Genomic DNA, 267,150 nt, shown 5'->3' on the forward strand with positions numbered 1-267,150 from the left:
GCTGTATGGAGTGAATGTCACAGAACTGTCAGAAATAGCCTATTTCTGACAGTTCTGTGACATTCACTCCATACAGCGGTTTCAACAACATTCACTCCATACAGCGGTTGAAACATTGTATCTATTTGTTTCCATAAATGGAAACAAATAGATACAATGTTTCAACCGCTGTATGGAGTGAATGTCACAGAACTGTCAGAAATAGCGGAGCTCTGCAGATACACTTAGCGGAGCTCTGCAGATACACTTTTTGCCGGCTTGGAATTATTCTTATTTTCATCCTACTTCTTCTTCATCCTCATCCTCTTCTTCTTCTGAGGATGAGGATGAAGAAGAAGAAGAAGAAGTAGGATGAAAATAAGAATAATTCCAAGCCGGCAAAAAGTGTATCTGCAGAGCTCCTCTAAGTGTATCTGCAGAATAGAGGAGCTCTGCAGATACACTTTTTGCCGGCTTGGAATTATTCTTATTTTCATCCTACTTCTTCTTCTTCTTCATCCTCATAAGAAGAAGAAGAGGATGAGGATGAAGAGGAAGAAGAAGAAGAAGAAGAAGAAGTAGGATGAAAATAAGAAGAATTCCAAGCCGGCAAAAAGTGTATCTGCAGAGCTCCTCTATTCTGCAGATACACTTAGAGGAGCTCTGCAGATACACTTTTTGCCGGCTTGGAATTATTCTTATTTTCATCCTACTTCTTCTTCTTCTTCTTCATCCTCATCCTCTTCTTCTTCTTCTGAGGATGAGGATGAAGAAGAAGTAGGATGAAAATAAGAATAATTCCAAGCCGGCAAAAAGTGTATCTGCAGAGCTCCTCTAAGTGTATCTGCAGAATAGAGGAGCTCTGCAGATACACTTTTTGCCGGCTTGGAATTCTTCTTATTTTCATCCTACTTCTTCTTCTTCTTCTTCCTCTTCATCCTCATCCTCTTCTTCTTCTTCTGAGGATGAGGATGAAGAAGAAGAAGAAGTAGGATGAAAATAAGAATAATTCCAAGCCGGCAAAAAGTGTATCTGCAGAGCTCCTCTATTCTGCAGATACACTTAGAGGAGCTCTGCAGATACACTTTTTGCCGGCTTGGAATTATTCTTATTTTCATCCTACTTCTTCTTCTTCTTCTTCATCCTCATCCTCAGAAGAAGAAGAAGAGGATGAGGATGAGGATGAAGAGGAAGAAGAAGAAGAAGAAGAAGTAGGATGAAAATAAGAATAATTCCAAACCGGCAAAAAGTGTATGTGCAGAGTTCCTCTATTTCTGACAGTTCTCTGACAGCTGCTTCACATGTACAGCGGTTGAAACATCTGTTTCCGAATAAAAACATCTGTATCCTAAATGGAAACAAATAGATACAATGTTTCAACCGCTGTACATGTGAAGGAACTGTCAGAGAACTGTCAGAAATAGCGGAGCTCTCTGCAGGGACACTTTTGCCGGCTGATCGGGAAAAATCCGATTCGCGCACCCGAAGTAGGCAAATATTCGGATTCGACGCGAATCGAATTTTTCCTGAAATTCGTATCGAATTCCACTTCGCCTGGTTCGATTCGCTCATCTCTAGTTATGGTGAATGTCTGATGACGGCCATCCTGGCTACAGTGAATTCTTTCACAGCTGAAGTCATTTCCCTTATATTGGACTGAATTATGTCTCCCTCTTCTGGCAAAATAAGACTACTACAGCCTATGCTTTATAGTCTGAACACAACAGTATTGGGGCACATTTATAGCTGTCACTAAGGTGAAAGGCCCATTTTAAGTGCACCTGTGCCAAGACTATGTACAATAAAGGGTTTAAATATATTTAAAGCAGTTCTGAACCCAAAAGCAAACAGTCCTCGCTGTGGTGGTTGCATTAGTTTTCATTTTTCGAGCTTCTGTTGAAGCCGCCTCCTGCCCCTGGGTGGCTGTGTCACCCCTCCACTATATCTATAAAGCTTCCCATAGTTGTCCCCTTATCCTGCTCCTCATCTCCATTACATGGGGGTAGTTTACAGAAGATAGCTAAGAAGGAAGATAACCTTCGGTGCAGCTCACAGGACGTGACGAGGACACTGCATTTCTGGCAGGATCAACTGGTAATTTCTGTATTTATTGAAAATGTTCTTAGGTTAAATAAAGAAAAAGAAATGAATGTGCAGTCATCACATATAAGAAGTGTGAACTGCAATATATTACAACGTTGTCCTTAGATTAGTTATCCTTTTGTAGCGCTACCCCCTTGAGAGCCGCAGGTTTTGGGTACCGCTATTTTTCTGCACAGCCAGGCAACACACATTTTCCACTTTTCATTCAAAGTCAGTAACCAGTCCAGAGGCTTGTCCCTGTTATTTTATTTGGGGTAAAAAACTTGGATAAGGTCTGGGGGTATATGGGATGCCGAACTTGACTTGATACTAATAACTCTGAGGACAATCTTCACAAAATATAGGATCCTGGACTTTCTACTCCCTCTGCTGTGGCTTCAGTCTCTTCCCAGACCAGTAATAAAGTCTCTGTGAGGAGCTCTTGATCCCCTCTAAGTGAACCTCTTCAGACCCCAGCTAGAAACTGCCCATCCACCTGGCTGTCTTTTGAAGAGCACTTCAGAACAAGAGATTCTAGTACTGGCTTGCAGCACTGTCCCAGGAAGAACTGGTTGGGTATGACACCAAACAGCCCTCTCTCCTGTAGGCCCCGGGGTTGTAGAGGTTCTCGCACTGTCCTTGTGTCCTGTAGCTTTGGGAAAACTGTTTTCAGATTTACGTTGGGCTGGTTTCCTTCCAGGGTAACAAGCTGTCCTTCCTCAATGGACTGCAGGGCAGTGGAGCTCCCTCTGTCAACTACCTTCTCCCATCCTTCCGACCTCCTGCCTGGAGGCAGAACCCCCCTTCTCTGGGGTTCCCTCCCAGGCTACACAGCAGCATGCCTCAGAACTTCCACCCGACTCCCCTACTGGCCAGGCTCTCATATTTATGGCCAGTCTGCCACACTACCTGGCCTCCTGCTTGGGATTGGTCAGACTCCAATGAATATGCAGATCAGCTCCTCCTGGCCTCCACCCACTGGCTTCCAGACACTTCTCCAAGCTTTTAGAACCAGGGGGAGGTACCAGAGGACTTACCTGTAGAGCCCTCCAGCCTACACTGAAGTAAACCCTCTGACTCACACCCAAGCTTCTAGCAAGCTTCTAACTACACTCACAAACTATGTACACAAGAAAGCGTTACACTTTAAACCTGAACTCCCACTATAATAAATTTTATATACTTACATTGGACCAGCTTGACCCATTGCAAATATGCATTTGTGTTACCTGATCAACCTCTCTGGAAGCTGTAAATCACCATAGTATCCAGAGCTACTACAGTGATTGCCGTGGTCTTCTGGGTATCGTACCAAGCAGTTGCCCTTCTGCATAGTAACCACGGGGGGGCGGGGTTACACTCTTGGCACAGCCACCATTCTTTTTTCTATTTTTCTAAAAGAATGCAATCCGGTCATTGGACAAGGTGAAAAGTGGATGTCTTGATCTCCACCTCATCAAATTAAAGAATACTTTGCACTCATTGAGAAAAATACATGATGTTCTATGACCTCCTGGGCCATCTAGAAGGAGCCTGCATGTAGTTCAACACATTCCCAGCTAAGGGGAGCTGGGGGGCTGATTCCTAAGGCTAGAAGATTAGTTTGGAGTGAAGACTACTGATGATCTGACTGAAAGGCTCATGGTACAGGGTCTGGCTGATACTAGTAGGAAATATCCATGTATACGAGGACACAGTGACTAAAGGCCTGAGAGAGATCCTGGAGAGACTGTTGCTGTCTGTCCTCTGTTGCAGGAGACTATTCCAGATTTCTGCTGGCCCAGGGCTTTTGCCAGTCTGGGTCCCCCCTGAGTTGTATGTCCACATCCTCTTATATTATAGGCCTGCTTTGAAAAAGTTAGTTCTGCTAGACAGTGTCCTCAGTTAAAGTTGCACTAATTCTGGAGTATCCCAAGGCTTATCCCATTCCCCATCCCAAGGCTTACCCCATTCCCATACCAAAGCTTACCCCATTCCCTATCACAAGGCTTGCCCCATCCCAAGGCTTACCCCATTCCCTATCCCAAGGCTTTCCCCATTCCCATCCCAAGGCTTACCCCATTCCCTATCCCAAGGCTTACCCCATTCCCATCCCAAAGCTTACCCCATTCCCTATCACAAGGCTTACCCCATCCCAAGGCTTACCCCATTCCCTATCCCAAGGCTTACCCCATTCCCATCCCAAGGCTTACCCCATTCCCATCCCGAGGCTTACCCCATTTCCTATCCCAAGGCTTACCCCATTCCCATCCCAAGGCTTACCCCATTCCCATCCCGAGGCTTACCCCATTTCCTATCCCAAGCCTTACCCCATTCCCATCCCAAGGCTTACCCCATCCCAAGGCTTACCCCATTCCCTGTCCCAAGGCTTAGCCCATCCCCCATCCCAAGGCTTAGCCCATCCCCCATCCCCCATCCCAAGGCTTACCCCATTCCCCATCCCAAGGCTTACACCATCCCCCAACCAAAGGCTTACGCCATTCTCTATCCCAAGGCTTACCCCATTCCCCATCCCAGTTCTTCAACCAATAACCCCCCCCAAAAAAACCACTGCTGGTTACTGAGAGGAGATACTGGGAAACTTCTGTGTGCCTGGCTGCCCTGCACCCAATAGGGAACAGAACCTGGGACAAACAGTGGGACCAGCTGGGGGTCTTCACTGCATTTGTAATATTCAGCAACACACTATGATGCATTGTTGTTCAATGTGGTGCACTGCGACATATGTGCATTGCTTTAAATAGAAAATTAATGGTTCCTCAAGGTGTGCAACAAAAGGATATAAATGTGCCATCAATAAAAAACTGCACGTCATAACGATCGGTAGATCCAGAGGTATACGGTAGGTGTCCATTTGTGTGCCAAAATTGACTTTTCAGTACCACCTAGTCCTATCTATGGAACAAACTGGGGATTTTTAGCTGAAATTTTTCAAGAAATGGGAGAAATGGAAATCGCAATTTTGCTAATTTCTGGTCCTATGTAAGCAGCAGTTGGTTGTTTTTGAAACTGCCATTCAGATAACAGAGCAGCACAAAAACACTCCAGGGATTAAAAATAAGATGCAATTTATTTATATACAGATTGTGATTGTAAATGGGAATTTCTTAGTCCAGACACTTTCATTTCTCCCTGCAGCCATAGATAAAGGCACAGGGGTGGATTTACTAAAGGCAAATAGACTGATCACTTTGCACGTGCAGTTGCTCCAGAGCTTAGTAAATGAAGGTGAGCTCTGCTGACTTCCATCATCCAATCTTGTGCAAGCAAAAATGCTGTTTTTTTTATCATTTTCCTTGCATGTGATTGGATATCTCTTAGATTGTAAGCTCCCAGGATCAGGCCCTCCTAACCCTCTTGTATTGAACTGTATTGTTGCTGTATTGTCTCCCGTTGTATTGTAAAGTGCTGAGCAAACTGTTGGCGCCATATAAATCCTGTATAATAATAATATTCCTTGTAAAGTGAAGCTTTAACTCATTTACTAAGCTCTAGAGCAGCTGTACTTGCAAAGTGCACAGTCTGTTTGCCTTTAATAATTCTACCCCATAGAGTCCCTGAATCCACTACTGCAATCGACATTATGAGACTGATGTGACTAAGCTGGAAAAATCCAATGACAAACCTGGAAATAGCAGCTATGAGAGTCACAGGGTCGCTGCTATAGAGGCACTTCCCGTTTTTTCTTTAACCTCAGATATTTTCAGGGACAAAACTATTGAGCCAAGCACAGACAGACAACTGAGAAGCAGGAGATGAGGGCAATCCTTTTCTTGTTCACGTTCTCCATGGTCCCTCTCAGTGGTGGTAAGTCTCGCTATTTGGATGCCGTGTCCTTTTGTTAGGATAGCGGTGAGCTTGGGCACACCAATGCTGGAAGTTGCACTTGCAGAGTCAATTTTCACCAGGATTCCAGTATAGCTAGGGTCTGCTGTGGGATGGAATCACATTGTGTGTAATGGTTCGTTTGTAGAAATGATCCACACCATGAGTGTAATGTTTTCTGGGATGAGGTTTGGGATCACCACTACTGCATCCGAACTACAAGGGTTAATTGCTTATTTAGGTCCAGGGGACTTAACCAATCCTCCATGCTGCTAGACCGTTCCTGAGAGCATCTCCTCCCCTATAGATCTAAGTACCTGACGGCATCTAGACCTATGTAGCCCTGCATAGGATGTGATGACATAGAAGGAAGGTCCACCAAAGGAATATAGTGGGGAGTGCCATCTGCCATGGGAGACGAGGATTGGATAAGTGAAGGAGCTTCTCTTCTCCCCTAGACTAAATGAGCAATTTATTTATTTATTTCAGGTACTTATATAGCGCCATCGATTTATACAGTGCTTTACATATATATTGTACATTCACATCAGTCCCTAACCCTCAAGGGGTGTACAATCTAAGGTCCCTAACTCACATTCATACATACACATACTAGGGACAATTTAGACAGGATCCAATTCACCTACCAGCATATCTTTGGAGTGTGGGAGGAAACCGGAGTACTCAGAGGAAACCCACGCAGGCACATGGAGAACATGCAAACTCCAGGCAGGTGGTGGTTGGGTTTCGAACCAACGACCCTCGTACTGCGGAAGGCGGAAGTACTAACCATTTAGCCACTGTGCTGCCTAACTCAGCCAGCGTGGGTGCAGCCCCACTGCAAGGGATAATATTGAAATTTCCCAGGGTTGGGCTTTAGGGTCACATTCAGACTGTTGCAGTGCTTTAATGAGAAGTATTTTGCACTCGAACACTACAAAGCTGCCCACACACCACAATGTAGATATTAACAAACCTGTAGAATTTTTGCCCAAGCAGGGCACTGCATTTGTGTGTTGTTGCGCACTGGCTTTGTGCATTGATGTGCCTTTCAAAATGAATGAGATTGAATGAAATACACACATTATGGTAATGCACAATAAAAACACACATTTTACCGAGCGGCAACGTAACAGTCTGAATTTGGGGCAAAGTGTCTGTATAAATGTGCCCATCATTATTCACCTCTCCAGCCATCCCCTGCCATTCATTCCTCGATTGTCACTGGCACAAAACACCCAATGCTTAGGTGTGTAGGGCGCTATGTGGCCTCTTCCCATGAAGCTTGAGCCTGAGGGACAATTGCTAGGCCCCAGTAATATTATGGAGGGGATGATGTCACCAGGGCTGCTGTTAGAAACCAAGGGGGCCCCATACAGTCAACCTTACAGCCCCCCCCAGAAAAACTGTTTTTATTATGCTCCAGTCATGAATGAACACAGCGAGTGATTGGTACCGATCACTCATTGTGTTAATTCAGGAAAGAAAGGGGCTGATAAATGTGACATGCACCAGGCCCCTTCCCCCCATTCTCCATCCTGAAGGATCCTATGATGTGCTTGCAGCTGCCGGTGGGAAGGAGAGGAGGGAAGCTGGCAGCACTGTGAGGCTGGGGGCACACAGGGGGGTCTGGGCAGTTAGGTGAAATGTATTGTGCACAGGGAGAGTGAAGGATGTAGCAGGAGGGTGATTACTGGAACATATCCCTGGTATGGCTCGCTCTGCGGCAGCTAAAAGCCAGCAGGAGGAGAAGAAGCCAGCTTTCAGCTGCTGCAGAGAGAGCCATACAGGGGATCGGTTACAGTAATTGAACCCCACCACCACCGTGCTGCTCATCCTCCCTGCCCACATCTGATTCACCCAGTTGCCTGGTCCCTACTGCTGGCCTGGGCCCTGTACAGGAGGACTGGTGATACCCCATTATCCAAGGCTCTGGATGTCACTACTCCCTCTAGGTTCTGGCACCAGCTGACACTGGAATGAAGGCAGTGGCTTGGTGGAGAGGTTTTAGTGAGTGGAGGACCTTCACATTTAGTATGACCAATAATATGGTAAAAAGAGTCTTTATTCCACAAAGTTTGGCTTTTACTACTTATTTGTTTTATTTACTATGTCTTACAGGAGTATTGGGAAATTCTTGGTCTCTTCAAGTATCGAGAGATGTTAGTGGTGAGATCGGTAAAGCCGCCTCTTTGCCGTGTTTGTTTTCTCACCCTCACAAGAACTACCATGGCGGGATAACGGTCATCTGGCGAGTCAAACAACCGTACAATGGAACTGTGGTCTTCAGGTGTTCCAGCGACCATGTTACCGAGCCATGTAAAACCACCGTGAACTACATGAACAAATTTCGACTCGTTGGAAGCCCACGAAACAACAATGTCTCCATCACCATAGGAAACCTGACTTGGGAGGACAATAATAGGTATTATTGTCGGGTGGAACTGTCTAGTGACCGGCATGATAAATACGAGACCAAAACTGGGACTTGGTTGCATGTATCTGGTAAGAGCTGTGCTTCTATAATGCTTAACTGACCACACCACATGGACACTACGAACTGACTAGTGTCCTTCAGATCTACCAACAATGTAGTACAAGGGTCTGCCTGACTAGGTACAAATCGAATCAATAGTTGAGATGAACCCTTACACTACATTGCTTTGGTAAATTTAAAGACAATTGTGCCAAGGCTGTACCATCAAACTGTAGATTAGTTGTGTCTAGAATTCCTGTATTCCCCTCATAGAGAGAAATATACTGTAAGTGAGAACTAGGCAGAATAATATATGCTACATATTTTCTCAGCCCCTCCCAGGATCGTCAACATCTCGGTGGGATTTGACCACAGGCGGGGATACCATGCAGTCTGTATTGCGGAAGGAGAACCTGCCCCCTCTTTGCTCTGGATTGACCCTCAGAACCATCACCAGGACACACTTCCAAGCAGCTTCACCTTGAAGCATCAGATGATCACAGAGCTCCATTATCTGCACCAGGATGGGAAGTATATCTGTGTGGCCACCAACAGTCATGGCAGAACAGAGGGCTCGGTGTTCTTCTTCAAGTTCAGGCCGCAGCCCAACAACAGCTTTCCATACGTGATGCTGTGGGCTGCCCTGGGAGCTAAACTGCTGATGCTGCTCCTGATGTTTGCTGCAGCAAGCTACTACAGCAAAGGTGAGCAGCTCTGCCTTGTTAAGGTGGACCTTTCGGAGGGTTTACAGTGTAACTCTAGCAGCACGGCGGGAGCTGAGAGGTGGGTGCAGGAAGTGCCTAGTAGTCCTAGCAACCTACAACAGGGGGAATGACAAATTGGCATGGGGAACCCATGCTAGGGACTGCCAGGGGAAGGGGGAGCTGCAGGTATCCTCTACTGAATTGAATCCTCAATCTCTAGTTGTGGAACGTTAGACAGTTCTTTGTAACTTTGTTGCAAATTACAAGTAAGAGGCTACAATAGGGGGCTGGTCTGCATCAGACATGTGTGAACACAGCTAAGAACTGCACAGGCACCGAGATATGCACAACTTTGTATGCTGTGCACCTCAGTCCAGGAAGTAGATGGTGACCTTGGATGATGCCTGAGCAAAGATGGCACCATCCTTCTAAAGAGCGAAGCAAATGAGGGCAATGCCAGGAGTTACTGTGATCACTCTGAGATATAGATACCTGAAAATTCCACATTTGTACCACACATACAATATCTCATTAGACTTTAACCCCTTGCCTACCAGGAACTTTCACCCCCTTCCTGCCCAGGCCAATTTTCACCTTTCAGCACTGTTGTACTTTAAATAACTATTACGTGGTCAACACTTTACCCCCCAAAAAATGTATAATTTTTTTGACATATATAGCGCTTTCCTTTGGCTCTGTTTAATCACCACTGGGGTTTTTTATTTTTTGCTAAACAAACAAAAAAGACCAAATTTTTTTAGTTTCTGTTATAAAATTTAGTAAATAAGTAATTTTTCTTCTTCACTGATATGCGCTGATGAGGGTGCACTGATAGACGGCACTGATGAGGAGGCACTCATGGGCACTGATATGTGGCACTGATGGGCAGCAATGATGGATACTAATAGACTGTACTGATGAGGAGGCACTGACAGGCATCACTGATGGGCACTGAGAGGCATCACTGATGGGCACTGATAGGCATCACTGATGGGCACTGAGAGGCAGCATTGATGAGCACTGAGAGGCAGCATTGATGGACACTGATGGGCACTGACAGGCATCACTGATGGTCACAGATAGGCAGCATTGATAGACACAGAGAGGCATTACTGATAGGCATCACTGATGGGCACTGAGAAGCATCACTGAGAGTCACTGATGGGACTGCACTGATAATCAGTACTAATGATCAGTGCACTGTCTATCAGTGTAGATGCCCCCTCTGAGGATTGCTGCTTATCAGTTAGCCTCTCCTCCATGCTGTCAGTGCAAGAAGAGGACTGCCGATCACTAGCCTTTTTTATTTACATGTGATCAGCTGTGATCGGACACAGCTGATCACATGGTAAAGTGCCTACATCATCAGCTGTTTACCTTGATCAGTGATCCAGTGTCCAAGGGACACAGCTCACCACAGATCGGCGCGCATGCGTGGCTAGAGTGGGAGGACGTCATGTGATGTCCTCCCAGTACTAGAGTGCTCCTGCCTGCCCATCATTTCCCAACATGGCGGACGGGCGGCTGTTAAAGTAGAACTATGGCCTCCTATTAAAAATATGTTCTGCATCACCTAATTATAATTGCATCTGCACTACAGTTTTCTTTTATTCCCTCAGCAAAGTCCAAAAAATAACTTTTGATCCTGCCAGTGATGTCCACCTATCACAGCATCCTGTGTGAGGTGGCAAGGATGCTGCACTGCTCCTGAAATCAGAGCAAAGTTGCCCCTCACATATAGGCTGTGCCTGCTTGCACTACAGTGGAAGGAGATGTTGCAGGGGGTGTAGCTATCAGCATTGTCACTGTTGTCTTTATCTTCTCAATCATTACCTGACCACACCCAGTCCCACAGCACCGCCTCTACTAATGAAACCCTCCCACTGTGAGCTGCAGTGTCTGGGAAGGGGACCATGTGACACACACACGAAGGAAGATTTGGCCCAACCAGGGGAGGTAAAGGAAGTTTAAACTGAAGTTTGGCTTTAAATACTTTACTTTGAGACAAAAAAAATAGTTTTCTTTGTAATTCATAATTCACAAATTATTGTTCTTGTATAATCATTTAATTTGTTTTTCTTTTGTTGCCATACAGACACCACAAAATCTATAGCCGGCACTTTTCAGTAAGTAGCAGCTATTCATGTTGATTCTAAATTGTTGTAGAAATGTGGTAAATTAAAGTAGAATTCCAGGTCAATAAATGTTGGTAAAGATAAGAGCAGGGGGCATTCTAGAGATCCTGATGTATTTCCCAGAATGCACAACTCCACTTTAAAGTAGAATTTCAGCCTAAAATGAACTAGTCTAAAAAAAAGAGGGGGAAGGGGTGTGCTGGGGATGGGGGGGAAGATGAGGTGAGCTGTGGCCGGGGGGAAGAAGAGGTGAGCTGTTGACAGGGGGGGGGGGGAGAAGAGGTGAGCTGTTGACGGGGGGAAGAAGAGGTGAGCTGTGGATGAGGGGAAATAAATGGTGTGCTGTGGACAGGGGGAAGAAGAGGTGAGCTGTGAACGGGGGGGGGGGGGGGAAGAAGAGGTGAGCTGTGGACGGGAGGGAAGAAGAGGTGAGCTGTGGATGGGGGGGGAGAAGAAGAGGTAAGCTGTGGATGGGGGAAGAGGTGTGCTGTAGACGGGGAGAAAGAAATGGTGTGCTGTGGACAGGGGGAAGAAGAGGTGTGCTGTGAATGGGGGGGAAGAAGAGGTGAGCTGTGAATGGGGGGGAAGTAGAGGTGAGCTGTGGATGGGGGGGAAGTAGAGGTGAGCTGTGGATGGGGGGGAAGAAGTGGTGAGCTGTAGCCAAGGAGAGTAAGAGGAGAGCTGTGGACAGGGGGAAGAAGAGGTGAGCTGTGAACGGGGGGAAGAAGAGGTGAGCTGTGAATGGGGGGGAAGAAGTGGTGAGCTGTAGACAAGGGGAATAAGAGGTGAGCTGTGGATGGTGGAAGGTGAGCTGTGGACAAGGGGAATAAGAGGTGAGCTGTGGATGGTGGAAGGTGAGCTGTGAACATAGGGAGAAAAGGTGAACTGTGAATGAGGGAATAAGAAAAATTGAGCTGTCGACAGAGGTGAGCCTGGGGGCGGGGGTGCAAAGGTAAGCAGAGAGGTGTGCAGAGGTGAGCGATAGTGACTTTGGGAGCGGATATGTAAGTACTGTTCTTTCTGCTTATTTTTCTGTGTCCTGTGTGATACGCACCCCCCATGTGTTATGCAATACCGAGTGCGACATTCTGTGCCTCCTGCACCTTGTGCAATGAGCAGATTATTTGGCGCTGCTTTACAACTCTCTGAGAGGAACGCCGGGGTTGAGGCGAAGAGTTGGCCAAAGAAGGTGGGTTTCTGTACCTGTTCTCTGAAAAACAAAGCCCTGACTGTATGTATTGTATCCCTCTGTTTTAGGAGGGCACAGGATTCAACCTATGAAAACTACACTCAGAGAACTCCCTAAAGAACAATCTGCAGCATCTGAGAAGCAAGCTTGCTGAAGCACTCCAGTCTGTTATTACTTCTTCTCTTCTTGGCTGATAATTAGTTATAAAACAGTTCCATATTTACAAAGGCATTCTCAGCTTGGCCAGGTTTACCCGGGAAATAGTCTATCTTTGAAAGTAACTTCACAATAAACTTGTAAGTACTGGTTTTATGAATTTTACATGCAGTTGTCTATTTTTCTTATTATTTAGACCAGGGAATGCGCCTACAGTGCATCTCTAGGCAAAACCTCTTTTGCTTTCAATAGACCGCGTGCTTTGTACTGTTCGGGTTTTTGTTTCAGCTAGAGCAAGCACTGTGTCCTGTTGGGGTTTTATTTCGGTCAGAGCATGGGTTGTGTTTCAGAGTTTTGTTTCGTGTCCCCTTGGAATGTTGATTACAGATAGAGCAGGGGCCGTGTCCCCTTGGGGTTTTGACTTCAGATAGAGCAAGGGCCGAATCCCTTTGGGGTTTTTATTTCAGATAGATCAGAGACTGTGTCCAGTTACAGCTGTTCTTTCAGACAGAGCAGAGATCGCGTACCATTGAGGTCTCTCTTTTGAAGCAGGAGCCATATCCCATTGGGATTTTTCTTTTAGATAGAGCAGGAGCCATGTCACACTGGGGTTTTTTTTTCAGCGATAGCAGGTACTATGTCCAGTTGGAGTTTTTCTTTCAGAGCAGGGGTCTTGTCCCATTGGGGTTGTTCTTTCAGAGAGAGCAGAGACCATGTCCCATTGAGGTAGTTCTTTCAGACTGAGCAAGAGACATGTCCCATTGAGATTTTTCTTTTAGGTAGAGCAAGAGCCATGTCACACTGGGGTTCTTGTTTCAGCAATAGCAGGTACTATCTCCAGTTGGAGTTTTTCTTTCAGAGCAGGAGCCTTGTCCCATTGGGGCTGTTCTTTCAGACAGAGCAGAGACCATGTCCCATTGGGGTTTTTCTTTTAGTTAGAGCAAGAGCCATGTCACACTGGGGTTCTTGTTTCAGCGATAGCAGGTACTATCTCCAGTTGGAGTTTTTCTTTCAGAGCAGGGGCCTTGTCCCATTAGGGCTGTTCTTTCAGACAGAGCAGAGACCATGTCCCATTGAGGTAGTTTTTTCAGACTGAGCAAGAGAAATGTCCCATTGGGGTTTTTCTTTTAGTTATAGCAAGAGCCATGTCACACTGGGGTTTTTGTTTCAGCGATAGCAGGTTCCATGTCCAGTTGGAGTTTTTCTTTCAGAGCAGGGGCCATGTCCCATTGGGGTTGTTCTTTCAGACAGAGCAAAGACCATGTCCCATTGAGGTCGTTCTTTCAGAATGAGCAGGAGACATGTCCCATTGGGGTTTTTCTTTTAGGTAGAGCAGGAGCCATATCCCTTTTTGGCTTTTGTTTCAGTGATAGCAGGTACCATATCCAGTTGAAGCTTTTCTTTTAGAGCAGGACCTGTGTTCCGTTGGGATTTTTCTTTCAGAAAAGGAGTGACTGTGTCTAGATCGTGTTTTGTTTCAGATAAAACAGGCTCTGTGTCTCATTAGGGTTCTAGTTTCAGATAGAGTAGGAAATGTGTCCTACTGGAATTCTTATTTCAAATAGAGCAGTGACTGTGTCCCGCTAGAGCTCTTGTTTCGGACAGAGTAAGGGCTGTCTCTTGTTGGGGATTTCATTTTGATTAGAACAGGGACTGTGTTCCATTGGAGTTCTTGTTTCAGAATTTAGGGGCTGTGTCTCGTTGAGGTTCTAGGTTTGGATAGTAGGTGATGTGTCCCATTGGAGTTCTTTTTTCAGATAGAGTAGGGGCATTCATTTGTTGGTGTTCTAGTTTCAGATAGAGCAGGACTGTGTTTCGTTGGGTTTTTATGTGTCGTACAGAACAGGGGTTGTCTTTCGTTGGGGTTCTTGTTTAGGATAGAGCAGATACTTTGTCCTTTGCGGTTCTTGTATTAAATGGAGCAGTGGCCGTTAGAGTTTTGGTGTCAGACAGAATAGGGACTGTCTTTCGTTGGGGTTCTAGTTTTTGATAGAGCAGAAACTGTGTCCTGTTGGGGTTTTTGTTGCTGATAGAGTAGGGGTTGTGTCACATTGGGTTGGTTTCCCTTTACTGACATATGAAGACACAAGTACAGGAAATCTCCTTTTAGACAGTTGGCAACAGAATGGCGGTCCCCATTGGAAGAGTGTCCCTTTATTCCTGTTCTGTGTACTGTACAATTTGGGTTTCTAATCACTTTCAGTCACCAACACAAATAGTGTGGTGAATCTCCCCAGAAGGGACATGGACTGCAATGATCCATCCCTACTCTGTTGAAAACTGAAAAGAATGGCTTTAGATAGAAATTAAGCCTTTGCTAGATTTCACTCCCTGTCTGAGGGACATTACAGGAAGTCGGGGAAATTTCCTCAGAGATGGCATAGAGAGCAGTAAAAGCTGTCATGATGTCCGAAAACAACATTTTTGGCTGGAGTTTACACTTTAAGCCTGCAAGTAGGAAAAATACGAGCTGGCATTTCTGATTTGTTTTAAAATGGGCAAGTTTGAGGGTAGCAAAGGAGGCTTCAATATTTTCTTCCAAAAAGGTTGAACACAAGCCAAAACCTTTTTTTCGTAGTCCTGGAAGGGTTAGATCCACCCAGGGTTTAACTGCTGTTTGTGTTGCAACTGGGGAGGTTTCCCCTCTTTCTGTCCCAATGACTTGAGGGGGAATTTTCACCGCAGTAGAAACCTATCCTTTCACAAACTATACAAAACAAAATCAGTTTTGGCTGAAGGGCCATCAGGTTTTAGAGATAGGTTACAGTGTTCTGCTCCTGCCCTATATCAGTTCTATGCTTGTGTCCACAGAGACAGAGAGAAGGTGGATTCCATTCCATGGTGGGCATGGCTCTTTGCCTCTGGTTCCCACCTATTGTCCTTTAAATCTTGCTTTCTGTGTATATTTAATACACAAAACAGCAGGAGCATTGAATCAATGTATGATATATGACATTGAAAAGGAGGTGTGCACTGAAATTTTGGTGGCCGAAAACACCCCTAGCGGCCGATATGAAAAAAGCACCGATACAGGTGCCGGAAAAACCCCGCCCCCTCGCCGCTGCCGCCACTCGGTAGTCCTCAGCCTTACCTGAGAAACCATCTAACGATCCCGCCGCTGGGCATAGAGATGAGTGAAGGAAAGATGGCCTCCACGCACCTCCACCCAGCACCTCACTCACTGCCCTTGAGATTGCCAATCACTTCAAAAACAAAATTGACACAATTCGCAAGGACATTGCCGCAACTCACACGCCCTCTCAACCTGTCCCCTCTCACACAGCTACCCCCTTATCCCCCCTCCCCCTCGACATAACCCGCAGGGACTTCGTCGCTGCTCAAACTCTCTCCAACCCCCTTCACCCTCACTCAGCTACCCCCTCATCACCCCTCTCCCACGGCCCCACCACTGCTCTGACCTCCTCTTCCACCCCACCCTACATTCCTCATACTGAAGCTCCCCCAACACTCCACACCTTTGACCTTACTACCATCGAGGAAGTCTCCAAGACCCTCTCTGATGCCCGCCTCACCACCTGCCCCCTCGACCCTATCCCCTCACAACTCCTACGACCTTCCTCCTCCTCCATCCTACGCTCCCTCACCCACATCTTCAATCTCTCCCTCTCCTCAGGCACTTTCCCCTCCCCTCTGAAACATGCACACATCACCCCCATACTTAAAAAGCCCTCCCTGGACCCCAATGACCCGAACAACCTCAGACCCATCTCCCTGCTCCCATTTACATCTAAACTCCTCGAGCGCCTAGTCTACACCCGCCTATGCTCTCACCTCAACGACAACAACCTCCTCGATCCCCTACAGTCCGGCTTCCGTCCCCTACACTCCACCGAAACTGCCTTACTCAAACTCTCCAACGACCTGCTAACCGCCAAAGCTAATGGACACTATTCAGTGCTCCTACTCCTTGACCTCTCTGCGGCCTTCGACACAGTCGACCACCCCCTCCTCCTTAAAAAACTACACTCCCTCGGCCTCAGAGATTCTGCTCTCTCCTGGATCTCATCCTACCTGTCACAACGCTCTTTCAGCGTTACCTATAATGCTACCACCTCCCCCTCTCTGTTGGGGTCCCTCAAGGCTCTGTCCTCGGGCCCCTTCTCTTCTCCATCTATACCTCCTCCCTTGGCCAACTCATACACTCTCACGGCTTCAACTACCACCTCTATGCCGACGACACACAAATCTATCTCTCAACCCCCCACCTCACCCCCTTGGTCTCAGCCCGAATCACACACCTACTGAGCGACATATCAGACTGGATGTCGCTCCACTTCCTTAAATTGAACCTCTCCAAAACCGAGTTTCTTGTCTTCCCCCCAGCCCGGACACCACCCCCCATTGATTTCTCCGTCACATCCAACAACGCTACCATCAAACCCGCCCTGCAGGCCAGAGTACTGGGTGTCATTCTGGACTCCAACCTATCCTTCCAGCCCCAAGTCCAATCTTTAACAAACTCATGCAGACTCCACCTCCGCAACATCGCCAAAATCCGCACGTTCCTAACCCCAGAAACCACTAAACAGCTCATCCACTCCCTCATCATATCACGACTCGACTACTGCAACTCCCTCCTCACTGGCCTGCCTCGCCGCTGGCTATCCCCTCTTCAGTCCATCCTGAACACGGCTGCCAGACTCATTCACCTTTCCAACCGCTCTGTCTCCGCCACCCCCCTCTGCCAATCCCTCCACTGGCTTCCGATTGCGCAACGGATCAAATTCAAAATCCTAACGCTGACGTACAAAGCTGTCCACCATACTGCCCCGAACTACATCACTGACCTAATATCCAAGTACCGCCCAACACGCACACTCCGCTCCTCACAGGACCTCCTTCTCTCTAGTTCCCTGGTCTCCTCCTCCCATGCCCGCCTCCAAGACTTCTCCAGGGTGTCACCCATCCTCTGGAACTCCCTGCCCCAACCCATCAGATTATCACCTATTCTCCTCTCCTTTAGGCGCACCCTGAAAACCCATCTCTTCAGGGAAGCCTACCCCACCCCCTGCTAACTTGCCTCCCTCCTCCAATCTTCCTACCACTCCATCCCCCACAGCTATCTCCTCCTGTGCCACCACCCCCTCCCTCCTAGATTGTAAGCTCGAAAGAGCAGGGCCCTTGATCCCCTCATGTTTTGCATTGTATTGGTATTGTTCTGTCACATGTTCTGTCTCCCTTTGTAATGTACAGCGCTGAGCGAACTATTGGCGCTTTATAAATACTGTATAATAATAATAATAATAATCTCTATGCCCTTGGAGGACTGGAGTGATGTTAATTCTGGTTCCAGCCATTTTTTTTTTTTAAAAAAAGCACTAGATCAATGCTTTTTTGGATCTAATGCTTTGCATTGCAGAAGAGAGATGTGGGATCTTACTGACCCCACATCTCTCCATAAAGACGACCTGTCACTAATTATTTCTATCACAAGGTATGCATGCATTCCTTGTGATAAGAATAAAAGTGATTCAATTTTTTTTAAAAAGGGACAGTGCAAAAAACCCCCATTAAATTAAAAAAAAAGTTTAAAGTGCCCCCGTCCCCCTGTGCTCGCACGTAGTGGTGAACGCATACGTAGGCCACGCCCACATACGTAAACGGTGTTCAAACCACACACATGAGGTATCACCAAGAACGTCAGAGCAAGAGCAATAATTCTCGCACTAGACCTCCTCTGTAACTTTATACTGCTAACCTGTAGACATTTTTAAAGCATCACCCATGGAGATTTTTAAGTACCACAGTTTGACGCCATTCTACATGAGTGCGCAATTTTAAAGTGTGACATGTTGGGTATCTATTTACTCGCCGTAACATCCTTTTTTATATTTTACAAAAAAAATGGGGTATATATAGTTTTTTTTGTTTTTTTAATCAATGTATTTTTTTAATAAAAAATATATATTCATTTTTAAAAACTGTACATTTCGGTTTCCTTTTTCGGCCAAGTGCATTGTGAACTTTCGTTTTCGGCACCAGAATTTTCGTTTCGGTGTACCACTAATGAACAGCATGCTTAAATAATGAACACATAACAATAAATTGTGAAATGAAGTCCTAAAATGTGAAATCAAGTGAACAAAAATCCCTTTCACATCCAGAAGGTGATAAGTGCTCCGCACCTGTGTGTCTCCTCACTCACCAACTTTCATGGACTCTTATGGTGAGCAATACCAGTGTGTCTATTTTTACTAATAAACGGAATGATACTATTTTGGATGCCTCTCTCCATTCCTTACATGTATATATCCATTAGCTCTACATTTGAATCACTGGGGATGACAAGCAACATTTAATCAGGAGGACTACAAGCTCCAGCATGACTTCTTATGCCTTACCAAAAGCGTGAAAGACTCCTATTTCACCATAAGTCCATTAAAGTTGGTGAGCGAGGGGGCACACAAGCGGGGAGCACAGATCACTTATCACCTTTTGGATGTGAAAGGGATTTTTGTTCACTTGATTTCCCATTTTAGGACTTTACTTCAAAATCGCAGGGTGTTCAAATACTTCTGTTCCTCACTGTATTATTTTTTTAATTTGATATTGTGATTATTAAGCTTTCTTAATTGTTTTTTGGTATAAATGTTTCTAATCTCTGTAAAATTTTTATAATTTAAATGAATGAAAAGAACGTCTACAAAAATATAAATAAATTGAGGACATGCATAAGATATTTAATTGTTTAATTTTTTTTTTTGGCTATTGCAGAATACACGACAACGACTACTAGACACAACTGAGCAGCTTAATGAATTCTCACCAACATGTTCACATTAAGTCACAGAACGTAAAGGGTACCTGTCACCTATACAAGTCATGGAGGCCTTTTTTGTGCAGTGAACCAATGTTCATGAGATCGCGGCCTATCCATGTAAGGGACAGTGCTATTGCTGAGGCACTGATTTTAGGTGATAGAAACCCTTCCATAAAAAAAAAAAAAAACCACATAGAACTGCTATTCACGTTAACAATCAGTCTACCCAAAAAGTAATATTTAGGTAGATGCTGGCACATTAAGGTTGAGGTCTCCAGTGGCAAAATCTCTCCCGAGTTCTCAGCTCCACCTACAGTAAAAAGAAGTCTCACTTACCCTGTTAGACACTTAATCTGGTTGACATTATGGCACCTGCAGTAAGCGTGCCGAGACTCCTCCCATTTAGCGCGGGGGAGGGTCCAATGGGGAGATTATGCTGCTGGATTCTTATGTACACCCAGCCGGTGAGTAATCCAACCCACCATAATCGCCAACTACAACAGAAAGTTCATCTAAAAAGGTATATGCATTACTGGCTGCCTGCTATCACTATATATATATTTTTTATTTATTTTTGTCTTATAAAAATTGTAAATGTATCTAACGTTGACCCACCCCACTATTTCACAGATCACTCTGGAGCATTTAAAAGCTTTTTTTTTTATTAATTAAACCCTAGACACACTGACATTTGTGAATTCCTGTTTGCAAGTGCTAACCTGTAGCTTTAAGAAAGCATTTAGCTGAAGCTTCTGAAAGCCACTAAAAAGCTTGTTAAAAGCTACAGCCTGCACTTCCATCAAGATCTGTATTCATCATCGGAGGGCTTCAAGGAAACTTCTCAAAGATGGTTTAATGTTTTGTAAGCGCTTTACTAAATACGATGTTCCTCAGACGAGTGCGCTCACAAATTCCTCTGTCGTGTCCTAACCATTCGAATATTGCACACATCTTAGCCACAAAAAAAAAAAAATCTTTGAGTTATAATGCTTTTCAGTTTATACATTAAATATACAATCACAACTATTATTATAACACATATCTGCACAATGTCATGAGATGTAAAATGTATAAAATTAATATATATCGTAATTACATATAATACACTGTGTAAGGATTATAAGACATCTGGTATTTCACACTTAAATAAAAAGTGCACAAAAGAAATAAAACAGCAGTTTAAATGACGATGCGTAAAAAGCAGACGCATTTCCGACAACGCACCTGGTGTCTACATCCTCCGTGTTACGACGGCACAGGCACTGGTACCGCTTGGGAACTAGAGGTTCCTGCCTTGACGTAGAACTAGCAGGGCATACTGGGACTTGTAGAACCTCAATAAAAGGTGAAGTAATCCATCCTTGCTTGAAAGTAGAGGTGTACATATTGTGACTTGGGACCCCAGAAAACTGCTAGCATCCTCATATCAACAGACAGACCTATCATTCCACCAGATTTGGTTAGGGGCCATAACATTTGGGTATTTTGATTTTAGAAGAAAAAAAGGCTGCTATTGCTGATCTCCTTCAGAAATTGCTAGGTACCTTTCTCTGGCCTCAGTACTTTCATGAGCACTAACTGGAAAAAACCATGAACCTTTTTTTTGTTCCTACGGTCCATCTACCTTCACCCCACCGCTTCCCTACCCCAACTTCCCCTCCTGCCTCTTTCCCCCATTCCTTTACCTTCCTCACATCCCAATTCATCCACTCTTCCACCCCATCTCACCATTCAAACCACACAGTACCCCACCTCCGAGAGGCCTTCTACTCAATAAATTTCTGCCAAATGTTACTCTAGAACAAGGGTGAGCAATTAAATTTCCTAAAGGGCCACATGAGAAGCTTGGACTATTGAGGAGGGCCGAATTTAATTCTGTTCAATATTAAATTTGGACCTGGAAAGGTTCATAAGTATGTAAACATAAAAAACAAGTTAATGGCACTAGGAATAATAGGTACAATAGCTCATGAAATAGGTTTCATTTAGTTGAGTGGTCAGGGGGGTGGTGTTAAAGATGGGCAGCTGAACCACTGTCTTGCCGCTCCCCTCAACTGTAAAATATTCACAAGGCAGCAATTTTAACTTGCTGCAGAGTTTGACAAGCAGCACACGCTACTATTGTGTGGCATTACAGGGTTAAATCAGCCCCCCACTGTACCAATCAGCCCCTCAGACTCTCTCCTTCCAGTTCTTGCTGCTCTCCACATGGACATCTGTTATTGTGTGTCTCTGAGGAAGCTGACGGGCTGAAAGAGCCATGCTGACAGTGGAGGCATCAATGGCCGGATAGGGACCACCAAAAGGCCAGATGGGGCCCTGGGGCCACAATTTGCCCAGGCGGGGCCCTGGGGCTGCAATTTGCCCAGGTCTGTTCTAGAACCTGTCCCCACCGCCCACCCTATTGGAGTTTATTACCCCTCTCCCCTCTATGTCCCCTTCCTTCCACTAAAGTTGACTTTTTTCACTATTATGCAGTATAAAGAATGCATTCTGTAAGCTGTATAGTCTTAATGAAAGAAAAACATATTTTATATCTAGACACAGAGCTCAAAATATTGCACAAAACTAACAAATAATCAGTATGTGTGGAATATTAGTGGGCAAATATTATTTATATCACCAGCAGGCAGGTGTGAGAGACAGGCATCTTCTACATTTACCACCTGGTGGTCTCTGGAGAGGAGAGGGGAAGGTTCAACTCCACACTAGGGATGCATTCTTCCTCTTTTGAAGGCATGAGCTTCTTGCCATTCCAGAGATGTGATGTAGGGAGTGTCCCACTTGAAGATGGACATTTGTGGTCAATACAACAAATACCATACCAGTTCCTCTGTAGAAGTGAATCTTCCCGGAAACACATGAAGAACCCAAAGATGGTTCTATGCAAGATGGTTTTCAGCAAGGAAAATACCATGGAGGATATATTGTCACATGTATCAGGTGTGTATCAGTCTTTCTCAACCTCTTTACACCCGAAGAACCCTTGAAATTATTCTTAAGGTCTTGGGGAAACCCTACTAAAAAGGATTAAATCTATAGCTCATGGTACATTAGTGTGATCAATAAACTGAAGAAAATTTAAATAAAAAGAATAAGTAATATGGCGTACCTAATTTATCTGACACCCAGGGCAGGTGGTTTCAACCAACCCTCTACAAAATAATTTTCAGTAATATTCTTGAAATAAATAACTGCAGAAAAGAAAGGCAGACAGTAAACATGGTGGTGTCCTCTTACCCCTTACATTGATGGTCAGTATAGACATTAACCCTCGCATTGGTGGTCAATGTAAGTAAGAAATCAATCCACCAATGCTCACTGCTCAAGGAATCTCTAGTAAACTCAAGAGGGACCCTTGGGGTTTCACAGAACCCTGATCATTAAAAAAACATTCAACTGTATTTTAAGCAAAAAAATGTATAACAAACTAATTTTTTTTAAAGATTTCTCCCTTCCATGGTTTTTAGGGGACAGATATAATCCAGGTCATCGGCACAGACGTAGGGGATGTAGTATTACCAAAACAAGAGAAGGGTAGCAATAGCCATTCTAGTTTCTCAGGACAAGATTCACTTAAAACAAAATGGGAAAATTTGATCACAGACATCTAAAACACCTAATAAGATATGTATCACTATATACAAAACACCTAACGTCTCCACAATTCCAAGTCTGTATGGTCAGAAAACTAAAATGGATAATTGTCCAAAATTACTGGTTTTAAGGAGAAGTTCACCTTTCGACCAAAAATAATAAATGCACATTTTTTTCAGGTAAAAAAAATGTGCATTTATTACTTTGGGTTGCAGGAGCCTGTAAAGCATCACACCAGCAATCAGATCACTGGTGCTATGCAGGTCTCCTACAGACCTGTCAGTATATCTGCTTGCCAGTACAGGATGTACAGGCAAGCAGATATAATGACAGGAAGATTCAAAGAAGATTCAACGGCGCCGTGGTAGTTCATTGAGAACTACAAGCCAACAGCCGCTAAGGCTGTCAGGACATGCAGTTCATTCATTCACAGAACACTGTGAATGAATGAAGTGGCAGTGTGGGCGGAGCTGTTTTTAAAAAGTGACAGCTTGTATGAGGAACTTTTCTGTCACAGGGGGATCGGGGAGTGGCTGCAGCACTGAGAACATGTTACATGTTCCACCCTAAAAACAGGTAGAATATGTAACATGTTCCCAAAGGTGAACTTATCTTTTAAAAAAAAAAAAGAATTATGGGAGTATGACAAAAAAAAATTAAAAATCATACTCGCCCAGATGGCTGCAGCACCGATCCCAGCTGCACCTCTCCCTTGTCACTTCTAAGACGGAGATCTGAGTGATCAAAGACTGCTGACCGCTCCGGTCTAAGCCTTCATTGAGCAGAGAACTGGCGATTGACTCAGCTCTGCTCCTCCAGTGCTCACTGGAGAACCAGGCTGTGGGGGCGGGAGCAGCTGGCTTAGGCTCCCAACAGCTCATTGAGAGACTGAGCCAGCTGCGGGTCCAGGCTCCTGAGTGGATCCTGACTTTGAAGTCAGGACCATTTAACAGCCTGGACAGGCTGAATGACGCCAACCGACAGCAGGGTTTAGCCTGCTGTTGATTGAAAGGGGGTCACAGGATTGCAAAACGAACTGCACTCCTGTGATCCCCAGAAGTCCAGTCAAAAAAGCTTTGGCTCTACTTCTCCTTTATGTTATGCCTTAAAACAAGTTAAAGTTCATTATTATCAATTGTTAACAATTAATAATACACATCATTGTTCCACCAGCCAATTTGTTATTTAATATCCTTAGATATTTCTATTATAGTCTACAGCCTGGCTTGAATTTTCTAAAAATGCCAAACAGTTGAAAACTCTCCTCCTTCCAACCATATTTTTTGCACGGAATTACCCCCTTCCCCCCCAACTCGGGTGACCGGATCACTGTTTTCTGCAAAAGCCCGCACCCAGCCTGAAGTCACATTGCAGGCAGTCCCTGCACCCGGAGTTTTATCTTTGGTAATATATTTTCTGAGACAATACTGGCGTCTTTAAATGGACTCGTCAGCTGGTACCTCTCTCTCTCACAGCAGGGACTACCTTCTAAGGCAAGTCCTTGCCGATAATCCTACACCAGTTATAAACTTGCCCAGTACTGGGTGGGAGACTTGGCAAGGATAGATTTCAAGTGACAGGTACCTTTAAAATGTGTCACTAAATAAATATAGAAATAATCACATCAGTTAGGCGACTTTCACACTGAGGAGTTTTTGAAGCGTTTTTACGTAAAAAAAAAAAAAGCGCCTGAAAAGCTCAAGAAAAATGCTTCCCTGTGTATGTGAATGTATATCTATGTATGTTTTCACACTGAGGTGTTGCATTGTGGTGTAAAAACTCATCTTTGGGGTGTTAAAAAATCAATGGAAAACGCCTCCGAGAAGCGTTTTTGGTGCATTTTTAATTCACATGTCCTTTAACCTCTTCACGCCGGCCGAACGGAAATGTGCAGCATCTGGGCATATATACTGAGCGGCCGCACATTTGCGTTCTATTAAAAAAGAACATATGTGCTGAGAGCGCGCGCCCTGCACGCTCCCAGCACACAAGTCCAGTACTCACGGAAAAGTCCCGATCTCCTCTTTCGATCGGGACCTTTCCTGATCATGTGACCGCCGTGACGGTGTATCATGGTGGTCACATGACCCTAAACCCTGCCCCGCCTCCCGGCTTCTGAAACCCTTAAAGGGCTAGAAGGCGCCGGCGCCAAGGGGTTAAAAATGCAGTAAAACCGCCTACGCATTTCAGCTGTGTTTTTGCGGCGGATCAGTGTGAAAGTAGCCTTAGAATAACAACACAAACCCCAAAATGCTAAAAGCCTCTAGTCTACAACAACAGCCCCATACAACATCCAAAGCAACTTGCTTAAATCTAATACTTTCCCTCAAATAAAATATACATCCGTATGGCAGCAGTCCCTGAGAGTTATATAGTGAGCCTAGGTGTGGAGCCAGAAGGTTGGGAAGCGCAATGGGGTCCCATGGTACACATTTTGGGTCTCCTGATCGCTTGAAATGGAATGTGCTGAGAAAGGCACACTCTGAGGGGACGCCAATGATGGCAAATGTGGAGGCCCCAGAGGATGGTCTGTAGACACTTGGGGGCCACTGCTTCTGCTCTATAGAAGATACTTCAAACTAAGCTACGGCAATATATCAGCATCTGTCATTTATAGTACACAGATCTTTCTGTGATTTTTATGAATCATATAATGATAATTTTTATATAGCATCTATCTCTCTGTTATAGAACATTGATTGCACTCAGTTTTCTATTAAAAGATGATATAAATACAATGAGATTCCAAAAGGCAGCCACAGGCACAAGACAGCGATTGGCACAACCATTTTGCATAAAACTGCCTAGTTTTAGGTCTGGGAACAATCCACCATGGAAAGTTGGTTCTTCCTCCAAGACTGGTCAACTGAAAGCAGTCTACACAGGCCGAGGGGAAAGCCGCCAACATAGATCTGAGGATTCTCAGCAAGGATGAGCAACATCTCAAGTATGTGGTTGCCAATACAAAGGCCTCTTACATGTTGCAACAGTCATCTTCATGGAACGATGAATGTAGACATAACAGCAAATTATTTAAAGTAGGGGCTACAATACGAGGCATGAGTTCTGCCAGGTGTCCAATAGGAATGGAGATTATGGCGCAGGGGTGCAAAAAGATCTATGTCCCATGGAGAGCGGCCATGGAAGATTAAGGAATGACTCGGGCATAGTTCCAAGACACTTTAGTGCAGCACCTCATGAGAAACTGAAGAATCTCTAGAGCAGGGGTCTCCAAACCTTCTAAAGAAAGGGCCAGTCTACTGTCCTTCAGACGTTAGGGGGGGGCGGACTGTGCCCAGTGGGAGTAAACAATGCCGATCTTTGGAATTGGGAGGCCAAATAGTTGGTGTCAGTGGGGGGAATAGTGCCCAATTTTTGTTGTCAGTGGAAGGAATAGAGCCCCACTGTTGGTGTCAGTGGCAGGAATTATGCTCCATTGTTGGTGTCATTGGCAGGAATGATGCCAAATTGTTGCCTCAAGGGCTGGATAAAGGCAAACAAAGGGCCACATCTGGCCCCAGGGCTGCAGTTTGGAGACCACTGCTCCAGAGCAACAGATATGGACAGCAGAGGGCACATCTGAGTGTAGTGGTTATAAAGAGCATTTACTTAACCTCTTCACGCCGGCCAAACACAAATGTGCGGCCTCCTGGCATCTGGGCCTAGACGCCGAGTGGCCGCACATTTGCGTTCTATTAAAAAACAACATATGTGCCAAAAGCGTGCTCTGCGCGCTCCCAGCACACATGTCCGGTACTCACGGAAAGGTCCCGATCTCCTCTTTCGATCGGGGCCTTTCCCGATCATGTTACCGCCGTGATGGCGCGTCACGGCGGTCACATGACCCTAAACCCCACCCCGCCTCCCGGCTTCTGAAACTTTTAAAGGGCCGGGAGGCGCCGGCGTGAAGGGGTTAAGTAGACAATTGGCAAGTTACACGTGTTTTTAATAACCACTACACTCAGATGCGCCCTCTGCTGTCCATATCAGGAGCCCAACAGACCTGTGTAGGTGTTCCTGGCCGGTATGGGGTGGAGTCAGTGTTGCTTTCTGCTGATATTCCTGTAACACAAGTGGAAGCATCACATCCAGCGTAAGGGTGGTGGGTCCAATGGCAAATGTTATACAGGCTCCCCTTTGGCTCCCAGTGTAGGTGAATATAGTGTGTACTTATTGATCCATAGGACACACAAAACTGCAGGACATGAATACAGGACACGTTAACGCATTTTATACGATCTCGTGCTTAATCGTTATGATTAAGCACGTGATTGTGTGAAACGCGTTAACAGGTCCTGTATTCATGTCCTGCTGTTTTGTGTGTCCTATGGATCAATAAGTACACACTATATTCATCTATCCTCCGGTGTGCGGCTGACCCTTCTTCCTATTGCATCGTGTGTGGTGGTGAGCCAGAGCCTGCACCTGTCGTGGATTGATCTGGATTGTTTGCCTGAGCGGGATACCTTTGTTTTTTGGATGCCTCCCAGTGTGCTGCTCACCCCTTGAGATAGTACAAGAGCACGAGCAGATGGCAACACTGCACTGGACACTTAAAGGACAGGCATTTGGATCAGGTTTCTTTGATTTGGCAACACAGGGGCTACATATGGCAACCCCTTCCATTTTTTTTTTTTTTTACGACATTTACTCATTGAGCTCTGCCATGTACTGGTACTCATCCACAGGCACTAGAATAAATCCTGCAACAAAAACGATAACTAAATCCTGCAACAAAAATGATAACTGTTCTTTAAAACATATTAGCTCTTGTAAAACAACTGGGAACAATTATCCTTGCAAATATAAAGGTCCAAGCCTACTGCTTTGATTACATTAAGCAGTTGGTACTAATCAATGACACGATGTAAACCGCAGCGCGTCTTCTGTGCCGGGCTGAGAACAAGGAAGACGTTGTGATCCCTCCAGGTATTCATTCAGCTTTCTGGTATTGGCTGACTGGAATCGCACAGGAATGGGAGGAGCTGATCTAAACTCAAGCGGTTTCTCATCTGAGTCTTCAGTGACTACATGTGCTTCCTGAGTGCAGTGCAGTGCAGTGCAAAATCATTTATGGCTCCGGGGACTGAAGATATATCAATCAAGTAGGTACAGGGGGCATATGGCTTTCTTGTTCTCAGTGTTCACTAAAGACTTGCTTCTAGGTAAAGCCTACAAACACTTACCTGCTGGCCTCCAACGTCAGGCAACAAACAGAACATTGCTTCGTATACAATAGAAGCATTTTCCAAGTATAGGCAAATACATTGTGTAAAGTGTAAGTTGAAGTCAAGTATTCTTCTAAGGTATTCTTAGGTATTTCTTCTGGGAAACTACAACTCCCAGCCATCACAATGTTCCATAAAAGGTTCTTTTGGATCTGCTTAGGACTAGGAAATTTACACAGCATGAAGTTTTCCTACCTAATTTTATATTTCTCCAAGAATTCAGTAGCTAAGTTTCATCTTTGTAGTCAACAGTTAAAGTGGTTGTAAACCCTTACATACCCTTACATGAAGTGACTGGCTTCAGAGATGAAGAAAATCCTACTTACGTTGTGCCTGTTTATCTGCAGCCTCCTCTCCTCTATATCCATTCAAAGTCCAGACATTGTACAACTTTTCTAAGCCTGCAGAAAGCAGGGAGCTGACACTCTGCAGAGCTAAGTAAAAGTTGATTGGAGGGAAAGGACACTCCCTAATTACACAGCACACAGGAACAGTGCTGAAGATGTCAATTACAGGCTGTGTGCTGGAACTCCCTCCCATCACCTTTTTTATCTTTTGATGTAAGAAAAACCTGTCAAGTGCGGGATAGCAGAGGAAGGAGGCAACAGACAAAAATGACACTTAGTGATCTGGATTGAGACAAACACACACTATAGAGGGATATGCTTTGTTCATATTTCATGTCTGAGGTTTAAAACCACGTTAAGTGTCTGCCCTCTTCGAGTTTTCGGAGAAGATGTTTTTCTTTGTCAGATAGATTGCCAAATCTAAATTATTGAGAAGCTGCTTGAAGAGAGACAATCATTTGCAATTCATTCCACTGTTGCACAAAGCTGCCGAATTCTGGTAAGTGTATGCTACCTGTGAGGTTCCAAAAAAAAAGAATTGCCACAAGAATTTTTAATTCTGGCCATTCAGTTTTGTGAGTCGGGTATCCCTGTCAGACTGCATAGCCAAGTTCTTGACTGCAGCAGAAGCTTGAACATTGGTCATATACACACCCGAGTGCTCTGATTGGACAATGAACAAGCAGTACTTTTGTGAGGTCATTCCTCTGCTCACTGTGTTCCCTGCCATTCCATGTACAGGGGATTCCAAGAGGTAATATCAAGACAGAATTCCTTGTATGCCTTGCATTTACATGCATTTTATGTTTTTTTTTTTTCTTTTTTTATGACTACATAACTGCATTCATTGGTGTTTTGTTTAGATCTGCCTGAAGCTCGGTGCTTTGCCCAAGTTAGGGAAAGCAGCAGGCCCTCTTTTAATGAAGGCTTCACCAGCATCTTCTACTCACCATCCCTTTGCTACTCTATGGCACTATTTGCTCCTCGAATGCAAAGGGAGGAAATCCTGAGTATGTTCCAAATCCTGACTAATGCAGGCCATACACGAGTCGAAAGCCGGCCGTTTAAAAAAAAAAATTTTTTTAAATCGGTCATTCAATAGGCCGACGTCACCACCAACGGTAAAAAAAAAAAAAAAAAAAAAAAAATCGGCCGATTTTCGTCCCGTCTACGGCCGGCATTTAATTACTTCTGTCTCTGCAGAGAGCTCCGCTATTATATTTGACATGAAAAAGTATTGCGGTTGCAACATTGTATCTATTTGTATCCATTTCAGATACAGATGTTTTTATTTGGATACAAATAGATACAATGTTGCAACCGCAATACTTTTTCATGTCAAATATAATAGCGGACTGGAATTCTTATTCTTTTTCTTCTTCTTCTTCTTCTTCTTGCAGGTCACGGCTCATGCGCAGATTTTTTATCGTTAAAAATATCGGCCGATTTGCCCATCATTGCCGCGAAAATCGGCCAATCGGCAAAAAGGTCCGATTTTTTACCAACTTTACCGATTAAAAAAATGTGCCAAAATCCCAAAAAACGGCCGACCAATTAACCCACTAACGGTGCGAAAATCGGCCGATTTTCGACCCGTCTATGGCCTGCATTACACAGGGCCAAGGACTTCCGTCACACTCATGTGACAGCACTGTGTGCAAGAGCAAGCAACCACCAACCATCATAGCTGCTGCATGGGAGCAGGTCACATTTGGTCACATACCCAAAATTACTGGGTATCTGTCTTTGTACCCAGTGACCAAACAGTGGGGGACTAAATGAAAGGCGAGTATGTTTTTTTTTTTTTTGGTCGGAAAAGGAAACAGGAGGGTAAGCCCACAGGCCATAGTCAACTCTTTACTGTTGCATTTGTAAACTCTTAATTGTAGCCACCAGCACGAAATTACAACAATTCTGGTAGAAATGGCAACGGTCATTCGCAGCTACTACTGTTCTTATAGTGCAACTTTTTTTCTTTTTTATTCTTTATACAGAATCAAAATAGTTGTGCCAAGGCTAATTCATAGCCGACATTTTATCTGATGCTGAACAAGTTGAAAGGCAAAGGGTGAATGGACAGTAATATAAGATTTCACCTACTTTTATGTTCTGTGTTATACTGATCCACTCTGTACAATGCCAAGCACAGAATGACCAGCAGGAGGTGAGGGTTCTGCCTTGAACACAATTAGCTGGTCTCAGTGCAACTCACCCCCCCTTATAAGCTGCAGGCACTGATTCTGCCTGTGTGTGGGTTACTTTGCATCAATAATGGCTAATAGGAAATGAGCCCAGGGACCAACAATAATGAAGAGGTATGTAAACAAAGATTGCACACACTACATACACAGCAGGACTTACAATAATAACTCTTACCTATCTATTAAAAGCGTTTGATGTTCTGCCTGTACGACCCTTTTAAGATGAAATCACTACATCAGCATTCACTTCTAATGTCTCTTACATGTGAGCACACCTATACAGGATGTTGTAAAAAACATGAAATGAGTGATATAAATAGCTACAAAAACTGAAAAGCTTAAAAAAAGCTCCCGTGGGTGGGAGATTGGCAGTTTATCGTATAATATTCAGATAATGCACTTCCGGGTACAAAGAGTTGATGAGCAGAGCTAACAGTGTGTTTCCGTCCTGAAGGCAGTGACCTGGGTACCGGATGAACTGCACGGCCTGGGAGATCTGGTCCTGGTACTCCGCATACTGCTTGCTCGAGGTCAGAGACTCCACGCCACTTAAAGCCTGTAGAATAAGTAAATATATATCAGTGCAACAAAAAACAATAGGATATTGGCTTCAATGTATAAAACAGAGCAGAGATCAGAGGCGGACTGACAACTCATGGGGCCCCCGGGCAATAGGGGATCGTGGGGCCCCTGTGTCCTTGCCCAAACTCAAAAAAGCCTATGAAAAAGGTACCAGGGGCATCTCATGGGGCCCCCTACTGACCCAAGGCCCTCGGGCAGTGCCCGAGTTTCCAAATGGTCAGTCCGCCCCTAGCAGAGACGCTGGAGAGCTGCGTTCAGTCATTTCCAGTGATGGGTACTGCTATGGAATACAAAACAGTTCAGACAACTGTCCATTCCAACCTTGCAGTGACAGTTCGAGGAAGGCCCTTGTCTGTTTTCTGTGCACAAACCCAGCTCCATAAAGACATGGTTTGACCAGTGGCCACAGAACCCTGACTTCAACCCTACTGAACACCTTTGGGATGAACTGAAATGTAGCCTGTGAACCAGGTCTTCTGAGCTAGCTTGGAGTCTATTACAGCAGTAAAGGGGTAGGAGCAATGGTCCATGGTACAAATGTCCATGGTACAAATGGACCATGGTACAAATGGTCAGTCCGCCCTGGCAGAGATGCTACAGAGCTGAGTTCAGGCATTTCCAGTGATGGGTACTGCTATGGAATACAAAACAGTTCAGACAACTGTCCATTCCAACCTTGCAGTGACAGTTCGAGGAAGGCCCTTGTCTGTTTTCTGTGCACGAACCCAGCTCCATAAAGACATGGGTTGACCAGTGGCCACAGAACCCTGACTTCAACCCTACTGAACACCTTTGGGATGAACTGAAATGTAGCCTGTGAACCAGGTCTTCTCAGCTAGCTTGGAGTCTATTACAGCAGTAAAGGGGTAGGAGCAATGCTGTATTATTATTATACAGGATTTATATGGCGCCAACAGTTTGCTCAGCGCTTTACAATATAACAAGAGACAATACAGTTCAATACAAGAGGGTTAGGAGGGCCCTGATCCTTGGAGCTTACAAACTAAGAGGGAGGGGCTAGTGGTACAAAAGGTAGTAACTGTGGGGGATGGACTGGTTGGAAGAGTAGAAGATTCCATTATTAGCTGAGGGCAGGATAGGCTTCCCTGAAGAGAGAGGTTTTCAGAGATCGCCTAAAAGTGAGCAGAGTAGGTGATAGTCTGATAAATTGGGGTAGAGAGTTCCAGAGGATGGGGGAAGCTCTGAAGAAGTCCTGGAGACGAGCAAGGGAGGAGGAGACAAGGGAGCTAGAGAGTAGGAGATCTTGCGAGGAGCGGAGAGTACGGTTTGGGTGATATTTAGAGACAAGATCAGTGATGTAATTTGGGGCGGAGTTATAAATGGCTTTATACGTTATTGTTAGTGTTTTGAATTTTATCCGTTGGGCAATGGGAAGCCAGTGGAGGGATTGGCAGAGAGGGGTGGAGGACACTGAGTGGAGGCCAGTGGAATGATTGGCAGAGAGGGGTGGCAGATACAGAACGGTTAGTAAGGTGGATGAGTCTGGCAGCAGCATTCATGATAGACTGAAATGGGGATAGCCTGCGATGAGGTAGGCCAATGAAGAGGGAGTTGCAATAATCAAGGCGAGATATAACAAGGGTATTAAAGCTTATGCTTAGTTTGAACAAAAAAAAACTCATCAAGAGTTCTGACTATATGTGCCCTTTCCCCTCCCCACTCCCCCATTCATAGAAACTGTACTAGAGCTTTCATGAATGAAAAGGGATCTATCTATGAATAGAGGATGGGTGGATGAATGAATAAAAGGTCTGCCTCTTCCATTCACAGATCGCTTTTCATTCTGTAATACAGTACACTGGTAGTGAATAGATAGGCACTGTACTTCAAATAAAATATAAATTCACCCTATGAACTCAATAGGATAGCTGAATATTGGTTGATTGTGAATGCACAACAATTAGTAATCATCAAACAATTTAAAAACCCAAACAATTCAAAAGACAGTGTAATCATTGACTATATGCTCCTATTTCTATAGAAAGTCCTTGTGCTTCCACCAAGTGCTAAATAAACAAAGTGTAAGAGCTCATGTACACTGCAGCTGATAAACTCACGTTCAGGAGCTGTTCAGCATTTTTTTCAGCAGCCCCTGAACTCCCCCTAATGTTTTCCTATGTGTCTATGTACACATCGTCATTTACAGGCAGTTGAGTTTACAGTCGTTTTTTTGAACACAAAAAACTTACATTCAGCAGTCGATTTTATCAGCGTTCCAAACGCAAAACGTTTTTAAACGTGGCTAAACGCGGCAAATCACGTTTATAATCGTTTGAATTCTTTTTTTAACTCTTCCAGTTCCCGATGCTGTCCAGAGCCTTTTTTATCATGAAAAATGCATGCAAAGCATTTTCAAGGTACTCAAATGGACAAAACACTGAACACAGGATGTTCCTACCAAGCTTGTCACACATTGTAATGACCAATTCACACCTCAGACCTCTCCCACCCTTGGAAACAAAAGATATGTTAATGACCATTCACACCTCAAATTTCTCATGAAGAACCCCTGCCAGGTGGCCTTACTGACTCCCTCCACCAGACACCTTTCCCACCCTTGGAAACAAAAGAAATGTTAATGAGCAAATCCCACCTATGTTAATCTCAACACATCCTGCTGTCTCTGCTTCTACTCTCTGTATTTCTCTGAAACAGTCTGAAATAGTTAATAATTTACCACTTTTCGGTGCATTCTGGGCATTTGAGAGGTTCTCCTGTGCTTATCTTTAAAAAATGCTTCTAAACACAAACGCGCATAAACGTGTTATGCAAACGCGGCTAAACAGACATGTTTTTAACCTGCGTTTTCCAGCAGTTTCCATCGTTCAGAAGTGTCCTGTGAACATGGGACATAATAGTCCTTTTTTATAACTCAATAATGGTGACAAAAAGATCCATGTGTCCACACCTCGGTGCACAGGCAAATGAATGGCTCATTCACCAGACCTATATGACCCCCATAACGGTGGTCATATATTTCGCATTGTGTTTTTATAAACCAGGATATTCTCTAAAGGTTCCTCCACGTATGGTCTCCATCACCCACACTTCATATCTGAATAGCCAGAAGGACTGATGTAAAATTGACAATATATACACCAAAAGATATTTCGAGGGATTGAGACTGGTAATCCATGCTGATTATACCATACCACTTGAAGGAATCACAAAAATGAAAAACTGTTCTAAGTGTAGTATTTACTGAGGCAACAGCAAGAATTAAAAATAAACTTACCCCTTGGCGCTGGCTCTTCCTGGCCCTTTAAGGGTTTCGGAAGCCGGGAGGCGGGGGCAGGGTTTTAGGGTCATGTGACTGCCATGATTCGCAGTCACATGATCGGGAAAGGGACTTTTCCGTGAGTACCAGACATGTGTGCTGGGAGCGCGCAGAGCGCGTGCTCTCAGCACGTTTTCCTTAATTGCACAAAAATGTGCGGCCGCTCGGCGTCTAGAACAGATACCAATAATAACATTGTTTAAAGTGGTTGTGAAGGCTGAAGGTTTTTTACCTTCACATATTCTATGCATGAAGGTAAAAATCCTTCTGTGTGCAGCAGTGCCCCCAGCCCCCTAATACTTACCTGAGCCTCATCACAATCCAGTGATGTGAATGACAGCCTCAACTGTCCCGGGTCTCTGTCTCCTCATTGGCTGACACAGCAAGCGGCAGTCATTGGCTCCTGCTGCTGGTAATCACAGCCATTCAGCCAATGAGGAGAGAGAGGGGGCGGGGCCAAGCCACAGCTTTGTGTGTGAATGGACACATGGAGCAGCGGGTGCCCCCATAGCAAGCTGCTTGATGTGGGGGCACCCAATAGGAGGGAATGACAGCCTCAGTTGTTCCAGGTCTCTGTCTCCTCATTGGCTGAGACAGCAAGCGGCAGCCATTGGCTCCCGCTGCTGTTAATCACAGCCAGTCAGCCAATGAGTAGAGAGAGGGGGTGGGGCCAAGTCATGGCTCCGAGTGTGAATGGACACATGGAGCAGCGTGTGCCCTCATAGCAAGCTGCTTGCTGTGGGGGCACCCGACAGAAGGGAGGGGCCAGGAGAGTCTGCGGGGGACCCGAGAAGAGGAGGATCCAGGCTGCTCTGTGCAAAACCACTACACACAGCAGGTAAGTATAAACATGTTTGTTATTTTACAAAAAAAAAGAAAAAAGAGCCTTTAGAATCACTAAATTCCAACCTCCCAAAAATGTGTCCTTGCTGTGAAAACTTCCTATTACTTCCTGCCACGACCACCGCCTTCTTCTCAAAATCTAATACAAAGACTCCAACTTAATTGGCCCTACAAGGTGTGCATGAGTGTGGCCTAAACATTACCTTATAGATTATTTAGGGTGACTGATTTCATGTGTATAGTACTTCACCAAAATGTTGGCTCCACACACAAAAAAGAAGAAAAATCTGCTCTGCTTCACCTGCCCACTCAGCAATATGCAGGAAAAATGGAAACATTTTAGCAAACAATCCTTGTATGACAGTGGAAATGGGAGTGTATGCTCCTCAGGGGCGGGCCCATGTAATGGTTCTAATTACTAAGTAAGATGTTGATCAATATTCTCCTGCTACATCAATATTGTCAACAAATAGTCAAGGAATTTTGCAAATATTAATCTATGTTTTTCCCTTAATTCGGACTGCTTACCTGCTGAGCTTTTGGCGACATGTGAAGGCCAGATCCCGCCTTAAGGCGCACTTGGTTTTCAGCAGGAATCTGAGCCAAAATGAAGGCGGCCAAGCTACGAGCGATAATCCGGAATCTAAAACAAACAGGACAAATGAGACACCAAGGGTATATATTTGAATGATGCAGGAACAGATATTCTCTCACTTAGCTGCACTAATTCAGAATTGTGTATCACTTCTAGAACAATCCTTAAAGCGGGAAAACAAAGAAAAGAGGGTGCACTAGCCTAGCGCATTATCCCAGTAAATATTTATTATAAAAATGTAAATACATCTATTCACAAACACAAAATTGACAAGGCACATCAAAGTCTCCCTATTGTTCAGTCCACTCCATGTGTTCCTCAGCTTGGGAGAACATCATCTGGATACAACTGGCTTCCACTTTTCGAGGGTGTACCCTTTTCTTCAAAGCCAAACCTTTTGTGTCCCCTACTGCTTGCCTATTTATATGACACTAGCCATGCCATTAGGTTCCTTTGCTTCTCCCACTCATAGGGTGGGTCCAATCCTCTCATAAAAATCACATAATACACCAATTAAAAATACAAAAATAATATGACACACTGATCAAAAATACAAAAATGATGAACCAACTATAGATTCCTGCCAGATATGATCTATACCAACTAAATCTGCCATGTACTGTACATTCCTTGACCTCATGTGCATTCACAAAATAAAAATACCTCTTATTCTCAGCCCAATGGTACATTTTTCTCTTGTATCGGCACTTGAAGCACCGCTTATGGCTGCAGCATTAGGTACACATGGGGGTTTATTTACTAAAGCTGGAGAGTGCAAAGTCAGACTCACTTCTGCATAGAAACCAATCAGCTCTTAACCTCAGCTTGTTCAAATACGTTTTAGCAATAAAACCTGGAAGCTGATTGGTTTCTATGCAGGGGTGAGTCTGATTCTGCACTCTCCAGCTTTAGTAAATAACAGTCATTATGTTAAATATACAGTATATACTCAATCATAATGTATTATGGCCAGCCATACATCCATAATTACCCAAGAGGCGAGCTGGAATACACGCCGAGTGTGGGTTGGATATGCATTCCAGCCGCTACGTCCAGTAACTGTTGCACACCACTTCTAGTTTTGGTGGCAGCGGCTGGCCACTTCGAAGACTTGGACTACACTGAAGTCAACCGCTGCACTCCACATGGGAAGTGCAAGTGCATCTTGCCAATCTGGACCGACTCTTCAATGGAGTCCAGTGCAGGAGCAGAATCCAGTGCAATCCTTAAAGCGGACCTGAATTCAAAAATTTAAGATTTGCTACATTATAGTAACTGTTGCGCGCAACTTCTGGTTTTGGTGGCAGCGGCTGGCCACTTCGAAGACTTGGACTACACTGAAGTCAACCGCTGCACTCCACATTGGAATGCAAGTGCATCTTGCCAATCTGGACTGATTCTGCAATGGAGTCCAGTACAGGAGCAGAATCCAGTGCAATCCTTAAAGCGGACCTGAATTCAAAAATGGAAAATTTGCAACATTATAGGGAACATTTAGAAAGATTAACCCCTTGACGCCGACGTAACACAAATATGCGGCCTTACGGAACTGGGCTTTTTTCCGTGGGGCCGCATATTTGTGTACCCGTGTTTGTGCTGGGAGCACGCTGCACAGCGCGCTCCCAGCACAAAGACCGCGGTGTCACTGAGAGCTCCGGGTACCGTTCTAACGATCGGGACCTGGACATCCCCGATTCCGGGTCACATGATTGCTGTGATATCCTCTGATTGGCTATCACAGTGATCAGTCACTATGCAGCCCGCCCCCTTGCTTTTTTTCTCTCTCTGTGAATGGAGAAGAGAGATACATTGTATCTCTCTAACTCCTGGCATAGAGAGAAAAAAAATGTTTGTAAAAAAAAAAAAGAAGATAAATAAATATTAAAAAATAAAAGAAAAAAATAAAGAAAAAATACCTGGATCAAGGTTTGATCTAGTTCAGTGCCAGGGTTATTGTTTGGGTCAGGGTCAAAGGTCAAGGTCAAAAAGGTCAGGGTCAAAGGTCAGGATTTAAAAAAAAAATTGGTATCAGTGTCAGTGTGTTTTAGGTAAAAAAAAAAAAAAAAAAAAAGACAAAAAGAAAATGCGCACTATTGTTTCTGGGCTGTACTACGGGTACAAACAACATACACATATATGGTATCGCTGCGATCGTCAGGAGCTGGAGAATTTATTTTGGGTTGTTCTTTGGTGGTAGGTTATGACAGTAACAAGTAACACACACCTAAATAAAAAAAAGTTTTGTTTTTTTTTTTTACTATTTTGGGCCAGTTTTCCTTTGATAATAAAAAAACAAATCAGGAGATATCCATTACCATTTACCACCAAATGAAAGCCCAATTTGAAGAAAACGAGGTATAATTCACATGGATGTACAAAGTAGTTGTGATTATATGTACGGTTATACGAACACATGTCAACGTTGCAGAATTGTGCTTAGGCATTTAGATTTGTTTTACCCTTAGGTGTGAAGGGGTTAAACTATGCCTAACCAGAAAAACAGAATTTTTGTACTCACCATAAAATCCTTTCTGTGTCGCTCAATGGACTACAAGAAAAGTCTTAGATTAGAGGTTCAGTCAAAATCTAACTAGGCATAAACCTGCTCCCACTCTAGGCCCTATGCTAACTACCCTGTCAAGGAATGATGTGTATACTTCTCTAATCTAATGGCGCTTCAGTCAGGTCACATAACCTCCCCAGCAGCCAGCTTAAGTGTAGAGGAGAGAGCAATGACAATGGTGACATCATGTTTGGTTATGGAACAGTGGAAAGTTGGAGTAAAACCCCCGAGACCCTTCTGTTGATAGAGATTGGGCCTTTGACACCTTTGTCCAGAAATTCTGATAAGGCCTGATATAATCTGCTCACAGACTTGAAGATGTCTATCAACACCAAGGCCCTCCATGCGACTCCCAGTCCACACACAAAGTGAGAGCTAAAGCAAAAAATGAAGAGGAGCAGGGGACGCAACTCGAGTTCATAGCCTGGGACACCATTACATCCAGATATCTGGGATAGTTGTCCAAGCCTCCAAAAAAAGGTCAAAAGATATTCCTCTACGCTGGAAAGAGGGGGCACGCCGTCATGTCATGGAAAGCTTGTCTGAGTATTTGGCAGACCTAGAATGCCAGATAGTGTGGGTGGATGGGGAGTCAAGTTAGGAGAGCCTTGGCACTGAAATAGAGGAAGTGGAGAAACAAAACGTATGATTCTTGAAGTTCAGAGAGCGAGTCGGCCTCTTAGGCTTCTTTCATTGTGGAACAAGGATCCAGTAGCATGTTTTTTAAAAAGCATCGGCATCTAAAGCTTAAGAGTCCAGCAGATTAAATGCGTCTTACAACATAGTTCTGCAGACAAGTGAAAGAAGCCAGAAGGCCTCTAGCAAGTTATCACAGCAGAAATGTGATGTCACTGCCATTGGCTCAACGAGTTTAAATGAGCAGAGGATCAGCAGCGGTGGTTAGATCCCTAGGGATTTTGAACAGTCATACAAGGTTTGAAAAACTAAAATCACAGTGAGAATCAGGAGGGAAGCAGCTGAATGGAAGAGTGGATTAGCTGTCCTATATGAACCAAGGCTGGAAACAGTACAGTTATAGGCAACAGGCTGATTCTTTAGATTCAGGGCGGTGTGCACTGCATTAATAAGAACTGAAACAGTCTCTTTTAAAGCGGATCTTCACCCTATATATATATATATATAAAGCTCAGCGGCTAAGTGGTTAGCACTTCCACCTAGCAGCACTAGGGTTGCCGGTTTGAATCCCAACCATGACACTGCCTGCCTGGAGTTTGCATGTTCTTCCTGTGCCTGCGTGGGTTTTCTCCAGGTATTCTGGTTTCCTCACACACTCCAAAAGACATGCTGGTAGCTTCATTGGATCCTGTGTAAATTGGCCCTAGTATATGTATGTATGAATGTGAGTTAGGGATATTCGATTGTAAGCTACTTGAGGGCGGGGACTGATGTGAATGTACAATATACATGTCAGACACAGCATAAATTGACGACGCTACATAAGGACCTGTAATAAATATATGCATAATAATAAGTTCTCCTCTCTGCACCCCTCCTCTACACAAACAGGGCTGTTTTTTTTAAACTTGGCAGCCGGTCCCCTCCATGCACATCACTTGCCTATGCATGTGACATGCATTTCCCAGGAGGCTTTTAGTCTTTCACTGAGTAGGAGGGGGGGCAGGCCTAGCGGTGCAGCATCTCGAGGCCCCTCAGCTGAACCAGGTAGAGCCTCTTGATGATGTCAAAAGATGGCGGCGTGGGCCTGAGCAGTGTTTATTGACAGAAGGATGTCAGCAGGTCAACGCTGGATCTGGGGACTGGGTGAGTATCCAAACTGTTCAGATATTGCCTGCAGGTAAGCAGGGGTATAGAAATAAAAAATTAAAAAGGAGGTAGGCTGAAGGTCCTCTTTAACTCAGGAGTAACAGCAGTAGACTGACTCCTCAGGGGAGGAGCTCACCAGACAGTGCAGAGCAAGGCCATGTAAGTCAGTATAAGGGAAAAGATCACACAAGGAGTCCACAGGCAATACTAGTGATTTGTCCTTTGCCCTCTGTTTGTCTTTTTGGGCACATTTCCACAGTCCCCTTTAAAGTAAACTACAAAGGTCCTCATTGCATACAAGTGGTGTACAAACAGGACCCTTCACTGCAACAGCCCTGGTTATTTACTACTTGACCTCCATACAGGTTGGTCATCAGCTCTGAGGAAAGGGATTTGTCCCCGAAACGCGTCAGCCATTTGACCGCACTGACAGTGAGAACACCTTGCCTGCCGTTGTGGCCATTGTCATTTTTCTATGCTTTTTAGATACATGCTTCGTCTGTGAGTATGTTTTTATGATTTAATTCCTACAATAAACCTTGGATAATGCACTAGGTGTGTGCGCCACCTGTTTTTCTCTCTATCCAGTGGCTGATTTCCCCGTCTGAGGAGGGCTGCACCCCTGGAACATTTCCTTTTGGTTGTCGCTGTCCTGGTACCCTTGGCTTCCCTTTTGGCTGTGCATATCTTGAGGCGCTGGAGAGTACATACGCCTTCACTGCAACAGCATGTGTCTTTGCTATAGGGCAGGGGTGGGCAACTGTGGCCCTCCAGCTATTGTCCAATGAGGCATTGCAAAACTGACAGTTACAAGCATGACTCCCAAAGGCAGAGGCATGATGGGACTTGTAGTTCACCCCTGTTAACCACAGTTGCCCACCCCTGCTATAGGGGATTAGAGCAGGGATAGCATTGGCCACATGACCAAGGGTTTAAAAAATTAATTGGCTTTAAACAAATCTACGAATTTTATAGTGTCCGCATTGATATTTTTTCCTAAGGGGTTATGTGCAACAACCTCATACAATACATTTTCATTTTTACAATTTACTTTTTCGTTTATCTAAATCTCTCAATTTGTACCAGATGGAAAGGAGTCCATGTAATACGGTACAGTTAAGCAGGCACCAAGTGATCTTATTTCTATTTTCTAGGGAAACATTGTTTTTTTTTTTCTTAAGGGTGACTTTTTACCTTGCAGACAGTGGTGATTTCCTCCCGAGTCCGATGGCCCCCAGAATCCCTGACGTCATCCTCTCCTCTCCCAAAAAGCCAAGTTTAGTCTGAAGGGACAGTAGTGTTCTTATGACTGTATCTGTCACTGTGCTGTCATTCTGCTCCACCTGGATCAAAGATAGCTGGAGAGTTTTGTGGAACCACAGGAAGAGTTTGGGCTCCTCATTCGAAGAACTACAGGAACAGAAACAACTGCATTAGACTACATTTTATATTTTTGTATATTTTGTATAAAATGCAAACACTCTGAAACTGTAATCTAAAATAGTACAAGCATGCATACTTGCAAAATCTTGTGTTAACTTCTGCATTATCCAAATTTTTTTTTTGTTATCCGTATGCCATCTTGCACAATCTGCTACAATACCTTTCCTTAGTATTAATTGAAGGTGATGAAGGAGTTGCTGCTGTTTGAGAAAAGTGATGTAGTTATTCCTTCACAGGGAGATCTATGTAGGAACTATTTTCTTTGCTAGAAACTGTGCATATACTAATAGGGTGGGTCCATCCCCACCCCTATCCCAATTCTATCCTGTTCTTTTATCAACCACTTGTTACTTGTTTTACTACATGCTGCTGTCAATCAAATAAAAAGTCAGAACACAGGTCTGAGAACTGGGCTGGGGAGAGACACATTGTTCTGTGCAGTGATGGTCTCTACCCCTTACCCAACATAGGAGGATAATGACATATCTGGAGGGAAGTGTGGAAAGCCTGTCACCTCTGAGCTCCTATAGGAAAATATTTAATTATTTTGGGTAAAAATCTCAAAATAGGAAAACAGGACTATTGTGGTGTTGACACAATATACATAGACAGATGCCTACCTTGGCTGTACTTGCTCCAGCCACTTGGAGATCTTCACCAGCACCCTCAGCTCATTGGGCAGGGTTTGTTCTCGGTTTAAACACTGCAGGACATAGACGTGGAGTGTCAGGTAGCTGCCGAGAGTCAGGCATTCCTGCAGAAACTCCTCGGTGGTGAGCTCCGGCACTTGCAGGGATGCCAGGATTGGACCCCAGCCTGGGTTCTGGTTATGAAGCGTGTCTATAAAAAGGGAAAAAAAATGGCAGCACTCACATGTCTGTTTGCCAAAATCCAAACAAATGTGTTTTAAAGTAGCTACAGCAACTGGAAATTATACACCATAGTGAGATTACAGGGCCAGTGCACCCAAATATTTTATCTAGTTTAAGACTGGGGGAGGCTAAATCTGACCCTCAAATTCTTATATGTCTTTCATATTCATATTTGGGGCAGCACAATAGCTTAATGGTTAGCACTACCGCCTGGCAGTACTAGGGTCGTTGGTTCGAATCCCAGCCACGGCACCACCTGCGTGGAGTTTGCATGTTCTCCCTGTGCCTGCGTGGGTTTCCTCCGGGTACTCCGGTTTCCTCCCACTTTCCAAAGACATGCTGGTAGGTTAATTGGATCCTGTATAAATTGTCCCTAGTATGTGTATGTATGAATGTGAGTTAGGGACCTTAGATTGCACACCCCTTGAGGGTTAGGGACTGATGTGAATGTACAATATATATGAGTAAAGCGCTGCGTAAATTGACGGCGCTATATAAGTACCTGAAATAAATACTAAATAATAATAAATAATATTCCAACAACAAGATCTCTCTGCCATGATTCCTAACTTTTTTCCTGCACACCTGAGAGTTTCGGAGCCCCTGATCACATTTATGTGTTCCAGCTCCTGCTGCATTCTCCACCACAGTAAACAAATATAGCAGGGAGAGTGGGAGCTCCTCATAATGGTCATAGCAAGTATGCAGACCTGGGAACTCACCAACAGAGTCCCTGAAAGATACAACAAATTGAGGTTCATCACTCTAGCATCTAGCTAAGTGAGAAGAATAGGCTAGAACCAAGCAGAATGCCCCATAAGTCCATCAGCAGGAAAACAACCTGCAAGCAGCTGGCCACCGAAGCCAACTGCAAGCCTGCCAGAGGAATGGAAAAGCCTAACCGCTACTGGCACGGTGCTGTGGCTCTCCAAGAGATATGACGCTAACAGAAATCCACAGAGCCACTCATATGAAAGCTGTCCTTCCAGCGACTCATATGGGAAGAATGAAAACCGGTATATAGACACTTCACCTTCCTGCATAACAACTCCCCTCAGTGCTCAGACTCTGAGGCTGGCGATACCTCTATAGCATGTAGGTCACAGGAAAGATGGTCGGCACTCAGGATGGTATCCAAAAATAATTTTCCTTTATTGAAAAAGCATGGTCAATGACTGTAAACCAGGCAATGCATTTCAGCCATCGGGCCTTTGTCAAAATGTTGGCTGTTTTACAATTCTTCAAGTGGATGGCATTCCGAGTGCCGACCATCTTTCCTGTGACTCATTAGGGAAGAACTGCGTTTCCATAGCTCTGTTAAGGAGGCTTCAGAGGCTTATCTCATAGGGCTCTTCAAAGACACCAACCTTTGCGTCATACAGGCCAAGTGGTTCACCATCATGCCCATGGACATATGGCTGGCATGCAGTATTAATGGGGAGGGGGCACAGAATATATCACCAGCTGCCCCTTATTTACTCTAAATTCTACCAAATACAGGAAGATGGTTGGACAAACCTTTGAAAAATAATTTATTACCTTTTGAAAGTCCACTCGGAGTAAATGAGCTAGTTCTTTGGAAAGTTTGGCTTACCATCCTTGAAGTAGGAGAGGATACAGGCTTCGGTGGCCTCTGCCATATGTTTGATGGAGGCCAGGCTCTGACAAGCTGCAGTCAGCAGAGGCATGACCATCAGGCCTTGTACTTTAGAGTCAATCCACTGTATCAGGGCCCCTCGTAGTGACTCAGCTGTGGTCACGCTGGCATTGTTCATTAACATCAGAAGCTCCATGAAGAGACTGCTCACTGCCATGTGCCGCTTTTGCATCTCCAGATCTGAAAGATAGCCAGGGTTACGTGACTCCATGGTCAGACAGCTTTGTTATGTTCAGTAAATATAAAAGTAAATATTGACTAAAGCATTTAAAGTGGACCTGAGCTAAAAAGTGGTGATTTTCTATTGCAGTGAACATCAAGAAAGGTTAATTATGCCTAAATTGTACCCTAAAAAAATCTACCTTTTGCATTGAATTTCTTCTAGAAAATAGCAGCCCACTCCCTGTGCTTAGGTAGTTCTGTTCTGTGGCCTTATAGCACTATATCTGCAGTGTGAGATCATCTAAGGCACTAATGCCTCTGAATGCTAGTCTTGATTTGGTGTCAATCACTGTTCACTAGATGGAGAAGACGCTGTACCTAAGGACTTGCAGTGCAAGGATCTCTTTGCTTCATTTATTCTCAGAATCAGTGCTTCCTTTATTTATCATGCTGCTTCCCAATTATCCCCTACCAGTCATCAGAGCACAGCTCTACCATGAGGAGGCAAAGTCCTTCCTCTACCAAGATGGCTGCCTACACTTACAGGTAAAAGTGCAGAACAAGACATGGTAAGTTCGTAATGGGGAAAAGATCAGTTGTAGGGAGCTCAGGGGCAATACTGGTGACTAGTCCTTTGCTTGTATTTTTTTGGGCACAACTTTCACAGTACAGGTACATTTTAAAGGACACGTAACCTACAATAGTAACCAGCAAAGGACCCTTTTGCTTCACATTTTGAGTTCAGGCCCACTTTATATTAAAAAAATAGATTATGTAGCATTTTATTTATTAATCTTCAGTAAAAAGAACTTTTCCTTTAAGAACCAGGGAATAAGCATTGAACTCACCTGGTGGACTGAAAATGGCAATATCATCCAACAACTTGGACATCTCTTGCTCTAGGGCTGAAGTGCTGATTTTGTTGCTCTGCTCCAAAGAGCCCAGAAACTGAACCATCTGCTGCACGAATATCCGACACTTGGGAGTCACATCCTAGAGATGAGTGATGACAACAATACACAGTGAATGGACCAAACTTACTTGCATGGTAGGGAAATCGTTCCCTTTACTAACTAACCCTTCCTTCCTTTTGTACCCCTTCCAGCGTCATGACACAGGCAGAGCACGTGTACCCACTACTCATACCTTCTGTTCTCTAATAGATAGCAAGCTCTAAGGAACAGAACCCTCATACCTCTTATTCTCTGTTTGATAGTAAGCTATAAAAAAAAAAAAAAAAAAAAGACTAAACTATAATGAGCAGGACCCTTATACCTCCTCTGTTCAGTATACAAAAAATATCACACTGAAACACAAACACATTCAGAGCAGAGTTCTGCCTTAAAGTTTATTGTATAGTGGATCATCAAAAGCAATGGAATAGCATCCTACAGATATGCTTCCTTGATGCTACCCTCAGATCGAAAAATCTAGTAGGAAACTGTAAAAAGAGCACACAGGAGGGCACACACACCTAGTGCATTACCGAAGGTTTATTGTATAAAATAAAAACATACAGACAAATGAAAACTCACCAAAACTGAATGTATACAGTCATGGCCAAAAATATTAGCACCCCTGCAATTCTGTCAGATAATACACCTATCCTCCCAGAAAGTTGTTGCAATTACAAATGTTTCAGCGTTCTCATGTTTATTTCTCTTGTTTGTATTGGTCTGACACAAAAAAGTGGAGAAACAAAAAGCCAAAACTGACACATTCCATGCAAAATCCCAAAAATGGACTGGACAAAATTATTGGCACCCTCAAGTTAATATTTGGTAGCACACCCCGTTGGAAACAATAACTGAAATCAAAGGCTTCCTGTAACCATCAATGAGTTCCTTACACCTCTCTACTAGAATGCTGGACCACTCTGCTTTCGCCAACTGCTCCAGGTCTCTCAGATTGGAAGGGTTCCTTTTCCCAACTGCTGTTCTGAGATCTCTCCACAGGAGCTCTATGGGATGGAGATCTGGATTCATTGCTGGCCAGTTCAGTACTCTACAGTGCTTTGTCTGAAACCATTTCTGGGGGCTTTTTGACATGTGCTTTGGGTCATTGTCCTGCTGTAAGACCCATGACCTCTGACAGAGACCCAATTTTCTGACACTGGGCCCTACATTGCACCCCAGAATTCTTTGGTAGTCTTCATCTTCAGATTTCATAATGCCATGCACACAAGCAAGACATCCAGTGCCTGAAGCAGCAAAGCAACCCCGAAACAACCACGTTTGACTGTAGGGACTGAATTCTTTTCTTTAAAGGCCTCATTGCTTTTTCTGAAAACAGTAGAATGATGGGTTTTACCAAAAACCTGGAATTTTGTTTTGTCTATCCACAGCACATTCTCCCAAAAGGATTTTTCCTTCCTCGGGTACGTTTTGGCAAGCTCCAAACTCGTTTTTCTATGTTTCTGTGTCACCAGTGGGGTCCTCCTGGGTCTCCTACCATAGGGTCCCTTTTCCATTCAGTTGGCAACGTATAGTGTGAGCTGACACCGTTGTACCCTATGCCTGAAGGTCAGCTTGAATTTGTCTGGAGGTTGATTGAAGTTCTTTAGCCATCATTCCAACAATCCTTTTTTTCAATCTTTGATCAAGTTTTCTCTTTTGTCCACATCCAGTGAGAGAAGTTACAGTGCCATGGGCTGTAAACCTCTTGACAATGTTGCGCACAGTGGACACAGGAACATTAAGATCTCTGGAGACCTTGATATTGTCCATTCTTATCCAAAATTTTTGTTCTCAAATCCTCAGACAATTCTTTGCTGCTCTTTCTCTTCTCCACGCTCCATGAGACACACAACAGAAAGATTGAGTAAAATTTTCACCATTTTAACTGGTTGCCGGTGTGATTTCTATATTGTCAGCACCTGGTAAGTGATACAGGTGAGTTTAATTCAAATCTACAGGAGCATCACAAACTTGGAATGCAATTATTTCTTACAATTCTGAGAAGGTGCCAATAGTTTTGTCCAGTCCATTTTTTGAGTTTACGTGGAATGTGTCAGATTTGGCTTTTTGTTTCTCCACATTTTTGTATCATACCAATAAAAACAAAAGAAATAAACACGAGAATGCCGAAACATTTGTAATTGCAACAATTTTCTGGGAGAAGTAGTACATTATCGAACAGAAATGCAGGGGGGCCAATATTTTTGGTCATGGCTGTACAAGCAAGGTATTACACTAAATCTCAATCCAGTTTGGGAATAGCATGGCCAAACACACCCTGACACTGCACTGGCAAGCTGACATTTCAGGAGATGCACCCCCTTCTTCAGAGCTCTTCTGCATCGCTTGTATACATTCATTTTTGTGACTATCCATTTGGATCTATATTTCTATTTCATACAATAAACCTTCAGTAATGCACTACGCATGTGTGCCCCCCTGTGTGCTCGCATACTATGGGGCATGTGTGCCCCCCTGTGTGCTCACATACTATGGGGCATGTGTGCCCCCCTGTGTGCTCACATACTATGGGGCATGTGTGCCCCCCTGTGTGCTCACATACTATGGGGCATGTGTGCCCCCCCGTGTGCTCACATACTATGGGGCATGTGTGCCCCCCTGTGTGCTCACATACTATAGGGCATGTGTGCCCACATACTATGGGGCATGTGTGCCCCCCCGTGTGCTCACATACTATGGGGCATGTGTACCCCCCTGTGTGACCCTCATACTTCCTGTTCCCTATCACAGTGTACACTGTAATGAGTAGAACCCTCATACCTGTTCCTTATTAGATTGCCTGTACTTTCCTATATACTTTTGGCCACATACTCTGGCCAGCTCAGTAGATTGCCTTAAAAAAGTCCTGGAATCTTTCTTGGATACACAGAATATAACTGGATATAACATTTATAGGTAAAGTTGATCCAGGGAATATCCGATTGCCTCTCGGGGGATCAGGAAGGAATTTTTTTCCCTGCAGGAGCAAATTGGATCATGCTTTGCTGGGTTTTTTTTGCCTTCCTCTGGACCAACTGTGGCTATAGGATTACAATTTTTTTTTTTTTTTTAATGGGTGAACTGGATGGACTTTTGTCTTTTTTCAGCCAGACTATGTATGTAACTTTTCCCTATAGATTGTAAGGGGTATCTATCAGGACCCTCATACATATGTTAACACGCCTGGCGTTAATACATTCTATTGGCCACAATTCTGGCCATCATAATGCAATAACATGGGAATGCATCTAGCATTAACGCACATTAAGGAGCTTTTGAGGGCTCTTTTATGCTCAAAAGCTCCTCTCCTGAACACACAAAGTTTTTTTTTCTGCCTCCTAACTCCCCTGCCACTAAACTGAAAAGGTCTACAGTGTGCATGGACTTACATAGGCTAACAGAGAATGAATAACTCAAACGCCTGTAGAAGCAGCTTTTTTTGTGCTGCAGTGTGCATGAGGCCTTAACCCCTTCACATCTAAGGGTAAAACAAATCTTAATGCCTAAGCACAATTTTGCAACGTTGACATGTGTTAATAAATCCATTCATATCATCACAACTACTTTGTACATCCAGGTGAATTATACTTTGTTTTTTTCAGGACAAATTGGGCTTTCATTTGGTGGTAAATGGTAATGGATATCTCCGGATTTTTTTATATTATCAAAGGAAAACTGGCCCAAAACAGTAAAAAAATAAATCTTTTTTTTATTTTGCTGCGTGTTTCTTGTTACTACCATAACCTACCACCAAAGAACAACCCAAAATAAATTCTCCAGATCTTGTTGATCGCAGCGATACCATATATGTGTATGTTATTTGTTGTTTGTACCCGCAGTACAGCCCGGAATCAATAGTGCGCATTTTGTTTTTGTCTTTTTTTTTTACCTAAAACACACTGACACTGATACCAAATTTATTTTAAATCCTGACCTTTGACCCTGACCCAAAGACTAACCCTGGCACTGAACTAGATCAAACCTTGATCTGTAGGTAGTTTTTCTTTATTTTTTATTTTACTTTTTAATATTTATTAATCTTTTTTTTACAAAAAAATTTTTTCCCTCTATGCCAGAAGTTAGAAAGATACAATGTATCTCTCTCCTCAATTCATAGAGAGAAAAAACAAGGGGCTGGGCTGTACAGTGACTGATCACTGTGATAGCCAATCAGAGGCTATCACAGCGATCATGTGACCCAGAATCGGGAGTCCCGGGTCCCGATCGTTAGAACGGGACCCAGTGCTCTCAGTGAAACCGCGGTCTTTGTGCTGGGAGTGCACCGTGTGGCGCCCTCCCAGCACAAAGTTAGGTACGCAAATATGCGGCCCCCACGGAAATAAGCCCAGTTCTGTGAGGCCGCATATTTGTGTGACGTCGGCGTCAAGGGGTTAATCTTTAGACCACAAGTAGTAGGACCCTTAAAATTCTTTTACATGGCAAACTGTAACAAATGGAACATGATATTGTAATGTGAATATCAGGAAACAACAAGAGCACACGTCTGCTTGCACTCACGGAATAGATACTGCAGTCAGGAAAAGAGGTGAGTCCTGCGGAGACACGCAGCAGCTTTATAAGGAGCTCATCTGCTAGGTGGGTGCTCAGGATCACAGAAGGTGGGTAATGGCTGCTGAAATACCCGATGACGTTCTGGTAGGAGACGGCATCCACCAAGTGCCATGACAATGTGCCGGCCTGCCCTAAGAGATTAATCAATGGAGCCCCCTGTCCAACCAAAAGATGTCACAAGTCATTTACAGATAAACAAGACAGGTTAGGAGCAAAACAGATTTACAAGCAGAGAATAAAAATAAAAAACATAAAACAGTCGTTGCCTAAAAAAATAAAAAAAAAAAAAGAATCTACTGAAGTACTGCAAGCTTTTCTCAGTGGTGCCTCTGCTTTAGAAAACATCACTACACACTAATTTCATTCCAAGTGACCATAGATCAGTTTTACATTGCTAAAACTTTTATGAATTTGGACTGATATATTTCCAACCAGTCGTGGAAGAAGGGAGGACATCATTGTTTCTAAGAAGATGTCTGAAGGGAGATTTTTTTTAAACAGGGCTTGCAGAACTGCTATCTAGGGATGACTAGCCACTTGAGCTCCTGAGGATTTACCCCCCTTAATGACCAGGCCTCTTTTTGCTACTCGGCGCTGCACTAATTCAACTGATAATTGCGCGGTCATGCAATGCTGCACCCAAACGAAATTTACGTCCTTTTTTTCACACAAATAGAGCTTTCTTTCGGTGTAATTTGATCACCTGTGCGCTTTTTATTTTTCACGCTATAAACAAAAAAAGGCCAAAAATTTTGAAGAAAAACAATATTTTTTATTTTCAGCTATAAAAAATATATAGTAAACTCAAAGTTGGTTATAAATTTAGGCCAAAATGTATTCTGCTCCATGTTTTTGGTAAAAAAAATCCCAATAAGTGTATATTGATTGCTTGGTGTGGAAGTTATAGCGTCTACAAACTATGGTATAGATACTGCAATTTACGCCATTTTTCTGCTATACAGCGCTGCACTAGTTTAATGGACAATTGCGCGGTCATGCAATACGGTACATAAATGAAATTTACATCCTTTTTTCCCCACAAATTGAGCTTTCTTTCGGTGGTATTTGATCGCCTGTGCGGTTTTTATTTTTTTGCGCTATAAAAAAAAAAAGGCTGACAATTTTGAGTAAAAAAAAAACAACTATATTTTGGACTTTTTGCTATAAAACATGTCCAGTAAAAAAAAAATTCAAAAATCAAATTTAGTCATAAATTTCTGCCAAAATGCATTCTGCGACATGTCTTTGCTAAAAAAAAAACCAAGCTACACTTACGGTAACGTCTTTTCCAGGAGTCTTTCAGGCCAGCACTCTGAGAAACCTCGGCTCCTCCCCATCTGAGGAAACACCTCCACCTACAATAAAAAAGCTCCACTCCCCTCTGACCTCAGTTCTCCAAGCATCCTCCGGTCATCTGGGGAGACACAATGCGAGACAACATAATCATAATAAGCCATCTTCACATAACCAATATCAACAGTGGGTGGGAAACCGGTGCTGGCCTGAAAGACTCCTGGAAAAGACGTTACCGTAAGTGTAACTTGGTTTTTCCCCTACCATCTTTCAGGCCAGCACTCTGAGAGGATAAGCGAGTACTCACCCATCGGGCGGGCTAACTGCTTGTAAGACCTTACGACCAAAGTCCTGCTCCTGCACCGAGACCAGGTCCAGTCTGTAATGCTTGGCAAATGTGTCATAGCTGGACCATGTTGCCGCTCTGCAAATCTGCCCTGGGGAAACCCCTGCTAACTCTGCCTGGGTAGCCGCCACAGCTCGGGTGGAATGTGCCTTGATACCCTCCGGGACCTCCAGGCCTTCTGCCTGATATGCTCCTGTAATCGCCAGCCGCAGCCAGCTGGCCAGCGTCCTTCTAGACGCCTTCTTGCCTCTTCTAGCCCCCTTAAAAAAAACAAAAAGGGATTCGGTGCTTCTGAACTCCCTAGATATCTCTAGATACTGGAGAACGCACCTTCTGACATCTAAACAATGATACCTCTCCTGATCTACCCCCACCGGGTCAGGAAAAAATGAGGGAAGGACAATGTCCTGTTCCCTCTGGAAACACCGAGCTACCTTCGGAATGAAGGACGGGTCTGGTCTGAAAACGATCCTGTCTGAAAAAATACGGAGATAGGGTGTTCTGATCGAGAGGGCCTCCATCTCACACACCCTCCTCGCCGTGGTAATCGCCACCAGAAAAGCAGTCTTAATGGTGAGCTCACCTATCGGACAGGACTCCAAGGGCTCGAACGGAGCCCTAGTCATCCCCCCGAGCACCTTGGCCAAATCCCACACCGGAAATGGTCTGGACCTCGGAGGCCTCTGCCTCACCAGAGCTTTGAAAAACCTACTCACCAACGCCTCCCTGGCCAGGGGCGTCTCCAAGAACACACTGAGGGCCGAGACCTGGCCCTTGAGCGTGCTGACAGACAATCCCTTGTCCGCTCCCGCCTGCAGGAATTCCAACACAGAAACCAAACTATGGGTTGCCACAGCTGTCCGGTCACACCAGGCTGTAAAGCAACCCCAGACCCTACCATAAATGGCCTGGGTCTCCTCCTTCCTACTGGCCAGTAATGTCGCCACCACCCTAGGCGAGAACCCCTTCTCTAAGAGGAGCTGCTGCTCAGAAACCAGGCCGTTAACCGCAATCTTCCTACGCTGGGGCAAAGAACCGGCCCCTGTGTTAACAAATCCACTCTTGGTGGCAGCTCCCAGGGTGGACGAGAGGCCAAACTCTTCAGGGTCGCAAACCACGCCCGCCGCGGCCAGAAGGGAGCTATCAGGATTAACGAGGTCCCCTCTGTCCTGAATTTCCTCAGGACCAGGGGGAGCAAAGGAACCGGGGGAAAGGCGTAACAAAGCCGGTAGTCCCACCTCTGACCTAATGCGTCCACCGCTCTGGACCCGTCCCAGCGGGATAGAGAGAAGAAATTTGGGACCTTGTTGTTCCTTCCGGAGGCAAAAAGGTCCACATCCGGGGATCCCCACCTTCGCACAATCTCCTGAAAGACATCGGGGTTCAGGGCCCATTCCGACTCCCTGAGCCGAGTCCTGCTCAGGAAGTCCGCCTTCTGGTTCAGCTCCCCCTTTAAGTGTATCGCAGACAGGGACGCCAAATTCAGCTCTGCCCAGGACAACAGTGTCGCCGCTAAGGCCCCGAGGGCCTTGCTCCGCGTCCCTCCCTGCCTGTTTATATAAGCCACTGCCGTGGCATTGTCCGTCAGGACACGCACGTGCTGGCCCGTGACCCCCGCCTGGAAGGAGTGCAGAGCCTCCCACACTGCCCTCAATTCCTTCCAATTCGAGGATTTGTCCTTCTGCCCTAAGGACCATTCCCCCCGAGTCACCAAATTTCCCAGGTGGGCTCCCCAGCCCCTGGCGCTGGCATCCGTAGTGACCTCCGCGGAAATCGGAAAGCACCACAACAGCCCCTGAGTTATGCTGGACGATCTCCTCCACCACCATAGAGACCTTTTCACACTGGGGGGCACCAAGACCCTGCGTTCTAGGGAGTGACACTTCCTGTCCCAAACCCTCAGGATCCACAACTGGAGGGGACGCATATGCAGACCTGCCCACTGAACCGCCGGAATGGACGCTGTCAGCAATCCAAGTACCGACATGGCCTGTCTTATGGACATCGACCTGCTCCCCTGCAGTAATCTGACTCCGGCCTCCAACTTGGTGACTTTTTCCAAAGTCAGGCTGGTCTTTTGGTCTACCGAGTCTAGAGTGTAGCCCAAGTAAATCACCTTCTGAGAAGGCACCAGGCAGGACTTCTCCAGATTCAAAATCCACCCCAAGCTTTCCAGATGGTTCCTCACTATAACCAGGTCTTGCCGTAAGTGAGCCTCTGAATCCGCGAAGAGCAGCAAATCGTCCAGATAGGCCACCACTGAAATCCCCCTCAAGCGGATATAAATCAGTGCCTCCGACAGAACCTTGGTGAATACTCTTGGCGAGGAGGAAAGGCCGAATGGAAGAGCCCTGAACTGCCAGTGTCGAATTCCTTCCTCCCCCCCCCACTGCCAACCTGAGGAACCTCTGAGAGGCTTCCGCCACGGGCACGTGTAGGTAGGCGTCCTTCAAGTCTATGGATGCCATGAATGCACCTGGTGGGATTAGGGACCTGATCGTAAAAATGGAATCCATGCGGAACCTCCGGTAACGCACTGACTTGTTCAAGGGTTTCAGGTTCAAAATCAGTCTGAACGCCCCAGACGGCTTTTGAACCACAAACACATGGGAATAAACTCCCTTCCCTCGCTCCGCTACCGGAACCCTGGAGATGACCCCCTGGGACTCCAGAATCTCCAAAGCGCCCACCAGAGCCGCGTCCTTCGTCGGATCCCTTGGGCGGGTCGTCACCAGAAAAGTCTCGGGTGGCGGTCTCAGAAATTCCAACCGGTAACCCCTTCGGATGACATCCAAAATGAAGGGGCTGGTGACCACTGCTTCCCACTGTGGGAGGAATGCCGCCAATCTTCCCCCCACAGGAGGAACCAAGTCACCTTGGTTTTTGGGGCTGCTCAGGAGGGCGAAAAATCGCTCCCCCTCTTCCCCTACCTCTCTGTCCAGCCGACCTACCCTGACCAGGCGGTCGCAGGCTCAGCCTCTTTGCCGGGCGGGCCTTCCGTGTCCCCCCCTCCTGCATTTTCCTCTTGAGGGGGAAGGACTTTTTCCTATCAGCTGTCCGGTCCAATAATTCCTCCAACCCCGGGCCGAACAGACAGTCTCCTGTGAGGGGGATGCCGCATAACCTAACTTTTGAAGTGATGTCCCCCTGCCATGTCTTTAGCCACAGCGCCCTTCTGGCTGAATTGGTCAGGGCAGCAGACCTGGCCCCCAATCTCACCGACTCTGCGGAAGCATCCGCAATATACCCCACTCCTTGCAAAAGGGTCTCAAAAGAGGCCAAGATTTTTTCCTTGGGAGAGTCTGCCACAATATGGGCCTGTAATTGCGTAAGCCAATACTCTTAAGTTCCTGGCCACCACTGTCGTAGCCATGGCCGGCTTTAGGTTGTACAGGGTCGAGTCCCAGGCCTTCCTAAGGAGAGACTCTGCCCTTCTGTCCAATAAGTCTGGTAAGACCCCCATGTCCTCAAACGCTAGGTCAGTTCTCCTGGTTGTTTGGGAAAAGGCCGCGTCTAGCCTGGGGCTCTTGTTCCAGACCGCCTCCGGGTCTTCCGAAAACGGAAACCTCCTCCTCAATGCTTTTGAGAAGAACGGTTTCCTTTCCGGGTCTTGCCACTCCTTCTTAATCGTGTCTACCAAAATGTCATGCACAGGAAACATTCTGTGCTGGTGCTCCTCCAATCCCTGATACATTTGGTCGTGGAGAGATAAGGCCTTAACCTCCTCCTTAATGTCCAGGGTTTCGTATATAGCCCCCAGGAGCTCATCAACCTCCTCTAGGGTCAACTTATACCGGGAGGGGCCCCTCCCTTCCTCCGAGGGACCCTCACCCGCTGATTCCTCCTCAGACTGGGAGTCCCCCACTGGTTCCTCCCCAGTCATAAGGGGTTCCCGACGACTCACCGAAGCCACCTGGGGGGGGGGAAGTGTAGGTAATGGGAGGGCAAACCTCTCCATGAGGGACTTGAAGGAGTCGAAGGTGGTAGCCAACTCCTTCACTGACCTAGCTAGGTCCCCCTGTTCCGGCTTCTCCTCCCTCACCAACCCCTGTATACATGGGCCACAAAGAACCTTTCGCCAAGATTCTTTTAAAACTTCCTTACAGGAAGGGCATCTCCGCTTGGGCTCCTGGTGCCTAAGTTTAGCTCGGGCCTTGCCCTGCAAGACACAAAAGAAAAGGGGGGAGGAGGGAAGCCCAATCAGTCCGACACTAAACACCCCCCCCCCCCCTGCTTCCCGGCAGAGCAACAAGGGCCTGAAAAACCGCAGACCCCTTGCCCTACCTTCTGCTAGGGGCCCACAGGTAGGGGAGGCCTCCACTGAGGCACCTTACCTGTGACTGGCTGGTGCTGGCATCTCCTGGTCCCGGTGCCTCCGACATCCCGTACCGGAGGGTGGTCGCCTGGTGCAGGTCTGTCCCCCAGACCGCTGTGCACCGCACCGCCATATTCGAATTTCGCGCCGCCGTGGTGTGAAGGCCGCGACCGGAAGCGGAAGTCGCGGCCCTGGGCGAAGCCCCGCCCCTTCCGCCGGAAACCGCCGTCTCCCGACGTCTGGCCCGGCAAAGCCCTCAGACCGCCAGCATGGGAAGGAGCGGAACTCCCCCCGATCCTCCCCAGACCTCACCACGGCCACCCCGACACCCCCCCTCGCCGGAGGGGGTCGGGGGGCGAAGAGCAGGTAAGTGCCCTGTCCCGTCCCCCGGGATGCACTCTCACTGCTGGCAGCCTGCCCTGGGAGGATATGCAGCCGGACACTCCGGCCTTCACTCCCGGCTGCGTCGGGCCTCACAGCCGGCTATCCGGCCCTCGGCTCCCCTATCGTCCTCCTGCGCCTCCTCGTGTCTCCCCACCGGAGGAAACACCTGAACTGAGGTCAGAGGGGAGTGGAGCTTTTTTATTGTAGGTGGAGGTGTTTCCTCAGATGGGGAGGAGCCGAGGTCTCTCAGAGTGCTGGCCTGAAAGACGGTAGGGGAAAAAACCCAATACGTGTCAATTAATTGGTTTACATGAAAGTTATAGCGTTTACAAATGGCGGGAAAGATACTGGGATTTTTAGGGTTTTTTTTATACTAATAATGGCGGCAATCAGGGACTTATGGCGGCGACCAGTGACTTATGGCGGGACTGCGGCGAACATTCTGACATTGGGGGGTACTGACTTGGGGTCACTGACATCCCCAAAAACACTAATACAGTGATCAGTGCAAAAAAAAAAAAAAATCACACTGTACTAATGGCAATGGGAAGGAAGGGGTTAACTTTATTTTGCAGGGAAGGGTTATAGGAGTGAGGGGAGTGTTTTACTAGGGGGCGGGGTGTGTACTGGGCGGGACAAGGCTGATCGAGAAAGAGAAACTGTTCTTTCTCGATCAGCTCATCCTCGAGCTGACAGGGAAGTGACAGACAGCACAGCTACTGCAGCTGTGCTGTCTGTCACTGTTTGCCGCCGATCGCCGGGACATAGCCGCTAAGGAGCGGCTGTGACCCGGTGACTGACATCTGCGGCGGTGAGCCGCGGGACAAATAGGGCGGCGGCGCGCCTCGCGCGCGCACCCTATTTGTTTACAAAACACACGTTTTAAAACATGGTTTTGCCTGCGAGTGCCGCCCTGCCGCCGTATATGTACAGTGGCTGGGCGGCATGCGGCTAGAGAAGAGTAACAGCAAATAGAGTAACAAAAAAGTCCTGGATTGTTTCTTGGATACACAGAATATAACTGGATATAACATTTATAGGTAAAGTTGATCCAGGGAATATCCGATTGCCTCTCGGGGGATCAGGAAGGAATTTTTTTCCCAGCAGGAGCAAATTGGATCGTGCTTTGCTGTTTTTTTTGCCTTCCTCTGGATCAACTGTGGGTGGATTATAACTTTTTTTTTTTCTATGATTGAACTGGATGGACGTTTGTCTTTTTTCAGGCAGACTAACTACAGTTGCAAGAAAAAGTATGTGAACCCCTTGGGATTACGTGGAGTTTTGCATAAATTGGGCATAAAATGTGCTCTGAGCATCATCTAAGTCACAACAATAGAAGAACACAGTCTGCTGAACATAATACTACACAAACATTAGATGTTGCCATGGTTTAATTGCACATAACATGTAAACATTCACAGTGCAGGCAGGAAAAAGTATGTGAGGCCCTAGCTTAATGACTTCTCCCAGAGCTAATTGGAGCCAGGAGTGAGCCAACCTTGACTCCAATCAGTGTGATGATATTGGATGCGTTGCTGACAGCTGTCCTGCCCTTAAAAAACACACACCTGTGTTGGGTTTACTGGTTTCAAGAAGCACTGTCTGATGTGAACCATGCCTCGCAGAATAGAGCTCTCAGAAGACCTACGAACAAGAATTGTTGACTTGCATGAAGCTGGAAAGGGTTACAAAAGTATCTCCAAAAGCCTTGATGTTCATGTGCTCACATACTTTTTCTTGCAACTGTATGTAACAAAGAGACTACAACAGCCTCTATGCACAGGTACTGTTAGATGGGATAACACAAGGAATGTCATGGTCACTTTAAATGTACATTATGTTTACAGAGAAGGTGGGTAGTTAATGTTGGTTTTAACAAGTTTTATTCAACCATACATAATGATTTCAACAGCCAGTCATCGTCCAAAAAAAATATTTGACTGAGATTCTTTAAATTCTCATCATTAGCCAGTTTCCATGGTAGGAAATACCGTTACCGTAGACAAAGTCATAATACTTACTGGTTCATCAATTAGTTTTTCCTCTTTAGTGAGGAAGACCATCATATAGAGGAGACAGACCAGCATCCGATGCGTTTCTGGGCGAGGAACGGGACCCCAGGCGTCTGCCAGAACACTCATCCAGTTCACATCACAGAGCACAGCTCCTAGGAAGAGGAAGCAGCTTTTGGGGCTCCCTCGCTCCACCTAACAGATGAGAACAGGTATGGGATAAGGATACAGAAGTGTGACAAGTGTGGGTGGGAATAATACATTGTCAGTTTATAGGAAATGAGGGTCAGAGAGTGTGGGCCTGCTATATTTGTGGCTGAGGATACGCTCCAGAAGAAAAAAAACTAACAAAAATTCCCGGGTCACTTACCAGCCAGTCTGCAACAAACCTTACTGACCCTGTCCCTGACCCCTTAATCGATCCATTATTATATATGTGCTCCAACTTGGGAGACTCTCAAAACTATAAAGTTAGGACTGCAGTACAATGGGGTGCTGTGATGTGGCCACTGCAGCTTACGTAGATATCTGCAAATGTGTGCAGACTAAACCCCTTGTTTTTGATGTGAACTGTTAGAAAGGGTCAATTTGGTTTGTTGCAGGCTGGCTGGTAAGTGAGCTGGGAATTTTGTTTGCTTTTTGACATGCATTGCCCTTCTATGTGCTCCTGCTGCAAAGGCTAACTATAGGTCAGGGTGGTTGCCATTTGTTTGTACAGTTGGTGAACTGGTGAGGGGATACACTGGATATCTTCAGCTGCCATTGTGCTTTTGCTGGGTGTCTGGTGCATGCATGTACCTTTAAGGAGGGGTAGGCACCCTCCAGGCATACCTGCCCTTAATTTATCCATTATTATATATGTGCTCCAACTTGGGAGACTCTCAAAATTATAGAGTTAAGACTGCAGTACACTGGGGTGCCATGACATGGCCACTGCAGCTTACACATATCTTTGCAAATGTGGGCAAACTAAACCCCTTGTTTTTAATGTGAACTGTTAGGATCAATTCAGTTTGTTGCAGGCTGGCTGGTAAGTGAGCTGGGAATTTTTCTTTGTTTTTTGACATGCATTGGCCTTCCATGTGCTTCTTGCTGCCAAGGCTACTTCTAGGTTGGGGTAGTTGCCATTTGTTTGTACAGAAGACAATACAAAACTGGGAACATGTTACAAGAGGCTAGTAGATATCAATGCGATTACCCAAATTAATGTTCCCACTACAAACTGCCGAGGGTCGCACATCATACATCACAGGGCCACAGGTTGATCACCAGGGGTTTAGAGTGTCGGTAATAACTTGGGAGGAAGAAGAGGCAGGGTGGGAACAAAGTGAACCCAGGGAGTGTGTTTACCATCACTGGACACAGGGAACAATAGATAGAATGACTACCACTACAGCCAGACAGCATCTGCAGTGCAAGCCAGGCTGTGATCACCTTTACAGACAAGAAGATAAAGGATAAGTTCACCTATTGCACAAAAATATAATAAATGCACATTTTTTTTTGCAGGTAAAAAAATGTGCATTTATTATTTTTGTCCAAAGGACCCTTGAAAGCATTGCACCAGTGATCAGTAGATCCATGATGCCATGCAGGTCTCCTGCAGATCTGTTAGAATATCTGCTTGCCGTACGGGATGTATGGGATGTACGGGATGTATGGGATGTACAGCCAAGCAGATATTCTGACAGGATGTTTCAATGAACTACCACAGTGCTCCACAGCGCCATGGTAGTTCATTGAAAACTACAAGCTGACAGCCACTAAAGGATGCCAGGATTTGCAGTTCATTCACTCACGGAACTCTGTAAGTGAATGAGGCGGCCGCTGTTTTCAAATCTGACAACTACTACGGGGAGAAGTCTTTACATACTATCTGTCAGACAGAAGGGGGGAGGGGTGGTGGGCACAGCTGTGCGGCTATAGGAACATGCTACATGTTCCACCCTAAAAACGTTCCTCCCAAACCCCCCCTCTCTATCCTTCTCCTCCTTTGAGGCCCACGGCATCCGACTCTTCTACCCCACCCCTCTGAGGATTGCAGTAATCTATCGGCCTCCTAGACCCGTATCCCACTTCCTTGACAACTTTTCCGCCTGGCTACCCTTCTTCCTCTCCTCTGAGCTACCCACCATCATACTTGGAGACTTCAATATCCCTATCAATGTCAACAACCCGGCTATATCCCAACTCCTCCACTTAACCTCTTCTTTTGCACTCACACAGTGCACACAGTCCTCCACACACACCGACGGGAACACCCTGGACCTAGTTTTCTCCCATCTCTGCACCCCCCACAACCTCACAAACACCCCTTTCCCTCTCTCTGACAACAACCTCATTACGTTCTCCATCTACCCATCCTCTAACATCTCCCCCCCCAAACGTCAAACTATCACCAGCCGTAACCTCCGCAACCTGAACCTGGCCCCTCTCCACTCTGCAGCTGACCGTCTGTACGACAGTATCCTTCCACTGTCATGCCCTGACCGGGCCACTACTGCATACAACGAGTCACTGTCAGCTGCCTTAGACTCCTTAGCACCCCTAACCACACGTAGCATTAGACCCTGACCGCTTCAACCCTGGCAGAACAACCACACTAAAAATCCTAAACGACGCAGTCGTGCGCTGGAATGATTATGGCGCAAAACCAGATCCCCTCGAGCGTTCTCCCTCTACAAATCCGCATTCCTCGCCTACACCTCCTCCCTCCACGCCGCCAAGCAAGCCTACTTCGTAACCCTCATCAACACCCTCTCCACCTGTCCTCGCCGGCTCTTCTCCACTTTCAACTTCCTACTCTCTCCCCCCCACCCCCATCAGTACCTCACTCACCGCCCACGAAATTGCCAATCACTTCCAAAATAAGATCGACACAATCCGTAAGGACATCGCCAATGCTCCACCTACCTCCCCACCTAGCCTCCCTCCCACTACAACCCCTCCAACTCTCCCCTCCTCTGACCTCGCAACCGCCCTGCCCCCCACCACACCTAACATCCCGCACACTATAACCTCCCCAACATTCCGCTCCTTCAGCACTGCTACCACTGAGGAGGTCACTAAGGTCTTCTCAGAAGCCCACCTCACCACTTGCCCCCTTGACCCTGTCCCCACACAACTCCTCCGGTCACCCTCCTCCTCCATCCTACGCTCCCTCACCCACATCTTCAATCTCTCCCTCTCTACTGGCGCATTCCCCTCCCCCCTAAAGCACACGCACATCACCCCCATACTCAAAAAACCCTCCCTGGACCCCACCGACCTGAACAACCTTAGACCCAACTCCCTGCTGCCATTTACCTCCAACCTCCTTGAGCGCTTAGTCTACAATCGCCTAAGCGCCCACCTCACTGACAACAACCTCCTTGATCCACTACAGTCTGGCTTCCGTCCTACACTCCACCGAAACCGCCCTACTTAAAATCACTAATGACCCGCTAACCGCCAAAGCTAATGGCCACTACTCAGTCCTCCTACTCCTCGACCTTTCCATGGCCTTCAACACAGTTGACCACCCCCTCCTCCTTAATAAACTACACTCCCTCGGCATCAGAGACTCTGCTCTCTCCTGGCTCTCCTCCTATCTATCCCAATGCTCCTTCAGCGTTACCTATAACGCTACCACCTCCCCCTCTCTGTTGGGGTCCCCCAAGGCTCTGTCCTTGGGCCCCTTCTCTTCTCCATCTACACCTCCTCCCCCGGCAAACTGATACACTCCCATGGCTTCAACTATCACCTCTACGCCGATGACACGTGAATTTACCTCTCCATTTCTCGCCTCACCCCTTCAGTCTCCGCCCGTATCACCCACCTACTGAACGACATATCAGACTGGATGTCGCTCCATTTCCTCAAATTGAACCTTTCCAAAACTGAGCTCCTAATTTCCCCCCCCAGCCCGCTCCCCACCCTCTCCATCACGACCAACAACGCCACCATCAGTCCCACCCCGCAAGCCAAAGTCCTAGGTGTCACTCTAGACTCAAACCTGTCTTTTCCAACCCCATGTACAATTGTTGGCAAACTCATTCAGGTTCCACCTCCGCAACATCTCCAAAATACGTCCGTTCCTAACCCCAGACACTATTAAACAACTCGTTCACTCCCTTATTATCTCATGTCTGGACTACTGCAACTCCCTTCTTACCGGCCTACCCCAACACAGGCTATCCCCGCTTCAGTCTATCCTGAACTCAGCATCCAGACTCATCCACCTCACCAACCGCTCCACTTCTGCCACCCCCCTCTGTCATTCCCTCCACTGGCTCCCGATTGCCCAACGCATTAAATTCAAACTACTAACACAGACATACAAAGCCATTCATAATGCTGCCCCAAACTACCTCACCGATCTGATACCCAAATACCACCCAACCCGTAATCTTCGCTCCTCACAAGACCTCCTACTTTCTAGCTCCCTGGTCTCCACCTCCCACGCCCGACTGCAGGACTTCTCCAGGACTTCCCCCATCCTCTGGAACTCACTACCCCAATCCATCAGACTGTCACCTACCCTCCTCACCTTTAGGCGCACCCTGAAAACCCATCTCTTCAGGGAAGCCTACCCCACCCTCACCTAACAGTCGATCTCCTCCACTCCTCCTACCACTCCATCCCCCACAGCCACTTCCTTCTGTACCACTATCCCCTCCCTCCTAGATTGTAAGCTTGAAAGAGCAGGGCCCTTGAACCCTTGTGTTCTGTTTTGTTACTGTATTGTCTCATGTACTGTCCCCCACTATATTGTACAGCGCTGAGCAAACCTTTTAGCGCTATATAAATACTGTATAATAATAATAATAATAATAATGTTCCAATGGTGAACTTATCCTTTAACATTGTCAAAGCCAGGAAGTGACCTTAGCTGCTGTAAGCAATGGTCACCACATTATTCACATAGCTCTGCAGCTTCCTTCATCATCCATTTGCAGACTGGACAATGATTCAGCATCATCACAAGGCTGACTTCCTACAATAGCAAGTAGGTGACTCAGGAAGCTGAAAGGTGGACATGGGAAATTGGGTTGTCACTCTTCTGTCTGTGCAGTGTTGCAGAGGTGAATGAATCACAAAACCAAAAATATATAAGGAAGTATTTAGGAGTTTGCCTTGAGTTCCTCTGTAAATGAAAATGCATGTGTTGACTTACTTTGAAGAATTCTTCCATTAAAGTTTGGTCGGGGTACATATCCTTCCAGGGTAGCTTTACATATTCGGTGTGGTAAGCATATAGGATGTACTCTGGACTCATGGGGGTGGTACAAGATTCACAATAGTGCATCAGGTGCAGCCACAGTGCTCCTCGCTGGCCTGGAAGTAAGTGATCTGCAAGAAGGATATAGAAATGGTCATCAAACACACTGAAATCTGTGCAGGTGGACCACAGAAACAAAAGAGATGAGACAATACAAGCGCTTTAGTACTTTACTCACCCTGGAATTTCTGGTGTAGGGTAAGAATACAATCATAGAACAGCTGGACCATTCCCATGGCAGTGGGGGTGTCGTTCTCTAGCCAGGGGTAACAGCGCTGAGTGCTGAAGGAAATAAAACAGAATTAATCAAGTCAAGGGGTGTAATATATATATATATATCTGCCTTAACGCTTTACAGGTCCAGGATGGAATAGCATTGATACAGGATATTATTTTGTACAAGATATATCACTGCCATGGCATTTCCTGAAGGCTGGATAAACTGATGGAGTTATTACTCACAAGTTTGTGACGCTTCTGTTTAACCCCTTCCTGCCCAGCCCCAGCATCCTTTTATGGGATTGTTCACATGATCTTTGGTCTCTGAAGAGTGATCTGCATTCAGACAACTCTTCAGAGAGCAGTTGGCGGGCAGTGAGGAGATGCTTAACCTCTTAACCACCTGATTTACCCCTAGAACCCCACATTAGCACAATGCAACCATGTGCATTGCATGCAGTTGTGGGGTGCTTCAAGAGCTGCCTCATTCGCCTGAATGGGTCACATTTAGCAAGCACTGTGCCCACAGAAAGCAACAGATAAAAAGAACAACAAGGCAAAGTGCTACCCTATCCTCATGTCTACGCAGCATTATGTTTAATACGAAAATACAAATTTGCATTAATAAAAAAAAAAAAAAAAAAAAACAACAGCCAGAGGATACATACCTGTTGTCCCCTGAATCCAAAATCATCAGCCAAGGCTTGAAAAGCTCCGTTAACACTGAATGCAGCGATTTCAGACCTGCAAGCAATAGGAATGTGAACATAGCATGTGTTATTATACACTGCTCAAAAAAATGAAAGGAACACTTTGAAAACACATCAGATCTCAATGGGGAAAAATCTCCTGCTGGATATCTATACTGATATGGACTAGTAATGTGTCAGGAACGTAAGGATGTCCCATCGTTGGATGGAAATGAAAATTATCATCCTACAGAGGACTGAATTCAAAGACACCCCGAAAATCAAAGTGAAAAAATGATGCAGCAGGCGAGTCCATTTTGCTGAAATGTCATTGCAGCAACTCAGAATGGTCCTCAGTAGTTGGTATGGCCCCCATGTGCTTGTATGCATGCCTGACAACGTCGGGGCATGGTCCTAATGAGACGACTGATGGTGCCCTGGGGGATTTCCTTCCAGATCTGGATCATTGAGCACCTGGACAGTCTGAGATGGATGGACCGAAACATGATATCACAGAGGTGTTCTATAGGATTTAGGCCAGGTGAGCGTGGGTCATTGGTATCAATCCTTCATCCTCCAGGAACTGCCTGCATACTCTCACTACATGAGGCCGGGCATTGTCCTGCACCAGGAGGAACCCAGGATAGGGTTGCCACCTCATCACTTTAAAACCGAACACATAAATGACACAAGTTCTGGGGCTAATTTATTGCAGATACGGCACTAAGTGAGTTTAATTACCACCTTAATCAGCCACAGAACCTGTGTCATTTATATGTGTTCGGTTTTAAAGGGATGAGGTGGCAACCCTAACCCTAAAAAGTTCAAAGTGCCAAGAAGTGTTATAAAGTTACTTTTTTCTTATTTGCTCCCTGTTAAAGTGGATCTTCACCCTCCAAGCAATCTTCAATTCTATCCACCCCTCCTTCCCTGAAATCACGCTGTATTTTTTTTCTACTTTTTTTTTTTTTAAAAAGTTCAGGCCACCCCCAGGTGCACGTCATTCGCTCCCTTTCCCTCCTGGGATATGCACACCACATATCAAAGAACACATTGTCCTTCGTTCAGTAAGAGGGGGGCCGGCCTAGGTGTTGTCATCAGTAGGCCCACTGGATGAACCTGGAAAAGCCAACGCCTACCGATGACCTCACAGAAAAACATGGCAGAGCGGGAGCGAACGGTGGCAAAACAGAAGAGGATCTCAGAGGGACAATGCTGGATCTGCTGGTTGGATATCTGAACTGTGCAGAAGACAATCCCCGGTAAGCACTGGGGGGTAAGGATGAAGATCAGCTTTAAATATTGCATTGAAAGCATTTTGTTATATCTCTTTGATATGTGCAAAAGAAAAATACCTCCCTGACCTCTTTCCTGTGCTCTCTTCCAGCATTGTTCTCGGTTTACTATGGAATACTGTTCTCCTACGATACAGAGATGAGGAGGTGTTCTGTAGTCTTAACATACTTCCTGTCCTAAGGTGACATCACTGCTCCTCCACACATACAGTGAGGTGAGCGTTGTCACAAAGTGCGTTACTGGTGATCACCAGGATAAAAAAAACAGAATGCAGCTGCCCCATCTAAGGACTAATGAGCTGCAATGTGTTACTTTTTTGTTCTTGGATTTACAAAAACCTTTAAAATAAACCTGTGGGCAAAGCAACAAGTTCATTTAACCACCTCCAGTCCGGACACTTTCACCCCCTTCCTGTCCAGGCCAATTTTCAGCTTTCAGCGCTGTCACACTTTGAATGACAATTGCGCGGTCATGCAACACTGTACCTATATGAATTTTTTAGCATTTTTTTGAGACAGATAAAACTTTATTTTGGTGGTATTTATTCACCACTGGGATTTTATTTTTTTGCTGTATAAATGAAGCCCAAAAATTTTGAAAAAAAGTGTCTTTCTTATAAAATTTTGCAAATAAATAATCTCTTCATAAATCTTGGCCAAAATTTATTCATCTATCTTTGTAGTAAAAAAAAAAAATAACCCAAATTGGTTTATAACCAAAACTATTATAAAATATTATAAACAATTATTTAAAAAAATTTTTTTTACATTTTTATTTAATTATTTTATATTATTACTTTTTTTTTTTTTTTTTTTTACACACTGTCACCCTAGCAGTACAGTGTCACCATAGTGACACTGTACTACTTGTAAGGGGTGATGAAGATTTTTTATTTTTTTTTACACAGATTGCTTTTACACCCATCAAAGCTGTAAAAGCAATCATTTCTCCTTCTCTCTGGCTGCATTCTTGCAGCCATTGAGAAATACTGTGAGAGCTGTGATTAGCCACAGCTTGTTACATGGTACAAGGCTGCTGTGAATAGCCTTGTACCATGTGATCTCTGTGATCATTCCCAGATTTCACACAAATTAAGCAATGATGTCAGAAGTGACATCTTGCTTACTACTATTCATGTGATCACTGATTGGCCAATCAGTGAGCACATGATTGGGACCTCACACAGAGGTCCCGTACAGCGATCGGTGTTCCACTGTGTCTGGAGCAGACACCAGATCATGGTGCTGCCCGCTCCCAGGGAGAGGGGAGGCCGTTTATAAACATGGGCGCTGGACGGGAAGTGGTTAAAGTGACAGATAATGCTAACCCTAAATGTTTCCACCGTATTCCTCCTACCTAACCTGCATTAGAAAAAAAAAATGTGTACCTGATTTTAATTCCAGTCCAGTCACATGGTCCAGCAGATGTGGCTCCCGTGTCGGTGAACAGCTGATGCAGGGGAGAGGAGGAAGCACCAGCAATGAAGGGGTCTTGGGAGCCTAAGGGTGAGGTCACGGCTCCAGGAATTCACAGCTGACACAGGGGAGCCGAAGCTGCTGAATCATGTGACCGGACAAGATTAACCAATTCAATACCGGGCAATTTTACCCCCTTCCTGCCCAGGCCAGTTTTCAGGTTTCAGCGCTCTCACACTTTGAATGACAATTGCGCGGTCATACAACATTGTACCCAAACTAAAATTTTTTCTCATTTTCTTCATACAACTAGAGCTTTCTTTTGGTGGTATTTAATCACCGCCGGGGTTTTTATTTTTTGCTAAATTAACAAAAAAAGACCAAAAATTTTGAAAAAAAAAAAAAAGTTTTTCTTTGTTTCTGTTATAAAAGTTTGCAAATAAATAAATGTTCTTCATAAATTTAGGCCGAGATGTATTCTGCTTCATGTCTTTGGTGAAAATAACCCAAATTAGGATGTATTATTTAGTTTGTAGGAAAGTTATAGAGTTCACAAACTATGGGATATATCTGAATATTGATCAATCCTGAAGTACTGACAGCCAATCTAAATTCTTGAGGTTCAAGAATGTCAGGACAGTACAGATATCCCCAAAATGTCAGGACAGTACAGATATCCCCCAAATGTCAGGACAGTACAGATATCCCCCAAATGTCAGGACAGTACAGATATCCCCCAAATGTCAGAACAGTACAGATATCCCCCAAATGTCAGGACAGTACAGATATCCCCCAAATGTCAGGACAGTACAGATATCCCCCAAATGTCAGAACAGTACAGATATCCCCCAAATGTCAGAACAGTACAGATATCCCCCAAATGTCAGAACAGTACAGATATCCCCCAAATGTCAGAACAGTACAGATATCCCCCAAATGTCAGGACAGTACAGATATCCCCTAAATGACCCCTTTTTGCAAAGTAGACAGTCCGACGTACTTCATAAGAGGCATGGCGAGTTTTTTTTGTCATAATTTTTCGGAAAATGAAAAAATTAGTTTCACAATTTTTTTTTTACATACTGTCACCAGTGCAGTACAGCGTCATCATATAACTGGCATGGCGGTGATCAGGGACACTGACTTGTGACAGTATGAAAAAAAATATATATATATAATTTTTTTTATTAAATGTTTTTTTTTTTTTTTTTTCATATTTCACTATGACCAAAGCAGTACAATGTTACCATAGTAACATTGTACTACTTTGGGGAAGTGATCAGTATTTTTTTTTCTTTTTACACAACTTGCTTACAGCAAAGAATTACTTTGCTATAAGCAAGCATTTACAGCTAGACACTAGTATACAATGGATGGCATGAATGAAGCCATCCATTATATACAACTGTCATGTGACCTGCTGTGGTTGGTCAAAGCAGGTCACAAGGTACCGGCAACGGGGCCGATACTCAGATCTGTCATCACCTGTGTCCGAGGTACACGGCCAGTGACAGATTGCGCCGCTGCTGTGCATGTGCGGGAGGATGCCATATGGCGTCCACCCGGAACGCTGATGACATTTGCCGCCCGCCATTCGGCCATAGGGCGGGTTAAAAATAGGAAAGTACACAGATCTGTTATTACACAGGGTGTGCAGAATAAGGGGGGGGGGGGTAAGAATAGAAGAATGGTTAGACTTACCCTTTAGTACTACTTTAACACATGTGCTGCACCTTACTTTACCAAATTGTGTATCAGTTTAATTTTTTGCATGATTTCTCATGACAGCTTTGCTTTAAGCTGGCATTCATTGACTTAACAACTTCAAGTCACTTTCACCCCTTTCCTGCCCACGCCAATTTTCAGCTTTCAGCGCTATCACTACAGAATGTTTGCTTTATTTTGCTAAGGAGCTATTAAAGAATAGGTGATCATTAACCTGACATAAGTCTGTTATATGGTGGACAACCCAAGATGACCCTTTTTGAAGATGGGGATCAGTTACTATAGAGTATGGTAGGGTCAGAACCCATGTTGTCATTGGAGAGCTTCTCCTCACTTTCAAAGACTTTATCTTAAAGCTGAATTTGGGGAATTCGGCCACCTTGTAAAAAGTGAAGGCACACTGTGAGTTAAGTCCAAAGAGCAGCATGATATCTCTAGGACTTGTCTCTTATTAGTTAACCACTTCATGTCCACACACTTTCCCCCACTTCCTGTCCAGGCCAATTTTCTACTTTCAGCGCCATCACTCTTTGAATGACAATTGCGCGGTCATGCAACACTGTACCCATATGAATTTTTTTAGCATTTTTTTTGAAACAGATAAAACTTTATTTTGGTGGTATTAATTCACCACTGGGATTTTTATTTATTTGCTATATACATGAAAAAGTCCAAACATTTTGAAATAAAAGTGTTTTTCTCATAAAATTTTGCAAATAAATAATCTTTCCTCATAAACCTTGGCCAAAATGTATTAATCTATTTTGTTAGTAAAAAAAAAAACCAACTTAGTCTATAACCCAAAATTATATTTTTTCAAAACATTTTTTACATTTTTATTTTAGTTTTTTATGTTTTTTTTTTATTTAACATACCGTCACCCTAGCAGTACAGTGTCACTATAGTGACTCTGTACTACTTGTGGGGGGTGATGAAGATTTTCTTTTTTTTTACACTGATTGCTTTTACACCCATAAAGGCTGTAAAAGCAATCATTTCTCCTTCTCTCCGGCTGCATTCTTGCAGCCATTGAGAATTACTGTGAGAGCTGTGATTGGTCACAGCTTGTCACATGGTACAAGCCTGTTGTGAATAGCCTTGTACCATATGACCTCTGTGATCATTCACAGATTTCACATGTAGTAAGCAATGATGTCAGCAAGTGACATCTTGCTTACTACTATTCATGTGATCACTGACTGGCCAATCAGTGATCACATGATCGGGACCTCACATAGAGGTCCCGTACAGCGATCGGTGTCCCAAGGAGCGCGCACAATCCAAAATGGCGGCTGTTTATGAACGGCAACCCGCCCCTGCACTGCCACCATCCGGCCGTTTATATAGAGTGGCCGGACAGGAAGTGGTCAAGTTGTATTGGATTCTCATTCTACATCGGAAGGGGAGTGGTGTCTTGTGGGTCCTACAGCGAGCAGTGTTTGCGGTGCTGCGTGCTCCCAGGGAGCGCGCACAAGCAGTGAATGCGGAGGCCGTTTATAAATAGCCACCCGCTCCTGCACTGCTCCCGTCCGGCCGTTTATGTACATGGGCCGGACGGGAAGTGGTTAAATCACAGCCAATTATATCACAGCAACAAACCAGGAAGCCAAGTAATGCCTGGAACACTAATGAAATTGGTCTTTACCTGTCTGGACGGTGTGGCTTCCCATAGGTTCCAGTTTCATGCTGAGGACCTCGTAGTCAATTAGACTTTTAACCAGATATTCTAGAAAGATCTTCATTTCCGTCATGTACAGGTTCCACTTGGACAGTAAGCCAAAGCTCTGAAAGTCTGACTTGGAAAAACGCAGTTTGTAGAAGAAGTCTGAAAGCCATTTGATGGTCTCCAGGACCTGTGAATTTCATGTCCATAAATAATCCATAAGCAGAATCAGTACATACAGCAATCAGAAATTTAGGTATGTTGATGTCCAATTTCAGCCATATTTTATATTTTAATTTTTGGGTGGAATTGTAGCCGTATTAGTGCATTTGCGACAGGAACAATTGAGTACTGTCCGTGATACTTTTTTTATTTGCACTAACATACAATTTTGAGGACAAGCTTTCGGGGAGTGTCCCCTTCTTCAAGGTCCAAGCAGTACTACTCACAAAGTTTTAGCAGAATGTTAGAAGAGATGTGGGGGATGAAAGAAAAAAAAGACTAGAGATAAGAAGATAAAACACAGCAAAAGCAAAGATTGGGGGGGGGGGAGACAACACTCACAGAGGGAGTCATGCTTGAGGTGATAGTCATAAAACTGTTGGATAATGAGTGAGGAATCCCATGTCCAAATTCAGGCCGTTATCTCTTGTGTCAAATAGAATTATCATTCTTAGTTCAAAAGTTTTTCTTTCCTGAATGGATTTGAAAATTCGTTTAAGAACTAAAATACTGAGGTCTCCCAAAGTGTGGTCTGGTTGTGCGAAATGGTGTCCCACAGGTGTGCAAAATGTTGGCGAAACAGGACAGAAGTTGCAAACAAGGATGAATCTGCACAGACATACCATCAAGGAACACAAAGAAGATGACCTCTGCACACCTGTGGGACATCACTTCGCACAACCGGGCCACACAATGGGAGACCTCAATGTTTTAGTTCTTAAAAGGAAATTTCAAATCCATCCAGGAAAGAAAAACTTTTGAACTAAGAAAGATAATTCTATTTGACACAAGAGATAACGGCCTGAATTTGGACCTGGGATTCCTCACTCATTATCCAACAGTTTTATGACTATCACCTCAAGCATGACTCCCTCTGTGAGTGTTGCCTCCCCCCCCCCCATTCTTTGCTTTTGCTGTGTTTTATCTTCTTATTTCTAGTCTCTTTTTTTTTCTTTTTATTTTTTTTTTCATCCCCCACATCTCTTCTAACATTCTGCTAAAACTTTGTGAGTAGTACTGCTTGGACCTTGAAGAAGGGGACACTCCCCGAAAGCTTGTCCTCAAAATTGTATGTTAGAGCAAATAAAAAAAGTATCACGGACAGTACTCAATTGTTTCTGGATAGAGTGGAGAAAGCGAAATACTGCTACCATGATTTCACTGTGATCTGTGACTCAACTCTCCCCATACTGTGCATCTCAATGACACCCTTGTGCCAACAGGAGAAGATAGGAGAGAACTAGGAGTTGCTGAAGAGGATTAAAATATCTGCCTACTAAAAAATAAGTGTGGTCTCTGTTCCCATTGGAGTGACTGTCCTTCACCTCTACCTTTAACGGGGATTGCAGTAAAAACAATAGAGATGTTTGAACCCTTTCCCCACTATATAAAAAACAAAATGAAGAGTTTTGGCCAGAGTAGAACTTTAAGGGGTTGATTTACTAAAACTGGAGCACTCAGAATCTGGTGCAGCTGCGCATGGTAGCCAATCAGATCCTGACTTCTGTTTGCTCAGTTAAGCTTTGACAATAAAACTTGGAAGCTGATTGGTTTCATTGCAGAGCTGCGCCAGATTTTTCACGCTCCAGTATTAGTCAATCTCCCTCTGTAATCAACTGCAAGCAACCAACTTCCCTCACTGATACTGCTCAAATATCCCCTTTAGGCCTCTTGCACACTGCAGCTTGAAAAAGCTCACGACAGTACTTTTTACTGATCTAAATTGCAGCCCATTATTAACAATGTGCCTGTACACACAGGTGCGTGAACAAGCACTTCATATCCTTGATTAAAAAAAAATAAAAAATTTGTATTCCCAGTCAGTGATTTGCGCTGTTGAGCACAAATACGTGCATATTAGCATAGGTATTAATGGATTTTGCCAGGAATATATTTACGAGTGAATACACGCAAAGAAATGCATGAAATTACGTCCAGAAACTCTGATGCTCAAACATCAGTATGATGTACAAGAGGCCTTATAATTGGGCATGCTCTCCATAGAGGTATACTCATGTCATCTAGTGGTTATTATGGGGTATTGCAACACTGAACACCGTATGCATGCCTGTAAAATATTTGCAGCCTAAAGTGTTACTAAACCCACAACAGTACAATCAGTCTGTAGATGCAGTAAAGCATGCTTGTTATACTCACTGTGGGCCCTAAGGGGTTAATCCTCTGCATTGTGTGAAAAGGCTGTTTGATCCTGTCTTCTCTGTTCCTCCCCTTTTTCATGTGACCACCTATTATCTCCAGACTGAGCTGTAGGCATGCACATGCTCAGTTTGGTGTGTATTGCTAGAGAGGGTTTTTTTTTTTTCTTGGGAGAGTGCATGTGATCAGCACAGGGCCAATCAGAACTGTCCAGACAGAGGTCAGGGGTTCTGCATCCTCCTAGAGCAGAAAGAAAACTCCTCCTACAAGCTTTAGTGGTGGGCTGGACACAGATAGAAGTCACAAGACTGCACTAACTTTGTGTGAGGAGAAAAGGTATTTAGCAGTTTATATTTACGTAAATAATTGCATTTTCATGTTGTGTGTACTGTGAGAGACCAGATATAGTGAATGCAGGGTCCAGGGAGAGCGGATATAGTGAATGCAGGGTCCAGGGAGAGCGGATATAGTGAATGCAGGGTCCGGGGAGAGCGGATATAGTGAATGCAGGGTACGGGGAGACCGGATATAGTGGATGCAGGGTCCGGGGAAACCGGATATAGTGAATGTAGGGTCCAGGGAGACCAGATATAGTGAATGCAGGGTCCGGGAAGATCGGATACAGTGAATGCAGGGTCCGGGGAGAGCGGATATAGTGAATGCAGGGTCCGGAGAGATTGGATACAGTGAATGCAGGGTCCGGGGAGAGCGGATATAGTGAATGCAGGGTCCGGGGAAAGCGGATATAGTGAATGCAGGGTCCGGGGAGAGCAGATATAGTGAATGCAGGGTCCGGGGAGACCGGATATAGTGAATGCAGGGTCCGGGGAGAGTGGATATAGTGAATGCAGGGTCCGGGGAGAGCGGATATAGTAAATGCAGGGTTCGGGGAGAGCGGATATAGTGAATGCAGGGTCCGGGGAGAGCAGATATAGTGAATGCAGGGTCCGGGGAGACCGGATATAGTGAATGCAGGGTCCGGGGAGACCGGATATAGTGAATGCAGGGTCAGGGGAGACCAGATATAGTGAATGCAGGGTCCGGGGAGAGCGGATATAGTGAATGCAGGGTCCAGAAAAACCAGATATAGTGAATGCAGAGTCCGGGGAGACCAGATATAGTGAATGCAGGGTCTGGGGAGACCAGATATAGTGAATGCAGGGTCCGGGGAGACAGGATATAGTGAATGCAGGGTCAGGGGAGAGCGGATATAGTAAATGCAGGGTCAGGGGAGAGCGGATATAGTAAATGCAGGGTCCGGGGAGAGCGGATATAGTAAATGCAGGGTCAGGGGAGAGCGGATATAGTGAATGCAGGGTCCGGGGAAACCGGATATAGTGAATGCAGGGTCCGGGGAGAGCGGATATAGTGAATGCAGGGTCCAGGGAGACCAGATATAATGAATGCAGGGTCCGGGGAGAGCGGATATAGTGAATGCAGAGTCCGGGGAGAGCGGATATAGTGAATGCAGGGTCCGGGGAGAGCGGATATAGTGAATGCAGGGTCCGGGGAGAGCGGATATAGTGAATGCAGGGTCCGGGGAGAGCGGATATAGTGAATGCGGGGTCTGGGGAGAGCGGATATAGTGAATGCGGGGTCCGGGGAGACCTGATATAGTGAATGCAGGGTCCGGGGAGAGCGGATATAGTGAATGCAGGGTCCGGGGAAACCGGATATAGTGAATGCAGGGTCCGGGGAGAGCGGATATAGTGAATGCAGGGTCCGGGGAGAGCGGATATAGTGAATGCAGGGTCCGGGGAGACCGGATATAGTAAATGCAGGGTCCGGGGAGACCGGATATAGTAAATGCAGGGTCCGGGGAGAGCGGATATAGTGAATGCAGGGTCTGGGGAGAGCGGATATAGTGAATGCAGAGTCCGGGGAGAGCGGATATAGTGAATGCAGGGTCCGGGGAGAGCGGATATAGTGAATGCAGAGTCCGGGGAGAGCGGATATAGTGAATGCAGGGTCCGGGGAGAGCGGATATAGTGAATGCAGGGTCCGGGGAGAGCGGATATAGTGAATGCAGGGTCCGGGGAGAGCGGATATAGTGAATGCGGGGTCCGGGGAGACCTGATATAGTGAATGCGGGGTCCGGGGAGACCTGATATAGTGAATGCGGGGTCCGGGGAGAGCGGATATAGTGAATGCGGGGTCCGGGGAGAGCGGATATAGTGAATGCAGGGTCCGGGGAGAGCTGATTATAGTGAATGCAGGGTCCGGGGAGAGCTGATATAGTGAATGCGGGGTCCGGGGAGAGCTGATATAGTGAATGCAGGGTCCAGGGTTTAGTAACACTTTAAGATAGTTGTAAACCTCAGACATTAAATATGAACAAACAAATTTCTCTCTGCTGCTTTATTCCTTTGCTATAAGCAAGAGTCACTTCTGACAAGTTTTCCTGACACTAATCCCCTCAATCATCTCTCAGATCTCTCCTCATTGATATAACTTCAGCTCCCTGCCACCTTCTCTACAAATCCCTCCACTGGCTTCCAATCACCCAACAAATAAAATTGAAAATACTAACATACAAATCCATCCACAACTATTGTCCCCAAATATCACCCAAACTGTCCTCTCCGCTCCTCCTAAGACCTCCAGCTCACAAGCTCCCTTGTCTCTTCCTCCCATGCTCGTCTCCAGGACTTCTCCAGAACCTCTCCCATTCTTTAGGCAAACCCTGAAACCTCATCCCTTCAGGGAATCCTATCCTGCCTCCACCTCACAACTGAACTTCATTCTTCCATCAGCTCATCCCTCAGAGTTATTCCCCTTTTGTACCACTTGCCCCTCCCTATGAGACTGTAAGCTCTCACAAGCAGGGCCCTCCTAACCCTCTGGTACTGAGTGGTATTGTAAAACATACTGTTGGTGGTAAACAAATCCTGTATAATAATAATAGTACCTGCTCAGCTGATAACATTGTTTTATTGGTGCAGTTTGGAAACACGAGAGGGTCTTTGTTATCCACTTTCACATTGTTCGGGGGGACTCGGGGGCTGTAGCATCCAATAGCTTTCAATGACGTTCTCCAGCACTCAGGACTCAGAAGCTGTTCAGAGGAACCTGTGTACCACACAGAAAACAAAAAAAATGTCACAAAGGTTCTTTGAAAGATATTGAAAGAACAGATATTTAAAAATCATTATAAGATTTTTACTAAACTGCCCTCACTCCTTTGTAAAGGTTGAATAGAATAGATGGTCCAATCAGTAAATAATGACACCAGGAATTCTGTGATGTTAACTTTAGGTGTAGAGGAGCTTTAGGATAAAAAGGACCCCGGTGTAGGAGAGGTCAGAAGGGGCCCTGTTTACATTTGGGGGGTTTAGTATTGGGGATGGTTAGTGTAAGGTAGGCCTTAGGATAGGGCATCACGCGCTGAAACCTACCAGCATTTTGACAGCTAATGGATCGTGGTGGCAGAGCTTCCTGTAATAAAGACTAGTCACTGCTGCTCTCTCTCCTTGTGCAGGGTGACTGGTCTTGTCTCCGCCCCCTCCTGTAGTTTTCTGCAGACAGCCTGTAGTAGGTGGGGTCTGCTGCTCTGCTCACGTTACGTAACACCCAGTTAGAGCCGTGAATAAGGGGTACCACCAGTCCTTTTGTACAGGACCCCAGCCAGCAAGGGGGGCCAAGCAGCTGGGTGAATCATATGTGGGCAGGGAGGGTGATCAGCACAGTGGGGGGGGGGCAATTACTGGAACTGAACACCTGTATGGCTCTCTCTGCAGCAGGAGAAAGCCGGCTCCTTTTCCTCTCCTTTCCACTATCTTTCAGCTGCTGCAGAGAGAGCCATACAAGGGATCGGTTCCAGTAATTGCCCCTCCGGAGCACCCATCACCCTCCCTGTGCACCATATGTTTCCCCCTGCTTCCCAGCCCCCCGTGTGCCCCCATCCCTGCAGTTCTTCTGGCTTCACTCGTCTCCTTTCCACCGGCAGAAGCAAGTGCACAAGAGGATCCTGCAGGATGGAGAGTGGGGGAAGGGTCTGGTAAATGTCATATTTACCAGCCCCTTTCATTTCGGATTGAGCACAGCACAATCACTCATTGTGTTCATTCATAACTTGGAGCATAGTAAACTATGTTTTGGGTTTTTTTTGGGAGGGGGGGGGGGCTGTCAGGTTGCCTGTATGGGGCCCTGTGGTTTCTAACAGCAGCCCAGCACCCAGTGATGATGTCACTGCTTCTTGTATATGCCAATACCTGGGCTTGCAAACACATTTGGTACACACAAGGCAGACTTGTATTCCTTGTGGCTATTGAGGGATATATTTAAAGTTTTTGTGAACCAGAGCTCAGATTTAATTCCGATCTTAATCAACACTGAGTGTTTGACACCCCGGTAAATTCTCATTTGTGCTATTATTGTAGCTTTGTCCCATGCTGCCTGCAATTTATAGGGGACAGGTAAAGAGTGGGAAGGGGTGCTATGGGAAAAAAAAAACAGAAGGTAAGGGATTGGGGAGAAGGAAATAGAAAGTGGGAAGGATAAGGCAAAAAGTAAAAAAAAAAAAAAAAGAGGAAGCAATGGAAGTGGAGGTTAAAGAAGACAAAAAGGAAAGGGAAACAGAGGGGTATAAGAGAACTGGAGGGAGAGGAGTCATAGCTTTGGGAAGGGCACAAAAGAGAGCAGAATATAAAAGATGGGAGTATTGAGAAGGGAAGAACAAAAGAGAATGGACGGAAGAGAGTAAAGGAATAAAAAAATTTTAAAAAAAAGGCTAAGATAGAGAGGGGAATACTTTCACAATATAGATACATGATTATGAGAATGGTAGCTGTAATCTGATGTCCAGATCAAACGTGGTTTTTAGACTAGTAGCTATGAGCAGGGGCGGACTGACCATTTGGAAACTCGGGCACTGCCCGAGGTCAGTAGGGGGCCCCATGAGATGCCCCTGGTACCTTTTTCATAGGCTTTTTTGAGTTTGGGCAAGGACACAGGGGCCCCATGATCCTCTATTGCCCGGGGGCCCCATGAGTTGTCAGTCCGCCCCTGGCTATGAGCTACAATCAAATTTCAGCTACAATGTTTGTAGTGCAGGTAAGGAAACAAAACCAAATCTCTCAGTGGTTGCTGTTAGGAAATACCTCCGTCTTTTGCCTGTCATCCAGGTATGAGCCCCAGAGAGGCATTGAACATAACACTGATGCACGGCTCATTCACAATGTAAAGACTTCGTGACTTTCAGTCAAGCAGGAGACCACCATCCAGGAAGGCCACTTACTCTGCATGAGGAGCCTCAAGCAATCGCTGTAGTGATCCGGGAACTGATAACGGAGGACGGAGCTCCAGTGTTTGCAGAAAATATTAAAGGGCATCAGCAGCTCCTCCTCCGGTTCCAAGCCACACAGCGTCAGAGCCAGGTGCACCGACTCAAGCAGCTTGCTGCGTTCAGACATGGAAGGTTTTGCAGAGTTCAGCCAGTGGTTCAGATCAAACTACAACAATAATAAAGGGATACAAGGTCTTAAAATAAAGATAAAGGCATCAAGTATGAATACGCAAAGATCAGCACATTTAAAATAGCATGCATACAATTAACTGGCAAACAAATGTAAACAAAAAAGAGATTTAAAGAGGACTTTCCACCTAGATTGAAAAAATTCAAATAGACACAATAAATACTGGCAGTACTAGGGGTCGTTGGTTTGAATCTCAGCCATGGAACCACCTGCCTGGAGTTTGCATGTTCTCCCTGTGCCTGTGTGGGTTTCCTCTGGGTACTCCGGTTTCCTCCCATACTCCAAAGACATGCTGGTAGGTTAATCGGCTCCTGCCTAAATTGGCCCTAGTATGTGTATGTATGAATGTGAGTTAGGGACCTTAGATTGTACGCCCCTTGAGGGTTAGGGACTGATGTGAATGTACAATATACAGTTGTGTTCAAAATAATAGCAGTGTGTTGAAAAAAGTGAATAAAGCTCAAAATCCTTCTAATAGCTTTTATTTCCATCCACACAAATGCATTGGGAACACGACACATTCTATTCCAAATCAAAACATGAAGAAAAATAGATCAAATTTGTGTTGTTCCTCTAAAAAAATTGAAGAAAAGTGAATATTAGACAAAAAAATCGCAGTGTTTGTATTCTTCTTTAGAAACTCAAACATTCACTATATAAACTGAGAAATGTTTGAAGATTTTTCTTTCCTTTGAATGACTTCATGAATATTTGGTTGTAGTCGCACTGTTTCTGAGAACTGCTGTACATCTGTGTTGCATGGAGTCACCCAACTTCTGGCCCCTGTGATCAGGTATTCCAGCCCAAGATGATTGGACGACATTCCACAGTTCTTCTCTATTTCTTGGTTTTGCCTCAGAAACGGCATTTTTGATGTCACCCCACAAGTTTTCTATTGGATTAAGATCCTGGGATTGGGCTGGCCACTCCATAACGTCCATCTTGTTGGTCTGGAACCAAGATGTTGCACGTTTACTGGTGTGTTTGGGGTCGTTGTTTTGTTGGAACACCCATTTCAAGGGCATTTCCTCTTCAGCATAAGGCAGCATGACCTCTTCAAGTATTCTGATGGATTCAAACTGATCCATGATCCCTGATATGCGATAAATAGGCCCAACACCATAGTATGAGAAACATCCCCATATCATGATGCTTGCACCACCATGCTTCACTGTCTTCACAGTGTACTGTGAATTGAATTCAGTGTTTGGGGGTCGTCTGACAAACTGTCTCCGCCCACTAGACCCAAAAAGAACAATCTTCCTTTCATCAGTCCAGGAAATGTTGCGCCATTTCTCTTTAGGCCAGTCAATGTGCTCTTTGGCAAATTGTAACCTCTTCAGCACACGTCTTTTTTCCAACAGTGGGACTTTGCGGGGGCTTCTTGCAGATAGCTTGGCTTCACATAGGCGTCTTCTAATTGTAACAGTCCTCACAGGGAACGTCACACCTTCTTTCATCTTCCTGGAGCTGATTGTTGGCTGAGTCCGCGCCATTTTGGCTATTCTTCTATCCATTCCAATGGTAGTTTTTTGCTTTCTTCCGCATCTTTCAGGTTTTGGTTGCCATTTTAAAGCATTTGCGATCATTTTAGCTAAGCAGTCGATCATTTTCTGCACTTCTTTATATGTTTTCCCCTCTCCAATCAACTTTTTAATCAAGGTACGATGTTCTTCTGAACAATGTCTGGAACGACCCATTTTCCTCAGAATTTCAGAGAGAAATGCACTGTAACCAGCATGTACAACATTTGCTGCCTTCCTTCCTTAAATAAGGGCAATAATTGCCACCTGTTTTTCAAAGAATGAATGACCTCACTAATAGAACTCCACACTGCTATTATTTTGAACATGCCCCTTTCAATGAGTGATTCAATGACACAGAATCAGCAGCATGCATGTCATGACTGTTGGGTCTGTTGGATTTATATTACTCTACTACACCTGCTAGGAAATGATTTGCCATGTAGAAATATCATTTCTACCTAAAACAGTGATTGATCCGGTTAGTGATGTCTGACTGCTATTATTTTGAACACAACTGTATATGTAAAGTGCTGCATAAATTGACAGCGCTATATAAGTGAAGAACCTGGATTCTGCTGCTGCAGCCAGTCCTTCCAAAAATCCAAGAACAGCATGTTCAGCTTAGAACCACACATTCTATACAGCAACAGCAACTGAACCCCCTGACCTTGATGGTCTACTTTCCTGACCTTGGTGGTCTACTTTCCTGACCTTGGTGGTCTACTTTCCTGACCTTGATGGTCTACTTTCCTGACCTTGGTGGTCTACTTTCCTGACCTTGGTGGTCTACTTTCCTGACCTTGGTGGTCTACTTTCCTGACCTTGGTGGTCTACTTTCCTGACCTTTGTGGTCTACTTTCCTGACATTGGTGGTCCACTTTCCTGACCTTGGTGGTCTACTTTCCTGACCTTGATGGTCTACTTTCCTGACCTTGGTGGTGTACTTTTGGCTGGACCTAATCCTAGTACACACTATGAGAAAAACTGACGACCGATTGTCCGATTTTCCACGAAAGTGCATATTATGATGTAGTCGGAATGGTATAAGAAAATTCTCGGCCGAGAAAAGCAAACGTAGCTACATACTAGGTACAACAAGTGTACCGTGGACAGTGCTAACATTACTTGTTAGACCTGTTAGTGATGGTGTCTTTCGCTACACCTGCATGATACAACTTTAGAGTGTAAGCTCCTCTGGAGCACAGACTGCTGTAAATAGCTCAGAATGCCTTCAACAATGTTTATACATTTTATAATCTTTCTCTTCCAATGAAATTGCATTAAAAAAGTGCAGATGTGACCCATTCATATATAAGAAATAAAGTCTATAACCTTATTGTATATTTTTATACAAAATAACAACTGAAAAAAAAAAAGAAAAACAAATTGCAAAAAAAAAAAAAGTGCAACAGTCGCAATTATTTATTCCCATCAATATATGTGGTCAACGGAACAGATCGAGCAAAATGTACCTTGGTGAGCAGCATAAAGATAACATCACTGTTGTCCTCAGAAATGGCTTCTACCACCTTCTCGTACAAGTGTACAAACTCTCCCGGAGAGGCGGCGGGGGTGAAATATGGGGACAGCAGGTTGCAGAGGCGCCGATTCTGAAGAATGGTCTGGAGTATGGGCCGGCACTCCGACTGGGTTCCACTTATAAACACCTGGAAGGGAAAAGAACACAGGCTTCCATCAAGTCAAAAACACATAGCTTCTGATACGGAAGGTGCTGCGTGTCATCTTGAAAAGGCAACATTTGGGTTACTTAGGAAAACAAATTTCTGACTTCCAGGACGACGTGCAGCCAGGGAGGGAGATTATTTATTCTTTAAGGGTAAACATAGACTTATCCTTCAATTTTGTACAGACATTACAAATCAATGAATGCAGATGTTTGAAGCCCACTCTGGAGAAATTCTACCATAGACAAAACGCGTTAAGCGAATACATGACATTGTCCGGTCCTACACGGGAATTACAGGCCACAGATCGATTATTTTTCTCCATTCAGCCAGAAGGCTGAACAAAAAAAAAAAGAACACATTCCTCCATCCACATAAAGGGAGGTAGATGAAGGAATCCCCCCTCTGCTGGGACACTGTATTCTGATAGCGGGGCTGTCTGCTCAGCCGCTTATTGAAAAAGTGTTCCAGCTTGTGTGTTCCTCAAAAGTCGGCCTAACAATCAACTTCTGTCAAAAGAGGATGGCCACACACTGATAGATATTCGGCTGGTTCAAATTTCAATCTGGCTATGGCCAGTTTAAGGGCTCTATCCAAAAGGATGAGTGTTTGTCCTTGGACTTGGGGTGAACACAGGTGGTGTATTTTCTAGTCACGGTGGCAAAGAAATAGATTAGAATATCTGAAATGGACAATCTTGATTTATGTTAACACAGAATAAAAGCCAAACCTTTGGACAAAAAATGTTTAGCAGAAAAAACGTTGGGAGAAGTTGCCGCCAGGGTTGGTGTTATAGAAGTGGAGACTCCCCTGGGGAGTATTAATTCACAGCCATCCACCTGACCACCGGAGAGGGAGCCCTTACAACCCCCATAGGGCAGTACCTGAGCTATCACCTGAGGGGATCCCTGGATCATCTTGATGTCCTACTAACAGCTTCTAGGACCATTGAAGGGAATATATTGGATTCCAGACACTACCCAGACTAGCAGATGACACCAGGATAATTATACATAAACGCTAATTAAATTGCGCGTTCTGGGGAGTGCGCATTCTTTCCGCACTTTATATCACAGCACCTTACTAATAGGAGGATACAGTCATATGAAAGCACCTGAAGTCACTTCAAGTCACCTACTGAACTGTTTATCTAATGATGTAGATACATGTACTACTTCTACTGTATTCCCCTTTTTAGCGCTGCACTTTTTGATTTATATTATACTGATGTATACATGCCTGTATTGGTATTTATCGAGGGTCTTTTTTGTGCACTAGCACTTTAAAGGACGTACAAAGCTGTCCACCATACTGCCCTGAACTACATCACCGACCTAATATCCAAGTACCGCCCAACACGCACACTCCGCTCCTCACAAGACCTCCTTCTCTCTAGTTCCCTGGTCTCCTCCTCCCATGCCCGCCTCCAGGACTTCTCCAGGGTGTCACCCATCCTCTGGAACTCCCTGCCCCAACCCATCAGATTATCACCTACTCTCCTCTCCTTTAGGCGCACCCTGAAAACCCATCTCTTCAGGGAAGCCTACCCCACCCCCTGCTAACTTGCCGACCTCCTCCACTCTTCCTACCACTCCATCCCCCACAGCTATCTCCTCCTGTGCCACCATCCCCTCCCTCCTAGATTGTAAGCTCCAAGGAGCAGGGCCCTCAATCCCCTCATGTTTTGCATTGTATTGGTATTGTTCTATCACATGTTCTGTCCCCCTTTGTAATGTACAGCGCTGAGCGAACTATTGGCGCTTTATAAATACTGTATAATAATAATAATAATTTGTATATTACACAGCCTCTCAACCAGGGTTGCTCCAGAGCAGCTATAGGTTCCTTGAGCAATAAGTATTACTGTATTTTTCTACATGAAAATGTTAAGTTCCAGTGCCAACGTCACTCAGCAGAGCCAGAGACATGGACCCAGCACTAAATAATATAAGGGGACATGAGAATAACCAGCAAAAGCAACAGGTTATGCTTTCCACTGATCACTAATGTCAGTGGGTCATTCTCCCTTGTCGACCAATAAAAGGGGGGATCCTTCACCCAATGACCCCCAGTGTAAGGAGACACTTTTCCACTAACCACCAATGTAAATTGGTACTACAGTTATCATTATCTGAAATCATTTCTGCCCATTATTATTCATTTCATATTTTATTATTTAAAAAAGGTAAACACATTCTTCATTCCTTTGATCTGTTCCTATATTTAGAAGGATAATAATTATGCTAACATACTATGAACTGCATGTACGATAATTTTTAGCAGGGTTCCTTGAGACCTGAACATTATTTCAAGGGTTTTGTTGTGCTAGAATGGTTAAGAAAGGCCGGTTTTGATCATAATATTAAAACCAAGCAATTCAATATTGCAACAATTGGCATTAAAGTGACTGTAAAATTTCATTTTTTTTTAAATTTTTAAGAAAAAAAAAAACTAACATGTTATACTTACCTGCTCTTTGCAATGGCTTTGCACAAAGCAGCCCTGAATCTCGGGTCGACCGCCTGCGCTGTCCACTCCTCCTCTTCTCAGTGGGCTCCCCATAGGAAGCCACTTCCTATGGGGGTCCACCTACAGGCTCACTCCTGAGCCTCACTGCCTGCATCCACAGACAAAGACAGCGTGGCTCAGCCCCACCCCTGCTCCCTCCTTACAGCATTTGACTGACAGCAGCAGGAACCAATGGCTCCTGCTGCCTCTGTGAGAAGAGAGAGGGGAGAACCGCTCAGATGGGCACAACGCTGGACTGAGATCGGGCTAGGGCAAGTATAAGGGCGAGGGTGAGGTAGGCAAAACAAAAAGAAAGATGTTTTTGCTTTAATGCAGGCAAGAAATGTTCAGCCAACTATTATTATGATTATTATTATCATACAGCTGTATTTAGCGCCAACAGTTTATTCAGCACTTTACAATATATAGGGGGACAGTACAATTACAATACAGTACAATACAGAAAGAATTTGAGGGCCCTGCCCATGGAGCTTACAATCTTAAGGATGGAGAGGTCATACCAAAGGTAATAGATACAGGGGATGACCTGATGGAGGTGACTGAAGTACAGTTCTTAGGTGGAGGTGGGGTAGGCTTCCCTAAATAAGTGAGTTTTCGAAGATCGCCTAAAGGTGGACAGGGTGGAGGCTGACCAGAAATACTGGGGCAGAGAGTTCCAGAGGATGGGAGAGGCTATGAAGAAGTCCTGGAGGCGAGCATAGGAGGAGGTGACAAGAAAGCTAAAGAGTAAGATGTCTTGAGAGTAGTGGAGCAGACAATTTGGACGATATCTGCGGATGAGGTTGGTGATGTAGCTGGGGGCAGTGTTGTGGATGGCTTTGTACATTGTGGTTAGTATTTTGAATTTTATACGTGGGGCTAGTGGAAGCCATCAAAGGGACTGGCAGAGAGGGGCAGCAGTTGTTGATTGGTTGAGAAGATGTATAAGTCTTTAATACTTTTGATTATTTTCTGACAAAATACGATCAGGCTGTTACAAAATCACATCAAACTATTTATCCTGTATCTGTTTGTTTGGTTGTGTTGCATGTGGCTCACAATGGCCATTCCATCACAATAATAGCCAGGCACTAAATGGCTAAGAGGGCATTTAATTTCTTCCATTTCTACTGCTAGGCCCAGCAAGTTCCATTGCTGCTCCTTCGATAGCAAATTACATGATACAATACTCCAGCCAGCTAGGGAGTGACACCCAACAGGAAAAATGGAGTTGTACTTTTGTGATTTGCCAGCCTTACTGGAGCAAGCAATTAGATTTTTAGACCTTTTGGAGGCAGGGACACATGAGAACAGCCTAATGACACTATAAAATGTTGGATTTAGGGAATTAAACACAATAAATACCAAAGTCTTACCTGTCCCAGTATTTCGATACAAGAGGTGAAGAACTGTCGGGAAGGAGGGTGGCGTTGCGTTTCATCACACACAAACTCCACCACAGCAAAGAAGGTCCCAATCCCGATTTTCTGTATCTCCACAGGAGAATGCACCTTATAAGCATTGACGAGAGCCCTATGCACACAAAAGCAGTGTCAGTGCATTGTAGTGCGGCAGTGAAAACGTGCGGGACAGTCCACTACCCCTCATCCAACCACAGATGGAACCAGGCCATGACTGCATTATTCTGTGTACGGTGGCAAAAAAAATGTATGTGAACCCCTCGGAATTAACTGGTTTTCTACAGTAATTTAACATAAAATGTGATCTGATCCTCATTCGAATCACAACAATAGACAAACACAAAGTGCTTATTATTATTAAATTATTATTGTAAAATTTCATTTTTTTATTTATTAAAAAAAAAAAAAAACTATCATGTTATACTTACCTGCTCTTTGCAATGGTTTTGCACAAAGCAGCCCTGAATCTCGGGTTGACCGCTTACGCTCTCCACTCCTCTTCTCAGCGGGCTCCCCATAGGAAGCCAGCTCCTATGGGGGCCCAGCTGTGGGCTCACTCCTGAGCCTCACTGCCTGCATCCACAGACAGAGAGCCTCATCCCCACCCCTGCTCCCTCCTTACAGCATTTGACTGACAGCAGCAGGAACCAATGGCTCCTTCTGCTGCCTTATTATACAGGATTTATATAGCGCCAACAGTTTGTGCCGCGCTTTACAATATAAAGGGAGATAATACAGCAACAATACAGTTCAATACAAGAGGAATAGGAGGGCCCTGCTCCTTGGAGCTTACAATCTAAGAGGGAGGGGCTGGTGGTACAAAAAGTAATAACTGTGGGGGATGGACTGGTAGGAGGACTAGAAGATTCCATTGTTAGCTGAGGGCAGGATAGGCTTCTCTGAAGAGATTGGTTTACAGAGATCGCCTAAAAGTGGGCAGAGTAGGTGATAGTCTGATAGATTGGGGTAGAGAGTTCCAGAGGATGGGGGAAGCTCTGGAGAAGTCCTGGAGACGAGCATGGGAGGAGGAGACAAGGGAGCTAGAGAGTAGGAGGAGCGGAGAGGACAGTTTGGGTGATATTTGGAGACAAGATTGGTGATGTAATTTGGGGCAGAGTTATAAATGGCTTTATGTGTGATTGTTAATGTTTTGAATTTTATTTGTTGGGCAATGGGAAGCCAATGGAGGGATTGGCAGAGAGGGATGATGTCACATCCACTTGCTAGGTGCGTTCCACGCTGGTCCCTAGAGGTTCCGGTTCTGGGTGCAGCGGCTTGAGGCATCCTATCCATCACAGTGATTGCATCTCAGGCACAGGAGACATCGGATTTATGACACCGGCAACACACCTTATTCATGTCTAGACTGTTTCTTTTCTAAGTCATTGTGAATGTTTTTAACCGATTTTTATTAAAATACTAACTTATACTGCACCTTTTTCCCCCCATTCCCCTCATGCTCCATCAGAGCTAAAGCCCTCCAATCAGCAGGGAGCATCAGCTTTGCAAGGGGGTAGACTTATTGGACTCATGCCATGCCCATCGCTCTCTCAATCTTCTCTTACTCTTCAGGCTACCCTGGGGACCCCTTGAGGTACCCATGCTAACAAGTTTTTTTTTTGTCCTTTTGGATCCAGCGCTCTACTAGCACACCTATCAATATAGTGTACACTAGACTTTCCTTTTAGAGGTCCTGTAGGTGCATGGGGAGGCAGGAAAGGCAAGTATTAATAGGAGCAGCAGTTGGTTATCAAGAGGACCTGCCATTTTGCCTATTCAAATTCACTTTAAAATTAAGAGAACTGAAAAAAAGACATGAAATACCTTCACTATACAACATGAACACACAAAATGTATCCAGTATAACGGTCAAACCTATTTTAGAAGAAAACTCACGTTATGAAGTTCTCCAGATGCACCGCTGTTTCTATAATGTTGAGCGCTGTAGGTTTGGTGGCTTCAGCTTGCAACTGTTTCATCTCCCTGCGAAGGACATGTAGCTGCTGGCTCACAGCCTCATCCATCTGCATCCCTTCAAACTGCAGGAAACAACAACTTGTTACAAGTTCTGTTAGCCCAGTCACAACCGCAAAAGACCCGACGCACAAAGATGAACTCAATGTTTCAGTACAAATGTATTTTTCCATGCATGAAGGAAGCCTTGCATTGCCTGGCACCTCCAAAATCTAAAGTATCTCACCCTAAGATCAGGCTTGATCATAGACTTCTACTATTAAACTCATAATAAGTGTGAAATGCGTCAAAACAAATAGGTCCCAGGCAGAGAAATCCAATAATGTTTAATTGGAACACTAAGGTCATTGGTGGTCAACAAGGTCTTTTGCAGTTTCCCTTGATTGTGGAGAAGAGTGCTCCATGCTGCTTGCACCTGAATATCGAGACACTGACATACGAAACACCTTGGGAACAGTGACAGTTTCTTCTGTTAGTTCGGTTAACTCAATTACTGGTAATGGTATTCTCCTCTAGACTAATTGGGCAACTATGTGGCAAATGAGGTTTATTGTTGATAAATGTAAGGTTCTGCACTTGGGGGCTAAGAATATGCATGCATCATACATACTAGGGGGGGTACAACTGGGGGAATCAATGGTGGAGAAGGATCTGGGAGTTCTGGTAGATCACAAGCTTGATAGTGGCATGCAATGCCAAGCTGCGGGTTCTAAAGTGAGGAAAATCCTCCAGAGAGAGAGATATCATTTCCCCCTATACAAATCATTAGTAAGACCTCATCTGGAATATGCAGTTCAGTTTTGGGCACCAATTCACAAAAAGAACATTGGGGAACTGGAGAAAGTACAGAGAAGGTCAACCAAACTGATAAGAGGCATGGAGGAGCTCAGCTATGAGGAAAGATTAGAGGAACTGAATTTATCCTCTCTTGAGAAGAGGAGATTAAGGGGGATATGATCTCCATGTATAATACATAAGGGGGGATATGATCTCCATGTATAATACATAAGGAGGGATATGATCTCCATGTATAATACATAAGGGGGGATATGATCTCCATGTATAATACATAAGGGGGGATATGATCACCATGTATAATACATAAAGGGGGATATGATATCCATGCATAATACATAAGGGGGGATATGATCTCCATGTATAATACATAAGGGGGAATATGATCTCCATGTATAATACATAAGGGGGGATATGATCTCCATGTATAATACATAAGGGGGGATATGATCACCATGTATAATACATAAGGGGGGATATGATATCCATGCATAATACATAAGGGGGGATATGATATCCATGCATAATACATAAGGGGGGATATGATCTCCATGTATAATACATAAGGGGGGGTATGATCTCCATGTAGAATACATAAGGGGGATATGATCTCCATGTAGAATACATAAGGGGGGGGGGATATGATCTCTATGTATAATACATAAGGGGGAATATGATCTCCATGTATAATACATAAGGGGGGATATGATCTCCATGTATAATACATAAGGGGGGATATGATCTCCATGTATAATACATAAGGGGGGTATGATCTCCATGTATAAATACATCAATGGTTCATATAGTGAACTCGGTGTAGAGTTATTCACCCTGAGGTCATCACAGAGGACAAGGGGGCACTCTTTACGTCTGGAGGAAAAGAAATTTAACTTCAAATACGGAAAGGTTTCTTCACAGTAAGAGCTGTGAAAATGTGGAATAGACTCCCTCAAGAGTTGGTTTTGGCCAGCTCAGTGGATTGCTGTAGGAAAGTCCTGGATTCTTTCTTGGATACACAGAATATAACTGGATATAACATTTATAGGTAAAGTTGATCCAGGGAATATCCGATTGCCTCTCGGGGGATCAGGAAGGAATTTTTTCCCCTGCAGAAGCAAATTAGATCATTCTTTGCTGGGTTTTTTGCCTTTCTCTGGATCAACTGTGGATATAGGATTATAACTTTTTTTTTTATGGTTGAACTGGATGGACTTTTGTCTTTTTTCAGCCAGAATAACTATGTAACTATGTAATTTCCAGGCTTTGGAATAAGATCCATTTGAATGGCAGGCATTCAATGTCTCTCTACAGGTGGCTGATACTACGTGTATACAACTGTGGAATGAGGGGAGGTGTGCCACAGCTTCAAGTCAGAATTAAAGATCAGCTTGGTGTTCAAAATATGCCAACCCATGTCTGCAAGGCAGACATGGTTGGCTCTGAGGAAGAGGTTGTGTCCTCGAAACGCGTTAGCCAGTTGGTCATCCAGGGTTCCATCGTATGGACTCAGATGTTGTTTGGATCATACACCTTGTTCAGTTTGACATGCCTGTGTTATGTCTATTGTGAGTATGATACCTATTTTTGTTTCTTTAATAAATTATTTTAAACGATAATGCACTAGGTCGGTGCGCCCTTTCTCTGTTTCTCCATTTGTATCATGAGTTAACAGTTGTGTTATAAATCAAGTACTGCAACAATTCACTTCATGCTAAGCATCAAAGTATATGTAAACCCTAACAAAGAACTTCTCTCTTTTGCTTTGCATTTGCTTTGTCACATATACCACTGCGCCCCCTACCCAGAAATGCAAAACCACACATATATATATATATACACACACACACACACATAAATATTATTTTGCACACCTTTGCCGCCCTGTAGCAGTATTACTGCTATAGGGCGGACGGGAAGCGGTTAAGATAAACAGCACACCAAATTTTTTTAGGTCTGGTATGCATTTTGAGGGAACCACACACCAAAATAAAGAAAGAGAATGGCGTACGGGTCTCCACACAATCCTAAAGGATTTTGGGTCTGGTATGGATCTTTTTTTTTTTTTTTTTTTTTTTAATTTTGGCATGGGGTTCCCCTTAATATCCATACTAGACCCCTAGGGGTTGGGGGGACTGCCTCGCTGCATCTGAAAAAATACCGCATGTGATACCGCCAGCAAAACTCTGGTGATAATTGCTTTCTGTTCTGTTTGTGAATTGGACCTAACAGCTTACTGCATGGTTATTTACCAACACATTTTTAATGTTGTGTTAAATGCCGCAGAATCGGGGGTTTTTCTTTTGTTTTTTATGTGAATTGGACATTTTGTTATCGCATGCAATAAGCTATGCAAATGAGTCACGTGACAGTGTTATTGCATGCGGTAACCTTTAGGGTCAGTTCACACTATAGAAACGCAGTCCATGTGCGTTCCGGATGCGTTTTTGGCGCATTTTGGTGAGTTTTTGGCGCGTTCCGGTACATTTTTGCCACGCTCCAGTTAATTTTTTCCCCCTCTCTTTTTCTTCAATATAAACAGGGCCATGTACACTCCAGTGCCCTTTTTGGTGCATTTTGGTGTGTTCTGGTGCGTTTTTAATGCATTTTACTGCATTCCAGCACAGTTCTGTGCAGAAAAAATGCAGCCTGTTCTACTTTTTTTTCTGCAGCCGGGACGCACTGGATCTGCAAGCACTGATGTGAACTATGACATTGACAACCATATAACCTACTTTCTGTGCATTTTGGAAGCAGAAAAAAAGCAACTGAAACGCTTGGAGTGTGAACTGGCCCTCAGTGAATTGACCCCTATGTTACTGCTTAAGCAGAACCCCTCACCTTAACCATCACAACAGCCGGCCCACTGCAGGTCTTGTTGAGGTTGCTGCGGCACTCTATTTTCATTTCGATTTGCTCCTCTCTGTTGATGTAGAGTTTGGGAATGGTATCAAGCATCTCACTATCTAAGGCCACTTGTTGGGACTCTCGCATAGAGGCAGTTCTGGAAAACACAAAAATCACTTTTAAGTCAATCAAGCAATGATAATACAGAATATGCATCCTGCACAGCGAACGCACAACGTACAGACTCTTGAAACTTGTATAATCAGCAATGGCTCCAAAGGGAAAACACACGCAAAGGCATTCGTTTGGGGGTCAGGGCTAGACTGCAAGACTGACATGAGAACATGATCAACATTTTTGATCAAACCTTTTCTGCTGTGGTAACGCACCCATGACCACATGCATTGTGAACCTACGTATGCATTCTGAATGTCATCCCAATACACTAAAGCAGTGGGCAGCAACAAACTACTGCGCTTTGCCACATGGTGCAAGGAAAAATGTCACCAGCACACCAAGGATCACCAATATGGGTCCAAAGGTTTTAATGAACGATCACATAGTTACAGCAAGGCAATGTTTTGGAGTCTCGTAGCACCCCTGATGCCTCATGAAGGTGTCCTGCGAGACTCCGAAACGTTGCCTTGCTGTAACTATGTGATCGTTCATTAAAACCTTTGGACCCATATTGGTGATCCTCGGTGTGCTGGTGACATTTTTCCTTGCTGATTTTGTTGGGTTCCAGCTGACGGTCGCTGCAGCACCCACTTATACACAAAGACATTTTTAACGCAGGAACGTGTGCATTTGGATTGTACGCTTGTCACATGGTGCATTCCCATAAATAGGGTCAGGTACAGCTTCTTGGGCACTGGGGTGTATTCAAATAGGCTGCCCTAAGGCATTGTAATGCGTGTTAACATGCATGCACTGAACAGGTAAATAGCATCAACTCTATGTATAGCGGCAGACCGGAGTTACTGGGGATTGGTGAGGGAGCAGTGGTTTGTGTTAACTTTTTTTTTTTTTTTTTACTTTTAGGGTGAAGTCACACATAGTGTGGTGACAGGTAGCTTACTGCATTGTAACAGCAACAAGGCCAAATCCCAAGATGCATTTATCTATCTGATGCTAAAGGGGTGTAATCGCATTAAATCCTGGAAGAACCCTCTCCACACTGCTATATTGCTGGAAAGAGCAGATAGCAGCATGCACAGGGTTGTTCCAGGATTTTTACTGCATTGAAATATTCCTGTCACTGCAAGAACTCACAGAAAGCACCTGTTTTCTGTGGGTTCTATTTACACTGCAACACAGCCCGGAGCATGCTGCATTTTATCACTGGGTACCATCCAGAGCCGCAATATATTGTACCTAGCCTACTCTGGCAAATAGAATATTCATCAGAAACAAAAGACCTTGTTTGCTGCTACACACAGAGGCAAATAATTCAGCCAAAATCAGATGGCCATTTTAGTTGCATAGATAACGTCAAAGTTCCAGTCTCCACAACTTTTTTTTTGTAAACAATGAGGTGGGTTTAACCAGTTCCCTACTGCGGTATAGCCGAATGCGGTTACAGTGCGGTAGTCTGGTTCTGGGACGATATCAGTGAACGTCATTCCAGAACACGCCCCCTGCGCGCCCATGGTGATCATTGTGTCCTACGGAGCGTGAGGAAAGTACTGCCGATAACCAGCAATTTTCAGAGAAGTGATCGGCAGTGATCATCAGGACACTTATGATCAATGCCCAGCAGTGCCACCCACCTGTGCCACCCACCTGTACCCATCAGTGCCGCCCACCTGTGCCCTGAAGTGCCAGCCACCTGTGCCCTACAGTACCACCCACCTGTGTCCAGCAGTGCCACCCACCTTTGCCCATCAGTGCCACCCACCTGTGCCCTGCAGTGCCACCCATTAATGCTGCCCATCAGTGCCACCCATCAGTGCAGCATCATCAGTGCCAGCTCATCAGTGCCACATTTCAATGACGCCTGTCAGTGCCCATCAGCACCGCCTATCTGTGCCACTTCATCGATGCTCATCAGTGCTGCCTATCAGTGCCCATCAGTGTTGCTCATCAGTGCAGCCTCATCAACGCACATCAGTGACGGAGAAAAATTACCTGTTTGCAAAATGTTATAATAGAAACAAAGAACTACTTTTTTTTCGAATTTTTTGCAACTTTTTTGTTTATAGCGCAAAACATAAATCACCCAACGGCGATTAAATACTACCAAAAGAAAGCTCTACGTGTGTGAAAAAAATGATAAGAATTTCATATGAGTACACTGTCGCATGACTGCACAATTGCCATTCAAAGTGCGACAGCGCAGAAAGCTGAAAATTGGCCTGGGCAGGAAGGGGATATAAGCGCCCAGTAGGCGAGGGGTTAATCAGTCTGTCTTAATTTGCTGAGTGTCTGTGTGAATTTTCTCTCAATTCTGTGTTAGGGACACAAGAAGCAGTTAAAAATGTGGAGATCTCTCTCAACCCCTGACACTTGTTCCTTAGACAGATGAGATTTCCCCTAACCCCCTGTTCAGGTAACAACTGTCAATGGCCTTAAAGCTTTGTAAAAAAATAAAGGCACACTATGAGTCAAGTCCACCATGGTGCATGACACCTCTGGGCTTATCTCTGTTATATATATCTGACAGTTTTAGAATACTCCCAGAAGACAGATATTGCTGTAATTCCGGAAGCTCAATGCTGATCCTTCTGAACAATGCATCTCAGAATAGGAGAGTTGCTTCAGCTGCAATGCCCGTCCCTCCCTTCCTTCTGCCCATTCACAGAAGCCTCTGTATTATCTGAGTATAGTCACAAAATGCAAAGGCTTCTGTGAATGGGCAGCAGAGGGGAGGGACAGACATAGTTGCTCTGTGTGCATCACTCCTTTCAGATCCTGAAGTGTCTCTCTTGCAGAGCAATAAACCTGTCAAATGTAACTATTAGAGACAAGTCCTAGAGATATCATGCTGCTCTTTGGACTTAACTCACAGTGTGCCTTCACTTTTTACAAGGTGGCCGAATTCCTCAAATTCAGCTTTAAGTTAAAGTCTTTGAAAGTGAGGGGAAGCTCTCCAATGACAACATGGGTTCTGACCCTACCATACTCTATAGTAACTGATCCCCATCTTCAAAAAGGGTCATCTTGGGTTGTCCACTATATAACAGACTCATGTCAGGTTAATGATCACCTAATCTTTAATAGAAAAATAAAGCAAACATTCTGTAGGCTCAGAATCTCCCAATTACAATGTACAACAATGCAACTGCTGGACACATCCAAGCACTCCTCGCATCCAGCATCAGGCAAATCATTGCCAGGAATGAATTCCTGTGTAGCTGGAACAAGACTCAATCTACTCTCATAGGTTTTGGAATTGGTTTGTGGCTTACTTAGCATGCTGCTGCAGGACTGTCAGGTCTTTGTGCACAAGTTTCATGGCATCCTGGGTGTTGAGAAAACAAGATGGCGGAATGACTGGTACGGGTGGCTTCATCAGCTGCAATGTTGTACCAGGGACCGGGGAGCTGTGCTTCTTCAGGCTAATCAGGATTCTGTCCTTTGCAGCTGCAAACATATCAAACACATACAATCAGACAGATTAGATAAAGAAGATAAAATGCAAAAAAATGATAAGAATGGTTAAAGATTGGAGAAATCAGACCATTTTCACACTCAGCAATGTCTTCGAATTGAAGTTGAATCTGTACATATTTCTTTTGCTTTCCTTGTCCTCCCTTTCTCTCCCCCATTAACACACTCATTAAAAAAACCTTTCCATCTTCATTACATATACAGTATGTATGGCTACATCCCTTAACCACTTCCAGTCCGGACACTTTCACCCCCTTCCTGTCCAGGCCAATTTTCAGCTTTCAGCGCTATCACACTTTGAATGACAATTGCGCGGTCATGCAACACTACCCATATGAATTTTTTAGCATTTTTTTTTAGACAGATAAAGTTTTATTTTGACGGTATTTATTCACCACTGGGATTTTTATTTTGTTTGCTATATAAATGAAAAGGTCCAAACATTTTGAAAAAAGTGTTTTTCTTATAAAAATTTTGCAAATAAATAATCTTTCTTCCTAAATCTTGGCCAAAATGTATTCAGTTATCTTTTTAGTAAAAAGAAATAACCCAAATTAGTTTATAACCATAAAATATAATTAAAAAAAAAAAAATCTGTACATTTTTATTTTATTTTTTTATATTATTATTTATGGGGTTTTTTTTCTACATACTGTCACCCTAGCAGTACAGTGTCACCATAGTGACACTGTTCTACTTGTAGGAGATGATGAAGATTTTTTCTTTTTTTTATGCTGATTGCTTTTACACCCATAAAGGCTGTAAAAGCAATAATTTCTCCTTCTTTTTGGCTGTATTCTTGCAGCCATTGAGAAATACTGTGAGAGCTGTGACTGGTCACACCTTGTCACATGGTACAAGGCTGTTGTGAATAGCCCTGTACCACGTGATCTCTGTGATCATTCACAGATTTCACACGTAGTAAGCAATGATGTCAGAAGTGACATCTTGCTTGCACCTATTCATGTAATTACTGATTGGCCAATCAGTGATCACATGATGGGGACCTCACACAGAGGTCACGTACAATGATCGGTGTCCCAAGGAGCGCACACAATCCAAAATGGTGGGCACCCTTTATGAACGGCAACCTACCCCTGCACTGCCACCGCCCGGCCATTTATATACAGTGGCCGGACGGGAAGTGGTTAAGTTGTATTGGATTCTCATTCTACATCTGAAGGAGAGTGGTGTCTTGTGGGGGTATTGGGGGGTTGATGGGGCTGGTGGGGTGGGTTGTGTTTGGGGTTGGGTGCCCATTGTAGGAACTTCAGGCTGTGGATATGGGTTATCATGGGCACCCTGACCGGTCCCAACCAACTGCGATGCCCATATCCTCTGCTTTCAACACATCAACTTCAGGGACAACATGTTCACTTGCGGCCTAAAATATCCCACCTTTTCAAGATAATCAATGTTATTCACTTAACCTGTAAGTTGTCATAATGTTATTGCTGATCAATGTATATATGTATGTATGAGAACGTTTGATAATCTAAATGAATATTCATTATTTTGAATGATGATATTTTATAAACTGAAATTTGTAAAAAAAAATAAATAAAAAATAATAAAAAATTGAATAACTGTCTGACAAAGGTTGAAGGTTGGGCTGGAGTTCAGCTCTAATAACTATGTGGCCTGAAAGTGCTCTGGCCACCATAAGCCATGTGGCTTGCAACTATTGAGCCACAATAACCCTACAAGAGCGGTTGTCGGTTCATACTGTACCTGAGGCTGAGGGCGGAGCATCCACACTAACAGCCGGAGTCAGCAAACTGGTGTCCATCTCCACCTTGATTTGCTTCCAGGTATTGACAGTTTCCTGAATTTCAAACATGATCCTTTCCATGTTGATAAACTCCATCCATAGACTCTAAAGACAGACCATATCATGAGACCATGTACCACCAAAAGTCTGTTACATACGTCCTGGAATAGGGCTTTAAATGATAAAAGAAATATATAAAGCAGACCTAAAAACTCAACACTGAACTAAACCGCTGTGGGCTGCATGGGGTATTACCATAATGTGCAAGTATGCCCAGCAACATTAAACTGATTGTAAACCTCAGACATGAAATATGAACAAAGCATATCCCTCTATAGTGTGTACTTGTCTCTATCCAGAGCACTAAGTGTCATTTCTGTCTGCTTCCTCTGCTATCAGCATGAATCATTTATGACAAGTTTTCCTGACACAAAGGGGAAAAAGGTGACAGGGGAAGGCACATCCTGTGATTGACAGCCTCAGCTCTGTTCCTGTGTGCTGTGTGAAGGGGGGGTGTGTCCCTTTCCTCCAATCAGCTCCCAGAGCTCTCCTCACTGATGTAACTTCAGCTTCGCCCCCTGCTTTTCAGAGCTGAGAGATCCTGTGTAAATTCTGCACTTTGAATGGATGTAGGGGAGAGATGGCTGATAATAAACAGGTACAACTTATGTAGGAGGATTTGTTTCATCTGTGTATCGACTGAGGCCAGTCACTTCATTGGGTACATGTACGGTTTTACAACTGCTCTGCAGGATAAACAGGTTTTCTTGTAATTTAAAGTTGTTGTAAATCTCAGACATTAAATCCCTCTATCTTTGTCTCTCACCAAAGCATTAAAGCCGAGTACACACGATGAATATCAGACAAATGAGCTCTCCTGCTTTCTTTTCGCATGCTAGTTTCATATTGAAAACAAATAGGTTACTAAAGTTACAAAAATTCTCCAAAGACAGAATACAACTTCGGAAATGATATAATGTATTGTAATTTATTCTATGTACGCGATTTTTTTTCATATAATTATTATTATTATACAGGATTTATATGGCGTCAACAGTTTGCTCAGCGCTTTACAATATAAAGGGAGACAATACAGCAACAATACAGTTCAATACAAAAGGGATAGGAGGGCCCTGATCCTTGGAGCTTACAGTCTAGGAGGGAGGGGCTAGTGGTACAAAAGGTAGTAACTGTGGGGGATGGACTGGTTGGAAGAGTAGAAGATTCCAGTATTAGCTGAGGGCAGGATAGGCTTCCCTGAAGAGATAGGTTTTCAGAGATCGCCTAAAAGTGGGCAGAGTAGGCGATAGTCTGATAGATTGGGGTAGAGAGTGCCAGAGGATGGGGGAGGCTCTGGAGAAGTCCTGGAGACAATCATGGGAGGAGGACACAAGAGAGCTAGAGAGCAGGAGGTCATGTGAGGAGCGGAGAGTACGGTTTGGGTGATATTTGAAGACAAGATTGGTGATGTAATTTGGGGCAGAGTTATAAATGGCTTTTTATGTTATTGTTAATGTTTTGAATCTTATTCGTTGGGCAATGGGAAGCCAGTGGAGGGATTGGCAGAGAGGGGTGGAGGACACCGAGTGGAGGCCAGTGGAGGGATTGGCAGAGAGGGGTGGAGGACACTAAGTGGAAGCCAGTGGAGGGATTGGCAGAGAGGGGTGGAGGACACTGAGTGGAGGCCAGTGGAGGGATTGGCAGAGAGGGGTGGAGGACACTGAGTGGAGGCCAGTGAAGGGATTGGCAGAGAGGGGTGGAGGACACTGAGTGGAGGCCAGTGGAGGGATTGGCAGAGAGAGGTGGAGGACACCGAGTGGAGGCCAGTGGAGGACACCGAGTGGAGGCCAGTGGAGGGATTGGCAGACAGGGGTCTTCTGAGAAAAATTTTCTTGCTCGTCCCTTTGGATATTTTTGCATGAACTGTCGTGATTGGTTCTCGAAAGCTGTGTACCAATGAATAGATTATCAGACAATATCTTTGAATACGTTTTTCTTTTTCGTCCGATTTTCTCATCGTGTGCACTAGGCATAAGTGTCATCTCCCTCTGCTGTCTTTTTCCTCTGTTATCAGTATGAGTCACTTCTGACAAGTTTTCCTGACACCAAGAGCTAAAAAGGTGACAGGGAGGGACCTCCAGCACACAGCCTGTGATTGACAGCCTCAGCTTTGTTCCTGTGAGCTGTGTGAAAGGAAAGGGGGCACGTCCCTTCCCTCCAATGAGCACTCAGAGCTCTTGTACAGTGTGTAATTGCAGCTCCCCGCCCCCTACTTTGTGAGTCTGTTAAAATTCCTTTTCATCTCTGAAACTTACAAGGATGTATAGGACAAATGAAAGCAAATAAACAGGTACAATTTATGTAGGAGGATTTGTTTCATCACTGTGTGTCACCTGAGGCCAGTCACTGCACTGGGTATATATGAGGGTTTACAGCCACTTTAATTCTTTTTTGGCCAACTGCCAAAAAAAAATATTGATAAATCACATAATTACTGAGAAAATTGCTATTTCATTTGCAGTGATGTCACTGTCAGCCCTTGCAACAACATCTGGCTGTCAGGAACATAGTTACATAGTTACGTAGTTAGTCTGGCTAAAAAAAAGACAAAAGTCCATCCAGTTCAACCATAGAAAAAAAAAAAGTTATAATCCTACACCCACAGTTGTTCTAGAGGAAGGCAAAAAAAAAACAGCAAAGCATGATCCAATTTGCTCCTGCAGGGAAAAAAATTCCTTCCTGATCCCCCGAGAGGCAATCGGATATTCCCTGGATCAGCTTTACCTATAAATGTTATATCCAGTTATATTCTGTGTATCTAAGAAAGAATCCAGGACTTTCCTACAGCAATCCACTGAGCTGGCCACAACCAACTCCTGAGGGAGTCTATACTTGAGGAAGAGGTACTCTGCCCCCCCTGGCTCTAGGCTCGGCTCACAAAACTACATCTGCCATGAGTCTTAAAGTGGAACTTCACCCTCTCAATCAACTTGAACTATTTTTAATAATTTTGTTTTTTGCATTGCTTCAGTTACTTCCTGGTTTCCATACCTGGGCAAATGATGTCATATATCAAAGCAGTCTTCATGAGGGGAGGGAGGATTCTCAGCTCACCCAATGCCTAAGCTAAGGGCAGATGGATTCCAGGAAGTGCTACATGAATCATCTGCCCTTACTCAAGATGGCCACTGCCAGAAATGCCAGGGGGTGTTTTTAAAAATGATTTGTCAGAAAAATAAAAAATGGAGGAATGAATTGGTGGGTGGGTTTGCTTTGAATGTTAACAATGAATTAAACAGCATTTTTGGTTTGTGGTGGTCAGATGCAGAGCAGTTCCACATGAAGCCTAGTACACATGACTAGAAAATCGTACCAAAAAAAATGTTTTCGGAGCAATCGTCCGATAATCTGATCGATATTACAGAGCTTTCGCGAGCCGATCAACACAAATCATGCAAAATTATCTCACGTGAAGAAGTTTTGTGCTTGTCCTTTCGGATAACAAAAGAAACGATTTTCATTTAATCAGTACAGTATTCATAAAAAAAACTGAGTGACCAAGACCACGCATGCTTGGAAACGAAGGGATACAATGTATTCTGTCTTACGAGAATTTTCATAACTCCACTAACCGTCTCATATTGAAAACCGTAGTAATTCGTTTTCAGTATGAGACTAGCATGCAGAAAAATGGCCGATCGTTTGTCCGATATTCTCATTGTGTGTACCAGGAATTGGGGAATAGAGCAGTGCTGTAGGTGGTGACTAGTGACAATGTACTCAGGAAAGAAGCACACGAGGCTGGGATTGAGGGAAGCTGGGTTGGAGTGGGCAGGGCTGACATGAGAAAGAGAAGGATTTTATTTAACATGCTCATTGTTCAGTTCATGCTGACATGATCATGTCAGACCAGTCTTAGGTAGCCTCCCTAGTGGTCTGATTATGTCCATATTTCTGTGCTCAAAGCGGTACTTTTTTTGCATGGAAATATGTATTTTTTTTTATTGTAGGCCTGTAATTTTTAGGAATAACTCACTGAAATCTGTCCAAACAAGAGTCCACTAAACATCCCGGGGATGATAAAATTTGAAAGACGAAATCATAAATTATAATTTAATAAATAATCATAAAAAAATAATAGGATAATAATAAATTTAATTCAATAATATAAACAAACCAAAAACACTGAAATTTGAAATAGAGCGCCAAGTTCGCACATCACCGAGCTCAGTCGCAAAATCGTTTTCAGTGTCTGATGAGGAATTTCCCCCACGAATCATTATCACTCAATTCTGCAAGTGGTTCTGATTTACTATCGCTGTTCTCTAGCCGATCTAAAACCACTTTTGACCTAAAGGGACGCTTTTTAAACGCCATGGACGTTTCTCAGTTTCCAGGCAGAAAGAACAGTAAAAATGCAGGCAGGGCGCCGGACAAAGCACTCGGGACAAAATGTATGTGAAATGGTTTGATACAGGAATGTTATACTATGTGATTTTAGTGTATTTAGTGAATGTCACTTTTGTTTGAATTTCCCGCCGGTTGCGTCCCCCGTACGTCCCGACGTCACAGGGAACGGAACCCGGAAGACGAATGCCGGCATCGGAATGGAGGAGATGGCCAGGGACACTGCAGGGGGGACATCGCGGGAGCGAAGGACAAGGTAGGTGAAGAAGAGATCCCGGAACAACGCTGCAGGATATTCCCGAGTGTAGCTCGGGGTTACCGCTTGTGGTGCTGAAACTTTACCCCGAGCTACACTCGGGAATACCGCCAGGGAGGTTAAAGGCTAAGGCAAGCCACAGATGATTAATTTTTTTTTTCTTTCCACCAGGGGTGTAAGGAAGGAAAATTGCTCGACTCCATCAACACAGTGGGGTAATGACTACCGTAGCTCTGTCATGTTCTGCCGGCTGGAAGCCTTCCTGGCCTGCAGAACACGATTACTGCTAGCGGCTATTACCGCAGGCAGTAATCGCATGTAAAAATCTGACAGGATGGTTATACCCAAGTCGATCGATAGATCCACTTGGGTACAACCAGCCTGCTCATAGATGGATTTGAAGTTCACTTTTTGCAAACAATAAATAAATAAATAAATGCACACATATTTGCAGGAAATGTGCATTCTTTTTTTGCACAAGAGCCTGCAAAGCATTGCAACCGCTATCAGTGGAACGTAGGTGCGATGCCAGTCTCCTACAGACTCTGCTTCCAACTCTCTGTCCTGGCTTCAGATTAAGAATACTTTATTAATCCAAAGGAAAATTATTAATTAAACCCAAAGGAATCAAGGTGGTGATCATCACACTCGTGTTCCACTGACAACTACAAGTCTGTCTGCCATAGTGGAAGATGGGTCTTGTAGTTCATTTATTCACAGATCTCTGTAAAGAGATCAGTGAGGAAGGGGGTGAGGGTCCCATTTGCATCATGTTACACAGATATTTAAGGCGTACCATGTAACATGGTACAAACGGTAGAGTTGTCCTTTAAAACTACATGGGGACCAGTCACCTGGCTGCACACAGAGCAGGCCTGGTCCCCTGGAACGTAAAGGGCAGAGAGATAGTCCCTGAATGCTCATTTCATCTAAGGATAAACCAAAAGTGCTGTTCAAATGTGGAGTACAAACACATAGAACAGAAATGGTAAGAAGTTACTCACATGCCTATTGAAACCTGCTTTTGCCCAGAGCTGGGCTTTGACATAAAACCATTGTAATTTGCCTTTAAAACTAGAGCTGGAAATGCCAGCATCATCAGGTTTGATGACGGGACTGGGCAGTCTCTGATAACAGATGCCACTGTCATGTGAATTTCATCACATATTGACTGTCTGTATGGTGGTCTTTCAGTCATTTTTCTTCTCACCTGCTCGCCACGCATGATCTTGGCCAGTCGGTGCGGGTCGTACTGCTTGGTCAGGGATGGGATATAGACATCTCCTTTTTGAAACTTGTCATCCTCCAGCCACACAATAAAAACATTAAACAACCTGTTGGCAAAGAATAGATTGTCTGGGCTTTAAAGCTAAAGAGTAAGGTACACATACACTATATTGCCAAAAGTATTGGGTCCCCCTTCAAATCATTGGATTCAGGTGTTCCAATCCCCTCCATGGTCACAGGTGTATATAATCAAGCCCCTAGGCATGCAGACTTCTTTTCAAACATTGGTGAAAGAATGGGTCGCTCTCAGGAGCTCAGTGACTCCAAGCGTGGTCCCGTGATAGGTGGTCACCTGGGCAAAAGGTCCATCCGTGACATTTCCTGGCTACTAAATATTCCACGCTCAACTGTTAGTGGTATTATAACAAAGTGGAAGCAACTGGGAACACCAGCAACTCAGCCACCAAGTGGTAGGCCACGTCACATGACAGAGCGGGGTCAGCGCATGCTGAAGCGCACAGTGCGCAGAAGTCACCAACTGTCTGCAGAGTCAATAGCTAAAGACCTCCAAACTTGGTGTGGCCTTCGGATTATTTTATTCACTGAACTGCAACTTAATTTTTAACATTTGCATCATGTGTCGTCTCTGGATTTTTGATTGATATTCTGTCTCTATCGTTTAAAATACACCTATGATGAAAATGATAGACCCTTCATTTCTTTGTATGTGGGGATCAAATAATTAATTTCCCCATTGTATGTCCTTCTTCCGAGTGACCACTACCCAGGTATCATTTTGTGGAGTTATATATTGTGCAAAGTGAAATATGAAATTCCATACAAATTATTTATTATATTGCCAAAATTATTGGGACAGCACTTCAAATCATGTAATTCAGGTGTTCCAATCCCCTCAACCAGCAACTCAGCCACCAAGTGGTAGGCCACGTCACATGACAGAGCGGGGTCAGCGCATGCTGAAGCGCACAGTGCACAGAAGTCGACAACTGTCTGCAGAGTCAATAGCTAAAGACCTCCAAACTTCATGTGGCCTTCAGATGAGCACAACAACCTTGCGTAGAGACCTTCATAGAATGGGTTTCCATGGCCAAGCAGCTGCATCCAAGCCTTACATCACCAAGTGCAATGCAAAGCAATGGATGCAGTGGTGTAAAGCACGCCGCCACTGGACTCTAGAGCAGTGGAGAAGTGTTCTCTGGAGTGACCAATCACTCTTCTCTGTCTGGCAATCCGATGGACGTGTCTGGCTGAGGCTGTTGCCAGGAGAACAGTACTTGCCTGACTGCATTGTGCCAAGCGTAAAGTTTGGTGGAGGGGAGTTTATGATGTCGGGTTGTTTTTCAGGGGTTGGGCTTGGCCCCCTAGTTCCAGTGAAAGGAACTCTTAAGGCATCAGCATACCAAGACATTTTGGACAATTTCATGCTCCCAACTTTGTGGGAAGAGTTTGGGGATGGCCCCTTCCTGTTCCAACATGACTGCACACCAGTGTACAAAGCAAAGTCCATAAAGACATGGAGGAGCCAGTTTGGGGTGGAGGAACTTGACTGTCCTGCACAGAGTCCTGACCTCAACCCCATAGAACACCTTTGGGATGAATTAGAGCGGAGACTGTGAGCCAGGCCTCCTCCCCCGACATCAGTGCCTGACCTCACAAATGTGCTTCTGGAAGAATGGTCCAACCTTCCCATAGACACCCTCCTAAGCCTTGTGGACGGCCTTCCCAGAAGAGTTGAAGCTGTTATAGCTGCAAAGGCCGGGGCCAACTCAATACTGAACCCTACAGACTAAGACTGGGGGGCCATTAAAGTTCATGTGCGTGTAAAGGCAGGCCGACCAATACTTTTGGCAAAATAGTGTATAATACCTTGCTTTGATCCCACCTACCCCCCTTCCCCCCTTTCACTCCCCCTTATCAACATGTAATCAAAATGTTTCAATCAAATAATTTTTTTTGTTTAAGAAATACCTCTCTTGAGACCCAGTATGCTGACCTTTGATCTACATTTGGTGGGAGAGGTCAGCAGGCGTCTGAACACATCACAGCACCATGCCATGGATGTCCTTCACAAGCTTCAGCATTATATGTAGGAAATAATCCCTGGCATAATTTAAAGCCTCATTCACATGGGCGCTGTGACCCATAAAGCATGAAATCGGCTGCCATGTTATTCTACAGGGCCGTTCATCCAGATTTCACAAGCGGGCAGGGGCAGACGAGTGGCCCTGAAACACACTGTCTGATTTTGGGGCTGCTCCCCCATCCCTGCACACTTGCAATATCTCCCAAAAATGTAAATATTTTCTTGGCGGACCGACCCTTTAAAGGATAAGTTCGTCTTTTGCTAAAAATAAGTAAAAAATAATAATGATAAAATGCACATCTTTCTGCTGGTTAAAATAATGTGCATTTATAATTTATTTACACTGCAGCCTGTAAAGCATTGCACCCGCAATTAGCAGATAATGGCTGTAGTGACAGGATCCTGCAAACTCTCAGACAGCTGCCTGCCTGTACCTCCCATAGGGGCACACAGTTACTGAACTTCAAGAAAGATCAATGAACTACAAGAGCGTGCACCAGAGCCCTCGCAGTTCATTGAGAACTACACATCGTCTGCCGGAATTGCAGATGGTTCTTGTAGTTCATTCATTCATTCATTCATTCATTCACAGGAAACTGTGAATGCCCTGTTTTTGGATTGTGACAGTGGGTGAGGGAAGAGGATCCCCCACCCACTGTCATAATGCGGAATCTGGGATGAAGCAGGCATGTGTTATATTGTAACAGGTTACATGTTACATCCTAAATACAGGTGTAATGTGTAATATGTAACAAAGTTGAACTTAATCTTTAAATTTGCAATACCACTCATTTGTAATTGCTTGACTCCTTACTTGACCAGCTCCTTGTGCAGATCTGGCGATGTCATACACTCCGGTGTGCTTCCCCCTGAGTCTGAGAAGACTGGAGACCCATCCAAGGGGCCGAGGGCTCGGATGGCTTTGCTTGCCAGGTGGTGAAAATCTGCCACTTCTATCAGGCGGCGCTTCATCTGTTTCAGGAGGTGAAGGTGGGCCGGGCTGCTGAAGAACCTCTTTCCAATACATCCTTCAACCGGTAACCTGAGCAAAGAAAACACTTAAGCTACAAAGCCAGACTCATAGTAATGTTACAACAAACACATCCATGTTCTATGTAAAGTAACCATCCCGGGTGTTAGCAGACCACTAAACCAAAGCATAGATTAAGTGCAAGCAAAGTTGGGTATCTGCATGTTCCATACCATGATATAATGAGTGTCACGTGACCCCAGATATTGACTTTCATCAACTTTGTTACTGCACCCTGATAAAGGCCAACCAGTTGAAGAACCAATAGGGGGGTGAGGCCTCCTGCTGGCTCAGAGCTCTCTAAAAAGCCAGGCTCATGCTTCCTGCTGACTGCAGAGATAAAGGCCTGACTCAGCAGTGGTGTGGAAGAACTCTGCAGAGAACCCACTGCTACCACACAGATAGCAAGGGACCTTCTCTTCAGCATGCTTGCAGGGGACAGGCTTTTCTACTCATTTCATTTTTCTTTCTTTTTTTCATTTTTTCATCATTTTTTTCATTTCATCATTTTTTTTTTCGTCTTCTGTTTTCTTATTTATTACATCCTCTCTTTTTTTCATTTGGTTTCCTTTACCCCCCCCCATTTAACATCCATGACTTTACACTATTCACCTGACAGCAATGGTCAATCACTGGTTAATTGATCAATTAGACCAGTGTTTCTCAACTCCAGTCCTCATGGACCCCCAACAGGTCATGTTTTCAGGATTTCCATTATTTTGCACAGGTGATTTGATCAGTTTCACTGCCATAGTAATTACCACAGCTGTTTCATCTGAGGGAAATCCTGAAAACATGACCTGTTGGGGGTCCATGAGGACTGGAGTTGAGAAACACTGAATTAGACTCACGTTCCCTATATATTCACCCCTGTTCATCCACCTCCCCCTGCTTGAAAAAGGAGTGCACTTCCGCCTTCCACGGCCAGTGCATGCTCCGAAACGCGTCGCAGCGCACCCTGGGATCTGACGTCATCACAGCCACGCCGCCGCTGCGCTACAGCGTCTGTTCCATCCGGCTCTGAGGGAAGACGTGCACGCCGGCCGGCCTCACCGCTGTTCCCCTCCGGCCACCACGCTGTTCCAGCCGAGAGCTGACCTCCCCACATCGCAGAGAGATGACGGCTCTTCACCCGGGTTACCACCCCACCGTTAACTATTGTTAACCGCAGCTTTTACGCTTATGATTACTTCACACATGTGAGTGTTTCTACATTTAGACTTGAATTAAAAGACTTATTGCACTTAGAGGCGCTTCTCTCCTTTTTCTATTTTCTACTCAGGCTGAGGCTGCTTTCTAAAAAAAAAAAAAAATTTAACAGCAAAGCTGGCCATAAATGGATTGAAATTCAGCCAGTTCATCAAGGACCAGTCGAATTTTGATCCATTTTTAGCCATTCCTGTTCGACAGAAGTCAATAGCTAGATCGACTTCTGTCAAACAGGAATGTAGGAAAACTTTTCTTGATCAGTTGCTGACAGCAGAGAGTCCCGCTGTCAGAATAGAATGTCCTGGCAGAAGGTACTCCTCCATGCACAAGGGAGGTGGATGGAGGAATCTGTTTATCACCTATGGACAGCTTAAAGCTGGCCATATACTATACAATTTTCTTACTCAATTTCCATGACCTTAAACAATGTAATACAAGGGCCTGCTTGATTGCATACAAATTGTTTACGTTTGACCTCGTATTATATGGTTTTGGTAAATCTAAAGGAAAATTGGAAATATAATTAAGCGTTCTTACATGGCAGACCACTTCCTGTTATCTCACATATATATTCTTATTATTATAGCCAAATTTACCACCCTAACTCCTCCCACAGTTTTATACTACATAGACAGTAATATACCGAAACGTGCGGATTGTTCCCGATTGGTGTGCTATTACTTTGTGGAACGTTTCGCCGAATGGTTCACGAAATATTGCCGTTTTTGTGGTGAAATTGGTCCCAGAGGAATGAATGGCGGAATGTTCAAAACTAGAGTGGGAGCTGACAAAAGCTAGAGTGTGAGCTGAAAAATCAGGACATGATTTCTAAACTGCCATCACTCCCTCATTTTCAAGCTCACCTACACAAATCATATATCAAAATGTTCAGCTATCCCTGCTGCCACTAAAAATGTCCACGGCTAAGCCATAGTCCTGATAGTTTTCACAATATGACCATTTGTTTGCAACTCACGCCGCCCATTGACATTCATTGAAACTGCACTCTAGCCACCTCAAGGGCAATTTCTAAACTGCGACTGTGCCTTCATTTTCAGAGACATACTATGCATCAAAATGTAGGTCTGGGTCTTGTGATTCTCACAATATAAAGCTCTTCTGTGTAGGATTTATAATTTTTAAACTACAACCGTTTGATAATGGCAACCGCCAGTGAAGTGAGCAAGTTAGAGCAGTTTGTTTTTAACCGCTCTTCTCTGCCCTTGCTGTAGAGTGAGTTGCCATAGGAACCCAGGCGTGTGAGCAGGCAGCAGAGTGACAAAAGCTAGAGTGTGAGTTGTAGACTACTGGTGGAGGCAAGAACACTTCACACAATTTCCCCAGAAATTGTAGCTTTTCTAGTTGTATACTGTATGGCCAACCTAACACTTTGCACACTTTTGTTCTGATGCTCCTGGAATGTGTTTAGTTGATATAAACTGAAAGTTCAGTTGGGCTTTAAAATGAATGCAACCTTCAATACATATATTAGGCCTCATGCGGCTGTTTTTGGCAATTGGTGTTTTTTTTCTACAGCCAATAAACTCTCCAGCATGTTATCCTATGTGTCCATCCCCGGCATGTTATCCATGTGTCCATCCCCGGCATGTTCTCCTATGTGTCCATCCCCAGCATGTTATCCATGTGTCCATCCCCAGCATGTTCTCCTATGTGTCCATCCCCAGCATGTTATCCTATGTGTCCATCCCCGGCATGTTATCCTATGTGTCCATCCCCAGCATGTTATCCTATGTGTCCATCCCCGGCATGTTATCCTATGTGTCCATCCCCGGCATGTTATCCTATGTGTCCATCCCCGGCATGTTATCCTATGTGTCCATCCCCGGCATGTTCTCCTATGTGTCCATCCCCAGCATGTTCTCCTATGTGTCCATCCCCGGCATGTTCTCCTATGTGTCCATCCCCGGCATGTTATCCTATGTGTCCATCCCCGGCATGTTATCCTATGTGTCCATCCCCGGCATGTTATCCTATGTGTCCATCCCCGGCATGTTATCCTATGTGTCCATCCCCGGCATGTTCTCCTATGTGTCCATCCCCGGCATGTTATCCTATGTGTCCATCCCCGGCATGTTCTCCTATGTGTCCATCCCCAGCATGTTCTCCTATGTGTCCATCCCCGGCATGTTATCCTATGTGTCCATCCCCGGCATGTTATCCTATGTGTCCATGCACACAGAGGTTTTTATCAGCACATTTTGTCAGGGGTGTTTTCTGGCTGGAAAAAAAACCCAGAACTAGTGGGTTTCAAGAAGAGGTTTATAGATGTAAAAACACTCTAATGCGGTAAAACATGGTAAAATGCCACAAACTAGCGTTTTTGAGCCATCATTTGTTTTTGTGCTAAAATATGCTAATGGGGAAAAACCTGGCTACAAGCTACAAAAACGCGAAAAAAACTCACATTTTTACCACAACTTTAAACAGCTAATGCTACCGGTGTTTTTAAAATGCCCAGTGTGCATGAGGCCTTAGAATGGTAAACAATCATTATTAACCACTTCCCGTCCGGCCATTGTATATAAACGGCCGGACGGTGGCAGTGCAGGGGCGGGTGGCCATTTATAAACGGCCTCCCCGCACCCAGCTTGTGCGTGCTCCCTGGGAGCGCGCAGCACAGTGATCCGGTGCCCGCTGTGTCCTCCAGACACAGTGGAACACCAATCGTCAGACGGGACCTCTGTGCGAGGTCCCGATCATGTGATCACTGATTGGCCAATCAGTGATCACATGCAAAGTAGTAAGCAAGATGTCACTTCTGACATCATTGCTTACTACGTGTGAAATCTGTGAATGATCACAGAGATCACATGGTACAAGGCTATTCACAATAGCCTTGTACCATGTGACAAGCTGTGACCAATCACAGCTCACACGGTAGTTCTCAATGGCTGCAGGAATGCAGCCAGAGAGAAGGAGAAATGATTGCTTTTATAGCCTTTATGGGTGTAAAAGCAATCAGTGTAAAAAAAAAAAAAAAATCTTCATCACCCCCAAGTAGTACAGTGTCACCATGGTGACACTGTACTGCTAGGGTGACAGTATGTAAAAAAACAAAAACAAATAATAATATAAAAAAAAATTTAAAAATTAAAAAATGTTTAAAAATTATAATTTTTGGTTATAAACTAATTTGGGTTTTTTTTTTTCTAAAAAGATAACAGAATATATTTTGGCCAAGATTTATGATGAAATACTATTTATTTGCAAAATTTTATAAGAAAAACACTTTTTTTCAAAATTTTTGGACATTTCATTTACATAGCAAAAAAAAAAAAAAAATCCCAGTGGTGAATACATACCACCAAAATAAAGCTTTATCTATCTCAAAAAAATGCTAAAAAATTCATATGAGTACAGTGTTGCATGACCGCGCAATTGTCATTCAAAGTGTGATTGCACTGAAAGCTGAAAATTGGCCTGGACAGGAAGGAGGGGGGAAAGTGTCCGGACTGGAGGTGGTTAATTAAAGGATTCTATAAACATCATTCCTACCCCTCATATTCCACAAAACTTTTCTTGTACCAAAACACAAGATTCAGCAGCAGCAACCACAGATTACAATCCATGGTTTCCGCATTACCTTATGGTATTTTCATGAAATCACACACAGTACAAATACAATATTTGAAAAAAAAAAAAAAAAATCCTTTCTAGAATCATCTTACCCATACTGTGGTCCTGGCCGGCTCAGGTAGAGGAGGAAAAACTTTTGCCAAAAAAATGGTAAGAGTGGGTGATCTGCTGGGGTAGCCATGGCTTGGTGAGCCCATCGATAAATCATTAATCTTTGTAGAGAAGGCACAATAGGCAACTTCAGCTGCTGCTGGGCTTTCTGCAAACACAGAGAGACTCCATTATACAAAAGTTAAGAGAAAGCATTACAGAAGATGTGGATCTGTGGAGCATCAATGAAAAGACACGTGAGACACACAAGTGGCGTATAAAACATCTCCCTATAATAGAACAGCCAGATAGACACAAGTTTACTTTTTGGGATGCCAGATGGGTAGGAAGGATACCCTTTAGCACCACATTTTTAATGTTTATGCGTGTATGTAAACCCTCATTTTTTTCCAGTATGTGTCACATCAGGTCACACTGTATACAATTTTCCAAAACAATTTTTTTTTTTTTTTAGGAATCTGTTGCAGTTTTACCTGGAGATCCTGACAGTTACAGCACTTTCTGTTGTAGGAAGACAAGCTAAGCTATTGTCTTGCAACTAGCGGCAGCACTGTCATTCATCCATGAGTTTTCCTTGAGTTGGCAGTTGGGCTGCCTATCACATAGTTACATAGTTAGTCTGACTGAAAAAAAACAAAAGTCCATCCAGTTCAACCAAAAAAGTTATAATCCTACACCCACAGTTGATCCAGAGGAAGGCAAAAAAAAACCCAGCAAAGCACGATCCAATTTGCTCCTGCAGGGGAAAAATTCCTTCCTGATCCCCCGAGAGGCAATCGGATATTCCCTGGATCAACTTTACCTATAAATGTTATATCCAGTTATATTCTGTGTATCCAAGAAAGAATCCAGGACTTTCCTACAGCAATCCACTGAGCTGGCCAGAACCAACTCTTGAGGGAGTCTATTCCACATTTTCACAGAGAAGAGTTTGGAGATTAAATTTATTTTCCTCCAGACGTAAAGAGTGCCCCCTTGTCCTCTGTGATGACCTCAGGGTTCAGTATATGAACCACTGATGTATTTATACATGGAGATCATATCCCCCCTTATGTATTATACATGGAGATCATATCCCCCCTTATGTATTATACATGGAGATCATATCCCCCCTTATGTATTATACATGGAGATCATATCCCCCCCTATGTATTATACATGGAGATCATATCCCCCCCTTATGTATTATACATGGAGATCATATCCCCCCCTTATGCATTATACATGGAGATCATATCCCCCCTTATGTATTATACATGGAGATCATATCCCCCCTTATGTATTATACATGGAGATCATATCCCCCCTTATGTATTATACATGGAGATCATATCCCCCCTTATGTATTATACATGGAGATCATATCCCCCTTATGTATTATACATGGAGATCATATCCCCCTTATGTATTATACATGGAGATCATATCCCCCCCTTATGTATTATACATGGAGATCATATCCCCCTTATGTATTATACATGGAGATCATATCCCCCCCTTATGTATTATACATGGAGATCATATCCCCCCCTTATGTATTATACATGGAGATCATATCCCCCCTTATGTATTATACATGGAGATCATATCCCCCCATGGAGGATACATGGAGATCATATCCCCCCTTACGTATTATACATGGAGATCATATCCCCCCTTATGTATTATACATGGAGATCATATCCCCCTTATGTATTATACATGGAGATCATTTCCCCCCTTATGTATTATACATGGAGATCATATCCCCCCTTATGTAGTATACATGGGGATCATATCCCCCCCTTATGTATTATACATGGAGATCATATCCCCCCTTAATCTTCTCTTCTCAAGAGAGAATAAATTCAGTACTTTCTCCAGTTCCCCAATGTTCTTTTTGTGAATTGGTGCCCAAAACTGAACTGCATATTCCAGATGAGGTCTTACTAATGATTTGTACCGGGGAAATTATATCTCTCTCTCTGGTTTTGACAGGTACCCTCTCCCACTTCCAGTCGGATCGCCTTGGCAATTTGACTATAAGTTTGCCCCCACCCTTCCTTCCCCCACAGGCTTCCAGGACCATTAACAAAGCACAGAGTGGCTCACACATGCGCAGTGGGAATGGGCTATGCAGCAGCAAGACTTTGCTGCCAGTTAAGATGCTGGTGCTAGGAACCCGAAGGCGACTGAAGAATCAGCTTGGGCGAGGACAGCGCTGGGTCATTTGACAGGTAAATGTCCTTATATTAAAATTCAGCAGCTACAGTATTTGTAGCTGCTGTTTTTTTTTTTTTTTTTTTGATGGGGAGCTCCTTTTTAACCAAAGGCGGCTACAGCACAGTCGTCCAGTTCGGGGAGGGCATCCATAGACGTCCTCCCAAAACGTCTCCTACAGCTACTCAAGATCGAGTTAAAAGGGCCAATCACAGCGGCCCTTTACCATATGATCAGCTGTGTCCAATCACAGCTTATCACAATGTAAACACACTTGCCTGTTATCGTCAGCACTTTCCTCACATGTGGTCACAATATGAGGAGAGCTGGTAACCGACAAGTGTGACAGTGGCATGTACACAGATCAGTGCCCTGATTATGAGTGCAGCCCTATCAGTGTCCATCAGTGCAACCTCATAAGTACACATCAGTGAATGAGAAACATTACTGTTTTGCAAAATTTTATAACAGAAAGAAAAAATTTCATATGGGTACAGTGTTACATGACAGCGCAATTGTCATTCAAAGTGCAACAGCGCTGAAAGCTGAAAATTGTCCTGGGCAGGAAGGGGGTGAAAGTGTCCGATATTGAAGTGGTTAAAGCGAAGCTCCACCCAAAAGAGGAAGTTCTGCTTTAAGTCTTTGTCCCCCCGCTCCCCATTAACAATTGGAACCTTTGGGGAGCAGGTACCCAAATTTGACAGGTACCCACTCACACTTCCTCTGCAATAGCCTAGGCAATCTGAAGAGAAAGTTGTCATCCCCCTCCCTTCCCGTAGTCTTCTGGGACACGTGACAAGTCCTAGAAGACTATGGGGCCATTCACAAAGCGCAGCGCTTCTCGCGCATGCGCAGTGGGCACCCGGCTGTGAAGCCGCAAGCTGTCACAGCCAGAAACGCACATTGAAGACGCCGACGCTGGGAAAACAAGATGGCCGGTGAAGCCAGCCGTGGTGAGGACACCGCTGGACTGAGGAACAGGTAAGTGTCTGTATTTTAAAAGTCAGTAGCTACGGTTTTTCGGTTTTTGTAGCTGCTGACTTTTATTTTCTTTTTTTTCAGGTGGAACTCCACTTTAAGGACCCTTTATGACAGGCTGACAATGCTGTTGCCATTTGCATGGTAGTGGCTTAGCTTTCTCAGCCTGTTACAGCCAGGATCTTTTAACCACCTCCCGTCCGGCCGTTGCATATAAACGGCCAGACGGTGGCAGTGCAGGGTCGGGTGGCCATTTATAAACGGCTTCCCCACCCCCTGCTTGTGCGCGCTACCTAGGAGCGTGCAGCACCGCGATCAGGTGCCCGCTGTGTCCTCTGGACACAGTGGAACACCGATCGTCGGACGGGACCTTTCTGTGAGGTCACATGGTACAAGGCTATTCACAACAGCCTTGTACCATGTGACAAGCTGTGACAAATCACAGCTCACACAGTAGTTCTCAATGGCTGCAGGAATGCAGCCAGAGAGAAGGAGAAAAGATTGATTTTACAGCCTTTATTAGTGTAAAAGCAATCAGTGTAAAAAAAAAAAAAAAAAAAAAAATCTTCATCACCCCCCACAAGTAGTGCCATGGTGACACTGTACTGCTAGGGTGACAGTATGTAAACAAAAAAAAAAACAATAATATTAAAAATTTTTAAAAAATTATAATTTTTGGTTATAAAATTTGGGTTATTTTTTTTTTTTACTAAAAAGATAACGGAATAAATTTTGGCCAAGATGTATGATGAAATATTATTTATTTGCAAAATTTTATAAGAAAAATGCTTTTTTTCTAAATTTTTGCACTTTTTCATTTACATAGCAAAAAAAAATAAAAACCTCAGTGGTGAATAAATACCACCAAAATAAAGCTTTATCTGTCACAGATAAATGCTAAACAATTCATATGGGTACAGTGTTGCATGACCGCGCAATTGTCATTCAAAGTGTGATAGCGCTGAAAGCTGAAAATTGGCCTGGACAGGAAGGGAGTGAAAGTGTCCGGACTGGAAGTGGTTAAGCATATGTGAGGTGCACTGAAGTTACATTTTTTAGTTCTTTAATGATGAACTAAATCAAAAGAATAAATACGAGCGCATCTATAAAGTAGCAGCTGAACATAAGGTACCAATCACCCTCAAAACAATATATATCACAAGATGCAGCGCTATAAACTATATCATATATGCATGGATCAAAGAATCAGTCATGAATGACTAAACAGTTGAAAGTTCATAAAATAGGTGACTTTAGTGCTCTCTTCTACTTTATATCCTCCTGATGGTCAGGCGTTTGTGCAGAATAGTGCTGAAGGGGTGCACACTCACCAGAACGCACAGATATATGAGCGTTTAGTATAGATTCCCCTTTAGGATCATCGACTGGACACGCTGTGATATTATGACAACCACCTTCCAGACCTCCTAGATGTTCCTGTATATTCCCTGGTTTAGGTGACCTGCGGACTTCTCCTTAGGATCAGCATACGATTCGTACCCCACAAAGAGATGAGTGGCTAAAATGGGTACTCCCCAAGGGAGTCAGAACAAAACGCATCCATAGTGTAGTAGGTCATTTAAAAGGATTTATTAAAACTCAGCAGTCCGTGTACACGGTAATATATAAACAATATGGACTAGCCACTCTAGTGGCACATCCCCCCAGACGACGTGCGTGTGCACGAAACGCGTAGGAGGAGCCAAGAACGCCGTGACGTCATACCGCCGGAGCATCGTGGCGCTCCGGCGGTCATCTTTATCACTGGACGGTTAGTCCATATTGTTTATATATTACCGTGTACACGGACTGCTGAGTTTTAATAAATCCTTTTAAATGACCTACTACACTATGGATGCGTTTTGTTCTGACTCCCTTGGGGAGTACCCATTTTAGCCACTCATCTCTTTGTGGGGTACGAATCGTATGCTGATCCTAAGGAGAAGTCCGCAGGTCACCTAAACCAGGGAATATACAGGAACATCTAGGAGGTCTGGAAGGTGGTTGTCATAATATCACAGCGTGTCCAGTCGATGATCCTAAAGGGGAATCTATACTAAACGCTCATATATCTGTGCGTTCTGGTGAGTGTGCACCCCTTCAGCACTATTCTGCACAAACGCCTGACCATCAGGAGGATATAAAGTAGAAGAGAGCACTAAAGTCACCTATTTTATGAACTTTCAACTGTTTAGTCATTCATGACTGATTCTTTGATCCATGCATATATGATATAGTTTATAGCGCTGCATCTTGTGATATATATTTAATGATGAACTGTTTGGGTTCACATGACTGAAACTTGTTTTCACTACTATATAATGAAACAGAAATCCAGGGTATTTTGCAAAATAACAGCAACCAACTTCCATGGTCACTGGCTGTAGCCGATCTCCTCTCAACTCACATGGGTACTTTTGGCCTAACTCTGTGATAGTGTGTTCACTATTCAATAGCAAGACAAAATGATGTGGAAGGAGGTAAGACAAAACCAGCATGCATAGAAGTTGGTCAGAATTTACGATATACATGGGCAGCACAGCGGCTAAATGGTTAGCACTTCCGCCTGGCAGTACTAGGGTTGTTTGTTCGAATCCCAGCCACGGCACCACCTGCCTGGAGTTTGCATGTTCTCCCTGTGCCTGCGTGGGTTTCCTCCGGGTACACCGGTTTTCTGCCACACTCCAAAGACATGCTGGTAGGTGAATTGGCTCCTGTCTAAATTGTCCCTAGTATGTGTATGTATGAATGTGAGTTAGGGACCTTAGATTGTACACCCCTTGAGGGTTAGGGACTGATGTGAATGTACAATATATATGTAAAGTGCTGCCAAATTGACGGCGCTATATAAGTACCTGAAATAAATAAATTAATTAATTATACAACAGCCTGGATTTAAGTGGCTCCAGGGGATTCTTCAGTCTCTGAAGGCAATACCTTAAGAGCGTGATCTGGATTTATAGAAGGATTGCTGAGCAACTCGTATTCCACAACCCTCCGCAGCTGAGAATCCTCTTCAAACAAAGATTCTGCGTTCAGCACAGTCCATGAGAACCAAATCTGAAAAGACATATCAATTGCATGAAAGTATTAGAAATGTTTTAAATACTGGAGTAAAGAAACTGCCTTGAAGATTAGGAAAATACTGTTAGGGCCGATTATAAAGATTGTCAAATGTATTGCTTTCAATTTCGCCCTACTGTGCCCCAATCAACTGCAAACCTCTTCTCCAATTCAAAGAAAATGAAAAGATAAAAGTGAAGAGTAAAAAAGACAACAAACAAAATGTTTTAAAAATTGTAAAAAGCTAAACAATCGTTAAATTAACCATCTGTTTGGGGCAATTTTTTTTACATTTTTCTCACATACATTCAGAGTTTTTTGCTATAAAATACTTTTTCTGAAAGCAGAAGCCTTGGAGAATAAAATCGTGGTTGTTGCAATTTTTTACATAACAACATATTTATAGTCGTTTATCAAATGCAAATTTATAGGATAAAAAATACACGTAAATGAATTGTGGTGCACACCAGTGTTGCAAACCTCCCGCAGCATTTTTTTACTTACAAAACATGGAAAATTTAATAAAAGAGCACTTTTTTTTTTTTTTACGAACAACCTGAAAATGACATTAAAAACTAAGACAATCAATATTTAAAGAGCATAAACACTGACAATACCCATAGCAAGTAATTTGACACTCACAAAAGTCAAAACATCCTGACAAATGATCAGCCTCTGATATTTCTAGACAGTTGTAAAAATCACAGATTTTTATATACTCTCCGTAAATTTACTGAGTGTTGGCAACCCCGGTGCACACAAACACAATACCCAATTTTTGGTAAAATATAAAATATGATGTTATGTCACGTAACTAGATACCAAACACATCAAGATCAGTAACTAAAATTGTCCATAAGTGGTGCTTTGCAGGTTATCAGTTCAGAATTAATCGTGAATTATGGCCCTAGAATTATTGCTCTCACTATTGTGGTGATAACTTACATGTGTGGTGCAATTACTGTTTACATATGCATGCTGGACCTACACGCATGTTTGCATTTGCATGTGTTCGTGGATGGGGGTGCTTTTACATTTTTGATAGTTTGTTTTTATGTATAAGGCTACGCTCACACTAGCGTTGTGTGCAGGCGGAAGAGAGGCGTTTGGGAAGCGTTTTTACCGCTTCCCAAACGCCTCTGACAATTCTGCACATTGCAGCACATGGTGCTGTTCTAACGGGAGCGTTAGCGTCGCGGCAAAACGGACGCCTCTGGTCGAGTCAGGAGGCGTTGAAGCCTCCTATTCTAGTCTATGGTGCCGCTCCGCAAACGCCCAGCCGGCGTTTGCGGTGGCGACGCGGTTGTGGGGCGTTTGCGGAGCGGTAACACCATTCAAACTTCATTATAGGCATTTGTGGGGCGTTTTTAACGCTCGGCAAACGCCTAGCAACCACTGCTAAACTGCGCATGCGGCGTCCGCCGAGTGCTAAAACCACTCAGCAAACGCCGGAGCAACGCTTGCCAAACGCTATAGGGGCGTTTGGCAAGCATTGGTAAAACAGTCAAGTGTGAAAGTTTGGTTTTTTTTATTCTTTTTATTTTTGTTTTCAATTTAACTGCTTATGGAGACTTCAGGGGTTTATTAAACCTCTATTGTCTCCCCTCCAAAGCAGCTAACCAAACACAGATTGTTCTGAAACCAAAAGTAACGAAATCCTCATCGCTTCCGCTTTCATTTGTCACAGTGGAGATATTCATCTCCAGTGTAGGACGCAGTCCTGACTGCTTAACGCAGCCCCAGGCATCCCAGAGGAACAGGGGATCTCGGGAACCACCAGGCAGCCATTCACAGTGCTGTCAAATGGCTTTACTGCCGCCTAGTTTATTTTTACAAAATAGCCGATCGCAGGCTTAACAAAAAAAAAAATAAAAATATGGTACCAAGGTCAAGGTTGCAGCTGCAGTCATGGTCTTGTAACAACCACTTGCTGACAGGACATTTTTATACTTATGTCAGTCAGCAAGTGGTTTTATTTATATATATATATACACACATATATACACATATATATATATATATATATACACACACACACACACACACATATATATATATATATATATATATACACACACACACATATATATATATATATACACACATACATATATATATATATACACACACACACACACATATATATATATACACACACACACACACATATATATATATATATATATATATACACACACACATATATATATATATATATATACACACACACACATATATATATATATATATATACACACACACATATATATATACACACATATATATATACACACATATATTAATATTTTAAAAAATGCTCTAAATTGTTCATATCTAATGTTGTGAATGATCATCTCATTGGTAAGCGGAGTGGCTGTTCTCATGAAAGAGTCCAAAAAGGTCCTGGGGGAGATATAAATTTGTGAGTGAAACAGCAGAGAATGTATTTTGGGGTTCTAAACACCCATAGCCTGGACAAAGAGGGAGTGTCTACACCCCCCAAACGTGCTGGCTCTAATTTCACTAATTAATCAACAGAAGACTGTGTTGGACTCGACCTTTGGTGTAGTGCCCTTACTACTTCTCACAAATAAGGTTTCTATCACTGTCTGGATCCCTGCCAGGAGATTCACACTCTCTGTTTGTCATGGCGACTGCTCTTGGGACTGCAAGGTTTGGGAAAATTCAAAATTTTGATCACCAGAACAGGAATAGAGGCAAAATCTTCCAATTGGGACGCTCATTCTGTCTAGGAGGGTATTTCCTTCACCATAGGAGAGCTTTCTTCCCAGGACCTCTACAGAACAGGAAGTGAAGGAAATTTCCCTAATGGGACACACATGGCAAAATACCTGACAAGCGTTTAATCCATTCCCTACTCTATTCAAAATTACAAACAATAGCTTTAAAAATACTTTTTTTTTTTTTTATATACAGCTGCAGTCACATAACTTCCCCGCAGGCTGATGGTTCGTGTAGAAACCTTTTCTCCAATGATGCCCTCCTCTTTTCACAATGCTGAACTTCCAGCACTGCAGGGTTATTAAATTTGGGTCTATCACTGCAGTACACTAAAAGCAGCCCAATGGGCATCCGCATCTTTCTGTCTTCTCTTCCACTGACAAGTGGTTGCTCTGCTTTCACAGACTATTCTGTGAATGGGGGACAAACAGATGAATGAGAGGATCCCCTCCGCCATTAACCACTTCCTGCCCGGCCGTTGTATATAAACGGCTGGACGGTGGCAGTGCAGAGGCGGGTGGCTGTTTATAAACGGCCTGCCCGATCCCTGCTTGTACGCGCTCCCTGGGAGCAACCAGCACCGCAATCCGGTGCTTGCTGTGTCCTCCGGACACAGTGGAACACCAATCGTCGGACGGGACCTCTGTGAGAGGTCCTGATCATGTTTGGCCAATCAGTGATCACATGCAGAGAAGTAAGCAAGATGTCACTTCTGGCATCATTGCTTACTATGTGTGAAATCTGTGAATGATCACAACTATTCACAACAGCATTGTACCATGTGACAAGCTGTGACCAAATCACTCTCACACAGTAGCTCTCAATGGCTGCAAGAATGCAGCCAGAGAGAAGGAGAAAATGATTGCTCTTACAGCCTTTATGGGTGTAAAAGCAATCAGTGTAAAAAAAAAAAGAAAAAAATCTTCATCACCCCCCCCCCAAGTAGTGGTGACACATGGTGAAACTGTACTGCTAGGTTGACAGTATGTAAAAAAAAAACCATAAATAATAATATAAAACAAAAAAAAAAAAAAAGTAAAAACTTTTTTTGAAAAATTATAGTTTTTGGTTATAAACTAATTTGGGTCATTTTTTTTTTACTAAAAAGAACTAACAGAATACATTTTGGCCAAGATTTCTGATGAAATATTATTTATTTGCAAAATTTTATAAGAAAAACATGTTTTTTCAAAATTTTTGTACTTTTTCATTTACATAGCAAAAAAAATAAAAATCCCAGTGGTGAATAAATACCCCAAAATAAAGCTTTGCCTCAAAAAAATGCTACAAAATTCATATGGGTACAGTGTTGCATGACCGCGCAATTGTCATTCAAAGTGTGATAGCCCTGAAAGCTGAAAATTGGCCTGGACAGGAAGAGGGTGAAAGTGTCCGGATTGGAAGTGGTTAACATAACGTGTTACACATCGTTAAAACGATGCAAGGACTTTTGTCACTGTAAGAGAGGACAGAAAGAAGCGGGTGCCCATTGGGCCTTCTTCAGTGTGCTCTAATAGTAGACACAAAAATATAAACCCCTGCAACGCTGGAAGTTCAGAGCTGAGAAGGGGACCAGGCATAACTGAAGAAAAGAATTCTACAGGAACCACCAGCCTGCAGGACATACTGCTTTACAGTTATGTGACTGTAGCAAAAAAAAAAATGTAACGACATCTTAAAAAAAAAAAAAAAAATCCTTCATGAATTCCTTACCATTAAAAATATAGGTTTATACCTCTTTAGCGTGGTTTAAATTGTTAATAACTAAAATAAAATAAAACAATTAAAAAAAACATTAAATATGCAGCAAAACAGATTCTGCTAGGTGTTCCCAAAATGATTATAAAAACGAAGGCAAGATCTAGCCAGAGTAATTTTATAAACTGGCAGAAAACAATGTTGATAATGAAAAATGGGCCGGTGTTTCCATTAGGAAGAACTCTCAGTACCTGGGAAGGGTTGTAGTTGGCATCAATAAATGAAGGAGTAACATTGCCGGCCACAATCCATCCGACGAAGGAGGAGAGAATCCCGCGGTCACAGTGATATCCTAGAGCATCCTAAAAATGGGGAAGACAGAATTTCGAGAACCAGATCAGTCACTTCACTTGCCCCAGGCATAAGAAACAATTGAATACTGTCCGTGATACTTCTTATTTGCACTAACATACAAAGTTCAGGACAAGCTTTTGGTGTATGTCCCCTTCTTCAGCCTCGGTTCACGCTTATCCGGTGCAGCATACCGCATGTGATTTGCACAGGAACCGCACCGCATTCCTGTGCAAATCACATGCAAAATCTGTGTGGTGCGATTTGAGCCATACATTTTGTATGGCTCAAATCGCACCACATACACAGCAAAAAGGTGTAGGACTCTTTTTTTTGGTCCGCACTAGAATCGGGCCAGATAGGTGTTCACACCCATGCAATCTGATTCTGCACATCGCACCACGTTTTGCAAACTGATTTCGGGGTGTTGTTAACTTAAAATAAACTCCCGCAATGGTTCGTGTGTGTGTGTGTGTATATATGTGTGTGTATATATATGTGTGTATATATATGTGTGTGTGTGTGTATATATATGTGTGTGTATATATATGTGTGTATATATATGTGTGTGTGTGTATATATATGTGTGTATATATATGTGTGTGTTTTATATATATAAGTATATGTGTGTGCGCGCGCGTGTGTGTTATATATATATATGTGTGTGTGTGTATATATATGTGTGTGTGTGTGTATAGATATGTGTGTGTGTGTTATATATGTGTGTGTGTGTGTATATATGTGTGTGTATATATATGTGTGTGTGTGTGTGTATATATATGTGTGTGTGTATATATGTGTGTATATATATATATATGTGTGTGTATATATGTGTGTATATATATATGTGTGTATATATATATATATATATATATATATATATATGTGTGTGTGTGTGTGTGTGTGTGTGTTATATATATATGTGTGTGTGTGTTATATATATGTGTGTGTGTATATATATATATGTATGTATGTATGTGTGTGCGTGTGTTATATATACATATGTACGGATTGGATGCAGTTTGAACCGCATCCAATCTGCATGACACTTCTTATGGTGCCTGTTCACCTATGTCCGGTGCACTGGGGGTGCGGATTCAGTGTGGTTTTAAGAAAAGTCATGTCCAAAGCAGTGGCTTCAGGTTCAGGTGCAGATTACAGTCTATTGACTTCTATAGGAACAGTTCCTAAACCGCACATGTGTGAACAAGATAAGATCTTGAGCTAATCCTGTCCTGAACCTGATATAAACCTGACCTGAACCTGTGAACAACTACTGTAGCAATCAGCTGTGAAACCTGAGCTTCAATCTGCACTGCACATGTGTGAATCAGATCTAAAAGAATCTCTAAGGGAACAACAGAAAAAAAACACACACAAACAAATGAACACAGCAATCCTTGTCCCAGGCATAAGAGAAATCTGTGCTGCACATGATAACCAGTCAGATACTTTGGGGGAGATGTACAAAAAATGGAGAGTGCAAAATCTAGTGCGTCTCTGCACAGAAACCAATCAGCTTCCAGGTTTTATTGTCAAAGCTGAAGTTGGAAGTTGATTGGCTACTGAAAGGATCGATTTTCTTTATCCCCTCAGAGATCCCCGCTCTGTGGAGAGATTCCTGGTTAATCAGCAGAATTCTGGGAACACCCTATGAACATGGAAATAACGGCAGCTTATGTTCAGAGATGTTCAAAGTTTATTAGACATTACGAAGATTATATAGGATACAGAAAAATAAGGGAGGGGGGAGCGAGTTTCAAAACTGCAACTTGTAAGTTTCCATCATGACCTAACTACATGAAACATGACATATACATTTCTTGGTATAAACTGTTTCTGCTAACTTTCTTAGAATCGGCTGGACACAGAAAGCTCGGGGTCATCTTATCTTTGTTTATACATAGCAAGCTGAAACAGTTTCATTAAACTTCCAATATATCTGCATAAAGCTAACTTAATACTTAAATTGGCATACATAAACAAAATGGAGGTTATCTAGATCCTTTCAGCTACCATGCGCAGCTGCACCAGATTCTGAGTGCTCCAGTTTTAGCAAATTTTCCCCTTTCATTGTCAATCCTGGGAGAATGAAATGAAGCATCGAACTGGGTGCATGTAAAATGGTCTTCTGTGATGGTTGGTGCCCAGAAAGTACTCCATGTTACCTTGTGCTGTTGATAGAGCAGCTTCTGCACGCAGTCCTCCTCCATGTATCTGAATGCCGCTTTACAGAGCTGGTCCATGAGGTGTAGGCTGCCTTTATCTCTGTGCCACAGCTGCTGGCTTATGAGAACCTGAATCCAGAACTCCAGCACTGCCACCGGGCCCACTTCATTAGGATTAGTGCTAGTAATAATGTGGGTCTATGGAAAAAGAGGACATGTCATTACTCCAAAGGTTGTGCTACTCCCTCTCTAGACTGTTCCATTGCATTTGCAGAAGAAGCCGTTGGAACATACCATCTTCTACATAACATCCTCCCGAAGACCATCCAGTAGATTGTTAATATGTTATAACAACTAAGGAGAAATCTATAAGATAGTCACTATTTGAGTCCGTCTGCTGACCACTAGTGCCGAAATGAGTAGAACCAACCAAAAATATTATAAGAAAGTTAAACCATCTGAATTTAAGCAAAAATCCCCTCTACAGCAGAACCGGAAGAGGGAGAAGCAAGCGAAAAAGGCAGTAGGTTTTGCTGTAGTGCTCATACTGTATACGAACAATAGACAAACTTATGGTAGGAGAGAGCAAAGTGACAGAGAGATGAATCTGTTGCTTCTCCTTTCACTGGCTGGGAAAGGGACAAACCTGTATTACTAAACTGTAGTAGAAAAAAAAAAAAAAAGTCAGATCTCCATCCCTGCAAGACAGGGTTGTGCTGGGGCACAGAGCTGTGCAAAACTCAGAAATGGATGGACAGAAAAAGAAATCTATTGTCTCGTAAAGCAGAACTCAGAATGTTTTGCTGCCCGTGCAGTGGGGCTGAGTCCGCACTGCAAGGGTTATTGCTTGTTTTGCTCTAGGATAGAGGACAGAGGAGATATACTTACCTCACTCACCAATCCTCCCCACACAAGACCGGTCCCTTCAGCTCCTGCCTCCCCCACGGTCCAGAAGTCTTGTAAATGGATTGTTCCTGACGTCAGCATGCTCCATAGACAGGAACAGTCCACCAATGGACCTTGGGGGAGCACATTTTTCTGGAGGATCGGCAGGTCAGGTGAATATAAGCTTTTTGATTACCCCTCGAAAAACGAGAAGTTGACCCATGCAGTGCCTGGAGTTCTGCTTTAAATAAATTCAATACAATCCTTTCCTCTCATAAATGAATTGTATCTGTGTATTTAGCCATTTGAATAAAGTCCAGCTTTAGAACCACTAAACTAAGTACTGCATCTGCCTAAAATCCTGTTCTGGGAGGTGATGGCCTCAATCATTTCAGTATCTCCAACATACGTCCATTTTTAACCTCTGAAACCACTAAGCAACTTCACTTCCTGGTTATCTCTCGCCTTGACTATTGTAACTCCCTCCTCATTGGCCGACCTCATTGCAGGCTATCCCCTCTTCAGTCTATCATGAATGCTGCTTCCAGACTCATCCACCGTACCAACCGTTCCATATCTGCAATCCCTCTCTGCCAATCCCTCCACTGGCTTCCCATTGCCCAACAAATAAAATTCAAAACATTAACAGTAACATATAAAGCCATTTATAACTCTGCCCCAAATTACATCACCAATCTTGTCTCTAAATATCACCCAAACCGTCCTCTCCGCTCCTCCCACGACCTCCTGCTCTCTAGCTCCCTGGTCTCCTCCTCCCATGCTAGTCTCCAGGACTTCTCCAGAGCCTCCTCCATCCTCTGGAACTCTCTACCCCAATCTATCCAACTATCACCTACTCTGTCCACTTTTAGGCGATCTCCGAAAACCTCTCTCTTCAGGGAAGCCTGTCCCATCTTCAGCTAATAACCAAATCTTCTATTTTTCCTATCAGTTCATCCCCCACAGTTACTACCTTTTGTACCACCAACCCCTCCCTCTTAGATTGTAAGCTCCAAGGAGCAGGGCCCTCCTATCCCTCTTGTATTGAACTGTATCGTTTCCCTTTATATTGTAAAGCGCTGAGCAAATTGTTGGCACCATATAAAGCCTGTATAATAATAATAATAATAATAACTCCTCATTGGCCTACTCTTCCTACCAATCCATCCCCCAGAGTTACTACTTTTTGTACCACTAGTCCCTCCCTCCTAGATTGTAAGCTCTGAGGAGCAGAGCCCTCCTCACCCTCTTGTATTAAACTGTATTGTTGCTGTATTGTCTCCCATTATATTGTAAAGCGCTGAGCAAACTATTGGTGCCATAAATCCTGTATAATAATAATAATAATAATAATAACTGGTATGGCCTTCAATCCTCTCCTCCGACAATCCCTTACTCACCTGGATCATGTTAGTGAGTAGCTTCACATTCTCCCCATAGTTGATGGAAGTCAGGTGCTGGGTGACCTTGTGAGTCATCTGCATAGTCATCCCCTGAGGAACTCCACTGTCCAGCTGCAGGAAGAGCTGTATATAGGACAAAAACCTGAACAGGAGAGGACAAGATGAGAAAACTCAGAGGACCTACATAAACTTTAGAGCCATCGTTTTCATATCTATAATACCAATACAGCTAAATGTTATTCCATCACACAGAGAAGAACCAACCACTATACATGCAGGCAATTTAAAAACAACTCCAAGCAAAAAGGTTTAAAAGATAAAAAAAAAAGACCACAGAGGGGTAAAAATAAGAAAAGCAGCTCAGGCTGCAATTCTTACATTTATTCCAGGGCGGTTGCCTTAGATGTCCTCAGTCTCCTGAGTTGAAGGACACCCATCGTCATTCAATGCGGTGACTCAAGGACATCCACCATCACTCAATATGGTGAGATACGGTGACTGCAGGCTGACACTATGGGCAACACTGCTCTTTTCATCATCAAGTACTGCTGACAGCCAGTAGCAGATCAGAACAAGAAGAGAACCCAGTGCATCATGTGACCGACCTGAAAATTTTGGGCTAAGTCTAGAGACAAAGGTAGAGGAGCCCCAGAGAAGTCTACAAAGCTGTAATGCAAATGCACATTCAGGGCATAGGGAGCTCACGGTACTGAATGTAAACAATCTCCAGAGGCCACAGTCGTCAGATCGAGGTAAGCATGCATCTGTGGTGAGGGAGGGTGGGATCGGGTAGTCAAGGCAAAGAGGCAAAAAGGATAAGTGTACTTCATTTTAAAGTGCACTTATCCTTTAGGACAAATTGCATTTAGCCTTTTTGCCCTGACTTGACCTAACTCACCATACTTCACAGATACGTACGTACCTCCATCCACTAGCCATGGTTTTTGGTGTTTTTTTACATCCAACGCCGCAAGCATCACCTTCCTCACCACACCTGGGGCATTACCGCCCGTCCTGAGGCCAGAGATGAAGGGATCTACAGTGTTTCCAGAAAGTTTTCACAGTGCTTAACTTTTGCCACATTTTGTTATGTTACAGCCTTTTTTCAAAATGAATTAAATTCATTGTTTTCCTCAACATTCTACAAAGAATACCGCATAATGACAATGTGAAAGAAGTTCGTTTTGAAATCTTTGCAATTTATTAAAAATAAAAAAAATGAAAAAAAAAACCCATGTACATAAGTATTCACAGCCTTTCCTCAATACTTTGTTGAAGCTCCTTTAGCACCAATTACAGCCTCAAGTCGTTTGGAGTATGATGCTACAAGCTTGGCACACCTATTTTTGGGCAATTTCTCCCATTCTTCTTTGCAGTACCTCTCAAGCTCCATTAGGTTGGATGGGGAGCGTCGGTGCACAGCCATTTTCAGATCTCTCCAGAGATGTTCAATCGAGTTCAAGTCTGGGCTCTGGCTGGACCACTCCAGGACATTCACAGAGTTGGCCCATAGCCACTCCTTTGTTATGTGGGCTGTGTGCTTAGGGTCATTGTCCTGTTAAAAGATGAACCACTGCCCCAGTCTAAGGTCCAGAGTGCTCTGGAACAAGTTTTCATCAAGGATAGCTCTGTACATTGTTGCATTCATCTTTCCTTCAATCCTGACTAGTCTCCAAGTTCCTGCTGATGAAAAACATCACCACAGCATGATGCTGCCACCACCATGCTTCACTGTAGGGATGGTATTGGCCAGGTGGTGATCAGTGCCAGGTTTCCTTCAGATATGGCGCTTGGCATTCAGGCCAAAGAGTTCAATCTTTGTTTCATCAGACCAGAGAGTTTTGTTTCTCATGGTCTGAGTCCCTCAGGTGCCTTTTGGCAAACTCCAGGTGGGCTGCTATTTGCCTTTCACTAAGGAGTGGCTTCCATCTGGCCACTCTACCATACAGGCCTGATTGGTGGAGTGCTGCAGAGATGGTTGTTCTTCTGGAAGGTTCTCCTCTCTCTTGGTTACCTCCCTGGCTAAGGTCCTTCTCCCTCAATCGCTCAATTTAGCCGGGTGGCCTGCTCTAAGAAGATTCCTGTTGTTTCCAAACTTCTTCCATTTACAGGTGATGGAGGCCACTGTGCTCATTGGGACCTTCAATGCTGCAGAAAATTTTCTGTACCCTTCCCCAGATCTGTGCCTTGATACAATCCTGTCTCGGAGGTCTACGGACAATTCCTTGGACTTCATGGCTCGGTTTGTGCTCTGACATGCACTGTTACCTGTGGGACCTTCTATAGACAGGTTTATGCCTTTCCTAATCATGTCCAATCAACTAAATTTCAAACAGATGGACTCCAATCAAGTCGTGGAAACATCTCAAGGATGCTCAGTGCCAACAGTATGCACTAGAGCTCAATTTTGAGTGTCATGGCAAAGGCAATGAATACTTATGTAAATGTTTTTTTTTATGTTTTTTATTTTTGATAAATTGCAAAGATTTCAAAACGAACTTCTTTGAAGTTGTCATTATGGAGTATTGTTTGTAGAATGTTGAGGAAAAAAATGAATTATGATGCACAGCTTTACTGTTTAGGCTTGGAATAAGCCTGTAACATAACACAATGTGGCAAAAGTTAAGCACAGTGAATACTTTCTGGATGCACTGGATATATGTCCATAGAAGTCTATGGGGCACTAGTGCACCGGTGCAGCCTAAACAGTAAAGCTGGCATCAAAATTCAGCTGGGTCAGCAGGGACCAGTCGAATTATATTCTGTGTGTAGCCCTCTCTGTTCAATAAAGCAGAGCATTAGCTTAGCTTCTGTCCAACAGTCCCGATGGAAAACCTTTTTCAATCAGCGGCTTGCAGCCAATGGCTGGTCAGTGTATTCTGACAGCAAGGGAGTGCACACTGCCAGAATACATTAGAACAGCATGGGAATTCCTGCATCCACCTTGTGTGGTTGAATGAAATCAAAAACTAACAGTGTGTATCTGGCCTAAAGCAGTGGGGAATATTATAAAAAAAAAAAAAAAAAAACAACCTTTCTCCTTGCAAGGTGAAGGTATAATGTGCTAATATGCATCGCACACTAGCACTCTATGAAAGACTTGGAAGGCTGACGGCCATCTTTGTAAGTGTGCTGCCAATACTGATGTATCCACTTGGATGTTTCTTCTCTTATAATAAAATACTACACTATCAGTACTCCCGTTGTGGCTTGTATTAATAATAATAATAATAATATTTGCGAGCCATTACATTTCAAGGTGGAACATATCCTTTTTGGCAACCTATATCCTTGGTGGAGAGGTACTAGCGGAGCTGTCCCTATGTGCTGTGAGGGTCCAGTGAGTTAGGTCTGGAGCTTTTCCCTGTAAGCTGTCAGTGAGCCAGCGGAGTTCCTTTATATTGGATATGATTCTATGTGCAATATCATTGTGCTTCTGATGAGTGCAATCCCACAGCAAACCCTTATCACGGAGTCACGTGCACGGAGATTTTACAGAACACTTTGGACTTATATTTATTCATCTTTATATTTATTCATCTTTAAATTTATTCATCATTATTTACAAGTGTATCACTGCAATCATTTGTTTGAAATTATTCAACATTGTCACCATTGGAAATTCCAGTCACGAATTATTTCGTCAACATCTGCCGATACACTATATGTGTTGTGGTCACTTTAGCACTCATTAATTTTGCGCTTCACCTTATATACATTTGTCACTTTCAATAATTAAGCGCTGAATTATTTATTTTATGAAAGATTACCTTTAAACTCTGAACACCTGTCGCGTGCCCAGTGGCCAGGAACAGGGTAAGGAATTATTGTAGGGGGTCCAACTGTTGGACCAAGCCCACCAGGCTCCATTTATAAATTTGAAAAATACTACTCAGGAGAGCAACCTTTAAGAGAGTTTACACAGTCCATTTAAACACTTGCTTGTTTAGGGTTAGAATAGAGAAGAGGACTCACAGCTCATTTTTCAGTAGATAGCTGGGACATGGATAAAACATGGGCAGGATTTTATCTAGGATATGGACCACGGCACGCAGATGTCTTGCTTGCACCAGCTCTCCCACCATCATCACACCTTCCGCACAGAACTTGTCCACACTGTGGAGACAAAAGAAGTCAAACAAGATGGAAGCCAAAGCCTAGATATGAACAAAGACACAGAGGAAAACCCTGACTACATGTCTGACTTTTGTGCCTCAAGCTGCTCTAAGATCATTGACTTCTCCATCACGTCCAACAACGCCACCATCAAACCCGCCCTGCAGGCCAGAGTACTTGGTGTCATTCTGGACTCCAACCTATCCTTCCAGCCCCAAGTCCAATCTTTACCAAACTCATGCAGACTCCACCTCCGCAACATCGCCAAAATCCGCACGTTCCTAACCCCAGAAACCACTAAACAGCTCATCCACTCCCTCATCATATCACGACTCGACTACTGCAACTCCCTCCTCACTGGCCTGCCTCGCCACTGGCTATCCCCGCTTCAGTCCATCCTGAATACGGCTGCCAGACTCATTCACCTTTCCAACCGCTCCGTTTCCGCCACCCCCCTCTGCCAATCCCTCCACTGGCTTCCGATTGCACAACGGATCAAATTAAAAATCCTAACACTGATGTACAAAGCCGTCCACCATACTGCCCCGAACTACATCATTGACCTAATATCCAAGTACCGCCCAGCACGCACACTCCGCTCCTCACAAGACCTCCTTCTCTCTAGTTCCCTGGTCTCCTCCTCCCATGCCCGCCTCCAGGACTTCTCCAGGGTGTCACCCATCCTCTGGAAATCCCTGCCCCAACCCATCAGATTATCACCTACTCTCCTCTCCTTTAGGCGCACCCTGAAAACCCATCTCTTCAGGGAAGCCTACCCCACCCCCTGCTAACTTGCCGACCTCCTCCACTCTTCCTACCACTCCATCCCCCACAGCTATCTCCACCTGTACCACCATCCCCTCCCTCCTAGATTGTAAGCTCCAAAGAGCAGGGCCCTCGATCCCCTCATGTTCTGCATTGTATTGTTATTGTTCTGTCACATGTTCTGTCCCCCTTTGTAATGTACAGCGCTGAGCGAACTATTGGCGCTTTATAAATACTGTATAATAATAATAAACAAATCTTTCACAAATAAACCTGGGCAATTAAAAAAATTAAGGCCCATTTACAACACTGTGCTGCGGTAAAACATGGTATGTACATTGGTGCACTGTGGTGCTGATCATTGTGAATGAAACCCCAACACACCGCAATGGAGAGTACCATACTAACATGTGTTGCAATGTACTGCGCAAGCAAAATGCAGCAGTTCTGCTTCTTGGATCATCACCCTGGTACGTTAAGCAGCCCATTTAACTAAACGGGGTGACTATTTGCAACGCACAATATTGTGCATGCATAAATGCACCACAACGGTCCATTCTGATGTGACTGTGCCCTTAACCTCCCTGGCGGTATGATCATGTCAGGAATTTTGTGCTGAAAGCGGTACCATTTTTTTGCATGGAAATATGTAGTTTTTAATTGTAGGCTGTAATTTTTAGGAATAACTCACTGAAATCTGTCCGAACAAGAGTCTATTAAACATTCCGGATATGATAAAACTTGAAACACAAAATCATAAATTATAATTTAATTAATAATCATAAAAAATAATAATATAATAATAATCAATTTAATTCAATAATATAATCAAACCAAAAACACTGAAATTTGAAATACAGAGGCAAATTCGCACATCGCTGAGCAAAGTCGCAAAATCGTTTTCAGTGTCTGATGACGAATTTCCCCACAAATCATTATCACTCAATTCTGCAAGTGGTTCTGATTTACTATCGCTGTTCTAAAACCGCTTTTGATGTAAAGGGACGCTTTTTGGCCGCCATGGACTTTTCTAAGTTTCCAGGCAGAAAGAACAGTCAAAATGCAGGCAGGGCACAGGACAAAGCAATGGGGACAAAATGTATGTGAAATGCAGTGAAAAAGCAATGACAGCAAAAATGTCATTTTTTAAAAATTTCAAATTTCCCGCCGGTTCCGCCGCCCGAACGTTCCGACGTCACGGGGACCGGAACACAGAAGTCAGATGCCGGCATCCGCCGGAGGAGATGGACGGGGACGCTGCAGGGGACACATCGTGGGAGCGAAGGACAAGGTAAGTGCTGCAGGGACCCCCTGAGCAACGCCGCATGGTAAGCCCGAGTGTAGCTCGGGGTTACCGTTCTTGGTATAGAAATTCTACCCCGAGCTACACTCGGGAAAACCGCTAAGGAGGTTAAAGACTGAGCCATACGGTTTCTTACTTAGCTGTAGTGATTAGCTTTTTTTACAGCAAGTTATGTGTTAGACATCTCTATCTATCCATTCAGTTGTATCCGACCCTTGGCGATTGCATGGACCGTCACTCGTAAGCGACTTTTTCCATGAATTCTCTTAGCAATTATTTTAAAGGGTAGGTTGCCAGGTCTTTCCCCAACCCCTACCATGCAGGAGATCCCGCATGGCCAGGGATGAAACTAGGACAATTTAGACAGGAGCCAATTAACCTACCAACATGTCTTTGGAGTGTGGGAGGAAACCGGAGCTCCCGGAGGAAACCCACGTGAGCACAGGGAGAACATGCAAACTCCATGCAGGAGGCGCCATGGTTGGGAATCGAACCCATGACCCATTTACTGCAAGGCAGACGTGCTAACCACTAAGCCACTGTGCCGCCCGTGTTAGACATATATAGGTTTATTTCTGTTATTTGATACAACTTGTCTCCTACTGCATTGTATGTCAGAAGTTTGGTTTTCTATGGCAGGGGATGGAGGTCAAAGGATACAAAAAGGAACAGGCATCAAAGAGAACACCGGACAAAGCTAACTCACGTGTGCCCAACCGAGGCCGAGGCCAGAGCAATGTAACAACCAATTGGGACACTGGATTTCACGGCCTTCAGAACGGGATGTAGTACGTTCGCTTCCGTCAGATCTGGCACAGCATCGCACAGCTGCTCGGGACGGTCGTTCCTGTGTAACTTAAGTCTCAAGACCAAATCCCAGGCCCACTGGTTAAAGGAGGCTTCCGGGGTCTGTCCTGTCCGGACAATGCTGGCCAGGTAAGAAACCTAATGGAAAGCATACAATGACAGGATTAAACTGGCTGTGGTATTCAACTGCTGTTAGCATTCCAAAATATCAAGGAAAGACAGTATCTTTTTTTTTTTTTTTAATAAAAGATGTTATATATTCTGAAAGCCTGTTATGACACCTCTTCCCTACCACTCCCACAATAGTCCTCGCCAGGATGAACATGCATTCATCCTGAACCTAAGGCATACTGGGAATACATTCTACAGAAGCTTGCAAATAGGCAGTTTAGAAAATTCTTTCGCAAAAAAGTTTGTTTATTCCCCAATAACATGCCTGCCTGTTGGTAACTTCCACTTTAAGTTTGAATACATATCTGTGGAACCTCACATTTATGTAAAATAAAAAGAACTGAATGGGAATAGTTGGAACCCCTGTACGGTTATCTGTGTCTAGTTTTCTCTTCATTTCCTGCCCCAGAAACACAACAGAAAGGAAAAAAATCTCCCTAAAGTGAGCAGTAAACCCTTCTTTATTGTTACCAGCAAGGTTACAAAGTTATATATTTATAAATGTAGCGCTCCCTAAAAAATATATTAATACATACTTATAATTTGTGATGAACACATAATATAATCAAACCATACTTTTATAGATGTATGTACTTGCCGTCTAATCTCTTCTGGTGCCGAGTGACGTCGTAGCCCCACCCCATTATTTTAAATGTGAGTGCAATAGAGATTGGTATTGGAATAAAACATATTGTTTTAAGGATAAAGCACTATGTCTCCTATTTTCATTTATTGCTGAGGAACGAATGAGGAGGAGATAATCAGGAGGAGATAAGCAGGTGATTTCTGGCAGATCAAGGAGGGCTTAATCCCTGCAGGGATATCCAGCTAATAAGGGGCTTACCGAGGTATCCACAGGAAAGATCACATATCCATGATATGCTACAGCTGTTCCAGCAGGTTCCAGGTTGTGTGAACCACAAGCGTGTGTAACCTATTTTTTAGGCATAGAAGGAGGTGAGCGCACAATCTTACTGGTTGGAGGATCACGGAAAGTCACTATTTCATGATTAATAAGTCACCACATCACGATTTTTGGATCACTTATTGAGTGATGGGACTATATAATTTTTAGAGTAAAGTAATAATCACAAATTTTTTTGTATTTTTATTTTTTATTCATTTAAATCATGTCACTATAATTGTTTTATCTATAAAAGTATGGTTTTATTATATTATGTGTTCATCACAAATTATAAGTATGTATTAATATAATTTTTAGGGAGCGCTACATTTATAAATATATTATTAGGTTGCACAGTTTGAGTTATGTGTTAAATGTTGGCGATCCATAGAAACACTTTATTGAGTATATAGTTTGGCTCGCAAGTCACACACATTTTTTTCAAGGTTACAAAGTTACATATATAGTTACATAGTTAGTCTGGCTGAAAAAAGACAAAAGTCCATCCAGTTCAACCATTAAAGAAAAAAAAAAAAGTTATAATCCTGTACCCACAGTTGATTCAGAGGAAGGCAACAAAACTCAGCAAAGCATGATCCAATTTGTTCCTGAAGGGAAAAAAATCCTTCCTGATCCCCTGAGAGGCCATTAGATATTTCCTGGATCAACTTTACGTATAAATGTATAAAAGGTGTCCCCATTAAAAGGTCTCCCTTCACCTCCTGACATTTATAAAGTTTTGCATTTTGTATCAAATTCAGTCCCAGTGACAGAGGTCGCCAGGACTAATAGAATGGGTAAATCTCCCCAGCTGGGATACAAGCAGCAGTTTAAACCTGACAGAAGGTCAAACCCTTTCCAACTCTGTACAAAGCCCCTGGCGGCATTAAAAGAAACTCACAATGTCAAAAGAGGTTATATGACAGGGGCATGAAAGTTAGAGGGGGAGGGGCCTGAATATGGTGCCGGCCGGTGGTACGTGTTAGGAGCTCCGGTCACCGCCGAGGATGCTAGAGAGAGTGGAGCGGTAAAAATCCTTGCGATTGGTGCTGCCCGGGCCGCGGAACCATGCTGAAGAGACCCGTTACTGTAAAGGCCCCCGTGTTCGGCTGGAGAGGAGACAGTGGAGAATGGATACCGCTCAGTGGAGCGGGGCAGAGGCGGAGCCCGGCAGTGAAGGCAGGGGCGGCTGCGAGGGCGGCTTGCAGGCGGCATTGCCTGGCTGCCTAGCCGACAGAGGAAGAGTCGGGCAGCCGCAATTGAGAGAGATGGACAGAGCTGGGATCGGGGCCCACTGTGCACTCTGCGAGAGAGAGGATAGGTCGTGGAGGAGCCAGACATCTCTGCTCAAGATACTACGGGAGGTCCTGTGGGAGCTGACAGGTGCACCCTGGAGGAGGGAGTTTGGAGCGGCGTGAGGAAGGTCGGCTAATACCCCTGGTCACCCCAAAATCGAAGTGGCACTGCATACAGTCACGTTGAAGTTGTGTGGGCTGAAGAAAGGTTGGACAATTGTATGGGGGGGGGTGGGAGATGGGAGGAGAGTGGGGATGGGAGGGGATGGGAGGAGAGTGGGGAGGGAGGGGATGGGAGGAGAGTGGGGAGGGAGGGGATGGGAGGAGAGTGGGGAGGGAGGGGATGGGAGGAGAGTGGGGAGGGAAGGGATGGGAGGAGAGTGGGGAGGGAAGGGATGGGAGGAGAGTGGGGATGGGAGGAGAGTGGGGAGGGAAGGGTTGGGGGGAAAGGGGGAGAGAAAGTAGTAGAATTTGTCTAGTAGTTTTTTGCTGGGTTAGAAGTGTCATACTAAGGCCCCATGTACATAGGACACTACTGAACGATGGAAACTGTGGAAAACGTAGGTTAAAAAAGTCTGTTTAGCAGTTTTTGCATAACGTGTTTATGCGCGTTTGCGTTTAGAAGCGTTTTTTAAAGATAAGCACAGGAGAACCTTCCAAATGCCCAGAATGCACTGAAAAGTGGTAAATTATAAACTATTTCAGACTGTTTCAGAGAAATACAGAGAGTAGAAGCAGAGACAGCAGTAAGTGTTGAGATTAGTTTAGGTGTAAGTTGCTCATTAACATTTCTTTTGTTTCCAAGGGTGGGAAAGGTGTCTGGTGGGGGGAGTCATTAAGGCCACCTGGCAGGGGGTCTTCATGAGGAATTTGAGGTGTGAATGGTCATTAACATATCTTGTTTCCAAGGGTGGGAGAGGTCTGAGGTGTGAATTGGTCATTACAATGTGTGACAAGCTTGGTAGGAACATCCTGTGTTCAGTGTTTTGTCCATCTGAGTACCTTGAAAATGCTTTGCATGCATTTTTCATGATGAAAAAAGACTCTGGACAGCATCGGGAACTGGAAGAATTAAAAAAATGCAAACGCTTATTAACGCAATTTGACGCATTTACAAGCAATGGAAACGCTGATAAAATCTACTGCTGAATGCAAGTTTTCTGCGTTCAAAAAAACAACTGTAAACTCAAATGCCTGTAAACGACTGTAAAGGACGATGTGTACATGGACACATAGGAAAACATTAGGGAGAGTTCAGGGGCTGCTGAAAAAAAACCGCTGAACAGCTCCTAAACCTGAGTTTATCAGCTGAAGTGTACATGAGCCCTAAGATTTATACCTAGGTAGAGTGGAAGAAAAGGAGAAGAAAAAAAAAAAAGAGGATGGAGGATGGGCAGGTAGTTAATTTTATAATTTACAATGTAAAAGGATTAAATTCCCAGGTAAACTATTCCCAGGTATACTAAGGGAAATACATCAACGTTCGATGGACGTAGTGATCCTACAAGAGGCACATCTAACTTATGATACAAGAATTAAGTTACAATCTAAAAACTACCCAGTTTGGTATTATGCTGACTCACCAGTAAGAAAAGCAATGTGGGTAAGCTATTGGAATGGCAAAAAAACACGAGATTCACTATAGAAGATAGATTGGTGGACCCAGATGGACGATTTTTGTTTTTGAGGGGGAAATTATATGAAATGGGATACAGACTCGCAAATATTTACAGCACAAATAAGAACCCAATCATGTTTTTAGAGGAGATGTTAAGGAAATTGATGGATTTTAAGAAAAGTAAATTGATTGTAGCAGGGGAGCTTAACTTCTGTATGGATCCTAAGGTGGATACATCATCGAATGTACAGAGGGATGGAGGAAGACGTTTAAGATAAATAAAAAAGAAATTACACCAATATCAACTGGTAGAAGCATGGAGAATAAAACACTTCGGGATAAAGGACTATACGTTCTATTCCTCTGTACATGCAACATACTCTAAACGGGACTATATAATGATAGAAGAGAGATTATTGGAATCATTGATTAAATCCAATATCGAGGTTACATCATTATCAGATCATGCACCAGTTACAATGAGACTGAAAGTGGGGAAGGAATATAATAAAATGTATGCATGGAAATTAAATGAAACACATATACAAGATCAGGAGACGGAAATAAGAATACAAAAAGAAATAGAGCAATACTTTCAAACAAATGAAACAGAAGAGGTATCAAGTGTGATGATTTGGGAAGCCCATAAGGCGTATATAAGAGGTGTCCTGACTTCCATAGGGGCGGAAAAACTGAAAAAACTACAGGAGAAGATCAAAATAATAATAAAGGAATTACAAGAATTGGAGCAAACACATAAAAAAGAATGGAGACTGTAATACAACAAAAAATAATATTAAAAAGAGAAGAATTAAGTCGTTTATTTGAACAGGAGACAAATAGGGCCTTTAATATGGTGCTGAGAGAAAGATATCAATGGGGAAATAAATCCGGGAAATATTTGGCAAGGCTGGTGAGGAAAAAGAAATCAGTAAATTATATAGAAAACATTAAAGATAAAACAGGAGAACCAGTACATTTAACTAAATCAATCGAGAGTGTATTTCAAATATATTATAGCTCCCTTTACGCAGTAACCTCAAAGAACTTGAGAATGGGAGGAGAATAGAAATAAAAAAAATTCAAACATATTTAGAGAAAGAGGCGTTACCTAAAATAGAAGAAGAATGATTGGCAATGTTAGATAGACCAATAATACAAGAAGACATATTTGAAGCCCCTAGGAGCACACAAACAAAAGCCAGGGGCCAGATGGATACACTGTAAGATACTATAGGAGGTTTAAAGAGCAACTAGTCCCGAATGCGTTTGGAGAGGGAACGCAAATAAGGAAAGAATCTTTGCTGGCACACATAACAATCATTCCTAAAGAAGGTAAAGATCCGTCTCAATGTGCCAGCTATAGACCAATAGCATTATTGAATATAGATATAAAACTGTATGCAAAAGTGATTGCCAACAGGATGAAAGATTTAATGCCTGAACGGATTTATATAGACCAAGTGGGGTTTATACCGGGAAGAGAAGGTAGAGACAATGGTCTGAGTAAGAAGGAGAAATTCCCAGTATTATATCTGTCAATAGACGCTGAAAAAACATTCGACAAGGTGGACTGGAAATTTATGATGAGTACTCTAGGAGTGATAGGACTGAGGCCAAAAATGATTAAGTGGATAAAAGCTTTATATAGCTATCCTTCTGCAGTGGTGAAGGTTAATGGATCATTGTCAGACCCCTTTGACATGTGTAATGGAACAAGACAAGGATGCCCACTTTCACTGCTCCTATTTATATTATCCTTAGAACCCTTGTTAGCAACGGTACAGCAGAGTGTAACTATAAAGGGGTTACAAATTGGTGAAATAGAACATAAAGTGGCAGCGTATGCAGATGATATGTAGGGAACCCCATTACCAAATCTTATGAGAATATTAAAACATTATGGAGATTTATCAAATTTTAAAATTAACCTCTCCAAATCAGAGATATTGGATATTAATCTATCGAAAGTAGAAAGACAGTCTCTACAAGAAAAGTTCGCATTTACCTGGAGGGATAAAGAACTTAATTATTTAGGAGTTAAGTTGACTCCGTCACTTAAGAATATATACCAGACAAACTACATCCCATTATTGAATGAGGTTAAGGATGAGCTGAGGAAGATTTCAAAAAGATCACCATCTTGGATAGGACAAATAAATATGGTAAAGATGGTGATAATGCCTAAGATCCTGTATAAATTCCAAATGTTGCCAATATATTTGCTGAAAAAACTTATTTTAGGGTTCTAAAAAGAATGATAATGAGATATATATGGGCAAATAAAAAATCAAGGGTGAAATACGAAGTATTATGTAAAGATAAAATAAGTGGGGGATTAAATGTGCCGGATCTTAAAAGATATTATATTGCAGTCCTATTATCATGAGTAATGGATTGGGTACACAATGCACAAGGGAAAAGTTGGGTGGGGATTGAACAAATGTTAAGTGAAGCTCAAGTAAAATAAGATTATTTGGGTTCCACAACAATATTGATTGTTGTCAGAAAACACTAGCACGTTAACAAAAAATGTATTTAAGGTATGGGATTTAATTCACAAACAAAATGGATGGGGATCTAATTCAGCCTTTCTAAACCAAGGTGCCCAGGCACCCTGGGGGGATTTGAGGTTTCTTCAGGGGTGCCTTTGCAAAATGTCTAAAAATTGACCAAAATGTGAATACAAGCCAGTGGGTGGAACAAGCCTGCCTTTTAGTTACACAAAGCCACAGGTCTTCATTGTGCACCATTACAACCTTCTAGCCATCGGCATCCTGACAACCAATGACATCATCAGTTGGTAAGGTGGATGTCAGCTGCCTGCACAACATCCTAGTTTGACCCTCCCCTGCCCCCCTCTATCAGTGCTGGGGTCACATTAGCTCAGTGATGGAGAAAAACTGAGGGAGAAGAGAAACACTGGAATACCATTCAGTACCAGTGTGCAAAAGTGTATTTGCTTTGGAAAAGTAAGTCACCTCTAATGTTGGGTGTCCTACATGTGTGGATGTTGCTGTGTTATATAAAACTATTAGTTTTTCACATTTTAGAATGGGGTGCCTCAAGACTGTCCATACTTTTAATGGGTGCTTTGACTAACAAAAGGTTGAGAAATACTGGTCTAATTCACTATTAATACCACTGGAAGGAACACATTTTTTTTTGCTGGGTAAAACTACTATAGCAGAAACCTGGATGAAAGATAGGAATGTATAATTAAAGGATATTATGAGTAATGGAGAAATATGCACATTTCACGAGTTGAAACAAAAAAGGGACATGGTTTATGTATTTGATGATTGGCCGTATATTCAATTAAAGCATTTTGTCACATCTCTCCCACAACCACTGAGGGGGGTTAGAAATATGTATCCATTTGAGCAACTGTTAAACTCAAATGGAACACAAAAACATGGTACCTCATGTATGTATAAGATATTGACTATGATATCTGAACCGGCTATTCAAGTATTCATAGGGAAATGGGAAAAGGAGTTGAGAATGCAGCTGAGTGAGAAACAGAGAAGGAAAGTGCTTAGAATGGTACATGAGGCAGTAGATATGAATATTGTAGAGATGAACTATAAATTACTATCAAGATGGTACATAACTCCTAGTAGAGCACAAACAACACCCAGAGAATTCTATGTATTGCTGGAGGAAATGTGGGAGGGTGGGTACAATAACATATATATGGTGGGAATGTCCGAAAATCCAGGAATTCTGACAGGAGGTAATACAACAAATAGGTGAGATTATAGGGGAAAGCATACGGAGAGATCCATAGATGTGTATTTCAGAATACCGATTTAACAACGAAACAGTATAGAAACACAATGACACCCAAAACCGCAAAAGGGTTGATCCCTAAATTCTGAAAGGCCCAAGAGAACCCAAGAATAAAAGATTGGATAAAACGAGTAGAATTTATATATAGGAACGAAGAACTATAGTTTTTTTGCAAAAGATTAAATGGGTATATTTAGAAAGATCTGGGAAAAGTGGGGAGAATTTAAAACTTCACAGAGATTTGTAGAATTGATGGAATAGAAGGGAAAGGGAAGATATACAATAAAGAAGTAAGAGTAACAAGTGGATATAATGAGCAGAGGATAGTTTTGGAGATAGAGGACAATCGTACAGGTGAGAAGAAACTACTAGAAAAGAAAAAAAAATAAATAAATAGAAATTGAAATGTGAGGGGTATGAAGGGGTGGGATATGAATGGGTGTGAAGGGGTGGGATATGAAGGGGTGGGAAGGGGTGAGATATGAAGGAGTGGCAAGGGGTGGGATATGAAGGGGTGGGATATGAAGGGGTGGGATATGAAGGGGTGGGATATGAAGGGGTGGGATATAAAGGGGTGGGATATGAAGGGGTGGGATATGAAGGGGTGGGATATGAAGGGGTGGGATATGAAGAAGTGGGATATGAAGAAGTGGGCTATGAAGGGGTGGGATATAAAGGGGTGGGATATGAAGGGGTGGGATATGAAGGGGTGGGATATGAAGGGGTGGGATATGAAGGGGTGGGATATGAAGGGGTGGGATAGGAAGGGGTGGGATAGGAAGGGGTGGGATAGGAAGGGGTGGGATAGGAAGGGGTGGGATAGGAAGAGGTGGGATAGGGAGGGGTGGGATAGGAAAGGGTGGGATAGGAAAGGGTGGGATAGGAAAGGGTGGGATAGGAAAGGGTGGGATAGGAAGGGGTGGGATAGGAAGGGGTGGGATAGGAAGGGGTGGGAAGGGTTTGGATATGAAGGGGTGGGAAGGGTTTGGATATGAAGGGGTGGGAAGGGTTGGGATATGAAGGGGTGGGAAGGGTTGGGATAGGAAGGGGATGGGATAGGAAGGGATGGGATAGGAAGGGGATGGGATAGGAAGGAGATGGGATAGGAAGGGGTGGGATAGGAAGGGGTGGGATAGGAAGGGGTGGGATAGGAAGGGGTGGGATATGAAGAGGTGGGATAAGGTGGGATATGAAGGGGTGGGATATGAAGGGGTGGGAAGGGTTGGGATAGGAAGGGGTGGGAAGGGGTGAGATAGGAAGGGATGGGATAGGAAGGGGTGGTATAGGAAGGGGTGGGATAGGAAGGGGTGGGAAGGGGTGGGATAGGAAGGGGTGGGAAGGGGTGGGATATGAAGAAGGGGTATGAAGGGGTGGGATGGAGGGGTATGAAGGGGTGCGGTGGGGTGGGCCTGGGGGGTAATGAAGGGGGGGTATGAAGAGGTGGGATGGGGGGGTATGAATGGGTGGGATGGGGGGTATGAAGAGGTGGGATGGGGGGGTATGAATGGGTGGGATGGGGGGTAAGAAGGGGTGGGATGGGGGGGTATGAAGGGGTGGGATGGGAGGGGTATGAAGGGGTGGGATGAGGGGGGTATGAAGGGTTGGGGTGGGCTGCGGGGGTATGAAGGGGTGGGGTGGGCTGCGGGGGTATGATGGAAAAATTGTAAAAAAATGTTTGACTATTAAGTTTAATGTATTTATTAAAGTGGTTTTGTATTTAATAAAAAGATTTTAAAAAAAGATGACAATCATGCTCATGGCAGGAGACACATCCAGAAATAAGAGTGAAATTCTTATTTTAGATGAACTAACCTGTTTAATACTCTCGGATATGATCCCTGTGTAAGGTTTGTCTGAGATATACTTCTGGTAAGCCTCTAGAACCATTAGAGACACCTCTACATGTACAGTGTGATCCAGGTGCAGGATTTTCTGTGTGGGAAACAGTCACAATATCATAATATCATCAAATATCAGTATGCCATCTCAAAGAACATTATTCATGGTGCATTTTCAAAGTGCCCCTACCCCTTTAAATTCCAGTGTTAGTATTTGTAATTAGAAAAAAAAAAAACACACATCCTGCAGTCATTTAGCCAGTCTGGTGACATCATCACATTTTCCTCAGGTGGCGGAGGGCGGGCATTCTACCAAGACTGACCAGGGCTCACCTAATGACAAGTGAGCGCAGCTCAGCCTGTGTAATAAAGTGCCCCCTAGGGGGACAGGCTGGGCCCAGAGGAAATGGGCAGAATGACATGACTGTCATTCTGCCTGAAGAGAGCTGCTGGCAATGGACTGAGGAGGAAGCCAGGGACAGCAATAGAGCATGAAAAAGATAAGAAATACTTGGGAATTTTTATTTTTTTAACGCTGTGGGGTTATAAAAAACAAAGTTTAAAAAATGACTGGAGTTCCATTTTAACACATTTATTTGGGGTTTTGTTTTACTAGAAAACACATATGGGAGATTAGTTTAAAGTGGAACTCTGATCATGTGATCCGGAAAAAAAAATGCCTCCAAACTAACCAATGGCTGGCGCGCGCACACGCGCACACACGCACGCACACACACACACAAAAGAATGCTTACCTTAACCTATGGTCCTGCGATTTTTCACCCCACCAGTCCAATTGTGATGACCAAACTGAAAAAGCCACTTATCTTGCTGGTCAGCAACGGGTCTTCTCACCCCACCCCCTTGCAGGCATCATCCCCTATGCATGCTCATCAGTGCAGGGCCAGCAGTGGAGGACTAGAACACTGACTGTCCCAGAACCACAGATTAAAGTAATTATTCAAAAAGCTGCAGGTTACGGAATAAATGGGGGGGGGACAGTTTTTTTTTAGTCAATTGTCTGAAATTGTGTTATAATACAAATGCTCTCATTAAAAATGTATTGGTTATTGTCTTCATACCGAGTCACCAGTGCCCCAGTTGAGGCCCTCCAGGATGATACAAGCCAGTTTGTTCTCCACTTCCGAGAGGTTGTGGTTGATCAGCCAATCCCTGATGACGCTGATTTCTGTGGCGCTCGGCTTCCAGCAGTGTAAGGGCAATTCTTTAAACAAGTACAGGGAGACCTAATAAAAGGAACAGCAACACAGGTGACGTTTTAAAATCCTTTTTAGAAACTTGTACTGAGACAAATACAGAGGACACCATTGGTAAAACACAGACAAAAAAAGTTTAAATGCTTACCTGTGGTGTTTCCCTTTCCAGATTTTTTCATTTTTAATTCTCTTGTAATGTGCCCAGAAAGACTCAATTTCCTTAGCACAAATAAATCCTTCCCCCCGCATGACACAGCCCTCTCCTGTTTTGGGAGTGTCTAATTACTGTCTGTGCTGACCCAGATCCTCTGCACTTCCCCTCACCTCTCTATGTAACCTTTTAAACAGCAGTCAGGGTAGAGGGAAGGGGAATACTATAGAGCACAGGTATCAAACACAAGGCCCGTGGGCCAAATCCGGCCCTCCAGGCCATTTCATGTGGCCCTTGCACCTCTCCTGCAGGTACTCCCTTGTCTCCGCCCCCACCTTGGCTCAGCAGTTGGCAGCAGAGAGGAAAATAGCACTCCTCCTTAATCCTGCACCTCTCAGTGCAGCTGAAGCACCCCCTCATCTCTGCCTCCCCTGGTCTCAGCATTAAGCAGACTCTGGTAATGGATTCCACTCTTCCTCTGGTCCTCCTCCAGATCCTGCACTTTCTGCTTTCCAGCTCTGCCCCCACAGGGGGTGCAGGAAGGGTGTGAGATTCTTCATATCTGATATAATGGGAGGGTGGGGTGCTCTGGATCTAGTCTTACAGATACAACCGGCCCTTTGAGGGCAACCATAATGCTGATACAGCCTTTGATGAAGTGGAGTTTGACATCCTTGCTATAGGGTCGCTTGAGCAATAGCCCGGAGTCTGCTGGTGCTGCTGACATTACATCCAAGACACTATCACACTTTGAATGACACTTGAGCAGTCATGCGACACTGTACCCATATGAATTTTTTAGCATTTTTTTGAGACAGATAAAACTTTATTTAGGTGGTATTTATTCACCACTGGGATTTTAATTTTTTTGCTATATAAATGAAAAAGTCCAAACATTTTGAAAAAAAAGTGTTTTTCTTATAAAATTTTGCAAATAAATAATCTTTTTTCATAAATCGTGGACAAAATTTATTCATCTATCTTTTTAGTAAAAAAAAAAAAATAACCCAAATTAGTTTATAACCTAAAATTATAATTTTTCAAACATTTTTTGGACATATTTATTTAATTTTATTAGATTATTATTTATGTTTTTTTCTTTTAACATGCTGTCACCCTAGCAGTACAGTGTCACCATTGTGACACTGTACTTACTTGTGGGGGGCTGATGATTTTTTTTTTTTTTGTTTTTACACGGATTGCTGTTACACCCATAAAGAATGTAAAAGCAATCATTTCTCCTTCTCTCTGGCTGCATTCTTGCAGCCATTGAGAAATACTGTGTGAGCTGTGGTTGGTCACAGCTTGTCACATGGTACAAGGCTGTTGTGAATAGCCTTGTACCATGTGACCTCTGTGATCATTCGCATATTTCACACGTAGTAAGCAATGATTTCAGAAGTGACATCTTGCGAACTACTACTCATGTGATCACTGTTTGGCCAATCAATGATTACTTGATCGGGACCTTACACAGAGGTCCCGTACAGCGATCGGTGTTCCACTGTGTCCTCCGGCGGGCACCGGATCGCGGTGCCGCGCTCCCAGGGAGCACGCACAGGCAGAGAAGCGGGAGGACGTTTATAAACGGCCACCCGCTTCTGCAATGCTTCCTTCCAGCCTTTTATATACATGGGCCGGACAGGAAGTGGTTAAAGGATATTTTCACCTTTGGGAACATGTTACATGTTCCACCCATTTTTAGGGTGGAACATGCAACATGTTCCCATAGTTGCAGCTGCGCCCGCCGCCCCCCCTCCCTCTGACAAATAGAATGAGAAGTTCCCCCATACTATCCTTCAGATTTGGAAACAGTGTGGCCGTGCGGGGCTTCGCCCACACAGCTGCGTCATTCATTCACGAACGTCCGTGAATGAACTGCAAGTGTCGACAGCCTTAGCGGCTGTGGGCTTGTAGTTTTCAATGAATTACCACGGCGCTGTGGAGCACTGTGGTAGTTTATTGAAGCTTCCTGTCAGATGTCTGCTTGCTCATACATCCCTTATGGCAAGCAGATATTCTGACAGGTCTGCAGGAGCCCTGCATGGCATCAACGATCTACTGATCGCTGATGCAATGCTTTCCAGGCTACTTTGGACAAAAATTTAAAAAGTACATTTTTTTACCTACAAAAAAATTACCATTTATTATTTTTGTCCAAAAGGTGAACTTATCCTTTAAGGCTCAGTCCAGCAAAAACTTGCATCTCAGTGTTGTAAGAAGCAGGCAAACTGGTTTATACATTTTCATAATGGTTGCCCTAAATGTATTCAAGCAGGTGCTGAAGCACTGGTTCCAATGACAGAAAGATGACATTATTACAGGGTCGACATGAAGTTATAAAGCAAGTTAAAAAAAAAAATTAAAATCCCACCATTCCCACTTTATCGATGGTTTCTTGGACACGTTCCAGGATAATGGATATGATGTCGCTATGTGCGGCAGTAATAGAGGCTAGAAGCTCACGTCCCACTTTAGAATAAGCCTCTCTTGTGGATAGACTCACATACGATACCTGGGAAGAGAAAACGGAATGAAGCCAGACTTTCTCAAGACTTGCTAGGTTTTTTTATTAGACCTGTACTCACATGTTAACAAGTGGATCGAGTCTGTGAGCTAGTGATGATATCCAGCCAACGCTACAACTGTGTTTAAAGTAGACCTTGCACTGCATGCGTTTTAGAATGTACCTCACTCTCCTCCCTCTTGCTGAAACATTGACTAGAAGTGCTGAAAATGTTTGATTGTATATTGTATGCTGCCCCTCTCTGCCAATCCCTTCACTGGCTTCCACTAACCCAATGTATAAAATTCAAAATACTAACCCAACTTACAAAGCCATTCACAACATCGCCCCAACCTCATCCACAGATATCGCCCAAATCGCCCACTCCGCTCCTCCTCGCTAGCTCCCTCATCACCTCCTCCCACGCTCACCTCCAGGACTTCTCCAGAGCCTCCCCCATCCTCTGGAAATCCCTACCACAGTATGTCCGGTCAGCCCCCACCCTGTCTGCCTTTAAGCGATCTTTGAATACTCACTTCTTCAGGGAAGCCTACCCCACCTCCACCTAAGAACTGTACTTGAATCACCTCCACCACAGCTATCACCTTTTGTATCACCTCCCCCTTCCTTTAGATTGTAAGCTCCACGAGCCGGGCCCTCCTATTCCTTCTGTACTGAAATGTATTGTAATTGTACTGTCTCCCTTATATTGTAAAGCGCTGAGCAAACTGTTGGCGCGATATAAATCCTGTATTATAATAATAATAATTCTCACTTTTCCTCCAACTTCTATGGTACAAGAGGTGATGCCACTATCTTGTCATGGAGATCACGGAAAATGCTGAGTACTCCTAGATTGTAAGCTCCAAGGATCAGGCCCTCCTATCCCTCTTGTATTGAACTGTATTGTTGCTGTATTGTCTCCCGTTATATTGTAAAGTGCTGAGCAAACTGTTGGCGCTATATAAATCCTGTATAATAATAATAATACTCCAAAATTTGCAAAGGGAACTGGAGCCTGTTCTTACAAAGATCAGAGCTACTCAACAGTTCTCAGGATCTCACCAGACTGAAGATGACGTGGACCAGTGTACTACGAGCAGAAACTGGAGGAAAGAAAAGTATATTATCTAACATGTTTTGCCCAAGGTGTTTATAAAATGTGTCCCTTTCCTAAAATACTAAGTAAAAGCATAATAAAGCGGATTTTGCATTGTAAGTGCAAGGTCCGTTTTTAGCCTAGGTTTACAGTATGAATCGCACAGGAATGCAAAACCACATTCCTCTGCAATTCACATGCGATTCAGTGTAGTGCAATTTGAGCCCATTTATTTTGAATGGGCTCAAATCGCACAGCATCAAACCAAGGTTGTACATGCACCAATTTTCAGGGGTGTGGACATTTTTTTTTAAAAACTACTTGTTCAGTAAATCGTGTGTTCCAATCTACTTGCCCTCCTGACAAACAAGCAGGAAAAGCACACAGATCATGCTTCAAAGTGCTGGGCCAATCGCCAAGCTTCAGTGCTGTCCCATGAGAAGAAGGGAGCAAGTCACATGCCTGGTATTAGGAGCTTCCTTCTTTGGAAAACTCAAAGGCTGCCAAATTTCTGCCTCCCTGGTCATCCCTTCTTATCCAGGCTGCTGATTGGACAACAAAGGAACAAAACCAGAGAACTGAGGTTATGGCTGTGTTCACTCCTCATGCAAGCATCTTGAGGCCTCATACACACAGGACGTAAAAAATGCCACCTTTCCAGGCTTTTTTTTTCAGCACACACCTCTACGTTACCCTATGTGCCTATGCACAAATAGCTGTTTAATTGTGTATTAGCGTTTAGAGGCCACCAGTATGTTCACGAGAAAACAGTTTAGCCACAGAAAACACTGAACGCACCTAAACGCTAGGCACGTTTAGCAATTGAGAGTTCTGTCATACCAATGGCCAGAATAAATTAATATTCTGGCCAATGGAATTAATGAACTCCCAAAACGCTTGAAGCATCTAAACGTGCCAAAACACATGTGCAAAATGCGGCTTTAGTAATGGTTTTCAAGCTGTGTTTTTCCTGACAGGAACAAAGCATCCAGGGAAGGAAAACAATGTCCTGTTTGCATGAGGCTTCATTGTACAAGAAGCAGAAAGCCCTAGTGCCCCTTTCTCTTCCTTTGCCTCTGTGAAAGAGCGTTTTACCTACTTATACTAGAAGCAGTTAAACACATTCCCACAACATACTTCATAGATTTCCAAGGCGATGGTCTTGACCAGCTCTTTATCTACATCGTGCTGCTTAGTTTGAGCCATCTGGGCGAACGTGGTAAGAAGACAGATGCCCTCTGAACTGTTCATGGTGGAGAAATAGGCCTCAAATTTTTCATGATTTATCAGATCTATGAGTAAAATAAAACAAAGAGTTTAAAGGGTAAGGCTATAAGTTTCATGAGCTGTAAGCCATAATCATCACAATGATGACAAATCACGGCTTGAACTATCTTGCTTTGCATGTAATGAGTCTATCTCATATATTAGTTTCACCTTTTAAGTTGCATTACTGAAATAAATTAACATTTGCACGATATTCCAATTTTTCGAGTTTCACCTGTACTACTCACACTATATGGAATTGCATGGGATGCTTTTTGGAAAATCTTGCTGAAGGTGAACTTACACTTTAAAAATATATCGGTAAGTGAAAAGGTAGAATAAATACTTAAACTACTATCATGAAGTGATTTTTTTACATGAGGAGGGGGCCCAAATCTGATACGTTTACTTTGCAAATTTTTGGCAAAGTCTGCTCTAAAGCAACTCTGTCACACCCCCCCCAAAAAAAGGAAAAAAATCTGCAAGATATAAAGTTCAGACACTAAAATCTGGTAGTGTCCCAAGCTTACCCACTGCTTCCTGACTCCCATACATTCCTATTGGCCTCATCTTTATAAAGGGCTGCTTCACTGGCCAATAGGAATGTGGGAGAAAGGAAGAGGCAGGTAAGTCTTGATGGTACCTTAAAGTGTCAGAGCTTTATCCATAAGAATTGCCTGTCATTCAGAAGATTGGCAGACCTCTCACAACCCATGGTTCATAGTGAGGGACTAGCCTGTGGCCATCTACAAGCTCCGGTCTCTGGTTTGGCCTGGGACACATACATAGAGATATAAAACGAGATATAAAACGAAACACAACTTGGGGTTGCCCTGAAAGATTTGATATGATTTGGAGCCTGTGGACTCGGTGTCCCCTTACCGCTTGACCGGACTGGGTTCTGTGCAGACTACAAGTCCTTAGGTTATATACACTTTGATATACCATGGGGACTTTGTACCCCTTTTATTATATGTCACTGTATGAACTATGTACTGCTATTAGTGTACATGACATGTATTGTATCAGTCTCCAACAGGTTTGTTTTTATTACATCGTATGTATTTTTTTTTTTAGATGCGGAAAACTGAACTTCGGGCAAAAAAAAGAAACATTTTTCCCACGCAGTCGGGCTGTGCCTGCACTTCTATGATGGAACTTGTAGTCCTGCGGCTCTCAGGTTGCCTACCCCTGGTCTAGGGGAGAGGATAGAGCTGTATACTTACCTAATATAACTCTGCCCCAAATTACATCACCAATCTTGTCTCCAAATATCACCCAAACCGTCCTCTCCGTTCCTCGCACGACCTCCTGCTCTCTAGCTCCCTCGTCTTCTCTTCCCATTCTCGTCCCCAGGACTTCTTCAGAGCTTCCCCCATCCTCTGGAACTCTCTACCCCAATTTATCAGACTATCGCCTACTCTGCTCACTTTTAGGCGATCTCTGAAAACCTATCTCTTCAGGGAAGCCTATCCTGCCCTCGGCCAATAATGGAATCTTCTATTCTTCCTACCAGTCCATCCCCCTCAGTTATTCCTTTTGTACCACTAGCCCCTCCCTCCTAGATTGTAAGCTCCAAAGAGCAGGGCCCTCCTAACCCTCTTGTATTGAACTGTATTGTTGCTGTATTTTCTCCCGATATATTTTAAAGCGCTGAGCAAACTGTTGGCGCTATATAAATCCTGTATAATAATAAAATAATAATCCTCTGCTCCACCAGCAAACAGCGCTCCCCCATGATCCAGTGGTGGACTGTTCCTGACGTCTTCAGGTCTATGGGCTTGATGACAGTAGAAACAGTCTGGCTAGACCGCGGTGGGGGGGGTGGTTCAGGAGCCTCAGGGACAAGTCTTGTGCAGGGAGGATCAGAGGATTAGGTAGGAATATCTCCAATCCTATAGACAAAAGTGAGCAGTTAACCCTTGCAGTGCAAATTTTATTTTGCCTGGAGATGGGATTTAAATAAATAAAAAGCATCTTAAGAAAATTAAAAAAAAAGGAGAGAGAAAAAGAGAGAGCAAGAGAGAGAGAGAGAGGGGGGGGAGGGGGGGAGGGGAGAGAGGGGGGGGGGGGAGGGGAGAGAGAGGGGGGGGAGGGAGGGGAGAGAGAGGGGGGGGGGAGGGGAGAGAGAGGGGAGGGGAGAGAGAGGGGGGGAGGGAGGGGAGAGAGAGGGGGGGAGAGAGAGAGAGAGAAAGAGAAAGATATAAGACAAAGAAAAGGAGAAATACCGCTGAGAGAAGACTTGCATGTGGCCGCATCAACCACAGAGTACAGGCTCTCTACATTCTCGCTCTCCGCATGGTGCATGAGGTAGAAGAGCTTCCAGAGCATACCGTTCGACAAAGTTCCATAAGGCATCTCAGACATGAAGAGCCAAATCCCCAACCTGCAGAGCAAGAGAGAAGGCAGGACACATCACATGGCCATTGTTTATATACTGAATATGCCATGATGCCTCACTGTACATATGTGACATCTGTTTGTGAATCATCCCTTGTATTCACATAGCTCAACTGTCTACGGCTTCAAACATATGAGCCGAGAACTCTGGCCACCCACATCTGACAACCTGGGCAGCACAGTGGCTAAATGGGCAGCACAGTGGCTAAATGGTTAGCATTTCCGCCTGGCAGTACTAGGGTTGTTGCTTCGAATCCCAACCACGGCACCACCTGCCTGGAGTTTGCATGTTCTCTCTGTGCCTGCGTGGGTTTCCTCCTGGTACTCCAGTTTCCTCCCACACTCCAGAGAGACGCTGGTAGGTGAATTAGCTGCTGTCTAAAAATCTAGTGGAAACCCTTTCCAAAAATTTGACAGCGATTATAGCGGTAAAGGAGCAGAGGTAACGCCATGTTAATGCTAATAATTTCTGAATAGGAATGTCAAATAATCAAAATATACCCATCAGTCATAACATTATGACCACTGACTGGTAAAGTGAATAACGATGATTATCCCACAATGGCATCTGAAAGTGGGTGGGCTATACTAGACAGCAAGAGAACATGTTGTCCCTGAAGATGAAATGTTAAAAACAAAAGCAAATGTAATGATTTGAGCGACTTTCACAAGGGCCAAAGAGTAATGGCTAGATGACTAGGTCAGAACAACTCCAAAACTGCAGCTCTTGTGGGATGTTACTGGTCTGCAGTGGTCAGGAACTACCAAGAGTGGCCCAAGGAAGAGGAAAACTGACAACATGGGCGACCGAGGCTCACTGATGCATGTGTGTGTGGGGTGAAGGCTGGCCTGATCCAATAGAAAAGCTACTGTAGCTCAAATTGCTGAAAAGGTTCATGCTGGATCCTATAGAGAGGTGTCAGAACACTGTGCATCGCAGTTTGCTGCGTAGAAGCCAACAGGTCAGGATGCCCATGCTGACCCGTGTCTACAGCCAAAAGCATCTACAATGGGCATGTGAGCATCAGAATTGGACAACGGAGCAATAGAAGGTGTCTTCGAGGTGTTGACTTGATCTTCAATTTCTCCAGATCTCAATCCAAATCAAACATCTGTGGGATGAGCTGGAAAAAAAGTCCAGTCCATGGAGGCTGAACCTCACAACTTACAGGACCTTAACCTCTTGGTGCTGGCCGCACGCAAATGTGCAGCCTCCTGGCATCTGAGCCTTGACGCCGAGCGGCCGCACATTTGCGTGCAATTAAGAAAAACATATGTGCTGAGAGCGCTCCCAGCACACATGTCCGGTACTCATGGAAAGGTCCCAATCTCCTCTTTCAATCAGGACCGATCATGTGACCGCCGTGACAGCAAATCACGGCGGTCATACGACCCTAAAACCCCACCCCGCCTCCCGACTTCTGAAACCCTTAAAGGGCCGGGAGGCGCCGGCGCCAAGGGGTTAAAAGGATCTACTACTGACGGCTTGGTGCCAGATATTACAGCATACCTTTAGAGGTCTAGCCTTGATAGGTCAGGAATGTTTTGACAGTAAAAGGGACCTACTAAATATTACCCTGTTGGTCATGCTATGGTGGAGGTCATAATGTTATGTGTAACTCTGTAATCCATGCAAATTTCCCCATGTTTTAATCCTTTAAAAATACTGCATACTTTAAAAAAAAAAATCCTCTCTTCAATTGCCAGGACATTGAGTACACAGCCTTGGTAGTCAAAAGATTAACATGGAATGTTACAAGAAAACAAGGGGTGCCAAGTGCCCCAACTTTCATACCTCTTAGCCTTCAGCACATGAAGAACCGTAGTCAGGAAGAGTTCATCATACACGGCCTGCAGCTTCCCCAGTGAGTACAGCTCAGAGCTGTGCTCCTTGTCACAGTTACTTCTCAGGTACAGAGCCCAGTGGTCACTGATATAACACAGTGTCATCCTGCAGAATCATTTCAAATGTAAAGCATAACTTTAATGGAAACATTTTAACTACTTAATTTTTTTTTTTTCATTTAACATGAAATTCTGTGTCCCTCCCATGCCAGTTCATAATACAGGCGAGGAACCACTCTTTATTATACAATACCATGGCACTGAGATTCAGGCAGCATTGCCAAACATCTCAGTACTTTAGCGTTCATGCGTTTTTTTTGGTGTTGAGGTGCGTTGCAGCCCATTAATTTTGTACAGACAGTCTAATGCACCTCAATACAAAAAAACACGAGACTTGCAACCCAGTGTGGTATGGTTTGCAAAGGACCTTAGGATCATCTACAACAGCAGAGAAATTTTATATTAATGTGCTTTTGGTAAATGGGTTCTGACATTCAGAAGACTCGAAGACATAAACAACGCCATTTACCTGATAATGCGTCCTATTCTTTTCACAAACTGACGGTACCGCGCCCTGTTAAAGGTCTCCAAGCCCAGGGCCAGAAGCTCAACCAGGGAGTTAGCAAAGGCAAAGATCTTCATCATTTCTTGTGGTGTGGTTTTCTCAGGGAAATATTCCCCTAGGGAACACAGGAGATACAAAAAAGGCAAATGAAAAATACCATTAATACCACTGTCCATAACAGGAAATCCCAAATGACAAAAAAATGAAACATCTTGTCCCTATGGAAGACCAAAGAGGGATCCTCACAGGAAAAAGCCGCCAGCTCAGACATTGGCCCAGCCAAGTTGATGGCAACAAGAAAAACAACCATGCAGGTCCAAGTAGAGAGAGAAAGAACTCTTTTTTTTTTACATTTTTATTTAGACTTTAAAAAAAAATTAAAATAAATAAAAAGACAAAACATTTGACATAATCAGCATACTGTAGGTAGGCCATCAACAACAGGCTACAGCTGGCACTAGCAAATCCCCACCCCCCAGTATAGTCATGTCTCCCAGGTAAAAAACTTCAATAAGAAAACGAGTCTATTGAACACCAGGGTCATAATGTACAATAAATGGTAATAATCGGCAATAGAGCCCAGAATTAAAGCCTAATGCCTAGTGCATACGATAAGAAAATCAGACAAAAAATAAAACCACTTTTGGAATGATCGTCCAATATTCTGATCATTAGTACACAGTTTTCTAGAGCCTATCATGACAGTCCATGCAAAATTATCCAAAGAGACAAGTAAAAAAATGTTCTCATATGATAACAGAAAAAACTGTTTTCATTTACTCAGCACAGTAATGCTCCGAAAAAAAAATTGAGTGACCAAGACCATGCATGATCAGAAACATAAGAATACATTACAATACAATACATACATCATCGCAGGAAGTTGTATTCTGTCTTACGAGAATTTTCTAGTAACCTATTCGTTTTTGATTCGAGACTAGCATGCAAAAAAAAAAAAAAAAAAAGGACAATCATTTGTGCAATATTCTCATCATGTGTACCAGGCTTAAAGCAGAGTTCCACTCACCTGTCAAAAAATAAAAGTCAACAGCTACAAAAACTGTAGCGGCAGACTTTTAAAAAACAGCCACTTGCCTGTCCCTCGGTCCTGTGGTGTGTCCCCCGCAGCCCGTTTCACCAGCCGTCCTGGATTCCAGGAGGCCGGCATCTTCAGTGTGGGCACCCAGCTGTGAGTAGCGCTTCGCTTCATGAATGGTCCTGTAGTCTTCTGGGACTGGTCACGTGTCCCAAAAAACTACAGGAAGGGAGGGAGGACACCTTCCTTTGCCGATCACCTAGGCGATCGGACTGGAAATGGGAGTGGGTACCTGTGAAATTCGTGTACCCGCCCCCCCCCCCTTGCAGGTGCCAATCCTTAATGGGGTACAGGGGAGCAGTCCTTAAAGCGGAACTTCCCCTTTTGGGTGCAGCTCCGCTTTAAGTATGCCTCCCATAACCAGATGTATGTTCAGTAGAGAAGTAATCAGGCAATGAAAATGAGACATGGGGTGAATATGAGGAAGCAGGAAAGAAAACAACAAAAAACAACCATAGGCCACATCCCCCCCGGTCTCCCCCCTTCCCATGGGGAAAAAGGAAGGGGTATCAAGAAACAGGAGGTAGCTCTCCCTAGTCTAAACATAACACAAGCTAGCTGTAGCAGAATAGGTATCTGAAACTTACATAGTGCTCAAATTTCATAGGATTGTAATTATGTACACATTACTACCTCCACTTGCTGTATATCTTGCACCCTCAATAGCCAGTCTCTAACCATTGGTACAACCAGACATTTCCAGTGTACAGGTATGAGACTTTACCTGCGTTAAGGAGGTGGGGTGGCAGTGATCTTTTATATTTGCCCACTGATAAGGAAGTGACATGAAACAGCACAGGGAGAGAATCATCCTCCAGCTGATGTTGCAGGACTTGGCAATCAGGGTTCAGATCTCTGTCCAGAAAGGTTTGATAAGGGGGCAGTCCCACCATAAATGTAGAAATAAGCCTCTCTGTCCGCAGAGAGCAGAATAACTCTTATAGGCTTAAACTTAGATTTCTGAAATGCTTAAAGAACAAATTCAAATTCCAAGTAGACACAGGGGATTGCATTTGGGGTACTCCATAGGAGACCTCATACACAAAAGGTCCTAATCAGAAAGCCAACAGTGTCTGAAACAGAATATAAAGAGCAGAGATATGACCCCTGATGGTACTTAACGCTAAGCATTGGTAGATACCCAAATGCAGAAAAGAGAGGATCTGTTCCACTGTGAAACGCCTTGGGTTAAAGAACTTAAGACTCACATCAAGCAAAGTACACCTTCCTTATCCGATGACAGACCTTGCGAGAAGTGGACTTCCTAGCCTTAAACATAGGAATGACAGACTCAGATGCCCCTGACCCTTAGAATCTGAGTTTCAACAGCCATGCAATTAGTCAGTGACTGAAAAGCAGCGTGGGAAATCAGTTCTTGCATAGCAGATCTAGATGGTCTGGCTACAAATCTGCAAAAATTTATTCCAGGATGGTGTACCACATTCACCCTGGCCAAAGCAAGGCAAATGACAATCATCAGAATACCACTCTACTTGATCCTGAGGAGCAGGCGAGGAAGAAGTTTCATAGAAGGAAAGATATAGATCAGGGTGCACCGCTTCAACTGAGCCACTGCAGCATCCACTGCTTCCACCAGTGGATTCCTAGAACTGGACACATATGTGTCCAATTTGTCGTAGAACCTGGAGGTCCACATCCAGCATCTTCTCACCTGTGACACAGGCTTAGAACCTCTCCAGGTACAGAGATCACTCTCCCAGATCCAGATAGCTAAAAAAAATCCACCTGACAACTGCCATCACTGAAAGTGTATATGGTGGACATAGCAAGAGCGTGAAGTTACACCCAAGACAGCATTCTCTTCAACTCGCTTGTCACAGCGAGACTTCCTCCCTGATGGTTGATATATGCTACCAACTCGATCTGAAGCCAATGGTCATCCAACAGGTTAGTCCAACGCTTAATGGACATCCAGATTGTCCAGAGTTCCAAGACCTTGATTGGAGATCAGTTTTCTCCAATGATTATGTTCCCGATAATGACAGGGTGCATAAGTGTGACACTCCACCCAGCAGAATAGTATCAGTGCCCTGCTGAACTGCGTTTACTTCTATGGCAAAGCTAGCATAACACAAGGAAAATAATGGTGCCCAGTGACCAATGTCCAGCCCAATTAGCCTATTTACTTAGTGAGTCTTCAGAGACAGGACAAGTGCCAAAACGATACCAGCAGCTCTGATCTTGGAAAGCACTCCGCAGGTAACCTAAACAGAACCAATCTGGAAAGCACCCCCAGAAGCCCAGTGCCAGAGGGTTACTTCTAGGCTCGCTCTGCAGCATCCAGTCCAACGGGGTCCAGATATGGTTTGAACCAAATTTCAGGCTGAAGACTTGTGTGTTTTGCTATGTTTTTGGGGTTGTTACATAGGTACATAGTTAGTCTGGGTGAAAAAAGACAAAAGTCCATCCCGTTCAATTGGTTGTATTTGATACTTAACTAAAGTTGCTGTTTCACCATGGAGCCCCCATGCTTTCACATGACGCGGCACACAGGTGACCACAGACGCATGCATGATTGCAAGCTCAGAAAACAAGCTCTTACCAGCTTTGGCTGTGGTAATACAGACCTTGAATGTAAGGAAATTGTCAACTCTCACTGCAAGCAAAATGACCTTCTAAGGAAAACAGAACATTCCTAAAAGAAGAGTGGGCTAGCTGGTCGATATAGCCACATTCCTGGTATGAGTTGTTATTTAACCCCTTCACACCTAAGGGTAAAACAAATCTAAATGCCTAAGCACAATTTTCACAATGTTGACATGTGTTAGTAAAACCGTACATATCACTACTTTGTACATCCAAGTGAATTATACCGCGTTTTTTCAGGACAAATTTGGCTTTCATTTGGTGGTAAATGGTAAAGGATATCTCCTGATTTATTTTTATTATCAAAGGAAAACTGGACCAAAATAGTAAAAAAATTTTTTTTTTATTTAGCTGTGTGTTTCTTGTTACTACCATAACCTACTACCAAAGAACAACCCAAAATAAATTCTCCAGCTCTTGATGATCGCAGCGATACCATATATGTGTATGTTATTTGCACCCATACTACAGCCCAGAAACAATAGTGCGCATTTTGTTTTTGTCTTTTTTTTTTTTTTTTTACCTAAAACACACTGACACTAACTGACACTGATACCAATTTTTTTTTTAATCCTGACCTTTGACCCTGACCTTTTGACCTTGACCTTTGACCCTGACCCAAACAATAACCCTAGCACTGAACTAGATCAAACCTTGATCTAGGTATTTTTTCTTTATTTTTTATTTTATTTTTTTTTACAAACGTTTTTTTTTTTTTCTCTCTCTGCCAGGAGTTAGAGAGATACGATGTATCTCTCTTCTCCATTCACAGAGAACAAAAAACAAGGGGGCCGGGCTGCACAGTGACTGATCACTGTGATAGCCAATCAGAGGCTATCACAACAATCATGTGACCTGGAATCGGGAGTCCCGGGTCCCAATCGTTAGAACATGACCCGTGGCTCCCAGCACAATGACATGTACACAAATATGCAGCCCCACGGAAAAAAAGCCCAGTATCGTGAGGCTGCAAATTTGTGTGACGTCGGCGTCAAGGGGTTAAGGTAACCAGAATAACCATGATATTAGAGGCGTCATTCGATAGTTGTAAGGCCAACATTAATAGGAATATGTAATATGCAATTTCCCCATCACTCATGTTGAATAGCTGGATTTGAGTTATTTTGCTTGCCAGTGTCCAAAATTGTAGGCAGGAGTATAACCCGAAGGTTTAACATTACCTGTGTCCCTTAATGGACAAGAAAGAAAGTAATTTTAAAACAAACACTGCAAGAGATCTATCAAAAGACAGGGAATCTCTGCCAACGTGATTGAGAATGCCTAGCTTACACTTATATGGTAACTTAAAGTGGTTGTAAACCTTTCCATATACCCAGTGAAGTGACTGCCCTCAGGCGATACACAGAGATGAGACAAATCCTCCTACATAAATTGTTCCTGCTTACCTGCAGTCTTCTTTTCTCTACATCATCTACATTCAAAGTTCTGAATTCATAAAGCTTGTCTGAGTTCAGAAAAAATGGGGGTGGAGATCTGATACTATAGTCTACAGAGTTCAGTGGGGAGAGTTCTGAGAGCTGATTGGAGGGAAGGGACACACCCCCTGTCACACAGCACACAGGAACAGAGCTGAGGCTGTCAATCTGCTAAAGGTCCCTCCCCTGTCACAATTTTTCTCTTGGTGTCAGGAAAACTTGTCAGAAGTGACCCATGCTGATAGCAGAGGAATGAAGCAGTAGACGGAAATTAAACTTAGTACTCTGGATTGAGACAAGTACACATTATAGAGGTATATGCTTTGTTCCTATTTCATGCCTGAGGTTTACAACTACTTTAAAGTGACCCTGCACTTTGCCCGTACAACGATGCAAAGGATACTTTAACTACTTGCCGCCCAGCCACTGTACATATACGGCGGCAGGGCGGCACTCGCAGGCAAAACCACGTTTTAAAACGTGTGTTTTGTAAACAAATAGGGGGCACGCGCGAGGCGTGCCGCCGCCCTATTTGTCCCGCGGCTCACCGCCGCAGATGTCAGTCGCCGGGTCACAGCCGCTCCTTAGCGGCTGTTTCCCGGCGATCGGCGGCAAACAGTGACAGACAGCACAGCTGAAGTAGCTGTGCTGTCTGTTACTTCCTTGTCAGCTCGAGGATGAGCTGATCGAGAAAGAACAGATTCTCTTTCTCGATCAGCCTTGTCCCGCCCAGCACACACCCCGCCCCCTAGTAAAACACTCCCCTCACTCCTATAACCCTTCCCTGCAAAATAAAGTTAACCCCTTCCTCCCCATTGCCATTAGTACAGTGTCAGTTTTTTTTTTGCACTGATCACTGTATTAGTGTTTTTGGGGATGTCAGTGACCCCAAGTCAGTACCCCCCCAATGTCAGAATGTCCGCTGCAGTCCCGCCATAAGTCGCTGGTCGCTGCCATAAGTCCCTGATCGCCGCCATAGTTCGCTGATCGCCGCCATTATTAGTATAAAAAAAAACCTAAAAACCCCAGTATCTATACCGCCATTTGTAAACGCTATAACTTTCACGTAAACCAATTAATTTACACGTATTGGGTTTTTTTTTTAGCAAAGACATGTCGCAGAATGCATTTTGGCAGAAATTTATGACTAAATTTGATTTTTGCATTTTTTTAACTGGACATGTTTTATAGCAAAAAGTCCAAAATATTGTTTTTTTTTCCTCAAAATTGTCAGCCTTTTTTTTTATAGCGCAAAAAATAAAAACCGCACAGGCGATCAAATACCACCAAAAGAAAGCTCAATTTGTGGGAAAAAAAAGGATGTAAATTTCATTTATGTACCGTATTGCATGACCGCGCAATTGTCCGTTAAACTAGCGCAGCGCTGTATAGCAGAAAAATGGCGTAAATTGCAGTATCTATACCATAGTTTGTAGACGCTATAACTTCCACACAAAGCAATCAATATACACTTATTGGGATTTTTTTTTACCAAAAACATGGAGCAGAATACATTTTGGCCTAAATTTATAACCAACTTTGAGTTTACTATATATTTTTTATAGCTGAAAATAAAAAATATTGTTTTTCTTCAAAATTTGTGGCCTTTTTTTGTTTATAGCGTGAAAAATAAAAAGCGCACAGGTGATCAAATTACACCGAAAGAAAGCTCTATTTGTGTGAAAAAAAGGACGTAAATTTTGTTTGGGTGCAGCATTGCACGACCGCGCAATTATCAGTTGAATTAGTGCAACGCCAAGTAGCAAAAAGAGGCCTGGTCATTAAGGGGGTTAAATCCTCAGGAGCTCAAGTGGTTAAAGCTGCTGAGGACAAAATCTGCTGAACAGTTTTTGCTGCTATGTTGTAAACTTTACCCCCACCCCACCCCCCCCCCCACCCAATTATCAAAACATGAAGTTGGTGCTGCACAGTCACATAACTACTAAGCCATCATGGCAACTCCCTCTGTAACTATCCTAGAATTCCCGGTCATATCAAACAAGTATGTAATGTTACAGAATTCTCAAATAAAGGCCACAGATTGCGGTTTGGCCCTTCCAAATAAAACCTAGCAATAACACAGCGGGAGGATCTCAAACAATACATCCCATACTTGGACAAAAAGGCAAACAACAGTATTATATGTAACACCTATACACAAAGATAGGCATGTGTTCCCTGTATACCAGATTTATTATGTTACGATTTTTAAATATTATTTAGTGTGTCATACGGTGTGAGCAAGTCAGGGCTTACAAATTTCACACATCCCAAACCTTTGTTACGGGATCTAAGTATTGGGCTTGCTGCCCAATCAGGGTGCAGGTGTAAAGTAAACAATTACTGTACAGCAAAAGGCAAACAGACAGAAATGAAAAAAGCCCGAGTGCCAGAAAAAACTGCAGTGAGATTAGTCGAGTCCTCATATAACTGAGCTCTGCATGCATCAAGTACTGACCAGTTGAATGGATTGCTATACTGACTGACAAGCTCTACATGGACCTCATTGTCTCTACAAACAGCCCTTTGGTTTTACCATTCTGAAAAATGTGACCAGCCAATAGTAGCAAAAAAAAAAAAAAAACGTTTTGAATATCTTCTCAACGGAAGCAAATAGGGCCAAAATTCATGGAATATACAAGTTTTTTTTTAGTTTTTGTTTTTTCTTATACTGAAAGCAGCTTACCCCTTGAATTGAACCCTAGAACATTCTTGAAAAGTTCATGAAATGGGAACTGTCCCAAAAGGCAAATAAGGTCTTCTTCGGAAAGTAACATCCAGCTCGTCTCGGGGTCTTCATCCTATGACACAGGAGACATGGGAGGCAATGAGAATGTCTCAGAATATGCCATTCATTATTACAACAGGAAAATAAATGTATTTAAAAAGGATCTCCAGCAAATTAAAGCCCAACTCAATCCAATTTTTTTTTTTTTTTACTTTGGAAAGAGTGAGAAAGAACTTCTGCCAGCCTTTTGCTACTGTATGTAAACCTGTTGGGGCAACTTCTCATTTTGTTGTACTGACACCCATCTAGACAAGAAGAAAAGTGAAATCTCCCCCATGAAGAAACAAACAGAAAACAGAAATAAAAAGCCTTTCTCTTGCTTAGAGATGGGAAGGCCTGGAGAAAAAAAAAGGAAAAATTGGGAAAATATTTTTTTTTCCCAAAACCATTTTTGATTTTTTCCGTGAAAAATTTAAAAGAAAACAGAAAAAATAAAAAAAAAACAGGATTATGGAATATGCTTTTTTACAATAATAAAAATTATATCTATGACATGGCATTCAAACTATATAGCATGAAAAACTTTAAAGTGGTTATAAAGCCTTAAGGTTTTTCGCCTTAATGCATTCTATGCATTAGGGTGAAAAACCATCTGTGCTGCACCTCCCCCCACTTCTTTTTCTTACCTGAGCCCGATCCGATCCAGCGATGTGCATGAGAGCAGTAGTAGTAGTCTCTGTCTTCTATGGGCAGATTGATAGCAGCCTTTGGCTCCTGCTGCTGTAAATCAAATATTGTGACACAAGAGAGGGGGGCAGGGCTGAGCCGCCTACTCTGTGTCAATGGACGCAGACAGAGCAGCTCGGATGCAAGCCCACACAGGTGCCCCCATGGAAAGTGGCTTCTGTGGAGGCACCCGCCAAAGAGAAGGGGCCAGGAGAGCCAGAAGGTGACCCCAAAAGAAGAGAATCAGGGCTGCTCTGTGCAAAAGTATTGCACAGAGCAGGTAAGTATAGACACATTAGTTATTGTGTTAAAAAAAATTGAAGGCCTAATATCACTTAATTGAAAGATTTCTGAGAGTTTATAGTATGAAAAAGTCTTAAATTATTGCAAGTTCTCTCAGCTGTAGACAAGCAAATTCTGGAATACAATTCAAGTAACATTGTACTCCTCAATGAAGTTCTCAAACAAGAGAAATATGCATTTCTGCCACTGGGGGCACTGCAAGGGAAAGGCTCCAGTTTAGTTTGCTTGTGGGCTGCATCTTGTACCTTCTACAGTTGGGTGATTGTTGGGATACAGTAGATGATAGTTTATATATCTTTATAATCTTTAAATGATTCCTATTAAAGTTCTCCACCATCACGGCATAATGTTTCCCTATAGTCTGATCAGTAAATTGGTTTTTCTTTTCCTCCTCTCAGTAAAATGGTGCAGCCAACATCTAGAGTTTGGAAACATTTCCACAGTGCAATATCTGCTGAGCAAGGGTGCAATTTGCAAATATTGTAAGAAATATTCTTTTCCAAATGCTACAAGGATGAAAAAAACACATCCTTGCATGACAGAGGAGCCCCAAGGACATTAACATATACTTTATGGAATGAAATGATGAGGACCATAATAAAAGTGCAAGTAGCTTTTCCCTCAGTCCAGAAACTCTGCTATTGGTAATAAGGGGAAAATTAGATTTTTGTTTTTAAAGTTGATGGTTTCTTGTTTTTTGGTTGCTTTTGAGAGAAAGGGAGTGGTTACTGGTTCTCATGTATAGTTGAAATGTTCTCAACATATATAATAAGAATTTAAAAAGCAAGTTTAGTTTATTCACTGCATAATCTTTGCTTTAATTTCAAGCATAATACTTTTTTATACACTGCATTTCACTTTCCCAGTGTAACAAAATGACTTTCAACTGGTAAAAATACTCCACAATGAATTTTTTTCTTTTTTTTTTTCCCATGGCTTCAAAATTTCAAGAAATTTACATCTCTATCTTATTCATGATAGAAGTGCTCAGGGATTTAAAGCTGAAATTTGGGTTTAACAAGTATTGTCTACCTACAACAGCTAGTGTATTCGTAAACGTATCTTAAACGAATCTTGGTGTGCTTTGTGTATATCTTCCACATTTGTGCAGAAATCCAGCATGAAAGAGCTTGTGCCAAATGTCTTTGTGCAGGAGTAACCAGTAATACAGACCAGTCACTGCTGCTCTCTGTCCTTGTGCAGGGTGACTGGTCTGGTCTCCTCCCCCTCCTGTAGTTTTCTAGAGGCAGTCTGTTGTGGGTGGGGCCTATTGGGTCCCTCCCACAGCTCTGCTCCATGCACAGGTTATGTAAAGCACACAGATGAAGTCACCACTAGTTTTTGCAAAATAACAGCTTTAGTAAATTTTATTTATATATATATATATATATTTTTTTTTATTTATTTTTTTTTTATTTATGAATATGTTGAAAGCCTATGTTAAGTAAAACCTAAAAAAAAAAAAAAAAAAACACTCACCAAGAGTTGTAATTTTTACCTGGTCACAACTTACTAAACTACATTACTGGAGATGACAGAAGGTTTTCAGTGATTTGGTACAAAAGCCACATCCCCAGATGACAATGGTGACCAGTACAAAGAGTGGATGAATCTCCGCAATGGGGACACAGACAGCAATAAAAATCTGACAGAAGGGCTAACCTTTCCCCACTCCACCCAAAACTTAAAAAAAAAAAAGAAGGTTTTGCCCTGAGATACACTTTTTTTCTAATTACTGCCATTAATATTCTTCCAAGTCACAATACATGTCAAAAAAACATGTGTCCAGCACTATGCAGATGCGTCTTACCTCCTCGCCTCCCTCATCCACCAGTGTCCAGTTTCCGGACTCTTTTCCAGCTGAGGATCCTTTTTTCTCATTGGGTTTCATGTGACACAGGAAGTCAACACGGTTTCTACAACGAAGATCAAGAATGTAACGTTACCCCCACATTAGATAATGAGAGCATCCACTCTCCTGGTAGAGATCCTGCTTCACAAAAAAAAAAAAGAATTGAGCAATCCAGTCTAAAAATGACTGGTTCTACTGATCGTTAAGATACAAACTCCAAGCAAAGAGCTATAGTAAATATAAACCTGAAATATCCATAGAATACATGAGCCGATTTATCTGCTTAAAGGACAACGTTACATTTAAAGAAGTTGTCCTTTAAGAACACAGAACCTAATCGAAGTGTTGATTGCCACTTTAACCACTTGCCTACCAGGCACTTATACCCCCTTCCTGCCCAGGCCAATTTTCAGCTCTGTCACACTTTGAATGACAATTGCGCGGTCATGTGACACTGTACTCATATGAAATTTTTATAATCTTTTTCTCACAAATAGAGCTTTCTTTTGGTGGTATTTAATCACTGCTGGGTGTTTTATTTTTTGTGCTATAAACAGAAAAATGCAAAAGAAAAAAGGTTTTCTTTGTTTCTATTATAAAATTTTGCAAACAGGTAATTTTGCACTGATAGGCAGCACTGATGGGTACTGATAGGCAGCACTGATAGGCAGCAATGATGATGCTGCACTGATAGGTGCCACTGCTGGGCAGCACTGATGGGTGGCACTGATGGGCACAGGTGGCCGGCATTGATGGGTACAGGTTGGTGAAACTGCTGGGCACTGATCATCAGGGCACTGATCATCAGTGCCCTGATGATCGTTGCCAATCCGTCCTCTGACAATTGCCGGTTATCGGCAGTACTTTCCTCACAGTGACAGCGTGAGGAAAGTGCAGCTGATAACCGGCAACTGCATTTACCGGTTATCTGCTGTGTCATTGGACACAGCTGATCACGTGCTAAAAGGCCACCGTGATTGGCCTTTTACCGTATTCCGTGATCAGCTGTGTCCGTAGGACACAGCAATCACTGGCAGCGCTGGGGGCGTGTTCTGGAATGACATCCATGGACATCGTCCATCAGACAACCGAGCTGTAGCCGTCCTTCGGCTATAGCGTGGCAGGGAACTGGTTAAGCAAGCTGCTGGCACGCTTCAGAATTTCTTGTAGCTTGATCAAAGCCTGCTAGCAGCTTGGTTAATGTGACAATCAACACTCCTATTAGGATCTCTGTTCAACATTTACAAATTGGAGCTGAACGGTACTTTAAAAGCTTTCACAAAGCTTGCTGAAAAGCTCTGCAAATGCTTTGTCAAAGCTTGATGTTCACACTGCTCTTATACAAGCTGAAGCCTGTGTAAAACAGGCCTATTTGAAACCAATACAAAATTCTTCCAACCCGAACCACGATTCTAGGGAACTGCTTCTCTAGCCAGTGCCTTAAACTAGCCTCTCAGGAGTTCTCGTGACATCTGGAGACATCATACCTGACAGGACACATAAGCACGGCAAGCTGCTGCATGAAGTGGAATACGCCGGCTGGATTGTGCAAAACTCGGACCTGTAAAAAACAAATGGCATTTCAGAAACTGCGTGAATATCATCCTGTATTTTCATCAGTATGGGAAGACATTATTAGATACTGGGTGCTTTTCTAACACAGTCTAAAATCTGCAGGAAACCTTCACTAGTTAAAACATTTGTAAACATCTGAAATGAAAAATGAAGAGCATATCCCTCTATAGTGTGTGCTAACCGTAAGGCCAAAGCACCTAGTGCGATTTCTGTCTGCTCTGTCAATCCTCTGCTATCTGCTAAGTCATTTCTGGTCTATGCAGTCACCAGACAATTCCAGGAGATGGCCTCACCCTTGTCCAGGACATAGAAGCCTTAGCTGTACAGGGTTCCCTATGAAAGTTTTTAGAAGGGAGTGTGTCCATTTCCTCCACTCAGGTCTCAGATCACACTCAGCTCCCAGCTCTATCCTGTGCAGTGTGTGACTTCAGATCCCTGCACCCCTGCTTTCTGTAGTTGAGAACTAGCCTTTGATCTGTCTGTTTTACAAGGCTGTAAATAAACATGTACAACTTATGTAGGAGGATTTGTTTCATTTCTGTGTTTCACCTGAGGCCAATCACTTCACTAGGCATTTGTAAGGGTTTACAACCACTTCAAGGCCTCGTTCACACCATACATGCAGAAAAACTGATGAAAACTGATGCAGAGATTTCACTTGCAGAGACAACAGTTTACATCAGTTTTCATGCGAGCCCCATTGAGTTTTATACAGGTTGCAGATTCCTGCGCAGAAAAAAAACCTGCACGTGATACTAGTGTTGTGGTGTGAAAAATCACATAGAGAACAATTGATTTCCTTGCGCGCTTGCAGAATGCGTGCAGAAAAGCTGATGACTCTGCACCATGGTGTGAATGATCCCCAAGGACTGTACTGTAACTAAGTATACCAGGAGCCTTGATAGCCGAAGGACTGCTACAGCGTGGTTGTCTGATTCTGGGACAACGTCCATGGACGTCATTCAAGAACATGCTCCCTTGCGCTCCCCCAGCACTGCCGGTGATGCAGTCACCAGACAATTCAAGGAGATGGCCTCACCCTTGTCCAGGACATAGAAGCCTTAGCTGTACAGGGTTCCCTATGAAAGTTTTTAGAAGGGAGTGTGTCCATTTCCTCCACTCAGGTCTCAGATCACACTCAGCTCCCAGCTCTATCCTGTGCAGTGTGTGACTTCAGATCCCTGCACCCCTGCTTTCTGTAGTTGAGAACTAGCCTTTGATCTGTCTGTTTTACAAGGCTGTAAATAAACATGTACAACTTATGTAGGAGGATTTGTTTCATTTCTGTGTTTCACCTGAGGCCAATCACTTCACTAGGCATTTGTAAGGGTTTACAACCACTTCAAGGCCTCGTTCACACCATACATGCAGAAAAACTGATGAAAACTGATGCAGAGATTTCACTTGCAGAGACAACAGTTTACATCAGTTTTCATGCGAGCCCCATTGAGTTTTATACAGGTTGCAGATTCCTGCGCATAAAAAAAAAAACTGCACGTGATACTAGTGTTGTGGTGTGAAAACCCACATAGAGAACAATTGATTTCCTTGCGCGCTTGCAGAATGCGTGCAGAAAAGCTGATGACTCTGCACCATGGTGTGAATGATCCCCAAGGACTGTACTGTAACAAAGTATACCAGGAGCCTTGATAGCCTTCCCTAGGCTCCCCTGACCCTTCTTAAAAGGAAGGAGAGATCCTTCACTGGAGACTTAGAATCAGAGGAGTAAACACATGTGCAGAGTAAGAAACTGACTGTTGGAAACAGCTCTGGACAAGCTGGTTTCCACCAAAGAAGGGAATTCAGTCACTTGTCTATAATATAACCTATCACCATACCACGTGAATATTCTAAATACAGACTACCCAAATATTCTCAAAATAAATGAATAAAATAAATAAAATCAATAAGATGTCCAAATAAAGTCCAAAAAGGTCCACCAAAACAAATAAATAAGTCCAGTAGTCCAATCCTATTTTAAACCTCGTGATACTTCGAAAAAAAGAATACTTATATAGTGAATTATCTTTCAAATACTCCATAACAATATAAAGTGCAGCTTTAAATCTGTGCAAAATCCAAACCACTCCAACTGTGATTACTAGTGATAATGCAAAAAAATAAATTAATTAATAAATATATATATGTATATAAATAAATGTATATCCAAAATATACTGAAACATATGAGCCAAAATCCAATCTTAAAGTGAGCACTTCAATAGATTAGTAAAGCTCACTTTAAGATTGGATTTTGGCTCACATTTTTCAGTATATTTTGGATATACATTTATTTATATACATATATATTAATTTTTTTTTCTTGCACTATCACTAGTAATCACAGTTGGAGTGGTTTGGATTTTGCACGGATTTAAAGTTGCACTTTATATTGTTATGGAGTATTTGAAAGATAATGCACTTGTGAGGTATCACAAGGATTAAAATAGGATTGGACTACTGGACTTATTTATTTGTTTTGGTGGACCTTTTTGGACTTTATTTGGACATATTATTGATCTTATTTATTTATTTTATTCATTTAGTTTGTGAATATTTGGGTAGTCTGTATTTAGATATGGTATGGTGATAGAAAGGTTATATTATAGTAATTCTACTTTCTAGGGAGAAAGTGTGACTATGCTGTTGGGGATTCACATATTGGAGGTGTATTTTATTTTATTTCAGTCACTTGTCTGACACCAATCAAGGTTGCTTATTTAGGAAGCATAAAAGGGTCAGAATAAGGACACAGGTACATGGTGATGTCATAATAAATAAAATTACTCCTGCACATAAGTGTGATAGTCTGGTATAGGTATGGAAGTAAACTTGTGTCTGTTTATGCCCATCTACCTCTGGGCCTGATCGGGTCCGCAAAAAAAATGTTGAGGACTGCATCGTCACCCATTCTGGCAGACCGGATTGGAGGTAGCCGGGTGTAATTAGATAGCGGAATCCAGTTACCCATTGAGTGGGGTCTCTCTTAGAGAGTGGACACGGAAGTGTCTTCCATCCTGCTCTAGTCTGATCAGTGGGGATCAGCTCACAGATGCTCTGCTGATTGGAACGGAGTCCACCCCGTCTGAAAGGGGTCTAAAGCCTTACACCTACTTCTACCACCACTCACCTGTATGAAGGGAATACCCCATTTATTAATGCCAGCAGGACAGCGCAGCACATGGTTTAGGAGAAAGAGGTGGTCCCCCAAACATCCAACCTTCAGCAGAACAGAAACCTAAACAACAAGAGAATGAATACAAATGTAGGCCAATAATAAGACAAATAACAATAGAAAGGATTTATTTATTAAATTTGTTAGAATGGTGGTGAGGGGGGAAAAGAGGAACCAGGGAAGGTAATGTATAAGCGGATTAAACTTCAGGTTTAAGTACCTAATGGATGACCATTTTACAGAAGTACTAAGCGCACCACATAAAGCAGCCTAGTCATTCTCTAAGCCCTCCGTGTAGAAGATTCTGAATATTATAATGAGGGATAAGGGGAGAATGGACCATTCAGATTACAAGACAAGATATGTCAAGTGGCTGCTGTCCTACATTAGATGAAGAAGTTTCTATGGGAACAACAGCTCTTCAGCGTCTTCATTGTCGGACGCATTATATTGGAGAAGGTTGTTTGCATTCATTGCCAGAACACCCCTTACATGTTCTTTGTACGTTAGTGAAATCACTCCCCTGGAGATCCACCTAATGACCAGAACTGCTAAACGAGATCAAAGTAACTACTGCCAACATCTGGAGATTCACCGAATGATCAGAACCACTGGATGAGACCAGAGTAACCTCTACAGACCCCTGGAGATTCCCCTAATGATTAGAACCATTAAATGAGACCAGAGTAACCCCTAAAGACCCCTGGAGATTCATCTAATGACTACAACCACTAAATGAGACCGGACTAACCTCTACAGACCCCTGGAGATTCACCTAATGACCTCAACGGCTAAAATAGACGAGAAAAACCTCTACAGAGACCTGGAGATTCGCCTAATGATCATAACCCCTAGATGAGACCAGAGTAACCCCTACAGAGGCCTGGAGATTCATCTAATAATCAGAACCACTCAATGACACCAGAATAACCTCTATCGACCCCTGGAAATTACCTAATGATCAGAACTGCTAGATGAGACCAGAGTAACTCCCTACAGAGCCCTAGAGATTCACTTAATAATCAGAACCACTAAATGAGACCAGAATAACCTCTACAGACCCCTGGAGATTTACCTAATGACCACAACCACTAAATGAGACCAGAATAACCTCAACAGACCCCTGGAGATTCGCCTAATGACCACAACAGCTAAAACACACCTGAATAACCTCTACAGAGCTCTTGAGATTCACCTAATGATCAGAACCCCTAGATGAGACTGGAGTAACCCCTACAGAGCCCTGGAGATTCACCTAATAATTAGAACCACTAAATTAGACCAGAATAACCCCTACAGAGCCCAGGAAATTCATCTAATAATCAGAACCACTAAATGAAACCAGTATAACCTCTACAGATCCCTCGAGATTCACCTAATGACCACAACCACTAAATGAGACCAGAATAACCTCAACAGACCCCTGGAGATTCGCCTAATGAACAGAACCATTAAATGAGACCAGAGTAACCTCTACAGACCAATGTTCTGGTTCAGCAAGAATCTAGTGATTGCTAAAAGAATCCAAAAGGATATGACACTAACAAGTTCCTTGTATTTACCAAAAAGTCCTCCCTTGTGGTACAGAGGTTTATTCTCATAGGCACATGTAAGATGTTTCCAGTGTAAGGTATTGGTAATACTACACCATACAAAGACATTTTAGATGATTGTGCCCTTCCAACCCAAAGGAAGACCCTTTTGTGCTCCAGGTATGACTGCGTGCCCCTGTGCACAAGCCAGATCCATAAAAACCTAATTTGATGAGGCCTCAGGAGACATTGTAAATATTTTCTGGCCTTGCCCATCATTCAAACTGTTTTGGTTGGAAGTATGTTGTATTTCACAAAACTTTACTGATTACCTACTGTCCCATGACCCAGGTGCGGTATCTTGGATCAGTGGCCACAATTCCAACTACCATCTCGATGTGGTTCATCAAAATCAATGAAACTATTAGACAAATGGCGGAACAACATAGTTCTATTGGGATGAGTTCTCAACTACCCAAGAGCATAGACAATCCCTTGTATGTTGACTCCCAGGAATGATGACATTATGTTTTTTTGAATAGAGGTGGAATGTCTGGGTGGGGGTAGAGGGGAGAGTTTTCCCTGCTCTCTGGCTTGAGTCTCTTTTCTTTGGCTTTTTTACCTCTTTTTTTTTTTGACTTTCCTACTATTGCTTTATCACCCACTTTATTCCTTATAACCTCTAAATCACAGCATGCAGCAGCAACTGGCCTTTCAAAACTAATTTTCTATGCTGTTATGTAATGATTAGGAACATTAGCAGGAGTAACCCTGGAGGTGCATGTAATATGTTTTCCATGCTGGTTTCTTTGTATACTAAATGGCATACATGTTGGACTGCTTGACTATACCTGCTGTATATTCACTTACTGGCCACTCTATTAGGGACACCCGTTCAATTGCTTGGTAACACGAATTGCTGATCAGCCAATCACATGGCAGCAACTCAATGCATTTAGGCATCTAGACATGGTGAAGATGACTTGCATCGAAGACGAAACCGAGCATCAGAATGGGGATGAAAGGGGATTTAGGTGGCTTTGAACGTGGCATGGTTGTTGGTGCCAGACGGGCTGGTCTGAGTATTTCAAAAACTGCTGATCTACTGGGATTTTCACGCACAACCATCTCTAGGGTTTACAGAGAATGGTCCGAAAAAGAGAAAATATCCAGTGAACGGCAATTGTGTGGACAAAAATGCCTTGTTGATGTCAGAGGTCAGGAGGAGAATGGGCAGACTGGTCTCTGCGACATTCAGATGGTCGGGTCAGAATTTGGCGTAAACAACATGAAAGCATGGATCCATCCTGCCTAGTAGAAATGGTTTAGGCTGGTGGTGATGGTGTAATGGTGTGGGGGATATTTTCTTGGCACTAGCAAGGTGTCCTAAATAAAGTGGCCATTGAGTGTAATTTTAGTATAAATAAAGAATGTCAAATAAATAAATAATATTTTTGACCAGTTTGGTGTGGAGAAACACCAGTGACCTACAATGAGACCTGACCTCAACCCTACTGAGCACCTTTGAGATGATTTGGAATACTGACTTCAAGCCAGGTCTTCTCTTCCAACATCAGTGCCTGACCTCACAAATGGTCTTTTAGCTGAATAGGAACACAGACACACTGCAAAATCTGGTGGAAAGCCTTCCCAGATGAGTGTAGGCCTTTACAGTCAATAAAGGGGGCCAGCCTCATATTAATGGTAACAGGGGCGGACTGACAACTCATGGGGCCCCTGGGCAATAGGGGATCATGGGACCCGTGTCCTTGCCCAAACTCAAAAAAGCCTATGAAAAAGGTACCAGGGGCATCTCATGGGCCCCCTACTGACCCCAGGCCCTCGGGCGGTGCCTGAGTCTCCAAATGGTCAGTCCGCCCCTGAATAGTAATGAATTTGGAATAGGAGGTCCAAAAAAGCTCATATAGGTATAATGGACAGAATTTCTGATAAATACACAACTGCCTTGTAAGATCTTTGAGTTGCATGAAAAAAAGTCTGAATTCACTGATAAAGCTTAGAAAACACTTGCTGAAAATGCAGCGGGTATTTGACAGATTTATAGAATCTGGATTTTAACATCCATGACTACCCAGTCTCCAAAATTCTGGTCATACATTGTCAAGTTTTGAAAGGTTTTCTATATAATGAATTTTAGAATAGTGAGCATCCAGGAGGAGCCAATTACGCCGTGACGTCACGCCGCCGGTGCCTTGTTAAGGTCCGGCGGCCATCTTTAATTTTGGACGGTTAGTCCTGTGTATTATGTGTACATCGATGCATCATTTTTAATCCAATTTTATTCTTACTTGTGGGAAATCTAATCCTGGAATAAATACTTTAATTACCTTTACTACACTATGGGCACTTTTTTGTTTGGCTCCCTTGTGGACTAATTGAATTTCAGAGCCCATCAAAGCTTAAAGATCCATCCCAGTAATCAGAGAGGGGATTCCCTATAAACTCAGGCCGCAACACCCATCCATCCCTTAAAGGGGGACCTCTGGCTGTTTGGATTGACGAAGTGCCCTGGAGTTTTCTGCTGTGCCGCTTGCCACTCAGAGGGAGGATAATCCATCACCCGGCTTACCCTGTTTCCCTTAAGAGGACCTCTGGTTATATATTTATATGCACATTTCTATTGCGCATCTGGTGAGTGCGTAATCTTACTACACCCATTTACACCAGCACTGAAGTATCGTTGGAGTTTGCACCTTAAGAGCACATATTGTCATTTTACGAACTTTTATTATATATTCATTGTCATTTTTTGAACTTCCTATCATTTATTACTGAGTGGTTTCTACGGTTATTTTTAACCAGTTATTATTGAGTCATTCATACGGAGAGTTTTTAGCGCTGCACTGTGATTTATGAGGACCTAAAAAGCACTTACCAGCTTCTGAAGCCACAGCAGAATGTCGTTCTGGAACTGGGTGTCCTCAATCAGCCGCCGGGTGAAGCTAAACAAAACACTGATACATTCCTTCAATAAGATGAGATCGGAGTGAGATCCCTCCAGCTTCTGAGGAGCTACAGGAAACACAAAGGAGAGAATGATGGGAAGAACTTCGCAACGGGAACACCAGGAACAGTATTTAGTAGAGCCGTATGGAAAGGACCAGACCAGGGGCGGACTGACAACTCATGGGGCCCCTGTGTCCTTGCCCAAACTCAAAAAAGCCTATGAAAAAGGTACTAGGGTCATCTCATGGGGCCCCCTACTGACCCCGGGCCCTCGGGCAGTGCCCGAGTTTCCAAATGGTCAGTCCGCCCCTGGACCAAACAGTCCATATAGTCTGTCAGGGAGCACCGCGGCTCCGTCCCTGGCGCATGCGCACTAGCGGCAGCTCACGCCGGGACACAAGCACCAGGTCCCGGCGGGCCGCGGCTGACAGGAGGCTGCGCATGCGCAGTAGGAGCCGCGGGCGCGCCTCGGGCGGCCAATGACAGCCCGGGGGCGCGTCCTGGGCGGCCAATGACATTGCAGGGCGCGATATTTAAAGATGCCCTGCACTGTCACAAATCGCCGCAAGGTCTGACCTGTTACCTGTGCCCTGTGATTAAAGACCCGGATTGTTTGACCTTCTGCCTGCTCCAGCCCTGACCCGGATTATCTGACTACGCTGCCTTCTCCTGTGTTTGACCCGGATTGCCCCTGACTACGCTGCCTTCTCCTATCCCGACCCCCGGCTCGTTTGACCATTCTGTGGACTGACTCCGGTACTGACCCTGCGTGTGACCTGACCACTCTCTGCCTGCCGTCTCTGTACCTCGCCGTCCCCCACGGTGACAACCGCCTGTTTATCCTGCCTGGTCTGCCGGCCTCCTCACATCTGGCTCTATTCTGTCTTACTCTCATCCCCGGAGGCTCCCTCTGCCACTGGTGGTATTGCTCGGAGGTCGTGACCTGGTCCTGGTTCTGCTCCAAGTCCATCCCCACCATCAGGGGCCCTGGTGAAAACTCAGACCGGGACTTAGACTCCACGCTCCGGGTGATTCCGCCTAGTGGGCTGCCAGAGGTACCACCTGGCGGATCCGTAACATAGTCATCATCCCTTCATCAGATGTGCTAATTCATGTATTCTGGGCAAAGTCCCATTACAGCTTTTAACAAATTCAAGTAGCACTAAAGGCATACCGTAAAACCCCTGTCAGGTTTTTACTGCTGTCAGTACCCCCGTTAGGAAGCGTTAACTTATTTTTCCTATTATCATTATCACCGAGAGTGAAAGAGAACTCACAAATTTTGGGCTGTCACCAGAACATTAATAGAAGGGAAATATTCCAATGGGAACACTAGTTTTGGTGACAACCAGGGATTTCCTTCACTTTGCAGGAATTTTAGATTGTAAGCTCCAAGGATCAGGCCCTCCTATCCCTCTTGTATTGTTGCTGTATTGTCTCCCTTTACATTGTAAAGTGCTGAGCAAACTGTTGGCGCCATAAATCCTAAATAATAATAATTTTGTCCCTGTCATGCTGGCTGTGTGTTCAGCACTCTGATTGGCAGCATGAAGAGTTGTAATACAGAGCCGAAGTGCCCCCCCCTGCAGAGACTAACACAAGACACCATAGGTCCCAGAGGCACAGAAAGACCTGGAGTGTCCACTTGAAGACCAGGTCTTTTCTGAAGCTTTTTGTTTACTTGTAAAAATCAACATCTTTTCTAGAAAGTTACTTTCTAGAAAGAACCCCCAAACATTATATATTTTTAAAGCAGAGGCCCTAGAGAATAAAATGATGGGTGTTGCAATTTTTTATGTCACACGATATTAACCCCTTGCCTACTGGGCACTTATACCCACTTCCTGTCCAGGCCAATTTTCAGCTTTCAGCACTGTCGCACATTGAATGACAATTGCTCGGTCATGCAACACTGTACCCATATGAAATTTTTATCATTTTTTTCACACAAACAAAGCTTTCTTTTGGAGGTATTTAATCACCGCTGGGTGACTTATTTTTTGCGCTATAAACAAAAAGAGCAAAACATTTGAAAAAAATAAGTTTTTCTTTGTTTCTATTATAAAATTTAGCAAACAGGTAATTTTTCTCCTTCAGTGATGTGCGTTGATGAGGGTGCACTGATAGGCGGCACTGATGAGCACTGATGAGGTGGCATGGATAGGCAGCACTGAAGGGCACTGATAGGAGGCACTGATAGGCAGCACTGATGGGCACTGATAGGAGGCAATGATAGGCAGCACTGATGGGCACTGATAGGAGGCACTGATAGGAGGCACTGATAGGCAGCACTGATGGGCACTGATGAGGTGGCACGAATAGGCAGCACTTATGGGCACTGATAGGAGGCACTGATGGGCTGGCACTGATGATGCTGCACTGATAGGCGGCACTGCTGGGCAGCACTGATGGACGGCACTGCTGGGTGGCACTAAACGGTGGCACTGCAGGGCACAGGTGGGTGGCACTGCAGGGCACAGGTGGGCAACACTGATGGGTACAGGTGGGTGGCACAGGTGGGCAGCACTGATGGGTACAGGTGGGCAACACTGATGGGTACAGGTGGGTGGCACAGGTGGGCAGCACTGCTGGGCACTGATCATCAGGGCACCGATTATCAGTGCCAGTCACTTCTCTGACAATTGCCAGTTATCGGCAGTACTTTCCTCATGTTGTGACAGAGTGAGGAAAGTGCAGCCGATAACTGGCAGCTGTATTTTCCCGGTGATCTGCTGTGTCATTGGACACAGCTGATCACGTGGTAAAAGGCCGCTGTGATTGGCCGTTTACCGTATCATGTAATCAGCTGTGTCCGTAGAACACAGCGATCACCAGCAGCGTGCCGCTAGGGGTGAGCAGGGGGCGTGTTCTGGAATAACGTTCATGGACATCGTCCCAGAACTAGACAACCGCGCTGTAGCCGTCTTTCAGCTATAGCGCAGTAGGGAAGAGGTCAATGCAGTGGTTTTTCAAAAGAACTTTTTTTGGAAAAAATACACTTTAATTTTAATGCAGAAAAATGCAATGCAAAATATAAAACTGATATTATGCCGAATAAATACATAAGAAACATGTCATGCTTTAAACTCGCGCATGCCCGTGCAATGGTGACAAATGACATAAATTTTATTATCCATAGACAACGCTTTAAAAGCCTTTGCAGGTCACCACTTTAGATTTACACAGGAGGTCTGGAGCTAGAATTCCTGCCCTCAGTCTGACTGATGTTAATGTATAATATATATGTAAAGCATTGCGTAAATTGACAGCGCTATATAAGTGCTTGTAAAAATAATAATAATCTGACGTTTGCGGTGACACCTCACATGTGGGCCGATCATCCTTTGTGCACATGTGGGACAGACGTGTGCGTTCACCTTTGCGCGAGCATGGGAGGGACGTGGGCGCTTTAAATTTTATGGGGAAATTTTTATTTTTACACTGTCGGTATGATCTGTTTTTTTCAAACCCCTAAGGGTCTGTTTACAACCACAAAACCAATAGTGAACACATGCCCACCGCTTCTGGTTTCCTATACCATAAAGATGATTGGTGCCGTTCCAGTCTCTGATTACTTCTATGGTCACATCACCGACCTAATATCCAAGTACCACCCAGCACGCACACTCTGCTCCTCACAAGACCTTCTTCTCTCTAGTTCCCTGGTCTCCTCCTCCCATGCCCGCCTCCAGGACTTCTCCAGGGTGTCACCCATCCTCTGGAACTCCCTGCCCCAACCCATCAGATTATCACCTACTCTCCTCTCCTTTAGGCGCACCCTGAAAACCCATCTCTTCAGGGAAGCCTACCCTACCCCCTGCTAACTTGACCGACCTCCTCCACTCTTCCTACCACTCCATCCCCCTCAGCTATCTCCTCCTGTGCCACCATCCCCTCCCTCCTAGATTGTAAGCTCCAAAGAGCAGGGCCCTCGATCCCCTCATGTTTTGCATTGTATTGTTATTGTTCTGTCACATGTTCTGTCCCCGTTTGTAATGTACAGCGCTGAGCGAACTATTGGCGCTTTATAAATACTGTATTATAATAATAATAATAATAATAATAATAATAATGGTCAGCCAGCGGAACCACCGAACGCTTGGGTCTCCAGGTGGGTTGGGATAGCTCGGGAGAGCCATGGAATTTGGTGGGAGTGGGGGGTGTGAGTTTTACAAGCAGCTCCTCCAGCAGCTTAGTAGCCACTAGGATTGCTTTTACAAGAAAGCCGACCGCTGGCTGAAAGAAAACAAAACCAGGATGGTGTACGCAGCTGCAGACATCATCCCGCTATAACCACTTGAAGTCCAGCGACGTACTGGTATGTCACTGGTTGTCAAGTGGAAAGTGGCACAGATAAGGAGCAAAAAAGAAAAAGAAAGCTCCAAGGATATTAAAAAAAAAAAACAACAAAGTGTTTGAGATTTATGTTATTATTGTCAGATTTAGAGAAAAAAATACTTCTTATTAGAATAGAGTTCTTCTTTGTATTTAAAAAGGAACATTTGGTTGTGGAGGGCCATTTTCCTAAGGGAGACATGAGAACGTTTTGAACAGAAAGGTACAGTTTTACTGACACGTGTCACAAGTTCCAACACTGGGTTCAGGTGTTAAGGTTTGTTTTAGACCTTATTCACATAGGCATACCGATCCATACACTTGGGAGAAAGACCAACTCACCCACGCAGGATGCATAGGTGTTCCGTGTAGCTGTGTGTAGCCAGCCAGTGAAAATGAATGACAGGTGGCCAGCTGCACGGATGTCTAAGTGCATCCCAGAGCGTGTACATCTGTGTGGGTCCAATACAAGGATGTACAGTCGGGGATTCAACTTGGAGATCCATGCAGCCAACCACCTGTCATTGATTTGAACAGGCTGCCTACATGGAGCGCCTGTCCATCCCATGCCAGGTAAATTTGGCCCTTCACATAGGTGTGCAGATTGGTATTCCTGTGTGAATAAGGCCTTGCTGTCTGCAATAAAGTGGTTAGAAAGGTAAAAGGATTTCTACCTAATGCATTCTCTGCATTAAAGTGTTATTAAACCCCAGACCCTGAATTCACTATATCCGGTCTCCCCGGACCCTGCATTCACTATATCCGCTCTCCCCGGACCCTGCATTCACTATATCCGCTCTCCCCGGACCCCGCATTCACTATATCTGCTGTCCCCGGACCCCGCATTCACTATATCTGCTGTCCCCGGACCCTGCATTCACTATATCCGCTCTCCCCGGACCCCGCATTCACTATATCCGCTCTCCCCGGACCCCGCATTCACTATATCCGGTCTCCCCGGACCCTGCATTCACTATATCCGCTCTCCCCGGACCCCGCATTCACTATATCTGCTGTCCCCGGACCCCGCATTCACTATATCTGCTGTCCCCGGACCCCGCATTCACTATATCCGCTCTCCCCGGACCCCGCATTCACTATATCCGCTCTCCCCGGACCCTGCATTCACTATATCCGCTCTCCCCGGACCTTGCATTCACTATATCCGCTCTCCCCGGACCCTGCATTCACTATAGCCGCTCTCCCCGGACCCTGCATTCACTATAGCCGCTCTCCCCGGACCCCGCATTCACTATAGCCGCTCTCCCCGGACCCCGCATTCACTATATCCGGTCTCCCCGGACCCCGCATTCACTATAGCCGCTCTCCCCGGACCCCGCATTCACTATATCCGCTCTCCCCGGACCCTGCATTCACTATATCCGCTCTCCCCGGACCCTGCATTCACTATATCCGGTCTCCCCGGACCCTGCATTCACTATATCCGGTCTCCCCGGACCCTGCAATCACTATATCCGGTCTCCCCGGACCCTGCATTCACTATATCCGGTCTCCCCGGACCCTGCATTCACTATATGTGGTCTCCCCGGACCCTACATTCACTATATCCGGTCTCCCCGGACCCTGCATTCACTATATCCGCTCTCCCCGGACCCCGCATTCACTATATCTGCTCTCCCCGGACCCTGCATTCACTATATCCGCTCTCCCCGGACCCCGCATTCACTATATCCGCTCTCCCCGGACCCTGCATTCACTATATCCGCTCTCCCCGGACCTTGCATTCACTATATCCGCTCTCCCCGGACCCTGCATTCACTATAGCCGCTCTCCCAGGACCCTGCATTCACTATAGCCGCTCTCCCCGGACCCTGCATTCACTATAGCCGCTCTCCCCGGACCCCGCATTCACTATATCCGCTCTCCCCGGACCCCGCATTCACTATATCCGCTCTCCCCGGACCCTGCATTCACTATATCCGCTCTCCCCGGACCTTGCATTCACTATATCCGCTCTCCCCGGACCCTGCATTCACTATAGCCGCTCTCCCCGGACCCTGCATTCACTATAGCCGCTCTCCCCGGACCCTGCATTCACTATAGCCGCTCTCCCCGGACCCTGCATTCACTATATCCGGTCTCCCCGGACCCCGCATTCACTATAGCCGCTCTCCCCGGACCCTGCATTCACTATATCCGCTCTCCCCGGACCCTGCATTCACTATATCCGCTCTCCCCGGACCCTGCATTCACTATATCCGCTCTCCCCGGACCCTGCATTCACTATATCCGGTCTCCCCGGACCCTGCATTCACTATATCCGGTCTCCCCGGACCCTGCAATCACTATATCCGGTCTCCCCGGACCCTGCATTCACTATATCCGGTCTCCCCGGACCCTGCATTCACTATATGTGGTCTCCCCGGACCCTACATTCACTATATCCGGTCTCCCCGGACCCTGCATTCACTATATCCGGTCTCCCCGGACTCTGCATTCACTATATCCGGTCTCCCCGGACCCTGCATTCACTATATCTGCTCTCCCCGGACCCTGCATTCACTATAGCCGCTCTCCCCGGACCCTGCATTCACTATAGCCGCTCTCCCCGGACCCCGCATTCACTATATCCGGTCTCCCCGGACCCCGCATTCACTATAGCCGCTCTCCCCGGACCCTGCATTCACTATATCCGCTCTCCCCGGACAATGCATTCACTATATCCGCTCTCCCCGGACCCTGCATTCACTATATCCGCTCTCCCCGGACCCTGCATTCACTATATCCGCTCTCCCCGGACCCTGCATTCACTATATCCGCTCTCCCCGGACCCTGCATTCACTATATCCGCTCTCCCCGGACCCTGCATTCACTATATCCGGTCTCCCCGGACCCTGCAATCACTATATCCGGTCTCCCCGGACCCTGCATTCACTATATGTGGTCTCCCCGGACCCTACATTCACTATATCCGGTCTCCCCGGACCCTGCATTCACTATATCCGCTCTCCCCGGACCCCGCATTCACTATATCTGCTCTCCCCGGACCCTGCATTCACTATATCCGCTCTCCCCGGACCCCGCATTCACTATATCCGCTCTCCCCGGACCCTGCATTCACTATATCCGCTCTCCCCGGACCTTGCATTCACTATATCCGCTCTCCCCGGACCCTGCATTCACTATAGCCGCTCTCCCCGGACCCTGCATTCACTATAGCCGCTCTCCCCGGACCCTGCATTCACTATAGCCGCTCTCCCCGGACCCTGCATTCACTATATCCGGTCTCCCCGGACCCCGCATTCACTATAGCCGCTCTCCCCGGACCCTGCATTCACTATATCCGCTCTCCCCGGACCCTGCATTCACTATATCCGCTCTCCCCGGACCCTGCATTCACTATATCCGCTCTCCCCGGACCCTGCATTCACTATATCCGGTCTCCCCGGACCCTGCATTCACTATATCCGGTCTCCCCGGACCCTGCAATCACTATATCCGGTCTCCCCGGACCCTGCATTCACTATATCCGGTCTCCCCGGACCCTGCATTCACTATATGTGGTCTCCCCGGACCCTACATTCACTATATCCGGTCTCCCCGGACCCTGCATTCACTATATCCGGTCTCCCCGGACCCTGCATTCACTATATCTGGTATCCCCGGACCCTGCATTCACTATATCCGCTCTCCCCGGACCTTGCATTCACTATATCCGCTCTCCCCGGACCCTGCATTCACTACATCCGCTCTCCGGGTCCCTGCATTCACTATATCTGGTCTCCCCGGACCCTGCATTCACTATATCCGGTCTCCCCGGACCCTGCATTCACTATATCCGGTCTCCCCGGACCCTGCATTCACTATATCTGGTCTCCCACAGTACACACAACAAGGAAATTCAACTATTTTAGTAAATATAAACTGCTAAACACCTTTTTTCACCAGAGGTATATAGCAGTCTTGTGACTTCTATCAGTGTCCAGCAGAGCACCAGTAAAGCTTGTAGGAGGAGTTTTCATTCTCTCCTGATTGTCCTATGAGGCTGCATAACCCCTGACCCTCTGTCTGGACAGTGCTGATTGGCCCTGTGCTGATCACAATCACCCTCCCAAAAAAAAAACTCTCTAGCAATACACACAAAACTGAGCATGTCCAGCTTGCTTTTTACACAATGCAGAGTATTAATCCTATAGTTTCCACAGTGAGTATAACAAGCATGCTTTACTGCATCTACAGACTGATTGTACTGTTGTGGGTTTAGTAACACTTTAAGATATAAAAAAAACTTTTAATAGCAGCTCCCTTACAGCCCCCTCAATAGTTACCTGAGGCTGATCTGGATCCAACGCTGTGCCTGACTGCAGCAGCTCTTCTCCCTTCTCTCCTGTCTTACAGGCTTGGCTGAGAGCCGTGGTGGCCATTGGCTCCTGCAGCTGTCAGGACTCATTCACACCATACGTGCATGAAGACTGATGGAAACTGATGCACACATTTCACTTGCAGAGACATCAGTTTACATCAGTTTTCATGCGCGCCTCCATGAGATTTATACACATTGCAGATTTCTGCACAGAAAAAAAAATTGCACGTGATACTAGTGTTGTGGTGTGAACAGGGCACAGAGAACAATTCACGTTGTTGTGTGCTTGCAGAGCATGTGCAGAAAATTGATGTCTCTGCACCAGTGTGAATGGAGCCCTTAGCCAAAACCTGTGAGCAGAGAGTGGAGCCAAGCCAGGCTGAGTGTCTAAATAGAGGCCTCAATATATATATATATATATATATATATATATATATATATATATATATATATATATATATATATACACACATATATATATATATATATACACACACACACCCCCATACATACATACACACACAAACTGTTGAAATGCATTTTTATTACAAAATATCTGAAAAATATTTTTAAAAATACATTTCAAATATACTGTATGTCTTTAAAAATACAAATCTACATTTTTGGAATGCATTTACAAATATATGTAAAAATATATGTTAAAATGACTTTTTTGCATGTTAAAAAAAAATCTGAAGACTATATTTAAAACAAATACATTTTTAAAAATATTTTTCATATATTTTGTAATATATAAAAAAACACATTTCAACACGTAGTATAACATATAAAAAAGTCACTTTAACATATATTTTTACATATATTTAAAAATACAAATCTACATTTTTGGAATGTATTCACATATATATCGTGCATTAAATAGTGAAGCGCTCCCAAATTATCTAAAAAAATACCCTCTGTGCGTACCATAAATACCCACTAAACTTAAAAATAATTGATACTATAAGGTGATAAAAAACATTATAAACTAAATCAATTAGTGGAAAAATAAAAATGCATAAACACCTCTCATATATACCAATATATTATTGCCTCTTAATAGATATGTGATAGAAAATAACAAATATATAATCCTTGATAAATACTCAGATATCAGTGATAGAAACGATTATGAAAAATGTGACAAATCGTGATAATTGTGACAAACCTAAAAATCAAAAAATAGTGGTTCTGCAATAAATTATATAATACATACAGTTGTGACCAAAATTATTCAACCCCCACTGAAATTGAGTGTTTTGGCCAGTTTGACATTGCTTTTGATCATTCAGTCATCTTGCTTACATTTACATTAAAGAGGCACTTGTAGGTCAGACAAATATAACATAACAGTTATAATGAAATAACCACAAATGTCTTTTCTGTGCTCACAGCATTATCAGTTTTATTCAACCCCCAAGTGACATTCAATCTTAGTACTTAGTACAGCATCCTTTTACAGTTATAACAGCTTTTAAACGTGAAGCATAGCTTGACACAAGTGTCTTGCAGCGATCTACGGGTATCTTCGCCCATTCTTCATGGGCAAAGGCCTCCAGTTCAGTCACATTCTTAGGCTTGCGCACTGCAACTGCTTTCTTTAAGTCCCACCAGAGGTTCTCAATCGGATTTAAGTCTGGTGACTGCGATGGCCACTCCAAAATGTTCCAGCCTTTCCTCTGCAACCATGCTCTAGTGGACTTGGAGGTATGCTTGGGATCATTGTCCTGTTGAAAGGTCCAACGTCTCCCAAGCCTCAGGTGTGTGACGGACTGCATCACGTTTCCATCCAATATCTCCTGGTACTGAAGAGAATTCATGGTACCTTGCACACGCTGAAGCTTCCCTGTACCTGCAGAAGCAAAACAGCCCCAAAGCATGATTGACCCTCCACCATGCTTCACAGTAGGCAAGGTGTTCTTTTCATCATAGGCCTTGTTCTTCCTCCTCCAAACATAGCGTTGATCCATGGGCCCAAACAGTTCTAATTTTGTTTCATCAGTCCACAGAACACTATCCCACAACTTTTGTGGTTTGTCCACATGGCTTTTGGCATACTGCAGTCGACTCTTCTTATTCTTTGGAGACAGCAAGGGGGTACGCCTGGGAGTTCTGGCACGGAGGCCTTCATTACGCAGTGTGCGTCTTATTGTCTGGGCTGAAACTTCTGTACCCACATCTGACAAATCTTTTCTCAGTTCCTCAGCAGTCACACGGGGACTTCTCTCCACTCTACGCTTCAGGTAGCGCACAGCAGTCGAAGTCAGCATCTTCTTTCTGCCACGACCAGGTAGCGTTTCAACAGTGCCCTTTGCCTTGAATTTGCGAATGATGCTTCCTAAGGTGTCTCTTGGTATGTTTAACATCTTTGCAATCTTCTTATAGCCATTGCCCTTCCTGTGAAGAGAAATCACCTCTTCTCTTGTCTTCCTGGACCATTCTCTTGCCTTCACCATGTTTGTAACCACACCAGTAAATGTCTAGAAGGAGCTGAGTATCACAGTCATTTTAAAGCTGCCTAATTGGTGCTTATTATGCTTGATTGCTGCTCGGTGACATCCACAGGTGTTTTCAATACCTGATGGAAAGCACCTGTATGAACCTCTGTTCTTCAGAGTGGTAGTCTTTAAGGGGTTGAATAATTGTGGCAATGAAGAAACCACATAAGAACCATTTACTACTGTATTACATAAACAATTGATGTCATTTTAGTTGCATTTGGGTAGTTACAACGTCCTTGTAGGATTTGATTCTGAATACAATTCCAAATGTACACTATAGTCCCTAAACCCCTTTACAGCATTGGGGGTTGAATAATTTTGGTCACAACTGTATAACTTGTGATAAACCCTATAACAAAATAAAATTAGAATAAAATAAAATAAATCGCTTCTTAATTCAGTGAAAAAAATGAATGAACTCAGTGTTTCAGAATAAACTCAAATAGTCCATGCAAAAATGTGAAAACACTCTGTGATCTTCACTTCTAGTGCTTAAAAAGGAATCCTCCAACGGCAGCAATGCCTGCTCACCTCCCCTCCTCGACCCACACAGGGCCACAAGGCAAAAGACTCTCCTTAAAGGCAATCCTTTCTTCCAGACAACTCAGCCAGGGACCTCAGGACTTCCACTCCACCTCCTCTCACCACGTCATATAGGACACAAACAAAAGCTTCCCATAGTATAATACCGTTTATTAGAAGTAATATGGCATAACAAACTTTCCCACTCACATGTAATCTTTGAATACAGCGCTTTTCCACCTCACATCATGGGTGTATTCTCATACAGGGAGGGGAACAAATATGGCCGCTGCGTCCGGACAAAACGTCCCCACGTGACCGGAAGTGACGTAATATCGTACTGGGAATGGCGTTCCGACGCGTTGCGTCACGTGCGTCGTGACTTCATCAGGGACCCTGATGAAGTCACGACGCACGTGACGCAACGCGTCGGAACGCCATTCCCAGTACGATATTACGTCACTTCCGGTCACGTGGGGACGTTTTGTCCGGACACAGCGGCCATATTTGTTCCCCTCCCTGTATGAGAATACACCCATGATGTGAGGTGGAAAAGCGCTGTATTCAAAGATTACATGTGAGTGGGAAAGTTTGTTATGCCATATTACTTCTAATAAACGGTATTATACTATGGGAAGCTTTTGTTTGTGTCCTATATGACGTGGTGAGAGGAGGTGGAGTGGAAGTCCTGAGGTCCCTGGCTGAGTTGTCTGGAGGAAAGGATTGCCTTTAAGGAGAGTCTTTTGCCTTGTGGCCCTGTGTGGGTCGAGGAGGGGAGGTGAGCAGGCATTGCTGCCGTTGGAGGATTCCTTTTTAAGCACTAGAAGTGAAGATCACAGAGTGTTTTCACATTTTTGCATGGACTATTTGAGTTTATTCTGAAACACTGAGTTCATTCATTTTTTTCACTGAATTAAGAAGCGATTTATTTTATTTTATTCTAATTTTATTTTGTTATAGGGTTTATCACAAGTTATATGTATTATATAATTTATTGCAGAACCACTATATTTTGATTTTTAGGTTTGTCACAATTATCACGATTTGTCACATTTTTCATAATCGTTTCTATCACTGATATCTGAGTATTTATCAAGGATTTTATATTTGTTATTTTCTATCACAGATCTATTAAGAGGCAATAATATATTGGTATATATGAGAGGTGTTTATGCATTTTTATTTTTCCACTAATTGATTTAGTTTATAATGTTTTTTATCACCTTATAGTATCAATTATTTTTAAGTTTAGTGGGTATTTATGGTACGCACAGAGGGTATTTTTTTAGATAATTTGGGAGCGCTTCACTATTTAATGCACGGTATTTATGACTTATTGGTTGAGGTTGAGTGATTGCAGCTAGTAGATAGGGACTTACCCATACCAAGCGCAGGAGGATATCCCCCCTTATTCACATATATATGTATATATATATATATATATATATATATAAAAATATATGTTAATGTGACTTATATATATATATATATAAATATATGTTAAAGTGACTTTTTTTTAATGTTATACTGCGTGTTGAATTTGGTATATTTTTAAAATATATTCTTCAGATTTTTTTTAACATAAAAAGTCACTTTAACATATATTTTATATGTATTTGTAAATGCATTCCAAAAATGTAGCTTTGTATTATTAAAGACATACAGTATATTTGAAATGTATTTTTAAAAATATTTTTCAGATATTTTGTAATATAAACGCATTTCAACATACAATATATAAATATATTGAATATGGCCAAAATTGTAGTATTTCAAATATATCTCAATATATTTGGGAAGAATATTTTTAAAATATATTTCAAATATGGGGCGGCACAGTGGCTTAGTGGTTAGCACGTCTGCCTTGCAGTAAATGGGTCATAGGTTTGATTCCCGACCATGGCACCTCCTGCATGGAGTTTGCATGTTCTCCCTGTGCCTGTATGGGTTTCCTCTGGGTCCTCCGGTTTCCTCCCACACTCCAAAGACATGCTGGTAGGTGAATTGGCTCCTGTCTAAATTGTCACTAGTATGTGTATGTATGAATGTGAGTTAGGGACCTTAGATTGTACACCCCTTGAGGGTTAGGGACTGATGTGAATGTACAATATATATGTGTAAAGCACTGCGTAAATTGACGGCGCTATATAAGTACCTGAAATAAATAAATATATTTTTCTTCCATGTGGGATGGCCTGGGCCCCGTACTGGAGAACTGGTGGTACCCCCTTAAACACAGCACTACATATACATGCACTGTACATTCACAGCATGTAACTACAGAAAGAAAGGAAAAGAATACATTTGTGATTCGGACAGATTTCGGACACTCACCATGGTCTGGATGGTAAACAGCCACTGACCGGAGGAAGGGAGAATTGTTGACCATCCCATAGACGTAAGACTCAACCTGCAGCCGAGATAACACCGATGTATAAGAGTGCAGAGCGAACGTCTGATACAAGTGATCCAACTTGAGCTCAAACAGTCGTTTCAGGTCTCCCTGTGCCGATGTATTGACCTCTGCCTTCTGATAATGGTGATACCCGACTACCTTGGCTTGATCGTCACAGAGACCCTGTGGAGGAGAACATCAAATTTTACTGCCACAATCATCTGTTGAAAAATGTTGTCAGTATGTCCTGCGCTCAATGTTAGAACTTTCAAGTGCCAAAATTTGTTTTAAATATAGCAGCACTCTCTGGTACCCAAATACAATGCCACGGGTAGTAAACTAAATATGTAAATAAATATAGATGCAGCACTGTATTAGCAATATGATAAAATCACAGATAAAATCACAAAATAAATCACAGATAAAATGCAGTCCTGTAATGGTGCTCGCTGTTTTCCCAGTGCAAATGATAGAAATGCGCACTAACCAGAAGCGTATTGGTAATACGCATGAATGTAAATATCCTGAAGATTCCCCTCTCTTTCTGGTCAGAACATGGATAGAAACTGGAGAAATGTGGAGATGAAGCGCCCTTGTGTGGTAAGGATGAGGTCCCACAGGCCAGAAGTATCCTTGTAGGGATGTGTGGAGTAGAAGGTTCCCCCTCTCTAGAGCTGGTAAAAGGGTCACTTCAGGGCTGCAAAGGTTGAGAAGCTCCTCACAGGACACACAGGGAGAAACTCATAGTGTAGTATGCAAAGTTACTTTATTAATTCAAAGATGTGTGGGTAAAATCACAATGGTGCCAGATACTAATGAATGACTGACCACTCCAAGAACAAAGATGGCCGCCGGGCCTCCACGTGGCACTGGCGGCGTGGTGTCAACGACATCCTGGGCTCCACCTAGGTTAGTGCGCATTTCTATCGTTTGCACTGGGAAAACAGCGAGCACCATTACAGGACTGCATTTTATCTGTGATTTATTTTGTGATTTTATCTGTGATTTTATCATATTGCTAATACAGCGCTGCATCTATATTTATTGACATTTCTATGAGGATTTTATATGCGCTTTTCTTTGGATGTTCAGCTGCTGATATTTTGGAGCGCTCACTGTACCATCTTTCAGTAAACTAAATATGGGCAGCACAGTGGCTAAATGGTTAGCACTTCCGCCTGGCAGTACTCGGGTAGTTGGTTCGAATCACAGCCACAGCACCACCTGCCTAGAGTTTGCATGTTCTCCCTGTGCCTGCGTGGGTTTCCTCCGGGTACTCCAGTTTCTTCCCACACTCCAAAGACATGCTGGTAGGTGAATTGGCTCCTGTCTAAATTGTCCCTAGTATGTGTATGTATGAATGTGAGTTAGGGACCTTAGATTGTACACCCCTTGAGGGTTAGGGACTGATGTGAATGTACAATATATATGTAAAGCGCTGCGGAAATTGATGGCGCTATATAAGTACCTGAAATAAATAAATAAATGGGTTGTGCTATACCTTTAAATACTAATAATAATGTGAACAAATATCAGTAAGCGTTTCTGCAGGCGTGTTTTTGATGCGTTCCAGATGCTTTTTTTCCTCCTTTTTTGGGGTCATTTGGGGTCCAGGGAGTTTTTTATGCATTTTCAATGCGTTTTACCACGTTCCAGTACAGTTCTGTGCAGGAAAAATTCAACATGTTCTACTTTTTTTTCTGAAACCGGAACGCACTGGAAATGCAAGCACTGGTGAGAACCATGCCATTGGGGGTTTTTGAAGCGCTTTTGTGCGAAATTAAAAAAAGAAAAAGAACCTGAAAAACTCAAGAAAAATGCTTCCAAATGTATGTCTATGAATGTTTTCACACTGGGGCATTGCGCTTCCGTTACGGGGTAAAAAATCCTGCTGGCAGCATTTTTGGAGCATGGTTGTAAAAAAACAGCACCAAAAACGCTTCTTTCCATTGAAATCAATGGAAAATGCCTCAAAAAAGCACCCAAGAATTGTTATTGGTGCAGTTTTTGAGTCACATGTCCTTTAAAAAAAAAGCACCACAAACGCTGCAAAAAATGTATAGGCGTTTTTACGGCAGGGCAGTGTGAAAATGCCCTAAAAGTGACCATGCCAACAAATAACCAGTGCAGTAAGTAAAAGATAAAATATACATCAGCACACTGCCACTGAATTAACAATATAGCTGCAAAAGACATCCCATTGTGTCCTCAATAAATGTATCCCAAGACATCCCATTGTGTCCTCAATAAATGTATCATCCCATTGTGTCCTCAATAAATGTATCATCCCATTGTGTCCTCAATAAATGTATCCCAAGACATCCCATTGTGTCCTCAATAAATGTATCCCAAGACATCCCATTGTGTCCTCAATAAATGTATCATCCCATTGTGTACATCATGCACCAGACTGTGTTTCCACCAAAACATACAAATGTCACTGCAGACGTCTATGCGGATGCATAGGGTACAGCAATAGTGGTGACGTCATCATGCATGCCAGAGGATCGGAGTGGAGTGACGTTTTAATCTATACTTGTGAGTGCCTGGTTTTAAACATACACTATTGCATTCTCCTTTCTCTTATCCTGTACATTTATTTGCTGGCATATTGGATGGTATGATTACATCAGGAGACCCAGTGCTAATGAAACTGTGTCTAAGGCTACTTTCACACTGATCCACCACAAAAACACAGCAAAAAGCATAGGCGTTTTATCGTGCTTTCTGGGCTTGTTTAACCCCTCGCCTACAGGGCACTTATACCCCCTTCCTGCCCAGGCCAATTTCCAGCTTTCAGTGCGATCACACTTTGATTGACAATTGCGCGGTCATGCAATATTGTACCCATATGACATTTTTATCATTTTTTTGTGACAGATATAGCTTTATTTTGGTGGTATTTAATCACCTCGGGGTTTTTTATTTTTTCTTAAACAAACCAAAAACCACTGAAAATTTGGGAAAAAAATGTTTTTTCTTAGTTTTTGTTATAAAATTTTGGAAATAAGTGAATTTTCTCCTTCTCTGATGTGCGCTAATGAGGCTGCAGTGATGGGCACTGATAGGCTGCACTGATAGGCTGCACTGATGAGGAGGCACTGGTAGGTGGCACTGATGGACATTGACAGGCATCACTGATGGGCACTGAAAGGCAGCACTCATATATGGCACTGATAGGCGGCATTGACTGGCACTGTTAGGCAGCACTGATAAGCAGCACTGATGGGCACTGATAGGTGGCACTGATTGGCAGCACTGATTGGCATTGATAGGTGGCACTGATGGGTGACACTGAAAAGCAGCTCAGATGGGTACTGATATTTGGCACTGATGGGCACTGGCAGGTGGCATGGATGAACACTGACAGCTGGCACTGATGGACACTGATAGGTGGCATTGCTGGGGCTACACAGATCATCAGGGCACACTGATCATCAGTGCTCTGATGATCAGTGTACATGTCCCCTCCGAGGAATGCCGATTACCGGCTCTCCTCTCCTCTGTCAGCGTGACAGCTCGAGAGGAGAGAAATGCAGATAACCGGCATTTCCCTGTTTACATGTGATCAGCTGTGATTGGGCACAGCAGATCACATGACCGAGCCGACATCTTTGGCTCTTTCTGTTGATCGGTGATCCGCTGTGTCCGAGGGACACAGCGCACTGCCGATCGCCGCACGCTCCCGGAGCCACGCATGCGCGGTTAGAATGGGACGACGTCATATGACGTCGTCCCAGAACGAGAGAACCACCTTGCGTCCGTCATTGGACTATATGGCGGGCGGCAGGTGGTTAAAGGACACGTGACTTAACCACTTCCCATCCGGCCCACGTATATAAACGGCCGGGCAGGAGCAGGTTGCCGTTCATAAGTAGCGCCTGCATTTTCAGCCTGTGCGCGCTCCCTGGGAGCACACGTCACTGTGAACACCGATCGCTGTACAGGACCTCTGTGTGAGGTCCCGATCATGTGATCACTGACTGGCCAATCAGTGATCACATGAATAGTAGTAAGCAAGATGTCACTTCCTGACATCATTGCTTACTACGTGTGAAATCTGTGAATGATCACAGAGGTCACATGGTACACAGCTATTCACAACTGCCTTGTACCATGTGACAAGCTGTGACCAATCACAGCTCACTCAGTATTTCTCAATGGCTGCAAGAAATGCAGTCAGAGAGGATAAATTATTGCGTTTACAGCCGTTATGGGTGTAAAAGCAATCAGTGTAAAAAAAAAAAATCTTCATCCCCCCCCACAAGTAGTACAGTGTCACTGTGGTGACACTGTACTGCTAGGGTGACAGTATGTAGAAAAAAAAACCATAAATAATAATATAAAAAAATAAAAATTTTAAAAATATTTTTAAAAAATTATAATTTTTGGTTATAAACTGATTGGGGTTATTTTTTTTTTTTTACTAAAAAGATAGCTGAATACATTTTGGCCAAGATTTATGAAGAAAGATTATCTATTTGCAAAATGTAATAAGAAAAACACTTTTTTTCAAAATTTTTGGACTTTTTCATTTATATAGCAAAAAAAAATAAAAATCCCAGTGGTGAATAAATACCACCAAAATAAAGTTTTATCTGTCTCAAAAAATGGGTACAGTATTGCATGACCGCGCAATTTTCATTTAAAGTGTGACAGCGCTGAAAGCTGAAAATTGGCCTGGACAGGAAGGGGGTGAAAGTGGCCAGACTTAAAGTGGTTAAAAACTGCACCAAAACCGCTTCTCAGAGACGTTTTTACTGCGCTTTTGCCACGCTTTCTGGGTGTTTTTAAAGGACACGTGACTTAAAAACTGCACCAAAAATGCTTCTCAGAGACGTTTTTGAGGAGTTTTTAAGTGTAAAAAAAGTGTACCACACAGTGGGGCACTATTTCTCCTACGGACACCAACAGTGGAGCACTATTCTGCCTACTGTGGGGCACTATTCCTCCTACTGACATGAACAAAGAGGCACTATTCCACCTACTGACACCAACAGTGGGGCACAGTGGGGGTTTTTTAATTAATACACCAGCGCTGCACTATATATTATTATTCTTGCTTAAAGGTCCAGTGATTCCTTAGAGTGTTCCAGCAGCTGAACTATGAGCGCTCGCTTTATCCTTATGCCACAACAGTGGGGCACTATTCCGCCTACTGACACCAATAGTGGGGCACTATTCCACCTACTGACACCAACAGTGGGGCACTATTCCTCCTACGGGGCACTATTCCGCCTACTGACACCAATAGTGGGGCACTATTCCGCCTACTTACACCAACAGTGGGGCACTATTCCACCTACTGACACCAACAGTGGGGCACTATTCCTCTTACTGACACCAACAGTGGGGCACTATTCCACCTACTGACACCAACAGTGGGGCACTATTCTGCCTACTGACACCAACAGTGGGGCGCTATTCCACCTACTGACACCAACAGTGGGGCACTATTCCTCCTACGGGGCACTATTCCTCCTACTGACACCAACAGTGGGGCGCTATTCCTCCTACGGGGCACTATTCCTCCTACTGACACCAACAGTGGGGCGCTATTCCTCCTACGGGGCACTATTCCTCCTACTGACACAAACAGTGGGGCACTATTCCTCCTACGGGGCACTATTCCTCCTACTGACACCAACAGTGGGGCGCTATTCCTCCTACTGACACCAACAGTGGGGCACTATTCCTCCTACTGACACCAACAGTGGGGCACTATTCCTCCTGCTGACACCAACAGTGGGGCACTATTCCTCCTGCTGACACCAACAGTGGGGCACTATTCCTCCTACTGACACCAACAGTGGGGCACTATTCCTCCTGCTGACACCAACAGTGGGGCACTATTCCTCCTGCTGACACCAACAGTGGGGCACTATTCTTCCTGCTGACACCAACAGTGGGGCACTATTCCTCCCAATGTCACTTATGATGGGGCATTGCTACCGACACCGGTATATTTTTTACTCCCATTGGCCAAGGCTCGGTCCCCCTAAAGTCTGAAGGATAGTAAACGGACCCTTTGATTAGAAAGTTTGGAGACCACTGGTTTAGACCAATAATTCATAGAACTTCCAGGAATTTACCTGTACAGTCATGTGCTCTTCCTTAAAATCCCACACTTTGCTCTTGATGTTCTTCCAATCAGAGATCATGATCTGAAGCTTGGAATCGGCCAGCAGAAGCTGCTTCCTGCATCGGCCATAGTTCATCAGCAGCTCATGGAACTCATGGCGGTCCTGATGTGCAATTCTCTCAAACTCCTCGGTGAAAGAGTCCACGTTCTCTACCCAAGAGCATGGCTCAAAGATCTTCAGCTGTTCCCGAGTGAATGGGACAGGCCTGGGCTGCTGTGGGAGCTCTGGATAGAGCCTCTCATTTGGGACAAGGGGCTTAATGGTGGCCACAGCTCTTGTGTGGTCAAAGATCGGCTCAGGTAGCTCTGGGTACAAAGACTTCACCTTGGACAAATCCAGAATCTCTTTGGCTTCCACAAAATGCTGAGTGTTGAGGCCATCCTGTTCTCTAATAGAAAGCACTGCAGGTCTGATATCGGGGACCTCTACGTTCTCCTTGTCCAAAGGAGGGCTTGTCCTTTCCACGCACTGAGCCACATTAGTAGACAATTCAAGGTCCTGTGCAGGATAACTAATACTGGAATCGGTTTTCTCTCTAGTAGAGTCGAGATCCTGATCCTCTGGAGCAGACAGCTCCTTTGACTCATCTTTGTCCTTTGCCGTGGATGATTGCTTGGCATCTTCAACGCCAGAGGAGTCTGCCAAGGACAACTGACTTATCTGATTTATTTCAGATGTCCCTGTGTCGTCATTGAGCTGAATTTCTATAAAGTTATCAGGGGGCTCACAGTCTGTTTTCAGTTTTTGGGAGGATGAATCAGGGGTGGAGACTGTAACAAAGACATCATTCTCTTCCTCCAGTGCCAAAGTCTTCTCTGGTCTTAAGTCTGGGATAGCTTGTTTTTTCTTTGCCTACAGAGACAGAATGCAACCAGTCATTGACATTCTCATAATTGTTATAGGAAGTGTTGAAAGTCACCAATGTAAAGCTAACAATAGCCAAAAACAATATAAAATGAATAGCCCTTTAGGCTAGGTTCACACTGCTGCCATCCAATTTTGATTCCATTTTCAGTGCTATTATGTAGTGCAACTTGGATGTGGTCTGCATATTCTATGGGGCCAAATCGTGCTGGAATGGCACCAAAGAAGTACAGGAACCTTTTCTGAAGTCACGCTGTGCTGGGATGCACTGATGTGAAAGGACACCATTGAAAACAATGAGATTTCTATTGTCGTGATTCTGTGTGACTCAAGTCGCATCTGAAATTGAATTAGTGTGAATGGAGCCTTAACCCCCCTGGCGGTATTCCCGAGTGTAGCTCGGGGTAAAGTTTCAGCACCACAAGCGGTAACCCCGAGCTACACTCAGGAATACTCTGCAGTGTTGCTCCAGGATCTCTTCTTCACTTACCTTGTCCTGCGCTCCCGTGATGTCCCCCCTGCAGCATCCCCGGCCATCTCCTCAGGCTGATGCCGGCATCCGTCTTCCGGTCCCTGCGACATCGGGACGTATGGGGGCCGGAACCGGCAGGAAATTAAAAAATTTTTAAAAACTGACATTTTCAAATAAACTAAAATCACATAGTATAACATTCCTGTATCAAACCATTTCACATACATTTTGTCCCGAGTGCTTTGTCCGGCGCCCTGCCTGCATTTTTACTGTTCTTTCTGCCTGGAAACTGAGAAACGTCCATGGCGTCCAAAAAGTGTCCCTTTACGTCAAAAGTGGTTTTAGACCGGCTAGAGAACAGCGATAGTAAATCAGAACCACTTGCAGAATTGAGTGATAATGATTTGTGGGGGAAATTCGTCATCAGACACTGAAAACGATTCTGCGACTTTGCTCAGCGATGTGCGAACTTGGCGCTATATTTCAAATTTCAGTGTTTTTGGTTTGATTATATTATTGAATTACATTTATTATTATTTTATTTATTTTTTATGATTATTTATTATATTATAATTTATAATTTTGGGTTTCAAATTTTATCCTACCCGGGATGTTTACTAGACTCGTGTTCGGACAGATTTCAGTGAGTTATTCCTAAAAATTACAGGCCTACAATAAAAAAACAACATATTTCCAAGAATGTACCGCTTTCAGCACAGAAATACTGACATAATCAGACCGCGATGGAGGTTAAAAGATAAAATAACAAAGCCAGCTTTTTGCTGTAATATTCACCTTCAATGCAGAGATTTTGCCTTCTGTACCTTTTATGACACTAGATGTCCTCAGTCTGATGGCCAGCATCATTCAGCCCACGTCCTTTGAACCCAAGTCATCAAGAACTGATTCCCATGTGATAGTGGAAAACCCAGATACTCCTGCACTTAGGGATGTCATAGGGACCACACAACGAAAATCTTGGAATATGCACACCTTGCTGCCATCAAAGAACCAGGGAGTCCAAAAGTACTAGTAGAGAAAAACAAAACAGAGGGCGCACCGGACTTGCGCATTACCTTTAAAAGTATGTTTATTAAATATAAAAAAAAAAAAAGGTATTCTACTCAGGCTCTGAGGAAGAGGCTAGTCCTCGAAACGCGTCAGCCATATTGGATGTCCATCATTCTCATTACCATTCAGAAAGTGTAAATTGGACAGAGCGGTCCCTTATGATGTGCCTTGCATTTATGTACTTTTGTAAGTAGAATACCTTTTTTTTATATTTAATAAACATACTTTTAAAGGTAATACACAAGGTCAGTGCGCCCTCTGTTTTGAACTGACCCCCAGCCTGTGAAAGGAGAAGCTGCACATCAGGTCATCTATCATTCTACTCTCTCCTCCTATCAGAATGCTTCTGGTAAGCAAACGTATTGGTTTCTTGTGCTGCTTCTTCCTATCATACTCCAGCTGCTCTGTACAGGAACTGAAAGAGGGTGATACTGGGTCACATTCAGGTACTTACACTGCTTTCGTTGATTTTTTAACCCCTTTGCGCCAACACCTCCCGGTCCTTTAAGGGTCTCAGAAGCCGGGAGGCGCGGCGGGGCTTAGGGTCATGTGACACACCGTCACGGCAGTCATTGATCGGGAAAGGTCCTGATCGAAAGAGGAGATCGGGACCTTTCCGTGAGTACCGGACATGTGTGCTGGGAGCGCGCAGGACGAGTGCTCTCAGTGCGTTTTTTTTTTTTAATAGACGCAAATGTGCGGCCGCTCTGCATCTAGGCCCAGACACCAGGAGGCCGCACATTTGCGTTCGGCCGGCGCCAAGAGGTTAAACTGCATGTAGTAATGTATAAATGATTACAGAGCTGCATTGATCTGACTTTGTCTGACCAAGTAGCCAGCCTTCCACGACACACAGGAAGATGGGACAATTTTTTACATGTACCTCTGGAGGACAGATCACTGTAATAAGAAAATCTTGTAAACAAGCCTGACTTTGAAATCGGGCGACTTACAGTGAAGTCGCACGATTTCATAGTCGGGTGAACCACCGATTTCAGGTGCGATTGGCAAGACATCTGATACAGATGTCTATACAAGTCACACCAAAAGTAGTGCATGTACTACTTTAGAAATCAAGTTGGAACCGCACCGATATAACCGCTCCAATTGCGGACACTAGGGTTCAAATTGGCATGCGATTTGCAATTCGCAGGGCATGCAAATCGCACCCATGTGACCGGGGTGTAAAGCCCAATTAATACTATATTGCCATTCAAGATTATCCTGTCTACAGGATGACGTCACTTTTGTGCAATTTCACTGCCGTACAAACAGTGCTGTCATCCTGAGGTCAACAAAATTGCTGTGTTAATGCCACCACAGACACCATCATCTATGCCAGGGTTCAATAAATCCCAGGCACTAGGTTGCCATTGTGACTAAAAATTGCTTCCTGGTACCTGGGCTTTCGTTAGCCCATTCATGGTTGCAGGGATGCACACCCTTGTCAGGTGGAAGCATTCGGTCGGCTTCTCTGCCACCCAATTGCTTTCACATATGTGGGTAAAGTGCCCATCCTCCGCGCCCACCGATATGTATCCTGGGCTCTGCATGCCCATCTGCGGGAATGGGACCAGCACAGCAGGCGTCAAGGGGTATAGGGATAGGGGGGAGAGCGGACACACGTATAGTCTCCTCCCCATCTTGTCCCTGACACAGAACTAATGTGTATAATGTCACTTCCCGGTCCCCATTGACAGTTTCCTCAGCCATCATAGCCGGTAAAGAATGTAATGCAGTGTGATCTACACTGCATTACATTTAAATGTAAAGCACTGCGTAAATTGACGGCGCTATATAAGTACCTGAAATAATAATTGCCTTAGGGGTACCATTAAGCATGAATAGCACCCAAAGACACGCATTGCGCATGTGATTTGGAATTCCAACTTGCATGGCAATGGCTGCACAACGCACTATGCGCGTTTGGGTACCATTCAATTTTAAGAGTACCCCAAAGACAGTGCGATTCCAAAACGCGAAATGTGAATGGGGCCTATTTTTACACTGTTCACATGTAAAACTTTAGTGCCAATGTTACATGTATGCAGCACATTGTATCATGTCACCACTGCTGAGGGCCGATATGCATGCAACAGTATGTAATCACTGTTTTCATTTCAGCCCTAACTCAGTCATTCATAGGTGACCCATGTGTAAACTGATCTCATCCTAGACAACTAACAGAGCGCCAGTCATTCTGCGCAAGTGCCGCCGCGAGCATGACTCATTCAGGGCTGACGTGTAAACAGCGTGAAATCAATGGCGGCAGCACCCTGCGATTTTACACAGTTATTTATGTGTCGGTCCTGAGAGCAGCTGCCAAGTTAATGACTCATTCAAGTTTTTCACCCAGCAGGGGAGAAGTAGCCATAAAAGCCGTGTTTATACATCTCAGCTATACCGACTGTATATCCATATAGATCAAAAGTTTTCTTTTTGCCAGCAAGATCCTACAGAAATCTTATAGCACCCCCATAAGGCCTAAAGTCCCCACCTTTTTTAATTATTATTATAGAGTACAGAATGGTTAAAACTGTTTTTTTTCCTCTTTTGCTTTTGTTTGTTGTTTGTGTCCCCTTGGGGAGATTTCTTGTCACTTCCTGTCCAGTGGATAAAACAGGAACTGAAAAAAAAAATTAAAGGAGAAATCCCATTTCAGCGTGTTGTCGCCAGAACAGGTATCCTTACTAGATTTTCCTGCTATTCTTGTTCTGGTGACAACCATATACTTTCAGGCACCTCAACCACAGTCCCATGGATTCCTAGGGTTCCTCCAGAGGTTGCTAGGGATTCTTTGAAAAATGAGCAATGTCTGCCTCCCAGATAAGTAATCGCTGACAACAAAAACGTTTTTCAATATCTGTAAGGATTGCATTCTTCCCACTGACGTTCAAAGTGAGGCCCATTTTGTCCATTGGCCACCAAGGTATGGGCATCCTCCCCAAAGACCACCAACATAAGGAGCATTCTTCCCACTAACCACCTATGTAAAGAGGACATTCCTCCTAGTGACCTCCAATGTAAGCAGGACATTCTTTGCAGTGACCACCAATGTAAGGAGAACATACTTCCCACTGACCACCAATGTAAGCAGGACATTGTTTGCACTGACCACCAATGTAAGGAGGACATTCTTTGCACTGACCACCAATGTAAGGAGGACATTCTTTGCCCTGACCACCAATGTAAGGAGGACATTCTTTGCCCTGACCACCAATGTAAGGAGGACATTGTTTGCCCTGACCACCAATGTAAGGAGGACATTCTTTGCAGTGACCACCAATGTAAGGAGAACATTCTTCCCACTGACCACCAATGTAAGCAGGACATTGTTTGCACTGACCACCAATGCAAGGAGGACATTCTTTGCACTGACCACCAATGTAAGGAGGACATTCTTTGCACTGACCACCAATGTAAGCAGGACATTCTTTGCACTGACCACCAATGTAAGCAGGACATTCTTTGCACTGACCACCAATGTAAGCAGGACATTCTTTGCACTGACCACCAATGTAAGCAGGACATTCTTTGCACTGACCACCAATGTAAGGAGGACATTCTTTGCACTGACCACCAAAGTAAGCAGGACATTGTTTGCACTGACCACCAATGTAAGGAGGACATTCTTTGCACTGACCACCAATGTAAGGAGGACATTCTTTGCACTGACCACCAAAGTACTGCAACTCCGCTGCAAGGTTCAGCCGCAAGAGACCAAAAGGAGGGACCACATCTCCACTCCCTTTTTGCTAGATAGACATCGGCCAATGTATTGAGCCAGGTCTCTTTCAAAAATAAAATCTCAGCATCAAACTCACTGAGCAAAAATAAGGCCATATCACGAGCTCTTGCAGATTTAATGATGGCGACATTATTGGTCACCACATTTAACGGAGCAGGAACTGCCATCAGGATGATTGGGGTAGTTGTTTCTTAACCTCTACCACACTCTCATCACCCGAAACAGCTCTCTTCAGGCTATGATACTCCCCCTCATCCATAGATGATAAAGAAATGGATTCCATCTCATCACCTGACAAAACTGAACAGGTGTTGCCAAGAGGGACCTTGTCAGGGATCGGTGTCCCTGCCGCGATACGCCGGGCGGCGCATGGGCAGGACACCGATGCATTCGAGTCAGCGGGCCCCAGGCGATCGCGATGGCTGCGCATGCGCACTCGCGATCACGCGCCTGGCACCAATGACAGCGCAGGGCGGGCTATTTAAACTGGATTAGAGGTATGTCAATTGCCGTTTGGTATTTGTGCTCTGTCCTGATACCTGATCCTGTGTTACTCCGTTGCCGACCTCTGCATTGTACCTGTCCCTGCTGATTGTATCCTGCTTAACCCTTGGCTTGCCTGACCATCCTTCTGCCTGACCCCTTGTACCGCGCTGTCCGCTAGTTACTGAACCCAGCTTGTAACCTCAACCACTCTCTGCCTTCTCCTCCGTTACCTAGCTGCCCACATGTTGCTGACCTGGCCCGCCTGACTACGCTTCCAGCCACCCAGACAATCCATCCATCCATCCCGCAGGGATCGTCCCTGGTTACCAGGTCTGCCAGCCTCTTCACAGCAGACTCCTTACCCCGCACTCCTCTGACGGTGCTCTCTACCATTGTCAGACGTACTCAGGGGTCGCGATCTGGTCTCAGTCTGCTCCAAGTCCATCCCCACCATCAGGGGCCCTGGTGAATAAGCAGATTGGGACTTAGACCCCGCTCCCTGGGGAGTCCTGTTCTGTGGACCGATAGAGACGCCGCCAGGCAGATCGTGACAGACCCCTCCTGGGCCTGATACTGAAGAAGAAAGGACAGCTCTTCTCATCCTCTAATTTTTCTTCTCCTTAACCCTCTCCCACCCCTTATCAGCTGAATCCCCTTCAGCAGGAGGTGAGACATGGGACATGGACACCCCTCCCTCAACCCCATTGGCCCCACCCCCATCCAGCAACCCCTCCCCCTGACCACGTTTGCGTTGTCGGAGGACAGGCACTGGAGGTGGAGAAGGCCGAGAGGGAAGAGCTGCTAAACCTGACCCCCCAGCAGCTTCCACTAGTCTGGAGAATCTACGTACAGTAGGATTAGGATCAGGAGGGACAGACTCAAGGATGACATTACTGGGGGAAACACAATCTGACACAACAGATGGAACAGACACAGGAAGGGCAACAACAGTTTACTCCCTGGCGTCAGCTGCCACATCTTCTTTATCCAGCCTCTGCAGCACAATCCTGGCAGGTTGTGTGGTGCCTCTGGGCACTGACTATACGGATGACCCATATGCTGGCACAACTTGCACCAAATCTGGGTGCATTCTTTGGCCAAATGGCCTTAATCCTGGCACAGTGCGCACTTGATGGTGCAGGATAATACAAAGTGGCCTTTCTCTCCACATTTATTACAAACCTTAGGCTGACCCATTCCCAGAAGCACTACTGGTCTCAGCAACGGCAGGAGCAACAAAATCCATGTCCGAGGTGTTTGGCGCAGACCCATCCACATTCCTTTGATGGTCTGGAGACATCTCTGTCAGGGGTTTTCCCTCCATGTCTGTAGAGATTTTCTCCATAGCAGAAACTTCCACAGCAGGTTGTTTGCAGAGCTTCTCCTTCTGTTCCTCAGCCAGGACCCCATCCACCCCAGCCAGTGGGGCAGACATGTTGGAAGCAGCCATCTTAGTGTACTGTGATTTCTCCACCAATACTGGCTTTGCTCGTCTATACCTCCTCTGTCCATCCTCGGGGACTTCTGACGGATCACCAGAGAAGGCAAACTTGTCTGCTCTCAGGGGTGACTCCATCTGCTGGATGAACTTCAGGGTTCCATGCTCACTCTCAACCCCCTGGCTGGTTGCCGCTGACAACTCCGCAGCCTGACAGGGGGGAAGAGACGCAGAGGTAGATGGGAGACGGGTCATCCGTTACCTGAGGCTGTTGATCCACAGGACTCACTGATGTCTGGCTGGCAAATCTCTTTTCATTATTAAACTTCTCTGCAAAGGCTCCACTTCTGTCTTTCAACTTTTCCAACAATAAAGATTGTTTCTTCACCTTTTCCTTCATCTGCTGTAGCTCTGGCTTCATGGCCAATCTGTTCTTACTTCAGGCCTGGCAGTATTTGGCTCTGAAGGATTTATGCTCAGCTTTCAACAGTTAAAATTTTTCCACAGCTCTTCCAATTGCCATAAATCGATCGATAATCCTCTGTACACATCCACATCCTCACCAGGGCCTGGACCCACAGTTAGGCCCTCCACCTCCTCCTCACTAGGCCCTGTGTCATCAGGGGGATCCCTCCCAGGGCTTCACCCTGTATCAGGCATGGTTCCTGGGCCAAGCTAGCAGGCAAGACCCAGCCTTGAAAAACTCTGGTTCTCGGAGAGCTCCTTTAGTGTGTCGTCCTCTTTCTCCCACTGCCCACCAATGTAAGGAGCATTCTTCCCACTGACCACCATGCTTATGTGAGTTGTAGATACAATAATTAGCAGAGGTTCCCTGAGAACTGAAAGTTGTTTCAAGGGTTTCTCCATGTTAAAAAGGTTGGCAAAGGCTGCTTTAAGGTAACCCTTAAAGGCTGATCCTTTCACACTAGCATGTTACTGCAATATGCAGCAAAACACATCACAAGTATTGGTGCAATGGGATGCCATTTATTCTGAATGAGACTTCAACACACTTTACCAATGGTTTAACATGAGTGTGGTGTTGTACTGCCAGAAATAGCGCATGGAGCATTTTTGATGTATTTTGGTGCACTGGCAGTCTATTTATATTGAATAGGCTGCCATAATGCAAAGCATGCTGACATACAGCTCCGTGCACGTACGTTAAACACACCGCGATCTCCAAATAGGGCCTACAACAACAATACGCAGATGCTTCATGTAACGGAACTGACCCAGCCTGCGCTTGGGTACTTCCGTTAGAATATCACTTCCCTGTCCGAACACAGACACCACAGCCGACCATACAAGACTAGATGACACTAGTCTGTCTGAACATGGAACTCTTTATTTGAAACACGAACGCTTTTTATACACTCAGGGGGCAATCCCCCCTCCCTGCATAATGACACAGGGCGGGGCAATATACTTAGCAACAAGAGACACACCAACAGACAGTCTCATCAGAAGGGAGGGCTGCTGGAGACACCCCTGTCACAATCATGCACACAGGGAGAGGTGCGGTTCTCCATTTTGCTAAAAAATTCAGCATTTTGGTATTTCTCTTAAATTCCAAATCAGACTCCCTCCTCCGATTTCCCCACTCCCTCAGGAATGCGTTCAGCGTACCTTGCTAGTCCCGCCTTTATACAATCCTTTTACCAAATAAGGCAATTGGGTTCTGTTGTAAGAGACACCCCGTTGATTTTGGGTAGAAAAAGAGGCTGTTATGTTTTGTGTGTAGACAGAGAAGTGAGGACCTTCTGCGTTTTAACATCTAGCAGACCAAGAGAAAGGGGAATCGCGCTGTAACAACGAAACTGAGTGCGAGACCAGAAATCCCTTTTTAGATCATCAAACTTGAAACTGCTTAACCCCAGGCATCTATTTGGCAAGTACTTATTTACCTAAACTTCTTTCTGTTATCTGTTTGCTGTGCTGTTGTGCTCTGTGTATATATATATATATGTTACATCTTTTTTCTGTAAATATTTCTACTGCACCCTTTTGACCTTTTAGTAATAAATCTTACTTTCTGAAAGTGTTGAACTGTTTCTATAGCCCTTTAATGTGACTTAAGAATCCCTGCCGCTGAAGAATTCTACTATGAGTGTTTAACCCTCTGTATAACCGGTCTGTAGAGATAGTAGGATACTGACGGTTAACCAATCATCCTAGTGTATTGCTGAGTTTCCTCTTTCTCCATACAAAAAGGAGGTGGTGGCAGTGTGAACGGTTAATTGCGTAATTAACCTGACGCAGTAACAATCGCTTTCAGGCTGCCGTCACATAGATTGTGGTCCCATTAGCTGGAAAATCGTTGCGCAGGGTGCAGCTGGGTGTGGCATTGTTACGCACGTGACATCGTGGTCTCAGATTGGTCCTTCAGTCACGAGTTTGGTGAGAAGGTCAGGGGTCTGACGCCACGCCCGTCACACCCCCCACCAAGCCAATACACATAAACACATATATCCCATAATAGTTTGCTCCCAAGCCAGACACACAATAGAACAATGGGATGCAACCACATGACATTAAACAATCAACAACCCCCCACCCCAATATTAGGACATTTCACCCTGTACCCCTAACAGGCACAGGGTGACTTACACATAATAGGGATATGGGGAGCTGAGACAGGGGTCTCCCCACCTCGCTAAAGTGAGCTGGGTTCCATGGGCCCCCCACCCAAAGTGACTCCCGTCACACTTCATAGCTGATATTGTAACATCTGATCTTACAAGCATGTTAACAATATTGGCTTCATTCACACGAGCGCTGAGGCCCATACAACTCGATTCAAGCTTTTATATATCGGGCCGGAGCTGAACAGGGATTAAAAGGATGTAGGGACACTTTGAAGCCTTTCTCTCATACAACAGAAGAAGAAAAAAAAAGAAAAAAAAGTTACACAATCCCCTATTTGCGCAATGTACGCCCCACATGCCGTTTCATGCCTGCTCTTATGATGTGGTTACATCCTGCGGTGTTCTCGGTAAAGTTATGTACATACCAGGCCATCAATAATAAAGACCAGGTTTGCACCAGCTTGGGGCACACACCCAGAAGAAGGACACCTTTAATCTCTATGGCCAGGCCTCATACAAGATCTACTTTGTACAAAACTCCGACATCACTGCAAGATGAAGGAGAAAGAGTGAACGGTGCAGAGGGTTTATCTAATATTACATCAACCCTTTCAACTCCTAAACCTTGTTATGATAAAAAGAAAATATCCGAGGACTGTGCTGCTGTTTTAAGAACAGATCATCATGGGAATAAAACTTTGTTCTATAAGCTGTTCCCATGGTGACGATGCAAGTGCCATAATTACAGGCCACATTCTTCAAATAAATGAATCTAAAGACAGCAAAGTTATATTGCTCTTCATTTTTTTTTTTATAGCAATTGAGCAGAACATGACGGTCTGGGGATTCATAAAGAGAATGCAGAATTAGAATTCACTCTGCTACTCTGCACGACAAATGACGAGAACTGGTACACGGATCTGTCACATACTGGCGGGGAGTGGTAATGATGCTGGAGTGTCTATACCAAGGACAATTCATCCTCAGTGCATGTTTAGACATTTGCTTCCTAGGACGGTGTCCGCTGTGCAGCTGCCAGATTTCTATAGCTGACGTCAAAACCCAATTATGGCCATGGCTCAGCCGACAGCATCCTAGCAACCAATGACTCATTTCCTGCCCTGACGACTCAATGCCTGGCTGAAAGTAAACAAAATGGACATTGATGCTGACTGACATTGTATAAACACGGACGTGGTCATATTTAACCGCTTGCCGCCCAGCCACTGTACATATACGGCGGCAGGGCGGCACTCGCAGGCAAAACCACGTTTTAAAACGTGTGTTTTGTAAACAAATAGGAGGCGCGCGCGAGGCGTGCTGCCACCCTATTTGTCCTGTGGATCACCGCCGCAGATGTCAGTTGCCGGGTCACAGCCGCTCCTTAGCGGCTATGTCCCGGCGATAAACGGTGACAGAGAGCACAGCTGCAGTAGCTGTGCTGTCTGTCACCTCTCTGTCAGCTCGAGGATGAGCTGATCGAGAAAGAATAGTTTCACTTTCTCGATCAGCCATGTCCCGCCCAGTACACACCCCCGCCCCCTAGTAAAACACTCCCCTCACACAGATAACCCTTCCCTGCTAAATAAAGTTAACCCCTTCCTCCCCAGTGCCATTAGTACAGTATCAGTTTTTTTTTTTTGCACTGATCACTGTATTAGTGTTTTTGGGGATGTCAGTGACCCCAAGTCAGTACCCCCCAATGTCAGAATGTCCGCTGCAGTCCCGCAGTCCCGCCATAAGTCGCTACCATAAGTCGCTGATCGCCGCCATTATTAGTATAAAAAAAAAACTAAAAATCCCAGTATCTTTCCCGCAATTTGTAAACGCTATAACTTTCACGTAAACCAATTAATTTACACCTATTGGGATTTTTTTTTAGCAAAGACATGTCGCAGAATGCATTTTGGCAGAAATTTATGACTAAATTTGATTTTTGCATTTTTTTTTTAACTGGACATGTTTTATAGCAAAAAGTCCAACATATTGGTTTTTTTTCCTCAAAATTGTCAGCCTTTTTTTTTTATAGCGCAAAAAATAAAAACCGCACAGGCGATCAAATACCACCGAAAGAAAGCTCAATTTGTGGGGAAAAAAGGATGTAAATTTCATTTATGTACCGTATTGCATGACCGCGCAATTGTCCGTTAAAAGCGCGCAGCGCTGTATAGCAGAAAAATGGCGTAAATTGCAGTATTTATACCATAGTTTGTAGACGCTATAACTTCCACACAAAGCAATCAATATACACTTATTGGGATTTTTTTTACCAAAAACATGGAGCAGAATACATTTTGGCCTAAATTTATAACCAACTTTGAGTTTACTATATATTTTTTATAGCTGAAAATAAAAAATATTGTTTTTCTTCAAAATTTTTGGTGTTTTTTTGTTTATAGCGTGAAAAATAAAAAGCGCACAGGTGATCAAATTACACCGAAAGAAAGCTCTATTTGTGTGAAAAAAAGGACGTAAATTTCGTTTGGGTGCAGCATTGCATGACCGCGCAATTATCAGTTGAATTAGTGCAGCGCCGAGTAGAAAAAAGAGGCCTGGTCATTAAGGGGGGTAAATCCTCAGGAGCTCAAGTGGTTAACCTCCCTGGTGGTATTCCTGAGTGTAGCTCGGGGTAAAGTTTCTGTACCAAAAGCGGTAACCCCGAGCTACACTCGGGCTTACCATGTGGCGCTGCATAGGGAGTCCCTCCAGCACTTACCTTGTCCTTTTCTCTTACGATGTGTCCCCTGCAGCGTCCCCGGCCATCTCCTCCGGCTGATGCCGGCATCCGGCTTCTGTGTTCCGGTCCCCGTGACGTCGGGAAGTACGGGCGCCGGGAAATTTGAAAATTTTAAAAAAATGTCATTTTTTTCAAAACGAATTTTACATAGTAAAACATTGCTGTCTCAACCAATTTCACATACATTTTGTCCCGAGTGCTTTGTCCGGCGCCCTGCCTGCATTTTTACTGTTCTTTCTGCCTGGAAACTGAGAAACATCCATGGCGTCCAAAAAGCGTCCCTTTAGGTCAAAAGCGGTTTTAGACCGGCTAGAGAACAGCGATAGTAAATCAGAACCACTTGCAGAATTGAGTGATAATGATTCGTGGGGGAAATTCCTCATCAGACACTGAAAACAATTTTGCGACTTTGCTCAGCGATGTGCGAACTTGGCGCTCTATTTCAAATTTCAGTGTTTTTGGTTTGATTATATTATTGAATTAAATGTATTATTATTATATTATTATTTTTTATTCCTAAATATTACAGCCTACAATTAAAAAAACAACATATTTCCATGCAAAATAATGGTACCGCTTTCAGCACCAAAAATCTGAAATAATCATACCGCCAGGGAGGTTAAGTTTTGATATCCACTTGAGGGTTTTGAAGATAAGAGACATGTCCTAAAAAGGTTTTTAGGATGCATCTCTTATGCCCAGCTACCCTTGCCGTCATGATCAGCAAATACCGGCTGTCGAAATGACAGCCACAAAATTGCTTTGTATTACCAGGCAGGAGCACCTGTCCAATGCTCCTGTGTAAAATTACATTTGCATAGAATACTTTCACACTGAGGTGTTTTTGAAGCATTTTTCCGTAAAAAAAAAGTGCCTGAAAAGCTCAAGAAAAATGCTTCGCTATGTATGTGAATGTATATCTATGTATGTTTTCACACTGAGCCATTGCCCTTGCGGTGCGGTGTAAAAACTCCTGCTTGCAGCATCTTTGGGATATGTTTGGCGAGTTAAAAAAATTGCCCCAAAAACGCCTCTTCCCATCAAAATCAATGGAAAACACCTGGAAAGCACCTCTAAAAAGCCTCTGGGAAGCGTTTTTGGTGCAGTTTTTAAGTCATGTGTCCATTAAAAACACTCAAAAAGTGCGGGAAAACGCTGTAAAAACGCCTATGCGTTTTTGCTGTGGATCAGGGTGAAAGTAGCCTTATACTTAAAACCTCAGCTACCTTTTTTCTGGATTTGACTGGAAAGGGGTTACCAGTCCTTAGATGTGGTGACTGCATTTGTTTTTTGGGGTGTTTTTTCAGGCTTTTTTCCCCTTCTGTGGATCCTGACAGTAACACAATTGCTGACAACACTCACTCATTGTACTGCATCTATAGAGGAGCAGTGTTGTTCCTCCACCACCACCTGTCTGCCACCAGTCACACCTCCACCTATCCATAATAGGGAGGTGTTCTGTAGTTCTGAGCAAGGCTAATTGGGCCGCTTGAAATAATGATTGCAGAGTGTACAGAATATCTGGGAGGATCAAAAGGTATTTTTTTTTGTTGTATTTATGGAACAGATTTAACAAAACTCTCTCAATGGTGTATTTAAAAGACCAAAATGGAGCAAATAAGAGTCGATCTGTAAGGTTTACAAAGGTTGCATAGATGCTGGCTGTTTCTGGAGTATGGGCAGATCAGTGCAGGTCCGATCGATTGTCCAGTTACACAACTGCTAGGAATAGATATGAGCCTTGTGTTTTTTTTCTGCAGCATGTGATCTGCAGCCAGTTTCATTTTCCCATGCTGTTAATCAGCTGTGTACAAGTGCTGACTACCACAAGACCGGAATGAGCTAAACCCTCCCGGCAATCAGAGCTCACTGCATTCACAGCCAGGAGTAACCAGGAGGTGCCCATACCTACCTTCCATCTCAATGCACTCCATTCACAGCCAGGAGAAACCAGGAGGTGTCCATACCTACCTTCGATCTCACTGCACTCCATTCACAGCCAGGAGAAACCAGGAGGTGCCCATACCTACCTTTCATCTCACTGCACTCCATTCACAGCCAGGAGTAACCAGGAGGTGCCCATACCTACCTTCCATCTCACTGCACTCCATTCACAGCCAGGAGTAACCAGGAGGTGCCCATATCTACCTTCGATCTCACTGCACTCCATTCACAGCCAGGAGTTACCAGGGGGTGCCCATACCTACCTTCCATCTCACTGCACTCCATTCACAGCACAGTAACCAGGATGTGCCAATACACACCTTCCATCTCACTGCACTCCATTTATAGCCAGGAGTAACCAGGAGGTGCCCATACCTACCTCCCATCTCAATGCACTCCATTCTAAGCCAGGAGTAACCAGGAGGTGCCCATACCTACCTTCCATCTCACTGCACTCCATTCGCAGCACAGTAACCAGGACGTGCCCATACCTACCTTCCATCTCAAAGCACTCCATTCTAAACCAGGAGTAACCAAGAGGTGCCCATACCTACCTTCCATCTCACAGCACAGTAACCAGGAGGTGCCCATACCTACCTTCCATCTCACAGTACTCCATTAACAGCACAATAACCAGGAGGTGCCTATAATAATATGATTATTTAACAGATTCCTTCATTCAAACAAGCAGGAAAATCCTCCCTGCTGGGATATTGCCGTCGGTCAGCGGGACTCCTCCACTGTCAGAATACACTGATCAGCGGCTGCAGGCACCGATCGACAAATGTTTTCCAACATCCCCATTTGACAGAAATCGATCCGACGATTGCCTTTTGTCAAACAGGGCTGGCCACGCAAAAACCAGCTACGGATAGCTTAACCCCCCTGGCGGTATTCCCGAGTGTAGCTCGGGGTTAACTTTCAGTACCACAAGCGGTAACCCCCCCCCCCCCCCCCCCCGAGCTACACTCGGGATTACCTGGGATCCCTCCAGCACTTACCTTGTCCTGCGCTCCCGCGATGTCCCCCCTGCAGTGTCCCCGGCCATGTCCTCCGGCTGATGGCGGCATCTGTCTTCCGGGTTCCGTTCCCTGCGACGTCGGGACGTACGGGGGATGGAACCGGCAGGAAATTAAAAAATTTTTAAATGTGACATTCACTCAATACACTAAAATCACATAGTATTCCATTCCTGTATCAAACCATTTCACATACATTTTGTCCCGAGTACTTTGTCCTGTCCCCTGTCTGCATTTTTACTGTTCTTTCTGCCTGGAAACTGAGAAACGTCCATGGCGTCCAAAAAGCGTCCCTTTAGGTCCAAAGCGGTTTTAGACCGGCTAGAGAACAGCGATAGTAAATCAGAACCACTTGCAGAATTGAGTGATAATGATTCGTGGAGAAATTCGTCATCAGACACTGAAAACGATTCTGCGACTTTGCTCAGCGATGTGCGAACTTGGCGCTATATTTCACATTTCAGTGTTTTTGGTTTGATTACATTATTGAATTAAATGTATTATTATTATTTTATTATTTTTTATGATTATATTATAATTTATGATTTCGTGTTTCAAGTTTTATCATCCCCGGGATGTTTACTAGACTCTTGTTCGGACAGATTTCAGTGAGTTATTCCTAAAAATTACAGGTTTTTTTTTTTCCCTAAAAAATACATATTTCCATGCAAAAAAATGTACCGCTTTGAGCACAGAAATATGGACATAATCAGACCGCCAGGGAGGTTAAGTGAAGCAAAGGCCTGCCTGAGTGGATAGTGTAAATAGATCTTCATTTTAAATTTGATTCTAGACTGTAGAAGAAGCTTAGATATCCAATTATATGCACAGAAAGTTAGAAAGAAAAAAAAAAAAAAAAGCAGCACATGATTCAAGTCAGTACAGCTTCTCTCCACTCACTAGGCTACTTTGCAAAGTGGATTTACATTTAAAGCAGTTTTTTTTTTCTTTAATTAAAATGACTAACATGTTATACTTACCTTCTCTTATGAAGAAAGCTTACTCTGCTCTGTGAAGCCCCGATCATTTTTCTTCTGTGGTCCCCCACCACCGCTCCAACGGGTGCCCCCATGGAAAGCCGCTTTCCATGGGGCACTCGTGTGGGCTCACTCCTGAGCAGTCCATTGACACAGAGTGGGCGGCTCAGCCCCACCTTCCCTGCGCCCTCACCACAACATTTGATTGACAGCAAAGTGAGTCTAAGGCCCCCACTGGTATCAATTTGTCTAGGGAGGAGGAAGAAAGCGGCGACAGCCTCTGCTCTCGTGCACATCACTAGAGTGGATCAGGCTCAGGTAAGATTAAGGGGGGACTGAGGGGGGATTGTGCAGCACAAAAGGTTTTTCACCTTAATGCATGAAATATATTAAAGACACAGATGTCAAACACAAGGCACAGGGGTCGAATCCGGCCCTCCAGGCCCATTCATGTGGCCCTTGCACCTCTCCTGCAGTTACCCCCTTGTCTCTGCCCCCACATTGTCTCAGCAGTCGGCAGCAGAGAGGAGAATAGATCTCTGCCAAATCCTGCACCTCTCAGTGCAGCTGCAGCACCCCCTCATCTCCGCCTCCCCTGGTCTCAGCATTCAGCAGACTCTGGTAACTGACTCCACTCCTCCTCTGGTCCTCCTCCAGACTCTGCACTTTCTGCTTTCCAGCTCTGCCCCCAAACGGGGTGCACGGTGATGTTATGGAGGGTGTGGGATTCTTGACATCTGATGTAATGGGGGGGCACTCTGGACATCTAGTCTTACAGATACAACCGGCCCTTTGAGGGCAACCAAAATGCTGATATGGCCCGCAATTAAATAAAGTTTGACACCCCCGCATTAAGGTGAAAAACCTTAAGGAATTTTCTGTAAAATTCAATGCAATATGGCTACCTGGAGGCAATCTGTACACAGATGGCGTACAGACCCCCCCCCCCCCACAATAGGGGCATCTCCTGCTTATGTGATTGGCTCACTGATTGTCCCATAAGTCTGCACTAAGATACAAGTCAGATTTTAGGCATCCCCTGCAACAAAAATGTCATTCTTGGTGAGATGCTCCCAAAGGGTAATCAATTTTAAAGAGATGCTGACACTGCAACTTTCCTCATCAGAATATTACAAGTGCATCAGCTCATTATTCATGAAAAAGACACTCCCATTCAGAATTAGTATCCAAAGTGCAAACAACAGAAACAGATAGGAATGGAATGTCACAAATATTATTAAAATCCCTGCAATGCACATTGATCACCCCGAGGAGACTTATTTTCTCAGCAAAAGTGGAGATGTTCTTTCATTTAGTAAACAAACCGATCTACAATCAACTAGTCATGTGCGAACAAAATATATTTTTCTTTTTTAATTTTCCATGCATGCGCCTGAATATGATGCATTACTGTGGAAGACAGAAATAATGAGAGAAGAATTAATTATTCTTTCTAGCACAATTTGCTCATTATAAAGTGGCACTGGGGTTCAGTACAGGGGCAGACTGACAACTCATGGGGCCCCCGGGCAATAGGGGATCATGGGGCCCCTGTGTCCTTCCCAAACTCAAAAAAGCCTATGAAAAAAGGTACCAGGAGCATCTCATGGGGCCCCCCTACTGACCCCGGGCCCTCGGGCAGTGCCCGAGTTTCCAAATGGTCAGTCCGCCCCTGGTTCAGTACCTTTGTGTCTGGTACAGAATTGTAAAGATTCTGCAGCCATACTTGTATTGATAATATGACAAGTCCAGTACTTAACCCCTTGACGCCGACGTCACACAAATATGCGGCCTCATAGAACTGGGCTTTTTTCCCCGTGGGGGCCGCATATTTGCGTACCTGTCTTTCTGCTGGGAGTGCGCTACACAGCCCGCTCCCAGCACAAAGACCGGGGTGTCACTGAGAGCACCGGGTCCCGTTCTAACGACCGGGACTCCCGATTTCAGGTCACATGATTGCTGTGATAGCCTCCGATTGGCTATCACAGTGATCAGTCACTGTACAGACCGACCCCCTTGTTTTTTTTTTTCTCTCTATGAATGGAGGAGAGGGATACATTGTATCTCTCTAACTCCTGGCATAGAGGGGGGGGGGAAATTAATAAAAGAATAAATAAATATTAAAAAAGAAAAGAAAAAATACCTAGATCAAGGTTTGATCTAGTTCAGTGCCAGGGTAAGTATTTGGGTCCAGGTCAGGGTCAAAGGTCAAGAACAAAAGGTCAGGGTCAAAGGTCAGGATTTAACACAAAATTTGGCGTCAGTTAGGCCGGCCATACATGGGACGAAAATCGACCGATTTTTAATCCGAAAATCGGACCTAAGAATAATCGGCCGATTTTCGCTCTGTTAGTGGGTCAATGGCACCAGTTGATTTTCGTGGTTCCTCCCCTTTTCGGTGATCAGGCATGTTGGAAAATTCGTGAAAAACGACCGATTTTTGACTTGATGATGGTCAAATCGTACGATCGTGTTTCTGAAAAGAATATGTGCATGAGCTGTGACCTGGAAGGAACAGAAGTTTCGCCTGTTAGGCTACGTTCACACTAGCCTTGTGTGCAGGCGGCAGAGAGGCGTTTGGGAAGCGTTTTTACCGCTTCCCAAACGCCTCTGCCAATTCTGCACATTACAGCACATGGTGCTGTTCTAACGGGAGCGTTTGCGTCGCGTCGCGGCAAAACGGACGCCTCTGGACGAGTCAGGAGGCTTTGAAGCCTCCTATTCTCGTCTATGGTGCCGCTCCGCAAACGCCCGGCCGGCGTTTGCGACGCGGTTGCGGGGCGTTTGCGGAGCGGTAACACCACTCAAACTGCATTATAGGCGTTTGTGGGGCGTTATTAACGCTCGGCAAACGCCTAGCAACCTCCGCTAAACCGCGCATGCGGCGTTTGCGGAGCGTTTGCCGAGCGTTAAAAAACGCTCCGCAAACGCCGGACCAACGCTTGCCAAACGCTATAGGGGCGTTTGGCAAGCGTTGGCAAAACAGCCTAGTGTGAACGAGCCCTTATATGGGGTGAACTTTATCACTTGGTCGGCCAAAAATTCTAAATCAGTGATGGCACCATTGGATTACCGAGTGAACATTTCCAATTTTCGGACGAAAAATCGTTTGGTAATCGAACCATGTATGGCCTGCATTAGTGTCCTTTTCAGTGTCAGTGTTTTAGGTAAAAAAAAAAAAAAAAAAATATGCACTATTGTTTCTGGGCTGTACTACAGGTATAAACAACAAATAACATATACATATATGGCATCGCTGCGATCATCAAGAGCTCGAGAATTTATTTTGAGTTGTTCTTTGGTGGTAGGTTATGGTAGTAGCAAGAAACACACAGCTAAATTTAAAAAAAAAAAAATTTTTGTTACTATTTTGGGCCAGTTTTCCTTTTATAATAAAAAAAAAATCATGAGATATCCATTACCATTCACCACCAAATGAAAGCCCAATTTGTCCTGAAAAAAAACGCGGTATAATCCACCCGGATGTACAAAGTAGTTGTGATCAGGGTGGATAAAAATCAATAATTTTTTTTTAAAAAATCAAAAAAAAAAAAATCGGATTTTTTTTATTTAAATCGGATTTTTTTTTTATTTAAATCGGATTTTTTTGAATAAAATGCTTTTTGAGGAAAATATATTACCATCCAAAGGTCATTCCATCATGAAATAAAGATTAGTTTTTTAATTATGTAGAATAAGGCTGTATATGTTTAATTGTGTTTGGTAAATAAATTCCATGAATCCATTCACAATGTCAGGCTCTTCCAGAGGTTTTTGTCAGATTATTGGGCAGTTTCTCTGCCTACAAGATATTATCACAGATGATCGGTTTACTTTTGCAGTTCTCAAAACTGAATTTGACTCAGCGGAGATCACATGCCTCTTCTTTACAGCAAAAATGTTATAACATGAACAGAGCTAAGATAAAGACCTTCATCCTAACTTCTACAAACCGATGAATACAGAATCAACCCCTTCACTGCTAAGTATCAAGAAGTTCAGTGAATAGAATAGAAACAATATTTTTCTGATTGTTTGGAGTGGAATAGATCTGCACAAGAAGAAAGTGAAACTAAGTGTGAGGAGGAAGGGGCTGACAGTGTGAGGAGGGAGGGGCTGACAGTGTGAGGAGGGAGGGGCTGACAGTGTGAGGAGGGAGGGGCTGACAGTGTGAGGAGGGAGGGGCTGACAGTCTACGTTTCTTAAAATATATATATTTGGTTTAGCCAAATTAGTTACCAAACATGGATGTTTAAGCAAATCACATATGCTGGAATGTTATTGTTTCAGTTGAATAAATCTATTTAAATTGTTATTATTAAGGTAATGATTATTTTTCTCCTTCCTAAGTACAACAGAAAAGTTGTCCAAATATGAATGATTAACCTATTAAACTGGGGATAAAAAAACTAATATGAAAAGTTGTTATTCTAAAAATCTTCATCTACTTCATATTACAGTTATACCAGCAAGAATGAGTCTTTATGTAGAAAACTAGGATTTAGATCAAGCCTTACTGACTAGTGATTTCAATGAAATCCACCCTGGTTGTGATGATATGTACGGTTTTACCATCACATGTCAACGTTGCAAAATTGTGCTTAGGCATTTAGATTTGTTTTACTCTTAGGCGTGAAGGGGTTAAGATGTTCAGACTCTGGTTAGCAGCCAGCCAAGGTGTTGAGGTTTTAGGGTAAGTGTTGGGTTATATTTAAGGGTAAAGTGTTAAAGGTAAAGTTTCAGAAATTGGGGAAAGAGACCCTGTCACCAGACCATTCATTTCAACAACGATATTCCCATAAAATGATATGTGCATTTGATGTATTTCCTAGAAGCCATCCCTCCTAAAGCCCCGAAACTGCTCTTGCATGCCACCATCTTGGATGTGATGTCAGCACAGCCCCAGCAGACTCAGAGCTGTCACTCTATAACATTTCCCTTCACTTCAACAACAATGGGTTGCAGCTTACACAGCCTCCATGAGATATCGCTCAGACGACTGGCTGCTCATACACAGAGTGCTGCTGTCATGGAATTCCTATTAGTAAGCCGGCTTGGAAAAATGTTCATGTGCATATTTCTGCACGAACATTAGCCATGTGCACATGTATGCACAAAAATGTATATAGTTAGTCTGGCTGAAAAAAAAGACAAAAGTCCATCCAGTTCATCCATTAAAAAAAAAAAAAAATTATAATCCTACACCCACGGTTGATCCAGAGGAAGGCAAAAAAAACCCAGCAAAGTAAAAAAAACTGGCCCCTAACATTTTGAGCTGGCTACAATATTGAAAGCAAATTTGTCAAGTTCAGATTTATGCCATTTTTAATTCTGTCCATAGACACACCTGAACCCAAGCAACATTATAATGACAAACATCATGACATCACTACTATCATCCATATTGCTTGCTGTCCGATTACGCCAAAATATAACACGACCAAAAATGTGCGCTGAAAATCTAGGCCAGGAATTATGAGCCAGGAAGAGAGATTGGAGTGCAAATACAGACTCTGCTTCCATATGGGGTACATAGTTACATAGTTAGTCTGGCTGAAAAAAAAAGATAAAAGTCCATCCAGTTCAACCATTATATAAAAAAAAGAAAAGTTATAATCCTACACCCACAGTTGATCCAGAGGAAGGCAAAAAAAAAAAAAACCCACCAAAGCATGATCCAATTTGCTCCTGCAGGGGAAATAATTCCTTCCTGATCCCCCGAGAGGCAATCGGATATTCCCTGGATTTACTAACTAGTTGTGCACATGTACCACCGCGTATGCATGGATGTACGTACATGGCCAGAATCAGCATTGGCGCCAGATGGCCTATTTAAGGGATGCTCTGGCTGACTGGCCTTCAACTTGTTCCTTGCTCCCTGACTTGCATCCTGCATGCGATTCCTCAATGTAAGGAAGAGAAAACCCCGAGTGCCACACACCAACAAGACCTGACAGTCGCTAGAGTAAAAGCAGCCTCGGCCCAGCTCTGTGCAGGCCACGCACTGACGCATTTCACCACAGCCACACTGCTTAGTCATAGAAGTCCATGACTAAGCCCGGTCAGGACAAAACGCGTCGGAGATGTGGCCTGGACGGAGCTGGGCCGAGGCTGCTTTTACTCTAGCAACTGTCAGGTCTTGGTGTGTGGCACTCGGGGTTTTCTCTTCCTTACATTGAGGAATCGCATGCAGGATGCAAGTCAGGGAGCAAGGAACAAGTTGAAGGCCAGTCAGCCAGAGCATCCCTTAAATAGGCCATCTGGCGCCAATGCTGATTCTGGCCATGTACGTACAGCCATGCATACGCGGTGGTACATGCGCACAACTAGGTAGTTAATCCGGGGAGTATTCGATTGCCTCTAGGCAACCCCCTTCCTGCCCAGGTCAATTTTCAGCGCTGTTGCACTTTGAATGACAATTGCGCGGTCATGCACCACTGTATTCATATTAAAGTTTATCATTTTTTTCCACACAGATAGAGCTTTCTTTTGGTGCTATATAATCAGCACTGGTTTTTTTATTCTGTGCTAAACAAACTAAAAAAAACCCAAAATTTTGGTAAGAAAAACTCTTTGTTTCTGTTATAAAGTTTTGCAAATAAGTCATTTTTCTTTGTCGCTGATATATGCTGATGGGGCTGCACTGATGGCCACTGATGAGGTGGCACTGATGAAAAGCCACCTATGAGACTGAACTGATATGCAGCACTGATGGGCACTGATATGCTGCACTGATAAGGTTGCACTGATCGTTTGGGCACTGATGATCAGTGCCCTGATTATCAGTGTAAACTTCCCGTTACCGGAAAGTCAGTTATCATCTTTCCTTTCCTCAGTGCTGTGAGAGCACACAAATGAAATGCCGATAACCGGTATTTGTTTGCATATGATGATCTGTGATTGGACACAGCTGATCACATGGTAAAAGTCATTGGCTCCTTACCCTGATCGCTGATGCGCTGTGTCCGAGGCCCCTGGGGGCAGCACATGCGTGACAAGAATGGGCGGACATCATATGACATCCTCCCAGAATGAGAGCGGTCTCGCCCGGCTGTCATTGTACCAGCAGGCACATGCAGGCTGGATCACATACATGCATGTCATCCAGTCTATTCCGGGTCATCCAGCCTGATCCGCACTGTTATTGGCTACAGTGGGATTTTGTCAGCAGTTACCAGCCAATGATTTATGGCTGGGATCTGCTGATCAGCTGTGGCCAATCACGGCACAGAGCTTGTGTTTACAAACCCACAAGGTTCTGTACACAGATCAGAGATCTGGCTGTTTCTTCTCCTTGCAAAGCAGCACATATTACAATGGTTAGGCACACAGTAAACCCTGAATGCCCCTTGATATTAACCCCTTCCCAGCCAGTGTCATTAGTACAGTATTGTACCTGATCACTGTATTCACTATGTCACTAGTGATGTCAGTGTCAGTCAGTATACCTCCCAGCGAGATCTCAGTTAGCACCAGATTGCCCCCCACATTAAGTCACTTATCATCACCATTACCAGTATAGAACTTTCACACAAACTAATTAATATACACTTATTGTGATTTTGTTTTTTAGCAAAGACATGTAGCAGTATACACTTTGGCCTAAATTTATGAAGAAATCTGATGTTTAATTTTTTTTTTATTGGATATGTTTTACAACAGAAAGTAGAAAATATAGGGTTTTTTTTTTTCAAAAATTTCGGTCTTTTTTTCGTTTATATAATAAAAAATAAAAACCCAGTGGTGACCAAATCCCAAGAAAAGAAACCTCTATTTGTGTGAAAAAAATAATCTAAAATTTCATTTGGGTACAGTGCTGCATGACCACGCAATTGCAAGTTAATGTAGCGCAGCGTCGAATAGGAAAAGAATGGCCTGGTCGTGAAGGGGGTAAAGCCTTCCGGGGGTCAAGTGGTTAGGTTAAAGTGGAAGTAAAGTAAAAATGTTAAAACGTTGCCGACATGCTAGGTGTTTATGACAGAAGAGACCCTGTTGGTCTCTCCTGCCATAAATGCATCCTCCTGCAGGTCAGCTGTCATGTACAATGAGCCGCGTATGAACGCCTCAGTGAAAATTTACGGCCCCGATCCGTGCTGCAGCTATGTGACTCCCGTGCGCATGTGCGGGAGTGACATCATTGCGGCCCGGCCTATCGCAGGACAGAAGGGCACAGGACCCGGAAGGAAGACCAGGCAAAGATTGAAGTGCCGGGGGCTCTCCAAATCAATCCCACCGCAGCACACCGTTTGACAGGTAAGTCTGCCATACTGTACTGACATGCCATGCATACTAGCACATTATGGCATAATCCACCTGGGGGGTCCCCAAAATAAAAATATTACAGCAGAGTTTACTACCACTTTAAGAATACATACTTGGAATAGAATTAGGTTTTTCCAGACCAGAGTTTAGTGTCCCTTTAAGGCACGGGTCTCCAAACTATGGCCCTCCAGCTGTTGAAGTACTACAAGTCCCATCATGCCTCTGCCTCTGGGAGTCTTGCCTGTTGTTGTCGGAGTCTTGCAAGGCCTCATGGGACTTGAAGTTCCTCAACACCTGGAGGGCCATAGTTTGGAGACCCTTGCTTTAAGGTGTCTATTTATTAACTACTTGGCATTCGGCCTCTGTATATAAACGGCTGGACCGTGGCAGTCCAGGGGTGGGTTGCTGCTCATAAACGGCGCCCGCTATTTTGGAATGTGCGCGCTCCCTGGGAGCGCGCAGCACCGCGATCCGGTGCCCGCTGTGCCCTCCGGACACAGTGGAACACCGATCGTCGTACGGGACCTCTGTGCGAGGTCCCGGTCATGTGATCACTGACTGGCCAATCAGTGATCACATGCAGAGTAATAAGCAAGATGTCACTTCTGACATCATTGCTTACTACGTGTGAAATCTGTGAATGATCACAGAGATCACATGGTACAAGGCTATTCACAACAGCCATGACCACAAGCTGTGACCAATCACAGCTCTCAAAGTAGCTCTCAATAGCTGCAAGAATGCAGCCAGAGAGGAGAATTATTGCTTTTACAGCCTTTACGGGTGTAAAAGCAATCAGTGTAAAAGAAAAAAAAAATCTTCATCACCCCCCTTCAAGTAGTACAGTGTCACCATTGTGACACTGTACTGCTAGGGTGACAGTATGCAGAAAAAAAAAACATAAATATTAATATAAAAAAATAAAATAAAAATTAAAAAAAAAATGTTTAATTATTTTTGGTTATAAACTAATTTGGGTTATTTTTATTTTTTTTACTAAAAAGATAACTGAATACATTTTGGCCAAGTTTTTTGATGCAATATTATTTATTTGCAAAATTTTATAAGAAAAACACTTTTTTTCAAAATTGTTGGACTTTTTCATTTATATAGCAAAAAGAAAAATCCCAGTAGTGAATAAATACCACCAAAATAAAGCTTTATCTGTCTCAAAAAAATGCTAAAAAATTCATATGGGTACAGTGTTGCATGACCGCGCAATTGTCATTCAAAGTGTGATAGCGCTGAAGGCTGAAAATTGGCCTGGACAGGAAGGGGGGGGGGAGTGTCCGGACTTGAAGTTGGTAATATGTATAAGAAAAAAAATTTTTTAAATGCAAAATTTCTTTGCACATCAGAGGGAACCTCCCCTGACATTCTCCATGGGATCATCCATACGGCCTCCTCTAGGAGAGATCTCACAGAACGGTTTCATGCAACCCGGGAGCTCTGATGATGAACAGATACGTTCCTGCGGTTTCTATGGAGGCAATTATACAAGAAATAAATGTAATTCACATTGACATTAAAATAGAGAGAAACAGGAAAATGTAAGTAAGTAATGCAAGTGAGCCACAGAACTGATTCTGACTCCATCTACCTGATTTATTCAGCTCACGTGCTGCATGTTGATGGACTTCTCAGAGGGGTGGGGGGAGGGGTGGCAGGTCTAATGCCCTTTACAAAGATGACATGTTGCACGAATACTCGTGCTCAGGCTGCACTGAGCACATACAAATGACAAGGCCTTGTGTACAGAGCCCCTAACACCCCCCCCCCCCTTTCTGTTATCAAAAAGGCTAAGCAAGCGCTTTCATTTATTTACTTATTACAGGTACTCATATAGCAGCAACAATTTACGCAGCACTTTACATATACAGTGAGGAACAGAAGTATTTGAACACCCTGCGATTTTGCAAGTTCTCCCACTTAGAAATCATGGAGGGGTCTGACATTCACATTGTAGGTGCATTCCCACTCTGAGAGACAGAATTAAAAAAAACAATTCAGGAAATCCCATTGTATGATTTGTAAAGAATGTATTTGTCTTGCACTGCTGAACATAAGTATTTGAACACCTGAGAAAATCAGTGTTAATATTTGGTACAGAAGCCTTTGTTTGCAATTACAGAGGTCAGACGTTTCCTGTAGTTCTTGACCAGGTTTGCACTGCAACAGGGATGTTGGCCCACTCCTCCACACAGATCTCCTCTAGATCTGTCATGTTTCGGGGCTGTCGCTGAGCAACACGGAGTTTCAGCTCCCTCCAAAGATGTTCTATTGGATTTAGGTCTGGAGACTGGCTAGGCCACTCCAGAACCTTGATATGCTTCTTACGGAGCCACTCCTTGGTTCTCCTGGCTGTGTGCTTCGGGTCGTTGTCATGTTGGAAGACCCAGCCACTACCCATCTTCAATGCTCTGACTGAGGGAAGGAGGTTGTTGCTCAAAATCTCACAATAAATGGCCCCATTCATCCTCTCCTTAATACAGTGCAGTCATCCTGTCCCCTTCGCAGAAAAGCACCCCCAAAGCATGATGTTACCACCCCCATGCTTCACAGTAGGGATGGTGTTCTTGGGATGCAACTCATCCTTCTTTTTCCTCCAAACACGACGAGTGAAGTTTAGACCAAAACGTTCTACTTTGGTCTCATCTGACCACATGACTTTCTCCCATGCCTCCTCTGGATCATCCAGATGGTCATTGGCAAACTTCAGACGGGCCTGGACATGTGATGACTTGAGCAGGGGAACCTTCCGTGCAATGCATGATTTGAAACCATGAAGGCGTAGTGTTCTACCGACAGTGACATTTGAAACTGTGGTTCCAGCTCTCTTCATGTCATTGACCAGCTCCTCCCTTGTAGTTCTGGGCTGATTCCTCACCTTTCTTATCATCAGTGATACCCCACGAGGTGAGATCTTGCATGGAGCCCCAGTCCGAGGGAGACTGACAGTCGTCTTTAGCCTCTTCCATTTTCTAACAATTGCTCCAACAGTTGATCTATTTTCACCAAGCTGCTTGGCAATTGCCCCGTAGCCCTTTCCAGCCTTGTGGAGGTCCACAATTTTGTCTCTGGTGTCTTTTGACAGCTCTTTGGTCTTGCCCATGGTAGTAGTTGGCGTCGGACTGACTGTGGGGTGGACAGGTGTCTTTAAAGAGCTCAGACAGGTGCTACTAAGTTAGATTAATGAGTGGAGTAGAGGGGGACTTTATAAAGGCACAGTAACAGGTCTTTGAGAGCCAGAATTCTTGCTGTTTCTTAGGTGTTCAAATACTTATGTTCAGCAGTGCAAGACAAATAAATGCTTTAAAAATATCATACAATGTGATGTCCTGAATTTTTTTTTAAACTCTGTCTCTCAGAGTGGGAATGCACCTACAATGTGAATTTCAGACCCCTCCATGATTTCTAAGTGGGAGAACTTGCAAAATCGCAGGGTGTTCAAATACTTCTGTTCCTCACTGTATAGTGTACATTCACATCAGTCCCTAACCCTCAAGGGGTGTACAATCTAAGGTCCCTAACTCACATTCATACATACACATACTAGGGACAATTTAGACAGGAGCCAATTCACCTACCAGCATGTCTTTGGAGTGTGGGAGGAAACCGGAGTACCCAGAGGAAACCCACGCATGCACAGGGAGAACATGCAAACTCCAGGCAGGTGGTGCCGCGGTTGGGATTTGAACCAACGACACTAGTACTGCCAGGGGGAAGTGCTAACCACTTAGCCACTGTGCTGCCCATTGGATGAATCCAAACCTAAAAGGTGATGACTGTATGATACTTAAAGCTGACCCCCGGCCTTCCCTTCAGTCTTGCAGTTGTACTGAATACTCTGATTTTGCTGCACACTGTGAGCTTCTCACACTGTGCATTAGAAGCTGCAGCAAGTCAGATAGAACGCACCTCATTTCCTGGCTGGAGGACGTCCAGCATCATCTAGTCTTTTACACCCCCAGCCTGACTGTCCTTGACCCACCCTTTTTAGTCATTGGATTTCCACTGTTGCAATCATGTAGCTCAGCATCACAAGTGGGTGTTACCAAGGCCTGCCTAGGAACACCCACTCCTCCAGAGTGCCACCTGTCTGTGAAGGCATTTTGATATTTGCAAAACTCCTTTCATGTTCCCCCCCTTCCCCGCCTGCTTCTCCAGGCTTTCCCATCCCATTGGAAGCTCAGCAGTGAAACTGGCTTACGATAAAGCTGATCATGGACCAGAACGTCCCCGATTATCTCTATGGTATTCGAAAACAGAAGAGACAAGTATTTTCTCACTTCCGGTTTCAGTCTTTTGTTTACCAGCTATTATAGGCTAGTGAAAGCTTTGGATCGAACCGTTTTGAGGTTGATACAAAGCTTTCAAGGACAAAAGGAGAGGATCTGGGGTCTAATAGACCCCAGATGTCTCATTAAAAAGAGGACCGGTCACTGCCTATAGCTATCACCATTACATTCCTTCTGATAACAATAAAAGATCCAAAAAAAAAAAGGGACACAGTGTAAAAATGTAAAAAAAATAAATAAAATAAAAAGGGCCCCCATTCCCCGTGCTCGAGCACAAAGACGAACGCATACATAGGTTTACATATGTAAACAGTGTTCACACCATGCTTGTGAGGTATCACTGCAAACATTATAGCAGGAGCAGTAATTCTAGCACCAGACCTCCTGTGTTACTCTAAACTGGTAACCTGTAAAGGCAGTTAAAGCGTCACCTATGGAAATTTTTAGGTACAGCAGTTTGTCGCCATTCTACGAGCATGCGCAATTTAAAGTGTGACATGTTAGGTATCTATTTACTCGGCGTAACATCAGCTTTTATTGTTTCACCAAACAATTAGGTATTATATTGTGTGTTTGTGCATTAAAATGCATTATAGTGTTTTTTTTTTAAATGGTGTTTGAAAAACCACTGCACAAATACTGTGTGACATAAAAAAAATTGCAACACCCACCATTTTATTCTCTAGGGCCTCTGCAAAAAAAATTATAAAATGTTTGGGGTTTCTAAATAATTTTCTAGCAAAAAAAAAAAATTCTGACTTTTACATGTAAACAAAGTACCAGAATAGACCTGATTTTTAAGAAGTAAAGCGGAGCTCCACCCAAAAGGGGAAGTTCCACTTTAAGCCTTTGTCGCCCGCTCCCCATTAAGGATTGGCAGCACCTTTAGGGAGTGGGGGGGGGAGGGGTACCCGAATTTGACAGGTACCTGCTCCCACTTCCGCTGCGATCTCTAGGCGACTGGAAGCGGAAGTTGTCCTCTCTCCCCAAAGTCTTCTGGGACACGTGACAGGTTCCAGAAGACTACGGGGCCATTCACAAAGCACATCGCTTCTCAGGCATGCGCAGTGGGCACCCGGCTGTGAAGCCGCAAGCTGTCACAGCCGAATGCCCACACTGAAGATGCCGGCGCCAGGGAAAGAAGACGGCCGGTGAAACCAGCAGTGGTGAGGACACAGCTGGACCGAGGGACAGGTAAGTGGCTGTGTTTTAAAAGTCAGCAGCTACAGTTTTTGTAGCTGCTGACTTTCTTTTTTTTATTCAGGTGGAACTCCTCTTTAAAGTGGTTTTAAACCCTTCCATATATCCAGTGAAGTGACTGGCCTCAGGTGATACACAGAGATGAAACAAATCCTCCTAAATAAGTTGTATCTTTTTATCTGAAGTCTTCTCTTCTCTAAATCCAAAGTACAGAATTTATACATCTTGTCTGAGCTTTCAGAAAGCAAGAGGTGGGGAGCTGTAGTAAGGGCTCATGTACACTGCAGCTGATAAACTCACGTTTAGGAACTGTTCAGCGGTTTTTTTCAGCAGCCCCTGAACTCTCCCTAATGTTTTCCTATGTGTCCATGTACACATCGTCATTTACAGTCAATTGAGGTTACAGTCGTTTGACCGTAGAAAACTTGCGTTCAGCAGTCGATTTTATTAGCGTTTCAAGCGTAAAACACTTGTAAACATGGCTAAATGCGGCAAATTGCGTTTACAAGCGTTTGCGGTTGAAATTTTTTTTTTAACGCTTCCAGTTCCCAATGCTGTCCAGAGCTTTTTTCATCGTGAAAAATGCATGCAAAGAGTTTTCAAGGTACTCAGATGGACAAAACACTGAACACAGGATGTTCCCACCAAGCTTGTCACACATTGTAATGACCAATTCACACCTCAGACCTCTCCCACCCTTGGAAACAAAAGATATGTTAATGACCATTCACACCTCAAATTCCTCATGAAGACCCCCTGCCAGGTGGCCCTAATGACTCCCCCCACCAAACACCTTTCCCACCCTTGGAAACAAAAGAAATGTTAATGAGCAACTCACACCTCAGCTAATCTCAACACATACTGCTGTCTCTGCTTCTACTCTCTGTATTTCTCTGAAACAGTCTGAAATAGTTAATAATTTCCCACTTTTCAGTGTATTCTGGGCATTTGGGAGGTTCTCCTGTGCTTATCTTTAAAAAACGCTTCTAAACGCAACCGCACATAAACACGTTATACAAATGCGGCTAAACAGACATTTTTTAACCTACGTTTTCCAGCAGTCAGTTTCCATTGTTCAGAAGTGTCCTATGTACATGGGGCCTAACACTCTGCAGAGCTCAGTGAGGAGATCCCTGATAGCTGATTGAAGGAAAGGGACACACACCCCTTCACAGAGTACACAGGAACAGAGCTGAGGCTGTCATCACAGACTGTGTGCTGGAGATCTATCCCCTGTCACCATTTTACTCTTGGTGTCAGGAAAACTTGTCAGAACGGATTCCTGCTGATAGCAGAGGAACGAGACAGCAGACAGAAATGACACTTAGTGCTCTGGATTCAGACAAGTACACACTATAGAGGGATGTGCTTTGTTCATATTTCATGTCTGAGGTTTACAGCCACTTTAAGGATAGCCTTTAAAGTACGTGAAAATGAGCCTAAGATTTCCATTCTGGAAACAATATATAAAAGAACAGGTAGAAAACCACTACGTAATTCCTGTGAGCAGCTTGGAAGGGAGCCAGCGTAATATCTACAGCTTTCCTGGTCATCCACGGCATACTCGGCATTGTAATATGAAATCATAAACAGGATATCTCCTAATTATAATATACAGAGTACAGAAGGAATGTGCTGTCATGTAATAGACTCTCATTACGGCTTCCACTAATTATAGAGCTGGCGGACATTTCTTTACAGCAAGCTGGAACAATAACAACTCGCCATCATGCGCACCGCCTCACCGGTGTTCTGTCATTGGCCCTTCCATTAATCATCTTCAATACTGACTGGTGAGGACAACAGGGACACATGGAGCCGTCATGTGATGGCTCCCCATAATGCACCTCACCTACAGCGCATGCAGCGATGACATCACGGCTTTATTTTTATATATGACAATACATTGCAGTGTTCTGGGATGAATGCAATTTCTGCTGCCGGGTCTACAATGAACAAAAAGGAAACCATCAATAGGCCCATCCCGGGTATCTTCCGAACAGAGGGCATCTAAAGATGACCATATACTAGTCAAAGTTTGAAATGTTGTTCATTTTAGAAAGTTTGTTCATTTTTCTAATCATTAGTGGGGCCAAATGTATGTTAGTTTTAAAAAGAAAAAGAAAAATGTAAGGTTTTGCCGATACCATTTTTTTACGGCGAGTACGAGTAATGATACTTTCGGTCAAGTACTCGCCAATACCAACATCTTTGCAGTGCGATTTGCAAAATTGCAAAACTGAAAAAAGTGAAGGGTTCCACCAGCGAAGCTCCGGCTCCCAATCCGACTGTGGACATCAGTGGCTGCGGCTGTCCATGTGATTCTAGCACCAGACCTCCTGTGTTACTCTAAACTGGTAACCTGTAAAGGCAGTTAAAGCGTCACCTATGGAAATTTTTTTAGGTACAGCAGTTTGTCGCCATTCTACGAGCATGCGCAATTTAAAGTGTGACATGTTAGGTATCTATTTACTCGGCATAACATCAGCTTTTATTGTTTCACCAAACAATTAGGTATTATATTGTGTGTTTGTGCATTAAAATGCATTATAGTGTTTTTTTTTTAAATGGTGTTTGAAAAACCACTGCACAAATACTGTGTGACATAAAAAAAATTGCAACACCCACCATTTTATTCTCTAGGGCCTCTGCAAAAAAAATTATAAAATGTTTGGGGTTTCTAAATAATTTTCTAGCAAAAAAAAAAAATTCTGACTTTTACATGTAAACAAAGTACCAGAATAGACCTGATTTTTAAGAAGTAAAGCGGAGCTCCACCCAAAAGGGGAAGTTCCACTTTAAGCCTTTGTCGCCCGCTCCCCATTAAGGATTGGCAGCACCTTTAGGGAGTGGGGGGGGAGGGGTACCCAAATTTGACAGGTACCTGCTCCCACTTCCGCTGCGATCTCTAGGCGACTGGAAGCGGAAGTTGTCCTCTCTCCCCAAAGTCTTCTGGGACACGTGACAGGTTCCAGAAGACTACGGGGCCATTCACAAAGCACATCGCTTCTCAGGCATGCGCAGTGGGCACCCGGCTGTGAAGCCGCAAGCTGTCACAGCCGGGTACTTTCGGTCAAGTACTCGCCAATACCAATATCTTTGCAGTGCGATTTGCAAAATTGCAAAACTGAAAAAAGTAAAGGGTTCCACCAGCGAAGCTCCGGCTCCCAATCCGACTGTGGACATCAGTGGCTGCGGCTGTCCATGTGACGGTGCTGACCAATCAGAAACCATCTAGACTGTACTGTGAGCACTGCGAGGAGAGAAAGCGGCAGGGATTTGGGAGGGGGGGACCACTGGATGCTGGGGGGGGGGGAGAGAAAGCCACTGGAGGCTGGGGGGGGGGAGAGAGCCACTGCTGGAGGCTGGGAGGAGAGAAAGCGGCGGGGATTTGGGAGGGGGGGGGACCACTGGACGCTGGGGGGGAGGAGAAAGCCACTGGAGGCTGGGGGGGGGGCGGGGAGAGGGCCACTGCTGGAGGCTGGGGGGAGAGAGAGAGCCACTGGAGGCTGGGGGGGAAGCCACTGGAGGCTCGGGGGGGGGAACCACTGGAGGCTGGGGGGGAGAGAAAGCTACTGGAGGCTGAGGAGGGGAGAGAGCCACTGCTGGAGGCTGGGGGGAGAGAGAGAGCCACTGGAGGCTGGGGAGGAAGCCACTGGAGGCTCAGGGGGAGGGGGAGCCACTGGAGTCTCGGGGGGGGGAAGCCACTGGATGCTCGGGGGGGGGAAAGCCACTGGAGTCTCGGGGGGGTGGAAGCCACCAGAGGCTCGGGGGGAGAGCCACTGGAGGCTCAGGGGGGAGGGGTAGCCACCTGAGAGTAGGGGGGAGCCACTGGAGGCTGGGGGGAGAGCCACTGGAGGCTCAGGGGGGGGAAGCCACTGGAGGCTCGGGGGGGGAAGCCACTGGAGGCTGGGGGGGAAGCCACTGGAGGCTCGGGGGGGGGGGGAGCCACTGGAGGCTGGGGGGGAAGCCACTGGAGGCTGGGGGGGGAAGCCACTGGAGGCTCGGGGGGGGGAGCCTCTGAAGGCTCGGGGGGGGGAAGCCACTGGATGCTCGGGGGGGGAAGCCACTGGATGCTCGGGGGGGAAGCCACTGGAGGCTCAGGGGGGGAAGCCACTGGAGGCTCAGGGGGGGGGAGCCACTGGAGGCTGGGGGGGAAGCCACCGGAGGCTCGGGGGGGGAAGCCACTGGAGGCTCGGGGGGGAGGGGTAGCCACCTGAGGGTAGGGGGGGAAGCCACTGGAGGCTCGGGGGGGGAAGCCACTGGAGGCTCGGGGGGGGAAGCCACTGGAGGCTCGGGGGGGGAAGCCACTGGAGGCTCGGGGGGGGGGGGTAGCCACCTGAGGGTAGGGGGGGAGCCACTGGAGGCTAGGGGGGGGGGGAAGCCACTGGAGGCTGGGGGGAACAAAGCCATGGGAGAGGCAAGAGGAGCGCAAACCACAGCAGTTGATGTCCGCAGTCGGAACGGGAGCCAGAGCTTCGCTGGTGGAAGTCGTCATGCAGGGATATTTCCTGCACCGCTCCTGTACAGTGACTATGACATGCCTGGGTTCACCCAATAGCTGAGCATGAGATTCGGAAGGAGGGGGGGGGTCCCTGCAGTACACACACATGGGAAGGGGTCTCTGCAGTGTATACAGTATACACTGCTCACCATAAATGAGTACACCCCAACAGATTTGTCAGAAAACCTTTACTTAACTTTCAGAATCCACATTTTCTATAGGACATTATACTACAAACTACTCCCACAAATGCAGGCCGTTGATTGCAAACAAGATTTGTTTATTTGCACACACAAAAGTATTTTTCCTAACAAATTCATTCAAGACCATATTGCAAAAATGAAAACACCCCAATGAAAGTCTTAGGAGAAAAGCTAAATTTTAGACAACAAAATTCGAATTAACAAGAATTCAATTCCAGGTGAGTCTAATCGTTCATCAGACAGCTGATTATAAAAGGGCGTTACTTAACAAAGAAAACCCCTCCCATTTCATGCTGTCGGCAATGGCACCACATGGAAGAGAAATGTCGCAGCCGGAGAAAGAAAATAGTTTATTTACACAAGAAAGGTGAAAGCTACAAGAAGATCAGCAAAGCTTTACTTATCAGTCAGAATACTGTAGCAAGAATGATACAAAAACTGAACAAAGATGGAACTGCAACCATCTCACAGAGACGTCCAGGCCATCCACGGAAGTTAACACCTCAACAGGAGTGTCTTCTGATGAGAAGGGTTGAAGAAAATCACCATGCAAGTTCACTGCAGTTAGCTAAACAGGTAGAAAGCCAAACTGGGGTGATTGTTTCCCGTTACACAATACGGCGTACACTGTAGATGAATAGTATGCATGGGTGTCGTCCATGAAGGAAGCCTCTCCTAAAGTCCATGCACAAAAAAGAAAGAATTTTCCAGGGCCCATGCTGAAAAAGAAGACTACTGGGACTCTGTACTCTGGAGTGATGAGACCAAGATAAATGTTTTTGGAATGGATGGCTTCAAAACTGTATGGCATCATAAAGGTGAGGAGTACAAAGAAAAATGCATGCTGCCTACAGTGAAACATGGTGGTGTCAGTGTCCTTCTGTGGGGCTGCATGAGTGCTGCTGGTGTTGGGAAGCTGCATTTCATTGATGGTATCATGAATTCACAGATGTACTGCTCTATATTGAAAGAGAAGATGCTCCCATCACTCCGTGCCCTTGGTCGTCGGGCATTTTTCCAACATGACAATGATCCAAAACACACATCTCAGGCCACTGTTGCATTTCTGAAGAAGAACCGGGTGAAAGGGATTCCGTGGCCAAGAGTGTCTCCTGATCTGAACCCAATCTAACACCTATGGGGGAATTCTGAAGAGACAAGATCGCTCTCCATCCGGCATCCAGGCTCTAGAAGAGGTCATTCTTGAAGAATGGAAAAAGATCAATGTTGCAATATGTCGACAACGTATTCATTCCATGCCTAGAAGACTTGTCCTGTCCTTACAAATCATGGAGGTCATACAAAATACTAGATGTTGTAGTTTTTGTTGTGGGGTGGATTCATTTTTGCATCAACTAATTTGAGTAAAACTGAAAATTTTGGAATCTAAGTTATATTATTAACCTTACTTTCATCTAATGTGCTAAACAAATATTCTATAAAACTCAGTTTTGTCAACATTTTGAAATTGTTCTTGTGTTCATTGAGATATTGATTAAAATCTTACTTTTCAAGAGGGGTGTACTCATTTATGCTGAGCACTGTATATGGGAAGGGGTCCCTGTAATACACATACATGGGAAGGGGTCCCTGCAGTATATACAAATGGGAAGGGGTCTCTGCAGTACATACAGTATATACAGGAAGGGATTCCTGCAGTACACATACAGTACATGGGAAGGGGTCCCTGTAATACACAAAGTACATTATATATGTGAAGGGGCCCCTGCAGCACACATACAGTACATGGGAAGGGGTCCCTGCAATATACATAAAGTACAATATATATGTGAAGGGGTCTCTGCAGCACACATACAGTACATGGGAAGGGCTCCCTGCAATATACATAAAATACAGTATATATGTGAAGGGGTCTCTGTAGCACACATACAGTACATGGGAAGGGGTCCCTGCAATATACATAAAATACAGTATGTGAAGGGGTCCATGCAGTACACAAACAGTACATGGGAAGGGGTCCCTGCAATATACATAAAATACAGTATATATGTGAAGGGGTCCCTGCCGCACACATCCTGTACATGGGAAGGGGTCCCTGCAGCACACATACTGTACATGGGGAGGGGTCCCTGCAGCACACATCCTGTACATGGGAAGGGCTCCCTGCAGCACACATACTGTACATGGGAAGGGCTCCCTACAGCGCACATCCTGTACATGGGAAAGGCTCCCTGCAGCACACATACTGTACATGGGAAGGGCTCCCTACAGCGCACATCCTGTACATGGGAAGGGCTCCCTGCAGCACACATACTGTACATGGGAAGGGCTCCCTGCAATATACATAAAATACAGTATATATGTGAAGGGGTCTCTGTAGCACACATACAGTACATGGGAAGGGGTCCCTGCAATATACATAAAATACAGTATGTGAAGGGGTCCATGCAGTACACAAACAGTACATGGGAAGGGGTCCCTGCAATATACATAAAATACAGTATATATGTGAAGGGGTCCCTGCCGCACACATCCTGTACATGGGAAGGGGTCCCTGCAGCACACATACTGTACATGGGAAGGGGTCCCTGCAGCACACATACTGTACATGGGAAGGGCTCCCTACAATACACAAAGTACAGTATACATGTGAAGGGGTCCCTGCAGTACATACACATGGAAAAGGGTTACATATAAGTGGGTAAGAGGTTCCCAGCAACAGCAGAAAAGGTCTACAATGTCCAAAAAAATGAAGGTAATGATCTCGGGAGCATCAATACTCCGCGTTCACAATCCCATTGTGATTTATTAGGAGGAGAGTGATGTCATTATACACCATCCATATATCACAGCCAAATCCTCTCTTCCCCCTTCCAGCCGTAAAACATGAATGTTTGTGTCTCCAGGGCCCGAGGAAAACACAATCTGTGCGGGAAGTGTTGCTGTGATCTATGGACACATCAGAGGGAGATTTACACATCGAGAGGAAAGGGGTCTCCTTGGTGATGGCAGGAAAAATATTACAGATCTCAGATAAACAATGTAACGTCTATGAATACCGTCTGTATAAAAACAAAGTATATATCCAGAACCAGGGCGTGCAGCATTCGCTAGATTCATTTACCTGTCCATCAGACAAAAAAGTTACAATTTGGCAACATTTTCAGGCAAGAAGAGTTCATCTGGCCATTGAGAAAAGACATTTACTTCATACGAGCCTGGAAGGCAGGGATCTGGTTGTGTGAATCCACTAGAAGAGTGACAGGAGCCGTCTGCACTTCTGCTAACAGATATGCAAAGACATGCTGGAAGGTGAATTGGATCCGGTCTAAGCTGGCCCTAGTATATGGATGTGAGTTAGGGACCTTAGATTGTACACCCCTTGAGGGTTAGGGACTGATGTGAATGTACAATATATATGTAAAGTGCTGCATAAATTGATGGCGATATATAAGTACCTGAAATAAATAAATATGCAGTTCAGTTTTGGGCACCAATTCACAGAAAGAACATTGGGGAACTGGAGAAAGTACAGAGAAGGGCAACCAAACTGATAAGAGGCATGGAGGAGATCAGCTATGAGGAAAGATTAGAGGAACTGAATGTATTCTCTCTTGAGAAGAGGAGATTAAGGGGGGATATGATCTCCATGTATAATACATAAGGGGGATATGATCTCCATGTATAATACATAAGGGGGGATATGATCTCCATGTATAATACATAAGGGGGGATATGATCTCCATGTAGAATACATAAGGGGGGATATGATCTCCAAGTAGAATACATAAGGGGGGGATATGATCTCCATGTATAATACATAAGGGGGGATATGATCTCCATGTATAATACATAAGGGGGGATATGATCTCCATGTATAATACATAAGGGGGGGATATGATCACCATGTATAATACATAAGGGGGGGATATGATCTCCATGTATAATACATAAGGGGGATATGATCTCCATGTATAATACATAAGGGGGGATATGATCTCCATGTATAATACATAAGGGGGATATGATCTCCATGTATAATACATAAGGGGGATATGATCTCCATGTATAATACGTAAGGGGGGATATGATCTCCATGTATAATACATAAGGGGGGATATGATCTCCATGTATAAATAAATAAGGGGGATATGATCTCCATGTATAATACATCAGTGGTTCATATAGTGAACTCGGTGTAGAGCTATTCCCCCTGAGGTCATCACAGAGGACAAGGGGGCGCTCTTTACATCTGGAGGAAAAGAAATGTAATCTCCAAACACGGAAAGGTTTCTTCACAGTGAGAGCTGTGAAAATGTGGAATAGACTCCCTCAAGAATTGGTTCTGGCCAGCTCAGTGGATTGCTATAGGAAAGTCCTGGATTCTTTCCTAGATACACAGAATATAACATTTATAGGTAAAGTTGATCCAGGGAATATCCGATTGCCTCTCGGGGGATCAGGAAGGATTTTTTTCCCCTGCAGGAGCAAATTGGATCATGCTTTGTTGAGGTTTTTTTTTTTTTGCCTTCCTCTGGATCAACTTTTTTGTTTTTATGGTTGAACTGGATGGACTTTTGTCTTTTTTTCAGCCAGACTAACTATATAACTATGTTCATATATATAGCCTGTATAGTAATGATAACAATAACAACAATAATATACCCATTTTACAAGTGTTTTCTTCTTCTGAAGTCCTTCCTATCCTCCTCCTTAGCACTCTGTACTCCTGCACTAAACACCACTCATCTAAAGACGAGGGAAAGATGCCATAGGAGCATGGGAGCGGGGTATTTTTTTTTTTGCAAACCTATTGCTGGTGGCCAAAGAACAAGGCTACCGGACCCGGCCCAAGGAAAAAGGGGCTACCGGACCCGGCCCGAGGAAAAAGGGGCTACCGGACCCGGCCCGAGGAAAAAGGGGCTACCGGACCGAGGAAAAAGGGGCTACCGGACCCGGACCGAGGAAAAAAGGGGCTACCGGACCCGGACCGAGGAAAAAAGGGGCTACTGGACCCGGACCGAGGAAAAAAGGAGCTACTGGACCCGGCCCTAGAAAAAAGGAGCTACTAGACCCGAGGAAAAGGGGGCTACTGGACCCAGACCGAGGAAAAAGGGGCTACTGGACCCAGACCGAGGAAAAAGGGGCTACTGGACCCAGACCGAGGAAAAAGGGGCTACTGGACCCAGACCGAGGAAAAAAGGGGCTACTGGACCCAGACCAAGGAAAAAAGGGGCTACCGGAGCAAGCCAAAGAACAAGGCTACCAGACACTGCCGAGGAACACAACTACCGGACCCGGTCAAGGAAAGAGCCACAGGATTCATCTAAGGAAAGGAACACAACTACCAGACCCAGCTGAAGAAAGAGTCTCTGGGCCCCAGGCTGAGAAAAAGGGCCACAGGCCCCCACTTGAGAGGGTCAGAGGACTTGGCTGGGGCAGGGGCACCTGGACAGTATGTATATATATTACACTGATATGTACTGTGTATATATACAGTGTGTATACAGATAGGAGCGGTGTATACATGTATGTACCGTATATATATATATATATATAAAGATAGGTGCCGTGTATACATGTATGTACTGTGTGTATATATACAGATAGGAGTCGTGTATACATGTATGTACCGTGTGTATATATACAGATAGGAGCCGTGTATGCATGTATGTACCGTGTGTATATATACAGATAGGAGCCGTGTATACGTGTATACCATGTGTATATATACAGAGATAAGAGCCGTGTATTCATGTGTGTATATATACAGAGAGGAGCCGTGTATACATGTATGTACTGTGTATATATAGAGATAGGAGCCGTGTATACATGTACGTACCGTGTGTATATATTTACAGACAGGAGCCGTGTATACATGTACGTACCGTGTGTATATATATACAGACAGGAGCCGTGTATACATGTATGTACCGTGTATATATACATATAGGAGCCGTGTATACATGTACGTACCGTGTATATATACAGATAGGAGCCGTGTATACATGTACGTACCGTGTGTATATACAGATAGGAGCCGTGTATACATGTACGTACCGTGTATATATACAGACAGGAGCCATGTATACATGTACGTACCGTGTATATATACAGACAGGAGCCGTGTATACATTTATGTACCGTGTATATATACAGATAGGAGCCGTGTATACATGTACGTACCGTGTATATATACAGATAGGAGCCGTGTATACATGTACGTACCGTGTATATATACAAATAGGAGCCGTGTATACATGTACGTACCGTGTATATATACAGATAGGAGCCGTGTATACATGTACGTACCGTGTGTATATATATACAGACAGGAGCCGTGTATACATGTATGTACCGTGTATATATACAGATAGGAGCCGTGTATACATGTACGTACCGTGTGTATATATACAGACAGGAGCCGTGTATACATGTACGCACCGTGTATATATAGAGATAGGAGCCGTGTATACATGTACGTACCGTGTGTATATACAGATAGGAGCCGTGTATACATGTACGTACCGTGTGTATATATACAGACAGGAGCCGTGTATACATGTATGTACCGTGTATATATAGAGATAGGAGCCGTGTATACATGTATGTACCGTGTATATATATATATATATATATATATATATATATATATATATACAGATAGGAGTTGTGTATACATGTATGTACCGTGTGTATATATAGATAGGAGCCGTGTATACATGTATGTACCGTGTGTATATACAGATAGGAGTTGTGTATACATGTATGTACCATGTATATATATATACAGATAGGAGTTGTGTATACATGTATGTACCGTGTGTATATACAGATAGGGGTTGTGTATACATGTATGTACCGTGTGTATATACAGATAGGAGTTGTGTATACATGTATGTACCGTGTGTATATACAGATAGGAGCCGTGTATACATGTATGTACCGTGTATATATACAGATAGGAGTTGTGTATACATGTATGTACCGTGTATATCTACAGACAGGAGCCGTGTATACATGTATGTACCGTGTGTATATACAGATAGGAGCCGTGTATACATGTATGTACCGTGTGTATATACAGATAGGAGCCGTGTATACATGTACGTACCGTGTGTATATACAGATAGGAGCCGTGTAGACATGTACGTACCGTGTGTATATACAGATAGGAGCCGTGTAGACATGTACGTACCGTGTGTATATACAGATAGGAGCCGTGTAGACATGTACGTACCGTGTGTATATACAGATAGGAGTTGTGTATACATGTACTTCCGTGTATATATACACATAAGAGCCATGTAGACATGTACATACCGTGTGTATATACAGATAGGAGCCGTGTAGACATGTACGTACCGTGTGTATATACAGATAGGAGCCGTGTAGACATGTACGTACCGTGTATATATACAGATAGGAGCCGTGTAGACATGTACGTACCGTGTGTATATACAGATAGGAGCCGTGTAGACATGTACGTACCGTGTGTATATACAGATAGGAGCCGTGTAGACATGTACGTACCGTGTGTATATACAGATAGGAGCCGTGTAGACATGTACGTACCGTGTGTATATACAGATAGGAGCCGTGTAGACATGTACGTACCGTGTGTATATACAGATAGGAGCCGTGTAGACATGTACGTACCGTGTGTATATACAGATAGGAGCCGTGTAGACATGTACGTACCGTGTGCATATACAGATAGGAGCCGTGTAGACATGTACGTACCGTGTGCATATACAGATAGGAGCCGTGTAGACATGTACGTACCGTGTGTATATACAGATAGGAGCCGTGTAGACATGTACGTACCGTGTGCATATACAGATAGGAGCCGTGTAGACATGTACGTACCGTGTGCATATACAGATAGGAGCCGTGTAGACATGTACGTACCGTGTGCATATACAGATAGGAGCCGTGTAGACATGTACGTACCGTGTGCATATACAGATAGGAGCCGTGTAGACATGTACGTACCGTGTGCATATACAGACAGGAGCCGTGTAGACATGTACGTACCGTGTGTATACACAGACAGGAGCCGTGTAGACATGTATGTACCGTGTATATATACAGATAGGAGCCGTGTATACATGTACGTACCGTGTATATATACAGATAGGAGCCGTGTAGACATGTACGTACCGTGTATATACACAGACAGATAGGTATATATGGTGTCTGCGGTGATAATGGTATAGGAGGGGAGCTGAGAGTGGGGGAGGGGTACACATAAGTAATGGGGGGTCTGTACACAGTATGGTATTGGGGGTGGGGGGGGGTCTCCATGGTGACAGCAGGGAAAGGGTTACAGCTCTCAGCTAGAGAGGGGCGTGGCCTGCCGCTGAATGACAGCCGCTCAGACAGGTGGGCTCTGTGATTGGTGGGAAGTCAGGTCCCGCCCCTCTGCAGGTACAGGAGGTCAGTGCGGTGAGCGGAGGGGGTCCGGCCGCCGCCTTTTCCTCCTCAGCCCGGCTCACCTTGTCATGCTTCGTCCGGCTCCTCGCCTTGCGGGGTCTCACCGCCTCGGCCATGTTGCCGCTGTGCTCTCCGGGCCCGCGGACGTGTGTGCGGAGGAGCCCGTAAACACGGACATAATCCTGAGCGCTGGGGCAGGAGGCGGTCACATGACGGCGAGCCTGCGGCCAATCAGGAGGCGCGTGGTGACATGTTCCCGGAGTACGGGAGGCGTCGGGGGACAAACCTCCTCAGAAAGCGCAGGGCCGGCTCTCTGCAGAGGGGGAAGGGGTCTGTAGAGGTGACATCACCCGGAGCACCTCACACAGTTTTTATTGCTGGATAGAAAGAATTAGGGAATAGGCCGGCTTGTTATGGTTGTGTCCCCAGTGGGGATACTTCTCACTTCCTGGCCAGCAGAGTCTACAGGAAGTCGTAGAAAAAAGGAGGAAATACCAGTTGTGGGTGATAAGGGAGGATTTCCCCTCATCAGCGCCATCTAGTGGCCATAATGTGGTAGTTATTTAGATTGAGATTTTTCAGGAACAGTAGCTCATAATGACCACTGGGTGGTGCTGATGATTCTAAATGTTCCTTCACACAGAGTGAATGGTAAGGATGTCCGGACAGCGAATGTGCCGTCCACCGAGCCCATCATCTGACCGCTACTACTGTGTGTTCACTATATTGCCACAAGTATTGGGCCAGCCCTTTAAATCATGTGATTCAGGTGTTCCAATCCCCTCCATGGCCACAGGTGTATACAATCAAGCCCCTAGGCATGCAGACTGCTTCTACAAACATTGGTGAAAGAATGGGTCGCTCTCAGGAGCTCAGTGACTCCAAGCGTGGTCCCGTGATAGGTTGTCACCTGTGCAATAAGTCCATCCGTGACATTTCCTGGCTACTAAATATTCCACGGTCACCTTTTAGTGGGATTATAACAAAGTGGAAGCAACTGGGAACAACAGCCACTCAGCCACCAAGTGGTAGGCCACGTCACATGACAGAGCGGGATCAGCGCATGCTAAAGCACACAGTGCGCAGAAGTCATCAACTGTCTGCAGAGTCAATAGCTAAAGACCTCCAAACTCCATTTGGCCTTCAGATGAGCCCAACAACAGTGTGTAGAGATCTTCATGGAATGGGTTTCCATGGCCGAGCAGCTCCATCCAAGCCTTCTATCACCAAGTGCAATGCAAAGCGTCGGATGACATTCAACCCTACAGGCTAAGGCTGGGAGGCCATTACAGTTCATGGAAAGGCTGGCGGCCCTATACTTGGGGCAATATAGTGTGCCTCCAGTAGGAGAAGGATCTATCTTCCCACTTCCTGGAATAATTGTGGATTTGTAATAAATTACATGTTGCTGTGACCACATATCCATACACATGGGATGTCCCCCTCCCCCATCCTTCTCTCCATTTCCTCCAGATTATTGTGCTCTCCAGCCAGTATCTTGTTCCTTGCCTTCTCTGCTGTCATCCATATATTGCTGCCGCTCGTTATTGATCCTTGGCTCGTTCTCGACTACTCTTCTGCCTGTTCCCAACCTGCGACTGCTCATTACCGACCTTGGTCTGTTTACTGACCACGCTTCCATTTGATCCTTGCCTGCCTAATATGCTACTGGACCTCCGCTTGCTCACCTCCTGGTGGGGTGATCCTGAGGACTGCGACCTGGTGCTAACACGCAACAAAATCCATCTCCACCATCAGGAGCTCTGGTGAACACCGGATGGTACTTATACTCTGCACCTCGGGTGATCCCACTCTTCCGCCACGGTGACCTGCCTGTGTACCTATCCTGCTGGTTTAAGGTGAGCCTTTTCCACTGCTATAGCAACTGGTCTTTGAGCCTGACTGCCAGGGAACGAGAAGATCACCACGACGCATGAATCTGCACATGCGTAGAATTCCGACAAGACATGGAGACAGGCGGGCACTAGGACCCAGGCACACCTGTCACCAATGACAGTGCTGGGAGGCACTAGGACCCAGGCACGCCTGTCAGTGCCGGGCAGGCTATTTAAACCAGCTCTTGCAATGCTCACATTGCCGTATGGTCTTATTCCTGAGATTGCCTTTGTTGCCGAACCTGCCTGACCCGGATTATCGTGACTCTCTCCTGCCCTGATCCCTGGCTTGTCTGACCTTTCTTCTGCTTTCTCCTGTTTACCTGACCTCCTGTTGCTGAACCTGGCCTGTGACCCGTTTATCCTTTTGCCTGCTGATCTGTACCGTCTGCCTCTGCTGTTACCGACCTGGCCTGTCTGACTACGTTACGCTACCTCTTCACATCTGGCTCTCACTTGTTACCTACCACTGGCAAATCCACCTCTACCACAGCTGGTTGAACTCGGGGGTCGCGACCTGGTCTCAGGCTGCTTCAAGTCCATCCCCACCATCAGGGGCTCTGGTGAAACAGCAGACTGAGGCTTAGATTCCGCACCCTGAGGGATTCCGGCCTGTGGGTCGCTAGAGGCTACCGCCAGTCGGTCCTTAACACTGACCCCAGACCATGACAGAATAATCTGGCCCAAACATGGAGGCCGCTATAGCAAACGTTGTGGCTCCTCTTAGGCAGCAAATTGCTGAGCTGCAGGAATTCGGGGTTACCTATCAAGAAAAAGTTGCCAAACTGGAAAGTATAGTGGATAGGCAAAAGGGAGAGATTCAGACTCTGCAGAGACAACTGCTGAACCGAGATGGTACCAACTCGCATATGCCCCAGCCATCTAAGTTTAATGGAGACCGCCACCACTACAGGGGTTTCCTTAACAAATGTCGTATATACAGGGTGCGGCAACATAACTTCCTTTTTTCAAAACGCAATAAAACCCATTTTATGAATCAGAATTGTTTTTATTGTCTTTAATAATGTAGGTACATATCTAAAGTTCTGTTTTACACAGTTTTGAAAATCATATCAGGTAGGTGACGCCCCCCATTGCCCATACACTGAATAAGCCGATTTCTGACGTTTTTCATGACCCTTACCAGCATAGCAGCGGGTATGTTGGCAATTTCTGTGCGGATGTTGGCCTTCAGGTCTTGTAGGGTCCTTGGACGGTTTACATAAACGCGGGATTTCAAAAAACCCCACAAAAAAAGTCGCAAGGGGCCAAATTGGGGGAGCGGGCTGGCCACTCCAAATCGCTCTTTATTGAGATGAGGCGCTCCGGGAAGTGTTCCCTTAAAACAGCCATTGATGCTCTTGAAGTGTGAGCCGTTGCTCCGTCCTGTTGGAACCAAATGTCCCCTAAGTCCAATTCATCAAGTTGTGGAAAAACAAATTCCTCCAACATGTTCACATACCGGTCTGAATTCACTGTCACTGTGACCTAATTTTCTTCAAAGAACCAGGGACCAGCTGAGGCAATTGCACACCACACTGTGACTTTAGATGAATGCAAAGGCCTTTGATGCAATTCTCGAGGATTGGTGTCGGCCCAGTAGTGCATGTTCTGTTTGTTGACGCATCCAGTCAAGTGAAAATGGGCTTCATCACTGTAAAAAAACAATTGCGTCCTCAGGGATGTTTTTGAGTACTGCCTCACATGCGTTCCTCCGAGAATTGAAGTCGCATTCGGAGAGTTCCTGCACAATCGCCAACTTGTACGGATGGTAATGAAGGTCATCGTGAAGAATTCGCCTCACTAAACGATCCAAAAGTCCAAGGGCAGACGCATGTTTGCGCGCAGAACGCTGCGGGGATCGCAAGATTGAAGCTCTCACTGTTTCGATGTTCTCAGGTGATCTGATGGGTCGAGGGACTCCAGCTGTTCGTCTTGTCGTACTCGCGGTTTGTCTGAATGTAGTGAGCCACGTAACAATTGATTTCCGGTCCGGGACACTGCCCAACGGGGCTACATTGAAGCGATGTCGGAAGGCGCGTTGGGTTGCGATCACAGAAAATCAGTTCGAAAAGTAGGCCTCTACGGCAAACGCACGCTGCTCACTGTTCCGAAGCATGATGATGACTGACCTGGAAGAGAACAAAAACTTTAGAACTACGCCTGTCGCCTGAGACCACTCCCGCCCCGCTATGGCCGCTACAGCCTGAATGGCACGCATTTCAAAAAAGGAAGTTATGTTGCTGCACCCTGTATTTCCAAATGCACCCTGCTGCATTTCCTTCAGAGAAAAAGAAGGTAATGTTTATTATTGGACTTGTGACTGGGGAAGCTCTAGCTTTGGCCTCCCCTTATATAGAACAAGACAGTGGCACTCTGAATAATTTTTCGACCTTTTTGACTGCGATGAATCAGGTTTTCAATGATCCCAACCGTTCTGCTAATGCCGGAGCAAAGTTGCATAGTCTGCGGCACGGTAGACGCTCGGTCGCTGAATACACAGCTGAATTCAGATGTTGGATCGCAGATACCACTTGGAACCCTGCAGCACAAAAAAGCCAGTTCCGCCAAGGGCTTTCTGAACAGGTAAAGGATGAGCTTGCCAGAGTAGATACTCCTAATGATCTTGAGGAATTCATCCAATTATGTATCCGAATCGATCAAAGACTTACAGAAAGGAGGAAGGAGAGATTGGGAATGTTAGGAGGTAATAGGGGCATGTATCTCTCTACCAATCCATTTGTTCAGCAGGATTCAAAAGTCTCTCTGGGTTCTAACACTCCGGAGCCTATGCAGGTTGATGCTATCAAGAGATCCATTTCCATTCAGGAGAGCGAGAGAAGACGTTCAGAGTACTTATGTCTATGTTGTGGGGACTCTGGTCATTATGCAGTTAATTGTCCTAAGTTAGAAGAACAATTGCTATGGCTAATGTGAATGTACCTGAACAAATACACTCTATTAGCCAGTCTGTCTTGTAGCGATCGTACGTACAGAGATGGACGCAGTCATCCATCTTGCTTAAGACCCTCCATCTTGCATCTCTCCCTCCAATCCCCCTCCTCAGGAATGTGGTCTGTGTGTATATGCTGAGTTCAAAAGGCATCAGGCCCCAGCTGGAGAACTTCATGGTTATAAATCCCAAATTAGCTGGTGCCCGGGTGTCTGTTAGCTTCTCAATCTGAGATATCGTAAAACCATAAACCAGTCCTTCACTGGGCTTCAAAGACATTCCAGCTAGCTGTAAAACAGACCTCACATTTAAAACCCACTTTTCCATATACATTTATATCTTAAGGTAGGAAATAATTACATAAACATAAAGCATATATTCGGATAGCTCAGTTTAATGCGAGTCGTCTGATATCTTACACCCTTAGTGGAAGTCTACAGGAGAGCAGAAAGCCATATAGTTCTAGCTGGAATAGTCAAATATGGCATGTTTGATATCTAGATGTTCAGCAGATAATTCTGCATATTAATCTACCCGTGGATAGAATATTACATGTACCTAGGGAAGGTTATGGCCCATGGTATAACTTGTGAGGGATTTTGGTTCTAGCCTGAGTCCCCCGCCTACAACACCCCTCCCCAAATGAGGCGATTGGTTCTCTTCTGTAAGGAGACACCCTGCTGAGTTCCTAGAAAAATGCTGTTATGCTTGGAATTGAAGTTGAAGAATTCTCCCATATTAACATCGGAACCAACTTTGGGAGACAAGGCACCCTTTTGCTCAGGACACTGGAATCTGCTTAACCCAGGACTTTTTGCAAGTACTCTACCTCCCTAAACTTCTTTCTGTTATATCTTTGCTGTGTTATTGCTCTCTGTGTGTGTTTTTGTGTATATATATATATATATATATATATATATATATATATATATATATAAATCAAAAGATGCAGCGCTATAAACTAGAACATATTATTGAATAAATCAAAAAATCAATATTAGATAACTGAACAAATATAACAGTTCATAAAAATGGGTGACTTTAGTGCTCTCCTCTATTTCGTATCCTCCTGGTGATCAGGCGTTGTGCAAAATAGTGCTGAAGAAGTGCACACTCACCAGAACGCACAGGTATATGAGCGTTTTAAATATAGATTCCCCTTAGAATCATCAGCTGGACACGATATGATGGTGTGACAGCCTCCTTCCAGAGCTCCTAGATGTTTCTCTGTAGTCCCTTGGTAGGTGACCTGCGGACTTCTCCTTAAGATTTGTATACGATTCTTACCCCGCAGAGAGATGAGTGACTAAAATGGATACTCCCCAAGGGAGTCAAAACAAAACGTATCCATAGTGTAGTAGGTCATTTAAAAGAATTTATTGAAATCTCAGCAGTCCGTGTACACGGCAGTGTATAAACAATGTGGACTAACCGTCCAATGGTAAAGATGGCCGCCGGAGCTCCACGATGCTCCGGCGGTATGACGTCACGGCGTTCCTGGCTCCTCCTACGCATTTCGTGCACACGCACGTTGTCTGGGGGGATTTGCCACTGAACGCCGAGCCGTGCGACGTCCATTTATATGCTAGGAGCATGTGTATTGGAGAGGCGCCATTTTTTCGGAGTCTAACCAGAGACACCCGGATCTTCATACCGGCGTCATTTTTCACTAGATTTGTTTCTACGCACTAATGTAGCAGCAATATGTATACTCGGCCGGCTGTCATTCCCAAACATATCACTATGATCCCATGGCAACCTATAATCGATGTTTACGACCTACAAGCCGATTAATATACAATATGCTCTATGTAGTAATAAGGTAAATATATTTCCAATTGGCCAAATTGAAATGCGAATCAGAATCACCTTGTGTATATGGCACTAGCATATAAACCACTTAATAAAATATATAATATATATACACACTGTTCATTAAAATTATACATAATAAATTTCTAATGTTATGCAGTTAAAACAATGGACTCACATAGGTCCTTACTAAAATATAGGGTATAGAATGGTGTATATATAATAATACAGTATAGACCAATTAATAACAGTAGATATTATAGATGACACATTAAAAATTCTCTAAAAGGGGAAATGAGTATAACAGACCAATAACATCATATCCTATTCTCTTAGTGTAACAGAAATGTCACATTCTAAGAGGCCCACAAAGTTTTAGCTATTATTAATAAAACAATTAAGATCTATATCTATATTGTGGCCTTTAGACTGCAGGGTTTGGAGTTCATATATCCAACGTGTTTCAAGCTGTGAAACCCCCCGTACTTTGTTTACCCCCCTCCAATGGGGTTGTACAGTATCTATCCCAACGAACTGTAAGGTTGATGGATCATTATTATGTTTACATTTGAAATGATAAGATAGTGAATGATCTTTATATCCCTTTTTGATATTACTGATATGTTCTCTCAGTCTATCACGTAGACGTCTGGTGGTACGCCCCACGTACTGGAGTTTGCAAGAACATTCAAGACGATATACTACATTTTTACTGTAGCAGGTTATGCATTTATCTATTTTGTATGATCTTCCTGTAGTACATGAAGAAAAGGTGAATAGTTTCTGTCTCCTTACGTTATTCGTCGTGCAAATAACGCACTTATTACAAGGAAAGAAACCTTTTATGTTTGGTGCAAAAGTAATCTTATCTGGGGGGTTAATGACGTTCGGTGCTAATCGATGTCTTAATGTCATAGCTTTTTTGTATATAACTTCAGGTTTCACTGGGAGAATTTTAGAAAGGATAGGGTCCGCCATCAACACATTCCAATTTTTGTTAATAATGTGCTTGATGGCTTTATACTGTGTGGAATATGTAGTTAAAAACGGACAAGACAAGGACCTATTAGTTATTCTTTTCTCCTCCAATAATGCGTTTCTATCTAGATTAGCCACTTGTATGGTGTCATCAATATTGTGTTGGGGATATCCTTTTTCCACGAATTTCATTTTTAAGGTCACGGCCTGCGTGTGATATGTATCAAGTTTGGTGCAATTCCTACGTATTCTTGTAAATTGACCTTTAGGAATATTTGCTAGCCACGCAGGGTGGTGACAACTATCTAGCGGGATGAAGCTATTCCTGTCCGTTTTTTTGAAAAAGGATTTGGTAGTAATCATCCCATTGTCATTTAATAATGTCAAATCCAAGAAGTGTATTTCTGTATTACTATATACATAACTGAATTCAATATCAAATGTATTGTCATTTAATGTTTTAAAAAAGTTATGTAAAGACTCCTCCTTCCCATTCCATAATAAGAACACGTCATCTATAAATCTTTTATAAAATATTAACTCCGGCCACTCTCTAGCATAAATTAAAAATTCCTCCCAATACGCCATAAAAAGATTTGCTAGACTGGGGGCAAACTTCGCCCCCATCTGTAAGGGACCGCCTGGCGACACCACTAGCACTCCACTAATCAGGCGTCCCCAGCGCACGGAGTCTAAGTCCCAGAGTACTTGTTCACCAGAGCCCCTGATGGTGGGGATGGACTTGGAGTACCCCGGGACCAGGTCGTGCTTACTGAGGGCACCCGTCAGTGGTAGGGGTGGTCGCCAGGGGCTCCCACGGGAGAGAGCCTGATATGAGGAGGTCTGGGAACCCCGCTGAGAGGAATGGATGGATGGATGGAGGAGCAAGTGCAGAGTCAGGCAAGCCGGGTCGGTAACGGGGAGGACAGCACGGTACAAGGCAGCGGGCAGAGAATAGTCGGGTCACACGCCAGGTCATCAACGGTAGGTCAAATCCAATAGGGGACATACGGAAGAGAGGTCAGGCAAAGCAAGGGTCTGGGCAGGAGAATTCAGCAGTGGTCAGGTACAATCCGGGTCAGCAACTTACAGGTTCAGATACAGGATACAGGATACAGGGCAAGGACAAGACCAGAAGGCACTGAATGACAGCTCAGGGCCGTTTAAATATCGCGCCCTGCGCTGCCATTGGTGCCCAGCGGGCGGCCGCTGCTCCTATTGCGCATGCGCGAACTCACGCGCCGCGGCCGACCCGGACCTAGAGCCCGCGTCCCTGCACAGGGCGGCATACTGCGCCTGCGCCGGGACCATCGCGGCGGGAATCGAGGGGATCCCTGACATTGCCCCCCCCCCTACGGGCAACCTCCGGATGCCCACCCGATCTCTCCACCACGGGTGGTCACGAAGAAACCGCCGGACAAGTCTGGGTGCATGGACATTATGGGCTGGTTCCCAAGAATTGTCCTCGGGGCCATAGCCCTTCCATTTTATAAGAAATTGGGTCTGGCCCCCCCTTCTTCGGCACTTCAGGATCGTTTCCACCTCATATTCTTCTTGTCCCTCCACCGTTATGGCCTCCGGAGGTCTGGATTCACGTTCTGGGAAGGCATCCGGGATCACAGGTTTAAGTAAGGACACGTGGAAAACAGGATGAATTCTGAATGTTTCAGGGAGGGTAAGTTCATATGCCACCTCGTTGACCATTCGCTTCACACAAAAAGGCCCCACGAATTTAGGTCCCAATTTCTTTGAGGGACAAAGCATTCTCAAGTTGGTTGTTGCCAACCAGACCTTATCCCCAGGCTTCAGCACCAGATTCCCTCTTCGTTTCTTGTTATATGCATTCTTGTTATCCTCCTGGGCCCAAGCGATGGCTTCCTGTAGTACTTTGTTGTTCGAGGAGAAGAAGTTTAATGCGTCTTGCGTTGCCGGAACTGGGCACTCAGAGACCAAATCAGGAAGAAAGACAGGGTGAAATCCGTAATTAGAGAAGAACGGAGATTGCCCTGTCGCTGAATGGCTTGCGTTGTTATATGCAAATTCCGCTAAAGGTAACAGTGGTAACCAATTATCTTGAAGGAAGGATGTGTAGCAACGCAAGTATTGTTCTAGGGTCTGGTTGGTCCTCTCGGTCTGTCCGTTGGTCTGAGGGTGGAAAGCAGAGGAGAGGGACAACTTGATATCCAGGGCCTTGCACAGGGCCCTCCAAAATCTAGATGTAAATTGGACCCCACGATCCGAGACGATGTCCTCCGGGATTCCATGTAACCTTACGATTTCCTGGATGAATATTCGCGCAGTCTCGGACGCAGACGGAGTCCTCCTCAGTGGTACAAAGTGAGCCATTTTCGATAATCGATCGATGACCACGAAGATCGCGGTGTGTTCTTGGGACGGTGGGAGCTCGACTATAAAGTCCATTGCGATCCCTTGCCACGGTCGTTCAGGAATCGGCAAGGGACGCAGCAGTCCCCAAGCCTTGTTCCTCGATGGCTTGTTTTTCTGGCAGACGGTACAGGATCTTACATAGAGTTTACAATCCTTGGCCATACTTGGCCACCAAAAAGAGCGTTGGAGAATCTCCAGGGTCTTGGCTGGGCCAAAGTGTCCCGCCATCGGGTGGTCATGGCAATGTCCCAGGACAAGGGTCCGGACCTCTTCAGGGACCATGACCAACCCATCCTTCCATAGGAGTCCCCCCTTGTTCTGGAGGGACACACCAACTGGGACTGACGCGGCCGTGGATGCCTCCAATAGTTTGGACCGAAGGTCCGTCTGGAGCGCCAAGAAATTTCCTGCAGACAGAATCGTATCAGGTACCGGATCTTCTTTGGAGTCTTCAAACATGCGAGATAGTGCATCAGGTTTCGTATTTTTAGATCCGGGCCTATACGTGATGTGAAAAATGAACCTGGAGAAGAACAATGCCCATCTTGCCTGCCGTGCGCGTAAGCGTTTGGCGGTCCTTAGGTACTCGAGATTCTTGTGATCAGTGAAGATCAAGATGGGGTGCGAGGCACCTTCCAGCAGGTACCTCCATTCTTCGAGAGCTGTTTTGATGGCCAACAACTCTCGATCGCCGATATCGTAGTTCTTTTCTGCTGGGGTAAGTTTCCTTGAGAAGAACGCTACAGGATGGAGCAACTCTTTGGTGCCCTTTCGCTGGGACAGGATGGACCCCACCGCATTCTCTGAAGCGTCTACTTCCAAGATGTATGGCAGGGCAGCGTCCGGGTGACCCAGAATGGGTGCCGAGGTAAAGAGTTTCTTCAAGGCCTCAAAGGCTTCCTGAGCCTCCGGCGTCCATCTGAACCGGGTTCCAAGCTTGGTCAACTGAGTTATGGCGGAGACCAGACCCGAGAAGTTCTTAATGAACTTCCGGTAGAAATTCGCAAAACCGATAAACCGCTGGACGCCCTTCTTGTCCGCGGGTACCGGCCACTCCAAAATCGCCGAGACTTTCTGAGGGTCCATTGCGACCCCCGCGGTGGAGATAATCAACCCCAGGAACGTAATGCTAGGTTGCTCAAAGCAACACTTATCTGCCTTGGCGTATAACCCATGCTGACGTAACCGCCAACACCCTTGCCACATGTATCCTGTGATCCTTCAGGGAGGATGAGAAAATCAGTATATCGTCCAGGTAAACGATAACGAAAATGTCCAGGTAAAATATCGTTTACGAAATGCTGAAATGTGGCTGGTGCATTGCACAGACCAAATGGCATGACCAGGTATTCAAAGTGCCCAAATCGTGTACGGAACGCGGTTTTCCACTCGTCCCCCTCCCTTATGCAAACTAGGTTGTACGCCCCCCTTAGATCAAGTTTAGTAAATATGACCGCAGTCTTCAGGCTCTGAAATAACTCTGGCACTAACGGTAATGGGTAACGATTTTTAATCGTGACCCTGTTCAGCTCCCGGTAGTCTATACATGGTCTCAGAGATTTGTCTTTTTTTTCCACGAAGAAGATCCCCGCCCCTGCTGGCGAAGTGGAGGGACGGATGAACCCCTTCTGGAGACTGTCCTCTATGTATTCCTTCAGGGCCCCCAATTCGAGTTCCAATAGGGGAAAAATTCGCCCAAAAGGAATCTCAGAGCCGGGTAACAGGTCAATGGGACAGTCATACGGGCGGTGGGGGGGCAGGGCATCTGCTCCCCGTTTACTGAACACGTCCAGGAATTCATGATATTCTGTGGGAATAACCTGTTTCAGATCAGAATCCCCCTCGGAGCATAGGAGGACCTGGGGGCCTGCCGGGCCTGAAGTGCGGCAGTGTTCCTGACAGTATGGGGAAGGGAACAAGATTGACCCGGTTTCCCAGTCAATTTGAGGGTTATGGGCCTGTAACCAAGGGAGCCCCAAAATGACTGGGAACAGAGGTGACGCAATGGCATCCAGGCGGAGGAATTCCCGGTGTTGGTTGGCAATGGTAGTGGCAATGGGGGGAGTTTCCTGATTAACCACTCCTGATTTTATCTGGGAACCATCAGCCAAAAATATGTTAAAACCCCTCTTTCTGGGTTGGAGGGGAATTTTCTGCTGACGAGCAAAGTCTAAATCCAGAAAACAACTGCATGCCCCCGAATCAATTATGGCTGTCACTTCCACGGTCCTTTCGGGGAGCTGAAAGGAGAGGGGTACAACTAAGTATTGGGAAGGACTGACATTGCCAATAGGCAAGGAAGAAAAAGAGGTACACTTACTCATTTTCTGAGGGCAGGATCGTACCATATGACCGGCTTCCCCGCAGTAGAGGCAGAGGTTCTGCGAGCGTCTCCGCTGGTGTTCTTCTGGCGATAATTTGGGTCGAGCCAGGCCTAGTTGCATGGGTTCTGGAACATCTCCTGGGAGTGGATTCTGGATACTTGGTCTAGGTGGTTGGCTGGGGCCTAGGAATGGACCCCAGTTGTTTCCACGACCCTGGCCGGACCTCTCAAACCTGCGTTCCCGCAGTCGTCGGTCAATCTTTATCGTCAGGGCAATTAGGTCCTCTAATGACTCAGGAACCTCTACCCGGGCCAGCTCATCCTTTAGGGGTTCTGATAGCCCCATGCGGAACTGGTGCAACAAAGCAAACTCGTTCCAGCGAGTGTCCCCCATCCAGCGCCTAAAATCTGAGGCGTATTCCTCGGCCGCCCGACGGCCCTGTCGGAGTGTGTATAAGATTGCTTTGGCAGAAGCAGCCCGCTGCGGGTCATCATATAGGATGGCCATCGCCTCAAAGAAGTCCTTGACTGTTCCTAGGTGTGGGTCATTGTTTCCCCTTAACCGATGGGCCCAATCTTCGGGTTCGCCCTGCAACAGTGAGATTATAAATCCCACCTTCACTGATTCGGTCAAAAAGGTACGGGGTTGAAGTTCAAAAAATAGGAGGCAGGACTCACGGAATGACCTGAAGCGTGTGCGGTCCCCGTGAAAACGCTCCGGTAGGGGTACCCGGGGTTCCGCCATAGGTAGCGGGGCGGAGGCCCCTGATGCTGGCTCAAGAGCAGCCGGGGGTGCAGAAACTGGGGCCTGTGGGGCTGGGTCAGATAGGGAGCAGGTCTGGAAGCGGTGCTCCAGCTGCATGCATTTATCCTGCAGGGCTGCTACGGCCTGCGTCAGGTTAGATAGATGCCTGCAAATTTCTTCCAGCGGGGAGGGCCCTCCTCTAGGCTCAGTCATGGCCTTCTGGTACTGTAAGGGACCGCCTGGCGACACCACTAGCACTCCACTAATCAGGCGTCCCCAGCGCACGGAGTCTAAGTCCCAGAGTACTTGTTCACCAGAGCCCCTGATGGTGGGGATGGACTTGGAGTACCCCGGGACCAGGTCGTGCTTACTGAGGGCACCCGTCAGTGGTAGGGGTGGTCGCCAGGGGCTCCCACGGGAGAGAGCCTGATATGAGGAGGTCTGGGAACCCCGCTGAGAGGAATGGATGGATGGATGGATGGATGGATGGAGGAGCAAGTGCAGAGTCAGGCAAGCCGGGTCGGTAACGGGGAGGACAGCACGGTACAAGGCAGCGGGCAGAGAATAGTCGGGTCACACGCCAGGTCATCAACGGTAGGTCAAATCCAATAGGGGACATACGGAAGAGAGGTCAGGCAAAGCAAGGATCTGGGCAGGAGAATTCAGCAGTGGTCAGGTACAATCCGGGTCAGCAACTTACAGGTTCAGGTTCAGATACAGGATACAGGGCAAGGACAAGACCAGAAGGCACTGAATGACAGCTCAGGGCCGTTTAAATATCGCGCCCTGCGCTGCCATTGGTGCCCAGCGGGCGGCCGCGGCTCCTATTGCGCATGCGCGAACTCACGCGCCGCGGCCGGCCCGGACCTAGAGCCCGCGTCCCTGCACAGGGCGGCATACTGCGCCTGCGCCGGGACCATCGCGGCGGGGATCGAGGGGATCCCTGACACCATCGCTACACCTTTGGTTTGCAAAAAATATTTATGCTCAAACCAGAAATAGTTGTTCTGCATTGCGAACTGCAGCAATGTTAAAATATACTCAATATGTGGGGGAGATAAAGTGCTATGAGTGTCCAAGAAATATTTTGCGGCGTTCATCCCATCTCCATGTGCAATATTGCTATATAAGGATGTGACATCCGCTGTGACTAAAAAGGTCTGAGATGAAACTTTAATATCTTTAATATCATTTAAAATGTGCTTCATATCCTTTAAAAATGACGGTGTTTGTGTGACCAGCGGTTGCAGGAAATAATCTATATATTCTCCTGCCTTGGAGAATAATGAACCTATTCCACTTATGATAGGTCGTCCTGGTGGTTTCGTCGAGTTTTTATGCACCTTTGGAAGTATATAAAACACCGGAAGCCTAGGGGCTGATGGACACAGGAATTCCTTTTCTTTTTTATTTAATACACCACTCTCAAATCCCTTTTTTATAATACTTTTCAAACCCTTTCTGAGAGTTGATAAATATATATACAGTTGTGTTCAAAATAATAGCAGTCAGACATCACTAACTGGATCAATCGCTGTTTTTGGTAGAAATAATATTTCTACATGGCAAATAATTTACTAGCAGGTGTAGTAGAGTAATAGAAATCCAACAGACCCAACAGTCATGACATACATGCTGCTGATTCTGTGTCATTGAATCACTAATTGAAAGGGGCATGTTCAAAATTATAGCCGTGTGGAGCTCTATTAGTGAGGTCATTCATTCTTTGAAAAACAGGTGGCAATTATTGCCCTTATTTAAGGAAGGAAGGCAGCAAATGTTGTACATGCTGGTTACAGTGCATTTCTCTCTGAAATTCTGAGGAAAATGGGTCGTTCCAAACATTGTTCAGAAGAACAGCGTACCTTGATTAAAAAGTTGATTGGAGGGGGGAAAACATATAAAGAAGTGCAGAAAATGATCGGCTGCTCAGCTAAAATGATGGCAAATGCTTTAAAATGGCAACCAAAACCTGAAAGACGTGGAAGAAAGTGAAAAACTACCATTCGAATGGATAGAATAGCCAAAATGGCGCGGACTCAGCCAACAATCAGCTCCAGGAAGATGAAAGAAGGTGTAAAGTTCCCTGTGAGGACTGTTACAATTAGAAGACGCCTATGTGAAGCCAAGCTATCTGCAAGAAGTCCCTGCAAAGTCCCACTGTTGGAAAAAAGACGTGCTGAAGAAGTTACAATTTGCCAAAGAGCACATTGACTGGCCTAAAGAGAAATGGCGCAACATTTTGTGGACTGATGAAAGTAAGATTGTTCTTTTTGGGTGTAGTGGGCGGAGACAGTTTGTCAGACGACCCCCAAACACTGAATTCAAGCCACAGTACACTGTGAAGACAGTGAAGCATGGTGGTGCAAGCATCATGATATGGGGATGTTTCTCATACTACGGTGTTGGGCCTATTTATCGCATACCAGGGATCATGGATCAGTTTGAATACATCAGAATACTTGAAGAGGTCATGCTGCCTTATGCTGAAGAGGAAATGCCCTTGAAATGGGTGTTCCAACAAGACAACGACCCCAAACACGCCAGTAAACATGCAACATCTTGGTTCCAGACCAACAAGATTGACGTTATGGAGTGACCAGCCCAATCCCCGGATCTTAATCCAATAGAAAACTTGTGGGATGACATCAAAAATGCCGTTTCTGAGGCAAAACCAAGAAATAGAGAAGAACTGTGGAATGTAGTCCAATCATCCTGGGCTGGAATACCTGTTCACAGGTGCCAGAAGTTGGGTGACTCCATGCAACACAGATGTACAGCAGTTCTCAGAAACAGTGCTTATACAACCAAATATTCATTAAGTCATTCAAAGGAAAGCAAAATCTTCAAACATTTTTCAGTTTATACAGTGAATGTTTGAGTTTGTAAAGAAGAATACAAACACTACTATTTTTTTGAACCGTCTAATATTCACTTTTCTTAAATTTTTTAGAGGAACAACACAAAATTTATCTATTTTTCTTCATGTTTTGATTTGGAATAGAATGTGTCGTGTTCCCAATGCATTTGTGTGGATGGAAATAAAAGCTATTAGAAGGATTTTGAGCTTTATTCGCTGTTTTCAACACACTGCTATTATTTTGAACACAACTGTATATTGGCTACATCTTTTTCTGTAAATATTGTTATTGTACCTTTTTGACCTTTTTAGTAATAAATCCTATTATCTGAAAAGTGTTGAACTGTTTCTAAAGCTCTTTAATGCAAACTAAGAATTCCTGTCTCTTTAGAGCGCTACTGTGTATTTTAAACCTCTATATATCCCTGCCTGCGGTGACAGTGGTATACAGACGATTATTCAAACATCATAGTGTTATTGCTAATATTGGTGAGTTTCCTCCTTTTCTCTACAAAAAGGTGGTGGTGGCAGTGTGAAGGGTTAATTGCGTAATTAACCTGACCCAGTAACAATCGCTCTCAGGCTGCTGGCACATAGCTTGTTGTCCATTCGCTGGAAAATCTTTGTGCAGGGTGTAGCTGAGCGTGGCATTGTTACGCACGTGACAACGCGGTTTTAGATTGGCTAGTCTTTCGGTCATGAGTTGGTGAGAAGGGCTGGGGTCTGACTCTGCGATCGTCATGTCTCCCCACTGATTCCTGAAGAAAATGAACTCTCTACTCTCTCATTTTGTCATCCCCCATTAAACTTGTCTCAGAGGGATGTGAAATCTCCTGCTCAGCTATGCTGGACTCTGGGGCTGGGGGGAACTTTATGGATATAGAATTTGCCTAAGCAAGAAATACATTTACCCCTATTGATATGGAGACAGTTGATGGTTCACTTTTATCTTCAGGACCTGTTACCCAGGCTGACAATTGTGGGACCATCAGCTTTCAGCAGATTACGTCACCCAAGTTTCCTATCATCCTGGGCATTCCTTGGATCTCCACTCACAATCCCTCCATCAACTGGGGAGCACGGACTATAGATTTTATGTTCCCCCCCCCCCTGTGAAAAATACTCTAGGGAACTTTGTCGATCAAGTACTTCACCGGCCAAGGAATTGCAAATTGATATGGTAGCTATCCCGTCATATGACAACTTGCCCCCACAATACCATGAGTTCTGGGATGTCTGTGACAAGAAAAATGCCAATCAATTACCTCCTCATCGCCCATATGATTGTCCCATTGAGCTGCTCCCAGGGGCAGAAATACCTTTTGGCCGCCTTTTCAATCTGTTTTCATGATCTGTTGGACCAATTTGTAACTACTTGTCTGGATGATATCCTTATCTTTTCCGATAATTGGGAGGAGCACCGCAAACATGTTTGCACTGTCTTTGAAAGATTAAGGAAGAATACACTTTACATTAAATTGGAGAAATGCGAGTTTGAACAAACCCAGATCCAGTTCTTAGGCTATATCATTTCTCCAGAGGGAGTAAGTATGGATCCCGAGAAGATCAAAGCAGTAGTAGATTGGTCAGCCCCTGGAAATGTTAAGGAAATTCAACGTTTCGTCGGGTTTTCCAACTTCTAAAGAAAATTTATAAGAAACTTTTCTAAGGTGATGACTCCAATTACACAGCTGACAAAGAAAGGGGTACCCTTCGTGTGGATCCCTGAGGCACAGGCTGCGTTTGAAAAGCTGAAAACTCTTTTCACTTCTGCACCAATTTTGGTACATCCCGATCCTGAACTACCCTTTATAGTGGAAGTGTATGCTTCTGACTCTGCTGTGGGAGCTATCCTGTCTCAGCGAAGTGATGAAAAAATGCAGCTTCATCCTTGTGGCTACTTCTCTCGTTTGATGTCCTCAGCAGAAAAGGAATTACGACATTGGGAATAAAGAGTTACTGGCAATTAAGGAAGCCATTTCTGAATGGAGGCATCTGCTGGAAGGGGCTAATTATCCTGTAACTGTTCTCACTGACCATAAAAATCTGGAATTCATTCGCTCGCCCAAGAGATTGTCTTCTAGACAAGCACGTTGGTCTTTATTCTTTTCCAGATTCAATTTTATTATATCGTATCGACCTGAATCGAGGAATGGTAATGCCGATGCCTTATCAAGGATGTTGCTTGAGCCTCCCCAGGAAGGCAACTCTGCATGTTCAATCCTAACTCAAAAGAACTTCCTAGGGGCCACAAGTACGAAGACATTCTTCAGTCTTCTCAAAGAGGAATATGAGAATGACCCACTTCTCAATGATCCTCCTAAGGACATTAACTTTGAATACAAGAACAGCTTTTGCACATCGTCTCTATTTACCTGAATCTGCTCAGGTGGAAGCCCTCAAATTAGTTCATGCAAATTAGTGCAGGACATTTTGGGATTTCTAAATCAGATGAACTTTTGTCAAGTTCCTTCTGGTGGCCTAGTTATAATAAAGATGTCAAACACTATGTGGCCTCCTTTCTGACGTGCGCACGCCATAAGACACCCCGAGCCTCTCCTTTGGGGTTGCTCTAGCCACTTCCTGTTCCATCAAGACCTTGGGGGTCAATTTCTATGGACTTTGTAGTCGATTTACCTCCCTCAAAAGAAATGACCACTATCTTGGTAGTCGTCAACCGTCTTACTAAGATGGCTCATTTTATACCTGTTAAGGGGGTACCTTCTGCTGAACAAACTGCAGAGTTGATGGTTCGAGATGTTTTTAAACTACATGGAATTCCTGATGATGTGGTATCTGACAGAGGAGTACAGTTTATGTCAACATTTTGGAAAAGCTTTTGTTCAGCTTTAGGTGTAACAATTAACCTGTCCTATGCTTTTCATCTTCAGTCTAATGGTCAGACCGAGAGGACCAATCAAACTTTGGAGCAGTACCTTTGGTGTTTTGTCAGTTATCTTCAGGATGACTGGGTGGACTATCTTCCTATGGCAGAGTTTGCCTGTAACAATGCTAAACATAGCTTCACCTCCCAAAGCCCTTGTTTCCTTAGTACGGAGTATCATCCAGTTTTTATTTCTGATTTCCCTAGAGCAACTCAAATTTCTGGTGTTGCCAACAGATTAACTACATTGCAGGAGATTCAGGCAAAGCTGAGGCTCAGAAATGTTATAAAAAGGCTGCTGACAGACATCGCAGATCACGTTCTACCTTTCATGTGGGCAAAAAGGTTTGGCTATCAACAAAAAATCTGAAGGTTCATGTTCCATCTGGGTAGGGCCAAAGTTTGTGGGACCTTTTCAGATTTCTGCTCAGATCAACCCAGTCACCTTTCGCTTAAAACTTTCAGACAGTATGAAGAGTCACCCTGTTTTTCACATATCGCTATTCAAACCATTTCATGAAAATCTTTTCTGTGGAAGAATTCTTCCACCTGTTGAGGTACAGGATGAAGAAGAATATGTGGTGGAGAAAAGTCTTGACTCTAGGATGTTTAGAAATAAATTGCAATATGTTGTCTAATAGGAAGGATATGGGCAAGAGGAGAATTCTTGGGAGCCTGAGGAAAATGTTCATGCTCCTAGATTAGCAAGAGAATTCCACCAGAGGTTTCCCCACAAGCCTAGTCCTAAGATGTCCAGGGGACGTCCTGTGAGGTGGGGAAATACTGTCAGAGCCTGGGTCCGAACCTGGGCCTTCTAAGGTGAGTGGCAATGTTTCTTCTTGCTGAGCCACCTGGAATGTTGGATAGCTCCCTTGACAATTATTTGGATGATCCTGCTCTGACCTTGTTTGTCATGAACCTTGAACCCCTTGCTCCTCCCATGAACTTCCTGATATAAGCCATGTCTCTGTACTTCCTGTTTGCCAGATTATTGTGCTTTCCAGCCAGTATCTTGATCCTTGCCTTCTTTGCTGTTATTCATATTTTGCTACCACTCGTTATTGACCCTTGGCTTGTTCTCGACTATGAATTTGCCTGATTCCAACCTGCAACTGCTCATTACCGTCTTTGGCTTGTTTACTGACCACGCTTCCGTTTGATCCTTACCTGCTTAATACGCTACTGGACCTCTGCTTTCTCTCCTCCTGGTGGGGTGATCCTGAGGACCGTGACCTGGTGCTAACAGGCAGCAAAATCCATCTCCACCTTCAGGAGCTCTATGGAACACCGGTTGGTACTTAGACTCTGCACCTCAGGTGAGCCCACTCCTCTGCCACAGTGACCTGCCTGTGTACCTATCCTGCTGGTTTCAGGTGAGCCTTTCCACTGCAATAGCAACTGGTCTTCGAGCCTGACCCCTGATCGTGACAGTACCCTTTTCTTTACAGGGTTAGATAAAATAGGCTTAGAATGGGGCTGGGAGTAGGTTTAGTCTTAGGTTTTGCCTGAACTTCCACTTTAAAGGATAAGTTCACCTGTGGAACATGTTACATGGCCCACACGGCCGTATCATTCATTCACAGAATGATGCCTACAAGTCCCGGCAGCCTTAGCGGCTGTGCACTTGTGGTTTTCAATGAACTACCACGGTGCTGTGGAGCTCTGTGGTAGTTCATTGAAGCTTCTTGTCGGTATATCTGCTTGACTGTACATCCCGTACGGCAAGCAGATATTCTGACAGGTCTGCAGGAGATTTGCATGGCATCAGCAATCTACTGATCGCTTGTGTAATCCAGGCTCCTTTGGACAAAAATAATAAATGCACATTTTTTTACCTGCAAAAAAAATGTGCATTTATTATTTTTGTGCAAAAGGTGAACTTATCCTTTTGATTTCATCGAGGCTGTTGTGTGCATCATCATGTGCATCGTCCCAAGCGCATTTTTCCCATTGATAAATAACATTTACATATATTCAATTTTTAGACTGGGGTGCCTCAAGATTTTGCAATACTTATGCCGTGATTGAAAAAAGGTTGAGAAAAGCTGCCCTACTACATCCAAAACAAAAAGCTATTTTTTTCCGGAGTTACAGTGGGGAAAATAATTATTTGATCCCCTGCAGATTTTGTAAGTTTGCCCACTTACAAAGAAATGAAGGGTCTATAATTTTTATCATAGACGTATTTGAAATGATAGAGACAGAATATCAACCAAAAATCCAGAAAAAACACACAATATAAATGTTATAAACTGAGTTGCAGTTCAGTGAGTAAAATGAGTATTTGATCTTAAAGCAAAATATGACTTAGTACTTGGTGGAGAAACCCTTTTTGACAAGCACAGAGGTAAGACGTTTGTTGTAGTTGGTTACCAGGTTTGCACACCTCTCAGGAAGGATTTTGGTCCACTCTTCTTTATAGATCTTCTTGTTTCTTGGCTGTCGCTTGGCAACTAAAAGTTTCAGCTCCCTCCATAAATTTTCTATCGGATTTTAGGGTCTGGAGACTGGCTAGGCCACTCCATAACCTTAATGTGCTTTTTCTTGAGCCACTGTGTTGTTGCCTTGGTGATATGTTTTAGGTTATTGTCATGCAGAAAGAGCCATCCACAACCCTTCTTCAGTTTTCTGGCTGAAGGAAGAAGGTTCTCATTCAAGATTTTACAATAAATGGCCCCGTCCATTGGCCCCTCAATATGGCAAAGTTGGCCTGTACCTTTAGCAGAGAAACAACCCCAAAGCATAATGTTATCGACCTCTGTGCTTGACTGTAGGGATGGTGTTCTTAGGGTCATAGTCAGCATTTTTCTTCCTCCAAACAAGAGGAGTAGAGTTATGCAGGCCACAGATGGGGAGAAAACCAGCCGATTTTTCTTTAAAAAAACCGAAAAATCGGTTGTTCAAGCGGCCGACGTTACCAGGAACGGTAAAAAAAATCGTCCGATTTTCATCCCCTCTATAGCCGGCAAAAAGTGTCCCTGCAGAGAGCTCCGCTATTTTTTTGACAGTTCTTTGACATTTATAGCAGTTGCAACAATGTATCTATTTGTATCCATTTAGGATACAGATGTTTTTATTCGGAAACAAATAGATACATTGTTGCAACCTCTATAAATGTCAAGGAACTGTCAAAGAAATAGTGGAGCTCTCTGCAGGGACACTTTTTGCTGGACTGGAATTCCTCTTCTTCCTCTTCCTCCTCCTCCTTCCTCTTCCTCCTTCCTCTTCATCCTCCTCCTCCTTCCTCTTCATCCTCCTCCTCCTTCATCCTCTTCTTCTTTTTCCTCTTTTTTTTGTCTTCCTCTTGCAGGTCACTGCTGATGCGCAGATTTTTTTATCGGTAAAAAGATCGGCCGATTTGCCCATAATTGCTGCGAAAATCGGCCGATCGGCAAAATCTGCCGATTTTTTTCCAACTTTACCGATAAAAACAAATCTGCCAAAATACCGAAAAACGGCCGAACAATTAGCCCACTAACGATCCGAAAATCGGCCGATTTTATTTTCGGCCAAAAAATCGGCCGATTTTCGACCCATCTATGGCCTGCATTAATGCCAAAGAGCTCAATTTTGGTCTCATCTGACCACAGCACTATCTTCCAATCCTTCTCTGAATCATTTAGATGTTCATTGGCAAACTTCAGACAGGCCTGTACATGTGCCTTCTTGAGGAGGGGGACCTTGTGGGCGCTGCAGGATTTCAATCCATGGTGGTGTATTTTGGTACCAATGGTTTGTTTGGTGACTGTGATCCCAAGTGCTTTGAGAGCATTCACAAGCTCCTCCTGTGTAGTTCTGGGCTGATCCCTCACTTTTCTCATAATCATCCTTCCCCCCTGAGGTGAAATCATGCATGGAGACCGAGGGAGATTGATGGTTATTTTGTATTTCTTCCATTTGCGAATAATCATTCCAACAGTTGGCTCCTTCTCACCAAGCTTCTTTCTGATGGTCTTGTAGCCCATTCCAGCCTTGTGCAGGTCTACAATCTTGTCCCTGACATCCTTAGCTCTTTGTCCCATGATGGTGGTGGTGAGGTTTGAATGGAAGAAAGAGATTCTGTGGACAGGTGTCTTTTATACACATAATGAGTTGTCATTTAGGAGCCCCTTCTTAAATTGACAGGACTAATCTGTGTACCACATGACCACATACCAGTCTGTGGGAGCCAGAATTTTTGTTGGTTGGTAGGGGATCAAATACTTATTTACTCACTCAACTGCAACTCAGTTTATAACATTTGTATTGTGTTTTTTGTGGAATTTTTTGGTTGCTGTCTTATCTCTATAATTTAAAATACACCTATGATAAAAAAAATTATAGACCCTTCATTTCTTTATAAGTGGGCAAACTTACAAAATCGGCAGGGGATCAAATAATTATTTTCCCCACTGTATACGTCATGATTTGATGTAAGAGGCCAGACAAGAAGGGTAACCTGAGAATTAGTGCATCTAATTCTGTATTTCAGAAACATATATTCAGGAGAACATACCACAAGACATTACCATCACAATCAACATTACTCAGTCTGCATACTTCTTTTTTCTTGGATTTATTGTATAAACATACAGTATGTGTTGTTACAATGTATACATATTATTACAGCATTCATCAAAATGTAACAACTAAAGGTCTTACAATATTTATCAAAGTATCTAAGAACCTTTCCAGGCAGTCTGTGCGGACTTATAGCAATGTAATTTCCTGATGCCCATGAAACGCATATGTACAGGGGCAAAGAGGATGAGCTTTAGGCTAGGTTCACACCCGCCTGCACTGTGCGGGGTGGTTGTGGGTGAGGGAATCACAACTGTTTTTTGCCTTCCTCTGGATCAACTGTGGGTATAGGATTATAACTTTTTTTTTTTTAAGGGTTGAACTGGATGGACTTTTGTCTTTTTTTCAGCCAGACTAACTATGTAAATATATGTAACTATGTAAATCGCGCTGTTCTTAAGGGGCTGCCATTCATTCTTAACCTCCCTGGCGGTATTCCCGAGTGTAGCTCGGGGTAAAATATCAATACCAAAAGCGGTAACCCCGAGCTACACTCAGGCTTACCATGCGGCGTTGCATAGGGAGTCCCTGCAGAGCTTACCTTGTCCTTCGCTCCCGCGATGTGTCCCCTGCAGCGTCCCCGGCCATCTCCTCCGGCTGATGCCGGCATCTGGCTCCTGTGTTCCGGTCCCTGTGACGTCGGGATATACAGGCGCCGGAGGCGGTGGAAAAATTGAAAATTTTAAAAAAATTTAATTTTTTTCAAAACGATTTTACATAGTAAAACATTGCTGTTTCAACCCATTTCACATACATTTTGTCCCTAGTGCTCTGTCCTGTCCCCTGTCTGCATTTTGACTGTTCTTTCTGCCTGGAAACTGAGAAACGTCCATGGCGTCCAAAAAGCGTCCCTTTAGGTCAAAAGCGGGTTTAGATCAGCTAGAGAACAGCGATAGTAAATCAGAACCACTTGCAGAATTGAGTAATAATGATTCGTGGGGGAAATTCATCATCAGACACTGAAAACGATTCTGCGACTTTGCTCAGCGATGTGCGAACTTGGCGCTATATTTCAAATTTCAGTGTTTTTGGTTTGATTATATTATTGAATTAAATTTATTATTATTATATTATTATTTTTTATGATTATTTATTAAATTATAATTTATGATTTTGTGTTTCAAATTTTATCATCCCCGGGATGTTTAATAGACTCTTGTTCGGACAGATTTCAGTGAGTTATTCCTAAATATTACAGCCTACAATAAAAAACTACATATTTCCATGCAAAAAAATGGTACCGTTTTCAGCACCAAAAATCGGAAATAATCATACCGCCAGGGAGGTTAATGGCATCTCTACGCATCTCAACCCACGCTGCATTTGCAGGACATGGTCAAAAGCACCATGCAATTTCCCTTCAACCATGTTTTGAAAAAGGTGACTGTACCTTTTTTTTCTGCAGGAAATGGGTGCGCAGCAGGCCTTTCATATGAATGGACTGCCATGCCCGCACAAACGCGACCAGCACAAGTGTGAACCTAGGGGTAATGCCTATACACTGCACATACAGTATGTGCCCATGGATGGTGCATTCCCAACACAATGGCTAAGCTGTTATAGGCAGAATTTGGTCGCTAGTCATGACTGTGAGCCAACATGACGGGCTACGGATCATATATATTTTCAAACAAATTAAAAAACAACCAAATAACCAGCAAATTATTTTTTTCCTGGGAGCACCATCCATGAATAGACCAAAAAACTATACCTACATAAAAAAAATAGGACTTCAGATATGCTGGCAGGAAAACAGAGCTACAATATACACCATAAATAAATTGGATTAAAAAAAATTATTTTTATTGTACATATATTAAAGACCTTAAAAGAGCAGTGCGTGACAGACAGCCCAGAAATCTCAAAGAACTGGAAGACTTTTGTAAGGAAGAATGGGCAAAGATACCTCAAACAAGAATTGAAAGACTCTTGGCTGGCTACAAAAAGCGTTTACAAGCTGTGATACTTGCCAAAGGGGGCAGTGCATGCTATAAATTCTGCAGGGTGCCCAAACTTTTGCAGACGCCATTTTTTTGTTTTCTGTTATTTTGAAAGTGTAAATGATGGAAATAAAATCTAACTTTTGTTGACATATTATAAGAATGTCTAATCTGTAATTTGATGCCTTTTGGAGATTTTTCCATCTTTCCTTGGCTTCTTTATGCACATTAATACAAATTTTTAGCTGGGGTGCCCAAACTTTCGATCCCCACTGTGTATATATATATACATATATATATATATATATATATATATATATATATATATATATATACACACACACACACAGGCGTTGGACAAAAATATGGAAACACAACACGATTTGCAGGTGTGAAAGTGATGACATGTTTCACATTGAAAGTGGAAGTGATGTAACATTCCGCTGTGTGATGAGACACCTAGCTAACAGGTGGTAAGCCTCACTTTCCTCATTTACTGCATGTGCTGTTAGTAATAGGGAGTCATGTCAGAGCTTGCTGAGCTTCAAAGAAGGCAAATTGCTGGTGCCGCTTAGCCGGTGCCTCTGTGAGTGAAGTTGCCAATTTATTTGCCGTGTCGCGACGTACAGCATCATAGGTTATGACGGTGTATACATTCTGGAAAGAAGTTGCCTGATAAGCATAAGCGTAGTCGATATGGTCAACTGACCGAAAAAGGCAAAAGGACATCGGGCAGGATTGTGATTTGGAAAAAGAAAATTGCTGCAAAATGACTGCAGAACTCAATCTCAGTCTTCATAGGAAGCACAAAATTCACCGACTTAATAATGAGCGCCAGTCCCTATGAGTTGTAATTTTATATTGTATACATTTTTTGATGGATACTGGATCTCTGTTATGAGATTTGTATATGATATATGTATGATAAAAACACAAAATATTTTTTGGTGTATATGGTAGCTCTCTGTTTTCCTGGCAGCACATCTAAAGTCGTCATTTTGTGTAGGTATAGTCTCTTATTCCCAATCATATGCCCCTGTGACAGCCGATCACAGTGGTCAAGTGATCTGGAAGTCAGTCCTGCCCCTTCCCCCCAGGCACAAAGACCCATGGGACACCGAGGCTGGGCTGGAAGGGGTTAAAGCGGAGTTCCAGCCGGTTTTTGTGTTTATTAAAAGTCAGCAGCTACAAAAACTGTAGCTGCTGACTTTTAATAAGCACACACTTATATACTCGGAATTAATTTTTGTTTTTAGTAGTAATGGCGGCGATCAGCGACTTATAGCAGGACTGCGGCAGGCATTCTGACACTGGGGGGGGAACTAACTTGGTGTCACTGACATCCCCAGTGACACCAATACAGTGATCAGTGCTATTAAAAAGCACTGACACTGTACTAATGGCACTGGGCAGGAAGGGGTTAACATCTGGGGCGATCAAAGGGTTAACTGTGCTGTTTTACTATGTGCGGTGTGTTTGTGCTTCACTGTAAGCACACTGCTTTGTATGGATCTGCAATGCAAAGCCATACAAAGCAGTTCTCTCCCTCTGTCGGCAATGCTCCACGATCACCGGGTGCAGGCGAGTAATCACCAGCTGGGACCCAGTGACTGACAGCCAAGGCCGCACATAGCAGCGCAGGTAGGGTGCACGCCCCCTACCCAGAAATGCAAAATCACTGCATCACATTCCTGTGCAAATCACATGCGATGTGCCGCACCGCAGAAGTGTGAACCCAGGCTAAGGGCTTGTTTCCACTTATGGTTAAGGGGGGGGGGGGGGGGGGTAATTAAAAACAGGCGGTTTAACTGGATTTTTTTTACAACCCCATTAAAGCGTAGTTCCAGTTGAATAAAAAAAAATAAAAGTAAGCAGCTACAAAAACTGTAGCTGCTGACTTTTTAAAATACAGACACTCACCTGTCCCTCCGTCCAGTGGTGTCACCAACACTGGTCTCACTGTCTGTCTTCTCCCCCCGGTGCCGGCATCCTTAGTGTTGGCACCCGGCACACCTTCACAGCCGGGTGCCCACAGCGCATGTGCGAGAAGCACTGCACTTTGTGAATGACTCCGTCATCTGCTGTTACCTGTCACGTGTCCCAGAAGACCACGGGAGTGGGGGGACAACTTCCATTTCTGATTGCCTTAGGCGATCGCACGGGGAGGGGGGGACAACTTCCATTTCTGATTGCCTTAGGCGATCGCACGGGGAGGGGGGGACAACTTCCGTTTCTGATTGCCTTAGGCGATCGCACGGGGAGGGGGGGACAACTTCTGTTTCTGATTGCCTTAGGGGATCGCACAGGGGGGAGGGACAACTTCCGTTTCTGATTGCCTTAGGGGATCGCACAGGGGGGAGGGACAACTTCCGTTTCTGATTGCCTTAGGGGATCGCACAGGGGGGAGGGACAACTTCCGTTTCTGATTGCCTTAGGGGATCGCACGGGGTGGAAGGACAACTTCCGTTTCCGATCGCCTTAGGCGATCGCACTGGAAGTGGGAGCGGGTACCTGTCAAATTCGGGTACCCCCCAGCCCCAAAGGTGCCAATACTTAACAAGGAGCATAGGACAAAGCATTAAAGTGGAACTTTCCCTTTGGGGTGGAGCTCCACTTTAAGCTGCAAAGGCTGTAGATGGTTTATTGGGGGTTAAAACAGGCAGTGAGGAGATGAAATATTGTCACATCATGTTGCAGATCGCTGTTCAGAGGTGCAGCAATGACAGCCACATTTGTAAACATAGCCTTACTGCTTTATTAACCTCTTCGTGCCGGCCGCATGAAAATATGCGGCCTCCCGGTGCCTGGGCCTTGACGCCGAGCGGCCGCACATTTGCATGCAATTAAGAAAAACATATGTGCTGAGAGCGCGTGACCTACACGCTCCCAGCACACGTCTGGTACTCACGGAAAGGTCCCGATCTCCTGTTTCGATCGGGACCTTTACCGATCATATGACCGCCATGACGGCAAATCATGGCAGTCACATGACCCTAAAACCCCGCCTCCCGGCTTCTGAAACCCCTAACCTCCCTGGCAGTATGATTATGTCAGGAATTTTGAACCAAAAGCGGTACCATTTTTTTGCATGGAAATTTGATGTTATGTATTGTAGGCCTGCAATTCTTAGTAATTGCTTACTTAAATACTCGTAAAAAATAATAATATAATAATAATAAATTTAATTCAATAATATAATCAAACCAAAAACACTGAAATTTGAAATAGAGCGCCAAGTTCGCACATCGCTGAGCAAAGTCGCAAAATCGTTTTCAGTGTCTGATGACGAATTTCTCCACGAATCATTATCACTCAATTCTGCAAGTGGTTCTGATTTACTATCGCTGTTCTCTAGCCGGTCTAAAACCGCTTTTGACGTAAAGGGACGCTTTTTGGACGCCATGGACTATTCTAAATTTCCAGGCAGAAAGAGCAGTCAAAATGCAGGCAGGGCGCAGGACAAAGCAGTAGGGACAAAATATATGTGAAATGCATTGAAACAGCAATGTTTTACTATATAATAATAATTTTTTAAAAAATTACATTTTTTAAAAATTTCAAATTTGCCGCCGGTTCCAGCGCCGTACGTCCCGACGTCACAGGGACCAGAACACGGAAGCCGGATGCCGGCATCGGCCAGAGGAGATGGCTGGGAACGCTGCAGGGGACAC

General features: G+C 44.3%; 2 protein-coding genes and 1 pseudogene across 2 annotated transcripts; 1 reads left to right on the top strand and 2 right to left on the bottom strand.

Annotated features, from left to right (window-relative positions):
• Positions 1-5,773: 5,773 nt before the first annotated feature.
• SIGLEC15 (sialic acid binding Ig like lectin 15) lies at positions 5,774-12,706 on the top strand. The gene is made up of 5 exons (XM_089656877.1): positions 5,774-5,868; positions 8,008-8,391; positions 8,695-9,066; positions 11,162-11,192; positions 12,459-12,706. Exons 1-5 carry the CDS (start codon positions 5,817-5,819, stop codon positions 12,505-12,507), a joined length of 888 nt encoding a protein of 295 aa, XP_089513003.1. The 5' UTR covers positions 5,774-5,816; the 3' UTR covers positions 12,508-12,706.
• Positions 12,707-27,664: 14,958 nt separating this feature from the next.
• EPG5 (ectopic P-granules 5 autophagy tethering factor) lies at positions 27,665-238,363 on the bottom strand. Its single transcript, XM_089656878.1, has 44 exons — positions 238,204-238,363; positions 193,883-194,785; positions 187,730-187,973; positions 173,643-173,779; positions 169,170-169,277; positions 165,953-166,026; positions 164,424-164,529; positions 161,543-161,657; positions 153,682-153,832; positions 153,103-153,258; positions 151,136-151,293; positions 148,779-148,933; positions 146,411-146,551; positions 143,751-143,915; positions 142,643-142,762; positions 132,950-133,188; positions 130,035-130,175; positions 126,057-126,201; positions 123,772-123,969; positions 121,504-121,614; positions 116,687-116,809; positions 110,554-110,720; positions 105,440-105,667; positions 102,505-102,628; positions 96,592-96,736; positions 94,659-94,833; positions 91,246-91,408; positions 87,535-87,677; positions 85,594-85,750; positions 81,497-81,691; positions 78,261-78,474; positions 75,933-76,093; positions 70,628-70,835; positions 64,526-64,601; positions 63,817-63,920; positions 63,534-63,709; positions 58,388-58,573; positions 49,975-50,184; positions 45,349-45,493; positions 44,276-44,518; positions 42,430-42,649; positions 41,561-41,776; positions 35,952-36,066; positions 27,665-31,256 (listed from the first exon to the last, which is right to left on the bottom strand). Exons 1-44 carry the CDS (start codon positions 238,255-238,257, stop codon positions 31,074-31,076), a joined length of 7,698 nt encoding a protein of 2,565 aa, XP_089513004.1. The 5' UTR covers positions 238,258-238,363; the 3' UTR covers positions 27,665-31,073.
• Positions 52,512-54,373, bottom strand: LOC149441801 (uncharacterized; annotated as a pseudogene).
• Positions 238,364-267,150: the final 28,787 nt, after the last annotated feature.

This window comes from Staurois parvus, unplaced genomic scaffold (assembly GCF_062004578.1).
Source record: "Staurois parvus isolate SC_StPar_1 unplaced genomic scaffold, SC_StPar_1.0 ptg000946l, whole genome shotgun sequence".
Taxonomy (NCBI): Eukaryota; Metazoa; Chordata; class Amphibia; order Anura; family Ranidae; genus Staurois; species Staurois parvus.

What these genes read in the sequence shown, in the direction of transcription:
- EPG5 (XM_089656878.1), bottom strand. Translation starts at nt 238,257, where the DNA reads ATGGCCGAGGCGGTGAGACCCCGCAAGGCGAGGAGCCGGACGAAGCAT. An exon ending in CCAACTACAACCCTTCCCAG is followed by an intron (nt 116,810 to 121,503) that starts GTACTGAGAGTT and finishes ATGTCTTTTCAG; the next exon opens with ATTTGGTTCTCATGGACTGT. An exon ending in AAATCACCACTGTCTGCAAG is followed by an intron (nt 36,067 to 41,560) that starts GTAAAAAGTCAC and finishes TGTTTGTTTTAG; the next exon opens with ATTCCGGATTATCGCTCGTA.
- SIGLEC15 (XM_089656877.1), top strand. Translation starts at nt 5,817, where the DNA reads ATGAGGGCAATCCTTTTCTTGTTCACGTTCTCCATGGTCCCTCTCAGT. An exon ending in GACTTGGTTGCATGTATCTG is followed by an intron (nt 8,392 to 8,694) that starts GTAAGAGCTGTG and finishes ATATTTTCTCAG; the next exon opens with CCCCTCCCAGGATCGTCAAC. An exon ending in AGCAAGCTACTACAGCAAAG is followed by an intron (nt 9,067 to 11,161) that starts GTGAGCAGCTCT and finishes GTTGCCATACAG; the next exon opens with ACACCACAAAATCTATAGCC.